At 39.0% G+C, this 288,358-nt stretch overlaps 13 protein-coding genes across 18 annotated transcripts in view; 8 read left to right on the top strand and 5 right to left on the bottom strand.

Moving 5' to 3' along the window:
* Window positions 1–59,982: 59,982 nt before the first annotated feature.
* foxd2 (forkhead box D2) lies at window positions 59,983–62,455 on the bottom strand. Its single transcript, XM_042005327.1, has one exon. The coding sequence runs from the start codon at window positions 61,989–61,991 to the stop codon at window positions 60,888–60,890; it is 1,104 nt and encodes a 367-aa protein (XP_041861261.1). The 5' UTR covers window positions 61,992–62,455; the 3' UTR covers window positions 59,983–60,887.
* A 6,369-nt stretch (window positions 62,456–68,824) lies between these two features.
* On the bottom strand, window positions 68,825–70,078 carry foxe3 (forkhead box E3). Its single transcript, XM_042006931.1, has one exon. The coding sequence runs from the start codon at window positions 70,076–70,078 to the stop codon at window positions 68,825–68,827; it is 1,254 nt and encodes a 417-aa protein (XP_041862865.1).
* Window positions 70,079–79,410: 9,332 nt separating this feature from the next.
* haus8 (HAUS augmin like complex subunit 8) lies at window positions 79,411–84,968 on the top strand. Its single transcript, XM_042006424.1, has 10 exons — window positions 79,411–79,520; window positions 79,831–79,895; window positions 80,676–80,737; window positions 81,109–81,235; window positions 81,423–81,533; window positions 82,177–82,280; window positions 82,443–82,601; window positions 83,881–84,022; window positions 84,332–84,473; window positions 84,740–84,968. Exons 1-10 carry the CDS (start codon window positions 79,456–79,458, stop codon window positions 84,864–84,866), a joined length of 1,104 nt encoding a protein of 367 aa, XP_041862358.1. The 5' UTR covers window positions 79,411–79,455; the 3' UTR covers window positions 84,867–84,968.
* Window positions 84,969–86,755: 1,787 nt separating this feature from the next.
* On the top strand, window positions 86,756–91,913 carry sac3d1 (SAC3 domain containing 1). Its single transcript, XM_042007339.1, has 4 exons — window positions 86,756–86,829; window positions 88,506–88,926; window positions 89,059–89,341; window positions 90,942–91,913. Exons 1-4 carry the CDS (start codon window positions 86,801–86,803, stop codon window positions 91,406–91,408), a joined length of 1,200 nt encoding a protein of 399 aa, XP_041863273.1. The 5' UTR covers window positions 86,756–86,800; the 3' UTR covers window positions 91,409–91,913.
* A 418-nt stretch (window positions 91,914–92,331) lies between these two features.
* On the top strand, window positions 92,332–133,837 carry cpamd8 (C3 and PZP like alpha-2-macroglobulin domain containing 8). Its single transcript, XM_042005323.1, has 44 exons — window positions 92,332–92,879; window positions 96,248–96,399; window positions 96,864–96,886; window positions 97,387–97,552; window positions 97,869–97,921; window positions 98,452–98,469; window positions 98,846–98,900; window positions 99,056–99,169; window positions 99,541–99,625; window positions 99,831–99,939; window positions 100,142–100,369; window positions 100,510–100,680; window positions 100,785–100,913; window positions 101,043–101,241; window positions 101,949–102,124; window positions 102,959–103,108; window positions 103,276–103,437; window positions 103,542–103,684; window positions 105,301–105,363; window positions 106,277–106,508; window positions 107,963–108,116; window positions 110,941–111,071; window positions 111,186–111,237; window positions 111,384–111,682; window positions 112,339–112,407; window positions 112,512–112,668; window positions 112,847–113,023; window positions 113,840–113,921; window positions 116,926–117,082; window positions 120,210–120,284; window positions 121,396–121,561; window positions 122,112–122,198; window positions 122,328–122,464; window positions 122,877–123,032; window positions 123,747–123,809; window positions 125,421–125,677; window positions 125,763–125,850; window positions 128,657–128,731; window positions 128,904–129,009; window positions 129,171–129,281; window positions 129,366–129,578; window positions 130,764–130,835; window positions 132,491–132,692; window positions 132,818–133,837. Coding segments are annotated over exons 1-44 (5,601 nt in total). The 5' UTR covers window positions 92,332–92,793; the 3' UTR covers window positions 132,819–133,837.
* A 969-nt stretch (window positions 133,838–134,806) lies between these two features.
* On the top strand, window positions 134,807–137,438 carry odf3l2b (outer dense fiber of sperm tails 3-like 2b). Its single transcript, XM_042005325.1, has 5 exons — window positions 134,807–135,246; window positions 135,348–135,441; window positions 136,068–136,178; window positions 136,607–136,720; window positions 136,951–137,438. Exons 2-5 carry the CDS (start codon window positions 135,402–135,404, stop codon window positions 137,436–137,438), a joined length of 753 nt encoding a protein of 250 aa, XP_041861259.1. The 5' UTR covers window positions 134,807–135,246; window positions 135,348–135,401.
* Window positions 136,742–139,541, bottom strand: cks2 (CDC28 protein kinase regulatory subunit 2). Its single transcript, XM_042005326.1, has 3 exons — window positions 139,263–139,541; window positions 138,790–138,917; window positions 136,742–138,033 (listed from the first exon to the last, which is right to left on the bottom strand). Exons 1-3 carry the CDS (start codon window positions 139,319–139,321, stop codon window positions 137,990–137,992), a joined length of 231 nt encoding a protein of 76 aa, XP_041861260.1. The 5' UTR covers window positions 139,322–139,541; the 3' UTR covers window positions 136,742–137,989.
* Window positions 139,542–140,852: 1,311 nt separating this feature from the next.
* Window positions 140,853–156,188, top strand: shc2 (SHC (Src homology 2 domain containing) transforming protein 2). The gene is made up of 14 exons (XM_042005324.1): window positions 140,853–140,939; window positions 142,690–143,498; window positions 147,034–147,104; window positions 149,103–149,163; window positions 149,434–149,553; window positions 149,788–149,841; window positions 150,004–150,055; window positions 150,219–150,345; window positions 150,962–151,142; window positions 151,706–151,799; window positions 152,686–152,853; window positions 152,949–153,295; window positions 153,443–153,617; window positions 154,506–156,188. Exons 2-13 carry the CDS (start codon window positions 142,734–142,736, stop codon window positions 153,578–153,580), a joined length of 2,178 nt encoding a protein of 725 aa, XP_041861258.1. The 5' UTR covers window positions 140,853–140,939; window positions 142,690–142,733; the 3' UTR covers window positions 153,581–153,617; window positions 154,506–156,188.
* A 286-nt stretch (window positions 156,189–156,474) lies between these two features.
* Window positions 156,475–169,625, bottom strand: ankrd24 (ankyrin repeat domain 24). Its single transcript, XM_042005365.1, is given in 26 exon segments — window positions 156,475–156,797; window positions 156,799–156,822; window positions 157,205–157,270; window positions 157,373–157,540; window positions 157,624–157,797; window positions 160,424–160,468; window positions 160,471–160,506; window positions 160,509–160,538; window positions 160,541–160,663; window positions 161,111–161,430; window positions 161,529–162,298; window positions 162,891–163,054; window positions 164,511–164,689; window positions 164,845–164,974; window positions 165,133–165,252; window positions 165,339–165,458; window positions 165,621–165,713; window positions 165,967–165,989; window positions 166,620–166,792; window positions 167,153–167,259; window positions 167,386–167,456; window positions 167,652–167,709; window positions 167,824–167,888; window positions 167,973–168,061; window positions 168,979–169,109; window positions 169,365–169,625. Coding segments are annotated over 26 exon segments (3,396 nt in total). The 5' UTR covers window positions 169,437–169,625; the 3' UTR covers window positions 156,475–156,752.
* Window positions 169,626–176,212: 6,587 nt separating this feature from the next.
* On the top strand, window positions 176,213–200,326 carry shdb (Src homology 2 domain containing transforming protein D, b). 2 transcript variants are annotated; one of them, XM_042007284.1, is made up of 8 exons: window positions 176,213–176,472; window positions 177,122–177,501; window positions 179,323–179,473; window positions 182,542–182,763; window positions 193,794–193,871; window positions 194,590–194,764; window positions 196,719–196,838; window positions 199,074–200,326. In XM_042007284.1, exons 2-8 carry the CDS (start codon window positions 177,172–177,174, stop codon window positions 199,258–199,260), a joined length of 1,263 nt encoding a protein of 420 aa, XP_041863218.1. In that variant the 5' UTR covers window positions 176,213–176,472; window positions 177,122–177,171; the 3' UTR covers window positions 199,261–200,326. The 2 variants fall into 2 exon arrangements, with proteins under 2 accessions (XP_041863218.1, XP_041863219.1); XM_042007285.1 differs by lacking the exon at window positions 193,794–193,871.
* A 16,550-nt stretch (window positions 200,327–216,876) lies between these two features.
* Window positions 216,877–220,207, bottom strand: s1pr3a (sphingosine-1-phosphate receptor 3a). Its single transcript, XM_042005199.1, has 2 exons — window positions 219,938–220,207; window positions 216,877–219,262 (listed from the first exon to the last, which is right to left on the bottom strand). Exon 2 carries the CDS (start codon window positions 219,142–219,144, stop codon window positions 217,945–217,947), a length of 1,200 nt encoding a protein of 399 aa, XP_041861133.1. The 5' UTR covers window positions 219,145–219,262; window positions 219,938–220,207; the 3' UTR covers window positions 216,877–217,944.
* Window positions 220,208–247,322: 27,115 nt separating this feature from the next.
* Window positions 247,323–264,425, top strand: mier2 (mesoderm induction early response 1, family member 2). 5 transcript variants are annotated; one of them, XM_042007123.1, is made up of 13 exons: window positions 247,323–247,446; window positions 249,906–250,065; window positions 252,001–252,114; window positions 252,412–252,514; window positions 253,106–253,185; window positions 256,803–256,872; window positions 257,241–257,386; window positions 258,749–258,830; window positions 259,462–259,556; window positions 259,693–259,823; window positions 259,937–260,091; window positions 260,818–260,912; window positions 262,009–262,142. In XM_042007123.1, the coding sequence occupies exons 2-12, from the start codon at window positions 250,039–250,041 to the stop codon at window positions 260,868–260,870; spliced, it is 1,056 nt and encodes a 351-aa protein (XP_041863057.1). In that variant the 5' UTR covers window positions 247,323–247,446; window positions 249,906–250,038; the 3' UTR covers window positions 260,871–260,912; window positions 262,009–262,142. The 5 variants fall into 5 exon arrangements, with proteins under 5 accessions (XP_041863057.1, XP_041863055.1, XP_041863053.1 ...); XM_042007122.1 differs by having other exon boundaries at window positions 247,324–247,446; window positions 260,815–260,912; XM_042007120.1 differs by lacking the exon at window positions 260,818–260,912 and adding an exon at window positions 248,261–248,342 and having other exon boundaries at window positions 247,327–247,446; window positions 262,009–264,425.
* Window positions 264,426–272,381: 7,956 nt separating this feature from the next.
* Window positions 272,382–288,358, top strand: part of plpp2b (phospholipid phosphatase 2b) — an 18,089-nt gene continuing 2,112 nt past the window's right edge. The window contains exons 1-6 of the mRNA XM_042006921.1: window positions 272,382–272,840; window positions 284,755–284,906; window positions 285,077–285,339; window positions 285,865–285,922; window positions 286,958–287,134; window positions 287,986–288,358. The exon at window positions 287,986–288,358 is cut by the window's right edge and continues 2,112 nt beyond it. Of these exons, the coding sequence (XP_041862855.1) occupies window positions 272,780–272,840; window positions 284,755–284,906; window positions 285,077–285,339; window positions 285,865–285,922; window positions 286,958–287,134; window positions 287,986–288,144 (870 nt within the window). The 5' untranslated portion in view covers window positions 272,382–272,779 and the 3' untranslated portion in view covers window positions 288,145–288,358. The remainder of the gene's footprint in view (window positions 272,841–284,754; window positions 284,907–285,076; window positions 285,340–285,864; window positions 285,923–286,957; window positions 287,135–287,985) is intronic.

Raw genomic sequence — 288,358 nt, 5'->3', positions numbered from 1 at the left:
AGCGGGAGGAGGAGAGGTGGGAAGAGAGGGGAGCACAGTGGAAAATAAAGAGAGAGGGAATGATTTTAGGAGGGAGTTTTAGTACTTTCCACTTGCATTACTCAAACACAAACCTCCCTCAGGCCATCCGGATCCTTTCAAGGCAGGGTAAAGCTAAAGCAACAGCACCACTACCAGTTGTTGCCATTTGAGTTTCAAAGTGATTGTCACTATTTTACAGTCTCTTGACACCTGAGATGGCCGAACATGTGAACGTAGTCATAGCTGACATCTTAACAAGCTGACATCAGTGAAAATGCATGTTTAGGTTAAATGGTTAGGGGTGAGATAATAATAGAGCAGCATTACACAGCTAGTTTTATCTTTGTGCAATTTTGACTATGTAAAATCTAAAGTACAAAATAATTACCAACAAAGTTACCCAAATAAATATGTTTGAGTAAATAGGACAATCTTTCAATTGGATTGGAAATGTCATCTCTTCGTTAATCGTAATTATAGTTAATTATCAAAACTCTTTGAGGATGTTAAAATAAAATCCTCTGTAGAAAAACACAAGTTGAGCCATTCATTTGAATGTTACTTTAATATAAGCCACTTAGCTTGACAGAAGAAGCACGCGTCCCCACGGCAACAACACTTTCCAAGTGTAGTGGACTCCCCAGGTAAAACAGTGTGACCCTACCTGCACAATATCAGACAGGTAGTTTTTAAAGTTTTGACTGTATATTGTTTAATCTAAGCCAAAATATTTAGACACAGTTCAGGAATCACTCATCAGAGCAATGATGCAATGTGTCATGTGCTTCAGGGTTTTTTTTTAATTATTATTTTATTTGCTGATATGTCACAATCCTCTGATTCAGATCTTTGCAAGAGTGTTGCAGGTTCTTCCTTTACCCATGTTCCACCTCTCCTTCTAGTTTTATTAAAAGTGGCCTGATCATTTATGCACAATCTTGCCAACATGAAAACAGAAGTTCTTGGGAAGAGGAATTAAGAAAGTCTAGATTCAAACAGTGAGTTAAAAACAACCAGTGTGTTTAAAAGAATAGACGCAGGCTAATTTATAAAGAATGGAAAGGTGCCCACGCTTTTGACTGGTACTGAATGTCATTCATCCTTCAAGCTATGTCGATTGATGGTACAGTTGTTTAAAAAAAAAAAAAAAAATAGAAATTAGACTGGACATATTGTTATTCATCTCAAGGTCTCAAATGTAAACAGGCCTCTACAGAAGGCATTATCCTGGAGTGAGTATAGCTAGACAATCCAGCACACTTCAGCCCAATTTCCATGGGTTTTAGGTTAGAATGCCACTGAAGTACACATTGAACAGGGGGGGCACAGTGCCTGCTCTGCTCTGCCCCGTCTGTTTTGAGCTGAGTGTTGGATTGGTTTAATTGATTTAATGGGAGTGCATGGTGTCATAGTGGGAGATGGGGAACAGGGATGCTTTAGGGAAGTCAAGTGTGTTGCACTACCTCAACTCAATCTTAGACTGCCTGTGTCAGCGGGCAAAAACAGCCAATGGTGATGATACATGAGGGTAAACAGAACAAGCAGGAACACCTGAACAGAAAGAGCCACACACGTGAAGTTCTCTCTCAAACACACAGACATTTATACACACTTGTTCCAAGCCTGGAACATCCTGCTCCCTGCTAATGGCTTGAATAACACCCAGAGTGGCCTGATAATGCCTTAGTGAGACATGTTTATGAGTGTGACTGTCGTGTGTTTGTATTCACACACAGTGTGAGGGACACAGTGACAGAGCTCGCGGTAATGCCACCCTGAATGGTGTGTCTAATTACTTGGCCTACAGATAGCTTTTAGCTAAATCACCTCGCCTTCTGAAGAGCCTATATCAACAGTGACAAGGGCCTGGACAATTACATTAGCCCACTACCCATCCACCAGGTCCAGCACCAACAATCAGTGTGATTTGCAGTGCTTCATTATTGTCGTCCCTCTCTCCATGACAGTACTTCCTGCTGAGCATCAGTGAGGGGAGAGACTGTCACAAAGAAAAAGTCGAAGACAGAATGCAGAAAAGAGAGCAATGTCAGAAAGAAACAGACTGGGAGAAAGTTGTCTGTAGAATACTTACTTTGGTCAATGCTTTACCTATAAGCATACTGGATGCACCATGGAGCTGGACAAACCTGTGTGATGGACACCAGGAGACTGAGGGGTAAATTGACATTGGAGAAAGGTCCTCTAGTTGGATTGTCAACTCCTACCAAAACCACCATTCACATAGACATATAAAACCACATTACCCTGTTAAATAATGGCAACACATGCAAAAAGACTAAGGCTTCAAATGTCATTACGAGTCAGTTGTACTCTACAGCTCTTACATTTTGCAGCAACAGTAATTAAAGTATGTCTATAAATGCAGAAAAGGGTTGACACTATAGTGTTGTCCCTATGATTGCTGTGCATTCCTCTTATTAATTTTCCTATTATTTTGCTGACAGTTTTTTTTTACATCCACAGGGCTTAATGAGGGTCCACTGATCAAATAAACAAAAGACAATAAAACAAAAAAGATAGCATCTTACAACATCAAAAGAATTACATTTAAAGTTATGCAGCTATAAAAATGAAAAGGCTTTCTATTAATACCAATCTGAAGTGTAATCACATGTTTTAGTAATCCTTTCTACCATAAACAATTAACTCCAAACATTATTAAGTTAAACTTAAAGGGCCTAGCTGTCTGATAATAAAGCTGCTTCTGTGTGTCATTGAAGGATTAATTATACTATTTGAAATGCAACATTTCCATAGTAACTTTCAATCACACCTATCAATAATTATTAAAAAAGAATAGTAATTTAGTGTGTGATGTGTACCTTCTTGTTAATTACATTTAAATCATGATGCTACAGTAAATGGATAAAACAGAGCAGTATCCTAAAATTAAAGATAATGTAAGAAATGTGACAATGATTTCATTCTTGAAAAATGTTGAAACTGAACTGACAAGGAGCATCTGAGAAAGTAGACCCTGGGATAGGAACACGATGGGGAGCAGAGTGGTGCCAAGTGGGGTTGGATCACTCGACAACAGCATGTCTCACCCCATTACCCTCCGAGCTTCCCCTCACCCCATCCCTGCATCCCCCTGCTATGTGAGGTCACACCACCAGCCGCACTACAATGACACCATCGTTGGCTCTTACTGGGTGAATGGAGAGAGGGACCGAGGGAAAGAGGGAGAGGGGATGGAGGGGAGCTCTACACATGGAGGGCTTTGCAATTACCACACATGTTTTATGGGTGCATAATGTCATTGTAACAGACTTCTGCAGGTGTAAGCACCAAACAAAATCATGCTATTCCCAAAGAAGCAATCATATTAAAATATATTTACAAGATATTGCATTACATCTCTCAGATTGCATTTTATTTTCTTTTCCAGACAGAAATTGTTCAGTTACAATGTGAAAAAATGGAACTGCTGTAAAAGACATGAGTGGCTCTAAAAAATATTTCAGTGTCTGAGGGGATAAAACTGTAAGTGCAGTGGAGAAAATTTTTGGTCAGGAAATGTTTAGGTCTTTTTGAGTAGTGTTCTCAATAAAGAAGAGTGCCTGAATTTAATGATCACTTAAAAGTGTGTACAAGTGAATTTAAATTGCATTCAAGTATGACTATGTATGACTATGTATGACTATATATATATATATATATATATATATTTATATATATATATATATATATATATATATATGAAACATGTATGAAAATCCGTTTGTATATACAAAGCATGGTGCTTAAATACAACCTTTTCAGAGTAGTAAATAAAAACCCAGTTATATGTTGGGATAGAAGCTGAGTAATAATTTGAACAATGGGGGATGGTAGGATGGGTGAACCACGAGGAGTTAAAAGTAGAGCGCTTTTGGGAGCCCCCTGGGTCTCATGATGTTAAGGAGGTGCTCACAGAGGTCTGACACAATAGTACCAGTCAACAAGAGAAGCTAGCCTGCCTCTGTTTTTTTCCATCTCTCTCTGCCGGCTTCAGGGCCTCTTCTCTGAGCCACAAAAAGCTTGCTGAGGGTATAGCAGGGTGGACGGGCTCGAGAAGCAGCATGGCATTTTAATGGTCATGGAGAGAGTAAAGGAAGAGAGGAGATGGTGAGGTTGAATAGGGTAGAAGAAGAAGACCCCCCCCATCATAGGAACTTTTTTATCTCAGTGATCCCCCTCAATTAGATCCCTCCTCAGAGTAGGTGAGAATCAGGAGCTTTGTAGGGGCAACGAGAGAAAGATGGGGAATCAAACACAAAAAGGACAGCTGTCTTATCATAATGATGATAACGAGGAGTCCAGTACAACATGAATAAAGAGGTTCAACAACCAAACTGTTTCTAAGATAATCTGCTGTTGCAGAGCTCTTCTGATGACATCAGTGGGAAAAAATAGAGTGCATGTTACTGGATGGCCATCAGTTAGCATGACAAATGTGATAACTAACACAAGGCACAAACAGCTGTTTGTTGTACTCAATACAAAGTAAGTTCTGTATATGGTGTGATCGTTATGCACAAAGCATGCATAAATTGGATTTAATCTTATTTCATTTTTAATTGCTGGAAGGAATTAGAATAACTTATACTTGTGGTCAATCACATTGTCATCAATTTAAAACCCAGCACACAGACATTCATAAGCCTTTTTCATAGGGTTTTCTCATAATGAAATTTGTGGCCACTCGCTAAGAAGAATGTGCCCACAACTTGAGAACTTAGTCTTAGTCTTAGTAACCCATGGCCACAACTTAAACAACTCATTGCCATGCACTACTAATTTAAAAGCATCATGAAATTATCTTATTCCAGTGACCTGGCAACTCATGTCCATGCAATATTGTTTTCATTTGAATAAAATAATATATTATTTTCCTCAATACTGCTGGGAGTAATTTGAGCTTCTGTGCAGTTTTTTGTGCACTGGGCTAAATAACATTTTCAGTACAAAGCCAGTTAAAGCAAAAAGAAAAAATAATATTGATAATAAAATTCAATTGTTCAGGTTAAGAAATTCCAGCTAATAAGCAGCAAAGCAACATAATTCAAAACATGGATCTGACAGTTAATTAGACTGCTGGGAAGGACACAGAGGCGTTTGGCTTCATATACACAGAGGACATAGCTGATAAAGTTGAAAAAATATTCACTGTTTCCTTAAGTGCAAAAATAATAATAATAAATAAATAAATAATAAAATATCTGCTGTCGTGAGACAATATGCAGTTTGTCTAATACCAAGTAAAACATAAATTTTCACAAATGCTGAATGAAAAAGCTAGTGTGACGTCACACTAGTGTCACTCTTCCTTCATAGCACTTTATCACAGACAGGATACAGGCCATCTACCATTCCCACCGCTGCCCACTAAAGCCCACTGTTTATACTGTTTTGTTTTTAATCACAGCAAGTCCAAACTCTAGATGTAATTTTCCACTCTGCATACACCTAAACACAAACACAGACACATGGAAAGATACACATACACATACACACTAACAAGTACAGTACGATAAACCCAGCTCCACAATTACCCCTCAATTAGAGATAATAACATGACCACTTCCTGACCAATCACCTGCAGCCTCTCCATGACTCACATAGTGTTGCTTTACAATCTCTCTCTCGCTCTCTCTCTCTCTCTCTCTCTCTCTCTCTCTCTCACACACACACACACACACACACACACACACACGCACGCTCACACATGAAGTCAAATGGCTCACAAAGTTAGTGGTGGCTGTAGTAATCATTGGTTATTTTGGCTGACCGCTGTGCTTTGTGATTTTTCCTGTATCAGGCAGGTGGAGCAAAATCTTCCCCTCATTTTATAGAGATAAATGTTAGCTTTCTGTGGTTTCCTGTATGTGTATGACTGCTGTCAAGACACACACACACACACACACATATATATATATGTGTGTGTGTGTGTGTGTGTATACAATACAGACACATTTCCTGGCTAAACTGAAATAAGCTTTCCTGTCTCCCTGAGTGAGAGAACAGTCTTTTTCCACACTATGGCTGCCACAGCAGCAGGCCTTACATACACTAAAGTGCCTTCCTTCCCTCCTATTTGTCCTCTTCTGCACTCTTTTCTGCTGCAGAGAAAGGTTCTGTTTCCCTGTGGGAAATACATCAAGACTTCTAAAGTTAGAACAACTTTGTATTGTGCACAAAATATAAAGATTGCTACCTGGATGACAGACATTGTATTTAATAACTGACTGCAGTCCCATTGGAGCTATTTTCAAGTATCTCTCAGGCAAAGAAACCTGACCCAAAGATAAAATATAAACCGCAGCTGAAAGGTTTATACAGACTTACCTGTTATTAAACTTGATAATACTGACAAAAGGTAATCATTTGTTTCTATAGTTATAATTCCATAGAGAATATAAATTAAATCACAGATATTCTTTTTTATGATGTGAACCATATAACACAGAGATATACTGGTGGTAATAACATGAAACATTTTTCCGCAAAGTCACTGTTTACAACATTTTGACTGTTTGTTGCTCTCTGTTTCATCTGGTTGCATGTGCTACTCACTGGTTCCTCTCACAGATTGTACAGATCAGCATGTCTTTGTTCTCGTGAAACCCACCGAGTGCAGTTGAGCTCAGACACACTCACCAAACTCATCATATCACTGTTATTGCAACAAAAGCTTCAAACTAGTTTAATTTGGTCCAAATGCACTGCAATGACATTTACATTTAGGATTGGTCACAAAATTAGCTCATAATGATGTGATGCCATCCTTTATTTTACAACATGCGTGCATATATGTTTGCTCCGAATTGTAACTCTGTCTTCTAAGTTCCTCTGACTATTGCTCCGTTAAAGTACATCCATGCTGTAAATTGGGAGAACAGTTATTTTTAACTTAGGATACAAATGTGCCTTCACTCCAGCTATTAACAAACTCCACTCTCAATATTGAATGGGAATGCAGTGCATAAGCATCCAAGTCTGAACAAAAATTATAAAAAACTACTAGATTTTAATTGTCTCCTCCGGGCATGTATTTCTGTTTGCTGGGTGCTTGAATCACCTTTCATCCACTCCACTGCTAGACTAGTGTTACAGCTTGGGAAAGTTATACCACGAGACCATACAAAGTAAATGCACTATGAAAACAAAAAACATCAAACAATGACAACTAAATCCAATATAATAATACACAAACACACATATATGTCTCTGTGACACATTATTGAGACAGGTCCTCAAAGAACTTACCCTCTCATGCCTACGGGATCATACAGAGTCCAATACAAAACATTAGCGGATTGACACTATCACACTGGCTATCCGGCAGAGCCCCTTTCACACATAATTACAGGCTATCATTTCCCCCGCCAAGGGAACAGGTGCAGGGGGAGAGGGAGAAAAGCTCAGGCCCAGTGTCTCCTTGGGCTTAGGGCCTTTTCCTGGCTCTGAGAGGCCTGTATTGACAGAGACAGAGGGGGGAACGCCAGTGCCAATAAATCACTGCGAACGTGTAAATGCCACTGCACCACATTCCACTAAAGAACAGGAGGCCAAATGGCTACAAGTTCCTTTCTCTTTCTGTTTCTGTTGTTTTAAGGCTCCCGCTCCCCAGCCTACCCACACACATATTATCCTCTCTTTTTTTTAACTCCCCCTCCACCACACTCTCCCTTATTCATGCTCCCTGCTCCCAAAGCAGCCAATAGCATAATTTGAGGAGGAATGTTCCTGGAGTTTCCTGTGAATTCTACCATTAGTTATCCAAATGACCTCTCTGTTCCTCTTCTTTCCTTTCCTTGTCACTAACACGGCACATTTTTGGAGCAATAGCCGCCTAGAGAAGAGGGGAAGCAAATATGAACCAAAGATTCCCAAAGCATGTATGTGTTTTGTAAAACCATTTCTATATAGTTTATGTTGTGTAAGTTTGCTTGCGATGCATGCTTTATTTTTGTTTGTATTTTCATCTTTAGATGTTTACACAGCTTCATTTACCCATGTAAGTGTGTGTGACAATCTGTGCACGATTGTGTCGACCTGTCTCCCTGAGTTGCCAGTCTCAGCCACTGTGTGCTGTGTGGGCTGCCTGCAGTCATCCATAACCCTCATCACCCTACCTGGCCACATCCATCTCTGCTCAGCTAGATACTATTAAAACTGTCACTGCCATGAGTGCGTTTTGTGTGTGTGTGTGTGTATGTGTGCATGTCTGCAAAGCAAAAACTCAGTAAGGTGCAGAGGAAAGGCTCCAGAGTTTACCGCAAGACACTGAGCTGTAAACTGGAAAAAGAAAAGATGAGCAAGGTGAAGTGTTGGAGAGGGGGCGCAATATTCTTTTATGGTCTGAGAACTTTTCAGGGATCAAAATAAGGAAACCCATAAGTTTAAAGGTCTGTTCAAAGATCTAAACTTAGGTTTAAGTTTAAAGTTGGGTTGGTTTGTTTAAGGTTAGGGCTGAGCATTTAATTTCAATTGTTAAGGTTAATTTTGTGGTTGTAGAATGAGTTCCTTGTCAATGGATGGCAATGTCAGCCATATATTGAAAATAAAAAAGAAAGAATGTGCTTGTGTGCATTACCTCCCTGGGACCTTTCCATTAAACACAACTAAATTCTCATGGTGACCGAGTTTGGTCCTGGTACGACAAACCATAATTTCTGGGGTTGTCTGTAAAGTGTGAATTGAGATTAGGTTGAGATTAGGGTATGAATTGATAATCATTATGATTAGGGTGCCAACAATTAATTAAAGTTAATGCAAAACATAAAAATAAAACTTTGCCTACAGACACTAGATATGTGTTTCAGCATCATGGTAAGTATCAAATATAGATGCACTAAAGAAGGAAAGCAACCAAGAAAGAGAAAGAACGCTTCAGCCACCAGCGCTGCCACCATGGTAGTTAAAATCACTTGTTTATGTTCCTTTCAACTCTAATAACCAAAGCAATTATTTGCTTTCACAGCGCAGTCACTTTTCCAGCTGTACGCCTATACAAGATTTATTTGGATGGATTAGACAACAGCATTATAGGGAGAATGGGGTTGCTATCTTGTGCAATTACATATGCACAAACATCCTTGTCTGGAATAAACTGGCCTTTGCTGCTGGGAGTGTGCAATTAGTGTTCAGGGAGTAAAAGCAAGGGCAGCTTTTTGAAAAGCAAACAGACAAATTTTACTCCAGATGATGCAACATTTGCTGGATCTGGACAAAGATTTGGGAATATGAAACCAATTATTTACAAATGAAAATTGGAAAGATTGAGAGTTAGGATTGTAGCAGATGTTTTTGTAACTTCTGACTGACTTTGAATAGGATTATTATTAGCAGCTCTACTCAAGTTTTTCCAACATAATCCTCAGTGGAGCAGGTAATTGGCAGACCTTGTTTCCTTACCCCTAAATATTTATGTAAAAATAATTGGATCATTGGGTTCATATTGCACTAAACTGAAAGATGCATAAATTATGTTTGTTTTTATCAACCAAATATACAGTATTTGGAATCAGCTCACTGAAATTATTTAAATATTCCTTAGCAGATGCTTTCCTGAATATATCAGACATATGTGAGTCACATTACAGCTGTAGCCACTATATTAATCAGATAAACCTTGAGGCTCTTTAGCAGCATAGACCAAAGTCCTTACCTATCCATACACTCCTCCCGTCCTCCGTCCCAACACCCTGAGACTCTGCACCTCCACTTTCTCTAACCCCCCACCCCCACATCAAAGGCCATCAATCTCCCACAGTACAGGGGGAAAGGCAAATATTTAGAGAAGGACTGAGCCCCCATAAATCTGTAGTAGGAGAGAGAGGGAGAACATGATACCCACCCTGTTCCTCCAAACCTTCACCCCCACTTCTATCGTCAAAGAGTCCCTCAGCAGTCCTTCGTCTTGATGGCTGGAGGAAGTGCTGGGAGGCCACAGGAACCAGAAAGGAAAAGAGGAGGAGGTGTGTGGCAACACCAGAAAGGAAGATGATAGAGATTAAGAAATAAAAAAGAAGAAAAACCCCACCCATCTACTGCCATTCAGTAGGAACACACACTCTCAAAGAAAAACACACTCTGACACACAAAAAGCGGGTTCACACACACACACACACACACACACCCACACAAAACACATGGACACAGTGGTGGGACTCCTCTTCATGATTTACTACAACCCTCAGTTCCACTCGAGTGAGACTCTAGAATATTAGCAAGTATTTATGTCCTTTTTTCATTTGAAAACAATATGGCTTTCAGTAATAAAGAAAGGAACGCTGCACTGATAGGTCAGGGTTGGGAGGTCACTGGGAGAGTAAATTGGGGGCAGATGAGATGCTGAACAAAGTGAAGTTAGCTCCTTAAAAAACTGCTCGGGTAGAGAATGAAGGTTGTTGCTCCTGAGCAGCTTAAGGGGGTATGGGGGAGCCATGCATACAGACAAACAAAGCTATTAATTTACTGTCTAAGAGATGAGGTTGTCATTGAAAAATCCAGCACAAAGCTGAATGCTTCTACTTTAGAATCAAGTAACAGCAAACAGGGTAAAGTACTTGAAGCACTTATCTGTTTCCTGCATGCCTTTTGTTTTAGGATGTGCTGAATGAAATTCACTGTCGTAACATTAGGAAAAAAAGAAGGACAAATTAAACAGATGTAAACAATAAAATGAAAACTAAACCATTAAATGCTGACAAGGCTAAATTAACAGCATTAAAGCATCTAACACTGCAGCCACTGTGTTTCTGTTCAACAAAATTCTAAGAGGACACGTGCATTTAAAAAATGCCCCCTGCTGACAGCTGCCAGGGCAGTACGAGGGATTTAGGGAGCTCTGCAATGCCCCAACTGACTAAGCAGTAGTCCCAGGGGTAAGCAGTATTGATCCGTTGGCAGAATATTCAACCTGCTCCCATGACAGACTAGTTGATTGACTTTTTGGTCCCATTGCGGTGAAACACATGCAGATAAAGACACATAAATGCCTTCACATGTGCAATGCATTGCACATGTGAAGTTAAATCATTTGCTCTTAAACAAGCACACACAACACAGTACGATATATGCATATATCTCACAAACAAACACCCTTTTTTTCATTTGTCAACTCCACAGTTGCCATATTTATGAGTGGGATCTGCACAGGGCTGCATTATCATGACCCAGCCCCTGCATTTGTTCTGGCCTTTGTTGGCTTTCCTGCCAGCCACTGCTACAGTCAAATGTCACGTCTCTGTAGACGCAGTACTTTGAGCATCAGTGTCAATAATTAGACATACAATATTATGGAAGCCAGAGGACCCCTCAGCACAAGACACATTAAAACATTTTTATATGTGTGGTTTAGTGCTTTGTTTCCAATGTTTAGTGCTTACAGCTCTTCAGTATATGCCTGACTGCACATTTTTATCTAGTAACATTTCATTTCTTTTCCAAAAAAAAGAATCTACATTTCTTCTTGTTCATTCGCTTCCGTTATTAAACAGTATATTTCCTAATTAGCAATATATAACAATAATCTAAACAACAATAAGCTGGATTTCAGTCTTGATTTCCAATTAAAAAGTAGACAACACGGCCAGAACATCCAAGACTACAAGTTAGCATGTCACAACACTCTATTTAATAAGTGTTCAGATTGTTCTCCATTGATAGAGAAAGTCTGAACAAACATTTCATGTGAAATGTAATAAATATGTAAATATTTCATTAGTGTGCCACCAAGAAAATTCATCCAAAAGTTATGATAGGAGTGGATGAGTACAATTATATAACGTAAGAATCTACACTTGTACCTGCTAAGCATGTGCAGGTACTTACAAATTACCCTCTCAACGCTCTTTACTTAACTACTATCACCAGTATACTGTATCAGTCCCTTCTTTTTGGTTCTGTTGTTTAGAGTGTTATGAAAGGGATTAACACAACAAACAGCATTCAGTGTTTGAGTCTTACTCGCCTCTTAACTACAAACACTACTGAAATAGGGGCTAAATGTGAAGAATCAATTGCTTCAAATAGCCAGTAAGTAAAATACAACCGTGAAAACATTTTCACTGGTAAGTAAAGTAATTTATTTATTAAAGAGAAAATTTCTCAGCGAATAACATTACATTCCTCCTCCGTAGCTTTTTGTTTCTAAAATGCTCTACTTGTTTCTTTGTAGTAAGTTACCAAACCATTTGACACCCAGAAAATAAGTAAACATACACTACCAGTCAAAGGTTTGGACACACTTTTCCATTACAACCATTGGGTAAGTTTGTCCACACTTTTGATTGGTTGTATACACCACCACAACATTTAAACACCTCTTTGACATTTCGTTTGGTTTTAAAGCAATGAGGTTCCCAGTCTGCTCTGTTGACAAACCCTCCATTGGCTGATGTTTGCACTCTGTCATTGCCCTTCTAATTTGTCTCCTATTTTTTTTTTAAACACCCACATGCAAATACACACTAGATATGTTTGGGGAGGACAAAAGTATGGGATGTGCTGGCAACAGGCACCTAATTGCTTCTTACTGATCCAAATAGTACATCAGAGGCAGCAGTACTTCAATGGACCTCAGATGAGATCTGCTACATTGGGTCTGTTCATTACCCTGCTGACCCCCCAGCTCGACCCCTCATATGCACACATATTACGAACACACCTCCACCCCCTTCACTTACCCATACTCATTGTCTCTGGGGTTTAATTGGGGCAATGTTCTCCATTGTAAGCAGGCTCAATGGCTGTGGAGGGCTCTATTGTGGGGCTGAATGAGGGCAGGAGTGTTCATTAGGTGAGTCTCTGAATAAGGCCTTCTGGAGGTAGGGTACTGAGAGTAGGGGGCTGCCTGGGACCTCCGGAGTGGGTGAAACTACATGCTCTTCTCCTCTCCTCTCTTCACCTCTCTTCTTTCTTTGCCTCTCATCTCCTTTCCTCTCCTCTGCTCTGCTTCCCTGCTCTTCTCCTGTTGTCTCCTCTCAACAGCCTGACGCTTGGCCCTGAAAGGCAGCGGCAGCATTTGTTGGAAAGACAGTCTTTGTCTGTGCCTGAAGATTGAATCGCAGGGAAAGCAGAGCAAGAAGGATCAAAGATAGGCTACAGAATTGCAAGGACCACCTCTTCTGGTGGAGGGAGAAAGAGAACCAATGACCCTTTGCCTGAGAGAAGTTTCACTATTCCTGTGTCTGCATTTTGATCTCATTCCACGCTAATGATTTTCACAAAAATACTTGAAGAAACACTGCAGTAAAAGTGATACTTCACTAATTCCTGTTGGGAATATTCTTTACACTCTCTCTCTCAGGGTATTCGTTCAGCTGTGGGGCAACACCTGGACTGGTGGGTTCCTCCTCTGGGACACTCAAGGTTCTACCAGCTAGACCACCCTGCAAAAGGGAAATGCTCAATAAGCAGTTAGCTTGGGCTGAAGCTGACCTTCTGCAAAAGAACTGTGGAAGTAAAGAAAAAGGTTGACTCTCCTGTGATTTAACTAAAGGTTATATTCACAAAAATGGATAACTGTGCAAAATGAGGACTCATCACAGTAGACTGATATAACTGAATAGAAAGTCTGAAGGAAAGGAAGCAGGTGGCCATTTCTAAACACTGTTTCACTGCTGGAATTGGCAACATTCATATTAAATGCATACAGCCAGACGCAGGCTGCCAATCCAGACAGAGAGCTACAGCACACACAGGGGCTCATAACCAAACTTTTTTCCTGTTCACTGCTGTTGCCTTTTATGAGTGGGGTTGTTGAAAATTAAATTAATTTAAAATCTGTTTTTATATTAAAAGCTATTTTCACATTTTCAATTTAGCATTAAAAGGACTTTCAATGTGGCCATGAAGTTAAGATGGAAACCTTTTAATGTCAAAATTCAGCGGCAGTGTTTGTTGTTACTTTTCTCAATCCAGACTTCTTTACTAAAACATTTGAGCTGCCATGCAGCTGACAGCTTTTGGCAGACCAACGTCCGCCAGTCCTCAAGCCTCTGCCACTGGCTGAGTGCTCTGTTGTGAGCATAGCGTGCAGTTGGACGATGTCTGTGAACAAACTTGACTTTCACACTGACCAGAGCCCCCTCACCTACTCCCTGCCCAGCCACTGATGTCATTATCCCTGTGCCCCCCTCCACCACCACACACACACATGCATGAAACGCCTCTGCTCTTCCACTCTCCCTTAGCCACTACCTTCCGCTGTTTACATTTCTCTTACAACCCAAAAAACAATACCAGACATCATTTTCACCACACCGAATACACACATGTATACAGACCCAAACTGACGCTTAATGCTAATCTGACATCATCAGAGAAGTGTGTAGGGTTACACTGGCTTATGTGTACACACGGAGCCAAGTCTTGGAACTGTGTTTTCCCTACCACACACAAACACATATTATTTCCCCTAACAAGGGTGAGTTCAGGTTTCTGAAACAGGATGATTCATCTGTGTCTCAGCCCCACTCTGCAGCTCCCTGACTTCAAACACTCTTCTTTTCTCTCCTCCCCAGCTTCGACAGTATTTATTTTCCTGTCTGAGCAGCTCACATAAGGTCTTGCCTTCTGCTCAGATTGTCACAAGGATCTCTGCACACCAGGTCCAAGTCAACTACAGGTGTGAACACAAATGTATTCTCAGCAAGGTATAGATGCATTCCCTACCTAAGCTGCTCTGGCCTATATGTAGTAACTTACAGGTGTTTGGCTTATGGTCATGTTTGTGACATTCATTTGAAAGACCAATGGCAAACCTGATACACACTGAAAGGTCCTGTGGATGTGGACCTCTGTTCTAAGTCCCTGGTGACGGTCTCATGTCCTTTCCTGTTTAGCCTGGGCGTCTGACCCACATAAACACTCTGGGGCCTCGTCTGCTCCAGCATTTAATGAGGACATATGAATTTGAAGAACAAGAGTCATGGTTTCAATCCCCCTAGAAAGTCGCCTTAGTAAACAGGCTGGCTAAAGAGTTGACAGGGTGTGGGCCATCGTGAAGCAGTGATCCTTAACCTAAACTCCCCCCAAAACTAAACTCACCTTTTTCCTCTGTGGTTAAAGATACCCAATGGATTTACCTTTTAACAAATATGGTTGCAGTGTATTTGTGTTCAGCATTTCTCACCCAAATATTTATGGAGTATCCTAAAAGAATTGTAAGAATTGCCCTGGTTTATTAAATTCAGTATTATTTTTAAAAACTATGTTTAAGATGCATTTTTCTTCTCTTTTAACATTTCAAAACTTTAAAAGTTCCAACCATCGAGGGATCCAACCTTTATAGTTTTATTAATTGGTTATTTAAACTAATATTACAGTGTTATGACTTAATGTGACATTCATTAACAATTTAGTAAAACAAAAAAAAAAAAACAAAAAAAAACAAAAACAAAAATTGAATTTGGAAGTATTTTAAAAGCTCTAAATAGCTAAGCAGGAAAGGTTAAGGATGTTGGCAAGCTTGAATGATGTAGGCCAACAATGAGTAGGACAACAAAAATAAAACACCCTGCTTTTTTTTTTTTTTTTTTAAATAAAGAAAGTCCTTTAGAGGTGGTCAGTAAAGTTCCATTGTCAAACAACAATTGATTTTGAATGATTATCATAAATGTTTACCTGAATGATACACATTAAAGTTATATTAGTAACTACAAAAAAGCCACATTAGCTATCTGTTAGCATTAAGCTAGCAGCTCACAAATGTGGCTAATAATACTGTATAATGATGTACATTATTATGAGAAAAACAATAAACTGAAATGTCAATAGGCAGTGTTCATGTTACATCATAATACAGTTATTTATATCTTAAAAGTATTTTGTGTCTGTTATTTAGTTTCTTTACATCACTTTTTTCACATGCTTAGCCAAACTAAGATTATTGTTGTTACTGAAATTGTTTTGGGGTTTGTTTTTATTTCACTGACTCAGACAACCTAAAATTTAGTTGGACTTTTTGTGCAAAGAAAATCTTAAAATAATTTTGTTGTATAGTTTACATTATACCTAAATATTACTGTTCTTAGTTTTTTATTTTATACAGACAAGACAACCCAAAGTGGCAAAACTTTGGCAGGTAGTGTGCAGAATGACCAGTGTGTTAATATTCAGCTGGTGTGTAGCATGGCGCCATAAAGCAAAACGAAGCTGTCATGTGCGGCTCCTGGCTAGGACATTAATTTGTGAAGGTTTATCTGCTCCAGGATGATCAGATGAATATTAGCATTAAAATCTATGTAGTTTGTTTTATAATTAAAATTTGCATATACATTTTACAGAGCATTGAAAAACTAAATGTTTACACTGTTTGTATGTATGATAAGTTGTTATTTTCACATCACAAATTGAAGAAATTGTGACTGATAATGGTAGAGAAAACAAAACTACAACTTTTACTGTGTTAATAGTGTGTGTATACAGAAGGGGCGCCACAGAGAAACAGGAAGAACGCCTTGGTCTTGTTACACAACTATCCTGACTGCTCTGATCACAGGGACAGGGTCAGACATATTGCATTCAAGAGTATTTAAGTGTAGTGTTGCCACACCTAATCTCCTCACATCTCAAACCACTATTACACCATCTGAGGAGGCCACAGAGGGACCACACAGCAGGAGCTCAGTCATTCATCAGTGTGAACATCTACTGTAGTTATGGTCTTGGAATGATAAGTTTAAAACTATCTGTTCACTACTAGTTTCCTAACCCAAGTGTGAACATGATAATAGTCCCACTTATACTGTAACAAACAGGAAGTTTTTTGTTTGTTTGTTTTTTTAAGAAAAATGCATCAGCAGTTATTCTCTTATGGTTCAAATGACACCACATTTATGTGAAATACCAGTTGTCATTGATCTGCTGTAAATATTTACAGTAAAAGAAATCTATAAAAACTTAGCTCAAAGGCTGTAACTGTCACTTTGTTAACAACCACCGTGATTGCATAAGAAGAAACATCTGTAATTAAACTTCAGTATGGCAGTCAAGCCACATGTGCTGCGAGAAACACAGGATAGTATGTGTGTGCAAATTCATGCACATACATTTGCTTTCATGTCAGCATGCTGTCATATGTATGTGCTTAAATTACAACAGAAAGACTTGGCAACACTTGTCCCCTGAAGGACTGTGAGAATGTTTTGCAGGCTGTTGCATAAAATTCTCCAGTTTGTTTGTTTGTTCTGCCTTAATACTATAAAAACTGAAGAACAGGCTCTTGGCACCGCCTTGTTTACTGTACTTACCGAGGTCTGTCACTCCAGAGGGATGGAGTAGAGTCTGTCTGGGGAACGAATGTTTCTCCCAGATAACTCACTGCGGAGGGACACTGATTAGATGGGGAGACTAATATTTGAATGACTGGTGGAGGAGTCAAGGGAGGAGTAAAAGAGGGATGACAGGCATAGGGAAGAGTCAGCTACATCACAACACATATTCATCTGTCCTCCATGTTTAATCCCACTGGTCTTCCCTGCTAATGAAACTGAATTTTAAAAGAAAGATTAGTCTAAAAAGAAGAAAAAGAAGAGGAAAACAAAAATATCCCCCAGCAGGGAATGTCTCGCCTAAAGGAGTGCCATCTGGGGCTGAACACTGAAAAGGAGACAGAAGAACTGAGACAGGTCAGCCAGAGCCGGGGTCCATCAGAGAGGAGAAGGTGGAAGTCCAGCTGGGTCCCATTAGGACTGAACCACATGTGCTCGCCAGGGGTGGGGGGACGTAGCGAACAGGAGGGAGCAGAGAGGGCAGCGAGGAGGAAGTGCTGAGAGCGATGGGCCTAGACCCTGTTAAGCTTTATTAGGCCTGTCGTCTGCTTCTCTCAACTGGGCCGCTCACACTCCCCTGCAACACTGCTCCCCCAACCCTCCTTTGCCCTCGGGCAGCGCCAGGGCAGAATAGTATAAAACTATTAGAAGGAGAGAGACTGGACCAGACCACCCAGACACGCATACACACACCCATAATGGCTACCAGGAGGAGGCCCCAGCGTGAGAGCTGCAGCTGGAAGAGATGAGGGACACTTTCAAACACACATGAGCATCAGTATGACACAAACTACACACACTGAAGTGGGGGGCATGTAAAAGCAAAGTGTAACAGTGACAGACAGCTCTGTCTTTCATATAAATGTCAGACCCATATGTGATGGTTTATTTCTTTAATTAAACATATTTTACTGAAGACCATCCAGTCTAACATCTGAGGGGACACAACAGTGATATTTGCATTTATGTTAATGTTTGTGAGAATCTGTATGTCTGCCATTACCACCTGTGGGTTTTTCATGTCTGTGGTTTAGAGAGGTGTGGACATCTGAACTTGTGCATGTGTGTGAGAAAAAGACTGAGACAGATAAAAACTGTATGCATGCATAAATGTGTTTGGATGCCTTCATTTATGTATGTGCTAACATTTCAAAGTCCTGGGATGTTTTACATTGCCTTCAGGCTCATCTGCCCTCTGTATTTCTACCACTGAGCCATCTTTTCTATCCTTCAGTGCAATCCAGATCTGGATCCAGAACCAGCATCATCCAACAATGAGCCAACATTTGATGGAAAATAATAGTGATTAGAAGAATAATAAGCCTTAGGATTGAATCTGGTTTATCATTGTTTGCACACTTTATTAAACCTGCCTGATTGGTGTCCAAAGTCTCAGACTTAACTGTATATGGTTTCTAAACAGTGTGGCTAACTGTCAAAGTTCCCTTGTTTGTTGTGTTGTAAAGGTCATAATAAAACAGCAATAATAAAATTAATTTTAAAACAGAACAGGATCCTCAACTAGTATATAATGTGAGCTTTTTCTAATTTCATGAATTTAATTAATTTTGTCTGATACATTTTTGTGTTATCAAATAGTCTTGTATTTCTATCTAAGCGAAACAAACAAGGTAAATGGTGAGGAGTGAAAACAAAATGCAAGCTTATCCATCAATCTTTGCCTTTTAAATTCAATAACCAAATAAAAACTGAAACTGGTCTAAAATGAAAACAAGCCAACATAAACTAAAACTTAAACACTAAGAATCAAAGACATTAAAAGTTGAAAACAAGCAGCAATAACACCATGTTTGTTGTGTCCAAGTGGGCTAACGGTTTTGTTTTGTTCAGAGCTAATATTTAAACTTTCACATCCATGAGTGTGCAACTATATTTGCATGCCATGTGCATCTGAGAGTGTATGTGTGGATGTACAAGCAGAACTTATTCGATAATTCTGCTCTAAAAGAACCTGTCTCTTCTCTGCCTCCATCCAGGTCAGTACCCCACAGCCCAAGTTACAAGGCTTAATACTTTAGCCATTCAGTCATTAAAGCATTTTATACAGTCTGTCCCCAGACTTCTCTCGCTCGTAAAAGAAATAATATTTGTCTTTTCAACTGCACTGTGGACCACAAAGTCTTCATGTTTTATATTAGACAAAGCAATAAAACTCTGTCCTTCCTCTTGCCAACCTATTTCCACCATGAGCTGTTGTTCTTGTTCTGTAGTTGTACAAATGCTTGCGTGTCCCAAAAAGTTCAAGGCTGTTGTGACTTTGACAGTTTATATTTTCTTAATTTAAAAAATAAATAAATAAATAAATAAAAATCCCAGGCACAGGAGAGGGAATATATTTTTTACATAGTTACTATATTATTTACCAGGGTCGTGGCACACAATTCTGGGCCCTATGTGCAAGTCATCTTGGTGGGCTTCTATGTGAACTTGATCAATGGTACTCACACACATACTTTACCATTGTATAAGACAAAGATAATGAATACAATCTTAGTTTAACCTCTAAATGTGAAAATGGCTTCTCTTGCCACAGTCCTGGCTCCTATGGCAGACATCCTTCTGCCTCTCACTGTCTTACTGTTCCTCTTCTGTCCTCTCCTCAATCTCCTCACTATCTTCAGAGTAACCTTCACTTCCAATTTCTTCAATTTCGTCTTGGCTCTCTCTTTCTCTCTGCAACAAGGAGGACAGACCCCAAATAAGCTAGACAGATCCAAGATTAGCTTAACCTGCTCATAGCATGACAAACAATAGCATAAAACTTTATGTAAATGTTACTAAGACTTTTTCATTTGAAACAGCTACAGATGATTTATTGTCAACAGAATAACTTAACTACCTGCATGAGCTCACCTTGTCTCACATTCTCAGCGCAGTCATCTGGACATGATGATGGACCTGCTGCTGTGGTTTCTGAAACTGTGGTTCATGATGGTAAACTTTGCTAATACTGATTTACTGAGATGCTGAACGGGTACTGAAAGGTTCAACATACATGACTACTATACAACAAACCATTTGCTAGGCTTTACCAACAAAAACACACAAGTCAAGTTTTGATTTGTACCGTCTAGATTGTTTTCTGCTTTATGCCACTCCCTTATTTTCAAGTTAATGTACTGAATTAGGTAATTTAGTGGTAATTAAAAGATGGCCCTTTTTCCCTTTTTTCCAGGTTATGTTCTTTTTTTTATAAGGTATTAAATCTGACTCGAAAGCACCAACAGTAGGTGATATGATAATCAGACTCTGATTCGAGAGGAGATAATTCTCCTCATGTTTTATTTGATTAATTTAAAAAAATGATGGTAGATAATTTGTTATCAACATTACAGACTTTAGGGTCTGGTGCATACAGTTTTTCAGATAATGTGATGACAGTAGCACCTTTACAATCCACAATCCTGAAATTATAATTTGGCATCTGTTTTGTCTCTAAATGTCCTACAGACAGCTGTTGCTGGTGTTGTGTTAAGCCTGGTACACACATAACGTTTTTTTTTTAATCTTATGAGATTTTTTTATCTGGTCGACCTCACATGTGAAGTTAAAAAACATTAGTTTTGAACATATTGTGTGTGGTGTGCTCCGAAAACGTAATTACAGAACAACACACACATAACGATGCTGTCCCTAAACCCATCTACAATCTAGTCCTCTGAACTGGACAAACGTCGAAACGTAGAAGAAGAAACAAAGCAACAACTGGCAAAAAACAAAGAAGAAGAAACACACTGCATGGAAGAGAATATGTATAGAACCAAAGAATGATGGTGGTCTTGGGACTTTTGTTAACAGACAATTACAGAAATGAAAAAATAACAGACTGGAGACAGCGTGAACATGGACTTTATTTACTTCCTTGTTCCCCAGCCAGCTCGCTCTCTGATTGGCTACGTTCCGTACCACGTCACCATCTTCACAGTCAGAATGCACGAGTCCTCAGAAATCAGCTCTGAAATATTGAACATGTCCATTTCGGAGCGGATTATCGAAACAAACAGGCTCGTAACACACCGCAGGCCAATTGATAACTGGACAGGGAAATCTCACGATGATCGGGCGTTTGCCATCCAAGGTCGGGAAGAGGCTAAATCGGGACAAAAACATCCCAAAAATCGTTATGTGTGTACCAGGCTTTAGTTCTGGTGTTCTGCTCACCTCATTTCGCAAAGAAATTAAAAAGAAGCTGCTGGTTCTTACTTAATTTTTTTACCCTATGTTTGTTTTTTTTGTTGTTGTTGTTTTTTTCTCTGCCTGTACTAGTGTCCACTTTGCCTTCTTTGGGAAAGAGGTGATTGTCTGGCTTCCCTCTGTGTGTTTCACTAAGTTGAACCAACTGGGTGTGGACCAAACCATTTTGCATAATTTTAGAGGGGTGAGAGGGCCCTCAAAGAATATCTGTCATTATTGCAAGTGCAAAATGCATTATCTCAGCCCCTTCATTCAAGCAAACTGACTTTGATTATTACAATAATTAATTAGAAATTTAAGAATGCAACACAAAAAAAGAAAATTTCATTCCAGGATTTTTCAAGGGCCCACACCTTGCAGAGGACCCTGGGTAAACAGAAGCTCGTGTCCCAAGATCGTTTCAGAGGGTTGCCAGATCATTGTAAAAAATAAAAATAAAAATAGATCCTGAGAGATTAAAAAGATCCTGGAATTTAACTTGGTCTGGAGCAGGCTAGCTTCATACAATAAATCCCCATGGTAACTCATGTCATAACATATCACACTTTCCACTATCCCACTTTTGTGCAGCTGGCTCACTAATGAATTGAGTCAGGATGCCCAATGTATCCTGGTTTGATATCTTATCTTTGTTTTGTGTAGTAGGCCCCATGACAGCCAGCCTGGCTGTCTGCTTACAGCTCTGCATCTTCTACTGGGGCTTTAGCACACTTCTGCTAATGAAGAAAGATCATAATTATCTGCCTCACCTGTCGCTGTTCCCTACAGGTGACCCTCCACCGCAGTAACGTTTTTCTTTGCCTGTTTTTTTGTAATTAGAAGCTTTCAATCATATACGTAAACAGGATTTATCAATTTTCACACCAAACTAGTGTTCTAGTTTTACAGTTAATGTGTCTTTATGTGCTACGTTAGAACCGTGAATCAATGATAAAATTAAATGCCCAGAAGAAGTTTTCTTTGTTTTGTAAAACTGTCACAGAACAAAACTCTGTATTTGGAGGTTAGATGGGTTTGTGATGGAGGAATAACTTTCAAGCAGGAAAACCGAGTATTCTCCCATTAGACTTTACTGCCCTTCTGCTTTGAGTTGCCCTTGGATAGGCTTAAAAGAAAAGAATGCAGTTGAGTTTGGTCATCAAAAATTTATTGGCCAGTATTATAAAAACATCAGATTTCAATAAAAACAGCCACTCTCACGACATGCCAAATAAAAATCTTCTTTATCTGGTTTAACCCGCAAATGAAACCTCAGACAATAAAAGAAAGAAACTCAGAAACTAAGAAACAAAAAAAGAAAAATACACAGGTCATGTCTATCAGCACAAATCCAAAATGATTTTGTTCTCATGCCTAATTTATGTTTGCTGTGACACTGCTTTAGATAAAGTTTAAAATAGTCTCTATTGACATTTAATGTACCCAGAGGGTTGGAGATAGAATGAAATGATTTATACTATTACATATGCCATGTTTTGTTAAAGACTGACAGTCACTGAATTAACAATATATTATAATACTGAGGTAGAGAAAGTTTGACCTGTTTCTTTCACCTTAGCACTATTGGGACAAAATTTTAACCAGTCAAAAAACCAACTAGTTCATTCTCTGGCTGCCTCTCAGTGCATGACAGAAAATCATTTGCCACAAGTGCATGTGAAATGCTGCCTTATTAGCTAATCAAACAAGAGTCTCAGACCAGGAAAGCTGTCTCGTTAAGCAAGAGAGGAGACAAGATGAGAAAAGAGCCATCTCGGGGATTATCTTCACCTCTTGTGCTGTTATGTGGTCCCTCAGTGCCACAACACTAACTGAAGCTCAATGAAGTGATGGCTCATTTCATTAAATCTTGCATGCACAGGGTTGCTGAAGGTCAAACATCTGATTTATGAGCAATTTATAGAAGCACTATTGTCTAAATCGGAGATTCAGGTTTTTTTTCCTCCGCACTTAACATACAGAAAGCTCCTATGTTGTTTAAATTGATTTTGCTGGTAGAAACTGCTCATAATTCTGTACAGTAATAGCAGTAATAGCAGTGATATGTGTGTGTGTGTGTGTGTGTGTGTGTGTGTGTGTGTGTGTGTGTGTGTGTGTGTGTGTGTGTGTGTGTGTGTGTGTGTGTGTGTGTGTGTGTGTGTTTGTATTAATTTATGTTAATGATTTTAAATGATGGAAAGAATGGAACAGTAGGGTTGGAGTATGTCAGGTTTCAGCTCGGTTATGGGTATATTTGATAGGGCTGGTGCACATAAATGTCTGGTTTTTATGCACTTGCATGGTAAAGCATAAAAGTACAGGCTCATAATGGAGGGTCTCAAGTGTTTGTATCAGCTTTTTAGATATTACAAGAGAAGACTGTTCTTTCTTTTTAACTCAGACAGTGTAGAGCTGAAGCAGATAGTTATTGAGACACAACTTATTACATGGATCATATAGTAACTCTAAGAGAAGAGAGTGGCTGTATGGAAAGTAAATGATCTGCAGGATGTTTTTGCTGTGCATCATTCTCTTGTTGTAACGATGTGGCTGTATGTAAAGAACAGCAATTCTGAGTATTTTTGATTAAACATTAACTCATGCCCCAGCTATCAACGCACTAAATTTCCTTTGACTGCTTTTCTCGCACTCTCTAATTTCTTCTGTTCACATTCCTTCTGATGTTTTGTTTGTTTGTTTTGCTCTAAATTTTCTACATTATTCCTTCTTTGTTTTTCAGTCCCACTTTCCAACATTCATCTTTCTGCTTATAAAGTGAAATCATAGTATTCAGTACCCTTGCAGGGGAATGCGGATACACCTTGCCATGAAGTGTTATATTTCACACCTTATCAGATTTTCTTGCTGATATAACCACAATCTGTGGCTACTGCAGAAAAAGATGCCTAATCTGGGTGTCACTTATCAGCTGTTTACAGTTAGCACATGAATCCTTGCCAGTATTTCTACCTTCATGATCATCATTCCCACCATCAGACTTCAGAACCCAGTAGCTATATATCCCATCAGCACTGTTATGTCCAAAGGTGTGCAGGTGTCACATGGGGATGAGTCTGAGCTGAGTATCAATGACAAAACAGCGCCCACTGCAGCTGGCTGAGATGCACTGTTTTTTGTTTAAGGGACTATCTGAATTGGATTTCATTTAGCCCTCCCAATAAACTTGTCTGACAGTTTGTTCACAAACCTCTTTTTGTGTCATTTTCAGGTGGCCACTTGTCTCTTCTCCTTCTGACATTTAATATATATATTTATCTGACAATTACTTAGACCATTTAGTGAAACAGAAAGACGAATAACTGCATGCAAATGTTTGTCATCCTGTAGATTCAGTTTTGTTCCATTTGCAAATATTATGGAACTTGACTTTTATAATTCATCAATTCATTTTACAGCATTTGTGCAGCATTGTTATGTCTCCAACCTCTAAGTGAAGCAAGACTAAGAGAGAAAAAGCAAATGTACAGATGTAAAACCAAGTAAACAGAAAAAGTTTACTTTTTTCACTTGTGACTGACATTTTCTTTACTGTCAGTCTGAACCAAATTACACAAATAAATTAATGAGATACAACAGAAAAAAGGGAAATAAGTGGCAGAAGGAAAGGCAATCATCTACAAAGGGGACGGATTTTAGTGAAGGGGAACATGAAGTGGGAGACTTAGTATATAGTGTCAAAGCTTGGTTAGATTTCCAGCTTCAGCGTTGTCAACACTCTCACAACACCATAAGGCGGGCCGAGTGGGGTTCCCCCTCAGAACAGAAGCTGGCGTCACCTCTCGTGCCAAAACCACTCCGACGTTACAACACATGGACACTGTGAACATGACACCAGCACTTGGTGAAAAACAGCATGCAGGACCAATCCTAGGCCATATGAAATGAATGTTCTCGCCCCACATCTCTTGATCTTGTTGATCCCGTTATTTCTGCCAGGTTTGGATTTCTCTCCTTCCAAACAAAGTTTGTCACACATGAACCCTCTAGATCAAAGCTTAATCATTTTACAATCTTTAGCTTCTGACTTCTGATGGTGAACTTTTGCAGGCCTTCTTATGTGGCAATTTGACAGAAATAGCCACTCATGAAACAAAAGAATCACAAGATCAAAGAGGGGTGTAGAGGGCATGAGAGACAGCGCTGGATGGAAGATAAAAAACAAAACATATTTCTGAAAGTAACACTGAAGGAGCCAAAACATATGTCCTTGTTTAATCTTAGTGTGGGAAGCTGATATAAGTGTAGTAGCAGGGAGAGAAGGAATAGGGTCTGTGGCTGCCAGTGTTTAGATTTAGCAGTTTCTGATGACAGCTAGCTGTTCTTGAATGTGGCTACAAGCTGCCCACACTGCTGCAGCACAGAGTTTTCTACAATCAAAAGACTGGAAACACTCAGCATGACTGACAACTAACTGAATGAATGGACAAATGAAAAGTACGACTACTAGGATATATAAACATATTTCAAAAAGTGGGTCAATGTGCTACAAACATAGCTACTTTTCTTGACTCGTTTGATATTGTGGAAAAATACACTTTTTCAGTTTCTTGCCAAGAGTTAAATGAAAAGATTATGAGTGCATGGAAATGTGAAACTAGAGCCAACACCAGCTGTGTTTTTTTTACTACTAAAAACTGTTGTTTTTGCAGATTTTAAACAAACAAAATTTAATATTTTTAACATTACCAATATAGAACTGACTTAATAATAATAATAATAATGATAATGATAATGATGATGATGATGATGATGATGATGATGATGATGATAATAATAATAATAATAATGCATTTTATTTACTGTCACCTGTCAAGCCACCCAAGGCCAACTTACAGATAATATAAGCATAAAATAAGAATAACATCAGACAGTAAAACAAAGAATCGGTCTAAAAACAAGTGTGGTGCACAGTGTCCAGTCAGAGTAAATATACAACTTTGAACAGGTGGGTTTTGAATTTGGATGGAGACTGACTGTCCTATTTGTGGGGGGAGGGAGTTCCATAGTCTGGGTGCCGAGCAGCTGAAGGCTCGGACTGTATTGGTACTGAGGCATGACGTAGGGATGGTCATTAGTCTGGAGGGACTGTATTCTTGTAAGTAAGTGAGGGCTAGATGGTGGAGAGCTTTGATTGTAAGGAGGAGGTTTTTTGTGGTGGATGTACTGAACCAAGAGTCGATGAATTTGGATGAAAATTACAGTGATATGGTCAGTTGATTTGGTCCAGGTGATGATCCAAGAGGCCAAGTTCTGAATAGTTTGCAATTTGTTGATGAGTTTGGTAAGGGGTCCGGTGAGGAGGCCAGTGATCAATGCGGGATGTGACAAATAAATGACTTGCTCACTTTTTAATGTAATAGAGTTCTGCTGTATGAACATGTTCTGAGAGCTGAGTGGTTCCCAGTTTATAATTAGGTGCAAATATTAACATAGATGACGCAGTCAGCCTCAATCAAAATTCACAGTTTTATCTAGAACCTTGTTTGCTAATTCTGGTCCCATTAGTTTTAAATCCAAATGAAGCATATTTCATTTTCTCCCAAACAGAAATACTAATAAGTGGGATATACAGCTTTATCACAGTAAGAAGTGTGCATTTGAATTTTAGCTAGTGCGAGCATTTTTCTCACTCCCATCCAAAAGTAAAAAAATGGGAATTAAACCAAATCTAGCAAGTAACGGTTGATCCTGCAAAGCTCCATAGTTACACATTCCTCCTTACATCTATAACAAGTCACTGTAATTGCTAATCTATGAAAGATATTGAGAGAAATATACAGTCATATCACTTGTATTTAATTAAAATCCCATTTATAGTTAAATCTTGCAATGAACTTTTTTTTCTTTGCATCTGCTTTAATTTCAATGTTACTATGCTGATTGGTAGATAAACAGCGATTACAAGTAACTGATTGCACTTACTGCAAGTGTACTTTAAAGTTGCAAGTAATCTGACCAGTTCCATAGTAACTGTTCCCCCTAAGCAGTAATTTCCAGGTGAAACAAATGAAGTCAGTAAAAATGCAGTTCCTGAAATAACCACAGGAGGCTGTTGGTAATGCTCATGTCACAATACCATGTGTGCATCCATTTATCCAACTTTGGATCATGGTAGCAGCAGCTGAAGCAGAGAAGCTAAAGTTTCCTCTCCCTAGCCACTTCTTCCAGCTTGTCCAGGGGAATCCTAAAGCATTCCTAGGGAAGCCAAGAGACATAGTCCCCCCAGACTGCTCTGGGTTTTCCCAGGGGGTTAAAATGCCCAACTACTGCTTCTTGCAACAACTTATCTTTGATTAGCTGTGCAGGGGCAAAAATTTATGGAATCGTGAAAGTAATTTCTGCCATGACTTTTATAGAAAATAGACAAATTCAAGGATTCAGAAAAGTACTTTACAAACCAATGGGATGGCATGGTTTATAGATCCACCTTTGATATACACTCTTTGATATACCTACAAATTTGAGAGATGAGAGCAATGGGCTTTTTTTTTTTTTTTTTTTTTTTTTTTTTTTACACTTGCTTTTTACTTGTCTTTAAGCTGATTTTAAGTTTACAGTACATATGAGGTGTTGTTATTGATCATCTCATGGTAAATTATGCATTCCACATCTCCAGCAATGTGTTAAGTCTCTATTGATCCTACATAACACAAGTTTAGTCCTCTGTCCAAGTAAGCAAGGGTCAAGCAAGATGCCTCTCTACAGATCGTTGCAGCCCAATAGAGTGTGGGCAAATAAGGAACCAGTTATAAATAAACCAGGAACAAAAAAAAGTATAGTGAATGAATGTAATTCCAATCCTTTCAGCACATGTAGAGTTTACAAAGTAGGATTAAAAGAATTTTTGTTTTCCATTTCTCTTTTATTTTTTTCTTGTTGTTTTAGCATAAACAGCAGCCACAAGATCTCATCTTACTGCTGCCATGAAGTTATATTTTCGCATCCTAATCAGCACTGGGAAAACATGAGAACATTGCGGAACATTTCATCTCTCAGAATGATACAAATTGTTTAAAGTCTGCACCAGTATGGCATGCCAATGATCTAAATTATAATATGACCCTAACTTTTACACATTGCACTGCAGTCCCAAATTTTTTTTGCAATTTCCAGAGAGGCTGCTTGCAAAATCTACAGTATTTTCTATTGATTACTTGCAGAGATCATAGAACTAGTTACCAAGTCAAAACTCCAAAAAATAACAGTGAGTTTATGTGTGAATACAGCAAGGAATTCTTTACAGCAAGCAAATCCAAATATTGATAAGAGTTGATGATTTATGCTATTTTTTATATTAGTATATTGCTTTCATTTTTCCTTTTTCTGTAAATGTGATCTGTCGATCTGCTGTATATGGGGTAAGGCAAGGCAAGGCAAATTTATTTGTATAGCACATTTCAGGTACAAGACAATTCAAAGTGCTTTATATAAATCATTACAGCAGGGTGCAGAAAGCAATACAAGTGCATAAAAATAATAAAATTAAAAATAAATAATGAAATAAAAGCAGAAGGAATATGCTAAAATAAAATAGATAAAATGCAAGAAATAAAGTTAAAGACAATATTAAAAACATGATTCCAGCTTAAAAGAACCAGATGTAGATTTTGACTTCTAAATAAAAACTAGTGAAATGCAGCAGAGAACAGGTGGGTCTTTAACCTGGATTTAAATAAACAGTGTTTCAGCTGATCTGAGGCTTTTTGGGAGTTTGTTCCAGACATGTGGAGCATAGAAGCTGAATGCAGCTTCTCCATGTCTGGTTCTGACTCTGGGAACTGATAAGAAACTGGAACCAGATGACCTGAGGGTTCTGGCAGGTTCATAATAGGTCAAGAGGTCCTAAACATTCAGAGCTTTATAGACCAGCAGCAGAACTTTAAAGTCTATTCTCTGACGAACAGGCAGCCAGTGTAAAGACCTCAGCGCTGGACTGATGTGGTCCACTTTCTTGGTCTTAGTGAGGACTCGAGCAGCTGAGTTTTGAATCAGCTGCAGGTGTCTAATTGATTTTTTAGGTAGACCTGTAAAAATACTGTTACAATAATCAAGCCGACTAAAGATGAAAACATAGACTAGTTTTTCCAGGTCCTGCTGAGACATCAGATCTTTTACCCTTGATATATTCTTAAGGTGATAGTAGGCTGATTTTGTAATTCCCTTAATGTGTTTTTCTAAGTTAAGATCCGAGTCCATCAGTACACCCAGATTTCTGGCCTGGTTGGTGGTTTTTTGGTGTATAGACTGAAGCTCTGTGGTGAGCTTTAATCATTTCTCTTTCGCGCCAAAGACAATCACCTCAGTTTTGTTTTTGTTTAACCGAAGAAAGTTCGGACACATCCAGTCATTAATCTCCTCAATGCATTTACCAAGAGCCTGTACGGGGCCTCGGTCTCCTGGTGACATTGTAATATATATCTGTGTGTCATCTGCGTAGCTATGGTAACTAATTTTGTTTTTCTTCATGACCTGTGCCAGTAGGAGCATGTAGATGTTAAATAGAAGATGCCCCAGGATGGAACCTTGGGGAACTCCACATGTAATTCTTGTCTGCTCAGATGTAAAGTTACCCATTGACACAAAGTACTTTCTATTCTCTAAATAAGATTTAAACCAGTGTAGCGCAGTGCCAGAGAGGCCCATCCAGTTCTCCAGTCGTTTAAGCAATATATTGTGGTCGACTGTATCAAATGCAGCACTGAGGTCCAGTAAGACTAAGACTGACATTTTTCCATCATCTGTATTCAAACATATGTCATTACTGACTTTGGTCAGAGCAGTCTCAGTGCTGTGGTGCTGTCTAAAACCTTACTGGAAGACATCGTAGCAGTTCTTTTGTGATGTAAAATGTCGTTTAGCTGATGAAAAACGGCTTTTTCAATTATCTTACTTAGAAATGGAAGATTTGCGATCGGCCTGTAGTTGCTCATTTGTGTCTTGTCTAGGTTGTCCCTTTTTAGTAGGGGTTTGATTACAGCTGTTTTTAAAAGTTCTGGGAAGATGCCCGAAATTAAAGGCAAGTTCACAATCTGTAACAGATCTGGCTCCAGAGTCTTTGAGACCTTTTTTAAGAAACCTGTGGGCAGGATGTCCAAGCAGCAAGTAGAGAAGTTCAGCTGACATAAGATGTCGCCCAGATCTTTTGCTGTTATGGTTGTGTCATGGTGCTTAAACTGGTTTTCAATGGATACAGTATGTCTGTTGAACCAGCTGTTGATAAACCAACTACTTGTCTAATATTTTGGATTTTTTCCATTAAAAATTTGGCAAACTCATTGCGGGACTTGGTGGAATAAAGTTCAGGTGCTACTGACACAGGAGGGTTTGTTAACCTGTCAACAATAGCAAATAAGACCCGAGCATTATGATAGTTTTTGCTAATAATGTCAGAGAAATAGGACTTTCTTGCATTCTTCAGTTGTAGATTATAAGGGTGAAGTTTCTCTTTATACATGTTATAATGGTACCATACAGAATGTGCAGGCAGCCTCTGGCATCATGTCCTGCCTTCTGTATATTTTACAGGTGCCCTTAGCATTGTTAGATCCCCAGCAAGGAATCTTCCACTGTGAAGTCAACTTCCAACTCAAGTCAACTCAAATAAAAACTGTGTAATGATTATGTTTTCCTTACTTTGTTCCATGCACGTTGACATGCTCCAGCGTGATGACGTCCACTTTCTCAATCTTGCTATTGTTTGTTTGGCCACCAATGCTCATGAAGAAGAATGAGGGGATGATGGAAGGTGATAATGGAAAAACATGTTACTATTAACATGTTAATAGTTACAAAAAATTTACAAAAATATGCAAAGTTATGAATTACACATTTTACTATGCACGCATTGTGTTTCATGTAATTTCACAAGAAGAATACAATACAGCATTTAACAGCATATACATTGTCACCTCACAATGATTTGAACCTGTTGACAAATTATGAGACAAATTATCATTTTCTGACTCTCCAAGTAAAATGCATGTGAAAAACATCAACTGCAGAGAAAATCTGGACTTTCATTCTCCCAGTAATCTCTAATGTTCATGAGTGAAAATTGGCTCAGATAACATCATCACACCTCTCTGTTGAAAATTCTTCAACATTTGCGTTGTTATTCTTAGTAGAACCTGTATGAAGTGAAACACTTAGGCTTTCATTGTGTGATGCCAGTTTTTATTAAGCCTGTGGATATTTTATGGTCACGAGAAATGAATTACATCGGATAAATGCAGTCGTGCAGCTACTCGATTAGAGCAGTCATTTTGGTTTGCTCCTCATTCTACAGGCTGTAAAGAGCAAAACCTCAGAGAATATGCATGTGTAAGCTTTGTGTGGAATAACAATGACACAAGAATAGAAGCAGTATTCTGAGGGAAAGAAAATCTATTTAAAAAAAAAAGACACATCAAACGGTCTCATGCGAAATATGAGAGGCTTTTTCTTTATTCCCATGCTTGGACACTTCACACACTTAACCCATTTCTCTTTCTGACTTTCTTGCATGCAAACACAGCCATTACCACACACATAAACACACACACAGGTCGGTGACCAAGTTGACCACCCAGCCTGTGCCCCCTGGGCCCCACCTCTCACCTCACTCAGAGGTACTATAGCTGAGAAAAACTACACCCTTCACTTCCTTTTCCTCCGTCCCTACCTAGTTCCTCCCTTACTAACCTCCCTCCCTCAGTGCTCCCATTCATGTTGTAACAACTCGTAAAGGAAGGAGACTTTGACCCTGTCAGTAAAAAGTCCCGAATCGCCTTTGTTCAACTGCTGTGTGTAGGAGTGGGTTAGGCAAATTCAAGCTGACTCCTCTAGCAATGTTCTGACATCCTGTTCAAAGTCCCATTGTAAATGTCTGATGTACTAAAATAGATTTTACTTAAATAAGCATATGACTTTTTACTGTTTTCCTTCACAAACACTTTGGACTTTTTCTAAATGACTCCAGATCAATTTTAAAATAATCTGAACAATTGTACAGTTTGACCATTTAACTTCACATTTAATATTTAAATGTGGTGTCATTATATTCCTTAAATACAACCGTCAATCTTGAAATTAGTAACAAGGTCATATTTACATGAAGCTATGCTGTAAGCCAAGTGCTCTATAAGCTACTGATGAATAAAAATTCAAAGCAAAATAACCATCAATTTGACATTTAAATTTAGTTTAGAATGAGCTTCTTAAGTCCTTTGTTGCATTTAAAACAAAGAATGCAACAGCTCAAAAACTAAGCATAACTCAGGCAATGGTCTCACCTTCAAACCCCTTTGATTTGGGGTTTTGATAGCCAGTAGCTTTAAAAGCAGTATACTGGCGGAGATGAGACTGTGGTATTTTGCGTACCCCATGAATCGTTGTTGTAGTTTTTTTTTCTTTTTCTTTTTTTTTCTTCTTCTTACATAAGTGTTTGACCTTAAAACTCTTCTAACGTGTTTTGATGGTACACTGACCTTTATTATGCACGTTCTTGGAACCATTGTTAGTCTACAGTGTCCCAAGGCTGAGAAACTGCATTTCACAACTTTATTATTAGTATTATTATTATTTATTTTTATTTTTTTAGCCTGGGTATTCACATGACTGCTGCAATTCACTTTATAAGACAAATCAACAAATAAGTCAACATCTGGCTGACTTTGACTGTAAAAGGCTGAGAGAGGAGACGTGATCCAAGACAGGTGCCAAATCAGCTTTTGTTAGGGGGTTCCAAATCGGCAAACGTTCAGGAGTGCAACTTGAACTAGCTACCAACAAATGTAGCAACAAATGTACTGGCAATTTAAAGGAGTGCTGTACCCTTAATAGGCATCTTTGAATTTCCAACTAAAGGACTCTGTCACCCGAAGAACCCTCAACAACTGAACATTCTTTTGGTGGAATTTGATGATTTGGCATCCTAAGCACAGAAGTTAGGATCCTGCTTTGATTTTCAGAAGCACCTCATTTGTGTTTTTATTTTATTTCACTGTGGTGTGCTTCTGAGAATTACGGATTTTTTTTCTTCAGCATACAGGGAAATAATGCCAAACCCAAAGTTTCTGTCATGAGCTTCACACAAATGGAAAGGATCCAAAAAGTAATAATTTAATTTCTTTCCTGCCTGTTGCAGTTGCAATAGTTGCAACTGTTTCTGAGTTTTTTGCCAACACTCCTACGGTAGTAAGAGAACTCATCCTGGTTCAACTTTGTCCTGATCTCTAAGCAGTGAACATCTGAAAGAAACATGTTTAGACTTGGCTGCCTCAAAAGAACACCTATTTTGTACAATAGTTTTTGAAATTGCAGATTTTAATTGCGCTGAACAGCAGTTTAGTGTATAATGGGTCTGCAGTGTCAAACAATTTATAAATATCCATCTCTGATAGTAAACATTATGTAGTTACAATGTAGTATGTAGTTTTTATTTTATACCAACACATTTAGAGCAGTTTTAACCTTCTTCAAATATAATTTATTTCATAATTTTCTGTAACCTATTAAACAACCCCAATAAAGTGTGAGTTGGCCTGTTAAACAAATCTTGAATGCAGGCTGATAGATATTCATATTAGACATTCATCCAGTTTTTAAACAAAGCACAACGATGATCATGCATGAAAGTGAGGCATACAAGACAAGTCTAGTGATTATTTAGTAAAGGCAAGCAAAGCCACATGTGGAAGTGGAATCAGGGGAACCAAACAGAGGTCAGAGGTCAGGTGGGATTTTTGGGTTTCCTGCTTCTGTTCCCAAGTGGGGCTTTAGCAAGTCTCTCACCTCAGAAAACCATCATCATTATTCCTGCCCAGATCTGTTCTGCACTGCATCCTACCACTGACACACCTGTGTTTCAGTTTTATCTGAAAATGAACTAAAAGTACTACTCATAAAAAGATGTTAGTCAAAGAACTTTTTAATGAGGTGTAAAATGATTAAGGTTATTGTACATTGAACTAGTCTTAGCATTTGACTTTTTTCCTTTTTTGTTTGCTTGGTTTTGTGTATAGATGCAGCCACAGATGTGGGTATCTCATGTATGTTCAACATGTGTGTACTTTTCATGCATGCCATTGTTTGCATTACTGAAGTCTGGATGCTTATGTTTGTGTGTGTGTGTGTGTGTGTGTGTGTGTGTGTGTGTGTGTGTGTGTGTGTGTGTGTGTGTGTGTGTGTTTGTGTGTGTGTGTGTGTGTGTGTGTGTGTTTATGGTCCACTGCGGCACTCTTTATAAACACATCAGTTGGGCTGACAGTGCACAGCAGGAGGGAGAGAGAGCCTTGAGACAGCCTGGGACAGAGGCCTCATAAAAAATCACTTTTAATTTATTTCCCTCCAAATTGGAAAGTGCACGCTCACACCTGACTAAATCATCACATGTCAACTGGAGACGGCCCCCCACTGGACTCTGACGAAACCTGATCCCAGTTTTGCCGCGCGGCCCCAAGCCAGGCCTGGCAGAGAAAATACAGCGTCACGCTGCATACAAACACAATCCTTAATGGCTTTTGCAGATGTGTGGCTTCTGATAGCCCTTCTACAACCAGTTAACCAGTGCTCCCTAACTCCCAACCTGCACATTTGATCTGGCTTATGCTTGCCATCAGATCTTTAACATTTTTTCTTACTTCACCCTATATTAGTAGTTTGCATGCCCTTCACTTGCCCTGCTGCCCTTTCACCCTCATCTGTTCACCCCATTGCTCTCCTTTCATTGCCATTCATTCTCATATCTCTTTTTGATCTGTTCTGCCTGCTTCATCTGTCAGTAGAGTGAGAGCTTAGAGATCTAAATTCCTTTGTTAAATCTTTTTTTCTGCACTTGTTTCTCATTATAAACGTCTATTTTCTGCTACTCTAGTGGATTCCCTATGTTTTAATGTTAAAAACACACGTCATTACAAAGAATTTGACATGGCAACCATAAACCTGACATACTCTACAGCAGGGGTGGTCAGCAGGACTGGTTTGGGCCAACAGAAGGCATATGTGTGTGTCTGTGTGACACATAAAATGTGTTTTACATGATCCAACTATCACCTGATGTCAACTCAAGATTGAGTCCGAGTGAGGTTTAAAAAGAAAAAGGGAACCAGATTTTTTTCTAAAATCGGACTCCAGACTAACTTTTTTTTTCTGCAGTGCTCTTTACTGAAAATTTTATTGCACACAATTTAGGGAACTCATCACATTTTCTATTCAGATTTTCTCCATCTTCACTGCACAACTTTAAAATGCCTTGGTAATAAGAAAACAATTTATACAAGTACCATGGACTGCTTTAAAAAATAGAAACAGGCTCTTGTGTCACAAATAAAGCCAATGCATGACTGAAATCACTTAATTCTGTCTAAGAGCCAGCAGGAAGCAACTAAAATAAAAATTAAAACCTTCAGAGAGATCACATTTACTTCATTCAGGTGATGTGTTTATAGCTTGCCAGCAACTGAGCTGATGAGTACACATTTAGCATTCTCACGGAGTATTATTTGAGGCATTACTATGCAAACAAATTTCCTACTGGCAGGGTTTGCATCATAATATATGTTAAAAAGTGCAAGAATTACCAGCAAAAATCAATCCAGCAGCACAATATTTAAACCAGAGCAGAAAAATCTCAAAAAAGATACAAAGAAAGACCCAAAATAGTAAGAGCTTAATTACTAGCATCACATCCTTTTTTAATACAGAATTATTTTTAGTTTTGATAGTTATGACCACATCTAGTAATATATACAATAAATTGGGGTAAACCAAGGTCTACCTCATGACTGATCATCCACTTATCAAAAAGACCATATAATTTCTGATAACTTTTGACCTCAAAAGAATATGATATTATCAGCTAAAACACTGAACTTGTGGCTTTAAAATGTGAGTAAAAACAACCAAATCACAGCCTTCAGCTCCTCCTTTTTCTTCTTTATATTGGTTGGGAAGTTCTACTTACAGGACAAAAACTCTCACAGGGTGCTGCCACTCAATAGCCACTTTTACACATGCACTACAATTCTGAAATATTCTGTTTATGGTGGCATGTGAGAACACAAATGTCCCTGACATTCACTATGGATGTTCTGTTTAGATTTTCCAACTAGGTCCTTAGTGAAGTCTCTGCACCATCAGTGGGTCAGCAATTGTTCTGGAGCAATTATGCTCTCACTGTATTAGAGAACATTCGTGAGTGCAGGTGAGAGTTTGTTTTGAAGCTCATCAATACAATAATTAACTTAATCTGCTCTTCTTAACATTTCAGAAAGAAGACAATTTCCACAGCATAGCTTATATGTTATGTGTCACCTCCTGCTCAAGCCATTCCAGCACTCCTTCCTCCATCACATACAGTATCTTCCTGGGAGCGTGCTTCTCCAGAAGAAAAAGGATTCTAAGGGTTTGAGAAGAAAACTCTTGTTATGTGGTATATTATAAACTTGCGGGTGTGTCGCCACTTTACCAATGATCTTGCAAGACCTGAGAGACTGTTCAGTTTTTCTATCAAATCAAATCAAATCAAACTTTATTTATAAAGCACTTTTCACGCGTAAGAGCAGCACAAAGTACTTTACATGATCACAACAACTGTTTAAATAATAAAAAACCCAAGCACACCCAAAGTTTATCACAAAACAAATCAAAACACACACAATTATTCATATTATCTCACAAACAAGCTAAATGGATATGGACTCCCACCCCCCACCCCTTGACTCTACTCTAAAATAAACTGTATGTAACTAAAAACATAGCAGTATAAACAAACACATGTCTTGGCATTAAGTGAGGAAACGATATCCTAGGGGTCCATCCACACCAAGAGCAATCCCAACCAAGAATGACCTGGGCAGACCAGCCCCACACCACAGCCATATGGCTGCAGTGCAGAGCCCCAACTGCCCCGACAAGTACAATCCCCACGGCTTAATGCTGAGGATTTGGGGTCTATCAGCAGACTGGATTCCTGTCATCTGTACCGGGAGTCTTCCTCTATCAATGCTGCTGATCAGTGATATGGATATATGATAACAGCCTACTGCCCCATACAAATAGGCTCATAACCACTGATAATTGCGATCAATCAAGTGAGAACGTCTGAATCAGGTGTCCATTTAATGCATCTCCTCATTGGTTGCTCAGGGTCCTACTATACTTCTTGTCATTGCTAATAGGAAAATGAGTATTATCTTCTCAATCATGTATAAGAAACAGTCCAAGAGTCAGTGGTCAGGTTTCATTCAAACTGATATGACGACGTAAAAGAAGAAGAAGAAAAAAAACTACACAAAAAATTACGTTATTAGAGAGCAAAAGTTTTATAGTGTGCCATAATTAAATCAGTGAGATTATGATTATATATTAAAAACATACTTTTTTGTTGTTGTTTCTGAACCAGTAAAGTCCTGCAGACAACATAACAGAGCACCACCACCGATTTAATGTTGCCCTAGTGGACTCAGGATTTTGTAAGATATGTATAAATATTCGTGCATTATTTTTTATAAGAAATAATAAGAACCATTTGTGAGAGCAGCCTGCCATGTTAGTGCATGTTTCCAAGAGGTGCCATGTACATGTAATTGTTGGTACCCTTGGGTTAATGAAGGAAAAACTCACAATGGTCACAGAAATAACTTGAATCTGACAAAAGTAATAATAAATAAAAATTCTATGAAATTTAACCAGTGAAAGTCAGACGTTGCTTTTTAACCATGCTTCAACAGAATTATTTAAAAAAATAAACTCATGAAACAGGCCTGGACAAAAATGATGGTACCCCTAGAAAAGACTAAAAAGAATGTGACCAAAGGGACATGTTAATCCAAGGTGTGTCCACTAATTAGCATTACAGGTGTCTACAATCTTGTAATCAGTCAGTGGGCCTATATATAGGGCTACAGGTAGTCACTGTGCTGTTTGGTGACATGGTGTGTACCACACTCAACTTGGACCAGTGGAAGCAAAGGAAAGAGTTATCTCAGGAGGTTATAGACAAATTATAGGCAAGCATGTTAAAGGTAAAGACTATAAGACCATCTCCAAGCAGCTTGATGTTCCTGTGACTACAGTTGCACATATTATTCAGAAATTTAAGATCCATAGGACTGTAGCCAACCTCCCTGGACGTTGCCGCAGGAGGAAAACTGATGACAAATCAAAGAGACGGAAATACGAATGGTAACAAAAGAGCCCAGAAAAACTTCTGAAGAGATTAAAGGTGAACTTCAAGCTCAAGGAACATTAGTGTCAAATCACACTGTCATTGTTTGAGCCAAAGTGGATTTAATGTCAAACGACCAAGGAGGACACCATTGTTGAAAACAAATCATAAAAAAGCCAGACTGGAATTTGCCAAACTACATGTTGACAAGCCACAAAGTTTCTGGGAGAATGTCCTGTGGACAGATGAGACAAAAATGGATCAGCTCTATGTTTACAGACCTATATATAGGTCCCTTGTGAGTTTATTCTTTTTAAATAATTCTGTTGAAGCATGGTTGAAAAACAATGTCTTTCACTGGTTAAATTTCCTAGAATTTTTATTATCAGATTCAAGTTATTTTTGTGACCATTGTGAGCTTTTCTTTCATTAACCGAAGGATACCAATACTTTTGACCATGTCTGTACCTGTTCCATCTTAAAGTTAGAGAACCCTGAATCCAAATGGGACAGTGCATACTACAAACAGTACCATTGAACTCAAACCTGTCCAATGCAAACCATCAATTTGTAAAGTCCATTGACAACACAGTGTATGGTACAAAGTCACATCTACAGCAAAGAAGTTAGTCACATATCATATCAGTATAAAGTTAGCCCAATTTTGTTATATTGTAAAACCTTGTAGACACAAGAAAAAGAAAAATGTAGGTGGTGTTAAAAAAAAAAAAAAAAAACTAATGCATTAAATTGAATCAAAACTATCCAGCATTTTCCTCCAAAGTAGCAGTTGTTTTGCTAACTCCACAGAATCTCCATAACTCACCACAACTGACTGACCAGTCATGCATGTGTATTCCAAACACAGTTTTGACCTTTACCTTCCCACCACAAATACTGTCCCCCTTCATTATATAATGAAGACTTCGACTAAGGAGTTTAAAACTAAACAAAAAAACAAATCCCAGCATGCCATGTTAAAACAAAAAGCGGTGGAAGAGGCTGAGAGAGTGGGAGAAAAAGAAAACACACAACGTGTCATAAGCAGTAGTTCAAGCACAGCGAGTACTTGTCTACAGTATGAATGTTCATAAATAGGCCTGCCATGCATGAACCAACACACAGAACTCCACTAAACATAAATTCTACATAAAAATGTGGAAATATAAACAGAGGCAGACAAACGAACAGCATGGTAAAATATTCTGTTTTGAAAAGAGTTTTGCTGCTTTAACCCTCATCACTTGCTGGTTTTCACTGCTCTGACTCACCCTTTGACTTGAGTGCCAGACTGTATTATTTCATCCAGTGGACATGACAAAGCAGTCATATGATGAAGTCAGTGGGGAATGGTTTTCAAATTCACCCCAAGTGTCCACTATAGGCCACCTATTCCTAAATTAGAAAACAAAAACAAAGATTTGTATGTAAAAATAAAAATGGGCACACATCCAGTATCCAAATGAAGGACAACAAAATACTCACAATGAGTTGTTTATTCGGCTCACATCACACTAATATGTTTTGTTACAGAGCCTTCATCAGAGCCTCTTTAATTCTGACAAGACCTGTATGTTATTGAGCATCTTAAATGGAACCATAAAATGCTTAGAATTAAACATAAAGATGAAAATTGTTATGTTTAGCTTAATATTAATATATTATTAATATTTTGGAGATCTTTTTAATTAAAACTCCAACAGACATTTGTGTTCTTTGAGTACTCGTGTTGAATAACTACAATTAGTACCTTACTACTGCAGACCCAAATAGAGGTCTTGCGCAATTGACATATTCTGTATTGTTATATATATTTATTTACTAACTGAAAGGATTTTAGTAGCTCTCAATATTAATTTGCCCGTTTAGTAGTCTTATCCTTTTTATACAAGCTATTGTTCCATTTATGTCCATCGCATGTTTGAAAGAAGCATACAAATGTATAATTGTAGTTGGGACAGTAGATGGGGGGTGGAGCTCACTCAGCCAGGGTGCCATCAGTCACCGAGCTTGCTGGAACCAAGTAAAGTGGCCAAATTTCTCTTTTCAAAAGAAGGGTTTTTATTTACCAAAAAGTTCAAATCATCACAGAATTAAACATCCATCCATCCATCCATCCATCCATGCAAACACGGAGAGAACATGCAAACTCTGCACAGAAAGGCCACCGTTTGAACCTCGAAGCCCCTTCCAACCCCAAAATAAAACATTAATGAATTATTTGGCCTTTAAAAGAGATCAGCTGAATGCAAGCACACTCAATTGTAGTTTTAACAAATGGCTAAATTAATTAAGACAAACCTGTTGCTTGGGTTATTGTAGTAGCAAAACTGTCTGTGGGAACGTTGGCATGGCAGGACAGGGATGTGATGATTTGATCTGTTATGTGGGATATAAAAAATATCTGAAGAAGCAGTAACTTGCAAAAATTAAGACACTTAAATGTCTTCAAATTGCCAGGATTTGGGTGTTCAGTCCTCCTTGAATCCTAGTTCAAGCTGCAAGATTTTGCATCCATTTTTATGATTCATGCAAATTTTTGAGGTCACAGACTAATGTCCCAAATCTGAGGAAAATTGGCTGCTTGATCTGTTGATATTTATTGCTGTGCATGAATGACGTAAAAATGTGATTTGCAAGGCTCACCGAGACATCCTGGCATGTTAGATGACAAGGAGCCTGAAAAAGAGGAGTTGCTTCAACCCATCAGCAAGGAGCCACAGTCAAGGGGAGTGCAGGAGATGAGATGAGGGGATGAAACAAGATGAAATCCATAAAATTAAACATAAAACATGACAGAAAGCACAGGGAACTACAGTTTTTTCAGCAAATTGAGCAGAATTTGTTCAAATGTTACCAAGGGCAACTATGCCTTTTTGCTGTTTCCATCTGGCATTACCATAACAGACCTCCAGGGGCAGATTGAGTCATTTTTGGACCCAAGACAAATACAGCCATGACCTCTACTTCCTCATATTTTTCAATATTTTCCAACCCTTATTTATTGTATATCTATTGCTTGGGTGATCTTCACACAAAAAGACTCAAACCTATTGATTAAATAGCCATATAATACAAGAATAAGCTCAGCTAGGTGGTGCACAGTTGCAATTAATCTTAATATTTCTTTCCTGTGGCTTCTCTAAAGAATATTAAGATTGTGGTTCACTTGATGTATAGCTGTATATATTTGTTATTTTTGTGACATATTGTGCCGAGAATCTATTTTAGTGACTTGTTCAGGAAAGCTTTCAAGCTGTCTGAAGTGGGCTGAAAGATTTTTCAATATGTTGAACCCAACTCCACTTAGCTTCGAGCCCCAGACAGTTGCTAACCTTTGCCTAATGGTAAAATCTGTCTGTATCACTTCTTACTTGTATCATACTTTAACATGAATGTTGAGACTTGCCTGCATGACAGCTGGAACTGCTTGTTGAAGATCAGTTGAACAAGTTAAGGGTTAAATCTGAGCGAAAGAAATTGAGGCATTATAACCTTCTCATACATATTATTCATAGTGTCAACGTACAAAGACTTCAAAGCTCCCAGGCACAAGAGAAAGATGTCTTGTAAACAATAAAATAATCTAACAACACTAAAAATCTTATCTGGACTGTTTTTTAGGAAAACTGTCAGCTTTGAATGCAAGTATTTCAGACATGTACACTATGCTATAAACCATTACAACGGCTATGGTATTCAGCTTGTTTTTAATTCCTGCGTGGTACCTGCAATTTCACTTCGGGACACCATTTTGCAGCCTATTTTTGGTTCATTGTTAACAACAAAATTTTGCATAATGAGAGGTGTTCTTAGCATCTCCAGAGCAGTTTCTGTCCCCCTGTCAGTATTACTCTTCACATCTTCCTTTCTTGCTATCAGAGATAAGTAACTCTATCTATGCTGTTTTCTGTGACCAGATGTTCAACTCTGAATAACCCATGGCTGGATAATCCAGGCAGATCACAACATTAGTACCACTTCAGCTCTCAATGACACCATCGACTTTCCATTTAGATCAGTTTTAAATAAGGATTCTGAATTTTCATCCAAGTGTAGCTTATTTTGTCTGGAAACTCCTGGAGCAACAGTAGATATAAGCAAGGCTAAATGTATAAATAAACAGCCCGTCTCATGGAAAATGTAATTGTGGCCTAGCAGAAAACTGTGTTTGCAATGCAAAGACTAAATGTGTGTGTTTTTCTGCAGTCTGTCACAACTTTCAAAATAGTGTATATCAATAGAAAATAGGGTTCATGTGTACATGAACATGTTTTCTGCTTAGGTGAGTTTTTTTTTTTTTTTTTTTTTTTTTACAGGCTCAGTTTAATACAAGCCACAACATTATTTTAATCTTAATATTTTTAAATACCTAACTTAATCTCAGCTCTTCCATTTATTGAGTGTGTCATGCCATTCTTCAACCTCTGACCTGAAAATCCAGCTTATATGAACATTAAATGTGACACAACAGTCAAAACTTAACTACTTAACAAAATGCTGTGACACTCCATTACTTTATGGAATGAAGCTAGTTTAGGCAGGCAACCTGAGATGCTGTTTCCCATGTGATCTACCTTATGTTCTGCATGCCACTTATTAAACGTACACATCCAATCTATCCAACAGTCTATTTAAGCTGGACATGTCCTGTCTTGCTCTCTGCCTCAGACTTGTTGCTGTTGCATCCTTCACAATAAGCTACCTGCTTTTCATGCAGCAAGCTACTGCTTCTCCACCACCCCAGCATCCTCGTTAATATCAAACTGAGAACATTTATGTTCAATGATCAGGATCAGAGCCTAACAACAAATTTGACTGAAATTATCACGTTCAGTAGCAAAAAAATCTGTTAAAGCTGGGTATGAGGACTTGAATCAGTATTAAATTTACCAGTTTACTTTACTAAATTTTTCTTACCAATATCAGGTCTTAATAACATTAACAGATTTACTGTCCAGGCCTATTCAGCCCAGCTTCATGTGCAAAGCTCTAGTTAAAGCCATATCTCAGAGCATTACTGTAAACCTTTTGACTGACAGCAAACATTTTGACTTGGTAAAACACTGACAATGTGACAACTGTCAATTTTCTATTTTCTTCCCCAGTGTATACATAATACTTTTCTTTATTGTAATTCTTATTAGTAGTAAATTTGTTGGCAACAAACTATTTGGACTTTACATTTCCTGAAGTGCAAATACAAGACGTTATTTAAAATGTAATGTTTCTGAATAGAAAATCCCCAGTGCATGACAGTTAGTTATCACCATCTTCCTTTTAAGAGTTAGAAATAACCATATTTGAAATAATACAGAGGAGTGCTTAGTTATCAGTGGGAGAGACAGCTCACAAATGGGTTGCCCTGCTCAAGAGTATCTGCGTCACATTTCCATAATTTCCATCACTGGCCCTCAGTTCACTATAGGAGACACAAAGCAAGTCCTAGTCTATTTATTCAAATAGCAAACAGCAGTGAAGTGAGCACAAACTCTGAGCCAGGATTCCAGTTTTCTCCATGAATTGGAATCTTTTGCTCTGTTCAAACAGTCTGTGGTCATTCAGTCAAGGTTTTTTTTTTTTTTTTTTTTTTTTTTGCAACTCTGTGCAATCTCATGAGCAGCTCTACATCTGCAAATTTCCCACAAAGTTGTTCAATAGCACACTAGCATGTTCAGTGGCTACCTGATTAAAATAATTAAACACACATGCCAATTTACAGTCATTGAAATATTTGTTCACAATGTCTAAGTCATACCCACATAGAAAAGTGGATTTTTGAACCATTTCATACAGTTAGCTCATTTTGTGTATTCAGAGGATATCTTGCTAAGGTATGTTAGTGTATCAGTAATGGAACCTATTAGTTGGGGTCCAAATTGTCTCCACATATTTGTCTAAAATAGTTGAAAAAAAGAACATATTTTAAAACTATCTGAATCCACTCAGAGTCTATTTGTCCAATAATCCAAGGGAAAAAAATCATAATTATGATGAACCAACTACTGATTAAAACATGTTTAAACTGTGGTTAAACACCAAGCCATCAACTTCACCAACTCCCCCTTTGTGAATATCTTCCACTGGTATAGATGTAGATCCCTAGAGTGGTGACCAAGCAGCCTACAGGCTGAATTCCCTGTCCTCTAATATCCTGTTGTGAGCACAGAGGCCACTGGCCCAGTCTGCAAACCTCTGAACTCTATTGCACAATCACAGAGGAAGTCATTCGTCATTGCGGTGTAGTGTGATGAATCTCAACTATGTCTCCTTGTCTGACTCTCTTTGGGATCTGCAGCTTCCAATGTGTGAGGGTGATGCCACAATGGGGCTGGAGTGTTAGTGTAAGCCTAAATAGGTTTGAGAAAGACTGGAGGAGTAATCCACATTGCTCAAAAGTGCTTGTATGTGTGTGTCCCTCCCTAATGATTTATTGTGACAAATGATCAGCCATAAACAAACAACAAGCAAGCTGCCTGTCTGTCCACACAAACAAACTAACAAACAAACATGCAGAGGAGACAGATAAACAGGCCATCAGGCAGACTGATGGCTGAGTTTTAGATGATCAATTACATGTGACAGGCAGAGATCAGTGGGAGTTTAGCTAGTTATGATTAGCAATCAATGTGTGCATCATGTCTGCACACCAACCAGTGTTCATGTGAACACATGTTTCTGGCATGAATTTATGTGTCTGTGCTTTGCCACTCATGAATGTGTGTTTCTGAGAGAGCAAGTGTGTGGGATGTAACCCAAGCCAGAGCAGCACAACACAGCAGCCTGTTCAAAGGCCTGTTTGTATTATTACAGCTTGTCCAGCTGCTCAGGACAGACAAACAAGACTTAGAGTTCTGAGCTACAAAACACAGACCTCCCACCCCATCGCAGAAACCCCTGTGGTCCAGCCCAGCCCAGCACTGTGGCTCAGAAATGGACAAACAGACGCCTACAAATAGACAAACTGCCAAACATAAGGGGAAGTTTTGTCAGAAAGCGGTGAGGAATGAATGCAAATTCAAAGCAACATCAAAAAGGAGTCAGTTTCCTTGATTTCGTGCTCGCAGAGTTGGCCATCTGGGATGTTTCTACCAAATGCCTACCAAATTCAGCTTCACGTTTCACAATCAGTTTCCTTGGCTCATAATTTAGATTTACCCTTACTTTTTCCAAGATGCAGAGTTTTGTTTATATACTAATAATGTTTATTTATTTAAAGTCGATATAGCACACTTATGTCAACATTTGCACAGTGAGGGCATGTTGTCCCTTGCCCCATTCTCCCCCCATGAACAGTATAAAATTGCCTAAAAGTGTATAAAGCATAGTTTAATGAGTAATGTTACCTCCTGTCAAAATATTGCACTCCATTCCACATTTGCTTTTAAAATCTCACATACTTGTATGAGCAATCACTCCCCAAAACAAAATATTGCTTTATATACACAGTGATTGACTTAGAGAGCTGATGAAAATTAATGCCTGTGTTTTTAGTGCAGACATTTTGCTGACGATATTTCTTCTTGGTTGTGTACTCAGTGTGCACTCAGCTGCCCTCTGAACAATTCTCTGCTGTAGAGATCTCCCCAAATGGATCTGATGGAGGTGATTAAGATCAGAGCAAGCTAACACTTTCACTCCCTAACTCTTCTGCTCCTCAATTCTCTATAGCGCACCATAACCCCGATGCCCATGCTTTCTCCCCTTGCATCTACTGTCCTCATCACTGGACATCCATCCTCCTCACTCCTCCATTCCTCATCTACTCCACTCCTCCTCTCTTCTAGTGCTCCTGCTCCCTCTCTGACTCAGGGTCCCTGTGTGCCTGTATGTAACATCAGTAAAGCTGTCAGGCAGCCAGGCCAAGGTAAACAGCCCAGCGCTGGGTTCAGGGGTGATGGGGGCCAAGATGTTTTTCCTCAGGAACCCAGGGACCCCTGGAGGCTTCTGGCTGGGGCCAGGGAGGGGCCAAGGGGGGAAGACGATCCCTTAAGTTGCCCCCCACAAGAACACACACTGCCCTGTCTATCTTTTTTCTCCTTTGGTTCACCATCTTTTCTCTCAACTCCTTTTTCTCCTCATCATTGAGTTTTTTTGAGGTTCTTGTATCTTTCTACATTTTTACATGCAGCTCGTCAACAGCATCCTCTTCACATATCATCTTTCATCAGCACTTTCACACATTCTTATCCTCACACTCTCTTAAATCATACCTTTGTTGGCACAAATGAGACACACACATGCCTTCAAAAAAGCCTGATACATGCAGTGTGCAGTATATGGGAGGCTTTGAAACCATAAATCATAATTGATTTTAAGATATTTTTTTAAATGCTGGCTCAGGCATGGATTTAATCTTGATGTGCTTCTGGAAGTATTCAGCAAACACATTAAGTCACTCAAAGGGGAAAGGAAGAAAGAGGTAGAAGAGGGGAATGGGAAGATGAAAATGAGAGTAGAAGGGAAAGAAAAAAGCTTTAGTGAAGACAGAAGTGGGAATAAGGCAAGGGTGTATAAGGAAGGAGATAGGTGTGAAGTGATATCCCTCACCCAGGCATGACCCTTTCTCAGCCCTGGTGAGCTTTTCCCTCTGAGAGAGGTAGACGGCCCAGTGGAAGGAGAGAAAGGTGGGGAAGATCCAGAGGTTGCATATGAGAAGTAACACTAAAAGCAACTTATAACAGGAGAGCCTAAAGCTGGGAAAGAGACAAAACAGAGAATGCTAAAGTTAGGAGAAGGAACAAAGTTGAAGTTTAAGAAAAAGAAAAAGAAGAAATAAGGTATTAAAGTGAAAAGGTCGGAGCAAAAACATGCAGACTGAAAAATTGCTTAATAAAAATGGCAGCTGGTCAAGCCCAGAAAAGCATGTAGAATTGAATTAGGGGATGGAGAACGACAAAGCAAATTGAGAGGAGAGACAAGGGGTGCAAGGAGAAAGAGGAGGACCATTACCCTTCGTACATCAGCCGTTACTTCCCTTGGCAACTGTCAGGCCCGAGAAAGAAACATCAGAGTAGATGGAAGGAATACGATAATCAGAGATTAGAAAAGTAGATGCTATGGAAACCAAAGTTTAAACAGCATTTTATTTGCAATCACTTTTTTTCTTTTTAACTTTCTCGGAGTAACGAGTGATTGCTGTCATGAGACCTTCATGGTGACAGGACTTTGTGTGATTTTAGGAGGCCTGTAGCTGCAGGGAGTCAGTAGAACTCAGATCTTCAAGAAGTTACTTGCATTCTAAAAAGTTAGAAAGTTATTTTCGTGGCCTCTTTTTGGCATTAAACATTCATGTTGCATCATAGAAGTTTTATTTTCAAATTAGGGCTGTCAAATTATCAAAATTTTTAATCAGATTAATCACAGCTTACAAATTAATTAATCATGATTAATCACCACTTGCAACTATGTTTGAAATTTGCCTATTTTTACTGTATTGTAACAGAATGAGCCAATGCTTACACATATTTAGTGTTAACTGGCCTTCCCACTCAGTAAATACAGCATGTAGTGTACTTCTATATGTTGTTCTAAATCATCTCTACCATGCTCTACATCATAATTCAGAATTCATATATTATCATCTCACCAACCGTCTCCATGGTGAAAATTTCTGTCATAAAACCACCAGATGTGACGACTTAAGTTAAACAGCCAACTTTGATGAAGAAACTCTGATAAAACTGAGGATCTGGATAAAAGCACATTTTTTTTTATCACTGAAGTATGTTTGTGCAGCAGTGATAAAAGTCATACGGTAAACAACTGTTGATAAAAAAGATTATTGGCTATTTGTTTTACAAGTTTTTCTTCACTTTTTTTTTTTTTTTTTTTACATTAGATGATCACTTTAGTTGTAATATTGAGTTCCATATTTCATAAAATCTAGACCTGAAAAAGGTTTTATTTGTGCCCCTCTTTTCCTGGTCAATGCTCCTGCCTGGCCCCCCATCAGAACTTTTCTAGACCTGCCCCTGCTTAGATGACCAACATGATTCACAGAACAGCACAAGAGAGGGAGGAAGCAGCTGCTGCACAAACACTGAGACGGCCAGAGATCTTCTAGAGCAGACATGTTGGTGCAAAATGCACAATAAGTTTAAAAAAGAATGCGGGACAAGTGTGGGTGTGGAACCCTCTCACCGGGAAAAGAGTGGATGTTAAATACCTTTTATTGTCCATGATGATAACTTCCATGGATTGCTCCATTAATGTCGTGTTTATTCTCAAATTCATCCATAGAGCCACCTGGCTCATCTTTTCCATGATGCCTCATCATCCGCCATCATAACAGAGCAATGGCGGATACATGGGGCTTGTCATGCCATGCATGCATTAAGTGCTTCAAAAATATGAACGCAATTCATTTGCGTAAGTTATACGTTAACACGTTATTTTTGACAGCCCTTTTTCAAATAGTTTCAAATAGCTGTCAAGCCCTGTTATTTTCATTGTCAGACAAGATGCAAGGCAACAACTTTTCTGTCAAAATGGATCAAAATGGGAGCTTGAAAGAAGGACACTGTCCTTGGAATTCAAATATATTGCATTATCCAAACAGATGATGGATAATTTGAACCCAAGAGCCCAATAATATTATCATTTTGTCACCTACACTCATATAAGTGTCACAAATTCTTATTTACTCACATTAATTTCTGAACCTAAGCACCTAACGTACCTTTCTTGTTAACATTATCAGTTTTGCCTCCATTTTCCACAATTCCAGTTCTTCCACTTCTCATTTGTATTACTTCCTCTTCCTGTTTCCCAACCTTCCTTAGCCTTCCTGTTGCTGCTCCTCATCAATCCTAAGCTGCCACAATGATCTGTGACAGCACTCTGACAGGCTTGTGACAAGCCTGCCACCCGGGCAGTCTGTTCCAGCCTAGTCAGCCAACCAGCCCACTAATAAGAGCAAAAAAAAAAAAAAAAAGAAAGAAAAGAAAAAAAAGAAACAGACATGAACACTGACAACTCATTTCCCTCCTCCTCAAAACTTTTTGGCGCCTAGCTGTGTGGCCTGCTACCCACTGCCTTTGCAGCTTCATTTCTACAGTCACTGCCTGATTATACCTACTTTGTGGACTGGATCATGTCCTCCCCGCCATGCAGTAGAATTAATGCAGTGTGGCTGTGGGGATATGTATGCCTGCCTGTTGGACTGTGCACTGCCTGGTCCAGACTGACATGATTTTTTCATGACTTCAGAGGGAACAAAGGTGTTGGAAGAATTCTGATCCTACTTAAGCAGAAGGCCCAATACACCAATGTAGAGGTACTCCATTAGTTGTAAAAGTCTAGCATGAAAAATAACATGCAAGTAAGGTAAAGTGCATATATAAGTACTAACAGTAAAATAAAATGAAATAAAATAAAATAAAAAATTAAAATAAAATAAAATAAAATACTTCACCATCACTTCACCCGAGGTGCCACTGAAAGATGACAGAAATGTCTTTCCAGACACATGTGGATCACCAGTGCCACTACACCAGTTTGAAGTAAATTTCAAAGTTTCCTAATTTGCCATTCTTTAAAAATATACGGCTGCACATTTCTTGGAGAGATTTTAACTCTGTGAAAGTAGACTACAACTTCTAATGTTATGTAAGACTATCAACTCAATGTTAGCCTGAAGCTACATAGCGGCTTGTCTAGCCCTAGATTAGTTTTATAATAATGTGGGGAAACCATGTTATATTTTGTTTTCAGGGAGTGGACTGTACATCATATAAGTTAATCACACAATAATGTTTACATTGGAAGTGAAAATAAACTATAAAGAATGTTTAAAGAGTACCCCAGTCTCAGTGCCATTGTAGTTAGATCTAGTTCAAAGAGAGATCTTCTGGCTTATTTATAAAAAGGAAGGGGCAAAATCAGGCAAGAGAAACCCCTGTGTATAAAACACTAGTTCTGCCACTGCATGACTGTTAAACTCAGTCTACTCATTTTTTATTCTGTTTAGGTGTTAATGATGTTTGACACAAATCCCATTTACTTCTGTGGATTTCTTACCAATCAATCACAAATGATGTGTCCTGTTTCTGTCCTGACATTTTGATGTCTTCCTTGGTCAACCTTTTTGTTTATATTTAACACTCCCCAAGGTATTTGTATGATCTTGTTGTTTCGGCTGCATTTGCAAAAATATTTCCAATTAATTATAATAAATGTGTTTTTCTGATGTTATTTATTTATTTTTGACAAAGCTCTGAAATCTGATTGGACATCCCAGGTGCCACCTCAGGTGATTGACAGGTCACCAAAAGAGGAGAACAAAAACAACTTTCCAGATATACAAGGATCCCAAATGTCAATATATCAGTTTAAAGTAAATTTTAAAGAGGTTTCCTAATTAGTCATCCTAATGACAAAAAATATTGTTTTTTCACTGCACATTTCTAGAAAAGATTTTGTCCCTATGCAAGTATTTTTTAATTTTATGTAAAGCTATTCATCTAATGTTAGCATGAAGATACATAGCAGTGCTTTTCAAGTTCTATGGTAGCACTTGGTTAGTTTTAGGAAAATGTTGGGAAACTATGTCATATTTCATTTTTAGAGAGTGTATTCATGGGCTACAACTCAAATAATCAAGATTTTCGCAGTGGAGCTGAGAATAAACTATTAAGAATACTGTAAAAGTACCTCAGTATCCAAGTTACTTAGCGCTCACTAAACTAGACCTACACAATCCAGTTTAATGTAAAGGAAGCTAGCAAGGAGGGTAGTTTATTTTAAAGTAAGCTCTGACATGGAAATGTGGACATATATAGCTTGTAACAAGTCTCATTTTGGATAGGAGGCTGTATAAGAATAAAGAGAGGGATATACTTTATGTAAAGAGGAAGGAAACTATTCCAGCTGAGCCAGACATGTTTCACTATCAGCAGCCCTGATATCTCCTAATGTGGAGCTAGCCACTTAAGTCATTACTGTCAGACACATGGATTCAGTCTATCACTGCCCCCAAAATAACCAACTTACCTTTCTGTTGGCCTTTTTGAACTTCTTGCAAATATTTTTACTTGGTCAAGTTGTAGTTTAATAGTTTATCAATATAGTAGGTTTTTTTGTTGTTTTGTTTTGTTTTGTTTTTGTTTGTTTGTTTGTTTGTTTGTTTTTTACAACAATGTGATAAATAATTGTGTTGTGGTTGATCACTTATTGTTGATTTACCCCATATAGTCTCTGAATAAAGACTATATTTTATATCTGGATTGTGAACCCTTCTGGATAGGATATAAATGCTTGGAAAACCTTTGTAAATCACCTACAGGTTAAGGTCACAGTTTACCCCAGATAGTTACACACTACCATTCCTGAGAAATTGTTGACAATGTAAGCGATTGTGCTCAGGGGTGCTGGTGACCTAGCAGAGTTTTAAGGGTTGATGAAAAGATATTATATTTATCAAGTCTCTCTAATGGGACCACTCATCACAGCTATGATTGTGAGTGTGTGTTAGAGAGGAGCATAATAATAATAATACCCCCACTGAATGGTAGGAGTAATTAATTTTTTTAAATAAAGTTTATTGCCTTCTGAAATATAGTGGAATAGATTAATAAAGTTGCACAAAACTGAAATACCCAGCTATTTAGAAACTTCACTTACATATGTGGTTTGATAGATGTAAGCCCCCCCATTGATGGCCACTGAGCAAAAAAATTTCAAATCTGACAAACCTGCTTTGTTTCCACTAACAAATAAATGTCTTTCCATTGTTCTCACTGTCATAACACACCATGAGAGGAAAAACAATCACATGCTGCACCTCGAAGCTTAAAATCTGTGACAAACCCAATATTCGGAGTATAATTATCTGTTGGTGGCACTATTTGAAATATAGTTTGTGATCACCAGACTGTCTAACTCTGCTTTTGCTCAGTTTTTACTCTCGCTCTTTCCCACTAACACACACACTCACCTACTCTTGATCTACTTAGATCTGCAACATCTAACTGCCACTTAACCTCACTTTCTCTACTTACCCATCTGTTCGCCCCTTCAGCTTCCAATCCATCATCCAGCCGCGCCTCTAGCTCTGTGAAATGACTCTACTAGTCATGAACATCATTAACCTCCCCCCATGTGCATGCACACACATATACATACACATGTGATCAGATGCCTCTTTACCTCTACTTAGAGTGCAATCTCAAGCTACTCCACCCCTGCATCAGCCGCTCGCTGTGCAGGCTGTTGTTTCTCTGCTCTGCTTGCCTTCTTTATGTGTGACATTTCTCCTTCGTGAGGGGCCTCAGAGTGGCCTTATCATCTTTTGGCCTTTTCATTTGGCTCTCCTTTGAACCTGGGCTTTCTGTGAACTCTCTTGCAATCACACACAGATGCACTCACAGATGTAATAATACACCCTATTTATGATACATCACTGCTAATTGAATATCAGCATTCCAGCTTCAGTGGAAAGAACACACACACACACACACACACACACACACACACACTGTGAAGGTGACAGACAATGTCTTTATCACATTTTTTTAAGACATGAAAACAATAAATAAAAGACAAACACAAGAAAAGGTTTTCAGTGCTTGTAAGAGCCAGCTTGATAAATAAAGATAAAGATTTACAGTGTGTGACATTTAAGGAGATGCTTTATTAAGGGAATTAACAGTATTTCTTTCATAAAACCTGCACTGTATTGTCTATCTGTATATTTTAATGGATACTGACCCACTAACAGCTATGTCAATTATGATTTTTTTTTTTTCAAACTTGCTGTTATACTCACTTTTGTACACTGAGATAAGCTGCAGATAATGTCTCTATCAACATTAATGAGGACAAATTTAAAATAATATTTGAATATAATATTCTAAAGAGAAAATATTCCTAATCTGTCTTCATTTTAAAACATCTCCCGCTCCTTTCACACTTGGCCTCTGAAGTGATGAGGCTGCTCATAAATTGTGTTGCTTCTATGACGTTGTCAATTCTTCAGGTCACTGACAAGCAAAAAAAAAAAAAAAAAAAACAATTGATATAGAGGTCTTTATACACAAGTGTGTTTCCAGGCAATTTCTCATTTTCTGTTTTTAGAAATTTGTGTTCATTAAAGGGGAAAGAAAAGGGGAGATATGTTAAATGATGAACCCATGAGTCTGAGCAGTTTTCTTGGTTCCTTGAAAGAATTTATTAAGGTTTTTGCATTTTTTTTATTTTTACATTCATGCCCAATATCTAACAGGGACATCTTATTGGTGTAAAGTTGATTTTGCAGTCTTCACAGACAATATGACAAATGATCCCCACAAACTGTGGTACATCATGGAATGCTGGAATTGCAGAAGAAACTGAAATGCACAGAAGAACATGGTAAGTTCTCCAAGATATAAGCTAAAAGCTATTGATAACCTTATTTTTGAGATGTAGCCTCAGTTTATTCTTAATTTTCAAAACTTTGCACACTGTTGAACCAGTACAATTAATTCTAATTTACAGCTAAACAATTTATTCTATGTGTCTTATGTCTTAGGTCTTATGTGTATTGTTTCCTCTGTATAAACATGCGCGTTCCTCTGGGTACTACCTACACAATGCGCATGCTCAAGGACCGAACGGTGCTCCGCAGTCTTGACCCGTCTGCTTCTCAGATCAGCGCTGGTGGTTTTAGTGAAGTTGCGCTGTCAGAGGAGCAGAAAGTTGAAGGTGTTGAGGGAACCTGCAGAAGAGGCGCGACGGTGGAGGGTGGAGGATGGGGCGGGCGGGGGTCACAGAGGAAAGATGGTAAAGATAAAAATGGACGACACTGACACGATGTCTAATGGCAGTTCCAGCTGAAAAAACAAAAAAATACCCAAGGAACACTAAAACCTAAGGGGTGAAACATATGCCGGGTCTGGCAAGAGGTCAGCTTCCCCACCATATCTAATTCAATTTTACAAACTGTAAGAAAACACGCTGCTGCTCTCCAAGCACGGGGGAAAAGCTGTGCAAAATATGTCAGTTTTTACACCTCATTATCAAACTATTTTCTTTTTTCTTCTGCAGAACTGTTGGTGAGAAACAATTTGTGGTTCTGCTAGACAAACTTTTGTTTATATATATATATATATATATATATATATATATATATATATATATATATATATATATATATATATATATATATGTGCCAAAAAATTATGTCTTATTATTGTGATTAAAGAAAGTAAAAAAAAACAGCTAAATATTTGACTCATGTATTGATACTAAAATGACTGTACAGCCCAATTTGTTGGATTACTTTTTAGTCACTTTCAATAGAAACACAGTATATGTTGGGACCAGGGGGACGTAAACTTGCACTGTGTCTTTTTCTGGATGTTGTCTGGATGTTAGAAAAAGACCACAAGAGGACACAATCTGTAGCCCACAGAGCTGCTGCTGGTGGTCCGGTCCGGACCTGGTAAAGACATTAGTGCAGCATTCTGGGAGAACGGGGAGTCCCATAGACAGCGCTCACTTCTCTAAATAAACATTAGTCTTAAAAAGTTTGGCCCCACGACCTCGGCATGATCGCATTTCACTCTGGATAGTAAACTTCAACTTTATCGCAGGGCTTCCCCTATACTTTTCGAAAACACACTTTCACGCTAAACAAGATTAGATGTCAGCTTAAACAAAGTTTCATTTTCACCTTTCAGAGGGCACAGAGGAGACTGCGGTGTTCTTGGTGCTTCTTTCCCTCGCCAGAACTGACTTGTGTTTAACTTTGCTGATTTACATTCACCTTTGAAGTATAATCATTAGCTTACTCTCTTAAAAACCATTAAGCAGATCCCAATGCCATGATGTTTTTATAGCCAAACTGAAATACTTTGGCCGCCTGGTTTCAAAATAATTGCATTTGTGCAAAACCTGTCCTCAGATTTTAATTCTCAAATGTTTTGTTTTTTTTTAAATATATATGAAATGGTAAGCATCCCCCTCTCGTGGATGAAATTACTTCATAGTACTTATATTCTTGTTACAATGTATTTCAAAAGGATTGCTGGGCTCATGGGAGTAATATTAAATGGTTTATCTGCAAAATGCACAGAAGAAAAAGACACAGGGAAAATTGGCATCAATAACCTAATTATGGGGTTTAATAGATGAGTGTAAGCGCTGCAATTAAACGCAGAAAGATACCCGTTGCTGGCATCAAAGGTCAAAGGGAAGAAGCCAGTAAAAAGCTCCCGCATGACACCGCTGGTGTGTGAGAGCGACGGGCAGCAGCTGCGCCTCTCTATCAAAGCAATAGAGGGAAGTGCTCCTCTGTAGCCTTTTCTTTAGTGCAGTGAAACCAAACCGAGGAGACGAATTGATGGAAGTGGCCAATATAGAATCTGATGACCGATCCGGGAGGGAGGGGCTAAGAGATGGTTACAAGACACGCGGTAGATGCTCATTAAATAGCCCAGTTTAATTAGATAATAGCACAGTAAGTAAATGCGTAATGTTTTTGGATGAATGGTGTCAGTAGTTCTTCTAAGGGAGTTCAAAAGGGGACACAGCACCCCCAACATGATACTACCTGAACTGTGACAGCAATATAGGCTAACTCAAATGCGCCTGTAAAATTGCGTAAATGTGTTTATCGTAAATTTTAATTGGACTAAACTGCTGCAGGGAATTGAATTAATGATTTATAGAGACAAAAAGCTTGAGAATGAGTCATTTGCCTGTTTACAAAATCGGGGGGGGGGGGGGGGGGGGGGGGGGGGGGGGGGGGGGGCAAGAACCAAAGTGTCATTTCAACAATAGGCCCCTATGCTTCTCATCCATCCATCTGCTCTGTCTCTTTAGTGTAATTTGTTTAATTAGATCTGCATCATCATAAAAAGGCTTATTTATTTCCAATAAATAATGCATTGATGTTTACATTCTTTGATTGACCTACAAAACATATGCAGCTTTTCCGATGGCAGCATTTGCGTCTGGGGTAAAATCAAGTGAATTGAGTTGTTTTATAATGTCCCTCAGGTAAAGTGTTATCCATATTTACACCAGCCAGCAAACATATTGAAAGTAATCATAAAAAAAAAAAAAAAAAAAAAAAACAATAGTGGGAAGACGGAACAAATTTGCTTGGATTAAAAACTATTTTAATCCATAAAGCAACACTAATTTTGAACAAGTCTGAATGACTGCTTTCCTTTTCTGGTGATTCTCGCAGGCAGTCACTGATACCCCTGACCCAATAAAGTGTGTTAGTGTGAGTGCATGGACCAGCTCTCTGCAGCAGGTGTTCCTGTGTCAGAGCTGGTGGGGCGAAGTTCTTCCAAAGTTAATATTGTGTTTCCAGAGATGATGGGGAGTTCACTGTCCTTGCTTTATTTACACATTCTAAATTAATTAAGCCAAGGATTCCTCTGTCTGTTGCAAAAACACGGAGGCTGCAGGGAGACCGGGAGCAGCGAGGGGAGGCTGCGGTGATTTATAGCGGCAGCGTAGATACAGAGCCGCGCGGCTTGCCTCTCCTCCAGGCTGGGGAGGCCACGGGCCGTGCCAACATTCCACCGCTGGGGCGAGGAAGTAAGCTTGTCTGCTGCGTGTACGCGCGCACAGACAGGACAGATTTGTGGAGAAAGATATGGCTTAATATGAAGTTAAAGAAATTGAGAAAATGTGCCCAATCAACGGGCTTTAGTTTCGCTGCATGTCCATCGGGTTCACAAGTTCTGTAAATATGTGTGCATGTGTAAAAAGTGTGTCAGCCCGAAAAAGAATGTCTCATTGACGTTATTTGGCAGAGTTTATCTCACCTGGACAAAAACAGTTTAGTCTGATATCATTTATAAAGGAGGGATTTAATGTTTGGTCTCTATCTATGGAGCAAAGATTTATATTTTATTAATGCAGTGATCAGGTTAAATGAGTAAAATCGCAACATTTGACAGCAGCTGTTTTCTTTTTTTATCTTCGTTTTTTTAAACCTTTATCAACAAAAAGATAATTGCATAAATTCATAAGGCGTAACAGTCTTCTATGAAGTGATATTATATTATATTATATTATATTATATTATATTATATTATATTATACCCTTTTGATAAGCTGAACTGAAACGTGACCTTTAATGACATCTGTGTTACCCGACGCACACACATCTTGCTGAAAAACGAAACGAGCGCAAACACTCTCGTGCTGTCGTCACACACATTTGGTCTTCGTGTCCTCTACAGATGCAACAGAGAAGAAATGCATCGGTCAACCTTTACTAAAAAGGTGGGGAAATAATTAGGCAAAACGATTTGATTCAATCATCTACTGTCATTCGGTCAGACGGAAATTATTATTATTATTATTATTATTATTATGCCTAAAAACATTCAAAATAAAAAGAAAAGATAAATCTAAATCATCGTCGACGCCTGAAGTCTATAAATTAACAACAACTGCATATAACGTGGGTTTAACTCCCAAATCGAGCATATGGAAGCAGTTGCAAAAAAGATGGGAATTGCCTTGAAATTTATAAACGTGTTTATGGTGACTGTTGAGTCATTTGGCTGTCACTTCACATAACGCTCAGTCCCTTTTTCGTTTGAGAAAACATGACGAAAAATGACGGTCTTTGTACCTAAATGGACACACTCTGGTGCTGGGTGCTGATATTGTGGGTGGTCCCCAAGCCACAAACGCGCAAAATACAGGATGTTTATTAATCATCCTGTCAGTTTATCCACTTTTTCCTTTCTTTCTTTCTTTCTTTCTTTCTTTCTTTCTTTCTTTATTTATTTCTTTCTTTCTTTTTTTTTTTTGTAATTTGGGAGTATTGAATGAGCCTTGGATATTTCTAATGAGAGGTTTAAAAAAGAGCAAGTTTCAGGTCTGTTCACAAGTGCAATTTTAAAGAGAGAACTGATTATTGTTGGTGCGCATTTGAGCAGAAAATCCTCAGTGTGTTCACTTTTAAATCGTTTTCAAAGTTTGTGCCTCAGGCTAAACATCCCTACAACCGATCCACCGTGTGTGCCTATAACAGTGTGCCTCATGATTTTTATTGGCTTAGTTTCGTTCTTGTCGTTCTTTAAATGTTTTTAACCAGCCCTGCAAAGGCTTGATGTGGATTTTAATGGTCTGATGTGGTGCGTAATGACTCCCTGTCAGGACGGCTGTGCAGAGAAAACTTCAATAGTCTGCTAATGTTTTTTTCCGGATCATTTACTCTGCAAATTATACATGGAGGATATCCATTAACACTGTGGATACAACGGGGGAGGTGCTTATCAAAATTATTTCCCAAATTCGTGTGCGACTTTTATCAGTTGTCTCATTTCCACTAACAAGCAGAGAGAAGAAGAAAGAAAATAAAGGCTTGGTCTGGTTAAAGAAAGTAGTCATCTGTTGGTTTTCGTTTCAAAGACTTTCAGCGAGCAGTGCTGAGAGGAAAACAGAGGAGTCAGCCCTCCCACCCTTCATCCTCAATAATCATCTGTCAAAACACCCACAAACTAATTTAACCATTTGCACACATATCTAGTAAATAAAGGGGCCTTCTGTGTGGAAACATGTGCTCCAACAACTCTGAAAAAGACCAATAGGCCTGCTTTCTGTAGCCGGACGAGTCCCACTGCTTCCTTTATACGTACCCCGACACAACACGGATGACATGAAAGAGGAGCAAACCGGGAGCCTTTTGAGAAGATTGTTTTTCAAGGTCTAAATGTGTGTGGCTGGTCTCGCGGGGGACCGCTTGCTGTGCGCACATTCACTCCCTTAGGCCAGGGGTCCACACTGACAACATCAACAAATGGCAAAAAAGCCGCATTATGCTGGATTAGAAGCCTGGTGAAAAATGCTGCTACAAATTAGCAACGAAAGCCCCCAAAGACCGTGGGTATATCCTTGTTCACTTTCAATTACAGACTGCCGAGGCACGCTAACGTCCCCATTCATTTAGCGCCTTTGTGACTCGGTGGAAAATGGTCCTTTACAAACGAACGAGAGCCACACAAGAGGGATACTTGCCCACTGTTGCGTGATATTCATCAATGTTATATACATCAAGTTGTGTTGGAGACATTAAAGAAGATTTTGTGCGTTTTTCACGCCTAAAATAAGCTATTATGTATTGTGAACCCGAGAAGCTGATCAGGTTTAATTGGTCAAATCCAAACCAGAATTATATTTAATAGCTGTCATTTGTTTACTTTGTAGTTAAGATTTGCGCAAAGGTTGCAAATGGATGAGTAAAATTATTTATTTCTTTTCTCTTTCTGCAAACATTTAAATGTATTTGCTCTTAAATGAAACCCAGTTTTTGCTGTTAGTGAAAAATAAAGTTACAAAAACAGCACTGAATTCAAATCATGCGCTGCTGTTTATTCTATTTCATTAAATAATTTCAGGAGGAATTTTACATACAATAAAAAGGTAACGATAGTTCTTTTTAAAAAAAAATCCACAAACATTTATTATTTTCATCATTACAACAAAAAAATGACCTATGAACATTTAGGCGTTTGTCTACTGGCAACACATGACATACTGTATGTTTCACAGAATAAATTGTGAATATGCAGGAACGAACATTTAGAAGGTTGAGAGAGATATTACGTTCTGTAATCCCAAAATCATAAAAACTACGTGCCGAATGACAAGAAATGATAGGCCTATTGTCACAAGTTTACCTTATAAAGGAGATTCTGTGATTGTAATTTTTGTTTTCTTTTAGATTTTTTTCATCTCAGAACTCCTTTTTCTTCATGTGCTCTCTAAGTAAAACCTGAGTTTGCCGTCTCTTGTCAGCCTATACGTCAACAACAACAGTGTTACTTCCTTACGACGCACAAAATAGACACAATATAAATGATAATAAAATTTTCAATTATATTTTTAAAGAAGGACATGATCCCGTAGTCACTGGTGACAAATTTAACTTATGTTAAAACAATCAGAATTTGCTTCTTTTACCTCCCATCACAAAAAAGGAGAAAAGTCCAGCACGGTTTTAAAAGATCTTTCTCCGAGTTTCTTCTTTCTCTCGCTATTATACACATATTTACAACCCATAAATAAGCTTCTCTCCTTTTACATAGTTAGGAAACAGAGTCAAAAACTCTCTTACTTCAGTAAGAAAGTTCTCCCTACCTTCACACAGGACGACGTCACATTTTTTCTGAGGCTATGTTTTTTTTTGTTTGTTTGTTTTTCTTTTTTCTTTCTTTTTTTTGTTTTGTTTTTTCTTTCTTTCTTTTAATTAGTCTTTTTCTTTAGAAAGGACAAGTGTTCATATTTGGGTTTTTGGTGGGAAATGTCTGACTCTGTGGCGCTGGTTGTAATATAGTCTCCTGTGATAAGTTCAAGTGACTGGAAGCGGAGGCCAGTGCTGGGGAAAGCATGGCCAGAATCTGAGCCTGGCTGCCCGCCTGCGCGCTGTAGGAGGAGGTGGTGGAGTTAGCAGCTCCTATGATATTGTCAATGGAGAACGAAGGCCGAGTCGGGGTGCTGGAGTCCGTCTTGACGGGCGGCAGGGACGGGCTTAGTTGAGGATAAAAAGGCTTTCTCAAATCGGCCCCTAAAAGCGAGGGAAGGTGATGCGGTGCTGGGAATAAGGAGGCTGATGTGGGCAAGGTGCAAGGGGCGTTTGTAAATGGGAATGAACTACTTGAGTGGTGTGGGTGGTAAGGGTTGTGGGCTGCGTGAAAGTTCTGCAGTTGAAGTCCGTAGTTGTATCCGTATGGCCCGTATCCAAATCCAGGCAAAAAGCCGCCGGAGTCCCTGAGGATTTCATTACTTTGGTGCCTCTTGAAGCGCTTCCTCCTGCGCAAGAAACTCCCGTTGTCGAACATGTCAGCTGAGTCCGGGTCCAGGGTCCAATAATTGCCCTTTCCAGGGTTCCCGGGCTCCCGGGGAATTTTCACAAAGCAGTCATTTAGAGACAGATTGTGGCGAATAGAGTTTTGCCACGCAGGGAATTTTTCCCGGTAATATGGAAATCTATTGCTGATGAACTCGCAGATCTCGCTGAGAGTTAGACGCTTCTTGGGGCTCTGCAGGATGGCCATGGTGATCAGGGCAATGTAAGAGTAGGGTGGTTTCACAAGTGCACTTTTTCTGGGTTTGTCTCCAATTATAGTCCCCGTCTCTGCGCTGGATCCCAGCTGGTCTGACGTGCAATCGGAACTGCTGAGCCCGGGAGAGGAAACTCTCTCAGCCGCGTTCTGGGAGTAATTATCGTCCGAGTCATTGTCCAAGTTGAACTCGTGGTGAATATACTTTCCGTCCTTTCCGACGGATATGTCACCACCAACCACATCGATGTCCACATCTTCAGACAATGCAGAGCTGTCGGACATATCTGTCCCTAAAGTCATCCTTGGAGACACCGCTTTTCTTACCCCGACCTCACAGATTTGTCTTGTCTGGTCAGGCGAGAGCGCGCTCACACTCCCTCTCTCCAACAACCACACCAGGCTTTTGCTACAGCTTTATCTCCAGTTGCTAAAAGCAAACATGACCAAGAATCTATGTGGGAAAACAAAGAACTCTTTGACCTGTTATAGTGGCGAGTTCCTGGCATCCAAGGCTGGTCAGGCAATAGCCAAGGCTCTAGGTGGAGAAAACTTCTGATTGTCTTGTAAAAGACAGTCAAAAAAAAAAAAAAAAGAAAAAAAAAAAGAAAAAAATGAAGTCAGTGTTTGCAGCGATATCAACTTGTAATTTCTTTAGGTTTCAATGGTTTCCGTCCGTGATCATTTGACTCTGGTGACCATCCAAAAAGCTAGTTTTGGATGTCCAACTGTCTTTCCAAAATAGCTTTACGCACGGATTGGGTAAGCATCCAGCCACACGGTCACACTATCTGCCTTAGCTCTCAAATGGTATTTATAGGACCACGTTGATCACGTGGTGTTTGAGTCATCGCTACCAGGAACTGGGCGAAATTTCTCTGCAAAAGAATGTATTTACATTTCTTTACTTTTTATTTAAATGCGAATTTTTTATATTTGAAGCAAATATAAATAATGCCAAAACGCATTGCTCACATATTTTGATATACCGGTTGTCATATTTAAATTTGGATTAGAGGTGGAGCTCTGCTTTGTACTTTATCGATTAAAATTATTGCAGATGTATATGTCAAAAATGTTATTTAGGACAACAATGAAAACAGGGGAGGCTGTCCCACTGTCATTCATGAAAAAGGAAGATAAATAAAAAGTATAATAAAAATTATGTGTGTGCGCGCGCGCGTGTTCGTGTGTTAACTGTGAATTTAAAGTTGTGAATTATCATCAATAATACAATATTATTAAGAGGAAGTTATGATTTGTTATTTAAATTTTTTAATTCATTTGAAAATAATAGGCAAACTTCAAACAAAACTAAATACATCTTTTAAACCAAATGCTGAGAATATATATTTTAAGACTAGAACTGAGATTTCGTTCAGAATACCAGAAAGCCTTTACCAGCGGGCAGTGTGTCCTTTTTTACTCCTTAACTGGGTGAGACACACGGATTAAATAATTCCCTCTTAAAGGTTTTAATCAGCCGGGTGAAAAACCTGACAATTCGATGGTTCCATGAGCCCTCTCTCATGACGACATAATATTATTTATCTAGATTTTCTGCATAATTAGGACACATGGCGGTATTTACAGACAGCTGCAACCTGTTTCCATTCGTCCCCGTCCGGAGTCAAAGGGGAGCAGATGTGATGTTTGTGGATGCGACTCTGTTTAGAGCAGGTTGACATTGATGTGTATTTTAATTCAAAGTTACTGAGCCTAATTTGATCCCACTAGTACTACTACTACTACTACTACTACTGCTACTACTTAGTAGCTATAGGTCAGGTATCACACATTGCTGTCAAATGTTTGGCGTTTTAAGGTTGTATAAAGACAGTTTGTATGTTTTCTGTTTTTTTTTGGGGGGGGGGGGGTCTGGTTTTATTTATTTATTTATTTATGCAAAGTGGCAGTAATATGTCTGTCTTTGTTTACATCTGGACGTTTTTGTTGTAGGTCATATTGAAGGGAAAAATAGTTCTCCAGAGTGAAGCGTTTTGTGACCTAAAAATCAGAAGTCCTGACTGATCTCGCTCTTTTTGTCAGACCTGCCAGTTGCGTGATAGCTGGCGCTATCTTCACGGTCTTTTGTTTATTTATTTATTTATTTATTTATTTATTTACCACAGATAAAGTCAACTTCTAACTGAGAGAAAGGATATATAAATGATATCTTTATATTTATTTATTTATTTATTTGTGTTCCATTTAATCAAGGCAGAACATAGCCTCTTTAACCCCCCCCCCTTCACACACACACACACACACACACACACACACACACACACACACACACACACACACACACACACACACACACACACACACCACACACACCCCCACACCCCCTACCCGCCTTTATGTAGAAGATATTGTAGTAGGAGTAAAGACAGTTTATGGTATTGAAGCGCCCCCTCCTGTTTTCAATTCAAATTTATTTTTAATCACTTCACATCAAATTTAATGTTATTGGAGTATTCATGGTGAAAATAGAGCAATAGCTCAAACAGAGATAAAAATATATTTCTCTAATGGTTGCCAGCTGCATGTCTTTTTTTCTGTAAGCCTTTGTAATTATACATTTTGACTTGCACAGACTGACTTAGCTGCCTATATTGTTTTGAACTTTATTCTCAAAAAGATTGCGTGCTTGGCATGAACAACTTTATAGTATCTTTTTTTTGTTATATTGTTCTGTCTTATCTTATTTTGTGTTGCACTGTTATGAAAGACATCTCTTATTTATTTATTCTTTTCTCAGTAACTGACAGGTTGATGATAGTATACACCAATGTAATCTGAAGGCTCAAGGAATAAGTTCATTAGCAAAAAGTGATCAAAACAGATGCTTCAAATCATTAAAACGTCTGCCTCTCATGAGAAATTCCACAGACATGTAAATCACTAGATTTATGTCTGCAGCATTTATGATCATTTGGTTTTCCTCAGATTGTTTTCACAGTTCTGTTGTGTTGTAATTAAACAATAAATTACAAGAGTGATTTTGTAGTGTGTGCACGTGTGGGTGCATGTGTGTGTGTGTATGTGTGAGAGAGAGGAAGTATGGACAGCCATGTGTGTGTGTGTGTGTGCTATCCATCCATTCAAACTTAATGCCATTCACAGCTGCTACAGGCAGGCCTCACCCTGGACAAGTCACCAGTCCATGACAAGGCTCTTGTGTGTTTTTTAGAAAGGGTGAGAAATTGAGTAGGTCAGAAAAAATAATCTTTTCAAAGATATGGCATCAGGTTCCATAAATGTTTTAACACTGAGGTCAGTATGATAGACAGGTCTGGACTCGCTGGTTTCTGAGATTTATCAGTTGTATAAGCTTTCCTTCATCATGTTCTCCTCTCTTCAGATGAAATGTCTTTCAGTGGTCAAAAACTGGTGGAGCTCTAGAAAATGTTTAATGGAGGGCGCCGTTCAAAGGATGGTCTGTTCCCCCTCAGGCCACCCAGTGGAACAGCCCTGGGTCAAAAATATGAAAAGTGCTTAGGTTGAGTCAAACGTTGGAGCTTCAGAGAGTTAAAATTTCAGGTTTTTTCTTTTCTTTTCTTTTTTTTATTTATTTATTTATTTATTTTTTTTTTGCTTTTTAATTTGTGACTGTAGTGATAGAGTAAATCTTTCTATGTGGTATTCTGTAAAGTCCTGGTCAGCCAGCAGAGGAAGTTAGCAACTGTATGTGTATAAAAATTATGTTCGTGCTCAGAAATGTGTAAATGTTAATTTAAGAGATTAAAAATGTTAATGTTAATTAAGAGACTGATTTGTGTCAATGATTGCAAAAGTTAATCAAGAAATATGTTTGTTTGTTTTTTTGTTTGTTCTTCAAGTTCTTATTTTGAAAGTCATTGTTTTGGCTTTGATGCACCTGTGTCTGCCAGAGGGCAGCAGGGTGAATACATTAAATCCAGGATGTGATTTGTTCATGATGACAAAGATAAATGTGCCATCCTGAGGCAGTAGAAATTTAAAGCCTAAAGGTCTATCAGTAAGGGTAGAAGGCAACCAGTCATTTTCTCTGCAGTGTTGCATACTCTGAAGCCTCTTCCTCCTGTCTACCTCAGATCAGCTGCAGACTGTAATGCAGTTTTGCTCCTGTTCTTGTTCCAATATGCAACAGAAAATAAAGCAACCACAATGTTTCAGACATGTCAAATAAGTTATTCTAATGCAATTGAATATTACCACAAGGGGACAGTGTTGGACAAGCCATGAGACAGACACTATAAGTGACAGGTCTTTAATCAGCACCCCATCTTCCAGTGTTGGAAAAAAAAAATCCTGCTAAATGTAACTTTTTTTTTTTTTTTTTTTTTTACAAAATAATCGATTTTAAAAGAAAAAAAAAGAAAACTTATTTCTATCTGTTTCTGTTCATTGAAGATACCCTGCAGTGACTCGTTTATGATGGTTTGTATAATTCGCCTTAATGCAATGCTGAGCAACGTGTCTGTGGTTAAGCACCAACGTACTCTTGAGTGTGCACGCCCTTGTTTGTGAGGGAGTCATTCGTTCATTCGTTCATCTATCAATCCATTTGCTTCATGTCATTCAAAGTGGTGGGAGGCTGAGGCCTATCTAAGCTGTCATCTGGCAGCAGACACGATACGCCTTGGACATGTTGCCAGTCCAGCACCGATTGTATGCGTGCTCTGCAGAGTGTGACAAACAGAAAGGCCTATGTTTTTCTTTGTCTTCTGTATAATGGAGATGGTTCACTATGCCAAATTCTCTTTGGAATAGTGATAGATGACATTTCGTTGCGAGTTTATCTGGTGAGAACAGGACTACGCTGGACAGGTTGCCAGGCTATGACAGAGTCGCGTTCAAGTGTGCGCTGAAAAATAAAGGGGGGGGGGGGGGGGGGGGGGGGGCAGATCTTTTAACAAGTGATAAATGCCGTTGCATTAAACACTGAGTCTGGTGTCAGACTGGTGGTCTGAATTATATGGGACTGACTGATTTGTTAGATTTCCGTACCGTCCATCACCTTGTTCTCCTCTCTTCAATGGAGCCATGTCTTTCAGTGGTCTTCATTTACTTACTTACTTACTTACTTACTTACTTACTTACTTACTTACAGTATACACTGTTTATTTTGGCCTGTCAGATGTTTTAAACTCGCAAGTGCATGCGTGTGTTCTCGCGTGCGTACGTGCTTTGCTTGTTTATAGAACTGTGTGCAAGAATGACACCAGTAAACAGTCCCACAGCGCGACCACCTTGCTTTTGCTTCCATCTAGTGGCAGAAACGTTTGACCTGTTGCGGGTTTCTTTCCAGAATTGTAAAGGAGGCCACTTATTTGGTCTGGTTTGGAGGAAAGGATCTGTGCGTCTGAGTGAATAATAATAAAAATAATAACTCGAATGAACTTGTGTTTGAAGAGCTCAAATTTGTTCGTTCTTGCAAGACAGAAACTAACAACTGTCTTACGATATTCTATAACATTTTTATTTATTAAATGTTTAATCAGTAATTTAACTTAGTAACTTTGTAAATTAGTAAATTAACTAGTTTTGTTCTTCAGGACAGACAAGTCATATATTTTATTTTGTCTGGATATCAATCAGCAGCACGCTGTATCTTGGCTTGAAACGCAGTGATGGTGTTTTTGTTGTTGTTGTTGTTGTTTCTTTCTTTGTTTTTGGAAACTTACTGTTTTAGACTTGAACAACCTGACGACCCACCGCTCTGCATGTTTTAAAAGTAACCTTAACACACCTGAATGAAATGAATGGCTCGTTTACAGGCTGGCAAAGAAGTTGATGATAAAGTTTATTAATCAGAATTAGATGAGTTGGAGTGGGAACACATCTAAACGATGCAGGGCTGTGGGCACCGAGGACTTGGATTGAGACACACAGATCTAAACCAAACATCAATAAATGCTACACCTTTAACATTAATATTGATGTATACTTTTTATAAATTGTATTTGCAATATAGCTAAACTTAACTTTATTTTTATAACATATACCATAAGAACAGTCTTCCCTGATAAATAGATAATGTAATAAATTAATAAATTAATAAATTAATAAATTAATAAATTAATAAATAAATTAATTAATAAATAAATTAATTAATTAATTAATTATTATTATTATTATTATTATTATTAATAATAATAATAATAATAATAATAATAATAAACATCTAATTAGGTATTTATGTTTTCCCTAATGAGAAAAGAGATCTGTGTAATCAGTAAGTTTGATAATCCTCAACCGGAATCTTCTGTCATTATGAGTATAACAGTATGTTAAGACTTTTTAATGGAAACTTATGACTTGAATTTCATGTTTATCTTGTTTGAAGGAATAAAGTAACATTTGAACTGGTTATGATGCTTCACTTGGTTGTTTTCAGAGCTTAGAACCCATCCTCTAACTTCTGTCTGATATCAAATCATTTCTTCACCAAAGATGTTGTTTAAGAAAATCTATATTTTAAAATAACAATTTTATAGTTTTTCTATTTAATGGATGAATGAACCCAAATTAAATATTTGTCTGAATGACGACGAATAACAAATCCATTGTGAAAACAGTAGCTTTTTGTGAACTGGTTTAAGGTACAATACTCTCTTTTTAATCGACATTCGCTTCTAGTACACATACACAATCTGAATTAAAACTAAACCTCGTCAGCCTAATTGTATAATAAATGAAAACCGCTTTTACAGTAATGTAAAAAAAGACATTTTATTTCTTGCAACTCGTCCCCAGTAATGATACTCTCATTATAATAAAATCGTTACATCAGAAAACTATTCACAAACACAAAATTGAACATCAGACTTGAATGATACAACAGGCATGTAAAAAAAATCTAATTAAATATAAAAAAAGAAAATCAGGAAATGTGAAAAAAGCCTGACATAGCACATTTAAGAAACAGTGATGGAATGTGTTGAATAGCTCTAAATGGCTTAATACCTTTTTAAATAGGAATGTTTTGAGGCTCGGTCATGTTAAATTTTTTGCTGATCCCTACAGGAAACACATTTTTCATTTAATGACTGGTGACATATGCATTTCTTTCATTAGTTTTTAAAATCCAATAATACTCTTAACTGTGAGTTTCTTCTTCTTCTACTTCTTCTTTATTTTTTAACATCTCACATATACCGCTCTAGTCCTGACGCAAAGTTGGCTTGTCTCATGTAACTGTTATTGTAGGAGTTCATGGAGCCCGACAGGCCCAGTAGCTGCTCTGTGTGCTCTGCGCAAGAGCTCGTGCGCAGGGCCGGCAGAGACAGCCGGTTCCCCGGACAGTACATTTGAGAGTTTCCCGGGGAGAACCCGGACTGGCTCATGGAGGGCAGGTTTGGAGGAGAGACCGAAGACGCATAGGGATATCCGGCGGACAGGTTGGATGAAATATTCCCGCTGTTTCGGCTCAGCATGTTCACTGGCGGGTTGACAGTCTGGGTCTGAAAGCACGCAGATGGGTCGGTGCCGGTTACCGAGCAACTGGAGGTCATTGTGCCCAGGTCACTAGCGCCCAGCCCCAGCGTTTGGGGGTTGAGCTCTCCAGCAGGGCCGCTCTGCACCACCGTCTGCTGACTGATGATATTATCGATGCTGAACATGCGCGGTTGTCCTTGGCCGACCCCGGCGGGGTTCTGGTAATGATGCAGCACGGCGGGATGCGGGGATGTGGCTGCAAGCTGAGAACCATAACCTGACCCCAACCCGGCGTAAAGCGTGTTGGGGTACGATGGCCTGCCCATTGGTGTTGGGGTAAAGGCGCTAGAGCTCTGCATGTACCCTGGATAGGTGCTTACATCTGTGCGCTTAAATCTTTTCCTTCTCCTCAAAAAGCTTCCGTTATCAAACATGTCCTCAGCTGCAGGGTCTAACGTCCAGTAGTTGCCTTTACCTGGTCTGCCTGGCTCCCTAGGTATCTTCACAAAACAGTCGTTGAGGGTGAGGTTGTGGCGGATTGAGTTTTGCCACTTTTTCGAATTCTCCCTATAGAAAGGAAAACGCTCCATGATGAACTTATAAATACCCCCCAGTGTGAGCTTTCTCTCGGGGGAGTTAGCAATGGCCATCGCAATGAGAGCAATATAGCTGTAGGGAGGTTTCCCCCTCTGAACAGGCCTCTTCCTGCGGCGGCTGCCTGTGGGCAGGTGCTCCTCAGTCTGTCCCAGAGCGGCTCCATCCTCTGTGCTGGGACTGTTTCCCCGGGGCTCTGATTTAATCAAAATATTATCCTTGGACCGGGCCTGTAGCATCAGTGGCGGCGGAGGCAGCGGTGAGTCTAGGCTCACATTTGGAGACATGACAACAGGACTTGCCTCAGCAGGCGAGTGTTCTGCGGTCATGTTGCACATGCCAGAGAAGTAAGAGTAACTTGCCAGATTCATAAAAGAAAGAATGTAGCAATATTGTTTGCGTCGAAACGATCAGCTGGAGAAAATGGCCAAAGTAAAAGTGCGTATTTTACCTCTGACTACTTCCTTGCTGTAGCCAAAAATAACCCTCGTTCTGCCCTGCTGTATGGGATGGTGTGTGTCAGTCCAGGTGAGAGAAAGGCGTTGACAGTTTTATAAGAAGGGCAGGAGTGACGCCACTGGGCAGACAATGACGATACGAGGCAGGAGGACTCACAACCCACCCACCTAAAAATGAGACTGTATAGCTATTTCTCTTTCGGGGGGATGGAAACTTTTTTTACATCACTCTATTTAGTTAATCTAATAGTCCTTTTATTGTGTTTATTTACCTGGACACAAAACCTACTTTCTACACCTTCAAATATTAAAGCCCCTGCCCAAGGAAGGTAAAACAAGTCCTTAGTTGTGATGTGCTTAATTCAGTACTGGCACTTCACGTGTTTTTTACAGCGATTTGACACTGATGATCCCTTCTCTGTGTCTGTATATCTGCTGTTCTCTGGCTTTTCTTTGACAGCAATCTGTATACCCAGGGCAGAAACAACACTCACAGCGTTGTTCCATGCAACTGCAAACCCAACAGCCAATCCACCAATTGAAAAATAATAACAAGCCACTGAAAACAAGCAATTGAGCTATCAAAGCTTTTGGGGGTGAAAAGTAAATATCCCTTCATTACATTTCCATTTTTAGAGAGTGATAATCAAACAGTCCCCTTGGCAGAGAGGAGGCATGTTATCTTATGGATTTTGAAGTAAAAACACTGTTGTGCACACAGTTGGTATGCAGACAACACTCTTTAAGCACCAGAAAGTGATAGTGCTTTTATGATTATTTAGGCAAACAGAAGGCCACAGTTAGTTATACACAAGGATGTAATGAGTGATGTCTGACTGAGCCTATCTCTAAACCCTCGGGGCACTTTAAAAAAAACTTGCACTCTTTGCATTCGGGTGTCAACACGGTCATAACAATGTCAAAAATATTTTTTTTAAAAAATAGGTTAATACAGCCTTGACTAGTTCAATAATTTATAAGAACATTGATTTTGAGTCATTATTACTTTTGGAGATATGTGCATTTGTTGGAAAAACCTATACTCTTTGTGTTCAGGTACCAACACAAGTACAGGTTATACATGTCAGGATAACAGTATGCAAAATATGTGGCTGTAATAGGAGTCTAATGGGACTAAATCGTCCCAAATGCAAAGAGTGTTTGTCTTATACATATCTCCTGTTCTATACATCTTTCAAAAAAAGTGATCACGGAATTATAAACATGATCATAAAAGAAAAATCCCTGCCAAGTTTTGTACAATTAGCCTTTAAACTGAATGAGATATTAAACCAAATAAACAGAAAGTACATGTTTCGTCACCAAAGGTGATGCATAGACATTTCCTAATTTTATGGCATGTAGGCAGCAAATAAAAGGGAAGTTGATGAGTGGCACAATAGAAGCAGATGCATGCACACAGACTACTAAGAATTCAAGAAAATGTTTTATATATCAGCACATTTGCTTCTCTACCTTTTGAAAGTTTGAACAAGCCTGTTTCCATTTTCATCAACAACACAACAAATAACTGAATGTTTGTTGGTGTATATATTTTGTAAAACAGTGCTAAGCAACGTGCAAAATGTGAACAAAATTAAGTATTCTGTGCTGGGTCTTCCTTGAATATGTATATTTTATATATTAGTAGGTACAATACTGTATATAGATTTGTATGGCTATGTTGACCATTGATAAAGAAAAGTTATTAATCACCTCCCACTGTTTTTACAGATGCCTCTTTCACCATCATCCACTCTTTGCCAGCACACAGCAGCTGTGGCCCCCCCACCTCCCACAGATGACTGTACCCCCTCCCCACCCAGCCGCTCAGACATCACTAAGCCCCACTAGCTACTCACAGCCAGTGGCTAACAGCTTCAGACAGGCGTGGGAGCGGGGATGTATCCAAGCAGGATCTGCCCTCAGAACTGCCAGGTCAGGCAGGACAAACAGGGGCTCAGGCCAGGAAACGAGGTCCTATGCCTCGGGGCCTGCGGCCTCTTGCTAATCCCCTCCCAAACCACCCCATCACCCTGTCAGAGCTTCCCAACACCTCTCTGCACCTATCTGCTACGAAATCACGTGAATGGACCAGACACTGTACAGTACACACTCGTAGACTAATGTGTACATATTTCTGTGTGTGGTGAAAACCTCACTCAAGGCCTGCAGGCTGAGGATCCTGCTGACTAGAACAGCGACTTCAGCTATACTAACTTATAACTGTAACCTCAGTTAATGCTGATTTGTGTCAGTGTGTGTACAGTTTAATCAGTGATTGTATCCTCATTGATCCCCAAAATATGAAAATATAATATTACTTATTAAACACTGTTTGAAGATTTGTTCTCTTGTTGAGAAAGTTATGCTTATCACTGTTTTGATGTCAGCAACATATTTTTAAAAAATAGGAACAGTGGTATGTTTATCACTGTGTTGCGTCCCCTCTCCCTTTAATAGCACTCTGGGAGGATTTGGGAACTGAGAAGACCATTGCTATACTTTCAGAAATGAAACATTTTTCCATTCTTGCATGTTACAGGATTTCAGCTGTTAAGCAGTTTGTGGCTTACTTTGGAATAATTTGGGTTTCATAACACACACAGTAGTTTTATTAGGTGACAGGTCTGGACTACAGGTAGGCCTGGACTGTTTTACTACAGAGCCCTTGATATTGTCATTAGCGCAGAATGAAGTTTGGCGTGGTATTGCTGAAATAAAAACGACCTTTCCAGAAAAAGCTGTTTGCATCCATAACTTACTTATACTGCCACACGTGAATGAAGCCTTCATAGAAGTTACCAATGAAATGTGCATCCTTGTACTATCATACATACTGGTTTTTATCTGTATTCTGGTATGAGGTTGGATGGTTCATGTACTCTTCAGTTAGTAGAATGCAGCATCCATTATCAGTTTTTTCTTTGTTTTCAATTTTATGGTACAATATTAACTTGTTTTTGCAGACAGTGACAAACTGTGTTCAGTGGTAATGGTTTTTTTAAGTGCTCCAAAACCTATGGACTGATTCTAATTACACAGTTTTCTCTGTTTTTATTGTTTACTACCTGAAGTCCCAAAGATCATGGCATTTCAGCTAATGTTTGCAACCTGGCTTCTTATAAGACAAGATTTTTCTAAACTCTCTCGGCCTTTTAGTGAAATTATGTACCATTTGATCAATGATGATAGAAAGCCTTATAGTAATCAATCTCTTGTCATCTCCACTTGTAAAGAAGTTCTTTAAACAACTGTTTTCTAATATGTTAATTTAGACAAACTGCTCATTAACACAATTATGTTCATCAAGTATTCTGTGGCTCTCCACCACCCAAGCTTGTGGGAACTTTTAGATACAGAGTAATAAAATGGTAATAGCCAAATAACCTGACATGGGATTATTGACAAGCAGCAGAAATATTGCATTTGATATTTTCATCCCAAACAATGGAAATATCAGACATGAGAAACTGAAGAATTCCAAGGGTTCAAAGAAGGGCTCAAGAAAGAAGGAAGGTGAAGGCAGCAGTAGTGCCTGCAGTCTTCAGAGCACTTCGAGCATTGAGCCCGACACTGGAAAAGTGTCTCCAATAGACAACATGAGTAACATAGGACATCTAAATCCACAAGAGTGCAACAGGAACAGCTAAGATATTGTGCAGGACCCTCAGCCTCTTAGACCTCTGGTTGAAAACCCAAGCTTTAGAAGAAAGAACAACAACCCAAACGTAGAGCAGCGGAATAACAATTGTTCTTTGTCGTTTCCTTTTTATGTGTGCTTGACTTTTAAAAATATATGTTTTTGATTGTCACATGATACAGTTTCAGCTCAGCAATGAAACAAAAGAAAAATCAGAAAAAATGTTTTAAAGTCCTTATTGGACCACACTGTGCGTTAAAGTTTTTATCCCATAAGCCAGCACTGTAGAGCTGCAAAATATATTAATTATTTACACATTGGTCATTGAGTGGCACCAGGTTAGTAAAGCATATTTATTTATTAATTTTTTTGTGTTTTTCCTCAACATAAATGTGGACTAGTTCAAGTTTTTCTAGCATGAAAAAATAGCTAAAAAAAACAACTTCCAGAAAAATCACAAAGTTGAATTTTATTTAATCTAAAAACATTAAATTAGAGTCCATGCATTCAAAACAGTCACAATGCCTCCTAAATTATTTTCTTCACTTTGCATCTATACTGGCACTCAAATGTCATCTCTGATGTTAGCATTTCTGCAGGTTCTCTTCCCCTTTTTGATGAAATCCTGAGAGGTATAGAGGGTGAGAGGAACACACGAAGTTGCTGAGTAAACACTTGGAATCCATTCATTCGCAAAGTGGCTCCAGGGGATGGGCAGGAGGGGGGCATGAGAAAAAGAGGGAGAATGAAAGGGGGAGACACAGAAAGAGAGGGAGACACATGAGAGAGCGCACAACCTTTTTCTTGCTCAAGCTCATCAAGTACGGGCCAGGGCTCCTGAAAACGTAGGGATTACCAGGGTACTGGGGCTGTGCTGGTCTGTGCCGCCTCTGCTCACTCCTGCACTGCACGCTACACTGCCCTGCTAAAGCACTCTGTACACACACACACACACACACACACACACACACACACACACACACACACACACACACACACACACACACACACACACACACACACACACACACACACACACACACATACATACACTCAGAAAACCAATGAGGCTTGATCAGAAGCTGCTCATTTCCCTATTTGTCATTTACAAAAAATTCCTTGGTTCATAGATAAATACATAAAGATACATGGAATTGTCTCTAATAAACAACAAGGTAAGCCTGTAAGTGTTTAGCCTTGCTTTAAATATCAGCTGGACTACTGAACAACAGCCCTTTCCTGACACACACTTCTTCCTTCACCATGGAACATAAACCTTTGACCCTTTAAGACATGTTACTGACATCCTCATGCCCCCAAGACACCAGGAAGTCCCTCAGCCTTCAACAGTGCAACCAGGGATGTGGCAAAATGCACCCACAAGATTTAGTACAATTCCGAGGTCAAATCCCATTAAGATAATCTCTGTAATTAAACATTTAGGAAGCAAGCAACATGAGCACAAGGTGGAAAATGCGGCTTCAGATTATGTGATGGAGCCCACATTGCTTGAAGCCTTCTTTAAGCAGGGACCATGTTACTCATCAAGAAGAAATGCAAATTTATGAGAAGATATAACATTATTTCTAGTTTTACTCAATATTTTTCATGTTGAGATCTGTGTTAGAATAACTGATGATTTATTAGAACCCTTAATGGCATAATTTGAGAGTTTGGTAATTCATATTTTTTGTCTGGCTGAGTAGTGAATCCACTTTCATAGCTTATTATAGCCACTCATATGTCCTAGCGTTTATGGTAAATGGACTGTACTTATATAGCACTTTTTTAGTCGACCACCCTAAGCGCTTTTACACTACATGTCACATTTGCTCATTCACGCACAATCATATAGTACTTCTACTGTTACATTCTAAGTGCTTTGCTCTGTCACACACATTCATACCCTGATAAACACATTACGTTGGGTTCAGTGTCTTGCCCAAGGACACTTCAGCATGGACTTAGGGGAAACCATCAACTTTCAGGTTGACAAATGACTGGTCTTCCTCATGAGCCACAGCCACCCTCAAAGGTGCTTTAATAGCTCTTTGTGCAAAAGGTTTGCCAAGTCACAAAAATAACCTTTATTTCACTAGGAAAAACATTAAGAGCAGATTCCTATTCTTCTTCTTGTTCTTAATAATAATAATAATAAAGTGCTCATTTACAAAGCAAAACTTTCCAAACTGTTAAAATGTCAGTTTGAATACTGATGAGACCAAATGAGCAGCAGGGCAGCTACCTGGTCATTAAGAAAAGAGTAAACAAAGCACTAAGCACAGCTAACACAGAAAGGCCAGATGACACCTAAAAGGCTCCAGGCTCACTGGTTGGCCATTTTTAAAGCTGCTTTCTATTGGAAGGGCATTGAGACAAGGACAAACAGTGGGAATTATACACCCAACTGTCCTGCAGAGCAGAGATGGATAAAAGTGCTCATGTTCCAGGAAGAAGGAAATGAATTATCTTCTGAATGGGAAAAAATAAACTCAGACATAAATCAAATTGTTAAATCAGTTAACTGTGTGAAAATAGATGAGCACAAACAGAACTTTTTTATGAGATGCAACTATGCTACAGACACAAATACAGATTTGGGACATTTTAATGTAAGCCAGACATTTAAATGAACGCTGCAAGGACTGCTTGTTGGCTTTACTGTAATAGTCTCTGTGTATTTGAAGCATTCCTGGTGCGCTATGTGGACCAGACTGGCAGACTAGATGATGAGTAACAGCTTCCCACAAAGAAAAGAGGGCCACAGCTGCCCTGTGTTTGTGTGTGCGAATGATCATGTGAGCATACATGTTAGCAGCTCAGAATACAATTTTCTTTTAATTTGGTTCACAACATGAATTTAAGATTTCCATCTGTTGTTTATATCACTGTCTTTAAGTGGCAGAGTGGAGTATCAGTGAGGTCACAGTGACATGAGTAAATCCTTCAGCAGACGTCAGAGTTTCGGAGCAGAGGGAAAGGAAAGAGAGGTGAGCTCAAAAAGGAGACAAGGAGTCTTATTCACATACTTAGTGACTTCTTATAATGCTGTCTTTCAACATGCACTTCTCTCTTTTACTTCAGCCTCTCAACCTGAAACAAAATCTTGAATTTTAGTTTAGAAAAGAGCAAAAGGAAATAAATTTATCATCATAATATTTATGGTTTTACAGCTTAAATCTAATAGTTTCTATGGCTTATTTCATGCTAACAGCACTTCTTGTCAGTCTCAAAGCAGTCATTGGTCCTGGCATTGCCTGGTGGTGAAAGATGGACAGAAGCATGCAGCCAGCCTCAGGGTTTCATTACTCTGAGAGAGGAGAGAGAGCCATGATAAGACCCAGCCTTCTCACAGACTGATAATGTAGGGTAAGGATGTCTCTCTGTCTCTCTCTCTCTCTCTCTCTCTGTCTCTCTCTCTCACTCACTCACACACACACAAATTTTGGACACATGCACAAATGGAGCATGTCAAACCCAAATGTCCAACCTTTATCACAAAAATTCATTAAATTGAAAGGTCAGAATATAACTAGTCCCAACACCTGGATGTTATCCAGCAGATGCACTATATTAAAAGAGCTACAAATAATCAAGCCAACATTACACTTATTGTTGGCTTTTATAGCATATGATTCCAACAACAGAAGAAAATGGTGACTATTTTTGCTCTTTTATACCCATATTAAGAGTTTCTGCATCACTAGAAAGGTTTAAATGCCCACTAAGTGTTTCACCTTGCTGTGTCTGCAGAAGTGAATTAAAACAGGAGTTGCAAACTCATGTTTGCCATGAGTACCACACCTACTTACTTCCTATTGTCCTTCTCATTGTCAGAGACTAGCTTTAACAGGTAGGATCAACATCCATTATGTTCTCTAAGACAAGTGCACACAAGCTGCCACTAAACTGCTCATAAGAGACCTCACTAAGTAGATAGCCACATACAGGATGAAGACAAACACATGCAGGTACATGCATTAAGTTTTGATGTTGCATGCTTTCCATGGGCTAAAATTCCATGCTCCAGTTGAGTGTGTTTAGAAACTTTGTGCACAACTGATATCTGTCATTGTGGTGATCAATATCTGCAGGGAGGGACTTGTCTATTGCTTCACCTTACAGATAAAAAAAAGGAATTTTGCCATTCTTAAATCATTAAGTTTTGTTCAGTGTGCACAAATGTAAACATATATTCATTCTAAGTTTTACTTGACAGGATCATCATATTTTCACTGAAAGTGAATACCCTTACACCCATCTAGTGGTTAGCAGACCGGCAAGATTGGCGGACCATTAACGTGTGCAACATTTCATAACACAACTGATTAACTGGCAATAGCCCATTCTGTAAGATGACAAGGATTTGATCTTTCAGAAGTGAAAAAGAATAAGAATACTACTTTATTAATTTGATTAGTTATAATATTCAAGAATACTTTTAAATAACACCTCCACATTATATTGCGAATAATTTTGGTTTAGACAGAGCAAATAACACACATAGTATTTACAATATAGTGGTTGTAAAACTGCTTGGCAATAAGAATAAAGGACAAAGATTACTAGATAAATAAAGTAAAATTGTGTGTAATGTTTCAAAATAGTCAAGTGAGTGATAAATCAAATAACTATGCTACAGATTATTGTGCAATGTGAAAAGCAGTATTGTAAAAAACAAACAAAAAAAAAAAACATAGTTCAGTATTATATAACCCAATGAGAAAAATAAAAGCTTACAAAAATTATAAAGTTGATCATAAATTTATGTATTGTTTATAGTCAATAATAAATCATCTTTAATAAATAAAATAAAGTGCAGGATAATGATATACTAGTATGGTATAGTGTTAAGATTAAATTAGCATTTCTTAATTTGGAGTAGTTGATGTAAATTGACAACAATTCTGGCTTTACCTACTCCATTACAGTAGATGGCGGTATGCACTTATGTACGTCTCTGCGAACCAGCAGAGAAAGAATAAAAAGACCGGAACAAAGTACCTACCGATTCACAGGGTCCGCTCCTTTACTGTCAGGCAGGTGATGACCAGGAGAGACGTGATGACAAGGGGGGGAGGAGGAGTTTGTGTTTGCCGGTGAAAAGAGGCTTTATTCAAACAAAATAAGCATGGATCTTTCAGGTCTAAATTGTTTATAAAATATTTTAAAAAGTTAATTATAAAACAATTTTGTACGCATTTCTTTCAGGTTGCAGTCAACAAAGTGCAACGGTGTCCATTGTAAGTCTCATGTAGGGACAATTAGTTGGAATGAATCATAACTTTGCTGGCTAGATCAGTTGAAAAGAATCATAAAATCAGCAGAAGTTGTTTGAATATTCATATTATTATGAAGTTATCTACTGGACAAATAAAGCCCACACATCGACATTATTTATCAGTTTGGAACATTTTCTTAGTGTATCGAAAATCTCTGATTTGTTTATTCCACCCATGTGTTAAAAAGGGGGCATTCTAGCCAACAAGCCGTCGGATCAGAGCGGGTCATCCTGCTGATGCCCCAGCTGATCGCCCAGTTTAAATGGATTGAAGATTCCGCCCACCCGGCTCGCCGCCGGGTCGACCAGGAAATAAATGGTGCGGACCCACATAGTCGACGTACAGGCGGTCTGCTTCAAAACACCATGGCGTCGAGAAGAATAACAACAGCGCCAAGTACTTTTAAAAGTGCCCCAGTCGACCCAAAAAGGTACATTTTTTTAAATTATTATTATTCCTAAGTTACAGTCGCATAATTTGCACATTTATGTCATGATTACGTGGAATTTAATGGTGTAAACATAACGGAGCTCAGTCTTTTTAGGCCGCGCGACATCCTGTTAAGCGTTAAGTAGTTTATGAAGCTCTTGAATGAACTCCCTGTATATTTCTGTGAAATTACTACAGCTAAACAGAACATTATAGCTTGTCTTTGAATTTAGAGGACAGTTTATGCTATGAAACAGTTTGGAGTTACTAGAGTTAGCTTCTAAGCTGACAGCTACTTCTAATGTCCTTAGTTCGAAAGGTGGCAGTACCGCTAACAAAGCCAACAACAGTGGCGCTGGAAAGAAAACTGTTAAATGTAAGTATTTGCATAACTTCTCAACAGATAATCTGTTTTAGTGATCCTGCATTTGGAAGACATCATTCATTATAATTCAAGTCTTAATAACCACAACTTCAATTGGAAAAAATAACTCCATTAAGTAGAAGGGAGAGAGGGGAAACGTATTAAAAAAATTGTTGAACCTGTTGCAGGCATCAAGCAGCCATCAAGTATTTTCAAATGCAAAAGCACTAAAATCTATCATTTTAAACATTTGATATATTACTGTACTTTTACATTTACATGTAAGCTTTAAATGATTGTCAGATTTGCCCTCTAAATTTTATTACATTTTGCTAAATTCATTATGCATAAAAAAAACAAAAAAAAAAAAAAAAAAAAAACAGGGTTGTCAGCCATCATCTAGATTTCTCTAGAGTGGCTCATCAGCCTTGTATTCATAAAATAGTCATTGTTATTGTCCAGCAATGGAAGATGACAGCTGTGAATCATCTGTGGTCACAGAAACTTTCAAAACCAACGACGGGATCTTTTTACCTTGTACGGAATTTTCCCAACATGTTGAATGCTCAGCAAACATTTATGTGCGGTCCTCCATACTAATGTCTTACTAAGTGCTAACATTTAGCTTGACATCTGCTGTCACAGATTATTAAAATGATTTTCTTCCAAAAGGAATTGACAAATGAACCTAGATCAAGTTTTCAGCCTAGTTCCCACATATGTTTTATAAATGCAACAAAATTTAGAACAACTAACTTAATACCTTTTTAAAAATGTCCTTATTTGTTTTAGCAAGTGGTACTGTTGTCAAGTCTCGTTATCTACAAGCTGTTGAGAAGACATCTCTTTCAAAGGTAATGCTCTTATATTATTTAATAATAATGATGGCTTAGATTTTTATAACGCTTTTCAAGGCAACCAGAGTGCTTTACATTATTCATTCACTCCAAATTAATACTTAGTGATGGTCAGCTACATGTGTAGATGTAGCTGATAGAAACGTAGCAGCCAATCTGTGCCTTTGGCCTCTCCGTCCACCACCGACACAAGAAGCAAGGGGGTGCAGGAATCGTACTGCCAACCCTCCGATCATCGGACAACCCGCTCTGTCACCTGAGCCACTGCTGCTCTTTTTTTGACCTGTGTATGCATCGAGGATCTATCTCTGTATCATCTCTGTCACTGCTGCCTTTTAAGCTTTTTGCATCCCCATCTACATTTACAGAGCAACTCGCTGACCAACGACTCGATTTCTGTGCCTCTTCGGTCTTGCTCACCTAAACCCACTGGTGCCAAACCAAAGGTGGGTACCCCACCAAGACGCTCGGTGATCCCACAGGCCCTTGCAACGTGTGAGTATAGCTATATTGCTTTGTTTCATAACGCAACACTGTAACAGTGTTGTCTGCCTTCATAGAAGATCCATAATCATATTCAGTTAAACCAAACTCAGAGTCAAGGTCTTCAATAACTTATTTCCTCTGCATTCTGATTGTATATAACATTAAAATGTACATACTCATGGTATCTATCTTGCAGCGATGATGTCTCGTGAACCTGATCCGATGCTTCTTGGAAAAAGTGTTCTGCAGTCCACTTTCTCAGATGGTCACTGTTTTCGACCAGATTTTGATATTTCAGTCATTAAAGGTAAACAAAACCCACTAGCTACCTTTTTAAATGGAGAAATATTTTATCTATCGATTATCAAAATCAGTCTGATCAGACATGTTTACATGGACACTTGATAAAGTGATCTGATCAGTTGTATTTACATAATGGAAAGATCATTGTTATCATCGTAATGTTTTTGACATGCGCAGTACGTAATAGTTCGGTAGACGTATATCTTTTTTTTTTTTTTTTTTTTTTAATAATAACTTTAGGACTATCAAAATCGTCCTTAACTCTTAAACATGGCCACCACAGTCCCATTCTGTTTTGCTGCCGCCATTTTTCAAGTCTTCCCTGAAATTCATGACATCGTGTAGCCTCCACCTGGTTAAAGCATGCACAGAAACATGTACCACAAAACCATCTGAATGACTGTATACATGGTTATTTTTTCCTGCTGATCCACTTGTAAAAAGGTTTAAACCTCCTCTCTCGATTGGATTGAAAATTCTTTCCGATTGAGGCCAATCGGATCAGCTGACATGTTTATATGATGTATTTTTATTCTGATTGGATGTTCAATCGGATTAAACGTGCTCCATATAAACATAGCTACTGAGTGTTATTTTTAAAAAGGGATTGATCACTAACATTTTTATTTTCAATCTACTTTTCCAAGATAAAACGGTGACGGAAAATCCAGTCAAGCCGGAGAGAAATCCTGAGGTTGAGAAGAGGATGGTTGAGATGGAAACATTTTTATTGGCCTACCTCACTGCAAAGGTTTGATGGTTTAACTGTTTCTGATGTTTGCTGTAAATATCTTTCAGTGTATCTTCTACATTCAGTACAATAACATTAACAAGAACATGCTCCTCTGTGCCTGTTTTTCATTATTAGAAAGAAAATATTTTTGGTGTATTTGTATGTCTTGCATGTTTTTAGATGGAGAGCAACACTGCAAAATTTAAAGCTGAGGCAGAGGTGAGGCTGTTGCAAGAGATGGAGGAAGAGGAGAGGCTGCATAATGAGGTTAAGGAAAAGAAGCGCCATTATCTTCTGGCAGAGAGGAAAAGGCTGCTGGACGAACAGTTGGATTTGCAGGTCAGGACATTTTTCCTTTTTTTTTTAAATCAATATTCAGTTTTTGTAGCTTTAATTTTCCAGTAAAATCATTTGACTAATTAAACAAAAGAAAACATTGCTTTCATGCCCTAGTTTGCACTCATTAGCATGAAAGGTAAAATTGTGCATAGCTGCACTGGGACAAACAGCGTAGGTGCTGCCAGTAAAATGCACATGATTAACTGGTCATCGACAAGTGTGAATACCTCCATTAAGGTTGTGTGTAAAGGAAAAGTAGTGAGGAAGATCGAGTGTGTAGTGAGGAGGAAAAATGTCAGTAATAATCTTAGAGAAGCAGCTGTTTTGCCTATTAATTAGGCTTAACAGCTGCAATATTTAAAAGTTAAAATCATTCAGGGCAACTTCAAATCTTGTCAGGACTGGACATCCGGTAAGTTCATCCAAGGACAAATCCTGCAGTGCTGCAAAAACTCGAGCTACATCTCAGACTCTACAGGTCTCATTCAGCATTTAAAATGTTAAAGTTGATGATTTGAGAAAGACTGAGTTTGTATGGCTTCTTGAAAAGTTCCCAGGTGTAAGCCTCTTTTCTCTTAAAAAGACCCTGCCAGCACATTGTAGATTTGCAAAGCTCCATCTGAACAAACCGCAAGACTTTTGGAACATTCTCCTTTGGACATGACCTGGACACTTCTGTGTACCAAATTATACGAGGCCAGTTGTTAGCTTGGCAGGAACTAGGTTGGCAACAGGACAATGAGCCTCATTCACCAAAAGTTCTTTCATACAAATTTGTTCTTAAGTCCTAGTTGCAAACTTTATATAAATATTGTGGCATTCATCTATATTTTTTTTATCCAGTATGTGTTCTTGGGTAAGAACAAATCCTGTGAGTACTTGCAAACATTTGAGTGCTGACATCAGCATTTGTGTTGTGTCTTAGCCCACAAAAGTTCAAACTGTGTTTACACTTAATCTATTATGTTAGAATTTTCTTGTAAGACCAGATGTCATGTAATTTCTTTACTTTTACGTGTTTCAGCTACTCCCTGAAGCCCGTGTGGTCTCCTGTTTTTCATTTCCTGAAAATACAGCCATAAAGTCACATTTATCTTGGAATAACTTTTTGTCAATTTTGTTTGTGTTTTTCCACACAGCAATTCTGCTGTTTTTATTATGTAAACAATGAATGATGACATGGTGTATTTTTTTTTTATCATGACGATAGTATATTTGTGTATATTTTTTAAGATGGCACACATGTACGATTGACATGCAGCTTGTTATTTTTCCTCAGATTGAAACACTGACTCCTGTGGCAGAAGCTGCCAAGAAGTTCACAAAGGACTATAAGATTTTTGCAGCAGCTGTTGACACCACCCGCCATGATTTGCCCGTCAAGAATTTCTATATTGATGGGGACGGAAAAGAATTTCTGGGTAATTACTATGTTTAAAACTAATAAGTTAAATCTATGTATACAATAATGTCATTGACTGCTTAATCTAACTTGTAAGTTGCTTTTGATAAAAGCTTTGGCTGAGAAGTTAATTATCAATGTTTTGATCAAATTGTCCTCAACAATGTGAAATGCTAACTTCTAGCATTTATAGCCGTGCTGATAGATTCTTTCCAAATATTTACTTTTCTACTCATCCAACAAGATTGTGTTGACTTTGCAGAAACTGATGATGCATGCTAAATAACCAGATTTTTAATTTTTTTTTTTTTTTTTTTTACTTGTTTAGATAAATCAGAGGCTTACCTGAAGGAAACGGAGAAATCGTTGCTGGGGTGCACGCAGGGAGACCACGCAGACAACAGTACATCTTTAGAGTGCCTTAGGGACATGAAGATGACCTCAAAAGATGTCAGTCAGCAACTGTCAAGGTAGGTACAAGTAAGTTTATAGTGCAAATAATAGTGGTATTTTTATTTTTGCTCAATTTTTGCTAGTAATTGGGCAAAAGGGGTAATATTTTTAAAGTTTCCCATCAGGTTTATGATGGGCATCCTTGGCAATTTTTTTTTCCCTGTAAGGGAACCCTGGCCTCAAAGTTTGAGAACTCCTGTTTAGAGTACTTGAACCCTACTAATTGTCCAGTGCATTTGTAATGAATTTTTTTTTTTTTTTTTTTTTTTTTTTTTTTTTAAAGAACATTCTCAGAGCTGCTGGAGCTGTCGTCGTTGGTTTGTCGTCAGTCAGTCCACGTTCAACAGGTTTTGGAGGAAGAGCAGCTTGGTAGTTCAAGAACCAGTGAGCTTTTCCGGCCCAAACAGTGAGGAATGCTGCAAAGCATGGGATATTCAGTAGATGTACTATTTAAAAATTTAACAAATTACCTGCATACAGGCTCAATAAAATGAATAAAATCATTTTTAATGGTAAAATTGTTTTTTTTTTCTTTTCTTTTAATGAACACTTCTTTAGGTTGTTATTTATTGCGGTTTAGGTCCTAATAACTGTTTGAGCCACCCTTTAGCAGCAACACCTGCAATCAAGCATTTGCAAAACCTTGCAATGAGTCTTTTACAGAGCTGTGGAGGAATTTTTGCCCACTTGTCTTTGTAGAATTGTTGTAATTCAGCCACATTGGAGGGTTTTTGAGCACAAACTGCATTTTTTTTATGGTCATGCCACAGCATCTCAGTAGGATTCAGGTCAGGACTAGGCCACTTCAAAATCTTGTGTTGTTCATTTGTTTTTCTTTAGCCATTCAGGGGAAAACCACTGCTGAACAAAAAAAACATTAAGGCTCGTCTCAGTTTTACCAGATGACATGTTGATGATCCTCAAGACTTTCAAAGCTATTCAAAATTAATTAAATTAATACTCTGGGTGCATCTTATTATTCTTAGATAATGTGAAAATAATTAGTATGGACGCACACTGAGGCAAAATATATTAACAATCCTCTTGTATTTGGGTTGGCACTGACCCGGTTTTAGGGTTTAAATGACTTTTAAAAAAAAAAAAAAAATTATTGCACCGATGCTTTTTGACTTTAATAACCTCTATTTCATCAATATAATGCAAAAAAAAAGTTTTTCTCTAAATTAAAAAATGCTTTTGCTGAAATTATAACCTTTGTGTTGTTCGGGTCAGTTTTGACCCAGTTGTAAAAATAAGATTATAAAGCATTAATTAGAGCCAAAACTGAAATCAATAAGTGCACTGCCATCCGACACAGTGACAGCCTGCTCCTCTGCCAGTCATGTGAGCTTTATGGGATTCTCTTCATTCATTGTTTTCCTGTATACCTGCACACAAACAAAACAAAGCTGGGCATGTCCATTATTCAGTAAAAAATTGGTGGCATGCAGAGTGCACATCTCCAATTTGCAGTATGCAAAAATGAGAAGAACATTTTCAGTGAACCAAGTTCTGGATAAAAGGTTTGGTGAAAATAAGTAAAAAAAGTGATACAGATGAGGGGCTTTCTGAGGAGTAAGACGATATGGAGTATCATCCAGAAGACACATCTAATGAGTCTGACAAGGTTACTGTTAGAGAAGTTGTTACCCCTGGAAGAATCAAACCCAAAGATGGTAAAATCTCTTGGAGGTAGCACCTTCTGATGCACATGGCAGGTCAGCTGCTGCAAATGTCATCCATATGACCCCTGGAATCACAAGGCTCGCCATTACAAGAGTTAGTGACATCAAGACATGTTTTGAGCTATTTATGCCAAGGTCAGTACAAAAAAACAGGCTTTTTTTCACATTTAGGGAAATGTGTTCTAATACCCCTCAGTAATGGGAAATACAAACACTTCATTTACATGATTCTCATGAGGTCAGTTAGACGTTTTTTTCTTTTTTTTTTTTTTTTTTACCGAGGGGCATACTAAAAATAAAAAAAAAAATAATGCCTATACCAAAACATTAAAATCAATATTTTCATGAATAAGGAAGCCTAACAAGGTAACCAAGAGAAAAGAAAGGCTCATAAGATACTTTTTTATTTATTTTATTTTACAGTTGATTTAAGACACGGGTAAAAACCGACCAATTAAAATAAGAGATGGTGACAGAAAACTAACACAAGATGAAAGTGAGAATATCTGAAACGATATTTTGCATAACTCTTTTAGAAAATTGTGCTTCGTACATAAACCCGATGTCTTGTCCCGGATGTGACGTCTTATCCAAACATAAATGGGTAATTTTGATTGGCTGCTGCTGGAAAGCGACGACAAGCAAATTCGGACAAACCAATGAACCGCAGAAGAGGAGATCGTCGCATGTGAGTATAAATATGGCATTTACTACTATCTTATTATGCTTTTCGTAGAGAGGAAGGGAATAAATTACATTTTGAATGCCAGTTTGTGCCCTCAAACCTACGCAATTTTTCAGATTGCTACCAGTATAGTCTCTCTGTTGTTAGCCTGGTGGCTAGCAGGTTGTATTTTGTTAAAGGCTATGTACCAGAAAGCTTTTTCACAAAACCTAGTTAGCTGATTAAAATGTGAGTTTCTGGGTATCCTGGCTCAAACTATCATTGATTTTGTTTTACAAAAGCATTGGTGCATAGGTTAGCACGAGGATTACGGTAATTCTGTGCATCTGGCCTGCCCCAGACCAGGCTAGGCTGGTATCAGGTCTGAAGTATAAGAGCGGTTTGGGAACAGATTGGACAGTATTGGCTTTTCCAGGCAGCCACAGAGGGGTTCGGCATAGTGTATTTTCCCTAGAATACTTGCATCTGCATTTATCCTCAAAGCCACACCAATTTGAGTCTGTTCATATTCAATTGGCGAAGCTTTTTCTCCCTATTTTATCATTGCAACTTTATTTCCCTTTACATATAGGGTGCTTTGTAATTCCTCAGAAGCCTCCATTATCGTTATTATTGCCCACTCAAAGTAAGAACCAAATTATTACTTACAGCCCTCAGGTAATGCATACTGTAACCATTGATGTTGTAATTTGCTGTTTTTACCTGAACCTACATCAAGGGGGTGAGCCGTACAAAAGGTTGAGATGAAAGTTGTACGATTTCCGACAAGGGCCTCAAAAGCTATAGATATTAAAGCTAATTTCTAACTCAAGTGATTGTATTACATTTCAACTTCTGTCTCTTTTGCACTTTTCCCTCTCCAATTTTCTGGTAGTCTTCTCCATCCGCTCCACTCCACCCGACTTAAAAAGGAATTTGTGCTAATTCTGTGGAGTAAACACTTGGTAATTCAGGTCAAGGTTTTCACATAAGTTGTATTTAAAAGTAGAGTGAAAATAATGGGTACAAAAAGGGAACGACCCACAAACCAATTGGCAGATGTCTGTTCATTACACTGGCATAAAACAAAAGACGATAGCTAGTTAGAAGTACCCTTTACACACCCACTCACAATAAAGTCTAGTTATATAAATATGGAAACTAGGAGCAGATCAATGAGAAAAACTTTTTGGTCACAATTTGAACTTCTCCAAAGAGGCCGCCTTTAAATTTATAATGGAATTATATTCTGATGGTGTCTGTGAGTAAATGCTTCTTTTTAAAGGAGTGCTTCAATGAGTTAAATATTAATAGTTAAGAAACTGTAATGCGTATAGCATTTAGGACATGAAATTGATAAAATGTGATTCAACTTTGCAAACATGGATTAAGGCAATTGTTCCATTGTTAGTATTTAGCTTAAAAGGTAGAAAAAAAAACTATTCTCAATTCTTGTTTGATTAATTTTGTGTAGCTGTTAAAATAAGTGCACTATGTCTTGCTGATACAGTTACATGTTGGGTTTTATGGCACATAAATGCAGAAAGTTTTGAAATCTGATGAACTTTTTCAAAATTGTATTTTGTATGTGTGGCTCCAGTAGAGAAGAAGCTGCTTGTGCCCTTGCATTTAGAAGTGTGGATCTGTTTCATATTAAACCACATAAAGAATCACTGATAAAACTGTCTACTAATGAACAGATTTCACTCTCAGAGGAGTGGTGCACCATCAAGAGCACAGTGGAGACAGAGGAGCAAAGAGCAATGTCGAAACGAAAGCAAACCCCAAGTGACGGAGTCAGAAGAAGATGAGCAGAGACTTCAGCAGCAGTTAAAGGAAACGGTGCCCAAAGGGACCTGCCAGACCATGTGCCCTACTCAAGAACTGCAGAACCGTGAGACTCAGAAGCGCCTTCACCGTTTTGAAATGGTGCCAGGGACAGAGAAAGACCGGAGGCCAAGAGGAGACCGCTTGCGTGCTGTAAAAGAGTATTCTAGACCAGCTGCTGGGAAAGATGCCACAAACCCATCTGACCTCAGACCGCCGTCTGTATTGTTGAAAACTGTCTGCTACCTGATTGATGACATTGTAGCCTCGCATAATCTACATCCATGGACGGAGGCAAGTATTTTGGGGTGAATTTAGTTTATTCTGAAATCATTAATGTGTTTTGAAACCAACACAAACATTGTAATATGGAAGTTGTAATCACTGTCACGTCAAAACTTCTAAACATGCATTCTTGTCTTGCAGGTGTATAACTTTGTCTTTGATCGGCTGCGTAGTGTGAAGCAGGATATGATCATTCAGAGGATTTCTGGGTTGGACTGCGTGGCTATATTAGAGCGGACAGTGCGCTTCCTCATCTATGCTTCTTATCATCTTTGTGGCGAGCCCCTGCAGATGTATGACCCATGCATAAATGACAGGCACCTACAAGAATACCTGAGCTGGCTGTTGGATTGTTACGCAACTGGAACAGAGGCACATCCCAACCAAGAAGAGTTCCATGCTCTTGGTTTGCTGTACAACTTGGGTTGGTAGCTTTCTTTAATACTTAGCGCAGAGGTTACATATGTCAAAGCATCTTGTTGCATGTAGGGACATAATACAAAATCTACTCAAGACAAAGTTATTAGCACCGCTTTGATGAATATCACTTGAAAGAAACTAAGTGAAAAAGATCTGTGGATGTTGGTGAATGTGGAAAAAAAATCACCACCTACGATAAAATGAGATGTCTAATTCAGGGTCATAGTATTATCCTGTATCATAATCTACATGCTAAAAGAAGGGCTTCATTAGTAAAGAGCAGACACCAAGTCTGGCCGGTAATGAAGTGCAAAACTGTCAATCTTTGACTTTGTAGTTATAAGGACAGGGAAAAAAAGCTGAGATTTTTTTTGGAACGTGGTCCTTCCTATTGTTTCTAAATATAATGTTTATTAAGAAAAATCTCCCACCTGCAGTGAAAAGGTTATATCTGTTCGTGTAGCTTTCTTTGTTGCCTCTGGGAGTGGACTCACTGAATTTGTCAAAGGAAGGATGAAATCGGTACATTACCAACATATTTTAAAGCAAAACAGGTTTGCCAGTGTCAGGGAAACGGAGTGTAATCAGAAAGTCTTCAGTGTTTCAGCAGAAACAACCCAAAACACTAATCCAACAACACAGAAAAAAGATGTTGAAAGGAAACAGATGGGCTCTTTTAAACAGGCTAACAATCCTCAAATTCCATTAAAAATCCTTTGAAGAAAGCAGAAATCTATCTTTTATAATATTAAACAAGCATTAAATTACTTTTAAAGAAGTCATTTTGCACAGCAATGGAAAAGTGGCAGAAATGATCAGCAACAGGCAAAAGATAATAGATGGTTGACAAACATGCCGAAGCTGCAACAACATACTAGTGAAAAGTTCCAGTATATGTGTCTAGGGCAGGGTTTGGATTACGGGGTGGCTAAGGGGAGCTCGGCTGCCCTGAAAGGCACAAGAGCTCCCCTAAGGACATTCAGCTGATACTTTGAGGGGGAGCCCTAAAAATAGTTCACTTTCAGGTTACATTTTATTTTTCAGAAAGGTTCCTGATGTGTATTGAAAAGAATAGCAATAGTCTGACAGCTTTGTGTTTTATTTATTTATTTTATTTCATTAATTAAATCCTCCAAATGTGTCTGTTTTCCTTATGTTTTTTGTTTTTTGTTTTTTTCTTTTCTGCTAGTAGCAATATTTTTGACCGTGCTATGTGCACTAATATAAATGCACATGCACATGATGTGCAAAGTCACCGTGCACGCCCAGCAAAATTTCCCCAAAAGCTCTGGTGTAATTGGAGCTCTGTTCTAGGGTATATTTTGTCTGTATTTGATTTAATTTTATCAAAATTTTATGCTTGTACATAAATGGTAATTTTTGAATTTCTTAAGATATATTTAAAATATCATGTTTAAATTTAAGAACTTTTTCTATAACCTTTCTATGTTAAATGGCATGCATTCTAGTATTTAGAGCTCTGTATTTTTTTTTTTTTTTTACTGTTATCAACAGATTAAAATATCCTTTCTTTAGAAAGATGTCATGCATGTTCTTCACTAGCGTGACACTTCCAAAATAATATCTCTGTGCTTGCTTTGCAGGTTCACCTCGTGCCATACAGCACATTATGGAACTCCCGGAGTCCCTCCGCAGCACTCCTTCCATCTCACTCGCTCTTTCACTGAACCAAGCTTTTCTGGAGAGAAACCCTGTACGCTTGTTCCGATTGGCTCAGAGACTGAACTTCTTGCAGGCCTGTGCTCTGCACCGTCACCTGGTGGCATGCCGAAGAGATCTACTGCTTATATACAGCCACGGATACAACAGCCGCAACTGCTGCTTTCCTCTCAACAGGCTGGCTCAACTCTTGTCCTTGGACGTGGCTCTCACTTCTCAACTTTGTAAGGCATATGGCGTGGTGGTTAATCAAGAAAGCCAAGTGGTTTTTTCCAAAGCTGCTTTCACTGAGCCTGAACAAGGCAGATTGCACTGTAAAGTGTATCACAGCATAGTGTCTGAGAAACAGAGAAATCTTACCATTGAGAACATCATTCATGGCTGTTCTTAAAACTGAAGAAATATTCAATCAATGTAATGCTTTGCGAAATAGGGAAACTGATCTGTTGCACAGAGATCTTGAGGACAAGTTTTTGTTTTTTCGGCCTCAGTTTAAGTTGCCAAAAAAAAGTCATGCTTGAGGGAACGTTGACATGTAAACTAGGAAAGTTGGTGATTAAACCAGCAAGTTGAAGGTTAAAGGTCAATCAGTCTTCCTCTCAATTTACAGCTGTCCCCCGTCTATTACTTCTTTCTACAATGTCCACACAGCTGCATGTTTAATCTGTGAAATACTTTGAATTTAGTCCAGTCCAGAGTCTGAACTCAGACATTTGTGCTCTGAAAACTGTAAGCTGTGAAATGCTTTTTATATTATTACCATTTCCTGGTCATATTGACTGATTTATTTGTACTTCTCTTTTCAGTATTTGATTAAAACGGTAGAAAAATGTAATGTGCTGCACTGTTAATTTATTTTAATCAATGCAACATTATATAAAATAAACACGGAATCATTTATGTAAACGTTTCATTACATATAGTTCGGTGAACTGAGGTGTTAGTGTGGCTATTGCATCTATGTCTATTTGCCACTTGAGGGCAGCATATACCCGTACCCGCCTTCACTGCACCCCGAAAGTACAAAAGAAATCATTTATAAGAGATATTTGCTGTGGCAACCCTTTTAATTTTCACATGGTTTGGTATTACACTGGATATTTCAAAATAGAAAGATCACATTATGGAGGTATTAAACCGTTTAAATTGTTATCTGAAGAATTAGAAGGGGAAATGTAAGTAATTTGAGTGTGCCGTTTCTTGCGGCGCTCTTCTGTCACGCTGCCTCAGCAGAGGAGTGCGGGGCGAGCACAGGACGCACCAACGTGACAGAAGCGCTGCCTGACGGGGATCGCCTCTTCAGTCGCCGTCGTTGGAGAGGGAAAACAATCTGACCGACTTCACATCGCAAGGAACTGCCGGAGAAGCGCGTTTGTGCGGACTTTAAAAGGACAAGCTTACTTCTTTTTAAAACATTCTCTGAGCACTGAAGTGGGAGGACACCAACAAATTGTAATGCTGAAATATGAGAGAACGGCACCGGGGCGTGTGAAGGCACATGGGAAAGGACTGGTCGTGTTCTCTAGGCTGTAAACATAGAGGTTTTTTTCTTTGCTTGGAAGTGCATTTGGTTAAGAGTGATGATTACAACAACTTTGGGCCTGAGCGAAGCTCTGCACACCTATAACTCCAACCAACCAAAATGGATTAGTAGACGGAAAGGACTCTAGAGACAGGCTGTTGCGTTTCAGTTATATTTTCATCAGACTAAGTAGAGTCCACCTCATTGAGAGGAGAGAGACCATATCCAGAAGTAGCTCGCTTACTGAAACCAAAATGTTGCAGTTGTCTTTGACAGCTTTGAGTCTTTGGTGGACCTTTTTCATGTGCAACGTGGGCATAAGTTGCGCGCAAGAAAGACAGTAAGTAGCCTGTGTTGCATGGGGGTTCTTTTAAGAAGTGTTCATACTTGGGCTACTGTAAGTCTAGCTATTTGTTTTTAATTATGCAGTCCTCATAGCAGCCTTTTGCAAATTGCATGCAGTCTTAAAAAGTCATATTATTTGGAAATATTTAATAGCATTACGCATATTGAAATTGTTTCAACAGCTATGTGCAGGCTTCATTCACTATAGTGTGTGAACAGTGAGACAGAGGGGTACCTTGAGACGCTGCACTGCTGATTTTGTTGTGGTAGCCTATGGCTCAAGTATGTGCTGTGATAATGACAAATATAAATAGATAAATTCCTGGCCTTGTCGGTAGCCTCCCAGACCCAGGCATAGTGAAGTCATCTGTCAGCTGCTTTAGTGGTTAAAGTTAACCACGAGAAGTCTTAAAAAGTTCTAGATATTGCAGGTCTTTCACAGAGGAAAGAAGGAGTGCAGCTTCAGGTGCAAATTAAATACAAATTAATAATCTACTGTCAAATACAGACGTGTTTTGTAAACTATCAAACAAGTCTGAAGAAGAATTTTGCAAAATCAAAAAGGCTGAGAACACAAAACCATGTGACCGAATGTTGAAGGTTTCACCTACAAAAGGGAACGCAAATCCCTCTTAGGCACTGAACAGCTCTCAATTCTCGGACAAAAGTAGGCAAAAAACAATAGGATCTTGAGTACAGTGAGCCATGTGACTGAAATAAGCACAGTGTCCACCACCTGATCCAGACTCATCCAAGAGTTAGTTAAACTCACTGCAGATCAAACACACAGAGTCAATTTCCCCGTATTATCTTCCTTCCCCTGAAGCCTTATTTTCCAGGGATTTTCTCATAACTCTTTCACAGGAACTTCAGTTGCCTCTGGCCATAATGCTGTAGTGCTGTAATGCCAACCACCTGATCCTTCTGTCATGCATGCTGTTAGGTTTGTGCTCAAGGCTTTATTCAACATTAATTTGTGTGATCTTCAGTGATGAATAAAAGCTGGAATCAGTGGGCCAAAATTTAATTGGTCTAATAAAAAGAAAGTGTAATAAATGCGGCTAATGTGTGATAACTGAAACATCGTTTGGTACTTGATATTTACCTTGTAAGCAAGAACTTTGCAGAGAAATTGTAAATATGCAAAACTGAGCAGAAAATCATTTTTAATGTCTTTACTAATCAACTTCACTGTATTAGGAAAAAATAAATCCAGAACTTCATGCCAGCAATCCACTAAAAACAGGCAGGAGAAAGTCAGAGAAAGGCTGAAAAGTTTATAGCATATACAATTTAAACTGTTGCATGTTACAAAGAGTACTCATCATAACACTGAAACATTCTACAATCAGCTGATAAATGAATGAGCGGTGAGGGTGTCAGGATTGGGTATAAAAGGAACATGCGCCACAAACTTGTGCAATGTCTAATTGTAAAAAAGAACAACTTCATTAAGCCTTCAAAAAAGAGTTCATAAGCACTTTTATTTTTCCTTGACATTGTTGGAAAACATGCAGTTAAACAAAGACAATAGAAGAAATATAAATAAGCAAAAAACACTATCCTGAGAATAATCTATCAGTTAAAGAAGAGAGAGAAACCATTACACCACTGAGCTCAATACATGGGTTCTTTTCTTGAAGAAAAATTCTTACGCAACACAGTTTATCCAGAAATGTATTTATCAACTATTAAATATCATATATTAACTATACCTTAATGACACAGAGTTTATTGGACATGGCACAAGTCCATGTTTCAGCTTTCTTTCTTTTGTTAAAAATGGATATCAGGTTCTATTTACCAAAGATGAGAACGACCTCATTTTAAATAACTTACAACAGCATGGTTTCGTAGACAAAGTGTGCCTGTTTGACTGGCTAAAATGGTGTATCACCTAGATTGGACACATATTCCTCTGGTAAAAAGGCAGTAACTATCTTCAGTTAAAAAAAAAAAAACAATGCAATGGTGACTAAAGTCATTAGCCAGCGCTAATTATCAAAACTTTTGTTGGTGAAAAATGAGTCGATGACTTTGGGAACTCATGTCTAACACAGCTGCCCTGTGGCTCTGCAACCATCCTGGTTGGTTAGTAACATACCCACTTAAATGGACTGAAAATCAGGAGGTGTTAGCACCTTTGCAGTTTAACTAACTGCACTAGAATTTGGCCTACACCCGCACTCTTACCTTTATGCAAAATGCATTAAACCTGTGCAGAGCTTGCTGGAGCTCAGGGCTAGTTATTTTATTTTTTCATTTACCCTATCCTATAAAGACAGTTGTTTCAGTGTGAAAGCAGAGAATTGACTTTCTTAAAGAAAAGATGTGAAAAACTTAACAGAACCCAAGAAACCATATATCATTCTGCAGATCTGACAGAATAATGTAATTATAGGTTCATGACTGTTCAATGTAGTGTATGCAGTTCATTGCCAAATAGACAACCGTAGCCTTATGCTTTTACCTTTTTAAAAAATCCCTCTGAAATTTGAGTAAAGTGATTGAGTAATTTGATTTTGGGCTAATTGAAAAACAAACAATAATTCATGCTTACTCATTTGTTTACTTTTCAGTTAGGTTAACCTTTGTGGATTTCTAGTCACAGCAGCTGAAGCAGTTGCAGTTGCTCTGTGAGATGCACGAGTTGTCACCTTGTTAAATGGACAGTCCAACAGTCCAGCAGCTGGAGTGGACAAAGGTCTAGCATCTACATCTAATTTTATCCTTTTTCGCTGCACTGTCAACTCAGCTGTAATGCGTAAAATGCTACATATGCTGCAAACAAGGCTAAGAGGGTTAGATTATTTTCTTTAAAAAAATACCACTAATACATACAACACATCCTGACTTTTTTTTTTTGTTTGTTTGTTTTTTTTTGGCTGACATTTTATTTGTTTTTTTTTATTTGTTGTTTTTTGTTCTCTGTATAATGACATCAAAGCTGATTCCAGTTCCAATTCTGATGCTGTCTTAAATGTCACTCATTAATGTGTTCTGTCAGAGGTGTAAGATTAGAAAGGCATAAGCAGAAAGCTCATTTGCTGACAGATACTTTGTTGTTGGTCATAACTGCAAAGAAACCCAATCTCAATTTCATAGCAATATGTATTGAGAGATTCCATTAATTACATCACCTCTTTTTAGTAGAGTCAAGAATGCAAAGTACCATTCATGTGCTTCACATGTTTACTGTTTTTCTCTACTTGTCACTCTTTTCTGTTTGACATCTGACCCCATTTTTTCCTCTGGCTGTTACCTGTTTTTCTCCTCTTTTTTGTATCTGTGTCTTCTGCTCTCCTTTTATCCCACCTCCCTTTTATCTGTTGCTCTTTTCTCTTCCTCCTCCTCTCCTGTCAGGGGTTACCTGGTTGCTGCTCCCTCTGTGTTTCGAGCAGGTGTGGAGGAGAGCGTGAGTGTAACCCTTTTCAATGTAAAGTCAGAAACGCGTGTCCAGGTGCAGCTGTTGGTGAAGGGACAGACGGTTGCTCACAGCCATGGCTCGGTGCTCGGTAAGGACAAATTTTTAAGCTAAAGTTACGCTGAGACGATTTGGAAAGAGAACTCACACTGAAAAGTTGAGGCACAAGATACAATTTTTGTATTATTTATGTAAAGAATATTGGGTTTATATAGATTCCCATGCAGGCAAAACTAAAAAAGTGAGCATTATTGATCTGATCTGTTAACTGTGCTCCTCATCAGCTATGATTTTAATGATCTTTAATTGGAGGCTTTAGTTTTGTCCATTCCAACAACATTTCAGTGTATACAGTGTGTGACTTGTTTAGCAGATCCATTAATAGATGGTACCAGCTTTCCTCAAAATGGCATAGAGACTGGTTGCAGCTGGATTTTAACTGTTAACTGTACTTTAGTAGCTCTCATAGTGCCACAATATTAAACTAAAACGTGTAGGTGAGAAGGCTAAAATAAGATGTCTAACTTTGAATCTCTATATTTGTTCCTGTTTTAGATAAGGGGACCATCACACTGAAGGTAAGTTGAATAATCTGCACCACATAGTTTGCATTTACTTTCTCAGCAGTTGTGACAGCTGCACGGTAGTGAGAGTCCATTGTGTGCACATTCCTCAGGCAACATGCAAATCAACACTAAAATTATTTGTAATGCACCATCTGTCTCTACTCATTCATTGGGAATAAGGTAACAGCCTCTATATAATATGCAACAGCTGTTGATGTGCACGTATGATCCACCGGCCCCGGAGGCTGGAATAGATCAATGTAGTATGCACGACTCGATTCTCCACCCTCATTCTCATAAATACTGTCATGTGTATTGTACTCTGTTATTGCCTTCCTCTGCTCTTTTCATGTAGATTCTTTTGTTCTTCTGCAGCCTTTGTTCTCTCATATTATTAAATATACTAAATCAAGAAAAATGAGTTACAAGTCTTCATTTACTGTTTTTGTTTCTAAAACTCAATTCATTCTTATTTGGCTTTTGTTTTTATGCACATGTGTGTATGTCACCAGGTTCCCTCTGGGCTAAGAGGTCAGGCCCATCTGAAGGTCTGGGGGAACCGTCACCTCACAGAAGGAGGCTACATTTTCCACAACTACACCACTGTCACTGTGGAGAGCAAGGGTGCAGCTGTCTTCATCCAGACTGACAAACCCATCTACAAACCCAAACATAAAGGTTCCCTCATAGTGCAGCTGGTAGTTAATCAGTTAATCACACAGAAATGCAGAGAACTGAGGCACATTTTGAGTGTTTATTGTTGTTTATGATAATGCTTGATTTGGGCTTCAGAACTACTAGAGATGCTCTGACTATGTGATATTTTAGTTAAGTTACTCAACCCATTATGTTAATATTGTCATTTTCTATTAGATGAGTCAGATTTTTTCATTTGTACAATACCAGATATTCATGTGCATGATGATTTTTATTAGAAGAAGATGTAGGCCTGCTATATTTTCTTTACAGTTTTGTGTTTCCTTTTTGTCTTTAGTGCTCATCAATGTTTACACAGTCACACCAGACATGAGGCCAGTAAATGAAAAGGTAATTCTAAAAATATTTAATGTTTAAAGTTCGTAATGCTTACTTTTCAATAAATGCATCTTAGACATAAAAAGTAAATAAAATGTGAGTAATGGAGATCAGTCTATATTATGTAGCTTGTGTATATGCATTTATTTAATATGCCTTTTGTAGTAACATGCCACAATATTTAATATAAACATACTTTTTTCCAATTTTGATGGGTAGAGTTAAGATTAGAAACACAGTCTGTTTGCAGGGAAACATGTTCACAGAGGCTAAGTTAGTCATTTCTCTTGGAATGTTTGCAGTGGCTCCAAATATACTGTGTTACTGTGCAGATACATAGTTTATTGATGTTTGCAGTTATAAAAGTATGCTGCAGGTAAAGGGCAGCACTCACTTTCACAATCAGAAAATTATAGGATAAGCAAAGAATGGGATGAAATGTTGCAATTAAGCACAGACTCATTCAGTGGTTTTACAGTTTTTATCATATGAATGCATTTTTGCACTTATCGCTCTCATTAATTTTTGTTTTTGCTTTGCAGATCGAGGCATATGTTTTGGTGAGTGGAGACTGGTGGGACCACCCAGGGTTGGCAGAGCCACGTCTGGGAGGGGGACAGTGGCAATTTCAGTTCCCAGCCTGGTTGGAGATTAAAGAGCAGAAGTCAGGGCAGCTCACCTAGATAACATGGTGTTCTTTGGAACAGAAGAAGGATAAACAACATAAAAAGAATCTTCTCTTCTTTTTTTGTTGCTCTTAGTTGTTGTTAAGGAAATGGAAATCTATATATCAGATTAAAGTGATGTTTGAAGACTGTTACAACCCATTAATTAATCACAGTATCAGTTTCAGCTAGAAACAGGTTCCAGTTCCACACAATGTAAAATAAATAAATAAAAATAAAAAAATTACAATGTTCTTATTTGAATTCTCAGGATCCAAGAGGATCCAGGATGGTCCAGTGGAAGGGGCTTAAATCTGTCTGTTGTGGTAAGCCATGTCTCCTGTAATGTATTCACTTTTTCACTGTGAAGGTTTAGTATTTAATGCAGTGGAATTGTTATATAAGGTGTACAGTTATACAGAATATTGGTAATTAGTGTGAAGCACCCAGTAAATATACTAACTTGATTTTCTCTCTATAGGGATTGTGAACATGAGTTTTCCTCTTTCTGACCAGCCTGTGTTTGGCGAGTGGTTTATCTTTGTACAGGTCCAAGGCCACACCTACAACAAGTCATTTGAAGTGCAGAAATACGGTGAGTGCCCATGAATATAGAACTGTTAATAGTGACAATAATTTTCACAGATAAGTGTTTGTTTTTTAACGTGTTTCCAAATTTTGGGTTCTTTAAACTAACTTCCAAATTAAGTAGTTATTATATATTTTACCTTTCTTTTTTCTGTGTTACAAGTGCTATTACACATTTGCATTGTAAATATACTGAATTTTATTTAATTTTAAAGATATCTTTCAGCTGATTAGATAAACTTTATGAAGTTCATTATGACAGATTTTTGAGGGACATTCTACTACATTATATATTTCATATACCACTGACATAAGAGATGACCAGTGATGTAGAGTGTGCATCATACTGTAATACTGTAATACTTGCTTGTCTCACAGTGATGCCCAGGTTTGAGTTGGTGATTGATCCACCACGTTACATCCGTGATCTCAGCTCATGCGAGCAGGTCACTGTCACGGCCAGGTAGGTCCCTTAAAATTTAACATTGTGAGATAATAAAACAGAAAAAAACTCATTGTTCACTTTGACCAATAATTTTGTTTTGTTAATTCACTACCAGACCATATTAATCCTCTATTTACTGATTGTCTCCTTATTAGTGTTGATGTATAGAATCAAAATAAAATAATTTTCTCTGTAAGCCTCTGACATTTCAACATATACACAGGTACACTTTTGGGAAACCAGTGACAGGGAAGTTGACAGTTAATATGACTGTAAATGGTGTTGGCTATTACCACCATGAGATGGGCCATCCTGTAATTAAAACCATGGAGGTCAGTTTTTGTTTTGTTTTTTTCTTTGTATGTGTTTTTGTTTTAGTACTCTACAGGGATCCTGAAACAGGATTGTTAATTAATATTGTTGTATTAATTTTTATACAGTCTTTTTCTAAATGCTTTTGCCAGTCTGACCTTTGCTAGGAGGTAGAAATATATCCAGTAAAACTCTGCCTGACTGTGTCTCTTTTGTTGTCAGATCAAAGGTTCTGCAAATTTCAGTCTGTGTGTCAAAGAGATGATGCCATTGGACGTTGCGGATCACTTCAGGGGGACAGTTAGCATTTGGGCATCAGTGGCCAGCATCGATGGGAGCAGGCAAACTACATTTGATGATTCTACACCAGTTCATAAACAGCTCATTGACATCAAGTATTCGAAGGACACTCGCAAACAGTTCAAGCCTGGTCTACCTTACAAAGGGAAAGTGAGAAGACAAAAATCACTTCCTTGCATGGAAACATAGGAGTGCCTTGTCATGCCAAAGTGAAATACTTAGATATTCATAATTTGATTGCTTGATTGACATTGAGCCTGTTCTCTGTTTTTACACCCTCCATCTTATAGATTGAAGTTTCCTATCCTGATGGGAGCCCAGCTGATGGGGTGAAGGTGCGTGTTAAGGCAGAGCTGAGTCCAAAGGACAATGTCTACACCAGTGAGCTGATCTCCAAAGATGGCCAAGTCACCTTTGAGATACCCTCCATCCCTACAGCTGCTCAGTACGTCTGGCTTGAGGTCAGTAGATGAGTAGAAATAGTTTCCTTTTGTCTTATGTTAGAAACAAAATTGAAATTAAATGAATACAAATTTAAAATGTGTTGTTTTATGCTTTCAAAAAGACCAAGGTGACATCTATTGATAGTAGAGCAGTGGGAGACCAGTACTTGCCAAACTACTTGTCCATTAGTAGTTGGTACTCGCCAAGTAGGTGTCACATCCAGATCCAGAACCCCAGCACTCCTCTCAAGGTTTAGTTTTACTTTTTTTTTTTTTTTGGTCCAAATTGTTGCTTTTTAGATAATTTGAGAATGCATCACATGTTTAAAGCATTTAGAATATGATCTTGGACTCACATTTGTATTTTTTTCTGTGTAAAGGTTGGCCAAGATGCCGAAGTGGCCCTTAAATCTACTTGTCCCTGTAATTTTACCATGCACTATGAGGTAGCATCCAGGGGGAACATCATCCTATCAGGCAAACAGCTGGCCAACTTCACAACTTCGCACAGAGGAAAAAGAGCAACAATCACCTTTGATAAGAACATTCACACCACCCGTCTCCCTCCTTCTGCATCAGGTAGGGCATGTATATGTTTCTTCTTACTGAAGAAGTTCCAATGTCAGTAGTTTCATGCAAGTCAGTAAGTCAGTAAGTAAAGCTTCATTTATATAGCACCTTTCAAGATATAAATCACAAAGTGCTTTACAAGAGCCAACAAAGCATAAAAACAAGAGAAATTAATAAAAAGCAGATTTAAAAAGATATGCTTTTAAGTGGCTTTTAAAAGTGACCACACAGTCCACCACTCTCAAGTCCAAAGGAAGAGAGTCCCATTAAACCAATTAACTTGGTTAGTTCAGGTAAAGTTACTGGTGCAAAACTGTCTAAAATAACTGTGAGCTGGAGTGGTAACCATCAACAGAGATGCTAACGAAGAGATATTATTTCGTACATTTATAACCTTATTAACAAAAAGGAAAGACAGCGTTGACAGTCTTCATTCGAAGATATGGGAGCAGTAGGTGTAGCAGGAGTAATTGTGTCACTAATAATGTGGAATTACAACTACCTCTGCTCTTTGAAACCAGGTTAGAAAATATGTAACCCTCACTTCCTTAACTGAGTTATTAAAGGACACTAGAAGATCATGGTAGATGAGTACATCCTTAAAACATTTTTTGATGTGATGCTACGTTTCATCTAATGCTCTGGTATTGTTAGAGCACCTGAAAGTCTTTGTGAAGACTTAGTCCAGTCACTTTCCTTTGCTCCCACTCTGTCAGGTGTTGCAGGCTCTTCCTCCCAGGTCGAGATGGACACGTGTGTGTCTTATCTGCATTTTCCCGTTAGTCACAACATGGCGCCTCTCAGCCGTCTGCTGGTCTACTATGTGAGAGAAAATGGTGAGGGGGTCACAGACAGTTTGCAGATCTCGGTGCAGCCCAAGTTTGAGAACCAGGTTTGTAAATCTAATTATTGTTATCTCTGAATTAATCCTGAGAAAGTATTGGAAGGCACATTTAGATGCAGGGCTGTTAATGTGTTTGAAGTTTATTCTATAACATTTATTTAGTTGCATATTTTTTCCGTTCAAATGAGTATGTATTAGAAGTTAGAGACAGGGTGGACTCTGTATACATTTTGGAGCTCAGCCAAAGTATCCATGCACCAGCCATTACACCACAATGTAATGTCTGCAAACAAACAGCTGTGTTGGCCTGAGAGCACTCCCTAGTTCCTGCTTGAATTAGGTGGAGTTAACTCCCTGAAGTATTTACAGCTCTCTGGTATGCCCTTACAACACTGTGTGTGTGTGTGTGTGTGTGTGTGTGCGCGTGTGTGTGTGTGTGTGTGTCAGAGGAGGGGGTTGTGTGGGCAGGATGAGACAGAGGCCACTTAGGCTGCTGGCAGATAAGTGGGGTCATGACAAGAGAGGATGACAGGTTACAGAATGGTGAAAGGAGGGCAGTGGAACAGATTAACTGGACTAATTTGCGACCACGTGCTGGTGAAAAATACTCTTGATGTGTGAAAGTTTATGGCCAACTCTCACCATCCCTCCCTCTTTTAAAGGCTATTGTTTCCACTCCCTGTCATAGTGCGTTCCACAAACTCTTCCTACTCGGAATTTGTAGACAGATGTTCGTCTAAATGCAACTTTGCATCTATCAGGCAACACTACCAACAAGTGCTGAACTTATTTACACAAATAACTGAAAATGTTCAATAATCTCTGGTCATCGGATATGCTTTATACATATCAGTTGTGTGTATTATGTTGACTGGGTTGCAGGTTTCGGTTTCTCTGTCATCTAATGAGTCAATGCCAGGGGACCCAGTGACGCTGCATGTCCAGGCTGAGAGGGGCTCCTGTGTTTGTGTGGCCACTGTGGATAAAAGTCTTTACCTGTTAAAGCCTGACTTTCAGCTCAGTCCTGACAAGGTAAATCATATTTAATGATATTTAATGAATTGAATTATTTTGTAGCTTAAGGTACAGAGCAATTTGAGAGTTGATCCAAATCACCTGACTATTAGTAGTTGCCTCACAAGAAGTCTGTGACTCTTGGCTAAATTTGTCTAAAATATGACTGTGATTTGATTGGACAGGTGTTTAAAGAGCTGGCAGAATTTGATGTTTCGGAAGTCTTCGGCATTCCTAAAGATGATGGACACTTCTGGTGGCCTGGACTGTCATCAAAGAGACGCAGGAGATCCTCTGTGTTCCCGTGGCACTGGGACATCACTAAAGATGCACGCTTTGCTTTCACTGTGAGAACGCAACCTTCGTTAAACAGTCTAAAACAATGTTACAAATAGGAAAATATTTAAGTTAGAGTGTGTGCGTGTTAATTTTTTTGTATGTTTAAATTCAGGAAACTGGGCTGGTGGTGATGACAGATATGGTGAGTTTAAACCATCGGCAGAGCGGAGGCATGTACACGGATGAGGCTGTTCCTGCCTTTCAGCCGCACACCTCCACTTTGGTGGCTGCCATGCACTCCCTTCCTACAACCAGGTAGACGGCCTGCTCCTGAGATGTTAGAGGCAATCTCTGGCTATTAGTCATGTGTGGGTTCATCAATAACCCAAGAGTTAAACTGAAAATAAAATATTGTGGATTAGGGCAAGCCAGGTTAAAAAAAAAAAAAGAAGCTGGACATCAAAATTAAAAGGTTAAAAAAGGTTATAAAGCCCATTATAAAGAATATAGCATTTTAAGCCTTTTTTTCTTTTTACCTTTGGTAAATTTGGATACACAATAGTTTTTTCCTTGGGCATACAAATTTTTTTTAAAGTCTTAAAATTTAAACTTCAGATAAAGGCTTAAACAATGTAGCAAATAAAGTCAATTGTTTCTCCCCTTCAATAACGCCAAGTGATCTTTTATCATCTATCATTGGAAAACCTCAATAATTGCTTTTATAACAAGATATAACTTGTACAAATCATGTTTCTATGTAATGAGCAACACAGCTAAATGTGTCAGTACTGCCCCCCATAAAATGTGCTGAAATCCCCGGTAATATTCTCCTGTTGGTATTCACTCTTTTGAGTTTTTTGATGGATTAGATGATTTCACTCTTCCACAGTAATAAAGAAAAAACAACACACACTTTTACACTTTATTCATTTTACACTGTCAGGGACCTCAACATCGTTTGGAAGATCCATACTTATCCAGAGCAGCTTGGCACCCCCCCCCCTCATGCTGGTCACCAGCCTGGTCACATTTTGCTGTGGGATGGAATCCCATTCCTCAACCAGGAGTTCAGCCAGCATGGTTGTGTTGGTGACTCTGGCACGTACAGCATGTCTAACTTGTTTCCACAAATGTTCAATCAGGTCAGGTCATCCCATACTCTCCACTTCCAAGTTCTCATGGTACCCTGTGATGATCCTAGCTCTGTGGTAGGGGTGCATTGTCCTGGAGGATGAAGTTAGGTGACATATTCTGGAGATATGGTATTGTCATTTGCCCCAGAATTTCAATCAGTGCTGCACACCTGGTTGCACTTGAATCTCCAAACAAGAGTGAACCAACAGGAGGATATTAAAGGGGATTATGACTCATATTTTGAGGTCACTACCCACATGTTTAGCTGTGTTGCTCATTCCACAGAAAAACAATCATTATAAGTTATACCTCTCTGTAAACATGGCTGATCAGGCTTTCCAATGATGGATAAACCAACACCAATTACATTCTTGAATGAGGTTATTGCTCTGTATACCTAATGCTGGATGGAAGAAAAATATTTTTGATTATTAAGGGAAATTTATTGTGAGTCTTTACTGCCTTACACACAATAATACAATTATGTATTACTGTCAGCAATGGGTTTCAAAGTGAGCCCATAAGAAAGCAATTATAACTTCAAGATCACAAAAGTCTATCCATTACTTTGATGTTGTTCGTTGGTTGAATAAAGTCTCTGGAATGTGAAAAAAACATGACAAAAGAAACTGCTTTCTTTTGTTTGTATTTTAGCTCTGCATTCCTCAGTGCAGTGAATGTGTCTCATTTTAGTAATGAGCATTAAACACATGATGTTACTTAGAGCTTGTCAGCATAATATATTTTCCAATCATGCCATTTTTTCCCCCTGATGACTGCTTGTGTTTTGGTTGTAGAGCAGAGAGGCGGAGGCGGACATTTTTCCCAGAGACCTGGGTGTGGCACTGCCTCAATGTCAGGTATTTAAATCTTTTGAATAAGTATTTCTCTTGCATGTGCATCGAGTTAGATATTTTTGGATGTGATTTTGTTGCAGTTAAAAGGACCTGAAGGGAATAAAACTGTTACAAACTTGAAGGGATTAAACTGAGTCAGTAGTTATATTGATACAGCTAAAGAGGGGAGAAGATCATAAAATAAGTAGATGGAAGATGAAAGATGAGAGTTAAAGTGTAAGAAAAATAGGATAGTCTGGGAAGAAAAATGAGTCATGGGGGAAACATGAATTTGAAATCGGTTTAGTAGAGGAAAGGTGCGAGGTAATGCTGCATGTGAAAAAGATGATGTTCCATCATGTGACAGCATCCAGCATTTCTTCTTCTGGGTGTGAAGTTGCCTCATTTATTCTTGGAACGGACTCATACTTTCTCAAGAACTCCCTCACTTCATTTTAAGCCAACATAAATAAATTGCCCATAGATTTCCATATGCTGGATTTCTTTGGATGGAACTTCAGCACTCCCTAATTTCATGTGAAGTCCAAAGTTCTGATTTTACTTGAAAGCCTTTTAAAGTGGAATTTGGGCAACTTTGATCAAAGGAAGGGTGTGCACATTTGGAAGTTTATTATGGCCTGTGACACATTGCCAAGACCAACATAAAATATGTGCTGCCAAGAATGACCTCAGAGGAACAGATTGGGTCAACACCTGAATGCCCTTCACACCTATCCATTTAAAAAGGTTTGCTGTAGTTACATCAGTGCAGATGTTAACACAGGTGTTAGCACTATAAATATAATTTTCCAATCTTTCAAACGGTTTCTGTTTACTGCATATGTTAAATGTTACCATAAAACATTACTGAAACCTTTTTATTTCATTGTCTAACATAATTTGTGAGTAAAATTGTATTTATGTGCATCACTGACAGCTCTGACACTGGGGAAGCTGACCTTCAGCTGGATGTGCCGGATTCAATCACCACATGGGTCGCAGAAGCCGTTGGCCTGTCTGAAGAGAAGGGACTGGGTTTAGCAAAGAGAGCTGAGCTTCGTACCTTCAAGCCCTTCTTTGTTGACTTCACACTGCCCTACAGCTTGATCCGAGGGGAGCAGACCAAAGTTCCCCTCACTGTTTACAACTACCTGCCTACCTGCTCTGAGGTAAGACGACAGGCAAGAGGAATGAAACATGGAACTTCTACATAACGTGTAATATGACTGACAGACACTTCACTTTCACTGATTCAAAGAAGATCATTATTTTGCAGGTTGCTGATTAAGAGGCCTTACCTTTGTTTACAACTATAAACCGAGCCGCCTCTTTATTGCAAAATGAAATGAATATCACTGCTGGAGATGAAGGAAAAAAGATGCTTAGATTGCTGGTTATTAGCAATCAATTTATCATGTCAGTCCACTGACACATTACCATGAGCACATCAGTTGACCACATGGCATGGTATCTTTCACAAATAGATGCATGTGGCCATGTCACAAAGTTTATTATACTCTATAAGAAATCATATTTTAACAGATATGTGGTATGTTTTGTCTTTGTCTATGTGAAGTAAGTTAAAAAATAATCTGGAATTTTTTTTTATTTATCAGAGAAGATTCAGTCTGTGTCTTTCCCAAGACATAATTGGAATTTAAACTTGAGGGCTATGAGGTTAAAACCTGTGGGGGAAAAAAAACACAACATGCCCCAAACTACAGAATTCCCTCAATTTTTAACAAGCAAAATATAATTGCTGTGTTAAAAAAAAAAGTTAGCAAACATTGTAGAGAGACAAAATTGCGAAACTATGAAAACACATTTCCATGACTAAACAGAAAGAAAGATAATAGAATGAAGATTGAAGTGACAGAGAAGTCAGAGTATCTTCCAGGGGCTGGAAATGCACAAACAAATCTATGATTTAAACTATTCTGATTATCTGTTGTTTCTACATTTAGCAGAAGTGGTTTCTTGTCAACAATATAATAAACAAGTTAAGGATTTTTATGAAAAGTTGGTCATCTCAGGTATGTCCAAGGTCACAGATGTAGTGGAAATTTCAAAGGAAGTTTGTAATGTCAAGATGTGATATTAGCTCAGAAGTATGTTTCAACACTCACTTTGAAGAGCCCTCCAAGCTCTATCCTGGACTTAAGTGGGTCCATCCTGCACGGCATACAAATGACATCATGATGTTTGCAGATGAGCCTTTTAAATGGCCTGTGCGTGTGCTGCCCTGATGTCATGTTTGGTGAATATGCAAACCAGAATAGCCCTTCCTTTGATGTCCACCCCAGCAACATGTGATTCCTATATTTTCTGCTCAGTTATTTATGACTTGTGGCATGCAGATAGAGAACAGTTAAAAGATTCCTCTGCCTTACTGAGCCTTGTGAAAATTGGACAATAAGTGGAACTTTATCCTTCAGGGAGCACGAGAAGTATTAGTCAGGCAGCATGGAAAATTCGCAATGTGATTTAAAAATTCTTCCTCACGGAGCTTTGAGGAAACATGCCATGTGAAGAAGGGCGTGCCTAACAGATATGATGTCATAGTAAGCTGTCAGAGTAGATCAGATGCCCCTGATTTGTGTCTTCCTCTCCTCTCCTTTCACAGGTTCATGTGAAAGTGTCCGTTCCAAAGGGCATCAAGTTTATTGGCCATCCTGGAAAGCACCACCTTACCAGAAAGAAGTGTGTTGCTCCAGGGGAGGCTACTCCTACATCCATTGTGTTGTCTTTCACTGAACTGGGAACTGTTAACATCACAGGTACACACACAGAGCACATAAATAGCATTTGTACTCAGTTTACTGAGTATCTCTTAATCAACCATATTAATGAATATTTAATGATACGGCAGTTGCATAGGAGTAAAGAAGCAACATACGATTACGACCTAGTCACTCTACTTGTCACCTTTTCAAAAAGATGACAAAACTATTATCTACACCATTTTAAATGCTGTAGTTCTTGGTTGCAAGTCAAGCTTCAAGCTGTTGATGCTTATGTGAAGAAGACACGTTAGAAAGCGACCTTTCACCGGGACATTGGTCCTCTCAGTATGATGCTTTAAAGAAAGGCAAACCATTGATGTAGTGGAGCTCTTCCAGCCAAAGGGTAGACATGTGTGTGATCTGGTCATCCACCCAGGTTACAAATAGTCCCCTCCTGAGCGCATGTGCAAACAAAGCAGGCCAGCAGTGGGGGAGTAACCAGAGCTGCAGTGTGACACTCAGTGGAGTGGCATGTTGATGAGTTTGCAGGTCAGTGGCGGTCAATGGGCCCCCCATGGCCCCACTCATAGTTCCCTGGCCCCTTGTGTTTCCTTCTCACTACACACACACAAAGAAAAGCCACTGGCACAGGGCCACATTTCCAATGTGCTCCCCATCAGGAGAACTGGGTGTCCTTCTACAGATATATTAGCCCTATGTAATGTATGTTAATGGCCACCAAGGTTATTATAGTTAACGAAAACTAACGGGAAAACGAAAACTAAAATTAAAAAGCATTCTCGTTAACTGAAATAAATATAAAAACGAGAGTTTTTAAAAAAACGAAAACTAACTGAAACTGTATTGTGTGTTTACAAAACGAACTAAAACAAACTAAAATGAAAGCAAAAATGTCCTTCGTTTTCGTTTTTTGTAAATTTATTTAATACATAAGCCCTCGGGGTTGATATGAAATCTATTTACTTCGCTCTGCCGGGTTTACGCCAGGTGTGTGCGTCATACGGCACCTGAAGGTCCGTGACGTCACATGTCAACAGCGTGTCCGACTAGCATGATGCTACGGAGAAAGTTAGGAGAGTCCTACTTGGGATTTCTTTCGTTATGACCATGCCAAAGATAAAGTACCTTATAGAAGAAGCAGGTCGTACAATATGTGGAAGTACAAAACACGAATCTGAAATTTGAAAAGCTGCACAAGAAGGCTAACCAGGAGTCCCAGGACCAGGTAGCCTTTCTGCCCCCCTCCACGGAAAGATAAGCTTCAGCCAGGCTAAGCAGCAGGGGAAGGAACTTGAGTCACAGACGCACTCTCAGTCACACACACACACACACAAGCACACACACACACACACACACACACACACAATCTCACATGCACACGCACGCAAACAGACCTACACACACAGTCACTCACAAAATCTTGAAAAGCTGAATTTGAGAGGCTTAAATTCGTTTTTGTTTACAATGTTGGACAGTAGGTTATGTATGTTTAGTACAGAAGGCAAGGCAGTTTATATGTATAGCACATTTCACATACAGGACAATTCAAAGTACTTTACATAAAACAAAAGCATTACAGATATTAAGAAATAATAAAAGACAGCAGCACATAGCAAGAATCACAATAAAATCATAAATTACAATAAAATGATTAAAAACAAGATTAGGTAAAAAGTTACCGTGGAGATTTCATGCATAGGGGCATAAGAAAGGAAAAGTTTTTAACCTGGATTTAAAAATGTCTACATTTGGTGAAAGTTTAATCTCCACTGGCAGTTTGTTCCACTTGTTTGCAGCATAACAGCTAAATGCTGCTTCTCCATGTTTAGTCTGGACTCTGGTCTGGACTAGTTGACCAGAGTCTTTGGATCTAAGCTCTGCTAGGTTTATATTCTCTGAACATATCACAGATGTATTCTGGGCCTAAACCATTCTGGGATTTGTAAACAATCAGACGGGTTTTAAAGTCTACTCTGTGACTGACTGGAAGCCAGTTTAAAGGTTTCAAAACTGGTGTGATGTGTTCAGATCTCTTAATCCTGGTTAAAACTCTAGCAGCAGCGTTTTGGATGAGCTGTTAAAGTCCTGTTAAAAGAACATTACAGTAATCCAGCTACTGGAGATGGATTCATGGATGATTTTCTCCTGGTCTTTCTGGAAGACTAAACTTTTAATTCTGAAAAGAAGAGAAAAGCACATCAGCATCCAGTTGAGATAGATCAGTATCTTAACCAGCTGCTGGCTCTGCGTTCTATCAGACACGTGCACTTTCAGTGTCTAAAATATTCACTGCATTATCATGTCCAGTGTAACATGTGAGGTCCTGTACTGATAATCAGCTGCAGTGATTTGTACTAAAGTTGCTGCACCTTTAGTGCAGTTCTTTATGTAGTTAATTGTGAATTGTTTCATCTGAATGAATTAAACCTCGGGTCTAGAGTTTGTTGGATTGTTGAGGTTGCTCATGATTAGTCAGATTGAGCTCATTTAGACTCCTGGCTGCCAAGGATTGTGAATTGTCTCTTAAATGGATTCATGTTATGTTGATGTGTGTCTTTAGTATGTTGATTTTTTCCTAGCACACTATCTCAGAAGCAGCAGTGCTTATTCTGATTATTTTGAATTTTGCACCTGGCAAATACTCTAATTTAGAAAAAAAACAAACAAAAAACTAAAACTAATAAAAACTAAACTAAAACTAAGCATTTTTTAAAAACGAAAACTAATAAAAACTAGAAAATTTGCTCTAAAAACTAATCAAAACTAACTGAATTTGAAAATAAAAAGTCAAAACGAAATAAAAACTAATAAAAAAAATCCAAAACTATTATAACCTTGCTCCGTGCCTCGTCCACAGCCCGTGCTATTGCCTATAGTACACCAAGCTGTTGTTCAGATGGATTCCTGATGGGCAAAACAGGAAATGATATTGATGAAAGGAGACTCTCAGCTGGCCTTGACTATGTCCGCAGGACTGTTTTAGTGGAGGTAAGATGAGTGACATTCATCATTGTCATTTTGTATTTCACATCTCATATTATGTGAGCTTTGCTGGGGCTGTTTTCATTTAACTTTTTTCTCTCTATCTCAATCCACTTGCAGCCAGAAGGCCTTCCCAGAGAATACACTTACAGTGTTTTCTTTTGTCCCAATGGTCGGTGCAAATAAGTTTTTTTTAATATAAAGAGTCAAAGCATCATTGGAGCTTCTTGTTCCTAATCACTTATTACAACTACTATTAGTACATTGTTTTTGCCTTTAACTTTACAAAACAAGTCTATCTTGTGTTTCTACTCTCAGAGAGGATTCACATTTCCACCCCTAACAAGTACGAGTATCAGTATGTCAAAAAACCAGCCAAGATGAACCAGTTCGAGGTGGCAGTGAAGACCCACAACGATGCCCATATCGCCCTCTCTGCCAGTCCCCACGACAGTGCAGAAATGCTTGAGATAGTTCTTGGTGGAAGGCAGAACACCCGTTCCTGGATTTCCATTGGAAAAATGGGCGAACCCCTGCTCAGTGTCCCTACACCGGGTATCCTGTCCTGGGATGAGTTTCGCAGTTTCTGGATCAGTTGGACTGGAGGCACAGTGCAGGTAAGAAGATACAGTAATTCAATTTAGCAATAAACTAGTCCACACAAACAGTGAAATGTACTCAGTAGGAGTATGTAAGCTCTGACTCAAAAAGATGTGAGTTAAAACCCCTCAGCAGGCCATTGTGGGTCTGTGCACCCAGTTTACTGGTGTGCCTAATTGTAAGGTTATGCTTAACAGGCTGATGTCACTGAGGACACTTGGTGACCCTTGGCTTGGTGGTTACACTGCAGTCAGTGACTGGCACATGGCTTTTCAGCCCCAACCTGAGCCTTAGCTGTGCTTTATTTATCAAAGGCAGCAATTAAAAACCTGCATATTACAATCCAAGCTATTAATTTATTTTCTTGGGGAATGTTGGCATTCTGGGGTGGATTAGCTTTGGGGCTTTTTCCTGTACTTGTATGGTCTTTGGTTAAATGTGATTATAAAATCACACTCTAGTAGCACAGGGAAAGTGTGCTCTTGTTAAGAGGTGCATGAATCACACTGGCATCACTGACACCTGGCAGCAGTAAGAGCTGCAAGGGAACTAATTGCTTTCTCAAGCTTTGCCATTAACAGTGCACATGAGCTATAGTTTGACCAAGGAATTAGGTAATACAAGCTAAATTAAGACATGTTTGTATTGAGCTTGTTTGCATTTTTCTCTCTAGGTTGGCTATGGTGTACATCCATCCAATGAATCCATCATCCTCCAATGGGCAGGCCAATTCCTGGGACAGGTTTGACACTTTTATGGTAGCTATGTACAATTTGTAGTGCTTTATCTTTTCCTTTCGTTTCACTGAATTTAATTTATTTACTGACCATATATTTGTACATTCAGGTGCAACACATTGGCTTTTCAACAGGCTGGGGCTCAGTGGGGGAGTTTAAAATCTGGAGGAAGGAAGATTCTGACGACAATCACAATGAAGCCTTCACACTAGCAGTCCCACAGAACATGGTGCCTGGATCCGAAAGAGCCACTGCATTTATGATCGGTAAACTAGTTTATGGCTGGGTATTTATACTTATTGTTATTTCCATCATACTTTTAGATGTATTCAGAAAGAGCTTGCTCAGCTTCAGAAGTCGAGTCCTTATTTGAATCACACTGAAATCCATTGTTTTACAAGTGCGAGCAGCAGATGTGTATTTGTATGTGTGCACCTGTAACAGGGGATGTCATGGGACCAACTTTAAATAACCTGGACAAGCTGTTAAGGCTGCCCTTTGGTTGCGGTGAGCAAAACATGATCCACTTTGCCCCGAACGTCTTTGTTCTGAAGTACTTGCAAACGACCAAGCAGCTCAGTCCTGAGGTGGAGAACGAAGCAACTGACTATCTGCTTCAAGGTAAAGAAACTGGACCTAGCATCATTTTCAGCTTCACAGAAAAAAGCTGGCAATGTTAGACCAAGCATTTAGTGTTGCTTCCTCCTAGTGGGATAAAGGTAAACTGCTTGTTAAGCCTTGTCCCAAAATCTTGTCTCAGATTTTTACAGTACTGTTACTGTAACATTTTGATTTATTCAAACTGTTTCATAAGACTTCTAAACAAAATTAAATTAGTACTAATATAGCATTTAACAGTACGCTATGGATCACCTTCAGGACCAGTTTAAATGTTAAGATAATGGATTACATGTTTTATTCGTATTCAACATTTCCATATGCTAGCTGATGTATCTTTACTTAGCGAGTAGCTCTTTAAGAGGAAACAAGAGAAGATCTTCAAGTAGATGTTGAGAATCCCAACAAGTCAATCACTTCTGTCACAGTGGCATGCAAAACATTCATTCCTCTCCTTTCCTGACAGAGGAATGTTTTCTTACTGTGAGCTGTTTGTTGTCAATGATGTTTTTTGATTTTACGGCATCAGAGTTTTCCTTTTAATAATGGATTATTTCCTTCCACACGGCAAAGATCTCCATTTATTCAGGAAAATGGCAAATCTCACTAGAGTTTTCTATACCATTTTAATATAAACTAAATGTTTGGTTTAATCTTGCTGCCTCTGTTTTCCTCTTCTGGTGACATTGTGGTGCTTTTCTATCAGAGTAAATACAATTAACTTAAAATTTTGTTCACATCATTGAACTTTCAGATCTTACACTTAATGGATGTTTGGGTCTGTTCTTCACAGTGTGTCTGCACTTTGCTCTTCTCCAGGCTACCAGAGACAACTGACCTACAAACGGCAGGATGGATCATATAGTGCCTTTGGCGAAAGGGATTCCTCTGGCAGTATGTGGTGAGTCATTAAAGGTGTAGTTGTTAAAGTTTACACAACTCATACCATCCAAGATATACTCACCCAAAGCAACATTCTTCAGCTTTAACTGGGGCATAGGTCACAGGCCAGAACAGAAGTGTTTTGATCAAAATCAGAGTTTAGTTTGCTCAAATGAATCTTTTCCAGTAGAAATACTAGAATAAAATGTTTGCTTCGTGTTTTTGGGGTCAGCAGGCAGAATGAATTATCTCAGAATTTTCTAACTGAAATCAGCTCTCTCGGTGGGGAGCTCCTTCACTTGTATTTTAAGGCCCAGGCGAAAAGTGCATTCCTCTGGATGATTTACGAGCTGAAGTGGGTATTATGATATTTAATAGAGCTAACACTGTAAAACAGCAGGTTATATAAACGACAGAGAATCGTAAACAAACTGCGTAATTGGATCCCTGAGGCAGGCAAAGTTGTTGGGATTTATTTGCAGTTAATCAGGGTTCATATCCGAGCCACTGACCGTACACATGCTGCTTTGACCTCACAAACAAGTATTAAATGCCACTACTGGAGACAGTGTTATAAGTTGTCTGGAGCCACTTTACCAAATGGTTCTCTTTTTTTTTTCTTTTTTTTTTGGCAACATTTTGTAGAAAATTAAAATAATACGTGCCTCCTAATGACTCACCTCTTGGGTGAAGGTGGTAACATTAAACTGCCATGGGAAGCTTGAACTCTTCACCTGATGACTACAAGACGATGTAAGGATGTAACAAGCGGCAGTTTGGTGTTTTTCTTTGGCCTTCAGGGCAACATGTGCGGGTTGAGGGCACAGCTCAGATGGTGAACCTTCAGTAAACTCATATCAGACACTTTATGAATCAGTGAGCAACACATTCCTATACAAAACATGCATAGCTTTAGTTTAAGTTTCAATGTTAATAAGTAGACCGGTTTTATTACTTCCTACTAAAGCAGCCAATAATGCTGCTGTGTTAATGTTTCACAGCATGTAAAAATGTATCATAGTGGAAATTGACAGGATCTAAAAATCCTAAGTCAGTAAAAACAGTTAGCAACAATGTTTTGGGTTCTTTTTTTATTTATTTATTTTCCATTTAGATAGATAGATAGATAGATAGATAGATAGATAGATAGATAGATAGATAGATAGATAGATAGATAGATAGATAGATAGATAGATAGATAGATAGATAGATAGATAGATCCCCTTTCAAGGCTGTAGCTTAGCTAACAAAATATTTTTTACTCGACAAGTTAAACTTGACAAGTTTTCTCTCTCGTCTTTATGATAATCTTTCACAAAGGAGCAGAGCCTTTCATTTCTCATGCAGTGGCAGTGTTAGCTTGTGGCTCTACAAGTTGAGGCCGGCATGGCATTTGTGCCTGCCTATTGACTGATCTGACAGTGTTAGTAGTGTTAGGGGGCGGAATGGCACACATTAAAGAAAACTGATATTTGCTGCTGTATAAACCTAATATCTCTATGTTCATACATGAGCCAAACCTATAAGGAAATCTTACTTTCTTCCTTTTCTATTATCTTCTTCTATTGTAAATGGGGTTATTTATTTTACAATGCAGCTGTATAAAGCCTGTGCTTTATAATATAGGCTATTATACTTTTTTGTTAGTAAATATTGCCTGTGTCATAGCCTCCACAGAGGCCTGTTTCTCCAAGTCTAACTAATAACATTCCCAGGAAAGCTGATCAACCTCGGCCCATGTATTTTTTTTTTTTTAAAGGAAAAGAAAAGAAGAAAAAAAACCATAGATATAGTCTTTGAAGTTTGCAGCTGGATAACAGTAGCTCTGAGAGGGAATTTAGAAGTTGGAAGTCAGAAAACAGAAGGATGAATAAGGGAGGGGGAGTATCATGCGAGGGGGACCCTCGCCAGGGCCTGATGGGTGGAAGTGAGCTTCCCTCGTGCTTCCTTCCTTCCCCAAACTAATGCACATTTACACTTTCCAGTACCTCTCCCTGAGGCTCCATATTTAAAACCAGTGACACAATGTTACTTAATGTTATAAAAATTCTAACAGGCCTGTGACTTCAGTTTTGTCTCAAGGGAGGAATAAATCCAGGTTACAGCCAGGGAAGATTTAATGTTTTGGCTTATGAGAGCACTATTCTTTTTCCTGCTTATCCCCCTGATGATCCTTTCTTGGATAATGATCCTACTTACGAACTGCACTGTGAAACTAGAGTGCAACCTGTTTGTGTATTCCTTCATTTCCATCTAGCTTTCTAGGTTTCCTTCTTTTCACAGTAAACAACTTACCTCATCTTATAAGTCACTCGTGGTCAGGCGTGCTGTAATGGAATGTCTTGCTGTCACTGTGCAGTTTTTGGCCAAAGACTGCAGTTTTTAACCACTACCGGGAGGTCTGTTGTTTATGGGTGAGTGTGTGTTTATTAGCTCAGCCGTGTCCCCAGGGCTGACCTTGGCCTTTTCTCCGTTGCTCCCCTGGTTCTTCTCCTCCGTGGCCCACTAAAACCATGACTCATAAACTTTCAGTTGTACTCCCAGGCCAACCAGATTCACAACCTTCATCCCTGGGTTCCATGTTTGCATAAGTTGCAGAATGCTTTTTGGGAGTCTTCAGCTCACAAACACAAACATAACATGATTGGCCCATGTGCAGTTATACATTCCCAAGAGCACATCTGCCCCATCATGTAGCACGGATCAAACTGTAGCCGGAGCCATCTGCTCCCCTCTTCATTCCTTTCTTTTTTTTTCTTCATTCCATCAAATCCATAAATACTTACCAGTTCTCTTGGACACAAACACCCTTCCCTTATTGTTCTTCTTTGCTAGTCCCCTCTCCCTCTCTCTAACGTGATGACAAACTTCACTTAGTCTACTGAAAAACTGGTATTATTTGCAAAAATGTTATGAAGTGTGGTAACTATTTTCAGGAATTTGCCAGCACATGTAGAAAAGGCTCTTCCTCTCAGGGATGATTGTTCTTCTCACCCGTCCACTCTTATCTGTCCTTCCTCTAGGTTGACAGCGTTTGTGCTGAAGTCTTTCGCTCAGTCTCGGGGCTTCATTTTTATTGATCCTGAGGAGCTCCGTGCAGCCAAGTCTTGGCTCATCAAACATCAGCGAGATGACGGATCCTTCCCTGCTATGGGACGCATCCTCAACAAAGACCTGCAGGTAGGCCCATGTCTTGATGAAGGTGAGGCTAGAGACAGTTTAATTCAATTTAATTTTCCTCAGTATTCCTGTCTAGAAATTGTTCATGGCCAGATAGTTTAAAGGACATCTCAATTCTTAAATAAACCCAAAGGAGATAAGCGCTAGGGGATAGGAGGCTTGCTGTGGGAACTTTAAGCGAGGAAAGACCAGGGTACACTTTGCAGAAGTCTTTTTGGCATCTGTTACTTCCTAAGGTGGCTGACACATGAATCCCACATTGCCAACTGAATTACATATACACTTCTCACAAAAAGTTAGCGATATTCAACTTTTAGGTGAAATTTACAAAAAAAAAAAAAAGAAAATTTATTCTACACTGATATTATATCATGACTGTAGGACATTTAAGTAGAAACATGCAATGGTAATTCCTTCATCTCAAACAATTTACGTGTTTGGTGTTGTCTTGGATGTCATTGAACCAGAAAATTTACATTCCTTTTTTTTAATTTTTTTGTTTGTTTTAGATTAATCACCTTGTTAGAAAATAGCATTGTAGGTAATAAGTACTGAAATACTGAGCAGTTATACATGTGCATTCAAATATGTTAAAGAGGGTCCATTTAAGTTCAACTGCAAAGGTTAAATTGCATTTTTAGGTACATTTTGACATAAAAAAAACCCAGTGTTCTACAATTTTTGTGAGTAGTGAATATTTTTTTCAAAACATTTTAAGGGACATTGTGTAATAATTTATGCCATCTAACATTGGAATGGTAACTCACATTCTAACGCAGGGGTCTCCAACTCCGGTCCTCGTGAGCTACTGTCCTGCAGGTTTTAGATGTCTCCTACTACAACACACCTCTGCACAAGCCTCTTATTGACCCAGTGATGTTGCATCAGTGTAGAATCCAAAACCTGCAGAACAGTAGCTCACAAGGACCGGAGTAGGAGATCCCTGTACGTATAGTGCATTCTAGCATCGCACTTTCTCAAACATGTATTGCAACAACGATAACAATGTCTCAAAAAGCCTCTACAACACCGATTAAAGCATGTGATCCGATAGTTCATAGAGTGTTCACTCAGGTGAAGAAGTTCCCTCTGGATAATAATTGGTCAGGAGGAAAACATCTGGTTGACAGCAATTCACTGTCAGTATGATTTAGAAGGAAGTTCGTTCTCACAGGGAGAATGAATCTTGGCGGGGAAACTGGCCTCGACACAACACCAGCTTTTTGGAACAGCAACTGAAAGCTGCCGTTTACCATGACTACGAAAGCGACTGAAACCATGTAAACATACTCTTCTGTACCAGCGAGGATGGTGTATTTTAGCAGAAACTACAGTTATGCTGCCTTGGTAATGAGCAACACTGTCTAACAAAGTTAAAAAAGTTAGCTTTGGGCTATTTTAGGCTGTACCGTTGACTTACTTGTTGAGGAGAAAGCTGCCAATCTCAGCATCCCTTTTAAAACCTTTTTCCTTCTTGAGCTTCTTCTACCTGGGGAAGGCTAGACTAACGTTCTTCCTTTTTGTTTTTGTTCTTTCTGTATCTTCTGGTCAAGCTGCCTTTTAAGTCTCTTTTTTTGCTTTTTTGGCAATGATAAAAACGGCTCTCGTGCTGCTGCAGCATATGCATTGGGAATAACAATTTAATAGAAATTATATATACATGCAGACATTGATTCTGGCCAGTGAACATAAAAAATGTGCCACAATGTCTCTTTAATGCAAATCTGACTGAAACTATGAAATACAACTAAACAATGTTTAAATTATGCAGCTGTGACGTTAATTCAAAACCATTTCATTTAATTTGAATCAAGTGTATTAGAATATAGAAACATCTGAAATCTGCAGGACAGTTATTCTCGAGGACAAGAATTGAAGAGCAATGACCTAGAGAAATAATGATCGGGTAATGATCAGACTATTGCAGTGTGATTTCCACGTTAGTTAGCAATTCACTGTGAAGATGTAGCTTGGTTTTGCACCACCTGCTGTGATTACATGTCCTGCAGACAGGGGTGAGTATGGTGGCCCTGAAGTGTCACAGCAACACAAAAGTCGAATAGAAAAGCCACAATTGTTAAACGCAACACAACACAATGGAAGCTACACCGTTTTTTTTTTTTTTTTTGTTTGTTTGTTTGTTTGTTTTTTTTGGAATTTACACCACACATAACGGATTAAAAGCAAGAAATATTTTTAATAAGCTTGAGAAGTGAGTAAAACACTAATGTTTATTTATTTATTGTTCTGCGCTATTAAAAATAACTGTAATGTGTAAACAAAAAGGTATTACCTGTTAGAAGTAGTGGGTCATTTAAACCGGGCCATCAGCTAGGACATCGGCTGGATGACTTTCTCATATCCGACGGCTTGGAACAAACAAATCAGTCGGTTTGCCGAAAATGTTCCAACCTGATAAGTAATGTTTGTGTGGCCTCAAACAACTTCTACTTATTTTATGATTCTTTTCAGCTGCTTTAGGCAGCAAAGTTTAAGAGAAGCTGTTGGACACTGTTATACTTTCCAGACTACAACCTGAAAGAAATGTGTACAAAATTTTGGCTTTATTTTTAAATTTTTATTATTTTTATGATCAGTTTCGCCCTAAAAGATCCATACGTCTTTTGTTTTGGTAAAGCCTCGTTCCATTGGCAAACGCTTTCCTCCCCATTTAAATGGCAAATTCCTCCTCTGCCGGAAAAAAACAAACGAAAAAAAAAAGCCGCAAGACTTCCGTTGCAGCTTTTGTATTTGTGTTGTGGTTTTTGTATTCATGTTGTTACTTTTGTATTGCTGTGACACTTCAGGGCCACCGTAGGTAAGACTTCTACAAACAGTAGAGGTAAAGTCACTCTGTTATGTCATGTGACATGTTACGTGAGGACATCAGTTTGAATGTATTTTATCTGAGCAGCTATTACTGTCCCACTCTGTTATAAAAATATGCTTTATCCACACATATGTGACTGCATGGTACATCTATATTAAAATAATGATATTAGATAATGTTAATTAGGCTCTCGTAAGAAGTTAAATCAGATTTATCCTGGGAAGGGCAAGTGAAAGCTGGAGAAACTCTTGAGGATATCACATTTAGCAAAACCTAATTTATGATTTTTGTCCACAGGGAGGGATCCATGGGAAGATTTCACTTACAGCTTATGTAGTAGCAGCTCTGTTGGAAACAGGGATAGCCACAGAGGTAAGAAGTCCAAAACAACGCAACAAAGTCTGCCTCCCACTTTTCTGTCACTCCTCCGAGGGAAGTGTTTTGTGCAGCAATTCATGTTTAATCTGGCAGCTCTAAGCAAAAACAAGTTAAATTTTTCCTGTGACCTATGAGTCACTTATTCTGGATGCAAAAGTTTGAAATGTGATTTATTGTATTATTGGATTTTAATTATGTGGAGCAACCCTTAATGTGCTATCTGTTCCACCTAAACAATTCTTTACACTAACTCGGGTCGTGTGTGGACGTATCGCTGCATTCCTGATAGTTGTGAAGATTGATGTGCTGGCTCTCAGCCCACTCACATTTGTTATGCCCGAGTGATCTTAATGTAATGTCTATTCATGTTTGAACTACCTCAAAAGATTCAGGCTGATGTGCAGAGACGGTTAAGTCCCATGAAAAACACCCCTGCTGTATTGCTGTTCCATCCATTCACCACTTCTTTTATAAGTTTTAACTCTTTTTCTTTGTTTCACTTAGAGCCAACCTCAAAAATTAAATATTAAATAAGATAAAAAGTGTACATTTTTTAAGGAGTCAGCAATAATTATCTTCAGCTTTTATTCATCTTATTTCCAAAGGAGATTCCTCCAATAATCTGCCCTTTTACAACTGATAAAGACTGAAAATGTATCCCATCACATCAAAGCAGTACCTCCATCTCGCTTCCAATTTCACTTCATTAAAAGATGACTGCTGCAATTACAGTGAGTGGTTTAGGAGGCCTGTCATTTCATAGATGAGAGGGAAGGTCACATCTGCATGAGATGAAAGTCAACTCCCTCTCAACTTTTTAATGGACAAAATGAATGTTCATTCATGACTAAAATTTCCCTAGAAAGAACTGTTGGGTAGTTGGATGGCCACCCCTTTAACAGCTAAACGCCAGATGTGTATGTGCAAATGGTCCTACACCCAAGTCATTTAAATACTGGCTACTCATTTATTTGATTTAACTAGCAAATTATAAGAACTGGGGAGCAAAGTAAATGTCAATGTGCCAAGGCAATCTGTTTCAGAAGCTCCACTCTTTCTTTGCTGCATAAGCAAATGATGACTCAAATGACCAAATCTGCTATAGGAGGAGAAGGTGGCAGTGGCCAAAGCCAAGGACTTTTTGGAGAGCAACACATACTCTGCTGACGATCCTTACACCACTGCCCTGTCTGCATATGCCTTGGCTCTACTACGCAGCCCTTATGGCCCACTGGCTCTGCGGCGCCTCAATCACATGGCCATCACACAAGGTACTACCACACATCACTGTGCAGCATGGGTGCTGTGACACATGGGTTTCATTAAGTTAAAGGTCAGCAACCTGAACTACAGATGTACAAACAGGTGACAAGCAAAGAGCAGATGTTTCATGGAGGTCACCAGCAATACAAAGTGTGAAGTTCACTAGCTGAATGGAAGTAAAAACAAAAGTTAAACAGTTAAAGCCTCCTGATCTGAGGATCTGCAGAAACAAGCAACACATCATAAATTATTTTGAAAGTAGATTTTGTTGTCCTCAGTAGGACTCCCTTCCACCACTCACTTTGCCCATTTTCTGTTTATCATCTCGTTGATGGTTTCCATTAGCCTTTTCCTCCCTTTTTCTGGACTAAAAATTTCTATTCATTAAGGCAGGTTCAGCCAAATCATGTGAAAAATGAAAATGCTCTTATTTGACCACAATGAATGTACTCTAAGTACAATGAAGACAAAGTGCTTTAGGATTTCAATGCAGTGAGTCACAAGGCATCAAAAATCTGTCTGGTGCCTGCTTTTTGCTCACTATGCTTGCCTCTATAGATGGACTCACCCACTGGAGTCTGACTGGCAGCACTGTGACTGATGAAGACACTTTCATGGGCTTCAGTGATGGCCTCTCTCAGTCAGGTATCAGCCATTTAAATATTAAGCCCACAAGAAAATAACTTCCTAACATCTTTATGATCCTTTATGTGTTTGATACTCACTGTAAATTTATAAATATGCTCTTCAAAGTCTGTTTTTATTTGATCCCAGTGGTGTCAGCAGAGGTGGAGATGACAGCTTATGGTCTTCTGACCTACACCCTGCTGGGGGATGTGGCTTCTGCTTTGCCTGTGGTCAAATGGCTCTCCCAACAAAGGAATGCCTTGGGTGGCTTCTCTTCCACACAGGTATCCTTTTTTTTCCTGGTCTCTTATATGTTACATAAAGTTTTTTCACCAATCTTCCATAACATTGTGACCACCTGCCTAATTCTGAGTTAGCAATAGATCCTTTGGCCTTGTGGTTTGTGTGGTCTTGACTTGACTGGTTTAAGCTTTCTTCCCACAGATGTCATCAGAGCCTTTCAGTTTAGAAATTCAGACTCTTTATCATGCTCTTTTGACCTTTCCTTGGCAGTCTTTGAAGGGCCCACTGCTGTTCTGTCCTGCTGTCTTCCCAGCAGAGTATTGCATTTAAATTAATTGAGCAGTGTGTTATTTCAACATTCAAATTGTGTCACCTCTAAGTTATAATTTAAATAAAAACCATGGTTTATTGATCCAAAAACTCAGCTTGACTTGTTTTAAAATCCCATTCCAGGACACATGTGTGGCTCTTCATGCTCTGTCAGAATACGCCATCCTGTCCTATGTAGGAGGGGTAAATCTCACCATCTCACTGGCCTCCACCAACCTGGACTTCCAGGAGTCCTTTGAACTAAACAGGGACAACAAGAAACTCCTTCAAAGCGCCAAGGTAAATGTGAAATAAAACAAATCATTAGCTCCTCAGTCTCCCTCCATACACACGATGAGTTTGCATGCTGATGCTTTTAAAATGTTTGCCTTGGTTGACAGCCCTCTATTAAAATTGTTAGTTCTGCTTGTCATTACCTATATTTCATGTGGGATGTTTAACTTCAGAGAAATCCCTGTTCTTATGTGTAATTTGGATTTATTGTTATTATTATTATTGAGCAGTTATGTACCAAAGTCACAGTTTGGCATTAAACAGTAATCTCCATGTTTGCTTGCTCAGCTGTTCAGCAGCAAAGACCTTTTTCTTTCTGCCAAACCAAACCAGACTCACCTGGGCTTGATTTCCCAAAAGCGGCATGTTGGTTAGTTGATTTAGGAACTGTGCTTTATTTGCCTGTTTGCCTGCACATAAAACAAACTTGACAGTGTGAGGAAGATCTACCTTTTTAAAACTGTGAGGGTGTAAAAGGCTCCACCAGCCAGCTGGAGAGATTCAGGTGAGAATGCAGTGTTCTTTCTGCCAGGCTTGTTTCTCTGCTATGATTAGTGGTGTCAGCTTAATTGAGGGCAATTAAGGGCTTCTGGTTAGTAGCCAGGGAGCCACAAGTGGCAGTACAGCAGCCTACAGCATTCATCCGGTTGATAAATGACTCACTCACCTCTCCCTGCCCCCTCTGACTCTCTTTGTTTCCGTCTCTCTTCTTTTTTTCAGATCCCTAGTATCCCCACAGGCCTTTTTGTCAGCGCTAAAGGAGAAGGCTGCTGTCTCATGCAGGTATTGAAATGCAAGTTTGAAGGCTTGAAAATGATGCCGAGTGGAACTATAATTCTCTACTTACTTCTGCGATTCACAGCAGGAATCTGCCAGCAGAAATGTGTCATAGCACACTGCCCCAAATTTCACCATGAAATTTGGAGTTATTAGGAAGAGCTTAGCCATTTGTTTTGGTGTCTATTTGTGCTACAACAAACATGAACCACGTTTATATACAACAAGAGTTAGAGCTTTCAAACTAAACATATTACACATGGAAAAGCATGTGTGATCAAAGTTGTTTACAGTCCCAGTTTGGGAAACTTTCACATGAAATATGACTTAATCTGAGCACAAAAGATCCAGCCACAATAGAAGGTGTTGCAGTGAGCCGTGTAGAGCCTAAGATCCCTTTAGCTCACTCTGCTTGGCAGGTTTTTCAAACACAATCCACATCTGTCTGACAATCCCTCAGGCCAGCACCTGGGCTTTAATGAAGCACAAGAGCTGGTCAATCAAAGAGAGTCCTGCCAATGTATGTGTTTCTAGACAAACTGCAAGCAATGTGACCTCAGGATTGCTATTTACTAGCTCTGCAAATGAATCAATTCACACTGGAGTAGTGTGATTTGATTCAGTGTGTCCAGTTCTGGGAAAAATGCTGTTCTGTGAAATAAAGAAACATCATTTCGGTTAGTTGTGGCCAGGCTGGAGTAGTGGTCTGCTAAATGTGTGCCTTGTGTCCAGATAAAATTATTTGTAGTTAATATCTCAGTATGTGTTTTTTATTTGAGCGTACCCAAGATCGATCAGTCAGGGTGTTGTGAGGTCAGGCTTCCTCTGTATAAGAGCACTGATAATTTTCTTGTGATTGTGAGACTGTGATTGTGAGAAAACTTTATTTTTGTTACTGCATACAGTATAATGCCACTTATGCAGCTGTCTGTGTGAAACACTCCCTTTTTGCTCCAGTCTTTTTAAAGCCCCCATGTTTGGAATCATAGTTCTGTTCTGATGCGTAAGCCGCCTGTTTAAAAAAAAATAAAAGAAAAGAAACACTGAGGTACAAACATACCAATATCTGCTCATTCTGTATTAAGGTTATGATAACATAGTCACTTGGTGGTCATTATGCAGCTTTAATATGGTGATGTAGCTAAAGAATATAGGAGAAGAAGGCATTTGAGTTAGTAACAGAGAAGTGCCCTCTGTCTAAGAAAGTAAGTCTCTATTGTGTGGGCTTAACGCTTTATAACTTTGCAGACCTTAAGCATGCAGAGAACTCTACAACTCCCTGAAGAAAAGAGAAAAAGCAAAATCAGAATTATGTCATCTTTAAGTTTAAAGGGCTAATCATATACAGATATGAAAGTGGCACTTTAAAACCATACCATAATTAAATATATGAGTTTGGAGCCAAAGGTTTATACAAGATTTTTAGTTATTATATTCAAAAGCTATTGTAATGGGTAGAATAACATCTTGTGAACATCGGTTCATGGAAATGTATACAAGTAGCTTGCATATACAAACCTACTCATCTTTGTTTTAATTTGCATAGAGACAGCTTGATTTGAGAAGGTTTAAGTTTCACGAATGTTTTTTCTGCTGCTCTTCTCTGTGTGTCTGTAGATTGATGTGTCATATAACGTACCTGACCCAGTATCTAAGCCAGCTTTCCAGCTGAAGGTGGATCTGAAAGAGCCTTTTCAAGAGCAACAGCTGCAGGCCTCTTCCTCCGCTTCCCGAGTTTCTGCTTCCCGCTCACGGAGCAGAGCCGACAACCGCTCTGAACTGAACCGGAAGCGGCGGGCACCCATTGATGATGATGACCCATCAGCACACCAGGACAAAATGGACTTTCACATCTCCTTAGAAGTTTGTGCCAGGTATAATCTGCCTTCACGCTCATGCACAGACCTGCATCTAAGTAACCTATTTTAGTCATGACGTCTTTTGGGTTTTTCTATCTAGGTGGCTACATTCAGGATCTTCCAACATGGCAGTCATAGAGGTGCCCATGATTTCTGGCTTCCGAGCAGATGTTGAAAGTTTGGAGAGGGTACGTAATCACATTATTAGAAGTTTACCCCTAGATACTCTCTTAGTGTTGTTGTTGGTCATAGTGACGGAACAAGTAGCCAGGTAAAAGCCAGAGACGGATGCATCCACATCTGTGAACCATTTTACAAAAAGCAGTATGTCATGGAATTTATCAGGCTCGTCCTGTTTTCTTCTAAAATTCCTTTGCAAACCACACTCACATGTACACAATCACACCCACAAAGGATGTGTCCTCAACTTACTCACATAAACAAACCCACATGTAGAGGATATGGATCTTATTGTGGCTGCTAGTGTTTTGATGTTCACTTTTTTGAACATTAACAGCTCCTGAAGACATCTTTTAAATAGGGACAGGCATTTTAAGTGCATTAGTTGTCTGTTTGTACTGTGTCTGTCATGGTAATGGGAATAATCTTCAAGGTGGAGGTTCTCCCACGAGGAACTGCAGTCTTTCAGGGTCTGAAGCAGTCTGGCATCTTTTAAATATTGTTTATAAAAGACAGAGAACAGAGACAGAAATATACTATAATGATAATAATAAAGGAGTGGATCATCAGATGCTGGTTGGATGGATGGATGGATTGAGCAATGTTTGCATTAAGGTAAACTTTAGGAATTTAATGAAACTCCGATCAGCTCCCTTGTTCCTAATTAGTAAACTGTATCACAGACTTAGTCTGCAGGCTTCCGTGTCCACAATAGCCACCTCTGTAACTACCTCCAGAAATGTTAAACACGTGCACACACATACACAGTTGTGAGCATGTCACTTAAAGCTGACTTGCATTGTAGTGGCTCAGTTTACACCCCTGCTGGCCTCTTGAATTTTACTACCGCCTGCTTCACTGCCAGCCACATTCCTCAATTTACAGTGGCAAGTTTAGCTACTACAGTCATGTCTCGTTGCTTTCATGGATGCTGTGGTCATGAGTGATTAGTACAGTGACTGACAGGGAACTACCATAGCCATGGCCTCCTGTCTCCAAATACAAATAACTGTACTCAACCAAGAAAACATTGTAGTTTTGGATTTGTACTCAAAGAGTCCATCAATGACAGAGAGAGAGAGATAAAGAGAGAGAGGGAGAGAGAGATATGTGCATGTTGGTGCTTGGTGGCGCCAAGTGCCTCGTAACCCCCCCAAAAACACAAAAGTCTTGAGGCTATGATATACTGATAGGGCAATTGTAAAGGGAAACGTGTTCTGTTTTTAAGATATATTTTCCACCATGACAGTCATTTCTCATGTAGAATGCACATGGTTGGCCTTTTTCTTGTTGTCCATAGAGCATTTTGAGTTGAGGTTTAGGCTTCAGAGATGACTTCAGAGCATGTTCACCTATAGCGATTGGATTAAACAGCATTGTTGCCATGACTTCAAGTCCTGTCTTATATTTTCCTTCATTTTTACAACCTCAATTCCAAAAAGCCGTGACGCTGGGTGAAATGTAAATTAAAACAGTGTATTGGTTTGCAAAGATCACAAACCCATATTTTATTATCATTGGAACATAAATAACAAATCAAATATAAAAAAATGATACATTTTAGTATTTCACTGAAAATATTAGCTCATTTAAAATTGATAAGGGCAACAAATCTTAAAAAAGCTGGAACATGGACAAAAAGATGGAAAAATAATTGGCACAAATAAAGAACTGAAGGAGCATTTTACAGCTAATTAGGTTAATTGGAAACAGGCCAGTAACATGACTGGGTGTAAAAGGAGCATTTTAAAGAGGCAAAGCCTCTCAGATTTAAAGAGATTCACCAATCTGTAACATACTGCCAGGCCAAAGGTCAAAACCAGATGCTTGTGATCTTCGGGTTTTCAGATGACTCTTATTTAAAATAGGCATGATTCTTTCATAAAAATCACTGCATGGACTAGGGAATACTTCCAGAAATCACTGTGAACACAGTTAAACATTTAATTAAAGCATGCAGGCTAAAAGCCCCATCATGCAAAGATAGGATAGGATTCAGAAACGCCACTTACGTCTCTGGGTCAATGATCATTTTAAAAAGTCTGAGGCAAAGTGGAAAACAGTTCTGTGATTAGATGAATCAAAATTTGCAATTCTTTTTGGAAAGCATGGATGCTATGTCTTCCAGACTAAAGAGGAGAGAGACTATCCAGCTTGTTACCAGCATACAGCTTAAAAGCCTGCATCTTTGACATGATTGCATTAGTGTCTACAGCATCTGTGAATCCTCCATCAATGCTGAGAAATAAAAGAAGTTTAAAGCAACATCTGCTGCCATCCAGTCAATGTACCTTTCAGGAAGGCCTTGCAGATTTCAGCAAGACAATTCTAAGCTTCAGCTTCACAAATTTCCCATTAAATAGTAAAATGTCTCGGGTTCAACATCTGATATGTTGTTTATATTTTATTGTTTATAAAATATGGCTTTACGATATTCTCAAATCATTGCATTCTGTTTTTATTTACATTTTACACAGCATCCCAAATTTTTGTGGGGATAGCGGTTTTACTGTATTTTCATGAAGCTAGAAAATCTAATTTAATTGTTATCAGCAGCTGTAGTGTTTTATTTTCTCCTTTTTTATAGGTGCATTGCATAATTTCTTTTAAGAATTTTTTTTTTTATTATATGTTAAGTTTGTTGCTTATTATAATAACGTTATTCAGATTCATTTTTTAAATTTTTCTTTGGGGATTAACGAAGTATTCTAATAAAATTTTCATTTTTTGTAAATTCTTTTTTTTTTCATTTTATTAAATATTTTCTTTTTCAATGAATATATTTCCACATCTTCAACGTTTCCTCCTCAACAGCTGCTGATGGACAAGAGAGTGGGTCTAAAGAGATACGAGCTGAATGGGAGAAAAGTCTTGTTCTACTTTGATGAGGTGAATTTAATTGAAATTCTTTATAGATGTTCTAATCTCTGTGCACATGTGAAAGCACCCAGCAGGGTTTACTCCATGTTCATTCATACGCTTTCTTTGTGTGTAAAAGAGCAAGTGTGTATTCTTACATATGTGCTCATGTTTAATTGTAATTGGTTTAACCTTTTCATAGATTTCCAGCCAGTGTATGACGTGTGTAGCCTTCCAAGCTGTCAGGGAGTACATTGTGGGCAAGACTGCACCTGTTCCTGTCAAGATCTATGACTACTATGAACCAGGTTTGTCTCTGATGAATCTTTTAAAATTTGCTCTTACTTGTTAAAAACAATGAAAACCATCTAAGAGCCATCATTCATCTATTTGTTTTATTTTTATTTATTTAGTTACCGAATTATGTTGAATCTCATCATTATTTGTAACTGCTGTGCTTGCCATGCAGCCTTTGAAGCCACCCGGTTCTACAACGTCAGCGAGAGCAGTCCACTTGCACGAGAGCTGTGCGATGGACCTACTTGCAATGAGGTTGAGAGTTCTACCAATCAGTGGACAGGTGGGACTGATATGCTATGCCCATAACAGTTTGCAGACACCCCACTTACAAACAGTCACTTAAAAAAAGATGACTTTCCTGCAGGTTTTGTGCAGGCAAACCAATGCAACAATGTGTTTGGATGTTTGGAAGAAGAGCAGTTTGAGCGTTGCACATGCTACAGAGACTGTGGCTACGATGGGGAGCCTGTTTGCGGGTCAGATGGGCAGCTCTACCAGAACCAGTGTCAGATGGAGGTGTTTGCCTGTCGAAATGGGACGCGCATCAAGCAGGTTCCTCTGTCCCAGTGTTCACACAGTAAGAGCTCTCTCATTATACATCACTTTATATTTGATATGCTCACAGACCTTATAGTCTGCAAAGTTGATGGTACAAAAAAAAAAAAGAAAAAGAAATTTCACATTGTTTTAAGTCTACATAAAAAAGTGGCAACTTCTGTCTTAATCTAGAATATACATTTCCTGTCTTACAGGAACATTCTTGCATCTTGCATATGCACTGTATCCTTTGCTCAGGACCACCCAAGACAATTGTTAGTGGAAGAAATGCAAATATATACTAGAAGTAATGATACGTGGCGGAGCTCGAATATTAGTTGTCAGAATGTGTTGGCACTGACAGCATTTCCCAGAAAATATTTATCTGTGTGCAATACCAGTCAAAAGGCTTGAGTTGCAGTCAGTTTGCTTTGTTGTAACTCAGGTGTGTGAAATCATCCATCATGCTCGGATAATGTGAGTCTGTCCGTGTGCACCTGCAAGTGTTTATGCTCATCTGTGTGTGCAATGATCTAAGCTCAGGAAACAGCTGTTCAGGTGTTGAGCAGATTACTGGATGAGTTCTCTGAGAAGGGCTACCCGTAATATCACCCCTCCCTCACATACACACACACAAACACACACACACACACAAGTCCTCTCTCACTCTCTACCGTATTACAGGCCTCCCTCCAAATGACAGAGTGCTTTTGTCCAGCCTTTGAAATCCTTGTCACATTCCTTTCCGACGCACAGCCCAACAACAAAGGAGCCTTCATGTTGCGGAGCAGACTGGGAAAAGCTATAGACAAAACTTCTGTGGGAAAAGACCTCAGATTGTGCCAAGTGGTTCATGCTGTAGATTATCAAAAGGATTGTGATTTTGTGTAGAGCTCCCTGACCTTGTTTGTTTGTGTATACTTGTGTGAGGCAGATTAATACCATCATTTCCCCATTTTGAAAAAGAAAAAGATACGATTTGTTTCCACACACAGCCTCTTGGCCGTGGTTTGGCCGCTGCTAATTTAGCACTAATAGATTTTAATGGAAGCCTCTGTTGGGATTGAGTGTACTCAGTGGAGTGTATAATGCTTCTGGGCAGTATTTAGATTATGCAACACTGAAACTCTGTCAAATTTATTATAATTTTTTTAGGTGCAGTGGAAAGCCATAAAAATGTGGATAATCTAAATTGTGTTTTTTGTGTGTGTGTTTGCATTTTTAGTGGAGACCACAGAGGACAGTCAACCAATAATGAGCCAGGAAACTGAGCAGCCCTCAGTGCCTGTACACACAGGTAACTTAATCTACCAAACATTTCCCCTCACATTATCACATGCTGCTCTGTATTTTCACCATCTTTCCACTCCCGCTTATCTTTCACTTTTTGCCTCATGTAGCTTTTGCTTTTTTTTTTCTCCCCCAAAAGAGAGGAAAAAAGGGAAAAACAAAGATGAAAAAGTTGTGATGGGGTTGGGAGGGGTGTAACAATGAAAAGGCTGACTGACAGAGAAACAAGATGAAAGAAGTTCAGTGAAAAAAAGGCAACTGGGTCAAAAGGAAGAAGAGAGCGGAGGAAAGTTGAGGAAAGTGGATACATAAGGTGGGATGTGTGGCAGTGCATTCCCCTGTCACCACATCATGTCTACAATCAGTGTGATAAATGAGTGGATAAGTTTCACACAGCAGGCCTGATTGTTGCTGTCATGAGCTTGCCCCTTCCTTACTAGCAGCCAAAGAACTCCTGATACGATGTTCGGTTGTGTGTGAAAGAAGGATGTAGCTGTGTTACATTTGGCAATGAGCATAAAAAGACAGCAGCATTTCACAAGCTGCAGAAACGGGTAGTCTTAACATGCATGCACATTGCACGTTGCACTCTTTGAACTGACATGTAAATCACATTAAAGTCCACCTGTGTGTCTGAGTTGTGTACAGGTGTGTGTGTGTGTGTGTGTGCATGTGTGTTTGATGTGGCACAGCCTGCACTGACTTGTTTCCTAGCCTGTAACTCCCAGTAGCTGCTGCTCACAAAGCTGCTCTCATTCAAAGGTCTCCTTAGTACAAAAGCTAAATGCTCCACACTCACCACAGGAATGCTATTCCTCACACTCATTTATCTGTGTATGAACACACAGGAATACACTCATAGCTTGCTAGCACAAGCAAATATGTGTTCAAACACATACACACACACACACACAAATCCATAACCCTGAGGTGATTAAAATAAATGATTGCTGCATAAACCCTGTCATTGTAAACCATTACATTGTTGACGACATGCTTGCGAAGTGCACCATGAGTGTAATAGGTGAAGGTGGGTTGTGGCAAAGAACTGACAGCTTCCATTAGGAAAGTGAAGGAATCTGGAATTAGCTTCTCTGTGCAGACATGTCTTATAATTGAACTTGTTGCAACGGTCAACATACATTAGAATACACAGACTCACAGCCGCTGAAACTTTCCCACCATGTGTCATGTTTAGAATTGGTATTTTATGAATCAGATGTTTACTACTCTCTTTATGAATGATTGAATCTCACAATATTGTCTGGTATGTGCCAAAAATAGTAAAGAAGCAATTTGTGATAATTGGGTAGTCATTTTAAGGAGAACATACTGTATATTAAAACCATACCCTGAAAAAGGAAAAAAAAGTGATTGGGGCATTTTAAGCCTGGTGGGACCCCTGCTGGCGAAGCTGCGACATTGCTGCTCAAGAAGTTCAGTTGTGCAATTTCCTTCAAAACAACCAAAAGTTTGATTTTATATTCAGTGTTTCAGCAGTTTTTATTGATTTGTAAAACCAGTTTTTTTTCTATTTTTGTCATTTGTAAATCGTCAAAACCACAAATTAGTCTGGAGAAAATAAAAACAAGGAAATTGTTTTCACTTTTTCCATCAGCTTGAATTAGCTTGAATGTCTGTGTTGGTTTCTGCTGTCTGAAGGTGAAGAGGAACAGGGCTCCATGGCGGAAGTGTCCTATTACTCCTATGAATATGACTCAGATTCTCAGCCTTTCCTTGCTGATGCAGACGGAGGAAACCATTTTGATGTGCCTGAAGGTGGGGGCACTGTGGAGCAAAGGGTGATCCTACCAGCAGATACCCAGCTACCTATAATGGACACAAAAAGCACCCCAGAGCGATGGTATGTATCATCTTTTGATTTGTTTAAGTTCACATTACCTGATAACTGAACTGTAACTGAATTTTGCACAGCTGTGAAATTTGATCTTATAACTAAAGTGTGTCATGTTGTCTTTTCTTGCGTAGAATCGTCCACTGGGTGAAGCCATATCCACCTCCTCCAAATTGTAACATATTTGTGAATATGCTTGTGAATGGAAAGAGAGGATCTTGGACCTGCAGAATGAGTGTGCAAGTTTTTGTTATTAGGTGATAAGATTCAGAGTGGATGCCTTTTATCATGTATGTGTGTATTTGAGAATTTGTGTGTAGTTGAGTGTGAATGTATCTGTTTATTATTAAGCTAGAATCTGGACTTGTGTCTTTCTTTAGAGTCCTAGTCATCAATGAGCACCATAGCATCTGTGTTATTCACTGTGCTGCCTTTTATAATCACTAAAAGAAATAATCAAGTATTTATGTTTGTAATTACACATATTAAGCAAAATATTTTGTTATATTTTCTATCTGTGGTATTTATTTGTAGCTAGAGGTCATATCAGTTTTTTACATATATATTTTTAAGTCATCACCCACCCATACAGCCTAATGAGGCATTCTGTTCTTCCATAGCAAGCTTTAACTCAATTACTGACAAGTCTGATGAAATTCCTGTGCTGGTATCCTGCTGGGAAAAAAAGACATATGTTTACCATATCCTTTACAGAAACATAAGCTGAAATGTTTTTCATTTATAAGATTTTTTTATATATATTTGTACTTGTTAGACAGCACAGTTAAAACAGGAAACATAAGTTAGGAGAGCAGCATGGTTGTGCAGCAAAGGTCCCTACCATTTCAAACCTGAGACTTTCCACTTACAGACAAGGTGCGTTCCCACCACTGGTTCCTCTGGACTCCCATCTGCATCTGAATCTAATAAAACCCCATCATCTGCTCTCACCATTCACCTACTTTGAGATTTGATTGTACAGTTCATAAGCTATTGTGTTTTTGTTCCATTTTGATTCGTGAAGCAATTGAGTTTAAAAAGAGAAAAGTTAAGTTTTTAAATTTCTGTAGATGTACCAAATTGGATTAAATGTAATCTTGATTCATATCAAATATTGTGATTTTTTTAAACATGACAATAAAATTTCCATCCAATTTCATGCTCTGCTTTTGTTTCAGCCAGCTATTACATTACACCTTTAAAACCTTTTTCACTTAAATTATTATCATGAAGAAATGCCTTAAATCCCTGATATTTAAAACTGTGGAATCTATGCATATGCCGCTCAGTGTCTATCTCTTTTCCACTAGCAGATGGGCTGCAGTGCAGCTGTCCATGAAAGCTGTGTTGCTCCATTTCCTTTGAAAGTATAGTTAAGTCTGGAGATAATTTCCTGTCAGCAGTGACCTGCATTATAACCCTTCTGCTTCAGAGGGTTCTCTGCTTTGATAACTTACTCTCTGACCCCTGGCATGCTTCTGTGTTAGAGACAGAAAGCATGTAAACCTTTGTGTGGTAGTTTGTACTTAACCGTACACATCTCTGTGTCTGGATGTGCACCATATGTGTTTGTATTAATGCTGACAGCACATCCAGGTTACCAAAGCAACAGTCCACATAGTGAATTAGATCCTGTTAAATTTTAATGTTTGGTTACTGCACGTCACTTGTCGACCCTCTCGGTTATCATGGCCTCCAGCAGCGCGCAGCTCAGGCCTCTGGAGGAGTCCTGCAAAACGCACAACAAATCACTGGGCTTAGAGGAGATCAAAGAGGGCTAAGCTGTAGCTGCAGCTTGGTAGGCTGTCTGAAAGCTAAAGTTGATAAACCCAGGTGTACTAGTTTATTTCTAAATATATTCCAGGTGTATGTTTTTGATTTATGGCTCAATCAATGGGGCATGCAAAAGGAACATAGTTACCCCGTAGATCCTCCAGGTATGCTGTATCTGATTCTGCATGCAATAGAAAACAAAAACACTGTTCCTGTGGTGACAATAGGCCAACATTGCAGGGAAGCTGGCTGACTCAAGTGCCCGACAGCAGTGTCTGTGGCAACCACATGCATGGCTGAAGAGTGATACTGCGTGTCCATACTGCAATGAGCAGAAAGAGGGAAAAGAGAAAGGAGGGTGAGGGGGATCTTGGTTTCATGGTTGGCTGAGGGAGCTAGCATTACATGAGAGTGAATCGGAGTGATGACATTGTTTCGAAGTACCAGCTGAGTGCACCTATACATTCACCTCTGCAGAGGTTGGGCTATTCACCTGTCTGAGCCACAAAGGGGCAACCAAGTGGATACCAGATGGATAAAACTCTGCCCAGGTCAGAGTGGACTGACATTTTGAAATGAATTATCAGTGCCAAGATTGTTTTAGAGGAAACTGGGGATTGATTCTGGATCAGCAGGCCCTGGCTTTTTACTGTTTGAAGAACTGTGATATGTGAAGAAAGACAAGCATAGTGAGCATGAGTTAAGGAGCAAGGTACCCCTCTCATCTGATGACTGAATATTCAAGTATGCAACCTGCTTCACAGCTTGCTGAGAGGAGCATTTACTTTTGGTAAGGTGCAAAGTCATGCTTTTGATTATTATTTTTTTTCCATGACTTTCTTTTTTTTTTTTTTTTTTATCTTGTGACACATTTTATTAATATGTCTGTAGTACTGCTACTATTGTAGAATTCCTGAAGAGCACATTACATCTTCAAAAAGTCAGATGGAGAAAAAATATCCAGCAATTGCAGGAAAGGAAAAAGGTGAGTATGTCAACTAAATATTCAATCTCACCAAAGCTGCTTTAATCAGTTACTAAATCTGCATTCTTAAAGCTTTAGAGACACAAACATCTTGCAGTTTGACTTTTTTGGGGGTGATTAATTTGTCACAACAGACTTGAGCAGAGGAGAGGTTTCCAGTGTGCAGACCTGCTGGGACTTGCTCCAGTCTGTAAAAACGGCAGCTACTTGCTCTCCTTGTGCACATTCCACTGAATATTTGTATGCTGATGTAATGATTTTTTTTCCTTGGTTGTGGGTTTGTTTGTTTATAAATTGTGTGCTGTCACTATTCAGTCATTGTAGTATATTAAAACATAATTAAATACTTTCATTAGAATACAACTCCAGGTTGATTGGCAATTACAAGCCATCAAAAAATTTTGTATGGGAGTCATATGCAAATTGATTTTGATGTTTATCAAATGCATATAAAGGTTAATTAAGAAGAAAATTGTATATTGCAGATCTATTACTGGATATTATTTGTAGTACATAACAGATTTTTTTAAATGTTTCCCTATCTTTGAATTTTTAACATTTATGCTTTATAAATGGGTATGAGGTGTGAAAGAGCACATCAATCACACAATTCCACCTGTCTCCAGGGCCAGGACCTGGACGCTATAGACTTCCTCCCACCATCGGATTTGTTGGCCATGACTTCACTAAGCCAACCAGCCCTGCCTACTCTTTCCACGGCAGAATGAGTAATAACAGTGAGCCCCTCTTTCTTTCTCTTTTCACTGAGGATATTTTAATTACTGATAATATGCTGTTTAAATGTCTTGGTCAGAATTTTTATATGAAAATAATAAATCAGGTCATTATAAAACATTAAAAATGAAACCAGCAAATTACCTTTTTTATTATGCTAAAATGTATACAATGGCTCATTATGAGAATGTATTAGATGTTAAGTTTAATCCGTGGTGTAATGCTACCCATAAACCACTGAGGGGAGACAACGCTTCATTGCTGTGATTCTTTCTTTTTTTTGGGGGGGGGGGGGGGGGGGGGGGGGGGGGGGGGGGGGGGGGGGGGGGTCAAATTAGTATTGGTATGAATCTTTTCCAAGTATGACCGATGCAAACTGACAGAGAAGACACCACACCAAACTGATCATGACTGTTCATTTTTATTTCAGTGTATTGTGTCGATTCCAGCCCAGGTCCTCAATATCACCTTGATGCAAAGATCACTCGCTTTGGCAAAGATGGCATGCCTGCATACTCAATGTTGGGTAGAGTAAAACCACAGCGTAAGTTTTTGTTTTTTTTAAAGTAAAAATTCCTTTTGAGTTAAAGTTTATTTTAAATTCATATACTGCTTAATCTTTATAACCTAATTCATAACTCAAGTTCAAGTTTAAGATTGTACAATTGTACAATATGCATTTGCCTCTGATATTTCTAGAGCTCCAGAGTCGGCTCATCCCCAATAACTACACTCCATAATATGGTGTTGCTGTATTACTTTTCTGTTCAATAGAAGAGCTATTCTACACTCCTGGACCTGGTGCCTACAGCCCCGAGAGAGCGCCACCATGCAACCTGCAGCGCAGACCTCCATCCTATACAATGGGAGCTCGCACACACTACCGCAGCGTAGACCCAGTTCCTGCTCCTAACAAATACTGTCTGCCTTCACTTCTGGGCCCTCAAGTCGCCAACAAGCCAGCCAGTGCAAGTTACACCATGTCAGGTAGTTTAAGTGTAGGGGGACCGTCCCTGGATTTAGCCAAAACACCTGGGCCCTGCAGCTACAACAGTACAGACCCAAATATTTACCTGCCCCGAAAGCCTGCGTTTTCCATGTTGGGACGCCATAGTTTACCCAGGGATGGCACCAAGAAACCAGGTCCAGGGACTTATAACCCAGAGAAAGTCACAGCTCACAAGGCCCGGGCACCATCCTACTCCATGGGCATCAGACACTCAGAATTTACCACCCCACTAATTGTCACTGTTTCTGACTGAACATCAGTCACTCAAAAAAAAAAAAAAAAAAAAAAAAGAAATTACAGATCTGTAATGCAAATGTAACGTAATGTAATGTAGCATGAAAACAAGGAACAAACATGTATAATGAATTTTGTTCTCAGAGTAACAAAAAACTTGACAGTCAACTCAGAAGCAACATCTAAAATATCTAGTAATATATGTACAAAACACAAAAACAGGTTTAAATATTTGAGGAAAAATGTGTTTACACAAAAATAAAGCCCTATAAGAAATCAACCCACACTGACAAAATAACATGGAAAGATTTTTCAAAAGATGTGTTGAAAGTCTACAACTGACAGGCAAACTTTCCCCTTCATATTGTGTAGAAAGTTTAGAATTCACAGTAAGAAAAAATGGTTTGTTTCTTTGTACCTCTAAAAAAATGAGGGACTTTGCAAGAACAAATCACAACACTACAGGTTTTTAACACAATACATTAGAACATATGTAGACATATAGAGATGTATGATCTGTTGCCAGTACAAATGATCAAATACAATACATATTTCACAGTTGGCTTCCATTCATTCCTTTCGGAGAGGCCTTCTGAAAAGCAGTATGTGTGGCTCTGGAGAGGAAAAGCATCAAAGAGGTATCTGTCAACATCACATAGGAAAGTCATACAACCTCACACTGCTGTGGTCATCAAGTCTAATGATGCACACAGGAATATATTAAATAATAAATATCAATAAATTTTATTTCTATCCTAATAAGAGGCTCAAAGCTAGTAATATCAGTTAGTATTTAAAACAATGTAAACCAAAGTACACAGTCCTCATATGACACTAAGTAAAAGCTATGAGAATTCACAAAAGAATAATTTTTATTCTAATGTTTTACTCTATGTCCTGCTTAGTCTATAATATGAATACCCCTGCTCTGGGCTCAGTTTCCTTCAAGTGCACTAAGGACTCTTCAAACTTTTTTTGTTTGAACTTTGACTTTGTGTGTGAGAAATCAAATGATACTAAATGACAACGCCGAGACCAGCCACAGCCTTCTATCCACTACTATACCACCACTTTGGAGAAATTCTTTCCTCAGGGTGTGAAATTGATCTTCTACATCTCACCACGAAAAAAAAAAAATGTTTTACTTCTATACCAATAGTTTTAACTTGTAAGATTTTAGGTATGTTATTTTTCTTTTTACCAGTATGAAGGTAATGTATTTTTTCTTTACACAACCTGTTTGCATAATGATAACTCAAGTCTCAAATATCCATTTGATCACAAATAATCAAAACAATGAGGCTATCTACAATTTTACTGACATCAAAAAACAGTGTAAGCCTTTCCCCCCTAAATCCATGTTTACTAACCTGGTTTGTGGACCATGTAGTGAACCCAGCCTTTGCTCTGTTGCACCCCAAGTCCTCTCCACTCCTCCTCTGTCATCAGATGGGTGGAGGGCACCAGTTTAGACAGCTCCGTCGGCAGCACAACATGCCTGTCGTAAAGTAAATACACAATTATTTTAAGAATGACCACACCATTCAAATGACATTTTAATATCACTTTTAGTGTTAGAGACGCAGTTAGCATGACAAGATGTTTAGGTGGGGGTTGTTTTGAGTATTATTACGAGCACAACTTTATTATTGATGCATTTTATTATACCAAAGCCACAATTAACGCTAACAACGTCAGCATAAATCTGACAGCATACATTAAGGTTATACTGAGCCACAGAGCTAAAAGTAGGGAAAAATCTTGATCCAAGTTTGATATGAGCTGATTTGACAAGAATAATAATAAGGTACCTCTTGAAACGTTTGAAATTACAACAGCCTACCTGTACTCGAAGTCATCATCGTTGTATGTTTCCGAATAAAATATTCTTCTCTTTGACATCTCGCCCCACTTAATATTCAGCAAATTGCTTTTTGATACTGGACTTTTCTATTTACTCTTTGGTTAGCAGGGAGTGAACCAGAGCAACAAGCTGTTGTTATTTGCCGCTGTTTTTTTTAAGGTTCTAATACCCCAACGGTTACCCGCTTTCCGCTGATTGGTCAACTCAGCACCACGCGGATACAACGAGATCGTCTGAGCGTAAGAAGATGAGGCCCTCGTGTTTGAATATAGCTATTACGAAGTACGGGTTCGCTTCGCGTTTTTGTTTCTGATTAAAAAATGCGCTATTACCTTAAGTTTTATCACGAACTAAAAAATAGTTAATAAATGTTTGAATTGATGATATACGCATTTTCATTATTTGTCCTCTCCATTGTCAGTTTAGGGTGAAAATAGGGTCAGAAAAATAGAGACTAAGTAAGGGTTCTTTTTATTATATTCTATCTCTGTAAGTATAAGCTACATACAGCTGGTCGATTCAGTCTCTATTGCTATATTACTTTCTGTGTGCTGTATGTTTGCACATACCCTTGTATTCAAACTAATCGTTAGCCCAACAGCATTATTGCTATTGTTATTCTTATTTTAAGGTTTATCGGCAATTATGCACAGTGACTCAGCAGTATTAGGAGAGCAAAATTAATATCACAATTTAGACAAAATATGACATAGGCAGTTATGCTATGAGGCTAACAATATGGAAAAACTGCATCATGTTTGAATTAAATGACCTAAGCATGCTTTTTTGGGTGATGTGAGTTGCATCCTTTTTTCCCCCATAACATTATATCAGTTACTACACTAGGTGAAGAAAGCCAAATGCTCCTGAACTTGTATTTATTTATGTAATTCTTACATAATTCTTCCTAATTCAAACAGCACTGAGCATATTTACATGGAAGCAATCAAACTGTTTTATGTAAAAAAGTATTTCTACAAGCATGAATGTAACAATTTATGATAATATAATAAACATTTTTATTTAAAAAATGATCAAATTTGACAGTTGTTCTTCAGTGGGCAAAGTGAATTATGTTTTAACATTGTCTTTTCTTTGCTGCTGGTTTATAGTTTTGTTCTTTCTTCGTGTGATTACTAGAAGTAATTTGGTTTCTGTGGACACTTAAATACACATCCCATTGTAATAATTGCATTGTCTTTGTCAAACTTTGTTAAACAGTTCAATTCAAATTCATTTAACTTTTTTTTATAGTGTAACTGCACTCATTTGTCACGAAAAACAGGGACAGAACATTCTGAGAGATCAGCTGTCAACAGGCATCGATTATGTCTGGTTTATCAGTAACCTTTTATACTCCATAGCAAACAAGTTTGTGGCTGTTTAGAGGAAGGTTGAGTGGTTTTGCAGAATTTATTATGATAACTGTGTGTGCATAGTTTTTGTGTTTGGATACATCATATGGCTTGTTTTCTGGGATCTCAACCAATTAAATGAGTTGGTGTCTTATTCAAGAACAGCCACAGTTTTTTTTTTTTTTTTTTTTTGTCTTTTTGTTTTTTGCTATAGCTTAAGCAAACACATTGCATCACTTTTTTCCTGGTCGAAGTAATGGGAAGTTCATCGGGCTGGATTCTTGTTTCACCTGCCTTGTGGGTAAGTTTCTTCTAAATAACGTTTCACTTGTTGGGATACCTTTTGAAATTCATTAGGTTTTGAACTTGTAATCAGTTTTGTTTAAAGTGTGTTTGGATATGGTTTGTTTACGGAAATCTTCTGGAATCTATCTTCTTTGATCAGAAAATAATAGTCCCTCAAATTTGCCCATAGTATTGCAAATCCATCACATCGTTGTCAGCAGATCAAAATGCCCTTGTCAGATATTAGTATTGAGGGCCTCATGTTTAAAATGTGGTGATAAATTTATCATAAAAAGATACTAACCACAGACAGTGGAAAATTATATAGAATGTTAAAAATATGACTTTTTGATTAGTTTCATTCAGCTATTCTTATATTGAGTCAGTATAGTATTATAGTAGTATAGTAGAAGGCTCAAATAATTATGGTGAACCAAAAAATAAATTAGGTCAATTTCCTTGTGTGAATTGATTGAAATAACACACTTTGCATTACAGGATTTTTTGTGAATTTATGTGTCACTTTCTTATTTTTCTCTCTTTTTGTCTGCACTATTTGAAAAAAAAAAGTTTTAGAAAAGTTGTGCAGTGTAAATTTCAGCTTAAAGACTTTTGTGCTTCTGGTGGAGAATCCTGACTCCATGTTGCTTTTACCAGATGGAACAATGCAATTAAGTAAAAAATAGAAATGAGAGTGCACAGGGGAAAAGCACAAGAGAGGGTGAAAGCAAGAAGCTAAAAGGATCACGCTGAGATGGCTGATTGCTCTCTTGGGAGGTGGATGGGAGGGTCTGTGGGAAGAGAATTCAGGCAGATGGGATAGGGTAGATGCTGTCAGACATGCAGTCCCTTCCAAGCGTGGCTGCATTGTTTCCTTTGTTATGTTTTTGTATGTTACCAGGACTAATGGGATTACACGCGCATTGCCTTTTACAGAATTCACTTTAACTAATTGAACAAGTCTCATTCTGAAAGTTGCTCTCCTGCACAATCAAATTTTGAGTTAATGTTTCTTTTAATGCAGCTGCAGGTTACTGCTGTACTGGATCACGGTAATTTTTTAACACACACACTTTTTTTGTGCATTCTATATATATATATATATAGATACTGGGCAACAATCTCTATTTCCCATTTTTATCTAAAGTGCAGGAAGACAATATTGTGTAATTCCAATCACAATATTTGCCTTCTCAATAGCAATGCAACCTTATCAAAAGTCTTATTATTATTTCTTTCTTTTAGCTCACATATCAGCAGCAATGTTCATCCTGGGTAGATAAATAGCACATAGACTACGCTGACATAGATTGCTAAATTACTGAGTGGCCCTTATGTAGAAGCACAGGTGATCTGCAGAATGTGAGTGTGTGTCTGTGTGTATCTGGGTGGATGGTGGTTAAGGCAGATGTGCTGTAGCGAATACAGTCTGAGAGCAGCTGGGCAGGGCAGGGCTAACAGGCCAATGACATCATCCACAGAGAGGGAGAGACAGACTGGGAGCACACGAGCGATCTTGCCTCAGGCAGTAAAAGGAAGGAAGCAGGCCGGTTCAGATGGAGAGGAGAGCAGCATGAGAGTGGGACATTGCTGGAGTGGGCGAGGACCAGACAGCTTTGAGCTGACTTTGAAAAGGATATAGGACTTTGCCTAGAAGATTTGCACATTTGTTTTCTCCTCCTTTTCCATTACACCCTCCTCCCCCCCTCCCCCCTCTCCCCCCCTATCCCTTCCCCCTCTCCCCTTTCCCTTCCATCCTCTGGCAGCTATCCCCCCCTCTCATCTCCTGCTTTAGGCGACTCCTCCGGGCATGCTCCTTAAGCCAAAGTATGGCCGCTTTCGCAATGAGTCTGTGACCTCCTCCGACGACCTGATGCAGAGCTTAACCATGAGCGGCAAAGTTGTGGCAACACCAGTGGCCCCTTCCTCCAACACAAGCCTCCCTCTCCCTCCTTTGCCTCCTATGGATCCCAGCGCCAGGTCCTCCTCCTCTGCGGGGGCTACAGCCCTGGCAGACTCCCCCTGCCTCGATGGGGAGCAGGATGCAACAACAACCTTCTGTATGCTCATCCCTAAGATGCCCCAGTGGAAATTCTCAAACTCGCTGCTCAGCCGGAGCCCATCCAACTCCAGCTCCAGCTCCAGCTCTAGCAAGGACTCGGGCAAGGCTGCAGCAACTTCTTCCCAGACCTCTGTCTCCTCATCTTCTGCATCACTCAGGACCAGTGGTGCCATGCAAGGCAGCGGTCCCGTGGCCAGCCTTGCGGCTGTGTTTAACTCCTGTGACCCTGTTTGTGTCACCCCCTGTTCCCTTCAAGCCATACGAGGGCAGAGAGCAGTAGCTTCAAGTTCTGCCAGTCCAGGGGTGCATGGATTTGGGGCCACAGAAGCCATGGTGAGCCCTGGTGGTTCTAGCAACTCCAGATCAGGAATGAACCGCAGGACGAGGGTGGAAGGCATGTGGCTGGGAGGCGAGGATTTCAGCCAAAAGGGCAGCTTTATCCACAAACCCTCTCAAGGCTGGTTGCACCCTGACAAGAAGATTGCAGGACAAGGGGCCTCTTATATTGTCAGGGTAAGTTGGTGGGCATGTTTTGCAAATGCACCCTTACTGAAAGAAAGTGAATATCAACTTAATTAAAGTTTGGTTTGGTTAACAGTTGCCTTCACACAGGAGCCAGTTAAAGGTGTCTCTGTCGGGGTGGGAAACAAAAGAACACCTGACTAGCATGCAGTTTGTTATGCTGCTCATGTGGCGAGGACGAGGGAATACATAATTTAATCCATATAGATGGCCTGGTGTGGCTGGCTTAGAGACTGCGTCAGGACTGCACACAGGCGTCAGGGTGGAAAAGATAAACCATGAAGTTATGTGTACTGACTGCAGAGAGCATTGTAGTTCAGCTCCACAGTTTACCATTGGTAGCATTCATCACACTGTACTTAAAACAATAACCAACTGTATTTATAGAGCATGTTACCCATGTCTGATTCTGAGCTCCGACTGTGGGAGTGGTGCTCTTTGTGTGGTTTTGAGATTGTTTACTTTAATGAGTGCAGGGAGTTATAATGATTTCAGCCATAAATTTTATTTACCATCTCAGTATAATGAATACCAGTATTCCCCACTGTTACCATAAGTGTGTGCTTTTAGAGTGCTTTATTGAAGCTTTGAAGTATTCCACAAGCTTCTTGTGTTTTTAATTTAAAACAATCCAATAGATAAATTTGTGGGCAAAAAACATATCTTTATCAGTGTGTACGACTGATTTGTGCCTACACTGGGTTACCATCCAAAACAGACTGCTCGACGTCAGTGTCAATCTCCCCTTGGTGATCCCCCTTGACTGTTCACCTCCGCCCTTCTGCTCTCTCCACTTCCCTCTCAAACTAATGACATGGCCCTTGATTAGGCGGGTCTGGGGTCCAAGCATGCTTGCTAATGTCATTATACAGGCACCATTCATTCCTATATTCAATTACATTTAATTACAGTCATTTACATCATGTGATGTGAAAGAGGAGGTTGGGTGAGTGTGAGAGAGCTCCAAATGTTTAGTACATATAAAGTCTCATCATCACCCCATGCCTTCCAAGATTCATAACAAGTTTTTCTCTTATCTGATTGATATCTTAGTTAAGGATTAGATCAGTCCAGTTGTTGCCATCTGAAAGTGTGCCACAGTCATTTCAAATGACCTGTGAGAGTATATGTTTGAAATGTGCAGTATTTCATGGCTTCTAAAGCAGTGCTGTATGTGCAATTGACTGGTAAATCTATGCAGGGAGGAGCACTTATTGCATGTATTAGTGTCATAGGGACAGCAAATTTCTGCTGCACTGTGCCATTTTAAAGCACCATGAGTGTCTCTCTCTCTTTCTCTCTTGCTCTCTCTCTCCCTGTTTATTTCCACTCAGTCACGTACACAAGTACTCATTCATACAAATCCATCCTTCATCTCAGAGAAACAGATGATATCCTTAGTTCTGGTTTTACATTTTCTGTATGTCCAAACACACCCATGTCAGGCGCAGTGTCTTCCCTGAATCTCCCGTCTCTGAGAGCCAAAGCACTGCAGCAGCTATTAAACGAACAGTGCATCTGCCAAAGCAGCTGTCTTAAATATAGCTATATTAAGGCCAGGCTGCTCTTATTTTATACTGCTTCCATAAACAGTTTTTGTTTCTAAAAAAAAAAAAAAAAAAAAAAAAAAAAAAAAGACTTCATGTATTTTGCAATGCAAATGTATTTTTTATCATTGATACAAGATTTTTTCCAAGGTTTAATTGTGTTGTGGTGTGTTTTCCAATCTGCTACTAACAGTGTTTAAAAGAACAAAATCAGAGGAATTGTTGACCAGAATGAGGAAAATTTCCTCCGGCATCACTACTTACCACATAAATTGTAAACAAGGCAGGGAAGAATCTGCTTGTCCCTTTCATCTGGTCACCAAACATTACACAACATACAAGGTGGTTTTTGTCCTGCCACTGTCTTCATGGTGAAATTACCGCACATAAGGTAATGAATTGTGTTTTTTTTTTTAAAACTAGCCAAACAAAGAAATGACATTGATTTATCTCAAGGAAGGGAACTTCATCAAAACAGAGTTTGAGAGGTTATTAAATTTCTGAAGAGCCTTTCTCAGAACAGATACTCTCTTGTTTAAGGAATAATGAAGTAGAGCTTTGGCCAAAAGGACAATGATGCATATACACTGGTAGAGGAGGGGATGTGTTGCCTCAGCAGATGTGTGAGTGACAATGGCAACATTGGCAAAGAGTGGAAAGAGAGAAAAAAAAGAGTGATGATTTCCCTGATGGAAGACTTCCCTTAAGCCCAAATGTTATTAGAAAGATCATTAAGCTCTTAGGCTACTCTCTGTTTTACAAAGATGTTTTCAAACTTGTCAGCACTGTGACCCAATCACATTTTAGATAAAAACACCAAATCAAAACATAAAAAAGCCCCTGGCAAAATCTATGATACAGATGAAGATATGGGACGTCGAACATGATTTTGTAACACATCACATTATTATACTTTGATGCATTGTGTTAATTTGGTGGATTATTTAGCAGGGACAAAGTTAGATGGATGTACTAACACAGGAGGTTATTTACAATAGTTGTCTCTGAATTTTACTGATCAATAATAACAGTTAAGAGTTTAATTCACTGTGACATTGTTTCTTCACAAAACAAACAGAACATTCTCAGTTGAAGGGATTGTACAAACAAACACACTCACACCCTTTGCATCCCCAAGAGAGCTAAGAAGCTGCAGTTTGTCCGTGATCTGGAGCTCTCAGTGCTGCTAATCTAGTCAAGGTGCCATTAGCACCCTGACCTGACAGCCATTAGTAAGCTACTGAGTGAGAAGCACACTTTAATGGTCTGTATGAGATTTGATTTAGATTATTGTCTGACATAGTGACGTGTGCAGATAGAATTGTAAATATTCTACACTTAAAAGTCTTTGGGGTTGAAGCTTTATCAGAACACAACTTTTTAATTCAAACTAGTAATGCACAAACATATCAGTCCAGCATTGGTTGATATTCAGCTTGTTGACTGTAATGGGACAAACAGCAAATGACATCGGCCAATATTTACCCTGGATGTTTTGCACTGACTTTGTTTATTTCTGTTTATTTATAGTTTTGTTGGGCCATGGTTGTACTGAAAGCTAACTGAGTTGGTAATGGTTTAACACGCTAAAAAGTCTTGGATTTGTAAGAATGAATTTGTGCTCATTCAAAGATAGTGTGATGAAGAGGTGCGATACTTAAAAACTGTTTTTATTTTTCATAAAGCATATTTAACTGTTTCCTCTGCATTATATGAAAAATAATTTACTAAAACAACTGGTATCAGCCAAATTAATATAGTTGAAGTCAGTATTGTCCTAGAAATTCACAGTGGTTGCAGCTTTAAATTAAACACCTGCTGATGATTTAATTTAATTTAATTTTTATTTTTTAGAAGATCACATCTTTTTTGTGAGTGTAAAACTCAATATTGCAGCACTTCAGGGGCATTCATCTTGACAAAAATCAGTCTACAGAGATTTTGCTGTAAATAATTCTTTTCTTTTTTTTTTACTGCAGTACATGGGTTGCATTGAGGTGCTGAAGTCAATGCGTTCCCTAGACTTCAACACACGGACTCAGGTGACAAGGTAAGCTGTTAAATCATCTTTACTGTGAGTGGTAAATCAGGAGAATTAAATCCAAGATATATTGTGATAATAGAGATGTCAGTTTCTACAGTATCAGATTGCAAGCAACACCATAGGAGCAGAAGCAGAAGTGGTTATTTTGTATAGTATGTTGATTTGGCATTGTAATAAGCAAATAAACAATTTTTTTATATAACTTTCTAATTACACTATAAATGGAGGTACACCTGTAGATCTGTTTTTTAACCTTGCAATCCCTTTATTTCTGAGGCCAAAGATACAGAATCTGTGGTAGTTTACACCACCAAAATTTTGCAGTTGCAGTGAAAATGTCCACCAACAGCAGTTCCTCTGAAGTTTCAATAAAAACTAAAGTCACAACTCTTAGCATTAGGGCTGCCCAATTTAGTTTTTGCCCCATTTAGGAGACAAACACAGCTTCTGTATTTGTCTTTACTAGTAACACAGGTCAGACAGTGCATGGGTTTATATATGAAACAGTGCTCAGGCTCCTTGCCTTTCTCTTTCCTTGTGCTTTTAAGGCCTACATGCAATGTTGTTGTTATCAAGCATATTTTATGCAATCATCAACCTCAGAGGAGAAACACTCTCCCCAGCTCCCCACTCTGTCTCCCCTCCCTTCCTTCTCTCACTCTGCTATCTCTCCTCCACAATCGATCGGCAGAAATCTGAGCCCATCATGCATCCAGGCTTAAGTACAGGGGGAGGAAGGTGGGGGTGAGCAGAGATGGAGTGATAGAGATAGGAGATCTATTATTGATGATGTTCGCTAATGACTGTGAAAAGCTGCAGTGGTCTCCATGAACGTGCCCTGCTGGGTTGTCTTTAACTGTAACTTCTTGAGAGGGAGCTAGGGGGAGGAGGAGCCAACAAAAGAGCAAAACAAAGCAGGGGGGGGGGGGCAAAGACATCACTTCAAATTGACTTTTGTTCACCTGTAGCTCATTGGGCCCATTGTCCAAATTTTCACTGGTATTAGAGCCTTTGTTCCTGAATTGCTTCTTTGTTATATGTCATATGTTTACTGCTTATGAATTATTGTTGCTTGTGATTAAAAAACAACAATTAAAGTTTATAGTTACAGCCTAGAACTGGCCTCAGCTTGCACACCACATAATTACATCCTGGAAGGCCACAACAAAACATTAAGCAGTTGAGAGAATTTCAAAAATGTATTTCAGCCCCTGAATTTGAAGAAGGCGCTGTCTCCCAACAGTACTGTCTGTGTCATGCTGTTTAACAGCAACACAGCTGATAATGAGGCCCAGCATTTTATTGCAGGGTAGACTGCAGACAAAAACAACAACAGCCCATCTCTCTTCTCCTCCCTCCTCCTCCTCCTCCTCTCCCTCCTCCTACCTCTGCTCTCTCGTCAGCATGAGTCATTCGAACATTGTGGTGTTTTTCAAAAATCCCTGAGAAGTTCTGTCCTCGAGATGGGGCCTGGGACGTTGCTTTTTAAATATTTACAAGCCACTTGATAGGGGCAGCTTGGCTCTTGATTGCTGTCCTCGTTGTCCCCTGGCAGAGAGATCACGAGCTACAGCCTTGAAGCCAAATCATGCCTCCCTCCCTCCATTAGACACACACAGGGGGACACAAACTCTAAATTGCCATTAGTCAATTCCCCAGGACTATTAGCACAAATCTGGTGAGAGAAATTCACAACTGAAAACAAATGCAAGCATTAATGACTTAAAAAATATTCATTTTGTTTCACAGCAAAGCTCGATTCGTATGTTGTAACGTAGCAGATGAAAGCAATTTCTTGACCTTTGAACTGTGGTGGGTCTTTGACCTGTGGCTTTAGCTGGGGTGAGAGAACACAAAGCATTTGTTTATCCATGAGATTTAACCTCTGGTTTTTTCATTAATGTAAAACAGGCCTTTTTTGTAACCCTGGACTATTCTGAACCTGCATGTGCAACATTTTTAGTTCAGTTTTACCCATATTGTTGTCTTCATTTTCCTAATCAGGGAAGCCATCAACAGGCTTTGTGAAGCTGTGCCAGGAGGGAAGGGGGCTTGGAGGAAAAAGGTTAATAGTAAATTTATAATTTTACCTTGTATTTTTTTTGTTATGCATGTGGGAATGGTATTTTAAATAAAACACAGTGGTTTTTGCTCTGCAGCAAGACTAGAATAGACAAAAGAAAATCAATATCATAAGACAAAACAAGCCCATCTGTTGCTCTATGCAGGTGTTATCAGGAGATAAATATAACATGACATTGACATTTTTTAAATCTGTTTTTACTTACAATGATGTAATTGTAATTTGCACTGTCTTGTTTGTTTTTTCTTGCAGGCCCTTAACAAAGCTCTGCAGTCTATCATGGGCAAGAGTAACCTGCGATTTGCTGGGATGAGCATCGCAGTCAATATTTCCGTGGATGGCCTTGGTCTACTCATCCCAACCACACGACAGGTTAGATGATGCTTAATTACCAAGCTGCTCAAGGATTAAAATGAACTTAATAGTTTTATAAAATGGTTTTGTCAGGTCTAAATGCTACTGTGACTGCAATTAAATAAGGAAAAGAACTGTAAATTGTCTTTGATTCTTGTATATGATATACAACACTTAGTCTTTACTTTCTTGATTTCTAATACAATCTATTTACATGAATAGAAATGTCTTCTGTGCCATTATCTGTCTCAGGTGATAGCACATCATCCCATGCAGTCCATTTCATTTGCCTCTGGTGGAGACACAGTAAGTGCAGCAAATGCTGCTTGGAACAAACATTTAATAACTAAATCCAACTCAGTTGTGCTTTATTTGTTTCCAATCTTATGATCCAAAAATCAATTATTTTAGTAATAGATGTCTAACTTAAGTCTGATTTAATTAAATTGTCCATCCTGTACATTGAAGGACACACCTGATTATGTTGCATACGTGGCCAAAGACCCAGTGAATCAGAGAGGTATGTCCTGGAAAGCATCTCTTTCTGCCTCGCTGCACATTTCTGTCTCTTTCTTAAATAAGGAGTAGAATAAAAGAGGTGCTTTGAAGCTTACTCTCACATGTTGCTCATTGTGAGAGAGTTTTTTTCTTTTGTAATGCAGTTCTTTTTTTGCTTTCTTCAGCATGTCATATACTGGAGTGCTCGGATGGTTTAGCCCAAAGTGTCATCAGCACCATCGGTCAGGCTTTTGAACTCCAGTTTAAACAGTATCTACACAGCCCTCCTAAAACCATGGCATCCATGGAAAGGTAAAAGGAAGTCCTGTTAAAACAATGACTTGCTTGAATTGATGAAAAACCTTTTAAACTGTTTTTATTTACTCAAAATTGGTGACATCTCTGAATCTGTAGGGTAATGGCAGGCAGATGGCCAATACATTACATTGTAATTCACAACTCAAATACAGTAAATACACCACATGGGCCAGTCATCCTGCAGAAAAATGATTGTGCACAATTCTCGTATTTCATTTTTATGTATTCCAAAGAGATGTGATAGTTTATTATTGTCCATAAGTCCATCTTATGTTATAAATGCACAGATCTTCTTGCACAAACATTAAATGACACCTCTGCAGGCACAGGATAAAAAAGAAGTATCTTATTTTCTGGTTTCAAATGAACATCTTTCCTGCCAGTGGCAGCAACTCTAGGGACGTATATAAATGCCGATCCATATAGATCACATTCAGATGCGGAGATGCCATTTGATTAGAATAAATCTATTTAAGAACTCAGATGTCCTTTACTTAGGCCAATCATCCACGTGATTATTATAATTAAGTTTTTGCTGTATTTACATGTTTTGGTCTGCCAGATATTTTTTAAAATTTATCCTCTTCTTAACATATTTATCTCTCTTTAGGCCTGTCAGGACAGAGGAACCCATGTGGGGCGAGGAAGAGGACTTCTCTGACCATGATTACTACAACAGTATTCCAGGGAAGGAGCCTCCTGTTGGGGGAGTTGTGGACTCAAGACTGAGGCCCAATGGAGCCCTTCTGGGTCACATCCACACCCAACCACACAGCAAGACAGCACCTCAGGTAAGTGTCCGGGCATGGATATGAAAACAATCTTAGGTCATTTTTAAAGTTTGATTTATGGTATGGTAAGCTCAACTTCATTTTATGCAGTGATATATTTCTGCTCCACCACTGCACTGACCATTCTTCCAGCACACCAGTACAGCTTAACCCCTGTAATTGCCAGCACTGCCAAAGAGTGATATGCAACCTCATAATCTAATGTTATCTCAAATGTAATAAAAATGGCATCTGGTTATTATCAAGCAGTTTATAATTAAAGTCTATCACAGAATAGACTCGGAAAACTCTGACATCTTCAACTGGTGACTGATAGAGTTTGCTGCTCCTTCTCCATATGTTTTACAGATAATTAAAGCAAAAGGGTATGAAAATATACTCCATAACGTCTTCCTGATGCACCTGCACTCTAACTGCCAAAGACAGTTTAGTTTCACTTGGTAGAAGAAATCACTGGCCTCCCCTTGCTGCTTGTTTACAATATGGTGACTCACTGTAGTTACAGTTATACAGACACATTTGTATTAAGGATGTGTTTTCCTGGTGTGGCTGTGTGTTTGCAGATGGGCTCACCAGCCAAAAGAGAACATGCTTCTTACCCACCTGGTCAGCTGTGTTATGAGCTTCACTGGGACACTGAAATGACTTGCAGCTCAGGTGAGACACCTTGTGGCAGTCTTTAACAAGTAAAAACATGTCTTAATCAGAGTGTTAAACATAAGTCAAGTGTTTTATTTTTTTTTTGTTTTTTTTGTTGTTTTTTTTCTAATGACAGGAAGCATGGGTGCAGTGTTTTTATTCACCTACTAAACAATCTATCTTAATAGTGGCTAGGTTAGAGAGCTTTCCATGGGCTTCAACTAATGTCTGTTCATGTCCTGTTGTGTTTAAAGTCTGTAAATACCAATAAACTTTGTGACTTTGTGTGTGAGTTTCACCTTCTAACTAGCTCAGACAGAGGCTCAGTGTCCAGATTCTTAACAAGATCACATTAATAGGAGTCTTGGGATCGCTGATCAGAACAGCCTTTAAGATAAAAATTTCCCTCATGCTGCACAGACATCTGTCATCTCACATAGAAGGACAATTTAAGGGATCCTCAAAGTTTTCTGACATCAGTTACATGATTTTGCACACTAAAATGAGTGGCATGCAAAATTTGCTACAGAAGAAACAAATTTAGCTCTTCACCAGCAAAAGTTGGCTTAAGTGAAATATTAGTGCACATTTAAATTAATTTGGTACCACAATATATTTATTTAATTGACAATAGTGAATTAAAACATTTTAGTGCTGAGCACAATAATCCAAAGATAAGACAGTGTAAACAAGCTCAACATATTTTCTAAAATACTGTGATGAAATTTAAAATGTCCTTTTATGGTTTTAACCACTAGAGGGAGCACTAATCCTAAACAAAGGAGTATTGTAGCTAAGTAAACTATCTAATATACAGAATCACACTTATATACACACAGATCTATTGATCAACAAGACAGAAAACTTAGAAATGGATTTTTTTCTTTCTCTGGTATGGCATCAGATGGTTACCTTTGTGCTGATGGGCAGCCATCAGGCAGCAAGGACTATGAGGAGCACCAGTATGTAAACACGCAGAGTCTGGAAAACCTGAATTCACTCACGCAGGGTCCAGATGGAAACAGAGGGGCCAGGGCCCCTGACAGTCCCAAAAAGGACCTTTTTGATATGAGTGAGTTCCCGTGACAGTAAAAATAACATCTTGAAATATGAAAGCTATAGCTGAATATTCACATTCACATCTTTGAACCTTCTTTTTTCCTGCAGGGCCCTTTGAGGATGCTCTGAAGCTCCATGAGGCCTGTGGTGGAGCTGTTTTATCAAGCATATCAGGAGGCTCCGGACTGCAAGCTGAAGGGGGAGGTGTTCGAATCTTGGAAGATCAGTGGCCCAGCCCTCCACGACGCAGAGCCCCTGTTGCCCCTAATGAGGAGCAGCTCCGCAGGGAGACCTGGTACCACAGCCGGATGAGCCGACGAGATGCAGAGAAACTCCTGGTCCGAGACGGAGATTTTCTTGTCCGGGAGAGCACCACCAACCCTGGGCAGTATGTGCTCACAGGCATGCACTGTGGCCTGCCCAAACATCTTCTGTTAGTAGATCCTGAGGGAGTGGTGAGTCTGTCAGCAAGTTAAACACATACACTGCACACTTAAATCTAACTATGCCATTGTTTGTTTGTTGCAGTGTGTGTAAGTATGTTTTTGTTTGTTTTGTTCATGGTTACTTACACATCCTAATGTCTGTTTTCCTCCATAAAGGTTCGGACCAAAGACATGCTATTTGAGAGCATAAGCCACCTTATATCATACCACCTGAAGAATGAGCTACCTATAGTGGCAGCAGAAAGTGAGCTTCACCTCAAACAGGTGGTCAGGAGGAAGCCACGAGTCACCTGACCCTGCGTGGGACGTAAACTGCAGTAAACATTAGAATGTATGTATATAATACAGATAATAATTTGAATGACACAAAATGCAGATATCACAGTAGTAACTACTTTGCCACACCTAAAACAAAGAAGAAGTAGAAGCAGAGAACACACGATTCTTCAGACCTTGTACTTCAAAATCCTGCTGTTAGTTTACAAAGCTCTGAATGGTTTAGGACCAAAATACATTCAGGATCTTCTGGTTCGTTATGAACCAACTAGATCCCTTAGGTCATCAGGGTCAAATTTACTTTTTGTTCCCAGAGTCAGAACTAAACATGGAGAGGCAGCGATCAGCTTTTATAGTCCTCACATGTGGAACAAACTCCCAGAAAACTGCAGGTCTGCTGAAACTCAGCAGTTTTAAATCAGGGTTAAAAACGTTTCTATTTGCTGCCTTTCATCAAAACAACTGTTTTCCACACACTGGAACTTTATTTCTTGCATTTTATCTATTTAATTTTAGATTTTTTCTTTTTGTTTTTATTTAATTACTTTTAATTCTTTTAAAGTTTGTTTTTAATGCACTAGTTGTTGCTTCCTGTGCCCCACTGTAATGCTTTTAAGGTTTTATGTAAAGCACTTTGAATTGTTTTGTACATGAAATGTGCTATATCAAAGAATTCCCCTTGCCTTGCCTTACACAACACAATGAGAAAACAACAGTGTGTTTAGTGAGACGCTCCATGAGGTTCACCTGTAAAGCAGTGTATTAGCTCAAATAGGCCCCATAACAATGCATGAATATTTATTATTTTTTATATTAACAGCTAATTTGGTTATCACTTTGTGGCAAGCAGATGTAGGGAGACTGTTTTGTGCAAAATGTAATACCATTATGCTCTAATTTACCCTAACACTAATGCCATCCTTCTCTCTCTTTCATATTTCAGGGCTGAATTCTTCTAAGCTTGTGAAAACCACTGAAAAACTGAATTTGGTAATCATTTTTCTTGAATGAGTATTCCTATAAAGGACTGCTAATACTTTCTTTGGACATACCTCGTAGTAAAGTGAGGTGTCTGACATCACCTTGTACACTCTCTGCCTGCTGGCTGGCAGGGTAAACTAAAATATTCATCATCAGTCTCCTCCTTAGCATGCAGCAATTAAGCTAACAAACCAACCAGAATCTGCAGTGTGTCCTGTGCCAGAGCTGCATAATCTCCAAGGTCAAACCTTAAACTGACGGCTGTTTGGAGAGGACCCAACCTCAGGAAATTTCAGATGGACAGTGATGCACAGTGAAGAAGAAATGTCCTGCAGAGTCCTGGGCAACCATACAGTTATAGGTCACTCCACCAGTTAATAAACATCACCAGAACAAAAAATTACCATTGTTTTTTTTTTTTTTTTTTTCTTTTTTTTTTTTTGTGGATATGAAAACAAAAAAATGTCAGGTTCCATATTCAGAAGCTCAAAAATGAAGACGTGTTTGTGTCTTTGGAATGTAAAGACTGTTAACAATGTCCATCGGTCTGTTGTGTCTGAGAAGGCACAAAGGATACACAATGAACACAATGTCAGTCCTAGATTTTCAAAAAAGCTGCACATTCTTCAGCCTTTTTTGTTTTTCGATCTTAATACTGAATCCCATTAAAACAGTCATATATGTTCCTCCAGACAGCCCAGAGAACATATTGTACTGACAATGACTCAGTTCAACATATTTGCAAGAAATAACAGTCATTTGTGTTGTTTGGAAAGGGTTTTTGATAAAATGGCGTGCTGCATAAGCCTGTGATTGTTTCTGGTCAGACTCTACTCTGTGGTGATACATCCTGTGTTAAAACAAACCCCTCTGTGTTTAAACCTACTATGTCATACATGTTTTTCCTCAGCCTTCCTACTTCAGTGCCTTAATAACTGACAGGCATTTGTGTCAGAGTGTATAGAATGTGCATTTATGGACTGGTTTTTCTTGCCATGCCAATACAAAAAAAAAGAACAAACTTTAGGATGATTAAGCTCTTATATCTTAGAACAGTAATGTAAGCTGCTCTGGTTTTGGCTTCAGTAATGGTTAATGGTATCAAAGCTGTTTTGATTGTTGTTGACTTATATGTGTCCTTAAAAAATCCCCTAGAAGATTTCCTCTTTTAGAAGTCAGCCACTCGTTGCTCTCCTTTGCAGCGACTGATCTTGAAATGGGGATTTGGATTTTAAATCCTTTCTTTGTCCCGGCTCAGGGAAATTCATCATCTTAATGGTTGTCCCTAATCTCATGTCTATGTCTGCAGATAATATACATGTCTGCACTGCGCCTCTGTTGCCCAAACAAGTGGCCAGCCTTGGCTCTCTTTAGCCATTGTAATACCTTTGTTCCTGGCTTGTCTTCTTTCTTTTTATTTTAATTTTTCAGGCCCACCACTGTTCTCAGTGTCAACATCCCCAATGCACAGAAATAGAGGTAAACCGAAATGCTTTTGGTGAGCTACTTTTTAAAATTTTTTATTTTTATTTGGTATTTCCATTATTTTCTGCTTTCTCTGGAATATCTTGGATCTTTTAATCTAAAAGTAAGTGGAATGGCTTTTTGTCAATAAAATAAATAAGAAAAAAGGATACAACTCAAACAGTGTCTGGTCATTTGTAAAACAATCCATCAGGTTAATTGTCGTAATTTATCATGCTCAATTTTTATTTGCATGCAGACATGTTGCTGCCAAATTAGACCTCGAGTTTACATCAGCCAAAAATAGATGGGTTACACTTCAGAGGATGTGGCTATAGAGACCTATTATATATACATTCAACTATGTCTGTGCATAGAGAGTGTTTTAAAGGGGGGAAAAAAAGACCAGAAACAGCAAAGAAGTATTTTTTCTCTTTTATTATAACAACATTATAGTAAAACAGCTTGTTTGTCACACAGTCATTGCAGGATTCTATCATCAAAATAACCACTCTGTAAATTTACATTCACCTCCTATCATAAACTCCTAACAGGCAATAAAGGCACTCCACATGTAATTCTCTCTCTGTTTGGTTAGCAGTCAAACAATAGGACTGTTGTTAAAGTTAATTTCATTAATGCATGCAGCGATGTCAGACCACAGATCTGTTGTGTTTGGCTTAGTAAACAAAGTCTTCATGATCCTACAGTGCTGGAGCTGCAGGACATGCTGCATCCAGAGACTTCAGTGTCCTTGCTGTGTCATCCTCAGAATCTGAAGAAGCAAGGCGCTGCACCTCTTCATCCATGTGACCCTGTGGAGCACAACATCCAAAAATAGTGGGGAAATGCAATTTACACAAATCTGAAGTACTTTTTGCTTTCACCTATGCATGTCTATGCTTAAAGAACACAAGATTTCAGAGGGAATAACTATACTTTTCACACTTAAATTAATAGATTTGAGTACATTAGAAGCATATTCTTCAAATATTACATGATGAGCTCTTGTCAAGAATGAACCAGGCTTCTTCCAATATGTGAAAACAGGATAACGTATGGGTTCAGCTCTGTAATCTAAATTGCTTCCATGTTTTAAAATAAAAAACATTTTTGCCTCAAAAATACACATAATAAAAATATCATAAACAAGATGACATTATATTTCATTTAATGTATATGTGTGTGTTCACTGACCTGTACAGCTGCCAGTAAATGGGAGCGGTACACAGCTACTACCTGTCTGTGTTTTCTCTCCCAATCCTGGGAAAAAGAAATAAAATACCATCATATCAGTGATTTAAAAGCTTTTTAGATGTATCAGGTTTTCACATCATCCATCCTTTCTGTCACATCTCTCTTCACCTGAAGCTGTTGGGTGAGTATGGAAATCCTGTTCTGCAGTGCCATTTGTTGTCCAGGGTTACCATGCTGGGTGGATGAGGAAGAGGAGGAGGATGTGATACCAAGTGGAGGTGAGAGAGCTCCCAGGCCTCTTTTTAGCCGGAAAACTTCCTTGGAAAGTTCTGTTATCTAGAAAGACTGATACATCAGTTTACCACCTTAAAACCTCAACTGTAGATGCTAAAACTGGGGCCTACAGATTCTCACCTTGCGGTCCTTTTTCTTTTCACCAGGCCCTGGGACTCCTGGATGTCTTTGTGAAGCTCCTGGATGTGACTGGACTGGGATTGTAGGTCATACAGCTGCTGCTGCACTGTGGCCAGCTGGGACTCTGCCACCTGGCGCTCACTCTTGTTGAAGAGTGCCTCCCTCTGCACCTGGAACACCTAGACCAGTATAACTCATGTTATTCTGTTTCTGTTAAAATGTTCGGTCTCATGCTGTGTTTATATTATCCTTGTTTTTTGCAGAGAAGGAGGCTGAAAGAGATACACAGTCACAGGTGTAGAACTGAACTCCTTTGATAACTACAAGGGATGGATTCATTCAAACAAAGAATGAACAAAGTTCTGTGTTGATTTTAATATATGAGGACAGTATAGCATGGCATCACTACTGAAAAAACTATTTCTGTAAATTTTTACATGAGCATACAGATGCATTTCAGTGCTTTAGGACCATGGCATTTCCAAAGTCTTTCAACAAGCTGAGGTGATACAAATCTAAAGCTTTATCAAAACTTTTGGTTCTTTAAGCCTTGCTCTAAAATTTGACAAACATGGGTATCTGCTGCTTAGTACTATGAAAATGAAATAAGTGGTGTTCACAAATAAGAACACAGCAATGTTTTTCAGCTAGCAGTTACAGCAGTCTATAATATAATAACAATGTATCAGTTAGCAGTGGAGGTCACATTGAGGTCTTGATGATCAAAACAAATTTCAAGAGCAATTCTTTGTAGGTTTGTTAGAAAAACAAATCAAATCCCTGATTGACTGCAAATGTGTAGTCATATCATCTTGCTTGTACTCTTGCCAACAGGCTTCGAACTCATCCTGAAGTTGTAATGTCTGAGATGAGGTCTCTCATCCCCTGTATGTATATAACACTGCACAATTGTTCCCAACTTAACACTCCCCAACTTGTATTTAATGGCACACTGATATTTATTGTGTAATTCCTGGAGCTGCTATTACCCTGCAGTATCCCTAAAGTATCACTTTACAGCAGGATTTTGTTTTACAGCATCACAGTCTAGCAACTGGATATCAACACACTGGTCATTTTTGACTGTGTACACTGTGGCCTGACTCATCACAAAAATGCAAGAGGATATCATCAGATGAGAAGTGATTGAAAAGAAAGAGAGACAGGGACAAAGCAAGACGTTAAGACAAGATTCAGCATCAAAACTGAATTTACTGACGGCAAGAGCTCCCAAAAAAAGACAGGATGCAAGGAGGATGTCAAATTAGATGTTATTAGGGGGCGTCTCAGCGAGAAAATCTACCAAAGGTCAGTAGTGTGCCTTTAAGCTATGAAAAACCTCAACTCCCTGTGTGCCAAGGACATTTGAAATTGCCTAAATCAAACTCACAGAAAGACCACAGAAAGAGTGTTTTGTCTTTGTTTATAGACTTCTACCTCAAAGAAGATCTACAGACCCTTTAGTTTGGTGTCATCTACCACTGTGCAGTAGCAGCTGCACAACTATATACTTTATGAGAGTCCTCCAAAGAAAATCTTTCCTCTCTGTCCTTAAGGAATTACATAAGAAACATACTGAGTACTGCAGGTTACATTTGTTTAACTTAATGAGCACAAATATCATCTTTCATCTTTCTATACTGGCTTTTTTCTAATTTAGGGTCACAGGGGTACTGGAACCTATCCCAGTAGTTACTTGGCAAGAGGCAGGGTACACCCTAGACAGGTCTCCAGCTCAGTGCAGGGCCAACACAAAGAGACAAACAACCACTTACACACATTGCAAGGGAGAATTTATAGCGACCAATTAACCTAACATGCATGTCTTTGGAAACCTGGAAGATGCCGAAGAGATACCTGAAGAGAACCCATGCATACACAGGGAGAAAATGCAAACATCAATGAAAATATATGGACAGATCTCAATAGAGCAATGCATGCAAGATGGATTAATAGACTTTTGCAGGAAGAACCTGTGAAAATGCCCTAAAAGAAGGACCGAAAGATTCTTGGCAGCTAAAAAAGGATATGCTAGCAGTGAGACAGCTTACAGGCAGTTTCAAAGTGATGACCTTCTGTGTTATGCGATGTTACGTTACATTACATTATTCTAAATTTACATTTTTAAAAAAACAAACAAACAAAAAAATAATAAAGTTCTTACATAATGGTCTTTGGAATTGGGTAATCTTTTACCCCACTATGCTATTATTTATTGTGAATGAGACTGAAAACTGATGTTGTCTGTAAAGTTCCCTGAGGTGACATTGTTGTGAAGTGGCGGTATACAAATGAAGCTGAACTGAATGAACTAAGGTTAAGCTATCAACAGTACTAGAAATGTTGACCAGGGGTACCCAAAGCTTTTGCCTCTACCATAGTGTGTGTTGTGTGTGTCATCTTAAATGTTCACATTTGGAATGTCTTTATACTCTCAGCAGGAACACGTTTTACAACATGTGTGCGAAGAGAAGGCTCTTTATTTATTTCAAGTATTTTTACTAGAATATCACTCCACAAGCCGAATGACAATTACATTTGGAGTGTCATCAGGAAGATGTAGTCCTCATACAACACTACTTCAAAACACAAGTAAGCCCATATACAGAGGGATCACTGTAAGAGAGGGATGTAATGAAGAGGGGAAGTAAAAGACAAATGAATAATGTAAAGGCAAGAAAGTGGCCCTCGTGAAACACAGCTCACTTTATGGCAGACACAATAACACCTAATATGGCTTTAGCCAGCATTAGAAAGGCCTGATGACATGCACAATAAAACACACATGTACATAAACACCCCTACCTCAGTGCATGTCTTCTCATGTTTTCCGAGTGAGATCGTTTGAAGCGAGCTGTGATGGCATTTATCTCTGCCTGCAAAGAGAGTCCCGAAGGCCTTCATGGTCCTCCTTTGAAGATCAGGACCTTGTTCTGCAGCCTTCTGGGACTTGAGCTCTCTCAGCTCCATTTCCTTCTCAGTCAGAGCGTCCTGAGCTGCAGCTGCACTGCTCTCACTGGCCTGCAGGGCGTGCTGGAGCTCTGCCTGTTAAACAAGAACCAAAGGTCATATCATCACCTGTAACTTTCTTTCCTTATAACTGGAAAGTTTAGAGCAAACCCTACTTCTCAGTCAGGTGAAAAGGTCCAGTTATTCTTTAACAATATTTGCATTTTGCATGCCTTGTCACATAAGTGTAACTAGTTTGATTTACATCTATGAGTGACTAACCTATTTATGTTTACTCCATTTGATGAGCACAGTCAAATGTCTAAACGAATACTTAAAGTTGCTCTAAACCCAAATGTAACTTTTTTGCAAATAGATCTCTACCAAAAAGTAACGTTAGTGAGCAGGTGGGGGATTAAAATCAGCTGTCCTTTTTCTGTGCAGAAAACAACACTGTAGTTCAGTGTGAGATAATGTAATACTTGATTAGCTAACTTAGTTTAATTTTTGAAAAATGTCCTGTTGTCAGATTATTCACCTGACCTTGACTTTCTCATGCTCCTCTTTGGGAATTGGCTGTCCTGCATGGCCTGCAGTTTGGCCTCTAGTGTGGCAAGCCTGCTCTTCAACTTGGGCCCGCAGGGTTTTTTCCTCCTGGAGTTCCTGCAATGTCTGAGCTAGCTGCTCTGATACTGCAGATAGCGCCTCTTTATGTTTTGAAAGTGGCACAGCGTCTTTCAGCTGCAGGGCATCCTGTGCCCGGCCCTCCCGTTCGGCACACAGGCAATCCAGAGCCTGGGCCGCTTCCTGCCTGGCCACCTCCAGTTCCTCTCTAACTGCTGCCAATGTACGTCTGGAGGAGTCTGATGGAACAGAAACGTGATTATGTACAGGTTAAACAGAGTAATACGCTACTAAAGAAATGTAATAAGTTTATTAAAAAAAAAGATGCTCTGCATACCTAACATGACTGAAGGCTCTGAGCTCTCTGAATGCTCTTCTTCCTCCTCGTCATCATCTCCACATGGAGGAGGTCTGAGTCTCTCCAGCTCCAGGAGTGCATCGTTAAGCCTTCTTGCCACATCTGCCCTCTCCCTGGCCAGCTGCTCACACTGGAGCCCAAGAGTCACCTGGACCTCCTCCAGCTCAGAGCGAGGTACACACTTTCTCAGTTCTCCTTCCAGCTCACCCAAACGCTCCTGAAGGCGGCGGACCTGTTCTCCATCCCCTGCTGCTCCTCCATCTTTCCCTGATGTCCTGCTCTCTGCCAGGGCTATCTCCAGCTCGGCAACTCTGTCACGAAGAGACTTCACTGTTTCTGTTTCTCCTTCTTTGTCTTCTTTCTCTTTGTCGTCCCGCACAGAGTCGTTTTGGGCTAGAGCAGCCTGGAGTTCCTTTACTTTCTCTGTCAGCTGTTTGATTGTGTCACTGTCCTGGCTGCTCTGACCCTCTGCCTCACCCTGTTTCTTAGCAAGCTCCTCCTCTAACTCCGTCACCCTGGCTCTCAGCTGTTGCGCCTCCTGGCTCGGACCCTCTTCTGCAGCCCCAGCAACCGCTGCGGCAATATCCCCTTCAGCACACTCCACAGAAAGCACCCCAAGGCGCATCTGCTCTTTCAGCTCCTCCAGCTCAGACTGAGAGGATGCCAACTCCTCCTCCAGGCCTCGTAGCTTCTCCTTTAGAGCTTCTGTACTGTCGGCATCTGCAACTTCTTCAGATTTCTTGTCCCCCCTGTAGAACAAAACATGTTGAAGCAAATAATAAAAATAAAGATTTTCTAATGTCCCGTACCAGTTAAATAAAAATATTAAAGAATGATTCTTGACACTTCTGGATGCTGCAAAGGGTTTTTAACCCTGACCTTCACCTATTTAAGCAACTGTAATGATGGTGCTAGCTGTGAAACCTATACTGATTACAAAAAAAGGGTATTTCCCAGGATTAATGGGTGGGTTTTTTTTCCTCAAAAATATTAGCCTTATATAATAAACCATAACACTATAACATTATTTACATGAACTGTTGCCTTAACGTTTAGTGGAAGAAATCAACAAAACTATAACAATTATGCGTCCACATTACACAAACAGGCCTGCTCCACCTCTTCCTTGCTATACCAGAAATTTCAGTGTTTAACACTTTTAAAAATGGCTGCTATTGCAAACCCTGCTGGAACCCCATGAGTTCCACAAATCCTTTTGGGGTTGTGGAACTGATATTAGGAAAGGTGTGCAGATCTAAGAATATAGGTTCAATCAACTAGATGTGAAATGTTGTGGAGGTTATATTTGTTGGTTGTATTTCATTAATTAATCAGTCTTACTGCTCCTCAGTTACACTGGAGGCTTCTTCTGAAGCTTGGGCCTGAGAGAGGCGCTCCTGAAGGGTTTCAAACTCCTTTCTAAGGGTTTCATACTGTGCCATGGGGACAGAGTCCAGGCTGGTAGCCTGCATGTCTGTGTCATCCTTCTCAAACATCTCCAGCATCTGTACACAATAGAAAAAATAAAATAAAATACAGCAGCATATGAAGGTTACCAGCGTCTGATAACATGCATGTAATGTTTGTCAATAAGATACAATCATTATTGTGGTTACACAATACACACTGTTGCTTGGCTTAATGGTGGTGTACAATAAGCTGCATGGTCTTTATTGCTAAAAATGTGTTCTTGGATTTCATGCCAATAATAAGAATAGTAATATGATGAAAATCAAAGTGACAAATCTTGATTTTTCAACCTTTATTAAAAGCCAAGATCCCAAAACAAAGAATGTAACATCTTAAAACTTTTCTTTTTGTTGCTCTCTTGTCAAAGCAAACCAATGAAATTATCAGTCAGATCTCTTGATTAAAGGTTGCTACCATTCCAAACATCAGGCCTTACCTCCACTGACCAATAAAACATTGCATTCTTGTGAACCTTACCTAACCTTTTATTGGAAAACAGATACAGCAGATCAGATGACATCCTAAGCACTGATGCCATGCTGTCAATATGCAAACAGTTCCATGCATTTCTACTGAAAAGACTGTTGGTGGTGCTATAAAGCAGGCACAAGAAAAGATCTAGAAAATTGTTGGCTCCTGACATCAGTGGCTTTGAGAAGGCTAACCACAAGAAATTCATTGCTATATATGACTAAATTTCCATTGCCTTGCCTTGCTAAAATGTTTGACTCTTGTTAAGATGTCAAACAATTCTCAAAATGCAGCACAGGAAAAGTAGAGGCACTGTCAGAAGGAAGAAGAGGTAAACAAGGTATAACATATTATTACATTTTAATTTCTCTCTAAAATTAATAAAATTTTTCTTTTTCTAATTAATTTCATTCATTTTATTTGATAGATTTATATCAGTTGTCAGAGTTCCTGCCTCCCTGTTAGGCTCTTTATCGCACAGCAGAGTGGCTGTAAAACTCTTAGCTTGCATCCATGCTAGTCATGTTTCCAGCAGCGAATGAACAATCAACTAACACAGAACAAAGCATGTCATAAAACCTCAGAGGGAAAATTGCTGTCCTCACACCAACCAACATGACCCAGTTTTTGAAGAATGTCTACAAAATGCCTCCACCTGCATCTTATGCTGTTATGTCCTGTTTATACCTGTTTAAACTCAAGTGACTCCGTGCATTAGTCTGGCAGTGTTGTAATTGTAAGTTTAAATGGTCATGACTAATGCTTGAGTCAGGGACACTCAGCTGCTCACCAAACAGAGACATTTAATAATAAATTCACTCACAATACAGTTTATCTGCATTACAAAGCTCTAGGGAATGTTGTTTGTCTGTGTGTGTGTGCATGGGATTAGTTTTGTGTGTTGTGTGTTTATTGTGCTAGACATGTTGAATGCACGAGTATATCTGTTGTGTATCCGCTTGAGTATAAGGAGACTCAAGTATAAGGGCATAAGCATGTATATGTGCTGTGTGGGCTTACTTGTACTTTAAGAACAAGTTCAGAGTTCTGTGATGTGAGTTCTTCTATTTGTTTGCACAGTTCAGCAACTCTTCTCTGGTCTGCAGGGGCAGGAGAGGGGTTGGCTGAGTCAGTGTCTGTTTGAAAAGTGGCCTCATCCTGAGCAGAAGAGGCTCTGGAGCGCTTGGAGAGCAGCTTTTCTAGAGAGAGAGAGAGAGACCGCAACCAAAATAAATCATTGAACTTCCTGACGTGACTGACACAGGAATGCTCAAGCAGTACAGTATGCATGCATGAAAGTATACATGCGGTTTTTACTGGGGAGGGGAAGGTTACTAATACATGGACTGCGTACCTGGGAATTCCAGCATTTCATCCATATCCTCAGAGTCACTGGCTCCTATTCCATGGCCCCCCTTCAGCTCCTCAAGCAACTTATCCCTCTCTGCCTCTGCCTCTTCAAGACGTTGCTTTAGCTGGGACAACTATTGAACACATGGAAAACTGATGATTACTGTATTTGATTTCTATTAAGCACACGTTAGGACACATCTGTTAACATTTCCGGCTTAAATAAAATCTTGTGAAAGAGGACATATTAGTGGAAAGTTTACTGTCGATACTATTCCCTACACTGATGTACCTCCTCCAAGGCAGAGAGGGCGCTCTGTTGTTGCTGCTCCAAGGCTTTGATCTTCTGAAGCAGACGGCCTCTCTCTAAACGCAGCCGCCGGATCTCTTCAAAAACCTCCTCATCTTCTGCCTTATCCAGGCAACCACAAAAAACAATCATGCAATGCATTTCATGTAATATGAAGGTAAGGACAAACCAAGATTTGCAGCACTTACCTGGGCTGATTGTTGGGTTTCTGAAGGTAGGGGAGAGGGAGGCTGGGACTTCTGGGGCTCAGGGGACGGAGCAGGAAGAGCTGAATTCTGAGGCTGTGGAGAGGGCGGCAAACCCTGGATCTTTGTAATTATAAAAAGGATAAATACAAAGCAGTGATGATACTGTTGAGCTAATCTAAGAAATGTTTGATTTCAACAGTTCGATGGCATCACTGTAAGGCTTGATTGTGCTTATTATAAAACCAAAACAAAAAATGCTTTCCATTCACTGCACTACAGTACCTGGAGAGGCGAGTGGGGCGGTGGAGGGGCTTTCCGCTTGCGGGGGCTAGTCCCCCCTTGCACTGATGAAGCGCCTGAGGGGATTTGAGGGGACTGCGTGGGGGTAAGATGGGGAAGGGAAGGGGCATCACTGATAAGCAGAGAGCAAGCTCAACTTAAAAACATCACTTTCTTATCTTGGAAAAAAAACAAGATAAGACAAAATGGAGAGAAAGCCAAACCAAAAGAAGTCAGCACAGAGAAACAATGACCTCATAGTGGAAAACATGCACAATATGATCTGCAATAATAAGCCATGATCTCATTTAAAGAGGGAGTAATGCAGTTCATGGCTATGCAACATTACCTCCTTGCCTGTGCCCTCAGAAGCTATGTGCGCGAAAGGAAAGAGACATGAATAAAAAAAGAGCTTAAACCTCTTTAGCAAAGACGATCAGCAAACAACCACAGGCCCACATGTCTATATTATGTACATGTTCTCTTCAACTGGCTTTTTTGTTCATATATGTTCCATTCATGTATCTTTGTATAAACCCACCAAATATACACCAAATTATACACTAATATGGTCAGGCATCATGTGCACGCTAAATCCTTTCCTTCATCATCATGTTTTCAGACCAATTGCACATCTGTTTTTCATATTTCAGTAAAATCTATAATGGGACATTAAAGTGGAACAAGCTCCTTGTTTCATTTTTTTAAAACCCTAATTTCCAATCACACCCAGTTGTCATACAAATCCACTTACTCTTTATACAAGAGCATCCTGGGGGCAAACTGCATCACACACAACAAAAATAAACCGAAAAAAAACAAAACAAAACAAAACAAGTAATTCCCTAAAGCTGTTGCTATGCAATAAAAAAGTGGTTTATACTGGTTTTTATGCCACGCGTAAGGTCCAAAGAGTTGCACTGTTTAAAGAAGCATCATAAGATTGTTGAGTGAAGGCTAATGAAAACCTTTTTGGAAAAAGAATGATGTCTCATACTGTACCTGGAGGTAATCCATCTTGCAACATCCGAATGATGCGCTGGTTGCCTGTGGTTGTGCTGTAGTCCACAGCTTTATGGCCAAGAGAGTCAACCAGCTGTGTGTTGGCCCCACCTCTTAGTAGAGCTTGTACAGTCTCAACGCTGTTGCTCTCACAGGCTAGCATCAGTGAAGACCTGTCAGTTACATGATTTGTGATAACAAGATAACATGACATCTATTAGAAGAAGCAAATTAATAAACAATGAGTTATTAGAGAACTAAGTACTAGAAAACAACATAGTATGACTATTTAAGCCTTCGGTGAAATATTATGCAAAGATAATTTGTCTGGCAAGTGAGTCACTGTAAACATAAAGTGCAGAACTTGTCATTTTAGCTGCAGAGCTCCAGGGGATAGTTCTCTCTCTAAGCTGCATCTTCCAGCTGGAGTTCCTGTACTCCCAGTACTTGACTGTTTCTACAGGAATCCATCCTTCATCTTGACCTAGATAGCTGAGAGAAAAATGTTGGACATCTAAATAAATGTTCAGTACCTTCCTTGGTTGTCTTGTATGTTTGCATTGGCACCTCGACTCAACAGGAAAACACACAGCTCCACTCTACTCGTCTGTGCTGCTAAGGTCAGCGGTGTGGCCCCTTCCTGTAAGATACACCATTATCCAAACATTATTTTAAAAAAAACACGCTTAAATTAACATATGAATCAGTTCTAAACTAAACCAGCAAATCAAATGTTGCATATTGTTGTAGAAATCTTCAAACTTACACTGTCCTGGACATCCAGATTGGCTTTAAAGTCCCACAGGATCTCAGTACAGGACAAGCAGCCACTGATGGCTGTAGATACAGTCAGAAGGACAGTACATAGCTTTGTATACAGTATGTGATGTTTTGTAAACACATGAAAAAAATTCTGCTTAATTTTTCATTACTGTAAACTAAAGTAAGAACTTCAGTAAATTAAATTTGGAATGTTATTTATAAGAGGAATTTTATACTTGCAGACGCATTTTGTTGTTCTGTAGCTGTTACCTGCATGATGAAGTGCTGTCCTACCAATGCTGTCAGTGCAATCTACAGCCAGCCTCTCCTTGTAGAGGAGAAACAACACAGAAAACGTTTGCAGTCATTGCATTTAATAATTAAAAAAAATCCCACGTAGTTACTTTTCTAATTGATCTTCTGCAGAAATACTGGGTTTTACCTGCAGCAGCCTCTTTAAACACTCTGGCTGGCCGTTTTTGGCTGCAAGGTGAAGGGCGTTGAGGCCTGGGGTCAACCAGACATAAACAACTGTGAAAACATGTCATTCTAGGCTTTTAGTATGAAACATTTTTTATTAAAATATCTCACCTGCCCCATCAGTGACACTGATGTCTGCTCCGTGGGATATGATTACCTCCAGGCAGTCTAGCCGACCTCTGGATACAGAGAGATGAAAGCTGGCAGATGAAAGAGAGAAAACATGTTATTACAGATGAGAAAATAAAGTTGGCATATATTTACATTTCTGATTCCTCAGGATTGATCAGAACCTGTGATGTTTTTCATGAGGTTAATTAAGAGAGAGTAATTTATCAAATCCCTATACTTTTGTTTGTTTGTTTTTAAAGCCTGGAAGGCATTTTTCCATTTGTAGATTGGTATTTTTAAGGTGTTCAACAATATTAAAGATGTATTAAAGTGACTGATATGTGTGCTGCTCAAAGAGAAGATTGGATTTTATGAGAGATGATCAATATAAAAATAAGACTAGGGAGAACCATCTAAGAAAGAGTAGAAAAACAAGTAGAGGTTCATTTCTGAATTGTAGCTTTAACATAACCTGCAACAAACGGTGGAGTTTTAACCAGCCACTAAAGAGTCTTGTGCTGCACAGGAAGAAAATAAACCTGCTCTTACTTTGATTTGTGTGTACATTGATCATTTAAACTGTCTACTGATAATAAAGCATGTTTTTCTGAGGAAAATGGAAAACATTTGCTACCCTGGTGTTGGTGCATGACAGGATAGTGGTAAAAACAAGGCTTTTCACTTTGACACATGCAGACAAGTGCCACTTGTGTTTAAATGCAGCTGTTTCACAATTACTAGTTATAGCATCCTCACTTAATTACCAAATTTCTGTATTTTTCTCCCAATTAGACTCAAATAGATCTAAAAGTGTTTGTGCAAATACTGAGTGGTGCACGCTCTTAGGTTAAGATACCTTTGTTGTACAACAGATTAACTTTTAAATTACCACCAGGGACTGAAGTCTATTAAAAAAATCTGCAACTCTCGAGCAAATTAAATAAATATCTCCTATATCAAAATTGCTTACAGCACTAAGGAACTTAAATGAGCCACATCAACTTACGCTGACTTGCCCTCAGCATCCAATTTGGTGGGACAGAGACCTTTTTTGACTATGAGGGCCGAGACTTTGTCGGGTTCATTTTGCTCCACAGCCTGCAGGAGTCTTTCATCGCTCTTGCTCCAGTCCTGACTCTGGAGGGGGGCAGGCAAGCCACAAAACAGGTCACCGATGAAATCTGATATCACATTGCATGCCTCTCAACAAACAAAAAGCAACTGCTTTTGTTAATCATGTTAAAATTGTTCTTTTTCATGCAAAAATAACGCTTACCAGATTACAGAAAACATAATTTAATCCAGAGATGTTATTAAAAGTAGGAAAAAATATATACTTTTGGGGGGGTCTTTTTTTCTTTCTGTTTTCAGGTAGAGATAGAGGATACCTACTGGTAGTGGTAGCAGGCTCAGACAAGGACAGAACCTCTTCATCAGGCTAAAAACAGGCTGCTGAGGATCCATACGGCTAGCAGGGCATCACACACAGCTAAATACGAGTTTACAAAACCACCTCCGCATGTCCTACCTGACAATACACACTACCACCTGGAAACATAATATTCCAGTTTAACCCCAGAGAATTTTAAGATATGAACTAATTATAAGTTTCTAAAGGATGCCTCTCAGAGGTCAGAAATCACCACAAATATACATACCAGAATAATGTTTGCTATCCATAAATTCTACCTCCAGAGAAGCTGCAACACTCGTCACACATGCAGTAAACTGTCACATACTCAGAATCACCCTCATATTCTCTGTCCTCATCTTTTTGTGTAGCATCCCCTCTTCGAATTTAAAGCAGCATCGTCTCTCTTACTCCGTCTGCTAGCAGGGACATAGCCAGCCTGTCCACCGCAACTCCCCTCCCTCCTGTCCTCACTGTCCTCCTTTCTCTAAACCTAATAATTTCCCTGCTGCCTTCTTCTCTGTAGCAGGCTGCCTTCTTTTCTCCACCAGTTTTTGTCAGTCCTGCAGAGTACCCCTTTGACAGCGTCATGGATCTGTTCCTCTGCAGCTACAGAGCAGGGCCTGTGTGATGTGAGGACTCAGCAAAAAAGCAGGAGGCAAAAAAGCTGTATAAGCTGCACTCTGCCCTACTGATTTGGATGGCAGTGGAGACATAGTGTGACACATGAACAGGTTGTATGTCTGTCTGTCTGTCTTTATGTATAGATTTACTATCTATAAACTAATCTCAAATATGGAGATCCCTTTAGTCCTGCTGATGTAGGGATCACTAAATGTGATGAGGTGAGAGAATTTCTTCTCATTAAAAACAGGTTACATGATGTTCCAAAAAGGAGCATCAGAACCAGTATGAGACTACAGCATGTTGCTGACTGCTATAAATTTTTGTATAAAGTGGTTAATACTCAAAGCAGTTCCTAATAGCACCAAAAGGATAACAGCTGGGAAGTAGAAATTCTTGGTGTGTGTTTGTGTATGTATGTGTGTGCGCGTACATGTGAATAATTGAAGGCTACCTGAGATCCCTGATTATAGCAGTAGTCTGGAGACAGCCCTGCTCTCCTGCTGTTTAGTGACACAAAATCCAGGTGCCCCCCACCTTATATATTCACAGAAGACAAGCTGGGACCATGTATAAATGCATACTTGATACATAGCAGCTGAACACTGTAATAGTCAGTTAAAACAAAATAACATAAAAATACATTGTACTCCTTTAAAATAACTCCATCTGTAAAGCTCAATGCTGGTTTGTTACCTCATTCTTTTTAAACTTTGCTTTTAGACTTTTCATAATGATCTGGTGGGCTCTTCTCAGCAGGAGCACTGCAATAAAATAATAATAATAATAATAATAATAATAATAATAATAATAATAATAATAATAATAAACATCCAACATCTTAGAACTTTAGTGAAGTTAAATATTCTTAACTGAATCAGTTAACAGTTCAGCCACATGAGGCTACCAATATTTCAGAGTACATTAGAAATAAGGACCCCAAGGCTAAATAATAAATCTTAATACAATTACTACAAATTGAGGCTTTATAGCCTACCGAACTCAATGACAAACATGTAACCTACCTGTGGAGAACTTCCAGTTTCAGGTGGGGGCTTCCTCTGTCCCATCAACTGCTTACAGCAAATGAATGAAGTCACTGTTCTCTGGCGGAGAGCGGAAACGCACCCACCCCCTAAACCAAAATCAGCCAATCAGCAATGCGCAAACCGCCGGATCACCGTTTGATTGGCGGTAGAGAAACGAGTCCACTCAATGTTTATCTATTTTAATCCGCAAACACGAGTGTGTTGTTTCCTCTTTTGTGTTAAATTCTCGTCTAATGTAGATATATTTTCTTCATACAATAACGTGTTGAAATTTTTGGTGATTTCCAGCTCTGAAGTATCTCTCTTTTTTAGCTCACGATTCGACAATGGTGGGAAAGTTACTCACACATTTTAGCCAATCCTAAAACGTCAAGTTGAAGCTAGCCAATGAACGACCGGAACAGCTCAACCAGGAAGTACTCAACAAACTAATAAAAAGTTAATGGAAAATAAGAAAAGCTAGTGTAAATTTAAAGCGTGTGGTAGACTTCAGTACGTATCCGTTGTTTACTTTTTTATTTTGACTACATTGACTGGTTATTATTTAATGGATACTGATTAGGCCATTTTCACAAACAGCTAACTGTTTTTCTTTGGCTAATCTTTGATAACTGCTGAAGAATACTTAATAAAATAATTAAGTACAGCTGTTACAGCAGCTGTTAACATGCTAACACAGCTCCACTGGGTTTCATTTATCAGTGGTAAAAAAAAAAAGAAGAAGAAGAAGAAACGTTTTAAGGAGTTTTGAGTTTCTTGTAGCCTACACTTACAGGCTATTCTTATAGTCTCCATGTGATGCTACTTCCACTCTAATACAGTTTGGAGGGAGAAAATATCAAGACTGCTGCTCATAATGTAATTGACAGATTTACTTGTTGGTTGTTCAGGATAAAAATAAATAAACAAATGACTTGATTAAATGTGAAACTGATTGTTAAATCAGTTCCCAACTTGCCATATAACATTAAGCTTTCTGTGGTTGGGCTCACATTACGGATGTCTGTGAATGCAGTAATAAAACATTTCTATCAAACAGCGATGTCCTCCCCCAACCATCTTGACCAAGCTTTATTAATAATAACCCAGTGATGTAATATATATATATAATAACATATCACAAATCCACTGTTTCTATTATACTCAAAACAGAAATAAAACTTAATAGCTTAATGTATAAACTATGAAATTCTTCTGTGCTAGTAGTACACTACCCACACAATACCCTACCAAATGAATGACAAACATCACAAACACCAATACATGTTAAAAGAAAAACTAAACACAACAATTCAATTAAAGGTATTGTAACTGTACATCTTTAAACGGAATCATAGTTACACCGTGAAATGAGCCAAGTCTTAGACTAGCTCAGGCATTAGTAAGTCTGATATATCAAAAAATCTGATATAACCTTTGGCCTTACAAATAAAAATAAGTGCCCTATATCTACAGCCTTTGGGTAAGTCCATTCATCCAGCCCCTTGCTAGACCTATCACCTATTGACCTAGCATGCATGTTTCTGGACCACAGGAAGAAGCCGATGTACTATTTTCACAACTGGTAATAATTCCTCAGAAATATTTTATTATCCTGTATTCTGATGGCTGTAGCCAGGATGAAGTCGTCTGCCAACCTGAAAGTTGTCTCCAGATTTTTCCTGACTACATGCTGAAGTATCCTTGGTCAAGACACAAAACCCCACGTTGCCTCTCAATCTGTCTACAGTGGAATAGATAGAGCAAAGCGCTTAGTATATAACAATAGAGGTGGTGTATGAGTGCGTTTGTGTGAATGTGACATGTAATGTTAAAGTGCTTTGAGTGTTCAAGCGCTATATAATTACAGTCCATTTACCATTCTTCACAATCTATTTAATGTGTTGATAGTTGCATCAGTAAGAAGCCAATGGCTCTAAAAATAAAATCTTTTTATCATCTTGTGATTTCAACTCACCAAAATTTGTAGATGTTTATGTCTTTAATAACATCTACATTCTGTTTGCCTGCTTGTTTTTAATGGCAGTAAAGTAAATGGGGGGGGGGGGGGGGGGGGCATTCAGTAAACACCAAACTGATCTAAATTGCATGACTAGTAATACAAACAAACAAAACCAAAAAAAAAAAAAAAGCCTCAATAAGTATAAAACCTCCAACGGTTTCCCTCTAACAAAATGTAGGAACTCCGTATCTTTTTGGTGTGCTTCACGTGTTCCTTGTTTGTTGTGCCAAAGATTTTCTTCATCAAATCTACTTCTTCACATTTAATAATTTCCCTCATGATGGGTTTAGGTGTAAAAAAAGCTCCTTTGCTCAGACTCACTTGGCCCCTGATCACACATGTCATCTCAAGCAGTGCTGTTAGTGTCAAACAGTCCTCTGAGCTTGTTGTTCAAAGTTGTATATTGACACCTCCATGCTTAAAATTCCACTAAGCGTGCAGTTCCACTGCACCAACATGTTAGTTCTGGTGCAGTGGAAGCTAATAAAATGTGACACAATTACATGGGATGTATACTGCTAACATATTCTGTGTTTTCTTTGTGTATGGTGTTGGAAGGCAAAGAGAAAGTAGGTGTTGTGGGACCCTACATTTGGGATGTTTATGCTTAGACCATTTTTAGAAATACTAGCTCACACTACCTTATGGTTGGTCTGGTGTGACCATTTTATGGCTTGTTGTCTTTGTGGCCACATCTCCTGCAGTTGACCATGTGACATCCAACTTCATCTACATCAACAATATGCTTGGACAAATTAGAAATTAAAATTGGCTGCTAACTGCAAACTTATTCTTCAGAGTAATAAATAGAAACAGTCACTGAGGTGAATAATTCAACAATTAATTTGCACAGCAGCGAGTATCAGGCGTCTCATTGTTCCTTGAAGAACATGTGCAATGCACACAATTCACCACCTGAGGGCAGTAAATGCAAGACATAAGAAACTACAGAAATCAAGTTTTTCCTACTGGTTTGCTCCCCGCCCCTTAATTTCTTTTTCTTTATTCAGCACAAAGGATTATGTTCAGATTAGTCTTGTGTCTTTGCCAGCTAACCTTTGTTATGTGAGTCAGTGTGCACAGGAATGTCTACAGCCACTGACCCCTCAGAAAAAACAGACAGTTTGTTTGGAAATTTCATAAATGATACTGAAAGAGCAACAACCCAAAGTTCAGAGGAAATGTCGCATCCATATTTAGCGCTTCATAATGAGGCAATCTTATGAATTCTCAGTGCCTTGTTGTTGTTATTTAATTAAATATTTGCCTCTTATGTAACTGTTTATTTTTCATGAATAAAACAGGCTGACTAATCTACCTGTTTGACTGTCTGAATATCACAGAGATTTTTCTTTGCTTCTTTTTCCTCTCCCCATGTTCCTCCCACATGTTTTCCTTTCTCTTTCTCTGACAGAGTCACCATGGGTCATCTCTGATTTTTCCATCTATTGCTTAGTTTTTCTCTCCTTCTCCCATAAAGTTCTCACCATGGCTGGGATGGAAACATAAATTAAATGCAAGCTCAATGGTGCCTGCCTGTAGGGGGGGTTAGAGGAGGTGTTGGACTGACAGGATGAAAAAAGGGAATGTATGGCTGAGGGAGGGGGGATTGCAGCTATTCAACGATATAACATGAGATAGAGCAAAAAAAAAAAAAAAAAAAAAAAAAAAAAAGCAAGAAAAGGCAGGGGGATACATGAATGTAAAAGCAACACGACTTCTTTGTCATGGGGAAAGATCACATCCTTTTTGTGATTTCTTTTCTCTCACTCTCTCTCTCTCTCTCTTTTTTTCTTTGTGCAAGGAGAAAGGAGTTGGCAGGATAAACACCGTGCCACGAAAAAAGAGAAAAAAAAATGTCTGGTAGTATCATGACCTATATATTGTCCAGCATGATCACTGTCGGCTTGATGAATAAATTATTCCCTCAAGAAAAGAAGCTCAGCTAAACATGACGACTTTGTTCCCACATGATCATAACCAATTCTCATGATGACATCTGTTAGTGTTTTAACACATTTTTTTTTTCTTAAAGAGTTTTAGTGAAATAGGAAGGTGGGGGAGGAAAAAAAACCAGCCTGAGCAGTCCAGGGATTTCTAACCCCAGAGAAGAAAACTGACAAGCCTTTGTTGACTGGTGTCAGAAAAAAAGTTCTTGGCTTCAAATTTACCTCCTCACAACTTTAAGTGATTTAAACTGGACTGCAGGGACCTATAGGCTTTGCTGTCACACTCATGCTGCGCTCTCAGGCTTTCTTCAGAAACACTTCTGAGCTAGTTTTTGATCTCCTCTTTTGGGTTTGGGGCCAGTGTTTGGTGAAGACTGGTGCAGACAGAGTTGGCAAATCCAGGCAGGATGGGGAAGATGTAAAGGTCTGGATGGGATAATGGTAACGGTTGTGCAGAAGGAGGTGGGGGTTGGATTTTAGCTCAATGACCTCATCCTGTCACCCACCCCTGGGAGAAAGTGAGCTCACAAGAGTCATAAAGAAAAAAGGCATTTACGGTCTTTTAACAGACTTAGATGGGCCTTGTCCAGTGTAGCATACAATCCAATTTACCAGCCTGGACAATAGGTAATGTGACATCTGTGAGAGGATGATACACTAAGGGAGCAAAAAGATATCAAACAAAAGAGATGAACATAAAAAATAATTTTTTTTTATCTGTGTGGACACATCACAGTGCGTTTGTCTAATTGTGTGTGTGATAAGGAGAGTTTTTGTGTCTGCACTTCAGTCACTACAGCAGGGATCACATTACCAAATTGGATTTCCCTGTTCCTAGAAGACCTTTTACAAAGAAACAGAAACAGTTTTTTTTTCACCCTGCAGTCTTTATCACTTGGTTCTTTGAAGGGTTTCTCCTTGATGGCAAACAAAATAAAAATAACCCTGACTGATGTTACAACATGAAAATTCTCCAGTGATGTCATGCGAATAAATAATGTACGTCTTTGGAGCATATTCGTGCAAGCAGACTCTTCTCTACTCGTTCTCATTCTGCTTCTATTGTGCTTCCAAAAGAGGAGATGCTCCTTGTTGCATTCTGTTTCATGTGCAGACATTTGAATGAATGAACGGTCGGCTGCTTGCGAAAGGAAACAGGAGAATATTCCTCTGGGAATGAAGCACCTCCCCTTTAATCGCTTGGTTGAGTTGTGTTTCTCTCGGAGCTGTTGTCGCTCTCTTCACTCTGCACGTTTGCAGTCAGGCGTTGAAGGAACTCTGGAGGATTTCAGTGCTTTTGCGTTCCTGCTGGAAAGGGCTCTGTTGTCTATAATCTTGTTCTTTTCTGGAGCAAAAAGCTTTACAAGGAGAATATTTGGTCAGTTCTCTGTATCGTTTTAATGCCAACGACATGGAAAAACGTGGAATAAAGCATCCAAAGTAGCTGAAGGACTGAACTGGCGTGGTGAGTGATTGTGCGTTCGGAGCGCAGCGCGTTCTGGTATTTAAATCCAATGTTTTCCTTTTAGATGAGAAGTTTTACCAAAGCAAAAAAAATCTTAATTTCTGCTTGAATTTACAGCTTTCCGGATGACTAAATCGGCTAAACTTGTGTTTTTCTAATTGAAAAAATTTAGGAAAGTAAATGTGGTTGAAATGAAAATTTTGCTGATTCCACGTGATTTTTTTTTGTTACATTTTCTTTTCCTGCTTTTGTCCTTTCTTTATATCACCATGTTAACGCTAGACTTTATGGTAGGGCTGTGAAATGTAATTGAAGCCTTTGGGCAAAGTCCAGTTGCCAGTCGTCATTGCTCCCTTTGTGGAACAAAAGGAGAGTGTAAAGCCCAGCTGTCACTGTTGGTAAATGTCACACGAGCGTATGTAATGGCTTACAAAATTGAGAGTTTGCGATTTAAAGAAAACAGTCCTGCACAAATATTGCATTGGATAAGGACTTGTGGATTAATTTTGATTTTACAGTAGAAATGGAGGTTATTTTTAATCGCTGGCCACTTGTCTTAGTAAAGCAATCCAATCCATTGCTCCTGCTGGTCTCATCAGAAGTAAGGTCAAGCAATAACCCTGTGTCTGTCCCTGTCTTCTCCCTGCAGCCTCCTGCTCTCACTCCACCACACAACAGCACGTTTGGAAGCCAAGCTCAATGGCCAAGTGGTTGAAAGACTACCTGAGCTTTGGCAGAAAGGTCCCTCCACAGCCACCCACGCCAGACTACACAGAGAGTGAGATCCTAAAAGCATATCGGCTCCAGAGGGACCTTGATTTCGAAGATCCTTATGAAGACTCAGAGAATAGGTCAAGAGGGGAGTCTGGGACCTCTGACCCTGTCACACCAGTGTACGGGTCTCCTATGAAGTCATCCAGTGTGGACATGAAGTCTCCTAAACACAGACTGATCAAAGTGGACTCCCAGGAACTGGGGCGCACCAAGATTCTTCTCAGTGCTATCTCTTTGGAAGATCAACAAGAGCCTGTAAGCCCCCAAGGTTTTCTGCCTTTCTTTGTAGGTGCACAAGGAACAAAGCCGGTGATGACAGAAAAAAAAAAGATCTAACGCTTGTTAAGTCGAGCGGGTAGGAGTGATGAAGAGAAGGCAAGCAAAGGAGAAAACAGAACACTCCCACTTTTCTCTCATCTCATTTCCATCACTGTGACAGGTTTATTGATCAAGCTCCATCAGCAAGTGACTGGTAATGTGTGTCAGAAATATGCATTGTTTACATAAATCACGTTCCATCCCACGCACCACATTAAATTACCAGCATACTGTAGGTGAAGGAAAAAGAAATTGATGACTTGAGTAGACCATCGAGTTGGCGGGAGTCACAGTCCCACGAGCTTATGTCTTTCCATAAATAATAAATAGGGTTTGGTTTTGCAAGCTGTGAGAGACCTATGCATGAGCACATGTTAGGGGCCACATACTGTATGCTGCCTGATGATATGTCAAGGGCCACAGAGAGGGATAATGTATGCTTTGGTGCTGTTTGTGTCATTAGGATTTTTGTGCTTTCCAGCTTTGCACTTCATGTTGCATGGCAGAAAACATACACCAGCAAGTGAGAACAAACAAGCCAGATGTGTAGGGAGCGGCTGAAGGTTTTTTTGCAGGGATGTTGTCTACACATTAACTCGCCTCACACATGCTGAGTATATTAAGGAGTATCTGAGGGTTTTCCTCAAAGAACTTAAATCCATAACTCTGTTCTTGAAAAATGCCAGAAAGTGCAGAAGTACTGAAGTGGATTGAAGTAATAGTCTTCACTCAAGTCAATAGCTCGCCTTTCTGCCCCACTCTCCTCCCGCTCTCATTAATTTCCCATGGTCTGTGGGAACATTCACATTCTAATTTACATTGCAGATTCCTGTGCATCGATAGATAACCTGTTACAGAATCAACAAGGGATTAAGGTGTAATTTAGCGAGGGCGTGACATGTTTAGCTGGAATTTGGGAAGCGAGTCTTTCTTCAGTAATTTCCTTTGTGAGTAAGGGGAGAAATGAAGGTGTAAGCATACGTCTTGGTTTGTGAACTTACATGCATGCATGTGTTTGTGTGACCATATGGTTGCCTGTGATTGTGTCACTGTGCCAGATGACAACTGTTTTCCTGCTGTCCTTGCAAGGTGGAACAAATGCTACCGACCACATATCTACCACTTTAATCTCCGTCCACTTTCTGCAGCCAATGATAACAGATCATCCTCAGGTGATCAGGATGAATTCTTTTTCACTGTGAAGTGCTTTCATATGACAACAAAGATGCAATATAGATCTGTGAAAGTTTTCAGCAGCTACGTCAGTGAAAAGTTTCTAAATTATCTACTGTTAGTGTTATATTGAGACTGGTGCACAAGTGATGCAAATTTTTGTTGAAGAGAAATTTTACTTAAGCATTTTCTCTTTGGTAAAACATATTTCAAACACTATGGTCTGATTACATGTTGAGCTGCTCTCTTGATGTTAAGTCGTGATTAACTATTGTCTATCCAGCATTCCCTGGGTTTTTGTATTAATAAACAGGCTTGATTTTCCAAACGTGTCCCAGGATACTTAATTTCAAGTGATTCCTTCACAATTTCCAGCTGCAGTGCTCAATTCTGGAAGAAAGTCAAACTAATTATAGCCTCATTGAAATTCCAGCTCATTTTGCCTGAAAGAAAAAAAACAATTCTTTTTAAAATAAAAAAAGGATTAGTAGACATTATACTGAATCAGCGTTTTTCTCCTTTTGTTCAAGCTGGTGTTTCATTACAAAATGCATCCCTTGTAATTATATGCGTTTCATCCTTAAGGTGGTGCCGTCAGCTCCATTGGCAAGGGACACAGATTATTCTGACCCATTTGACGCTCGATTGGACCACCGACCAGAGCCGGATATTGGACCCATTCCCTGTGAAAATAATGGTTACATGGAACCATATGAGGCCCAAAGGGTCATAACAGGTCAGTGGAGAACCTTGTGGAGAGGAGCTTAGAAAATAATGCATAATTGGAAGTTGGAGGTGATCTCTGTGTTTTTCATCACTTTCACTTTGGATTGGATTCGGTGCTATTTCCTCATTATACATTTCTTTGACCTCTCTGCCCTGGATCAGATCCACAAACACAAAAAGATTTCTCTAGATATTTGTGATCGGAACATCTAGGTTTTATTGCCTCAAATATGAGAACAGCCTCTGGTTTCTGCTGTTGAACACAAACTATCCAATGATTTATTTCATTATGAAGGAAAGTGTGTAGGGATTCATGGGATTGTCTTTTCACATTTTTTATTTCTGTGCACAAACACTAATACCCTCTGCAGAGCCAAGGCTGTGTTCAAAACACTGGACTGTATTTTATAGCACACAGAACAGGCAAGTTGTGGATGTTAAGATATTTGTTGAATCTGCTAAAAACTTGAATGGATCTGAATGCGTGATTAAACCTTTAATGCATTATTCTCATCACATTCTGTTTTCCTATTTCCTTTCGTTTTCATTTTTGTTATCTTTGCCAGTGATCTTCACATTTAGTGATTCCATTTATCTACATACAACTTGAAAACGCCTCAATAATATCGAAGTAACTGGACATCCTAAAGGGTTCAATTCAGACCATACCTTACTGTATTTCAAGCAGATCATGAATAAAATATCATATAATAATATTACTGCTCTGTACTATGTCAGCAATTTCTTTAATGAAAAGCCCAAAATGATCAATAACATCATCTTTCTTGTTCTTTTTTTCTGTAATGATGTTTCACTTGAATTGGTGAACATTGCAGACATTGCTGTTAAATTGTGCTATAACTGCAGTTTAATGGCTGCATTTGTTAGAAGACTGTTCACCAATAGGTTGTAGTAGTCCATTCCAGCAAGTTTTTTATTCTCCACAGCTGAGTGAGCACTCAGTGTCATGAACTGAACCTTTAAAGACTCTATCCAGTCTTGGACCTCTCTCTGCCCTTGTGATTTGCTCCCACACCATCTAGCGCCAACCATCATTTTCCATTTCTCTCTCCTCCTCTAACATCTCTGTCTGACTCTTTCCTCTCTCCCTGGTCTGTCCCAGTCATTTAGTGTAAAAGCTTGCCCCCTCCCCTTTCTCCATTCCTCTATTGCTCTTCATCTCGAGGACCCCAAGGGGAGTCTTTGACGGCCTCTCTAATCTCTCCTTTAGCAAATTCTGCGTCCTGTCCTCTCATCGTTGTCAGTCAAGCTGCCCTTTGGTAGTGAAAGGAAGTTTGTGATATTAGGGAATAAGTGAAAGGCGCATTTCTTCCTCTGCCCAAACTGAGTAACCTTTAAAGGAAATCTTTTGTTGCTGCAGATAGATGGAGCCAGTGAAGAGATGAGATTCGCAGTGGTAATGGCGGCGCATTTGGCAAAACATTGACAATTTTTTTTTTCTTCTTCTTTTTCCTTAGTTGATTTTGAATCAAGCCTGTCATTCCAGGGTTGTATGTCTGGCTGATTTTGCTTGTTTGTCTTGTTCAGTCTGTTTTTGCTTATTAAAATACAAACATTATGCAGATTAATGTGAGATTGAAATCATAATTATTTATCACAAAGGCCATCCTAAAAAAAAAAAAACACATACAGTATGTGCATTTTTAAGTTCTCCATGCAGTTTCCTTCTAGTTTTGTCATGATTCTTTAGTTAAGGATAAAAGACTGGTCTCCCAGCTGACATTATCTGCATGCCTAAACACTCCCCAGCTTTTCCTGTCATCTTTCTCCTCAATCTCCAGTCACTGTAAGTCTGTCAAATTGCATTTTATATACACTCCTCAGTCCTCACCCCCTGTCCGTGTTTTCCACCATGATGTTTTCTTTGAATTTGTCGTTTTCTTATATCTAGTCGTTACCTCCCAACGTTTTCTATCCTCAGGTTGCTGCAACATCATGGTTTCCCAGTGCAGGTAAAGCAGCATTCAGCCCTGCTGTTACTCTGTCTCAGTGACTTAACATCAAACGCTGAAACCACAATCCCCCGCCTCCCTGCCTTGTGCCTCTCTTTCAGTACTTCACTTTCCTCTTCCTTCTTGTTTTACTCTTCATCCTGCTACATCTTTTGCTCATCTTTTTCTTCCCTCTCAGACTCACATCTCCTTTCCTTTCATTTCCCTCCGCCCTTCTCGTCATAACCTCAGGGTCTTTCCCCAGGGCCTCCACTTGGTCACCATGGTGATTACAGGGCTGCCCAATAGCGTTGTCTCGCCATGTGAAGGTTAAAGTTTTTCTCTTCCTTTTACAGGGAAACGTTCAATTTTTGTATTCTCCCTTGTCATGTGACTACACCCACTTTTTTTTTAGCAAAACTCCTGGAGATGAACACAAAAGATGCATCCTCTTTCCTTTTTTCCTACCTCTATATGACCTGTTTTTCAAAATGGTAAGTTTTTCAGTCCAACATGTCAAACAACATTGTGATTTGGTTCTTCATGTCAAAGACTCTTATTGAAGAATTTAGGAATCACATTTCATCCCCCTTGCTTGCACCAATGATCCTAAAGCCTTTTATCTCATTATCACATTTGACTTAAAAAAATAGATGCAGTTGTTGGCTAGAACCCACTGAGAAAGTGATGAAAATGAAAACATGGATCAAGAAATCATGGATGCTGTTGTGAGGCATGCTGGATTGCTGCTGGGTTGCAGGTTGGACAAGAAGAGGGGGGAGGTGACTTTTCTACTGTGATACAACTCAGCATCCAACCCAAGGCCATGTTAAACCCCATCATATGAATGTCTGAGCACACAGCAAGCTGTGCAAACATAATTTCTCTCTTAACTCTAATTCTGGAAATGATGATGCTCAACAGGCTTTTAGTTTAAATTTCAGGTAGAAATTGTTTTTCTTTTTTCTTTTTTCTTTTTTTAGGGGTCCATAATAGCTATTTGCAAATATTATTCCTACGGGTAATTAGATCTATTTTTCTTGTAGACGATATTATGCACTAGACACTTCTATGAATGTTTTTATAAATATGTTTTATGTACTTTATTCTGCATATGCTATGACAGAGCTGCAGCGTGGCCCTGGAGGAGGACGAACACGTGGAGGAGTGCAGCTCTACGATACTCCCTATGAAGATGAGCGAGGACAGCGTCGAGGTTATGTGTTTGGGGAACTTCAGGAAGAGGGCAAGGAGAGCAGCAGGCTGCCGCAAGATGATGAGAGACCAGCAGACGAGTATGATCAACCCTGGGAATGGAAAAAAGACCATATCTCCAAAGCCTTTGCAGGTATCAGTAAGAGGAAATAAGAAAATAAAGATTGTTCTCACTTACAAAATCCAGGTAAAAAAATAAGCTAAAAGTGGATCTGATTGGGTGATGAATTTACAAAGTGTGCTGTCTGTTGGCCCTTCTAGTCACTGTGGATGGCCTGAAAAGGCCAAAATTGTTCCAAAAATATATAAATTTGGGGAGTAGTTCAACATTTTAAGGCATTATACAAACCTTTCTTCTTATGATTCTTCTGGGTTTATGTTGCCAAGCTTGATCAATACTCAGTCTTTTGTTCAGAAGCCCCCCACACATTATTGGCAATCTTCCACTGTATTATCGTGTCTTAGAGCAGAACAGTACATCCCTGCCAACTACAGACAAGAGCACCACAAGCCTCTGGGTTCTAAGCCTGAATTGTCTCACAAAATATAAATTCAAAGGGAATTACTCAATAGAATTAGTGAAAATAGTTAAGACCAGGCTTAAAAAGAGCCCTCCTATGAGCACACAGACATCCCTGTTGCTATTACTACATGGTGAAAATAATCATTTATCTGTCCTGACCTTTTATATAGTATCTGCCCCCCATCATTACGTCTCCACAGCCTTTTTAACAAGAAATAGTGCTGTGACCTTCACTGTCTCAGCTCAAATGACACATATCTATCTTTCACATTTGAACACCTCTTGGTGACTATTGATTTCTTGCCCTCAGGCATGTGACTGACCTCAGTCACAACAAGCAGAACTGACAGAGACATTTTATTTCTCTTTTTCTGTGTATTTTTCACGTCATGGTGCTGATAACTATATTTTTAAAGTTACACTTGAAGTGCAAATTAGTTCCCATCACATTATGATAATGATTAGAATGAGAGAGAAGTAAAAATGAGAGAAACAGATCAGGACTGATAAATCATTTAGGCGTGTATCAGTGAAAAGCATGCAAGGCCAAGTCGGCTTAATTGAGCTGCAACTCCATGTCAGCAAAGTCAAGGTGATGGGATAATACAGTAGTAGCGGTTTAAAAGTTCCCCTGTTTCCATGATGGGTCCTTGACTGGTTCTTGACTGGTCCTTGACTGGTCCTTGACTGATCCTTGGCCGATCCTTCACAGGTCTGTGGGGGTAATGTAATCCCCCGCAATGACGTCGTCAGCGAGGCTCTGCCCCTAAGCAGCCCAAGTAAAAAAACAGCTGCAATCCCTCTTTTGTCCACGGGGAGGAGCAGTGATTTGATCTTGCTGCTCTCTAAACAGTTTATAATGAGCTGTGTCGCTCATTTGTTGCATTTTTGCCAACATTTAAAAAATGATTTGATTTGAAAATGGCGTCAAATAAATGTATCAAAAAAGCCGACATGTGTAGCTAATGGTGTTATGAGGCAAAGCACAACCTCCTCAAGTCGGGTAAGTGGTGAATGTCACTAGCAGCGAGCTTTCTAAACACCCCGAGGAGCGCTGCCAGCGGTCATTTGACTGCAACGTAAGTTATTCACAGTGGGGGTTGATACAGCTGCTGCATAACTGAATATTGACAAAATCATAACGTAATATCGGCAGGTAAAAATAACATAATACTGATAATGTGTAAAGCAGGGATCACAAAAGTCCGGACCCAGCCCAACCTATATTCTGAATTAGGCCTCAAAGTGCTATTATCCTAAGTAGATAAGTAAATAAATGGTTTATACTGTGAAATGAAGTGTCCCTGGATTTTATTCATAGCGATCTAGTGATAAAACGTGATAAAACGTCATACAACTGTGTCTCTGCGGTGGGACAGCTGCCTGCCCGCTGTCTGAAGCAGGCACATGCGCAAAGGCTGGTAGGAATGACAGGAACCAGCAGCCTATCATCACACAGGGTTTGTGATCTTACAGCCAATCAGAAGCAGAGTAGGGCGGCCATTTATTACAACTCCATAGCCGTGATATACGACAGTTTGGCTGAGAAAGAGTCTCCCTGAGCGGCTCTGTGGAAGTTTAGACGTGCTAAACTGCTCGTAAATATTGATGTGTTTACTTTTCCAAACAAGTAAGCAGGTAAAACTATAGACAACAACTATATAATAAAAGTCCTAAAATACCAGGTTCAGCCGTTTAGTTTTTAATACACTATAAGCATGATAGCATGACTGGCGGTCATCAAAAGACCGCTGGCGGCGCTTCCAGTGTTTAACACTGGAAAACCCAGAGATTTCTTATCCCTCTACCATGCCCAGAGTACAACCAAAAGGCTGCCCGGTTTGAAATTAACAATTCAATGGCCAACAATTAGCACCTTTACATTTGTAAACACAGCCATTACCTGCCGTTAGCTGTTCAAGCATACTCCTTGGGGGGAGGAGTGTGCTTGAAAAGAGCCTTGTGGACTGTGCTGTATAGTTTCACTCACCACAAACGGTATTTGTGCTTTTGACCATTTCTCACATTTTCATGTACCCTTTATTGAGCATTGGTCATGTGAGTTTTCATCGTCATCACACTATTGTACGCCCAGCTTGCTTTCAAGTGAGAGATTATCACGTTTCTGTTTCCACAAAGGCAAGAAGGAAAGCATAATCAAGTATTTCAAATGAGAGATAATTACATTCCTTTTGACCTGGGAACAGAAAAGCAAAATCAATTTAATGTTCCTCACTTCCTAATATGGTGCAACAAGGTTCACAGTCCTCAATGTTTTTAGTAAAAAAAAAAATAAAATAAAAAACACCTTACTAACAGGGTGGAATGGAACATAACAGAGTGGAACAGAATATAACAGGGTGGAAAATATTTGTTCCCAATTCCAAATAAAAACGCTTCAATGGCCAGATGATCAGCAATGAATAAAGATATTTCTACAGTGATCCAGATTTTTTGTTTGTTGTTTTTTTTTGTTTTACATTTTAGATTTTGTAAGAGATGGGTGTTTTAACAACAGCAGTTTTATCCGTGACTTTAATCGATAATTATTATCATTATCCAGTGTATAAAAATGTTGGTGTAAAAACGCCAAAGATAGATAAGCATGATGCTGAACTTCGTGGTCTTAGCTCCTGGTTTGGTGTGTCTTGTTCTGTTTATTATCATTCTGAAAGGTATACCAAGTTGTGGGCTGCATATATGCAGCCCACAACTTGAACAAAGGCTAAATTCCTCAACATTCGCACTTGCTCCATAAAATTACCATCTCCAAGGCTCCTCCACCACCACTTTGACTATGGATTGATAAGTAAATGAGCCGCAGTTTTGTAATTGTTGCATTGTCAAAACAGTTCTGTTAGTGTTGTCACACAAAATTCAGTAGACTAGTTGGTTCCTATGCAGTGAATTTACATGTTATTACAAAAATACACAATAATAAAATAGGCAAGTGGCAAGATTAGAATAATGTTATAAGTTCTGCGCAAAGACTCCTTTTTCATTTTCCAAAACAAAACTGACATAAACAATCTTGAAAAAAATGTGCACGTAGGCTATGAGGAAAGAATGAATGCAATGAAGTAGGGACTGGTTGAATAAACACGGTTTAACTGGACGCCTAAGCGAGCGCGTTGCAGGATGGCTCCAGATTTTATTGTCAAATGGTTCCAGGTCAACCAAGTCCGAACTGCTTAGAGCAGAGTCCTGCACGGTTCCGTTTTGCTACGCATACCTGCTCTAACCCGTTAGAATGACTCCCGAACCCGACTCGTCACCAATGTATTTATTCCATTTAAATCCGAACCAGACTGATGTTTAACCCGCGACCCGAGCCATTAACGCATCATTGCCATGCTGCACCGCTTCTTTTCCATTATTATAGCCTATTGTTGTTTTATCATTGTGTTAATCTAAAACACATAGATAGCCTATGAATGTTTATTTTAAGCTTGCTCAACATTTTTAAAACAGCTTTATATTCCTCTGACTGAACCATTTCAGAGTGAAGACTCATTTCTGGTAGCATGACAACACAAACTGGACTCGTTTGACCACTCTTACCCAATGTGCAACAATCACAAAACTGGGTCACTTGTTCAGCTGCCTCATTGCGGCTCATTTACGTATCAATCCACAGTCAAAGTGGTGGTGGAGGAGCCTAAGAGATGGTAATTTTCTGGAGCAAGTGCGAATGTTGAAGAAGGCGCATGTTCAAGTTGGGGGCTGCATACAGTACCTTTTGGAATGGTAATCAGAGCGTGTCGGGGAATAGCCCACCTGGAGGGGTGACGTAATCGGGATTCCCGGCGAGCAGGAAGTCGCAGCACAGCGAGTGTTGGATGTCCCCCCGCGATTAGACACATTGAAGTGGAAGAAATTATCTCCGATCCTGCGTGGGGCTTTTATCTGTTGCCCTGTCTTCTTATGGAGGTGAAATAAATAATATGAGAATAAAATAACCCTTCCTAGCTACCTCAAACAGATTCTGTGTTGCTTGATCCAAATCTGATTTGTCTATGTTAATAATGCTAATATTAAAAGATTAATCAGTATGATAAATACATCCTATTGAGAATAGAGCTAGGGGCTGTGATCCAGTATTTGAAAGGTTTTATTAACCTACTAGCATTCATTTCTGAATAAAACAATTGGCAGCGCACAAGCATGTTACAATTTCACATTCCACGTCAAACGATGATTATGTATTAAGTTTTATGCATTTTTATGAATTGTGACTGGCCATCAGAGGTGCTTTGAGTGGCGCCTCTGCCGGTCAGTGTAAATTCAGATAAAATCTGACAGACTACGGGCGATGAGAAGTCTGTGAGAGAAGCGCCATCTTCTGGGTCTACCCTATATTACAAGGAATGGGTGGAGTTTGATTAAAACATCGACACTCCCAGGAGAAGGAGGGGGCCTCTCTGGCGGCTGGAAGTTGGAAGGCAGCTGGCTGGAACTGGAATGGAACTGGGCTGGAAGCCGGCAGGTATTCGGCTGGCTTTCAGCTTGGATGGGAACTTTTAAACCGCTACTACTGTAAATCAACCTTGGTTCGTCCTCACTCCCCGCCATTCCCACTCTCCTTCCTTCAGTTAATTGCATTCCTACTTGTCTGTGACTGATCCACTCTTAATAAGAGAGCCATGGTCAGTACACCATTGTCTGAACATCCACACATCCACACACAAATCCAATCTCATTGTGTCCATGCTCTTAAGTGCCATAACCAGAGGAGGAGCAAATATCCACCGTAACTCATGGGATGGTGGAGATGATTTCAAACAAAGATGCAAGGCTGTTAATTTAAAAGCCACTATCACTTCTCACCTACTTTGCCCTCATTCTGCTGTAGCTGCCATGTTTTTTCTTCTCTGCAGCTCCATTAGAGCACACATTGGAGGAAAACGCTTGTGCAGCCTGAGATGTCTGACCCCTTGTTTTTTCCATTCAGAGTCAGCACACTGAGCTGGCGTGCCGTCTGGACACATTAAGGCACTGAAGTGTAAACAGACAAACAGTATTTTCCGTTCTCACATTTAATCCATATTCCCAGACCTGCTCAGCGTTGCTAGGCACAGCCCACATGCAAGAGTGGGGAGAGATGGGAAGAACAGGGCGTAGGAAAAAGGGAGATAGAATGAAAGGGGGCAGGGGGTGAGAAGGCGATCAAAGTGTGAGTTCGACAGAGATAGGAAAATGGATAGAGAGGCTGTCTGGGCAAGCAAGCTGGAGGAAAATGGAAAGGGACATCCAAGGTTATGGTATGTTTGGTGGCAGCTCACTGGATGTTTTTGGAGACCCAGGGCCTTAGTGGGGGGGAGTTGTGAGGAGTATTAATGGTCGGGAGCTGTGGCGAGGTGAGGCAAGCAGAGAGAATGGGGGGTTCAGGGCCATTGTGGCAGGGCGCAATCAGTCATCCACTAACACTGGCACGCTCTCACACATATACACACCAATGCACCAGCGGTGACAGGGCTGTCCCCACAGTGCTCTCCTCCCTGCTGATGTGACATACTCTCTCAGATAACCTGCCACAGGGGCAACGGTGGGGGGGGAGACATTACAATCTGCCAACAGACCCTCATCATCACCTCCTCATAGGCACATGCACGCATACATAGATTTTCAACTTGGTTTTCCAGCTCTTATTATCACCAGGCACCTAATTTAAGGGTGAGAGGAGGTTGTGTGCATGTTGGCACAAATGATGGAATGGAGGAGTAAGAGGGGAAGGGGGAAGGATTGCTGGTGCACATTGTATGTGGATTTATATGTACTTCATTCATGCAAGAGCGTCTCTACAGAATCTCTTTGATTATAATTTTCACAGCTTAGCCACGCTTAAATGTAATCACCCTAGTGAAAATTGAATGCTGCGGCTACTTTTCAAATCAAATGCAAGCTTGCCTCCAAAGCTTCTTACATATTTACAACCTGATGCCAAGTCCATTCCAACCAGCTCTGTGACTGGGATCATGCCAATGCCAGAGGAGTTGGACTTGACGAGCCTCGCTCAGTCCAGAAGGTTTTAATTACAAAGGAAAGCTGTCACCAGTCGTACCATCTAGCTCAAATTACATCTGTCATTAATTCCTAGAACTTAATAGAGAGTCTAACGGTGAGAGATCGGTCCTGAAGCTATTCTGCATTATTACTGAGCTAATGAGAGGCGCCATCTTATTAACTCCCAGATGGCTGTACCTAATGAACAGATGAGTGGGTGTTTCAGGTGGTGGTGTTTTGTTTTGTTTTAATGTTTTTAAGTTTTATAGTCCACAACAGATGCTAGCAGCTATTTGATGTCTGTAATAGCTGAAGGTTGAGAGAGTGGAGTGTGTGATGAGAGAACCACAAATCAGCTGGAAATCTGGATTGGGGGGGAAGGTGAATGAATAACATTGTCACCTCTCGTAATTACATTTATGTTGCCATTGAGCGAAGTACTTATCCTCCACTTGTTCCTGTGCAGCTGCTCATTGGCATGAGCAAAAGGCTCAGGCTGTTCAGAGAAAGCTCCACTGTATGATGAACAGTTAGAGCAAAATGTACATTAAGGTAAAATCATAGACATGGACATGATGTCCCAGCAAAGTTAGGCTCATTTCTTTGAACTGACTTTGTAACACACATCTTTATAGGGAGGGAAAAAGAAACACTTTGTGCACAACTTTTAGTTGGTGTTGAGTTTTCTAAAATCAACTCAGGTTATACAGTTTGTAAAAGCAGGAAATATTAATAAAACACAATATTTGCTTGAAATTTTGACCAGATCGGACATCGATAGGCATTTGGCAGAACTCTCTTTATTCTTTGTCTATGTGGTCAGTTTTTAGAAAATTAGTTTTATAAAAGACTTCCTGGACTGCAAATTTAATGTAAGGGCTGTAACTCAGTGGTTCTTGTGTTATTTCTTTCAACAAAAATTCTTCCAGAGTTTTCATTTCCTTGTCTTGACAGTTCTGGAATAATTTGCTGTGGCATTTGGTCTAGACGCTCATGTTTCCCCCTTAGAAAGAACTTGTGAGCCCTTAAATTTTCCCCTACTGCCTTCATCCATGTCAAATTGATGATGTCAGCATTGAGCCCAAAGCGCTGCCATGCCTTGAGGCAGGTAGAGGAACCAGATTGCTTGGCTTGCCAGATCTGTTCAGTGTCCTGCGTTTACAAATGATGTCACACGTTACTGGTTGTAGCTCATTGACTGTGCAACTGTTTATGCAGAAATGAGACCAAAATCTAATAAAATGCTCAGCAAACTTGCATGTGATTTATTTATATATATATATATATATATATGTATGTATTTGCAGAGTGTAGAAACATAATATTTTATGTTTACATTCCTGTCTTTTATTTTCCACTGTGCACTACTGCATTCTGGGACATGAGCTCCTCCATTATTCATTAGATAGTCCAACAACAAATTCCACAAGAGCCCATAAATGAACTTTGTGATGCAAGAAATGCCACAAATCTGTGACAGTTCAGTTTTCTGACTCCTCAGAAACACAGAGCGAGAACCAGTCTATACAGAGAAAAGTCCTTTTGACCAACATCTTCCTCATTTTAATACTACAGCTTCATTTTACCTCCTTTTTCTTGTTGAGAACAGCTCTCAGTCTTTGAACCTTTATTGACATTAATGGAAAGGCTCTCCTCTGTTGGTCATTCTCACTGACCAATATGAGAGATGGAAGAAATGTGATAGAAGCAGGGCAGAAAAAGATAAGAGGAGCATGAAAATATGGAAAAGGAGATAATGCCCCACTTAGAAGGGAAGTAGGTGAAGGAGTGATGAAAATCAGATATTCAATAATGGAATAGACAGGGAGATCACTGTGAACCCACAGGAGGATACATGTCTGAGAAATGGGTACATACAAAACATTAAGGACTGAATGGTGCTTTTGAATTAGAATTTATTAATTTTTGTGGTTCCACATTATTACAGGGATACTTGGTAATATTGTGTGAATTCATAGTTTTTTTTTTCAGTCCTAAAGGGTCTTTTTCTCTAGTAGAAAATCTTTTTATCCATAGAGAAGCTGTGATGCAAGGGCTGTGTGGAAAAACAGATGTCTCCATTAATTGACCTAATGACCTAATGCTTTATTGTCTTTCTCTGCTCCTCCTTGTTTATGAGGGCTCACAAAACAGCTGGTGTGCCTGAAAAGTCAGTTATCTGTCACCCAAAGCAACGCATTCTCAGTGCAGCAAAGAAAAGGGGAAAAGAAAACTCAATCTGGTCATTCAGTCCCCCTTCAGATAATTTCTGCTAATTGTTAGCAGGTTGCTGAGGCACCAGACACACGAGACTTTAGCACAACAAAAATGGCTCTCACCTGTTTTATTAGTTGGGTAAGACATTGGAGAAAAAAAAACTCCTTTTATTGTTTAGCATGGATTTTTTTTTTTAAACACAATTTCTGCTGTAGGAGTCAACACGAGCGTGCCATTGTTTGTAAACCATTATTTTTATTGTCCCATCTTGAAGACAGAAAGAAAACACACACAGTCTTCTGTGGGTGGCAGAGCCACAGGTTCTCATTAGAAGTGAATGCTTACCAGATGTTCCCTGCCAGCAAATGAATGACATTGTTTGAGTGTGTGCATTTGCATTTGTGTTTGGCACTCACTTTTTGTAATGAAAATAAGGTTTAATACTTGGTGTGTGTTTGGAGGGGAGGGGAGGGGGGGCAAAAACAGCTGTAGAGAACTTTGTTCGTTGTTACACTCATGAGGTCTGTTCTTTGTCCATTACTATTCATACTTAAATTTATATTTAAATTTATAATTTATATTTAAAAACGCACACAGTCCTCCCACCTAGGTACTACTTCCATTTTTTTACATATAAGTACACACATCATATACAGTCCAAGATCTGACTTGTTTTCAGTCTTATTCGTCAGTGTTATGACGTTTGTGTTGTGTTTTGCTCTCAAAACTGTTCTCATATCAAAATCTCAGACTATATGATTAGATAAAGTAAAACTACCCACTTACTGATATCTCGCAGTGACTAGTCTAGTCTGAGTGATCAGCCTTGTCAAACTAGTTGGAAGTAATTTAAGAAAACTGAAGTTGATGATAGTAATAGCTAGGATTTTTAAGATGCCTTTTTAGCCTCAAATGTATTGTTTAAATTAATTTATCACCGAAGAAAAGCAAACAGGCAGGACAGGTTTAGTTCTAAAATTTAGATTACACGATATGATGTTCTGAGGAGATCAACAGCCACTCAAGCGGTAAATGAGAAGACTCTCCGGCTGCAGCACGCCATGACCTGAAGCTTATTTCTTACTCAGATGGTTGAGAACATTTTAATCTGTGAAAAATGGTCTTGGCTGCCCCCATTTTCTCAGCCATTCTCCTGTCTTGTTACCCATCACTTGCTTTTGTGTGCTTCTCATTTAAACCCCCCTTTCTTTTCATGCATCTCTTTCATTTTGCCTGAGAATTAGAGGTGTGAAATGTGATGTGGAATAGAGTTGCAATGGTGTTTTAAGGGTCTCAGGTGTGTTTATGTGTGTACCTGTGTGTTTGTGTGCATGACTCTCATTGAGGAGTGCCAGGCCACACTTTAATCCTGGCTTCAGTGGTGGTGCGACCCGCTCCAGATGGGGCCATTGTACTGTGCCATGCATCAATAATTCACAGAGAGTCAGAGAAAGTGGTGGTGTGTGTCTGCCTGCTCAATAATTAACCAGGGAGGGAAAGAGGCTTGTATGTACAGCCCGGGTCTCTCTCAAAACGCCCGTTCAAATGGCCTTTGATGTTGCCGGCCTGGGGGGTCTTAGAATTTGTCGGCTCATTAAGATGTCACCGCTCTTTTCCTTTTATTTGTTTTGTAATCCGGTTTTGCAGAGAGCAGGAGCTGAATTTACAATGTGATGATGGCACAAATGCATAATATACCTGTGTTGGTGTGTGTGTGTAAGGCAGCAGCAATGACTGTTACAGTAGTCAGCCATAGTATATAATGAGCTATTTTCAGTTCTGTTTCCCAGTGCACCTACTGCTGGTGCAGGACTGTAAATGTATTATTTTTGCCCCATGCACCACAGTTCTTCTGTCACGCCATGCTATGAGTTGCATGTCATATGAAGTCATTTTGTTTTTTCTGCTTCTACTGTTAACAGTTTATTAAAGTGGAAAGTTCAGATGGCTGTAAAAACCCAGCTCCTGACTTCTGCTGTTCCCTCTAGTTTTATCTTTGTTGCTTTCTTTAGTCTTATCTCCAGTGATAAATTGCAGTAAATATAGGGTCTGAAACACTAAAGCCATGTTTTTTCCTGTGTGCGGTGAAGCAAGGAGACTTAAGGTAGATTAAATTACTTCTCCTCATGACAGGAGGTAGTTAACGACAGTTCATGACACCACATCTCTGTCATCTCCACACATACTCCAGCGCCTCTCCCAACACATCTTTCACTTTCTTACATCTCCTCCCCTTTTCACATGCTCCTCACACTCTCTACATCACATTGAAAATCTTCCACTCAAGTTCAGTCTTGCTTTTTAATTACTGGTATCCCTGCCTCTCGCCTACTTTGTTTTAGTTAACTTTGTAAAAGCCCATCTGCTGTTTTCATGCTCCTTTTTTCTCTCACCTATTTCCCACTCCCCTCCTCTATTAGAAATGAGGGAGTTGTCGGAGTTGCCCTGGCCTGCCCCAGTGGGTCAGCTGGAGGAGGAGCCCCCCGTCAGAGAGCAAGGTGACCTCTCACCCTAAACACCCCCAATCTTGCCTTCCTTTATCGGCTCAAACACAAACGCATGCAGTTACCCGGACCTCCGCGACCCTGTTCTCCTACATCTGCTCTACCCCCAGCAGACTGCATCTGCAGCACCTGCATCTGTCCCTGACTTGTAGCAACTGTTGAATGCGAGGTTTGGGGGTTTAAAACACTTCTTTACCATATTCCCCTCTGGCATCAACCATGCACGATAAGCTTCCTGTAATGAGGACATCTGCTGGGTTAATGTCAGGATGCTTAATCCTCTGTGGCATACTTAATGTTTCATTACAGCTAGAATTTTACCTACATTAGTTACACAAGTGGAAAAACAACAGTTGGTGAGATAGCCTCAGTAACAATATAGATCCAGCAAACATCAAGTTATTTGCAACATCTACCGCTAGAAGATGAGCACCAGAGATGTCCAGAGAACACAGCAACTTCCTGCCTCTGTCTGCCTTTCAGGACTCATAAAAACATTTATAATGGTAATTATGATGATGCTGATAGTTTTGTTGTTGTCAGAGCTGGACCTGCTATTGTGCATTGTGACCCATCTATGAGATATCCCTGTATTTCTGCAGTAGCCGGATATCTGCTGTTTACCCCAGGCTGGCTGAGAGGCTTAATCCCTTTTGAACACATTGTTTTGTAAATAGTATGACTCACTTTTTCTATCCCTCCCTGCCAACAGTGCAGTTTGATGGTGCCGAGTGGGATCGCTCATCACCGCCTGCAGAGCGGTTGCGTCCTCCCGGGCCTAGGTCCAGCCCGCTGGCGGGAGGGGGAATGAAGTTTCGAATACCTCATGAAGGTTCAGCAATGGTGGGAGAAAGAGTGGACCCTACGTTGCCTCTGGAGAAGCAGGTGTATGTATGCTGTGTTCTGTTAAAATCACTATGATCAGTTTCTCTATCTGAGCACAAGCTACCCTTCGATTTAAGTGCCCTCAGGCTAACACGGGATAAAGTAATGGTCTTGTCTGAGTAGATTTAATAATTCAGGTCATTTAGGTAAAATTAGCAGTCTTCAAAATGAACCAACAATGCTCTGAAATGTTCAGAAATTAAGCATGGGTCAGTCCAGTGGTAAGGAGTCAACACATCAGAGATACAGAATTAAAATAGAAGCACTCAGAGTGCAGACTTTGGCCAATACATAGAGTCACTCACCTGAGAAAAACCCCAAAAGCCCAACAGCCCACCCAGTTCCACCGATATTTTGAACCTTCCAGGTCACCAGCTCCATAATATCAACATGATGCGGGTAGAACAATGTCAGATTACAACATCTACCATGATGTCATCTTGTCATTTTATTTAAAAATTTTTGCCAGTTATTCTTGGTATTATTTGATGAGTTAGAAGCTGGAAAGACAAAATGAGCCCTATCTCCCAATAGTAAAGAATTCTTAATAAAAGCTGCATCAATGCCAGAACGACCCGACGTGCGTTCATTATTGAGCTGTCAACATGCAATACAATAAATCCATATCAGCTGACATCCAGTTCTGTTTTATCATTTTAACATTTTAAAATACATTTTTCTAATTGTCCCCCTTAAATAATTCAAATAGAAATACATTAAAAAATGCTTTAATTTTGTTATTTATTAGCTGAAGCAAATGTTGGAAGCTAGTTAGTAGCTGACATTTTCTATTTGAAATACAAGTACAAAGTAATCCCACATGCTAATATTTATTTATTCGTTGAAGCTTTGTCTACTTTAGAATAATTAAAGATTAAAAGGGGGAAAAATAGCCTCTGTAAATGCTACTGTTATCATATCAATGCTGTGTCAGCAGGGTGTCAAATTGACCCCCTCTGGATGGTTCTAGAGGATGTTGGAATGATGGCAATTCTGATGTTAAAAAAAAATCCTGGATCCAGGCAATAATTACGCACAAAATCTAATCGGTTGTTTCTTATTCCATTTTGAAGATTTCCTGAAAATTTAATCAAAGTCTGCCTTGGCAGAGGTAATAAAATATTTTGTCTAAATCATTTTTTCCAAGTTATGATGTTTAAAAGCATCAGAGAAACCATCATTACACAGTTATTTATGCATGTAAATTTAGTTGTAGTTGGCTGGAAATGTTTTCCTTTTTATGCACATAAATTTGTCACACAGGGGTTTATGCATATTTGAGAGAGGGACAGGGTTGTACAGTGGAGCCCATTAACAAACCCTGAGCTGACACATTAAATTTTGCTGTTATGTGTTTCAGCTAAGCAGAGCCTGGAAAGGTTAGAGTGTGAACTAATTAGGTCAGAGCATTAAACACACACATTTACTGCTGTCTTCATTTCAGACATCATTGGTGTAATTTATAGCCTGTTTCAGTGCACATTAAGGGCTGTTTTTACTAATGAAACACAAACACATGACAATCCTTAAGCACAGATGTATGTTCAGACACACGACACACACTCCAAGCACATTATCTTCACAATTTCACTTTAGGAGTTTGTTATGCTCCATTACCCCTTCTTGATATCTTGTTAAGGGCTTTCTGGTTTCTACAAGTCCTGTTTTAACAGCAACAAAAAAAATAGTATAACTGTTCTCTTATGGTTCATGTCACTTAGTCCAGAAAAAATTTCTTAACTCTGAATTGGTCAAATTAGACTCAAACATTGGGAATCGAATGTGTTACAATAGTTAATTCAACTGGAGGACAATGAAGCAGGACTGAGATCATCAGTTAGCCAACAGTATGTTTCTTTGCCAATGCCCAACAGCAAAATGTTTCCAAGAATAATTTGTATTTGTGGCATTTCTGCTTTTGCCTACATCTTATAGTGGCTGTGTGTGCTCCAACAGATGGTACCACGGTTCACTATCACGTTCAGAGGCAGAGTTGCTGCTAACGCTATGTAAAGAGTGCAGTTACCTGGTGAGGAACAGTCAGACCAACCGCTCTGACTACTCCCTATCCCTACGGTAAGACACACACACACACACCTACAACAAGTTAACTGTCAATCTCACATAAGCTGTGCTGCAGTTAAACTGCACAATTTTTATTTTTGTGTGCCGTCTGACTATGAAATGTGCGTGTGAAGTCACATATTGCAGTCTCCCACACCTCTCCATCTGTCTCTCCCTCTTATCTCTCCCATCTACCATCACCTTCACTTACGATCACTGCCGCACTGATTCCTCTCCTGATGCTCAAGTGCAGGGCATGATACTGCTTATGTGGTAGAAATCTCTCCCTTGTAATTACCATCACGATCCATTGTGCTGGCCTCACACCAGTCTCCTATCATCACTCTGTCTTCACACCATCCTTGGCCTCTCTGTGGCCTTCTTCCTTGGCCCCAGCGGGCCATCTAAGTGGTAATCAGGCAGGTAGAGCACACTTCAGTGCACACATCATCCTCCACATAATCACTAATGAATATGAATTGCCTTCTGTGGGACACCCAAGACGGGAATTAGGAAGAGAAGGGAGAGTCGGGGAGAGAGGGGAGGGTAGTCACTGTGTTGTGCTGACATACAAACAAGCTCATGCATTACTCATTTACATGAGCAGAGAGCATTTGACACACACACACACCCACACCCACACACACACACACACACACACACACACACACACACACACACACACACACACCCATTTGCTTAAGCAACAAGGTCAGAATTGGGACTGGTTCTCCAGTTGGCACTAATGAGGTTTGGAGGAGAGAATGCATTAAGACAATCTATTAACATTACCCTCTTTTAAGACATTAAAACAAATTAACTGGCCTTTTCTGAAGTGAACTTGCACATATACTAGCATTAGACAATCTAAAGGCAGCTGTAGAGTACAGGTTTAGAAAAAGCTGTGATGGAAACATACAGAAACTGCCATCTTATGCACAGTAACACTACACACACTCAAAACGGCTGCATTTTCAAAAAGCTAAAACGGCAAAGTTGACTGCATAATGACCCACACATGCATGATTAAAATTACGGGGCTTCGCCAAAGCCCATTTATTACACTGCACAAATAATGTTCCAAACTTTGTCTCTCTGCCATGTGCCTATCAGATTAGAAATTAAAACCTGTAGGAAGATACCAGCTGCATGCCAAATAGTGACCCCTAAGTTCAAAAGTGCTTTATTGGCATAATTGTTGCAGCAGCGGCTCATGGGAATTAAGTTTCTAAACCTTTGTAGGTGTGGAAGCAGTGGTTTAGTCTTTAATTGGATGGATTCTCATTTTGATATATGATAAAGAGACACTGTCAAGATGCCAATGCAAATTCCAGTGAGGGGTCTTTATGCAAAACACTCATGCCTCCTCAGTACTGTGAAGGGGAAAAAATGCAACATCAGTATGTTTTTTTGTCACTGGTGTTATCTGGCCATGGATAATGTAAACTACACTGACTGTTAGCTAAGACTGCACAGAGATGTGAAGAATCGGAGGCATTTTACAGGAATACACAGTGAAGTCAAGTGTGTCAGACCTCAAATGGACAGTTCTGTCTTCTCTACACTAGCAGCTGCAGTATGAACAAGCACAGTTAGGTTCTAGGGTGACTTAAGATGAGAAAAGACTAGACAACTAACAGGGCTGAATATAAACACACAGTCAACTGGAGAACATCCAGACAGTGACAAACAGCTGGTTGTTATATAGTTTGCAGTCATGGTGAGTCCTTTTGGTTTCACTGCTCTTGAAAGTTTAATTTGGTTTGCTGAACAATGACAATTATGTGACCATTTGAGCCCTCATCATTTCCTCTGCTTCTATAATTAGACATGCATCACGAATGGCTGCCTGGTTCTTAAAGGGGAAGTTCTTTCATGGCTGCCTGGTTTTTAAAGGGGAGGTGTGTTTCTCTATTTGAAGTCACTTCCACAGTTCAGAGCATTTGTCTCTCTCTGACGTTTGGTTCTTTTTTCTTCTTTTTTTTATATTATTTCACCATTGGTCCATCCATCATGATGTCCAGTCTGCCTTATTTATGTCATGATGGCATCAAATGTTGTACGAGATCCCCAAAGTGGGAATGGAGTGAACATAAATCCAGGCCGTCACTCACACTGTCCCAAATTTGTGCAAGGCTGTACAATGTTTTATGTGGCCCACATTTAATGTAATCCCTCTTCCCCCCCATCACTCTAGTATTAAATCTTTGTTTAATATTGTTTCATGGTTTTTATTTCTCATCACAGGAGCTGCCAGGGTTTCATGCACATGAAGTTCACACAGTGTAAAGATGGCAAGTATGTGCTGGGACAGAACAGCCCGCCCTTTGACACCATCCCAGAGGTTATCTACTTTTACACCACACACAAACTCCCAATCAGAGGTGCCGAGCACCTGTCCCTGCTGTACCCCGTGCAGGTGCAGACACTCTGACTGACTTGGACGCTCTTCCTGGACCTCCAGGATTTCATTGTGATCACACTGAAAAATGAATGTTAAACTGGATCAACCCAGCAGAGCAACAATGCTCTCTTGCTGTTTTACTGCATTTTATTTTATTTTATTTTTTAATGATTCAACACATCAGGGGCTTATGCCCTCAGCCACCTTTGCTGTTGCATCTGTGCCAACTGTCTTTAACATACTGGGGATCAATTCACATGAAATGCAATACTTGAACCTCAGGCACCTTTACTGTATCTCCTTTCTCTCATCTCGGTGCTCAACCAAGCGGGGTGACTTCAGGACATCTGAAACACTCCACTGCATTGACTGTCTTTCAGCTGATGAAAATGCATTGGAAATTAGCAGAGCCTTTGCCAGGCGAAAGTCTGTATATTCTGAATGTACTGAGGCTCCAGTTTACAGAAGATGTGCAGAAGACTGAGATTAAATTATTGCTGTTCCTCATAAACACCTGGACAGTGGTTTAAATATTGCTGTTGTTAGGTTAAAACCTTGAAAATCAAATTTTGCTGATTTTCTTTTCAATAAATATTTCAACTGAAAATTGAATCTACAGCATGAGATGAGAAATCATCTTATACTGGGTCACCTTGGGAGGTCTTTTGTGAAAAGTAAATATTTAATGGCTGTTTTGAATAAGGCAAGGTTTTTACCAACATCAGTTATATTTTTCATCCTTTTTTTTAATTTTACAGAAAACGGCTCGATTGTCCTTTAATTTCTTTTCTCTTTTTTTTTTGTTTTTTGTTTGTTTTTACCCTCACCCCGTCTGGTTCATGCTGTTTGTTGGGGGTTGCTTGACACATGTATGTGTTACTTGTTGATTGTTCATCATAACCAAAAAAAAAGGGGTAGTGTTGTATTGGTACTGTTGACTTTTATCTCTTGTTGCCTGCCTGTGTTGCTTTTGAATTTGTTAAGCCAACCTGTTGTTACTGTCCCATGACTGACTGAAGGATCAGATAAACATGGAAACTGATCTGTACGCTACATCTGAAGCAAAGAGATTAAAGATTAAAATTTTCAAACTTTATGTTGGACACATTACCACAGTTTTTCTCACTTCCTACAGATTTTCAGCCTCATCACACACTGGTTGCTGAGTTGGACTGAAGTTTAATACTTGCCATCTGGAATGGGTTAAACTGTCTGCTGCCTGGTTGCAGTGTTTTCAGATTTATGTTATGTCTTTAGAAAAACTCAGATTCACTTAGCCTTTTTTTTTTAAACAAAAAAGAATAACTAAAAGGTTGTCAGGTTTTACAGGATACCTGCTGTGTTGAGTTAATCTCCATCAAAACTAGCCTACAAAATTATTCATATACCATTTTCTTTTATTATTATTATTATTTCTCATCAGTTTTATTCATGTGACAAAAGCTAATATACAGGGAAATTATTTGACCATTTTTTATGGCAGAAACATGAAATTATTCAAGCTATGTTGATCTGTTCAAATTATTTTAACAGCTTTACAAAAAGTACAAAGTCCAAAATGTTTCCTCTTTAATTGTTATAGCAGTGCTACAGTTCTTGTTATTGCTAACTAGTACTTTGCATGTCACCACTAGGTTATGTAAATGTTTTTGTTTTCAAACCTTCACAGAGTCTTTATGTGATTCAGATCTGGGTTTTGATCGGGCCACTCGATGCCGAGTTCGTTTTCTTGCCACTGTTTTGACAACTTGTGGCTTTTCAACAAGATTGACAAAGTCATAACTCATTCAGTCATGACCCGTGTTTTTCTTCAGAATAACTTTGTCCTCTTTTTCTGTCATGATTAATTTAGCTTTGTCTAGTTTACCTCCCATCCATCCATCACATCCATTCTCCTTTTTTCACCAAACAAAATCTTCATTCATGTGTTCAAATACCTCCATTTTCATTACATCTGACCAAAGAATTATTAAAATAATAGCTTTCCCTTTTAGATCTTGAACTTTTCTAAAATTGTGGTTTTTTTATATCAGTTTTGAAAAATTGAGTCTTCATCAGTTTTTTTTTTCTTTCTCTCTTCTTTTGTAATGTTCCAAGTTCTACATTATGATTTTGGCATTCAAACATAACCTTGGACAGCACTGGCCCTTCCAAGAGAGGAATCGGCACATAGGAGCAGAAATAGTCACGAAAATGCTTAAAATGTTGATATTGTTCTCTAATAAAAGTCCAGCCTTGAATCCCATCCAGAATATGTGGAACAGAATCTGGAACTAAAGATCTGAAGGACCGCATGGAAGCCTTCCAACCTCAAAGACCTGAAGATTGTTTCAGACACAGAGTGGTCCAAATTCCCAGTGGAGATGTGTGAAAAGCTTCTGAAAAGCTTTTCCACGGATTTTAGTGTATAAAAATCTTTGGCTCTGGATTTTTTTTTTAACAAGAAATGCCAAATGAAAAATAGAAATAGTTTAAAAGAGATGATGTCAAGTGACAACAGATGGCCAATGTGCTTTGTCAATGATAATTTTTCTTCCCCAAAAAATCCCCTAAAAATAAAAACTGACTGAATAATCTTGGCCTTGATCATATATTTCTATGTCTTTCAGCTTGTCAGGTAAAATGCTGTTCATTTTTGCCTCCCTTGGACTAACTTATTTGGAAAAATAAGATAATTGGGTTAGATCTGATGAAGGCTGGGAGACACTATTGTTGGTGAAAAATTAGGTCGGTCGTGTATGAATCAAAAAGGAAAAACTTCAAAATTGAGCATTACTGATCAAATTTTATACAATAGACTTATTCGCAGCGAAGACAGGAAGAAAAGAGGCACAAAGGGCTTGGCTAGATTGCGTGCTTCACATACTCAAACACACACACACACTCACACATTTGCTTTCCTTCATCCATTAACAGCAGGGTTGGGAGGAAGAGGGTGAGGACTGGGGGTGAGGTGTGGCTGCGGAGGGGTGAGGCAGCCCTCATTATTTGGGCTGCGCTGCTGTGAAAAGCGCTGGGATTGCTTTCATTACTGAGCCAAATGAAATAGCAGAGGCTGATTACCCGCGTGACGGAAAGGAGACGAGCTGGATCACTCTGTTTGGGAGAAAGAGTAAAGGAAGCCAAAAAAAAAAAAAGGTGGAGGGAGGGAGAGCAACAAGGGAGATGAGGGAAGGAAGGAGGGAGGTTGGGTGGGAGACACTGCTTGGCTTTACTTCCTCAAGACTCCAAACAAGTGTGTGTGGGGGTGTTTGTGAGAGTAAGAGTGAGACAGTGACATGTGGGGAGGGGGGAGGGGGGGGGGGGTCCCTTTTTTTTTTTTTTTTTTTTTTTTTTCAAACAAGCTTCCCTGGGGAGGGATATGAATAATAACGACATCAGCAATGCAGCATGTAAAAATCAAACAACACTCATATTCCTCTGGCTTTTGTCTGGCTCTTAGCTTGTGTCTCTGCTTTTGTGAGTTTTTCCATCACTTATTTTAAATCAGACTGAAGCCTTCGCCGTATATTTTTATTAGAAAATTTGTGTTCTCTGGGAAAAAAATGGTAGTAAACCTTTAAAAATAAACAAGGATTCTGTGTGTAAATTGTGTGTGTCCTCCACGATGTGGATGTAGCTGTCAGATCAGAGTAAGAATGTGTGTACTGTCAGATCTGGCGGGCGTTGACAATTATGTGGTGGCAGCAGCTGTTAATCCGTCAGATAAGCTTGAAGGACTGAACACCTGTGATCGCCCTAGAGCCAGAAAGCATTTTAGGAGACCATTCAACATGTATACACATATGCATGTGTACAGAAGCATACAAACGTATTCAATGCACCGCTGTCGGAGCACGTTTTGATAAGTTTCACAGGAAGATCACTGGTGTTAACAATGAAATTAATCATAGAAGAGTCCATTAATCTGATTTAGTTTCTGGGTCCTGCTGTTATGAATGCTGGTCCACTTGAAAAGAATAGGCTTTATTAAAGTTATTAATAACTGCACAGCTTCTCCTGTGTCTGCTGTGACAGCACATTCAAAAAGCTGCAGTGAAGACTCTCAGACATAAAAATAAATAAATAAATTGCAAAATAATCATAAAGTTGACACAAGGAATGGACACCTGCTAGAATTAGATAATGGCAGAGCAAACTTGGGTTTTACCAACTAAACCACTGTATCTCAAGATGACATCTGCAGTTAAATGTCACAACAATTTTGTATGGGGCCAAAAGAAATGTGTGTATGAGTAAACATGCATGCATGTTCATCTAAAGTTGAGCATAAATAAAAACTTTTATTTGTTCTCTAATAAATAGTCATATGTAAACGTAAAATGTGTGGGTTTTGTTTGGGGTTTTTTTTTTTTTTTAGTCTGTGAGAACACCATTTAAAAATGGAAATGCAAAATTAGAGTCTTGGATTCTTCATTATAAATATGAACCAAGAAACGGGCCTCCTATGTGCAACCCAAAGACTAGACCAGGGCTACTCAATTCGGTCCTACGAGGGCCGCAATCCAGCAGGTTTTCCATGTATCCCTGCACCAACACACCTGAGTCAAATTAGGTGGCTCTAACAGCCAATCAGGTTCTACACAATGACTCATTAATTTGACTCAGGTGTGTTGGTGCAGGGATACATGGAAAACCTGCTGCATTGCGGCCCTCGTAGGACCGAATTGAGTAGCCCTGGACTAGACCATCAAATTCAAGCATATTTTTTACTGGCCCTTACCTGGGCAAACCTCAGGTGCCAGTGAATGCATCATGTAATGTATGTTGTTTTGCATCAACACAACTGTGTTATTGATCATAATGCAGCATTCATACAGCATCATATTACCAACTGTCAATGTGTGTGATATTTGTCTCTCCAAGCTGTTTACATTTTATGAAGAAGATGTGAAAGTTATAAAGTCACCAGATGTGATTGTGCAAAGTTAAATGGGCAATCATGCTAAAGAGACACTGATAAGGCTTGTGATTTAGGTGAAAGCAACTTTTTCTCATTATCAATGAAGCATTAGTGTTCAGGTTTTAAAGAGATCGAGCCATACTATTGCAAAATTATCCTGAGTAAACAACAATAAAAAAAATCATTGGCTGCTTTACTTTGTACATTGGGTGGTAAGTTAAGTCGTAATAATCAGATCATTATTTCCAAAAAATCTAGAGCCTTTATTCCTTTTGTTTTTTTGTATTTGTATTTGTTTTTGTTTTTGTTTTTTAAAAGGGGGTCTCATTTACATGTGCCACCCTTTTCCTGGTCTGTGCCCTTGCTATAAACCCCCATCAAAACCACTGACATGTGTACCAAGTACATTAGTTTTGTGGGATAGAATAACCAAAGAAACCCAACTGATCTTCAACACATCTTCTAGATTTCAGTCTTCAACCTGGGGACCCGCTGCACTTAGTTTTATATGTTTCTTTGTTTCAAAACACCTACTTCACAAAATCACTGTTAGTCAGTTCATATTCATAATGAAAAAAACCACAACTATAAAATTACACTTCCTATTTCTAATTTTTGTTAAAGTTTTCAATCAATCATATTCTCAGATAAAATACACTTAAAACTTTTAGGATAGGATTTTACTAATTTGAGAATTTATAAATTTTTTATTTATGCACAACTTTAGATGAGTATGCATGCATGTTTGGATGCATGCACAGTTACCTTTCTCTACAAGCTCATTTTAAATCTATGACTACCAAAAACATTCGAACTGTTCTGGTAGAGCATGTCTGTCTATTTAGAATGACACTTCCATGAAGTCTTACTAATAAAGAAATGGTCAGAATCAAGCAGCAGAAGCAGTGGGGAGTTGTTGTCATGGTTAAAAAAGACAACAATGGTTATGTTTATATTCTGCTGATTTACTCTCTTCCTCACATCTAAAACAAACTTCAAGTACCCCTGCAACAATTTCTGTCAAAGTTGCCTTTGTGCAAATTGAATGCATGAAACATTTCTTTTTTTTTTATGGGGAGTGGCTGGGTGGAGCTGCATTGATCTTGTCTAGAGAGATTTCTGTCATGATTGTGTCTTACTGGGTGTGTTCATGTACGGCTTTGACTGACTGGTTGATTTGATTGTGACTTTGATTGTATTTGATTGATTTGTATTGTATTTGATTGTATAAAACATGTTTTGTTTACCAGCATGAATGAGCTCAAATCAATTGCTGATCTTGTATCTGCTTGAACAACATTTGCTCTGTTTTGTTGAGAAGCGCATGTAACCAAGAGGTTAAAAAAAACCTTCCCCTTATCAAACTCGTATTAAACAAAAACTTGAAACCAATCATGAGCATCTACACCTCCAGTTCCCCCTTTGAACAGCAAGCACATAGAACTATAGGTTGTTTGTGCGCACAGAAGCAGGGAATAAGCCAGCTGTGCACACTCCCAATGTTACAAGTGAGAGACAGGGTATTCATGTCAGACTAGAAGCTGCCGTCCTCCGCTTCATTTATCCCCTATCCCAGACATGGTAATCCCTACAGTTGTGGCAGGCAGGCGCGGAAGAGATAGATTGGAGGTCAGAGTGAGCAGGTGTGTGCATGCTGCCAGGCCCCTGCCAGAGGACTGCAATCAGAGAGGGCTCTAAGAATGAGGCAGCTGTTGTTTGGGGGGATTCAGGGGGAGGAAGAATTTGGACAAGATTACTTACTTAGGCTCGCCACCTATGGGTTATGTTAAGTTTTTGGTCAGACTAATAGAGACTGAAAGCATGTGTGCTTATTAAATCAGACATTCAGCTTTCTCTTTTGCTTGAGAGACTTAAATACAAGTAAAAGACAAGACAAAAAGGTACAGATAAGGCAATGTCTCACACAACCAAGCACAAACACCATGAAAGATTTTTATTTATAGGCATGTAGAAAAACAAAACGAAACAGCCATTCTGTTGTAGATTTACTAGTGCTGTTGGGATCATTGTCTTGTTACATGACCCTTTTACTGCCAAGCTTTAACTGTTAGACACATGGCCTCAAGGTTGACTCTAAAATATTTTTATATACAGAGCAGCTCATGGTCAACTAAATTACTACAGGGTAGTTTCTGGCTACAAAACAAGCCCAAATCATCACCCTTCCACCACTGTGCTTGACAGCTGATATGAGGTGTTGGGTTTTCTTTAAACATGATGCTGTGTACTAGCAAGCATCTCTAATTTGGTTTCATCTGTCTAAAGGATATTGTTCCATAAAGCTTGGGTTTGTTCAGATGCAGACATGCAAACCTAAGTTGTGCTGGCTAGTTGCTGCCATTCCACCCCGTGTGTTTTTTTATTTTTCTTATCACTGTGTGATCTGTGTTCTGTCCTTGATTCGGTAGTTTGTGTTTTTCTGCTGTCACTACAGAGTATCTGTACCGCGATTAAACTTTATAAGATATGGTTCTTTTGTGAAGGCTGTTTTCACAAATGACGTGATTCTCCTTCTTCATGTGTTTTACAACAATGCAGGGTTTCTCCTGTATGTAGACGGCATGGCTCTCTGCATGCTGATAAAATTCAGCTATCACTTGATGTTCTAGATCTCTCTTTTTTGCAGAATACTCACCATAGTTCATGGCTGACTCTATGACTGCAAGGTGTTCAGGTCCTTGAGTTTCAAAACAAGCCCAAATCATTACTCCTCCACCACCATGCAATTGGCATAAGGTGTTTGTGCTGATACATTGTGTTTGGTTTTCTCTAGACTAGGTCCTGTGGATTATGGATAAATCCTTCTAAAAATTGTATAAGTCTTCTTTGTTTTGTTTTTCAAATTCAGTTGTGCAAGCCTAAGCCATGCTGCCATGTTGCTAACTCCAGGCATTCATTTAACCAAGCCATACTTGTTCAGTCTTTTTTTTTTAATTGTACTGTCATAAACTAAACATAAAAAATTAACTAGTTAACTAGGGGTTGTTCAGTCTAAGATGTAGCTCTGTCTTGAATATTTGCCACCTGGGAATAATCTTTCTCACTGTAGAATAATGAACTCTAGTTTGGTGATGGCCTTGTGAGCCTTTTCAGATGGATGCAGGGCAAAAGATGCTCCTTTAAGATCATGGCTGATGTCTTTCTTCCATGACATTCTGATAATACACACTTTTTTAAAGACATTGAATTCCATTTATATCATATAAAGTATTGATTGGCAGCCGTTTTGTCCTGGTTTACAGCTTTTTAGTTCTCTTAGTCTTAGTTTCTAGTCTTGTCATTTTGAGTTCTGTCTTTTCTGTTTTATTTTGTTGATTTTATTCTTTGATATTCTGTTTGCTTTATATCCTGCTCCCGCCTCTGCAGCCATTCTCTCACACCTGCTTCTTGTTTGTAATTAGTTCCCTCAGTATTTAAGCTCCCGGTTTTTCTTTGTGCTCATTGTGTGTTAGTTAGTAAGTTAATGGTCTCTCTTACAGCTAGTCTGGTCACTTTTTGTTTGTGTTAATTGGTTGGTCTTCGGTTGTGTCTTTCTACAATTAAAGCCTTCATCATACCCTCATCAGCCCCCGGTTTTTGTCAGTCCTGCAATTAGGTGCTACCACCTCATCTTCATGACAGATTCCAAGTTCAGTATTTACTTCAGCCATGCAAAGCAGTCTGAAGGTGGATTGAGCTGCATAACATAACATGAGAAATCCAAGTGCAAACACAATGGTCCCTAAATGCTGCAATATACAGCACATTTCATATCATCAGAAAAGAAAAAAAAACATTCTAAATCATGTTCATCATGCTGAAACATGATGATAAATGTATTATCTACTAAGTCTTACAAACAGCATAAGTGTTTTGACAAACATTTGTTGGTGCAATTTATTGAATGCTGTTTTATTTTCTGTTTCACATCAAATTCAGTTACAATTGTTGGACAAAATACAAAATTAGCAAACTGACAGCATCTTTTTGGACTGTGGGAAATTGAGATGAGGTTTTTATTTTTTTATTTTTATTTTTATGTTTTGTTTTTTTTTTACTTTTTTTATGACAAAGAAAATTCAGCCATACAAAGCACACATTAGGCTCTGTTTTCCCATTATATAACATATTATTCTGGAGTGTCCAGTATGAAATAGTGTTTTTGGTGTTTCTAAGGAACAGCGATTGAAATAGGAAAATTGACTTGGGCTGGTTGGTAAAATAGCAGCTAAAGGAAAATATTCTGTTTCCACTCTTGTCTGCTTGATCAGCACCAAACAGGAGATTTAATGGCAGTGGGGTGTTGACGGGAATGCTGAGAGGACCATCCACCAATCCAAAGCTCAGCTAGCTCCCTTAGATATCCTCCTATGAAGTGACCTTTGCCTCGGCTCCCTCAGCTTCTTCCCCGCTGCTCCCTGGATAAAGTCTTCTGATCCTGTGGAGCTTATCACCAAAGTCTGCCTGGCTCTTTGCTTTCTTTGTTCAACATGTAATTACACTGTATTGAATCGGAGTGCAGTGGAGGTGAAGGTAGGGGAGGATGAATGAGCCTGTCTCCTCTGGTGAGAGTGGCACAACTCAGCTGTAGAGGAGGGAATAGCTTTGACTCAGGGACGCCCAGCAAGAGTGGCCGAATCAAATGAGACCCCTTGCTGCTCTCAGCCTGGCCCCACTCCAGCTCTGAGCTGCATCAAAAAGGGACCTGAGAATGGCAGAAGTGTTTCATACTGACACGTTCAGTGGCTCAAACCAGATGGAGCCTTTGTTCATTTGCTCAAACACACATGGCTTGAACATGGCTGTGCACAAAAACATGACACATGCAAATACACACACAAGCATGCGTGCCCACTGCCTCAGAACACAGCAGAATAAAGCGAGGATCATGATGACGGGAGGGGGTGTGATTTCCTTGTCCTCCATCGTGTTCACATTAGTCATATGCAAATAGGCATTGTGCACAGAGAATGACACAAATCCACCATGTCTAAATCCTCAAAGAGCACTGGTGACGGCTATTTAGTTAACATGATTTATTAAGGTATTTGACCCACTTAGTACATGGACCATTTATGGTGTTTGTTTCAGGTGATAGGAGAAATTGAATGTGCCTAAGGACACTTGGAAAAATTGCAGAAAAGGAATGATGCTATTACTGAACATGCTCCTAAACTTAGACCCCCTAGCTGAAGTTACTTTCTTTAAATTAAAGGTATCTATGGGTGACAGCATGTTAGGTTGTGTCATATTTCAACATTAACCTTCACTTTTGGTGCTTTCACATAGACACAGTTCTGGCTTTGGTTTTGGCTCTGGTTCCATTCCAGAGCCTCAGAACCTTGGTGCTTTCAAATAAACCAGCCCACATTCACACCAGTTTATTTGGAACTAAATTGCAAGGACTTTACTCCATGGAAGTACACATAAACCTTTTGTAAGATGTTAGGATGTCAGCATGAGCTCAGATAAACCTAGCCTACTAAAACTAGTTCCCAGGCAACAATAACAAGGCAACATTTGGGTCTTACACAAAATGAATTACTCCAGTGTTTTATTCATTTAAGTTAGTCTATTTGAACTTTATTGTAAATTCAGTGGTAAGCAGTCTTTATTTGTGGAAGACCCAGGGCTGGGACACAGTACTTGGTCAGCTTCTTCTCTAGCTGTGGTGGCTGCGGTGGCTTTACAGCAGCTCAAAAGATGCACATGTAACACTCGACCCTCTCAATTTTTGTCCAAGCCTTTTTTTTTTTTTTTTTTTACTGTTGCTGTATTCATTCTTCACTTTCTTAGGATAATTGATTATTTGTTCTGGCATTGGCGTAAACCCAGCGTTTGCCCATGGATGATATCACAGATCACAAAAAAGAACCTCTTTTATAAAATTAGAGGTGCTCTAAAGTGGATGCAGGCATTGCAGCAGTGTCAAGTCACGCTTTAAATTTCACTGATGAAAATAAAAAGATTGTCAGTGTAACTGGTAATTAGTAAAAACAAAAATACCATTACTGCCAGGTTATTACAACTGAGAGCTATCAGCATCAAGAAGAAATAAAGATACATCATAAAAAACACCAACAACAATACAGAACAATGACAATTGTGGGCTCAGTTATGAAAATGCTTTTTGATCTAACATTAAGTCAATTATAAGATTGTTTGCAACTCCTACACTTTCATTTAATTACTAAAAGATATTGACCATAAACATCTTGATTAGGAAGGCAGTGACAGAAAAATTCCATATATCACTAAAAACTGTGTTTCTATTGGAATCTAATAACTCTACCAAAATGACTTGTGTTTTTATCCTCTTAGAATAAACCATTTATATCTAATTGCTGTGTGTCCACATACATGTACATGGCAGTTGCTATATTTGTACTACCTTTTTACATATGGTACCTCTGAATTGTCAAATACTCTGTGAACTGAGAACCCTATTTCCTTTAAAACTGCAGTGCTGGCTTTGTTTGATAGATGCTTGAGCACAGTTTGGGATAAGAAACACTTTAAAAGGCACACAGAAGAAGACAGTACACATGTACACAATTTTAAAGGAATTACCTGTAGTGCAGCCATCGCTGTATCTGAGGCCACTGCACCCACTAGCAGATGAAAACATGTCTATGTCTGGAAGAGTTTTGAATATGGCCACTGTCCATTCACAACCTGCTTTTTTTTTCCTTTTTTTTTTTTTTTTACATTTTGTTGAAGGGCCAAATGAAGACTTTAAACGGTTTGTATATTTGGGCTTACTAAATATTACCATGCGATATGTCAAAATGATTGTAGTTTGAACGGTAGGGCAGAAGACAAGTATCAGACTGTTTTCAGAGGGATTTTGAGCAAAGATTTCACTCTAAAGTGATGCAAAAGATCTCAGAAACTGTGTGTAACATATTTAATACATAACGCATTAAAGGGTTAAGGACAACAGGAATGGCAACATGTATTTTGTGCTTCTAGCAGTTAATTCCTCTCATTTTATTTTTTATTCCACTCAAAGTTTATAAAGAAAAGTTCACCTCAGTCACAACCATAAATGATAATTCACTCACACACGATTTTGAATACAAATAATATGATTCTCAAGTCAATTTAAGATTTTACAAATTACTTCTGCAAAATCAATTTCGATTTATGGGAAATACATAAGCAAATGGTGTTATGTTTAAGGAAAAAACTCTTCTGAAAAAGAGTTTTGAGAAACATAGCCTAACCAAGAATAGCACTGCAAATGTGATCAGACTGTTTGAAAGCTCATGGTGCAAAAATCCCAGTCAGAAGGCTAAATAAAAGAGGTACGGCAAGAGGACAACATTGGCCTGAATATTTCATCCATATCGTAGGGGCATCTGGTGACTCTGTGTCCTGTAAGGGGCATTTTGCTGGTATAGTTTGGGTCAACTTGCTTTCTTAATGGGAAATTTTAATAAAAACATTTCCGTCCTGATAGAAGTGGTTTCTATGACTATACTTCCATCTATTGGTCACCAAGAGAGAATGTTTTGGTAATAATGAATCATGTCAAGCCTCAGCCTAACTGAATATCAAATTGAAGTTTTGGACCAATGTGTCAAACAGCACTTCCCAGCACTATTATGAAAATACAAGAAGCAGACTGAAGCATTGTATGTAATTATAGCTGTCTGTTTTAATTTTTTTCTACCAACATGATTTCTAAAAGTAGATTTATATTTAATCTGCTTTTAGAAATCAATTAATTAAGCCCCAGGGAGAAAGGGAGGAGGCACCTCGTACAAGAGGAGGAGCCTCATTGCATGAAATTCCTGATCCAGGCAGTTTATGATGTGCTTCCAAGCCCACCTAACCTGCATACAGGCTGGATGGAGAGTGGGGTGCCATTCTATTGGAGGTGGGTTGCAGAGGTTTTGCGCCCCGTTCTCTGGCCAGAGCCTTCACGAATTTGGGCATGGAAGGAGAAAAGAAGAGGATTGCTACAGTGGTGTGAAAAAGTGTTTGGCCCCTTCATGATTGCTTATTTTTTTGCATGTTTATCACACTTAAAGGTTTCAGATCATCAAACAAATTTCAATATTAGTCAAAGAGAACACAAGTAAACACAAAATACAATTTTTAAATCAAGGGGTTTATTATTAAGGGAGAAAAACAATCCAAACCTACATGGACCTGTGTGGAAAAAGTGATTGCACCCCACTGTTAAAACTTAACTTAATTGTGATTTATCATACCCGAGTTTAATTTCTCTAGCCACACCTAGGCCAGATTATTGCCCCACCTGTTCTCAATCAAGAAATCACTTAAAAAGGATCTGCCTGACAAAGTGAAGTAGACCAAAAGATCCTCAAAAGCTAGACATCATGCTGAGATCCAAAGAAATTCAGGAACAAATGAGAAATAAAGTAATTTAGATCTATCAGTCTGGGAAAGGTAACCATTCCTAAAGCTTTGGGTTTCCATGGAACCACAGTGCGAGCCATTACCAACAAATGGCGGACTGATGAGTGTGGACTGATGAGACAAAAGTTTAACTTTTTGAAAGGTGTGTGTCTGATTACATCTGACATATAAGTTTCACCACACTTCAGATAAAGAGCATCATACCAACAGTAAAATATGGTGGTGGTAGTGTGGTGGTCTGGGGCTGTTTTGCTGCTTCAGGACCTGGAAGACTTGCTATGATAAATGGAACCATGAATTCTGCTGTCTACCAAACAATCCTGAAGAAAAATGTCCAGCTATCTGAAGCAAACTTTGGTTCTGCAGCAGGACAATGATCCAAAACACACCAGCAAGTCCACCTTTGAAAGGCTCAAGAAAATGAAGACTTTGGAGTGGCCTAGTCAAAGTCCTGACCTGCATCCTACTGAGATGCAGTGGCATGACCTTAAAAACACAGTTCATGCTCAAAAACCCTCCTGTGTGGCTTAATTACAACAATTCTGCAAAGGTGAGTGGGCCAAAGTTCCTCCACAGGTCTGTAAAAGACTCATTGCATGTTATCGCAAACATTTGATTGCAGTTGTTGCTGCTAAGAGTGGCCCAACCAGTTATTAGGTTTAGGGGGAAATCACTTTTCACAAAGGGCCATGTAGGTTTGGATTTTTCTCCCAATAATATAGAACTGTATTTTATGTTTACTTGTGTTGTCTTTGACAAATATTTAAATTTGTTTGATGATCTGAAACATTTAAGTGTGACAAACATGCACAAAAATCTGGAATTTTTCACACCACTGTATCTGAAGTTTCATTGAAGCAGCAGAGAGGGCCTTAAGATGGTTGTGGCCCAAGTGCACTATTTTCTTTTTTTTTTTTTTTTTTTTTACCTTTATTTAACCAGGCAGTCCCATTGAGATTCAGAATCTCTTTTACAAGAGAGACCTGGCCAAGGTAGCAGCCAAATATAGTTTACAAATACATAAAAATTAAGCAAAATAAACACATTAAGATTTAGAACAACTATTTAAAAACACAGTGAGCCTCTCAAGAAAAACAAACACATGTCTCCTTTACCACACTCTTTATGATTGCCTTAAATTTATCCACTGAAATAAATTATTCCAATTTAAGATTTCTTGTTCCATGTCCATGGTGCAGAATAGGAAAAGGCTGTTTTTCCCAACTCTGTGAGCGACCAGGGAACAGTGAAAAGCAAGCGATTTGAAGAGCGGAGCCGGTAACTCCCAGAACTGACACAGAGTAGGTCACAAAGATATCCTGGAAGTTTTCCCAATATTGCTTTATAGATAAAAAAACATACCAGTGATGTTTTCTGCGAGTGGTTAGTGATGTCCAACCGACCAGATCATAAAGAGTGCAGTGGTGAGTGAGGGATTTTGCATTTGTTATAAATCGTAATGATGCATGATACACTGAATCGAGTTTATGCAAAATAGATGAGGCTGCATGCATATACAAGGTATCACCATAATCAATCACAGACAGAAAAGTAGCATTCACTAGCCAGCCATCTGTACACAAGCTGAGGTCTGATCAGCCTCGGCTAGGTCACCTGAATGAGGGTATATGATGTTGAAAGACCCAGAACACTCCAATGATTCCAGGAACACTACTGTATCTGTGTCTAGAGGCATCAGCAGATGTATTTTTACAGTTATCCAAATCAATTCCAAAAAATTGTGAAGACTAAATATTCCATTGTCTACAGTAAATAATAGCATGGAAAAATTCAAATAATTTGGAAACAACTCTGTGCTCAAGGGCGACAGCAAAGAATCAGGCATTACCCATGTTGTATGCCTACGACCTGCCAGTCTTGAGGCACTACTGCAAACAGACACAGTTCTGTTTGCTTCATGTCTAGATGTAGCAGCTGGATGTCGAGTTGCACCTGTTATTTTTCTTGTATTTACCTATTTTCTTTATGTATTCCTCTTTCGAGGATTGAAATCGTTTATATTGTTATTGTAAAACTCTTATTATTATAGCAGCTTAGTGAATTTTCCTTTCCATGTTTTATTTCTTGTCTTTTGCCTTTTTACCCCTCTCCTTTTTACCCTTCTCTTTCACTCTCTTGTTCCCGTTTGTTTTTCCTGTCAGGTTTGGCATTAATATATCAGTTAACGGCAGAACAGATAAGTGAGAATACAAATAAAATAATAATTAAAAGGATCTAAATTATCAAGGCAAGCTATATATACGAGATGCCTCTCTTGGTGGAGCAAATCTGTCTGGCACAATTTGGCACACAGACCTCCGTTCTGCATGTCATGATGCTGGACAGGACACGATAAAAAATAAATAAATAAATAAATAAAAATACTTCCAGAAATGACCGTGTACAGAGGTCACCATGTCTCCCACAATAGAAAGGTTAAAGACCTAATATGTAAGTAGAAGCTGTTTGTGAACGCAATCAAAAAATGCTGCCATCTTTTCTGAACTAAATCTCATTTAAAATAGACTAAACAAAGTGGAAAACTGTTATGTGGTCAGATGAATTAAAACTTGGAATTCTTTTGGGAAATCATGGAAGCCCTGTCCTCTGAACTAAGGAGTAGATGGACCACACAGCTTGTTATCAGTACACAGTTTAAACCTCTGCATCTTTGATGGTGGAAAACCTCACATATTTCAGCAAGACAATGCAAAACCACTTACTGCATCTATTACAGCAGCAGGGCTTTGTAGTAGAAAAGTCCAGATGCTAACCTGTCACCAACTGAAAGCATTTACAGCATTGTGAAACACTGGATGTGACAACAAAGATTGGGACTACTGAGCAGCTAGAATACTTTATCACACAAGAATAGGACAACATTCCTCTCGCAAAACACCAGCATCTGGACTCCTCGCTCCATACATGTTTACAGACTGGTGTTTTATAAAAAGGAGATGCAACACAGGGGTGAACATGACCCTGTCCCAACTCTTGCTACCATTAAATTCAAAATAAGCATATATTTTTTATGAAATGTCTTATTTTCATCATATGATATGTTTTGGATGTTCCATTGTGAATAAAATATTTGTTTGCTTAATAAATTGTTGCACCCTGTTTTTACATCGTGTCTCAACTATTTTTGAATTGCAACAATCTCTGTGTTTTTGTGTAATTGCAAAGTACTTAATGTTTTAAATAGAACTGAACATTCTGAGCTAAATCTCTGTTGCAGAAATTTTATATTATTCTGTTTTTTCATATTTTTCTTCACAAAGCTATTTTCAGATAACAGGAATAAAAAGTTAATTAAATCTAAATAAATAAAGATTTGAATTGACATCGCAAGAAAAGAATAGAATGAATAGGACTGAGAAGGAGGCAGAATATTTATTGTCTGATCACACTTATCCTCTCAACATTTCAGCATTTTTAAGTATTTCACCTGGCATAAGGCCTCCGTCTTCCATGGCTAACTCAGGGGAAAAAATGTTCAAACATTTCTGATAGAAAGCAATCAGTGACCTTTAAGCTGGAAATGCTTGACTGGTGTTGCGCCCTTGCTGTCTTTTTCCATCAGAACTAGAGGTGCAGAGCAGAGACACATCCTTTTGCAGAGGTGAGTATGAAATGCCAGTCTGTCAGCTCCTGTCTGGTCTCAGCTGTGCAACATAGTATGGGGATTAGACTGCTTTAATAAGTCAATTTATCAGCTCAGTTTAAACTACCTGTCAGTGAGACACTTTTATGGGTACAAAACCAAATGCATGACCTGAAAATTTCTAGAAATTCTTTCCATTGGGCCAGACAAATCTATCTCTTCACCCTTGACATCAGTGGCAGAGGATTTATAGGGAGATGAGACAAATTTCCTTCACAGCACATTTGTTCAATATATCATTCATAACTAATTGATAAGTGACCTCACTGACTGGAAACCGTTAGTAATAATATCAGGAATTTCTTGCATTATTCATTAAAGTCTGACCCGTGTCTGCCAGTGAACCATAATATAAGAGCATCAATCAGTTTTGCAACAGGATGTTTTATAAGTGATTGCAGCAGGTTAAAGCAGACAATATTTCTTGTCTCCTATTTAAAAAGCAATTCATATTGACGGATTTAGCTTATTTCAGCAGTAATATTATATATGTGTTTGCCTTAGGCTTTCATAAACATCTTGACAACAGATCTCTAAACTATGAGCTAACATTTGCTATTAATATGGTGTTAAGTCACAGACACAGTCCAATACTAGACATGAAAACAAAGAAGCAGCCTGGACAAAAAGGAGGAAGGTTGAGAGGGAGTATGTGACTGATTTCATGTAACAAACGTGTGACACATCAAAATGTGATAAAAGGGCATAAAATTTTATTTGCTATTTAACCATATCAGGCACTACATCACCCTTGGCAGAAAAGTCATTTACAGACTACCACCATCAAATAATTCACATCCAACACTCTTAATCACTAGTGGTTAGTTAACGTGTGAGTGGTTTCTACATGTGCTGGTAAGAGGCTGATATTTTTATGAATGTAAGTTATTAGCTGTGCTAATTCAGCTTGTAGTGTCGCTGAGTAGAGCTGAGACTGATGAAAAGTAAACCAGAAGTGGTATTGAAAAGCTGAGCAGTGCAGAAGTCGAGCCTTACTGATTTAACATAAAAACACTTCTCCTGCAGCACCACCATCAGGACAAATGTAAAGCTCTTGCCCACTAGTGGTAAGAATCTAATAATAGCAGTGCCGTTTTTATCCCACTTAAGAGTTTTGTTTTACGGTGTCTAATGAGCATCACAGCCTCATGAGGCCACTAGTCTTGCAATATAACATTTTTTCTCACAGTGCATCACAAATAATTCATATAATTCATGATATAGTCAATAATAAAGTCAGAGTACCTTGATGGTTTTTATGCACACAAAGCAAAATGTATAATTTTATACTATTAAGGTGACAAATGTTTTCACAGAAAATAAATAGTTGATCAATCCTAAGCATGAAGAAAAAATGTAGGTATTCTAGGAATTTCAGCATATACACATGCAAAAAAGTGCCACAATTTGCTTGTGTCCACCTATAAAATAATAAACAAATAAAATAACACTTGTAAAGTTAATTACACACAGATTTAACTACCATATGTCTGACACAATCCTGTTTTCCATGGTTTTCAAACGTAATTATTATGTGACACAATATAATTTAAATGACTTTAGTGTTGGAAATAATGTAACTGAATGTTGTGATTAGTGTATTTAAATTATTTTGACTGTACTTAATCTACAGTCTGGACCTATTTGGTTCTGAGTCATTTGATAAGACATTCTTCCTATGTGATACAAGCCATAGTGCACAGACAAAAAAGTGGCTGACAGCAGGACAGAGTCTTTGTGTTTGCTTCTGTGACCTGCTTCAGAACTTGCTGAGGGGAGGTAGCGCCCCTGCCTTCACAAGCACAGCTGAGAGCAGGTCTGCAGGTCCGGAGGGGTGTGGCACAGTGGTGGCAGAGGGATCTCCGTGCTTGTTATCACAATTCACAGGTGTGGAATGCTTTACTCGATTCAATGTGGACTTGCCAGCCCCACTGCCTCCACATCCACCCAAACTGGTCTTGCTGTTTTCTGCTGTAGGGATGACTGTCCCCAGGTGGGGGTTGCCCGCCGTAGGAGTCCCTGTGGAGTCCATGCTTGTCTGACAGCAGCACAGCAGCCGGAAGAAGGCAGCTCTCATCTCCCTGCTGGATAGAGTGTATATTAAAGGATTGAGGGCAGAGTTGAGCACAGCAAGGGCAATGAACCAGTCCACCTGGTAGAGGACTGGGCACTTATCTGGGCTGCAACCAACATCAAGCAGGAGTAGGAGAAACAAGGGGGCCCAGCACATGACAAATACCCCAAGAACAATAACCACTGTCCGTAGGAGGGCCAGAGAGCGCTCAGAGGGCCGGCTGCTCACTCTGCGGCCACTGGAGGTCACCAGGCGGTAGATCCTGATGTAGAGGATGACAATAGCCACCAGAAGGGCACTGAATACACTGATGCAGAAAGCAATGTAACTCTTAGCATAGAGTGGCAGCACTGTAGAGCAAGAAGCCAGATTATTTAGGCAGTTCCAGCCAAGGCTGGGCAGAGCACTGAGCAGCACTGACACAAACCAGCAGGCCACCAACAGTGCTAGAAGTCTACCTCGACCTGCTGTCTCACAGGGGCGCAGACGCACCATTGTCATGTGTCTCTCTATGCCAATAGCCAAGAGGCTGAAGGTGGAAGCACTAAGAGCCACAAACATGCTTCCCTCTCTGGCCAGCCACTGCACTGGCGTCAGGAAGAAAGTGTTACGTCCTGAGGTGAAGATATTAACCACATAAGCCACACCAGCCAGTAAGTCTGACAGTGCCAGGTTTCCAATGAGAAAATACATGCGGCTGTGGAAACGCTTGTTCCTCCACAGAGCGAGCAGAACAGTGACGTTCTCCAGAACTATCAGCACACAGATGAAAAGCAGCACAGCCGTCTTACAGGCCCCACCACTGCGGGGCCGGTCCCACTTCCCTGAGTGGTTGTAGTGGCTGACGATGATAGTGTTCATACCCTCCTCGAATATGTTCCCCATGCTGCCTGCCCTGTCCTGACCTTCCACGGCCACACAGCAGAGGGTGCCACAGCACTGGGATGAGAAGCTACTCAGCCTGGCAGAGTCACAGCTGCCATCTTAAAGCCTCTTCAAGCACCTGTCAATCAAAAGAAGTTTACAGATAAAACGTAGTTATTTTGAGTTAATCTTGGTTTACTGCAATGTCTCAAGAAGGACTCTTAAAAGAAATATTAAAACAAGCAACCTGCAGAAAACAGATTACATATTACCTGAAGATATAATTACATCGAAAATACAAAAGAAAATGATGAAAACAATTGATCTGTTAAGTACATAAATATGTCCATTAAAATAAAGACCGTGTGAAAGCTAGTGTAAAAAAAACCGTTGAAACAAACACAAACTATGAGCAACATCAGGACTTTGCCAGAATAACAGGCGTTTATAAATCAGAAGTTGATCAAAATAAATTTCAAGGGAAAGCACAGCGTTTTGTAGATTAAGAACCATTCTCTACGTTGTTCTCAAGCTTTTTCTGAACTCTTTATTCCCATTTAAAAATGTCTATACGCATGGTAGCTTTTTTTTTTTTGTATTATTAAAAATAGAAAGAATGGTGTCTACTACTCTTATCACAATTTTGACTGAGACAGGACGCCCACAAATGAAGTTAGTCTGAGTCAAATTAACTTTCCTGTTTTAAACACCTAAATAAATCTTTTATATATATAAAAAAAACTTTAAACTTTACAGTTTTTATTTTAAATCATTTTCTACAGCCTCTACATTAATCTGCAGTTAGTAGTCGTACCTTGTTGAGTTGCTGCATTCGTCTAAACATCCTTGAGTGGCGAGTTTTCCAAAAACTGGATCATGTTCTTCTCTCCTGTGTTGGAACAATAAATGCAGTTGCAACAGGAAAAAAAAATGGTGAATATATCCAAAGTAAAGTCAAAAGTCCATATTTAGTCCTTGTCCAAAGGAAAGAATATCATAACTTTGTATTATCCTCAAAAGTATCCACAGTGACTTCTGTCCCACACGGTGCCTCTCTACTTCAGACTGTTCCGCTCCCAGCCAGCCCTCCCAGGCGGTGGGGCGGGATCTTCACCCCCACCTTTTTATTCCCATCAATTATGAATCAAGAGAGAGGTCTGACCGGGAGCGCGCGTGTCACTGCGCTAGTCACGCTAAACTGCTGCGCACTGATGAGTAACATCCCACTTAAATATTTGACTTTTCAAAGTAGTCGTGCCGCGTTTAACTGATAAGCCTGATTTTTCAATTGCAAGTCAGAGTTTTGTTTGTTTCTAAGTGAAGAAGGAGCTCCACCGACTGACCCAATTTGTTTCAGTGTGTCATATAATTGCTGCCCTTACTTGTACAAACAGGTTAGTCTTTTGCCCTGAAGCACCCCTTTATTTTCTCAAAGTCACATCACTGTTAAATGGCTTTTTTACATTTTAATTTTCTATGGAAGCCTCAGGGTCAGCCTCGTGTTTACTGCTTCGATTCTTCGGTAACTTGTCATTGCATGCAGGAAAGGTTCTCTCTTAATCTTAAAACTACAAAGAAACAAAATCTGGAATAGCTTAATCCATCTATTCAAGAGTTGACCACACTTTAAAAAAGCTGATGTTTCACATGATTTTATTAGCTCTTCTTTTAATCTTCTCCACTGACAGGCCAGGAGGTTGGAATTTATTTTATATCTGTAATGTGATGAGTCACTGTTTTTTCATGTTCAGATTAAGGAGCATGGGTCCCTTTGGTCCTGTAGACTGTGAGATAGGTCAGACCTCTCCCACTGGAGCCAAGTGGAGTGGATGAGAGGGGGAAAACTTACACATTTCTTTTCTCCTTTTTTGTACTTTTTTGGTGACTAAATGACAAGACACTGTGCCATCTGCAAACCACTGGGTTGCATGTCCATTTGCAAGAGAAAGTTAGGTCACTGTTATGTTTCAGCTGGAGTGCTTATGTGTGAGAGATGGGTAGTTTGGTGCGATATTAACAGTAACAATGGTGGAGATGGTCTGAAACTGTCTCTTTGTAACTGGCTACATGTTCTGAAAACAACAGGCAGTATCACTTCAGTACGTGCATCCTCATCTTCCCAACTTTCCCCATCATTCTATCATAACAGGGAACTATTTAGAGTTTTAAAAGTCAAGAAGGAACTCAACTAACAAGTAAACAAGTGTCTTTGGAAAGAAATCCTTCTAACATCTGTTCATCTCCATGTTCTATAGCAGTGGAAAAATCCATTTTCAAAGGAAGATCTTGAAGATTAGCTACTAACGGACCATTAAGGCAGATTTTGGACAGATTGTGACCCAAAGCAAATGCAGCTCGAGAATATAAGATTTCAGAAAATAAAGGAACCTGTTTTACACAATCACAAATGATGGCATTGATTCAACTTGTAACATCCATATGTGTTATGTGTGGAGAACATCTGAAAAAAAGGACTATTTTGTTTTCTTTTGTTATCTGTCCATACTGGTGACTCCTTTTTTTTCTTGTCCTTATGTGTTGATTTTGTATTGTTTGTTTTTCCTGGATAAAAAAAGAATTGGGCAGGCCAGAGACAGAGACTGTGATGGATGACAGTGCTATTGATAAAAAAAAAGACAGGATAGCGAGAGACATGAGAGAGCAAGGGACTGAAGAGCAGTAGACCAGGCAGCTTTCTCTTATCTCATCCCTCTTACGCTCCCCGTGGTATTGCTGATTGTGAGGAGTTACAGGCAGTTTGGCCCTCTTGCAAATGCCAACCCAGTCAGTGTAAATTAATGAATGACCCCCAGAGTTGTTGATTTTACCCTGAGTAGCAAGAGATGTACAGACACTGTGACAACCCATTAATAAGTGCATGGAAACGCCCCCAAGGCCCTGGCCCTGTGTTGTTGCAAGCGGGACACAGACTTCCTGGATGTTTGGTACTATGTTGGAAAGAGGAAAGTAGCTGCAGGTCACCAGATCATGAAAATCTGGCCTCATAGGAAAGGTTTTGGAACAGCTGTGACACTGGTGCCTGTTTCTGCATCTGCATGTAGCTGGTGTGTGCAGCAGCATTGTGAGTTAGGGCACATTGACGTAGACTCTGGTGGTGAGATAGATGTTTAGGAATGTTAAGTGTAGTGGGAACGAAGCAGGAGTTTTAGCTATGGAAAAGGAAGGCCTCGACCTTTGTTCAGGTCTTGCTGCTTACCCACACAGTTTCATACTACAACATTTTACTTAGAGATACAATTCAGAATTACTTCTTAAAAACGGACATAAGACTAATTTACACCACAAATATGTGTCAGTGGTAAAATTACCAAAAGGTTTCCTAAGGTAAAATAGTTCTCCCTGGGATGAAAGTGGGGCATGACTATTTAGTTAGATGAATCAAAGCTGCTGCAATGACAAGAATAAGAAGAACTGGAATCAAAACTAACAGCAGACTTCAGAACAACTGACAAAGAAAGAATAGGAAGAAACAGTGGCAAACTAGCACAGGGTTAATAATGAGTATTTATACAGAGAAAGCAAACTACCAACTAGCAAGGAAACCAAAGTTAGCTGTGGCAGTGGTGGGAAGTAAAATTAATTAAATTAAAAAAGGGTAACTCTACAGATTGAAGCAGGAAGAAAAGCAAGCTAGAATACAAATTAAACCTGAACATGGAATCTTCAAATGCATGGATTACAGACAAACATGAGGAAAGAGCAAACAAACAGAAATCTAACACAAATAAGGTCTGTCTTCATAGGGCTAGCAAATAAAATAGTTTATTGTGACCCATTTAGTGCTGAACAAGATAAATCCTGTGCACATGAAGCAAGAATAGCAAGAAAGATTAGCTTTGATTTGGTGCTTCTAATCAAAAATAAAGCATAAGAATAAAGATTAGTGGCATGTGGAGGATATGGGGATTGTTATGTCTTTTTCATTTCTGAATAATTAAACATACTGTACCTTTGTTTTAGATTTTTCTGCAGCTTTGTGTTTGCCCTTTTAAACACCACACAGCATAACATTCATACTCCTGGAAAAGAGTAAATATTGTTGTTGCTATATAAGACACACCCCAAATAGCAGGCACATTAGGGCTTAATCTGGGCTACTTTTGGCACTAATGGCTCAGTTACAGCACTGGCAAGTGTTATGTGAGCCAGATGTGGTCCAGATGTCAGATGCTGGCCTGGATATAGGTTACAACGAGCATTTCATGGACCACTTGTTGCTGCAGATTCTCGTCTCAGATGTGGATGATTGCAAGCGTTGTGTGGGCCAGAAGTGGTCCAAATATGAAGAGCCAGCCTGGACATAGTTTAAAACAATTTCTTTGTTGGCCACTTGCTCCGGTCATGTGGCTGAGTTTTTACAGCCACACTGACAAGGAGTCAGTGCTGTAAGTCAAGGCCAAAAATGGACCAAACTGTACATGTGGGGCATATTTGGGCCAAACACTTATACTGGGAATGGTCTGTATACCTCTCTTATCCTACTATCTGAGTTCCTTGCATTTCAAGAGTCATTGCTTCAGAAAGCTGTAACGTTACATAAGAGCATGCCGAATATCTTGCTTTGGGGTAAAGTGCTATAAGAGTAAAACTTAAATCAATTGTAATGCAACTATCAACACATACATTGGATTTCCTTGTATGCTGCCCTTTCACCAGTCAAAGAACATTTCTTTCACATAACTGCCAGAAAAGCTCATTTACACTTTTGGTCACACTTATCCCAAATATCATACATCGGTTTGCAGGCCTTCCTAAAACCTTTTAGAAGTAAGCTGGGCACAGATGTCTATTCATCCATTCAATAATGAAACCACTCCACTGGCTGCATATAAGCTATAAAATTGATTTAGCTATTTGCTTCCAAACTTCATCCAGTATCAACCCCAATCACATTAGATGTTCTGTGGTCAAGGATTTAAACTTTATTTAGTTCAGATGCTCCACACTTGAAGCAAAAAGGACACGTTCATTTAAAAAGAAACATTTGAAAAGTTTAGCTTCTCAAATTGACCTTTACTTATTTGTGTTTTATTATCATTTGTTGACTTTTGTGGATTTATGTTGGATTTTAGTTTAGTTTGAGTTCCGGTTCATTATAGGGCTTTTTTTTTTATTTAGAAGAGTTTTCTTCTAATATGCCTCAAGGGAACTGTGCATCAGGTATCTGATGATTCGGGTTATCACATCATATTTAATGTGTGTATACTGTATGTTGATATCTGCTACATCATAGAAGCCTGCATCCATGAAGAGTAACATAGATTCTCTCATGCTAATCTAAAAGACCTGATGTACTGTTTACTTCAGAGTATATTAATATTGTTACTGGCTTGCAGTTCACTTAAAATTTATAATCCCTTTATTTCCTTCTGTGCTGTAGATTTTTTTGCATGGTCATGGTATGACACATGTAGACCAGACTTCTGCTGCAACTCAACCAAGTTAGCTTCTTTCACTGAATTTCACAATTCTGTTTAACTTCGTCAGACTTCCACCTACAATATAAAGTAGTGCAAATGAATTGTGACATTAGGAAATCTTGGACAGACACAAGTAAATCATTTGTATGCATGGACCTTTCCCCTCGGTAACTCTGTTGTGGATTATTGTTAGAGTTTTGTCCTCATTTAGAATTAACTGAAAATAGTTGTGGGCCAGAACAGACTGTCTGAGTGCCTATAGACGGGATCAGGTGATTTGGTCTGGAATTTAGAGATGACCAATGGTCAGGTGGTTCTGCAATGCATTGGACTAGAACTCTGCAGGTAAGTCTTTTCCCTAATTGTTATAACTGACATCTAAGTTATTCAGTTACCGGTGCCAAGTTCTGGATGCTCCTAGACCGACCCACTGAGTCAATGATAAAAATGTTTACAGAAAGGATTGTGTCTATGACACAATTACAAGAACCCTGCTACAAAGATTAGCACCAGCACAGTTTTGGCTATGTCTACTATTGTCAAGAAAACATGTTAACAGCACATGTTGTGATGCAATCCTCAGAGACACCAGCACACAGTCTGATGCATCAAGCCAAAAACACCAGTTATCCTGTTCACACATAAATGGCACAGTTGGATTGTCTTTATCCCAGAATGGTTGAAGGGTTTTCCTAAAAGTTAGTTTTCAATGCTAAAAACTGCATTTACATGTGGACAAAAGGTGCAAACACATGGAAAAACATACTTGTCAAACTTGTCAAAATAACTGCTTACCTGTGGACAAGACCTTAGTTTGGTCGGATCTTTTTAACATTTTGCTTTTTTTCATCTATTTATCAGTTCTCACAAAGTTTTTTGTTTGTTTGTTTGTTTCTCCACAGTTTGCACTTCATCTGTGTTTCAGCCCTCATTGTAACATGTCTACTACATGGTATAAATCAGGACTATTATTATTTTATTATTGTTAATGTTACCACACAATGATTGTATTTTCACTTAGCAAATCCAAGCAAGATATTACAGCAACTAGAGAGCACAGATCACCCACTAAATCTAATAACTTGTTCCCTATTCCATTTCTGAGATTTCATCAAAATCAGTTATGTTGCTAACAGACAGACAGACAAACTAACAAAAACATTGGTTAAAAAACAAACAAAAAAATAAACTTAACTCCGCACCATTACACGATCTGTATCTGCATTTCACAGAGCACACCACTGTAGGAGGTCTTCCTAAGAGTGATAGCATATCTGGAGCTATGAGGCTGCTGGTGGGTTATCAGTGGAGGTCTGAAACCTGTTAGAGCACAAGGTGACTGCTTGTCTCAGAAACAACTTTACTTTTACTTTTACTTACTTAGATAACATTTTTATCTGCATTCAGCATAAAAATATCATCAAAGGATGCATAGAAGGAACAATGAGTAGAGGACAGATGAATGTACAGTGTGTCTCCATGGTAATTATACCTCTTTTGTGCAGATATCTATGAAAGCAAATTCTGTTCTACAGTCATTAGCAGACACTTTTCTCCAAAGCGACTTACATCTGAAGGTGGTTAGGCAGTAGCATTGAGGGTCTTGCCTAAGGACCCAACTGGAAGATGGTGTCCCAAATGGGCTGTAGATGTAGGAAAATGGGAAGGAAGGATGCAGAAAGATAATGGGGTTAATTGACAGAGACTGCATCCTGACTGTAACCAGCTGTCAGGAGGAAAGAAGACACTGATATTATCAAGATTATTTACATATTTAAGCTTTTTTATCAGGTTTTGTCTCACTGTGAATGTATGAGATGTTTGGTGGCAAAGAAATTTCCTCTTTAGGGGATGAATAAAGCTTATCTTATCTTGTTTTATCTTAACAAGACATTCAGGCTGTATCAATCAGTTGCAGTTCTCAATGAATGGTTTCATTTGTGAATCTGAAACACACCTTTTCAAAGAGAGTTTTGGAAAATCAGAGGCAGAAAGTTTATGCTTAGAAGTTGCATGGCCAGTTTAAATCTAATGGTTGATGTAAAAACAATGAAAAAGCGCTGGATATTATTAAATAAAGTAATGGTAAAAAAAAAAAAAAAGAAATAAATAAAAAAAAAAGAAAAGTAAATACACCATATTTGAACTCATCATGGCTCCTTATCTTTGTAATGTCACCATCTCTTTTCTCACACATTCAGTCTGGAACGTAAGATGTGAACCTCTTTATGGCTTTATTTGTTTTCCTTATGGGGCCTTAAACACTAAATAGTCTTCAATCCACTGCTTTGCCAAAATATGTTAAAAATAACTTGGAGCAGACTTATGCAAACAATCATGCCCAGATTTTTCTCAGAACTGCTTCACTGATGTCTGGGAAAGAAGTCAAGATAAATGTGTGTGCGAGCATTTATCTGTGTGTGTGTACATATGTTTGTGTGTGTGTGTGTGTGTGCGTGTGTGTGGTCCAGGTATAACATGTCTTGTGGGGACCAAAATTTCACACATTCAAAAAAGTTCACACAATCATATCATTAAATTTTAAGGTATACAAGTTTTGTTTGCTTAAGGTTGAGCATCTGGTAAATGGGATGCAGGTTGTCCCTGAAAGTTACTAAAAACTTGTTTTCAATTCACCGTTCGTCATTTTAATATCAGGTTGCACATTGTAGCTGTCATGATCATGGGCTGTGGTTGTGTCATGATCATGTTTGTCGTTTTTTAGGTATTAATTTATTTTATAGTTCTGGTTTTTGTCAAGTTTAGTTTCAGTTTTAAGATCATGGTTTGGGTTTTGGGGTTTTGTCATGTTTAGTTCAGTTTGTAGTTTTCCCTCATGTGCTGTTTTCTGTTCCGGGTTCATTAACTCACCTGGTTTGATTTTGATTCACTTCACCTGTTCTCAATTTGTTCCTCTGTGTATATATACCCCATGGGTTTCAGTTTGCACTTGTCAGATCCTTATTTAGTTTATCCCTGTTGTTTGTGGTTACCTGTCCTGAGTTTTGAGAGCATAAACCCTTTACCTGCATCGATTCTGCCTCCTGCCTGCATTTGGGTTCTCACCTCCGCCGCCATTCATGACAGTAACACTTTGGTCAACTTTATTTATAACACACATTAAAACAACAAAGTTGCACTTGCACGTCTGCTTTTGTATTCTTATGTTGTGTTTATATGAGAAAACTAATTTTATTTGGAAAACACAAATATCAAGATTGTTGCCACACAGAAACAAAGTATGTGTGTACTTTACAATTATGGATGACAAATATTTTTGTAAGATTGCGTATGTCGGATAGTTGATTTGTCTGCTGTTCTCTATGATGTTGAAGGTACATTTCCCTTGAGACAAGGATTTAGGAGGCTGCAGTCCAGTGTATTGTGCTCCACTTATGTCTCATTGACCCCAATCAGACACCATTAACCAGCCACAACATTCACCTCATGAGCAATTTTTTTAAATCCTGAGAAAAGTTTTTCCCCAAACCTCACACTCTGAGCTTCCTAATGTAAAAGAAAAAAAATGCAGCAGGAGCGTGAGAAAGTATTAACCCAATGACTTAAACACACTGGAGTCTATCTGAAATTGCAAGAATCAATTTGATCTTTTAAAGAAACATTTCTTTTATCGCCCTTGTTTCCCTTATGATTCTGTTACCAAGTTTTATTGGTGGAGTACGGTAAATTGACAACTTGTTAAAAAATGCTGCACTTCACTGCTCGTTGCTAAGTTGGATAAGCTGCTGGTTTTCTCACTGTCAGATAACTGATGATTCTCCAGATGATGCTCCAATGATGACCATGCATCAGCAACAGTAGTTAGGCTACTCTCTTTGTGTTCAAATCTCAAGTGGCCAGTTGGGTTGACCACTAACTGTGAAAGTAAAATGGTTTGATCACTACTTTAGTTCTAACAATAGAATGTTTTCTTTCTGTTTATATATATATATATATATATATATATATATATATATATATATATATATATATATATATATATATATATATATATATAAAACACTAAACTGGACTACAACTATACTTTTAAACAAATGGGACAGTCTATATATATATCTATATATATCTATATATATAGATATATATATATATATATCTATATATATATACAGCTCAACCCCTCTCTTCTCTGAGATGATCTGTGAGAGGGTTAGAGTTTGTGGAACTTCATGTGTGCACTTGGTCCAGAGGTATTTTCCCAGCATGTGACCCCGTGGCTGTTTGAAATGAATGGTGCATGTTTGTGAATGGTGTGTGAATGAACTGTGTGAATGGCAATCAGCACGGTTACCAGCCTCAGACTGACAGTGAGCTATGTTGTCTGTGTCACACAGCGATACTCCACATAAAGAGAGGTTTGATAGAGATCTGCAGAGGTAGTAAAGGCTGGTGTGGTGACCACTCAACCAGCAACAATGAGACAGGCCAGCCATCGGGCACGGCCATCCTAAAGCTCCCTGGCTCCAGAGACATGCAGAACTAACTAAAAGCTAAAAACACACACTTCACATTTCATTAGCCACTGGGACAGCTGACTAAAATTCCAAAACACTGTCAACTCCATCATGTAAAGCCACTAAAATTTATTCAGCCCATTCTATTCTGTTTCAATGAATAACATGACATCAATAAAGTTTACTAAGCAGAGCCACTTTTAGTGAATTAGAATTCTTGGTTTTAGGACAGGATTAATGCAGATAAATATATGCAGTTTGTGCAGCAACATATACTGCAATACAGATGAGGTCTTTTTCAGGGGAAGTTGATTTTTAGTTCAGACAATACCAAGTCACATTCGGCACATAAATAAGAGTCTGAAATAAACCCGCCTTTTCCTTCAATCTAAACAGATTCCTGCTAACAAGCTAGTTGTGGAAGATGCTGATCATCAGGCGAGTAAGTTAAGACTGTCCCATTTGTTTAAAAGTATAGTCGTAGTCCAGTTTAGTGTTTTTTCTTAAAAGCATTTGAAAAAGGAACTTGAACTCCACAATGTCCTATAAAAATAAAACCAATTAAAAGCATTGGTGACCATAAAAATGGAGAGAGCCAAGCTGAGGCCTAGAGATCAGAAATAAAACTCCGTCCACAAACTCATTATATATAAAAATCATAAAATCATTAATAGTGGCAAAACAATTGACAATTGAATTCATGGGTGTGGTTTTTACTAGCAGGGTGCATTAAAGATACTCTTCATCACACAAGTTGTTCTCAAAACATTACAAATTAGACATGGATGGTTGTGCTGACTAATAAACTCATCAATGATTGCTGATCATATTTTCTGTACTTATGAGACATTTTGAGGCCAAGTCAAGTAATAGATTATCCAACACACTCATATCAGGACACTATCAAATACATAATGACAAAATACGTCCAGTATGTGATGGAGGTTTTGGCCATCTGCTGGGCATATGAAGAGTATTTTCTCTGGTGACTCATGAAGGTACACAAACAGTGAAACTGTAGCCCACCTGTGTTTATGAATCTAACACATGATGTTCCATTCATTGCTCAGATCACAGCAGTGTCCTCCACCTCCCACCCAGCCAGCCACTCATCCCACATCTGTCTTCCTGTACTTGTGAGTTTACTGTGGGCTCTGGTTGGTTCAGCATGCTTCAGTGGCTGATGAGAAAGAGTGGCTGTGATGGTCATGGTGTGTTTATTGATGGAGTGTAAAGTGAACAAGGTTGAGGGAAAGGGATGGAAGAGGTAGTCTTGGGTTAAACAAGGGGAATGTGATGTGAAAATAAATAAAGGAGGCAAACAGTGGACCAGGACTGAGGTTGAGGTCCACCTGAGGTTTGTATGCCTTCTTCATAAACACTAAAGAATTGTCTGCTTTGTGAGACAATCCTTTCCAACAGGTTAGCATTTACAATGGTCCACCACAAACCCAATATCCTGCATCTCTGTCAGAGCTAAAGTAAACCTGACATTTATGTACACACACAGCCTTGCCCTTGCCTTGGACTTCTGGGCTGTTTTCCCTGGAGTCTAAACCAAAACAATCAAACCAGACACAGGGAAGTGAACATAAATCTCCAATGCAGCCCTTATTCTGAACCACACATCACTTCTTAAACATAGTCCAACCCCAATAAAAGATTTCTGCTTGCAACACAAACGCTGGCAAATGAAAAGGGCATCTAATCTTATGCATACAGCTTCATTTCCAAGCTCACATACTGTCTGGCTCTGCACCTCATCATCAGAATGGTAAACTTTACCAGAACAAAGTCTAATGAAGATGGGGTGAACAACCACATTGTGAAACTTGTATTTCTCAAAGTATTCAGACCTAATGTTTTCCCTGCAGCCCTCATCCTGGAGGACTGTTTTTTGTGGATGCAGACCAAAAGATAAAGACAAGGCCTCGCAGCGGAGTGCCAGCTTAACAAGACCGTCACCACAAAGGCACTTGCCTGCTTGGCCCACTGCCTTGGAACATTTGAGCTCAAATATAGCTTTTAAGGGTTGAAAAAGTACCTGTTTTTATGGAAAATGATCAAATGACTTGAGTTTAGAATGAGCTTACAGGGGTGGATTTTTCCTGTCCTGTGCTGTCAGGAAATCAGGCATAAATCACATAAACAACATGTAGCCCACATGTCAGATTTAAAGCAGTATAAAATGTAGGTGATTCAAAGTGTTGGGAACAAGTGACCGTTAAGTAGTGATGTAATATTTTTGACAGTTTGTATCCAGTCTCGGCTTATATGATTGTATGGGGGCAAAATGGGGGCGGGTTATGATCGCAGGTTCACTGTGGATCTGAACAGTAGACTGGTTGTGTGCAGTATCTATGGCACATGTGTTTACACACCCCGGTGAGTCTTCAGTGTGAAAGACCTATGTGTTTGGGCGTGTGTAACTTAATGACACCACTTACTGGCCTAATTCACACTCAGGCTCTTGTACATATTTTTTAAAAAAAGAAAAAAACATCATGCAAGGAAATCCTACCAACAGAGAATCGGTTGTGTCCGTCAGATTGGAGGTAAACACTTTTAGGGTTCTTGTTCAGGCTTCTTTGATCTTGGTCAAAATAAAATTCTGTTTTTGCTTTGCTCTAACAGACATCATTTGACATGTTTTCTTTGAATAAGCCGAATATTTTTCAAGCCATTTCGGCTCTAGAATTACTTTTTGAAGGGGATAACGACCAAAAAATGGTATATGTGAGGCAAAGAGTGGTTTGGCCAGAGAATTATAGAGAACATTGAGTGATTTGGAGGTGGAGAGAGACTAAAACAGGACAGGGCAGAGCTACACACATCTTTCCACTCCTCTGTTTTTATTTGAGCTTGTTGTGTCTCACAGGAAATACCCCCACCTTTTCCATTTTTCGTCTTTGATAAAAGAAGCCTATGTTGTCTATCAATAAAATAAGAAAACAGAACAAGCTGTTTGGAGTTGAGTGCAGTTTTTTTTTTACCCTTTTGTGTACTGTTCCCAATTTATTGAAAGCAGTCTGGTTGTCAGTGTAATAAAATTAATTACTAGTTTATGTTAAGGAAAAAAATAATTCTGACTTTGTTTGCTTTTACTTCTACGTGTAACTTTTCTTCCAATGTTCCAAGTTGTGTTGTAATAACTCACTGGAGCGGCATTGTTTTGCCATGAAACAGCTTGTTCTCATGATTCAGATCCTGCGTTGCACAAACCACTGCCCACCCAGGCATCTAATATTAACTGTGGGGAGTTCACACGCACAGCAGTACAATACAAGGAAACCCAAGTCTCATGGGTCTCATGATATCACCTTTGAGCGTAACCATCTTTGTACCCTGAATTACTCCACTACATGAAAGGCAGCTTGCCTTCTTGCTCTTGGCTGACAATCAGTGCATCAGTATTCAAATATGCTGGTTGCTGTTTGTCTCAGATAAGAAGCGGGACATTCAGACCTGAAGTCTTCTACCACTGAGTCTCCCAACAGTGGTGGTGGGAGGGGGGGGCTTCACTGTCAGAGTAGATGGTGGACCAAGGTAAGCACACCGTCAGCTGCATGACCTCCTGTGTTTTGCTGTCTCTTGCAGAGTGTTGGTTTAGCGGGTGAATCCACATGGAAGCCGTAAATCTCAGTTAATCTGTCACATCACTGAGAGAATTGGGCACTCCACAGCCACCCTATCTGATCATCAGCTTTCCACTGGTCCGCTGTCTACTGCTGGCCCACTGAGACATAAACATCCTGTTTATAGAGGGAGTGGGAAAAAGAGAAAGAAAAGGCGTAAATGAATTCAGGCTACTTACCAGGATGTCAGCATTTCACAAATGTGCAACAAGAGGCTTATGAGTACTCTGAGGACTCTCTGTGGTGTGTTAAGAGCCATTGTGAGTTAGCAACAGTTTTTAAAAACCTTTCTTCTAAGTAGAAGTAATAAATACAGTGACTGAGTCATATTAGTTTGCATGCAGGAAGGCCTGAGGAAACAGAACAGCAAGCAAACTGAAATTAAACCCAATTATGACTCCAGTGCAACACTGGTAAACTGGTAATCTTCTGACTGCAGTGAACCAGTAAGTCACATGTTTTAAACAGAAAATGAGGGCCTGACAGGAGACTGATGGCTGACTCTGAAGTCCAACACCAGCAAACTCTCTAACTGTATATGAATGTGTGATTTGGCATTGCTAAGCCAATGTAGAAAGCAGTGAACTGCAGTTTTCAGGTCCTGTGTCAGCCTGTGCAGAGAACAGCACTGCCTCCTTGTGGAATAGTGGTTACATTGTTAAAACAGCAGAGTCGTATTTGGTAATGAAACCTACTTTTTTTTTTACCAGAATTCAGTATTTCTTTAGAAAACATGTGCAGATGATTCATTGAAATCTTAGTAAGATGAAAGTGAAAGAAACAATTCAGTTTGAAATTAGTGCAGTGTGGAGAAATCAGCCCATTGTGGGGCTGATTTCACTTCTCTGTTTTATAACAAAATAAACTCCTGCATAAGTTAAATGAATACTATCTATAGGTCAACCACATTATTCTTGTAGCACTTTAAGGAATAACTGTAGTTTGCTGCTAAGTTCTCTCACACGAGATTCAGAAATGGATGCAAAGATTCTTTCATGGTTTGTTTTTGTTACAACCACAGACCCAGAAACATAACAACGGAATGAATGATTACAATGATATGACCAACATGCTGATGGGTGGCATGCGAAAGCATGTGGTACATTGCGGTATTCAAACACGCATTAGTGATCATGATCACTAGTATATTGCAAAATGGCTTTAAATGGACTGATGACATTAACACTGTACTTAAGGGGATATTTTGTTGACTCACTCTATGTGAACAGATTTATACAACTTTTTATGGAATGAACTGCTTGACAACAAAAAGAGAAGTGGATAATTCTAAATTTGCTCAAATGAACACAAAGACATTCCCACAAAATGACTTTAGGAGACAGGAAATAACTTTCAGGAAAAACCTTCTTTACATTCGGCTGCAATTATTTCGTTTTTTTGTTTTTGTTTTTCTTTGTTTCTTTGTTTCTATCTTTCTTTCTTTCTTTCTTTCTGTCTTTCTATTACATTGTTGTATTTTATTGAATTTTATTCTGTTCCCTCTCAAACTGTGTGAAGACATATTTTCATGTGCATGTAAAAAAGTATTTTCTTGTTTATGCTACCAACTTTACTGTTTTGCCATTAAAAGTCATTGAAAAGCCATTAAAAGTTTTGACATGTGAATTAATCGATTTGTTAGTTTTTCCTTTAACTCATTTGAATATGCAAAACTACATTTAATTAGTCCAAATATCATTAAAAATTTCCTGGTAAATATTTTTTGTACTTGGTCTGGTCAAAACTAAAAATAAACTACAGAGAGAGAAATCTGTTTTTCTCTGCCTGTATCAGCATCTGTTCCACTGTACATTGCTCACACATTTATCACATGATTGTATAGCAGGGGGTGTAATGGCTCAGTGGGCAGAGTGATCATCCTGTAGCCAAAGGGTTGCCAGTTCGATCCCCGCCCGTCGAGCTCGTGTCGAGGTGTCCCTGAGCAAGACAGTGAACCCCTAATTGCTCCTGATGGGTCATGTTTGAGCACCTTGCATGGCAGCTTCTGCCATCAGTGTGTGAATGTGTGTGAATGGGTGAATGTGACGTATATGTAAAGCGCTTTGGATAAAATGGTAAATGGTCTGGATAAGTACAGACCATTTACCATAGGTCAGGGGTCTGCAACCATTACTGTCCAAAGAGCCATTTTTCCCTCAGCCCAGCTAAATGAAACTTGTTTAGAGGTGCAAATGTTACAAGACAATTTATATTCTCTCTCTCTCTCTCTCTCTCTCTCTATATATATATATATATATATATATATATATATATATATTTGTTTTTTTTTGCTGATTGCTAGACAGGTTCTGTCAGAAAGGTTCTGTTACTTGCAGCACATTTAGAGACAGAATGTAGATGTGTTACTATGTCAAATGTCCAATTCATTTATTAGGCACATTTATAAAACAACAATTGAAAAGTATTCACATTTAGACAACAATCATAAAATATTACATTAAATAACATAAAAACAAATAAAACACAGAAGAGTTAACATACCCAGAAACTATTAAGATCTGATATTCAGTCTGTTTATGGCCAGAGAAGATAGGTGTGATTTTAATAGAAGTTTAAATCATTGTGTGCGCAGAGCTGTGCAGACACGTAGAGGTTAGGCATCCTACAGTCATAGGGCTGCCACAGCGAATGCTTGATCACCTCTATGTTTTAACTTTGATCTCTGGTTAGACTTTCCACATCAGATGATCTCAGTCTTCTTTTTGTTAAGGTTTAGAAAATTTAACCTCATCCAGGTTTTATTTTTGGCCAGACAGTTTAATAAGGGTGTCCGTCATTACTGCTGTTTAGCTTAACTGTTATATAAGCCTGAATGTCATCAGCAAAACAGTGAAAATGTACATCATGTTTCCTAAAGATAGAAACACAACATGTACAAAACAAACAGCAATGGCCCCAATTCAGACCCCTGCGGAACCCCAAAAACGAGAGGGGCTGCTGATGAGGAATAAGCCCCTAGACTGACAGAGAAGCTCTTGCCTGTGAGGTCTGATTTGAACCAGGACAGAGCAGTACCTTTAATACCAACAAGATACCCCAACTGGATAAAATAAATTTTGTAAAAGCCCAAAAGCACTGAAACAATAGAATTATGTAAGTATTCAGTTTACAGACTTTATGAGGAAAATAGGTTTGAAAGACAAACTACTGAGCTGATGAGGATGCACTCATTGCCAGTGAAATGACGCAGATTACAAAGAAAGTTCAAATAAAACATTTTTTTTCTGTTGATGCGGTATTTTCTCAGCTATTTGCAGGTTCTTGTTCAATATCCAAAATAGATGAATAAATGTATTCCTATCATAAATTCAAGTTTATATTCAGCATTTTTACTAATTTACTTTACACCTTTATCTCTAACCAATTTCAAGCTACAACCTTTTGAATTCTTGGCATTAGAAATTTAACATTTTCTTTGACAAACTCTGGCGCCTAAAGGGTTAAAGCAGAGAACCCCATAGTCTCAAACTGCTGAAGAACAGCTGAGCATGAGGTAGATGATGAGGGATCTTTATTGTGATGGTGATGATGGAACTCTTGAGAGCTGAAATCTTATCAACAAAAAATTGGGGTCTGTGGCTGTTGTTTAGAACTATGTTGGACAGAAAAGCATTCTTAAGGCCCATTTATGCTCCCTTACTTGCGTAAATAGAGACGTCTGTTTCAAACGTTGCCATATGGCAGACAAAACTGTCCATCAGTCTGTATATCCGTCTTCTGTGTTGAGCATAAATGGACCTTTAGCAGTCTTTACAGCCCTTTGGTACTTTGACAAACAGTCACTAAAAGATGCACTACTTAACTTTTGTCACTTTCTCAGTGACAGGCCCCCTATCGACAGCTAATTTGGCATCCATCTTGCTGGTACCTGTACTGTTGGCTCTCTCCAGACAGTAAAAAACAGTCTTATGTTGACTCTTGTCTCTTATTTGGGCTCTGGCTGTCTTTAGTTTCCTCTCTTCCTCCGATAATGTCTTTTAACATTTCTCTGCTGAATCAGCCATGGTGCACATTCAAAATAGCCAGTTTGTTTACATCTGCTTGCTAGCGTGTGATGCATGCACAAAGTGAAACTCAGCTGCATTGTCACACATCCTTGATAAAAACGTTGTATAATGTGGTTTCTCAGCCAAGGGACGCTGCTGGACAGCGACAATTTCAGAAATGCACATAACAGATGTCACTGTGCCATCAATGCCAGAATGTAGAGTTTTAAGGTTGAAAAGTTACAGAGTGGGTCTTTAATATTTCTAAAAAAAACTGAAGTTAGTCTCTCCCCCTATTTGCACTGACACACTAACCAATGTCTTGATGGTTTGTACGAACATGTTTGAACTTAGATCTCTGAAAGTTGTGTGTTGGGTTGTGGGACGGTATGGTGGTATGATGGTACACCTGCATGAGAAAATTTTTGTTTTGTCTAACAATCAGCAGTGTGTCTCTCCGGATACTCCGGCTTCATCCCACCATCCAAAGACATGCATGTTAGGTTAATTGGTGACTCTAAATTCTCCCTAGGAATGAATGAGTTGTTTGTCACTCTGTGTTGGCCCTGTGACGGACTGGCGACCTGTCCAGGGTGTACCCTGCCTCTCGCCTGTTAATTACTGAGATAGGCTCCAGTTTCCCCAAAAATCCTATTGTACTAAGCAGGATGAAAACTGGATGGATGGAATCAGCAGTGTGTGTGTTAGTGTGTCTGTATGCGAGCACGTGTATGTGTGTGAGGGGGAGTGTATGCATGTGTTTGTGTATGCATCTGTGTCTGTAACCAACCCTGTGACTGATTGTAACTGCTGGGTCAAAAAACCAGAGGACTTTGTATCGAAATCTTTGCGCTGCCCAGTGGTTGCTGCCTCAGTCTGCCTGATCCTGTTTATGTTTATATGTTGTTGTTGTCTACTCTTGGACAGATAGTAATGGAAAAAATTTCATTGCACCTGTTGCAATGGCAATAAAGTTCATTCATTCATTCATTTATTCATTCATTCATTCATTCATTCATTCATTCATTCATTCATTCATTCATTCATTCATTCATTCAAGTACGGTACAGCTTCCATGGAAATACATTTTTTCTTTTTGCTAATGTTGGGGTTGGGGTTACTTTGGAAATAAATATTTTCAAGGTGATAAAACAACATTAAAGAGGTTTGTCTCTGCAGTTAAACACAGTTTCCGGTCATTTTTTACCCAAAGACATCAGGAGTGTTAAAAAAACAAAAAAAGAAAGAAAATAAAGAAAATACCAGACACACAAAGCAGCACATCAGTCGACAATGGGAACAGTGAACATTAGCATCACTATAGAGTAAGAATTTTTAATTTTTTTTTTCCACCATGCAAATTTTTTAATTACATTTTTAACTTTTAATACTTGTGTATGTTTTGGTGTATTGTGTTTTCTATTTAATTCTATATTTATGGTGCTGCTGCCGTCCAGAGGTTATAGTCCTTTGTTATATTTGTTCAGAGGAAGACTAATGTGCACTAAGATGGCCTGCAAAAAATTTGGTGCAAAAACAAAATCCAGCAAGGCCTGAGTGCTGAACAGATATTGTCTGTGTAAATTATCAGTCATCCTGGTCTTTGAAGTGCTTAAAAACTTGGGAATTTGTGTGGCTCAGCAAACTTGAGCTTTATTAAGTAAGCAAAAAAATAGCACTACTATCCTCTTTATAGGATGTAAAAATGAGAGGCACAAATACATTGTTATTTCATACATACCTGATGTGTTTAAAAGAATAAGAAGGATAATTGTCTAAAAAAAACATGACATTACTCTTCAAACCAAATCAACTCCACCCAGTGTTGTTCAGTATGTGTTGTTCAGTGCAGCAAGTAGCACAGAGTCCTCCATACAGACAAGACTGAACTTCCTCTCCTCAAGCACATTGCTTAACACAGGAGAGCCAGCTCCTCTGCATCTAAACGATGTGCAACACTGTTTTGACAACAGTAATATTTCTAATGCTATATATATGTTTTTAGTTCTGATTCATAATAATCTTAACATGTGTGCTTATCAAACTGGCTACTAGAAAAACACAACTTTAAATCTTTGGCATCACCAAGTAACACTTGCACAACTGTTCACATCCATGTGATTAAAAAACATCATATGATAAGCAAGTACCTCAACAAGTTACTGGAATGATGACCAGAACCACAGAATGAGCATGTGGGTCAGTGACCTCAGCAAGTCTCACTGAGGTTGTGAGTGGACCGTGTGACGGTTACACAAATTAAATGTTAGGAATGGAAAAAAAATTAATATGAGGTGAAATGTATTTAAAAAAAATAAGATAAAATAAATAAAAAAAGAGCTTTCTACAGTAAATACTGAGGGAACTAAGTACTGAAGTGGATGTGGGTGAGGGTTGGCAGATCAGGTGGTAACACGGATAAGAACGCAGAGATATGTAAGTTCTTGGAAATGACAGAAGGTAGGGAACAAAGTATGAGGAGATTGCGTGGCTAGCTGATAAACAGAAACTGAAACGAAACCTTGACACGTTGGAATGTAACACGTGATGACAACCATGAGGATATGACCCATTTATAGAACTTTAGCCTAAACCAAAACTAACCAAAAGTACAACATATACAGTATAATACTGAGAAAACATGCCACAAAAGAGAACATGTTCACTTTGTTCTGGGCAAAAGGAAATTAGGTAATTTTTTTTATTTTTTTATTTTTTTATGTCTGTAATCTAACCTTAAACATCCTGATTCATTTTTTAGAATGTTATATCCTCATTTAAATTTTATTTTGAAACATTAACATTTCTATTATATTAATATACAAAACAATTCCTGTCCTTTCTATGTGACCAGCTGGCCTCCATCCTCATGTAGATTTTCAACAATTCATTGAAGCTGTGCAAATTTTCCTACTGCTTTGTAGATTCTTTCATCTCCTAGAAATCCCCCAACATGATATCGAATGACTGCAGGCCTGTTTTATTGATGTCTGTGATGGTGGAATCCATCAAAACACTGAGGTTAAGCAGCCTAATGGACATCACATCTACAGGGCCCCCTGCAGCATCTGCTGGTTTAACCGGTCAGTGGTTGATACAGTCTACAAGGGACTGTGTTTAATTTTGCAACACTTTAACTCCCCAGGTACATATGCAAGAATCCTGTTTCTAAACTTCAAACCGGCTTTCAACACAGTCATCCCAGTAGACCTCCACTTTAAACTCAGTATATCAGCTGTGACACTTTCCATCTGTCGTGGGATCACAAACTTCCGGACAGACAAGAACTAGCAGGTGAAGCTGAGTAAACTTCTTCTAAACATGAGCCGTGATCTACTTTGAGATTACCCCTTTACACAAATAGTTGCACTTTAGGAGACCTTTTCTGAAATTTGCATATGATGCAAAGATCATCAGTCTCATCCTGAACGTCTCTGCCACGTATAACAGCAAAAGCTTAAAGAAAAGATATATATATATATATATATATATATATATATGTGTGTGTGTGTGTGTGTGTGTGTGTGTGTGTGTGTGTGTGTGTGTGTGTGTGTGTGTGTGTGTATGTGTGTGTTAATGTATTTAAATGTCTACTCCATGTACAGTATATCAATTCAGTGTTTATTTACAGTTTCAATGTCTTAATTTTATTTTTTAGAGTCACTAAAATAGATTATATTGTTTGTTTGTTTGTTTGTTTTCAACACATACAAAACATATGGCAATACAAAAAAAATAGATTTCAGGGTTGTTTTGTATACCTTGCTATTTATTTAAAAAATGCAAGTCATAATCCAGCTAGACAGAGCTTTTGGGAATGATCCTACAATCTTGACACATCTTTTCTTTAAGTTCAGTCTAGATGGGGTAGTGTGAATTAATAATCACTTTCAGGTGTATGCTCTACTTATTTAGGTCCAGACTGTGGTGGGGTCTCTCTAGGATTCTCCCAGAGCAATTCTTCTGTTTTCTCTGTGACATTCTTTAGGTTTTTTTTTTTTTTTTTTTTCTTGTAGAAATATATTATTTGCTCCATTCGGAGATCCGGAGCAGTCTGGACTAGGTTTCATGCAGAATAGCGCTATATTTTCAAGCATCTGTCTTTCCTTCAATCTTGACTAGTTACTCTATGTCACAGAAAGAAATGATAACAGGATGGTGGTGTCATCGCCATGTTTAGTTTTTCATGACCCAATTTCACAGGTGAATTTTAGTTTTTGTGCATAAAAAGGGTCTGACTACTTCCAGGTTTTTTTGTTGGGTTTTTTTTTCATAGTGGTACAAATTAAAAAACTGTCTGAATGAAGTTTCACAATTATAAAACGGTTAAAATACTCCCATTTTGTTGGTACAGCTTTAAATGTGGTGTGTATTGAGGAAACACATTACACAAGGCATTTAAAGAGCTTCTGGCTGATCTGGAACAATCTAAAGTAGGGATTTCAGCCTATGTAAAACACTGTAAAGTGAACTACACAGTAATCTTTCAGTGAAGCCTATGGAGTGTGTTACTATTAAATAATAAAAATGCACAAATAATTGGAACAAATGTTAGCTATTTTTTTCTCAGATAAATGTATTTGGACAGTGGTAAACAAAGTTGAACTTTTTGGGAATGTAGTGCATAGTTTATCCCTCGTATTTGCAAGATGTCACACCCACCTTATTAGTTAACATGAGGTGGTGGTCAGCCTAGCTAATTGTGGACTGGAGCATGAGTGGCAAACATGTTCTTGATCGCTGAAAGATGCCTTACCTTGGCAGGGGTTTTGGCTTCTCCAGTCATTCATATTGTGAAATTGATCGACGTAACTTCCGGGTTCTTCTCAAAGTCATACCAAAGAGAGAGCATGCCAAGGATTTTACAAAAAGATGTAGAGAAAAGTGAACCTTTTTTGGGTACCTACACAAAACATGCCAAAGTTATGTTTTCCACCATGTCTGTCTGTCCGTTAGCAGCATAACTCAAAAGGTTATGGACAGATTTTGATTAATTTTTCAGGAAATGTCAGAAATGGAAAAAGAAACAAGTGATTATATTTTTGGGGTGATCTGGATCACTGTTACAAGATGACATCATGACAGATTTTAAATATACCAACAGCTAACCCAGATTGCCACTATTAGAGAAAATGTGAATTTCTTCAATAACTTCAAGACTGTTATGGCCATTTACTTAATCTCGGTGTCTAAAGGTGTGTTATCAGGGTCAAGAATTCTAAATAAGATATGGCATCTATCCTGATGATGGCAATAGATAGTGTTATTAGCTTGAAGTAAGCAGAGTGTTGGCATGAGGTTGGTAACTGTGTGGGCTGTTGAGCCTTTTAGGGTTTTTCTCAGGTGAGTGACCTTATGACTTGGCAGAGGTGTGTGCAGTCTGAGTACTTCTAGTGTTTTTGCTTTATTAATCAAGATAACAATAAAGACAAGGCTCCTGGGAAGAATCTACGATAGAATGAAACAGCTGGTTGTGGGTTGTTTACACCAAACTAACAGAGCAACAACACTATAAAAACACCAAAATGTGTGCTTACACAAATAGAATCGATGCAGGATTTGCCATGAAGGGGCTTAATCCCAATTGCTTTTATCCAGCCACACATAAAAAATTATCAGGCTTCCAAGCTTTTATCTACTTTACTGCATAGAAGCTCATCTGAAGCACCAGATACTGTATATTGAGAAACTGGGGACTTGAATTGATGGAAATTTCTGCATTCAAAGCTTAAAGCTTTCTTGGCCAATGCATGAGGATCTATGACATCATAAAGCTCAGTTTTCTTGTGCAAGATATTTTGTGCATGAACTGAAATCAAAAGACAACCTCACATCTTTCTTGCACAACCAAATAGTGGCTGGTTTGACCACGGTGTTCACCAAAAGTAAGTAAGACTGCAACAGTCCCATAACTGAAATAATAATTGTAGCAACAGAAGAATCCAACCTAACATGGTGGAGGTTCAGTCACGCTGTGGGTTCAGTATTACTACACTTTAGACTAAAGACAGTAAACACATCAAGGGAATCCTGAAATCAGAATGCTTTCTAGTAGAGCTACTAAAGATTGTATTGTTGTTGCCATGAGTTCTACAACCAAGTTAAATGTACCAATAACTGAGCACAGTTGTGTCCACTATTATATATATATTTTATTTTTTTTTATTTATTTATTTTTTTATTGTTGTTTAATTACTTTGGACTGTTCCAGCAATACATTCTGTGGAGTTTTTGTTGTTGTTTATCAGAATTAACTGCTTGCATTTATTTCTCAGGATTTAAATTTTTAAAGATTTGCTTTCCTCCACACAGATCATTGGGAAATGAGTGTCATGGCACATGAAGGATGAGAACGCAAATGCAGGGTAAGCAGTCAGGAGGCAGACAGGTGCAGGGATAAAGTTTTAATGATAATAACAGAAGGAAAACAAGGTTGGGGGGGGGGGGAAAGCACTGACTAATACAGAGACGACACTGGGGGAAAACAATCTGGCAGTGAATTAAATGAAACCAATGGGATATAGGTAAACTGAGGTGAACTAACAAGGAGCAAGTGAAGCAAATTAGCAAATGAAACGAGGTGTGCTAATGAACAGGAAGCAACCAGAACAGGAAGGGGACAAATCTACAAAATATAAACAGGAGACTAGATGGTACAGAGACAATGAAAACCAAAAGGACATTAGAATAACAAGAACTAAACCAAAAACCTGCAGATAATGACAATGTGACCAAATAGTCTGTTTACTTTTCATCAGATCAGATGATTTTGCTATTCTCAAAGTCAATCTTTGTCTTCTGACAAACTCCCCTGTTGGCAGTCATGTCTATTAGTGAGGAGTATGAGCCGTCTTCATTATGCCTGCTGAACTGAATGTCACAGGTGGGCTTTATTTAAATGAAATAACTAAAAAGAAAAAGCACACCTGAGTTTGTAGCCAACATATCTAATGTTGAAACTGACTAAAACTATATGTTCATTTTGAATTTCATGCAAGCAACATATTAAAAAGAAGTTGGACCAGCAGTGTGCTCACTAGTGTATTGCATCATCTCTTCTTTTAACGGCGCTCTGACAGTGTTTGGGAACAGAGAACAGAATCGCTGTGAAAATGAAATGTTTTAATCTTGCACTTGCAATCTTGTGTGCACCAGGGGTGGACTGGGAAAAAATGGCCCTGGGATTTTGACCCATATGTGATCATGTCATCTACAAATCTTTGCATTCTCTTAAATGTGAAAATCAACCATGCAACTCATTAAAACCACTAAAACCATAAAGTGAGTTAGCTGGAATCAGTGAGAATACCCAAGTTACATTCTTCCAAAAAGTATAACTAAAGTTCAGGCAATGTTAACATCCTATCTGTTTCATAGTTTAACACACCATGAAGTATGCTGGTTTTGTGCGTTTTGTGTGATCTTGAGAGCAAAACCACATGCACGCACACACACACACACACCTACATGAATATGTCCACACTCCTGCATACCATCAAGCATCTATGCAGCTGCCTCTAATTTGATCAAAAGGTATCCAACTATCGGCCCACAACCAATAAAAAATAAGGTAATAAAGACAATCAGAAAGTTGCTGACTCATTGTTGATGTTGATGAATGATGAACTTTCAATAAGATGATTTAGTTCAGGAAGGTATAAAAGAGTTAAATTTAAGATGTGCTGTTTTAACCAGTGAGCGCAACCAGTTATCCAGTCAACACAACAAGTTAACCAGCTTTATACTGCTGGAAACATTGACTAATTTAATAGATGTAACATGACAAACTAACGGAGTGAGTGAGCATGAGTGGTTGTTTGTCTCTCTATGTTGGCCTAGCAATGAGCTGGCGACCTGTCCAGGGTGTGCCCTGCCTGCTAATTACTGGGATAGGCTCCGCCTTCCCTGTGACCCTGAATTGCACACAACGGTATAGAAAATGGATGGATGGGTGGATGGATGGACAAAGTAATGTGGTGATAAAACAGCTGTTTTGTTGGCATGTTATCATCACTTTATCATAACTTTGTAAACAACTAGCGTGTTCACCGCCAACTAGCACGTGTGGCTCAGACTTACTGGATTTAATGGGTCTCTTTACTCAGAACAGAACCTCAGTGATGTGAAAACAGTGCAGCTTACCACAGCCACTACCATCATCATCATCATCCACGGCAGCTGATGAAGGTTAACTGTCAATCATTTTTGGAAATTTGACAGTGTCATTTCTTGTTTTGTGTTTTTGTTGTTGTTGTTGTTGTTGTTGTTTGTTGCATCCACCGGCACAGACCCAAAAGTTCTGTACTGACTATTTGGATGAATTAATTCCTCAGGTACAGAGACAATAATGAAAGGGTGTGGTGTTGAAAAATTTGAGCTGACCAGCACAGTGTGTGATCTATTTGGTTTTATGGATCACTCAAGACCAATAAATAAATTGTGTCGGCCCAAAAAACATGCCGACCCACTGGGAAAATGCCTGGTATGCCAGGTGGCCAGTCTGTCCCTGGCATGAGAACTAAAGTAATATTCTGAAGGTGAGAAATTAACTCTAAAAATAAGTTTTGTATTAAGAGTGAGAGGGCATGTATCACACACAAAAAGGGCTCAAAATTTGCTATATATGGGCATTTTATAAAATTTAAGATTTAAAACAATTTCTTAATGATGGAAACTAAAATATTTATACCTACTATCAAAGAACATACATAGAACTTTTAGACCAGCACAAAAGAAATATTGTAAAAGTTATACAGAGATAATTGCAACATAACCACCCCTGAATTTCCATTGGCCTTCCCTGTGGCCACCCCAATTCAGATTGGTGTCTTATCAGGTTTATTAACTTGGAAACCAAAGTAAATGTCTCTCTTTGTGTTTTTATCATATTCTATATTATTATTTATTTTATTATGCAACGTCCTTTTTTTATTATTGTCAGTTTTTAATCTTAATGATTTTAACTGTTTTTTTAACTGTTTTAATTGTGCACTTTCATGTTAATTTTAAAATATAATTTAAGAATGCAGTGACAGAGTGCATGTGCCTTTACTGCCATTTTTATTTTTTATTTTTACTGTGCAAAATTTAAAAAATTTTAAGCTATGACTGAGATTTTTAGAAATTGTGCTAAAATAAGACTATAAACTAGAGTTTTATTATGTTTTTTTTACATTGAAAGGGGCTCAGAGCTTTCATTTAAGGGTTTTGAGACACCCAAGAATCCCTGTTTCACACACATATTCTAACCAAAGTTAAAAATGATCCTGCTGAATATAACACTCAGTGATATCAACTGATTGGCCAACCCATCAGTCATATCTTGACCACCCCAGTAAAAATTTCCTGGATATGTCACTGTTGGCAGTACAAAAGTAAAACAAAATTATATTGTAATTTGTGCCATATAATCTGAAATTTAATACAACAGCTCTTAAAAAACTCACAATCAAACCAACTATAAAGTCTTACAAAAACAACCACTTGTTCTTTTAGTACAAAGCTTTTTTCTTCTTTAAACAAAGTGCACAGTGAGAGTTATCATGCTCTGAAGAAACAGTGTACAAAAGTGCTTTTTTTACTGGGAGCAGTTGAAGTGGGGAGTTGTCTCTCACTGAGAAAAGAGCTGTGTTAAAGTACACTTTCTGCCCTGTCATTATTTTTGCTCAAGACTCACTCGTGTTCTGCAAAATGAAAAAATACAATGAAATTCTTAGTTGTCTGGCAAGACTCATATATAAAAATAAATTAACTGAGCAGAATTATTGATGAAAGTATATATGTATGTTTGTATGATCTGTAGTTACTGTCGGCTCAAATAGAGATTGTCATTAGATAGCTCACTAAACCACTGTTTCTACAATCAAATCCAAAAGCTAACATGCAGGGAAACTGCTTTTTCCTAGCTTTCATCCATCTTTTCCTTCTTAAATTTGTAACTAGAGTATACCAATAAATTGTCATCATATTCTAATTCATTCATTCGTTCAGCTTCAGCAAACCATGACAACAAAGACTAAAAAGGAGGAAACTGCCATTTTTCTTTCTTTCTTCATATATCTTATTTGTATATAATCTTTTTATGTAGTTTTAGTGAAGTTTGGTTGAGGCAGCAAATAAAATTAAACATAATCATATTATTTGTTTTGTTGGCTGTGGTTGAATAAAGTCACGTGCGTGTCAACATACATTGCTTGCTGCTGAACTCTGAATTTTGGTTGAGGAAGGAGACATATGCCCCCTCATTATCTGTTTTGACCATGTCCTGTCCCCTCCTTCGTGCACATAATCAGTAGAGCCGTGTAGTCTGCAGCATATGAAACACATGGACGTGCTGGAGTGAGATGGTATTTACATCAGGGTTCATTAGCCAAACTATTGACGGGAAGAAGGGTCCAGATACTACTAACTATAAGGCTAATTATCAAACAGCAATTTTATTTTATTTTATTTTTTTAAAGGTTTTTAAAATATTTAGGCTATCAACATACGATTAGAATTTTTAAAGTGATGCGGAAAGTGGGAAGTTTAAACAATTAATTTAAAATATATTATATAAAAAAGTTTTACAAAACAACTGGGACATGCCTACTGCCAGTTGAGCAGCAAATTCAAAACAGATAAATGAAAAGTCAGCGTAACTTTGAACTGAGTTGTGGCACAGCCGCTGTTGCTGAATCGTTGCAGCAATAAACTGAGCTGTACAGAAGAGTAGACCTACAACATCCGGGCAATAGCAAGCTTGCGCAGAAACGGAATGGCGGAGGTAAGTGAGCGAAAACGAGGACTGTAATGAGGCAAATGTTAGAGAAACTGGGCCGAATTTGAGACTTGTGTCACCCTGTACGGCACACAACACTGCCGGCGGTTTCTCAGGCTGGTCAGCGATGACTGAAAGAGAGCTATAAGGGCGTTTAGAGCCGGGAAGCGGGGAGGAGAAATGGAGAACCTCTCCGGCGTATCGTCTCTCTCCGCGTTCTTGGCTTTAAAGAGCCATTCCCTCTGCCTTGATAGTACAGCCGTAGAAAACAATAGAGACACCGGCGGTGTCAAACACGGTGGTGCTGAACTATTTCAGGTGCGTCTTTCCTACGAGGTGGGTTGAGTTTAAAAGTTTGGAAACATGACATGACTCTGTGGCGGTAAACTCTGACCGTCTTTCTCGGAAATATTGAAAACAAGTTATTTCCTTCTCGTGCCTCTCGCGAGCCGGGGAGAGGAAGAGACGTTCAGCACCAAGTCACAGGAAAGCGCCCCTGGTCACACAGACAGCGCCCGATGGGCTGGGACAAGAACCCAAATATTTAGATTCTCTGTGGACTTTTGATGTCTTTAGAAAAAAGGCTGTTTAATTTAGAGACTGTTGCCACTTGACATTAACTTGGATTGGTACCTTTAAGATCAGTGTACAACCTCTAGGTAGTATCACCCTTTGGAAGTTAAAAAAAAAAGTTGTTAAAATCTTTAGTGGCGTTAAATGTAGATATCCATTATGCTTGTCTTTACTAACTGAGTTTATACAAAAAATCTTTATAGGAATGTTGCAGCAGGAAACCCATAAAGTGTTTTGCTTTTAGCAGGAATCTTATATTATTCACAGCTCAGTCAACCAAACTGAAGAAGACCTGTGATAAATGGATGACACTGTGCACCAGTGCCCTGGTAATAATTGGGTTTTATCTTAGCTATGGCATACACATGTAGAAATCTTTACACTACTACAGAAAGTAAAAATAAGTCCAAGTTTAAAGAAACATTGATATGCTATCAGGTAGACATTCACAAAATGTAGAAACGTTATGTGTGCAGTAGGCACAGGTGTATTACTGACAGCTGCCTTTCACTTACAGGAAGTTCTGCTGTTGTGCTTGTTCAGCTACTACTAAACACACATAAGTGCAGAAGTGGAATGCAGCCCTTGTTAATACACATGATATCTGCACCATAGAATGAAGTATTTGTTTATACATCAGAAGTTTCATCATCATCAAAGTTTTCATCAGTCATATTGTGTCAGGTTTTTGCCAATATTGTTCCGTCCTGCTAACACAGGCACTGTGTCAACTATCAAGTTTTAGTCATTACTGCTAGTAAGATTATTTTAAATAAAATCAGTAATAAAAACACAGTCTAAAACCTGGATACTGAAAGGACAGACAGTAGTAAACTATAAATATACCTGTTCAAATGGATCATGAAGGAATTCCTGGACTTCAGTAACTCCTATTTGTTTTTAACAGATTTATGTCCATGTCCAGAAATTTCTGCACTCTACAAATATAACACATACAGTATCTCTCATTTTCTTGTTAATATGAAAAACCTTTGCCCAGTGACTTATCCATTTTTTCTGTTTTGGAATAAGTCAGATATTAGCAGTTTAATTTGCATCAAGATGTGAACGTGATGGACATTTGGGGGAATAGAAAGACTTTTGTAAATTATGTCTCTTCTTTTTTTAGTATGAACATCCGCTCTGTAAACTCACATGACTATGTCTTCCCATATATGCTGAGAGATTAAAATAATTCTTGAAGAAGAACTCTTTCCATTTTGCTCTTGTTGATGTTCCCCACAGTATTAGGCAAGAGTTTCCAGTTCAGAGACTTCTGAGTTAAATCCAGTAGCAACATAACCTGTGCTGCCACTCTCTGGCAACTTGATACAGTCTAGTTTATTTGCATAAAAAAAAAGTTACCGGAAACATGATGGATTCCCCCTATTTTCCTTCAGTTTATTCATGTGTGTGTATTAATGTGTTTGCTATGACAACAAGTAGCCATAAAACATTGAATGGTTGTATGAACTTGATTTTGAGACTAGAGGGTATGAAAAGAATAAAGTCCAGTGCTCACAAAAAGACCCAGACCTGCCAGAGGGATTGTTGTTTCCAACAGTAACATCACAGTTGTTTTTGTTTTTTTCTTTTTTTTTTTCTTTTAACAAAACAAAACAACAATCCCCCTTAAAACTAGAGCTATGCCTTAAAAAAACTGTGTCCCAAAAGCAGTAAGTCTCGTAATTTAAAAAAGGACGTTTAAAAGTCAGCAGTCGGCTGATCTGTAATGGGATGAGCCAGGATCAGCCATTTGCTCACATGTTGTTTGCGTGTGTTTGTGTGTTCTATGTTGCTCGGATGCATTGTGTGCATGTAAACTGCACTGTCATGTTTTCACATGACTGAAAAATGACACACAAATAATACTGTGGTTTGTGTTTGTTTAGGTGAGTGAAAAGCATCTGAACACGAGTGGGAAAGTTGCGGCCTAGTGAAGAGTGCAGCGATGAGGGCCCTCTGCAGAGGAAGCTGCAGATGTAACAAGTCTTAGAGGAACTGGAGCAGAAGAGTCCTTGCTCCATGAAGATGGCAGCAAAATCCCACACTGTAAGGTCAAGTTCTGTGTTTTTAACTGAAGCTTTATGTGGATATAGGATATAGCAACCTTAAAAATAGCTTTTCTGAAGTTTTGTGATGTTTCAAAAGAGCTACAAAAATCTGAGTGTCTTAACTTCACAAGATACTGTCAGCATAAGAAAACATTTAAGTGGTTATACACACAAGTCACTGAGTGTTATTAAATATGCTGGTTTAATGTTTGTATCGCGTCAGACTCAAAATGTAAAACCAAGAAAATGCAACATGAAGTCTAAATGGGTAAATAGATGCAGTTTGAAATCACAGTTAAAACAGTGGTAATGTATAAAATCAATCTTGCAGTCATACCTAATTCTTAATGTATTATGGGACACTTAAGTTTTGATTTAAAACTACATAAATTAATTAAAAAATGGTTTTGTTTTTTGTTTTTTTTAATTAGAGTTGAAATGTTAGCTTGTTAAGCAATGCCATAAACTTGCCTGCAGCTAGTCTGAGGGCTGAATTTTTCCATTGCTTCATGCTATTTCGTGCAGAAACATTATTTTGATATAAACAAATATTAGACTTAAATACAAATGATGTTGTCTTTCACTAAAATGAATGGCAGAAAATCTGAAGGTTTAAGACGCCATACAGCAAATTTCAATGTGTTGTTCTAATTCCACTGAAATCTAATGAAAACCAATAATTCATAGCTGAAACCGAGATGCAGATGATTTTCTGAATATCTCCATGTTCAGGTATATAAAATTCAAGAATGCTAAATAAGGCAACCTTTACCATTAACAGTGCTGTTTGAAAGTTTGTGAATTCATTAGAACAGGGGTGTCCAACTTCAGTCCTCTAGGGGCCGCAGTCCTGCAGGTTTTAGATGTCTCACTGATCCAGCACACCTGGTTCTTCTTAAATGGCTCTTCTCAGCATCTTGTTGTCAAGTTCTGCCCAAGTACGCTGACCCAGCAATCTCATTCAGGTGTGCTGCAGCAAGAAACACCCAAAACCTGCAGGACAGCAACCCTCAATGACCGACATTGGACAATCGTGCTGTAGAGTAATCAGTCACCAGAATTCTTAGTCTTAAAAGTAGAAGACAACCCAGTTTAATTTTCTAAATGAGAAAAAAGGTCCAGTATTTCATATAATTTGTACAGAATATAATTGGCTCTAGAAAGGGGGTGGGTTGCTACACATGTACTTCTTACTTTTGTCCTAATGTAATATTTCAGTTGGACTTAGTTCAGACCATTCCAAAACATTAACTCAGTACATGCATTTAACCAGGTACAAACCATAATAGTACCGCTACCATGTTTCATGGTTGGAAAAAGAGTCTCATACTGAAAAGCAGTGTTTTTCCTTTGTATGAACATCATTCTTTTCAATAAGCCAGAAAAAGCCATGTCATCTTTAACAAAGTGCAGATGAGCAGAAATGTTTTGGAGAGCTGCTGTTTTCTCTTTGCGTTTCTGCCATGCATACCATTGTTGTTGGTTTTTGTTTGTTTATTTTTTACAGTGTTTTCCTGACTTTTAGTTGCATAGAAGTTTACCTGGATTTCTTCATAACTTTACGTTTTACATGTAAACTCTTTACCTACTGCATTACTTTGGGGAGGGAAACAATGGTCTAGAATTATCTCTTACATCTGATTGTCATCACAGTAATTAAAAACATTTGTCTCTGTTTTCAACATCAAACAGAAAACTTACCTTACAGGTTCCCACTGTTCATCAATTACAGACACTATAGAAATATTTATGCTAGTTGGGACTGATTTGTTAACTGAACATCCCTGAGATCACTCAACTGATTCTTAGCTGATTATTAATGGATGTTAATTTTCTTTTAAGTGGAAATATTTGAAGCATTTGTGTGCTTTCTCTTTCACTCAATCATCTCCCTCCCCCTGTTAATGTTTACCTCCATGATGTTTTTTTTCAGGCCAGTGAGCCTTCTTTGGAGGAGCTGCTGGCTTTGTACGGTTACACTGTTCCAGATCCAGAGAAGGAGACCTGCCTTATGGCTGCCAGCATGCCAGACAGGACATTGAGCAAGGTATGATTTATCCTAAAGCATACAAACACATACGGTCACCTCATTAATATTTCATGTTTGCTTTCCTTAATATTCTGTAGTTTGTTTTTTATTGACTAAATTTAATAATTTAGTCAATAAAAAAGTCTTTTTTGTTTTGGGGTTTTTTAAATTAAGAATTAGCCAATAAATGTTCATACATATATATATATATATATATATTTTTTTTTACACATTTAAGGAAGTTCTTTTTAGGATATCATGCTTTGTTCCACTGACATTTTGCTTTCTGTTTTTTTTTATCCTAATAATGTACAGGGACAAATAACTGATGATCTTTTTAATGGAGAGAAGAAAGAAGACCCATCAGCTTATGATCTCACCTCCTCAAACACCTCAGATCTGCTGCGCCGCCTCCAGGGTAACACACAAAGAGATGTGCATTAACACATTATGGCTGCATAATGTTTAAAAATAGCAGTTCTTATAGCATAAGAGAGGTTTATAAATTAAAGGCTGGTTTTGTTACTTATGGTAAAGGCACTCAGACCCATTTGATCTGAAAAAGATTATATATTATGAAAGAGGCTTTACCTGGTGACGATTATCTTTGAAAAGGTAACGCATTTTGCTGAGTCCACAAAATACAAAAACAAATATGTGACATGTTTGCTTGTATGTGTTCTTTTTTTATTGGATATATTTTCGAGCAGTTTTTTTTTTTTTTTTTAAGAAAATGAAGATGATCAGCCTTGTTGATCTTTGATTCTTTTTTTTTTACTGCTTTATATTGAGTTTGTTTTAGATTAAGTTATATAGAATATGTCTTACAGTATTGTAATGAACAGCCTGTGGAAGAGTTTCTAAAAAGCTCTTAATTAACTTTGTAAAAATCAGCAGAAGCTCATGAATTTAAGATGACATCAAGACTTTGGACTAAATGATTATATCCAGTAACTGTACAGGTTTTTGACATTGTCTCAACCTCTCTCTGATGGTCTATCTGTTTAAGGTGGAGACAAAGCCACATCAGTCAGCTCATCAGACGAGGACTCTGATGATGCCTCAATTCCCTCCAATGAAGAGCACAAGGTACGCAACTTAAGCATGACAATCTTTTGTCCTGTTGTCTCAGTAGATCCTGAGGCAGTTCAAGTTACAGAGGTTTGCTTGTATGTTTCAACTTCAAAGTTTTTATTGGAGACATCCATCCATCCATCCATCCATCCATCCATCCATCCATCCATCGTTCATAGGTTGACTACATACAGGATGAAAGAAAAGATCATTTGATTGATCGAATTATCTTTTCTTTCATCGTGTCTGTAGTCAACCTACCATCTTCATTTGAAGACCCAGGGGTGGGAGGTGGTATTTGGTTGGCTTTGGTTGTGACTGCTGTGGCCGCTGAATTTAGTATCCCTGTTACCTGGTTTGCTGGTCAATAACCCATCCTTGTCCAGATAGACATGTAACACTACATCCAGTTACATTTTTGCAACATCCACCATCCAGCTGCTCAGGAGAGGAAAGCAGTGCTAGTGACACTGTGTACAGTCGGGATGGGGGGCTGCTGACCTCGACTCGGGACGTTGTGAGGCGGTGGAGGTAATACTTCAAAGACCTTCACAATCCCACCAACACGTCTACTGACGAGGAAGCAGAGTCTGGGGTAGCTGGTGCTGGCTCTCCTGTCTCTGGGGCTGAAGTCACTGAGGTGGTTAAAAAGCTCCTTGGTGGCAGGGCCCCGGGGGTGGATGAGGTCCGCCCAGAGTTCCTTAAGGCTCTGGATGCTGTAGGGCTGTCTTGGCTGACACGCCTCTGCAGCATCGCGTGAACATCGGGGACAGTTCCCCTGGACTGGCAGACTGGGGTGGTGGTCCCTCTTCAAAAAGGGGGACCGGAGGGTGTGCTCCAACTACAAGGGGATCACACTCCTCAGCCTCCCCGGTAAGGTCTATTCAGGGGTGCTGGAGAGGAGGGTCCGTCAGATAGTCGAACCTCGGATTGGGGAGGAGCAGTGTGGTTTTCATCCCGGTCGTGGAACAGTGGACTAGCTCTACACCCTCTTCAGGGTCTTTGAGGGGGCATGGGAGTTTGCCCAACCAATCTACATGTGCTTTGTGGACTTGGAGAAGGCATTCGACCGTGTCCCCTGGTGACTTTTGTGGGGGGTACTCCGGGAGCATGGAGTGCCAGACCCACTTGTACGAGCTGTCCAGTCCCTGTACGACCGATGTCAGAGCTTGGTCTGGATTGCCGGCAGTAAATCAGAATCGTTTCCAGTGCGGGTTGGACTCCACCAAGGCTGCCCTTTGTCACCGATTCTGTTCATAACTTTTATAGACAGAATTCCTAGGCGCAGCCAAAGTGTTGAGGGGGATCCGGTTCGGTGGCCTCAGGATTGGGTCTCTGCTCTTTGCAGATGATGTGGTTCTGTTGGCTTCGTCAGGCCGTGATCTTCAGCTCTCACTGGAGCGATTCACAGCCGAGTGTGAAGCGGCTGGGATGAGAATCAGCACCTCCAAGTCCGAGACCATGGTGCTCAGCCGTAAAAGGGTGGAGTGCTCTCTCCGGGTCTGCAATAGGGTCCTGCCCCAAGTGGAGGAGTTCACGTATCTCGGGGTCTTGTTCACGAGTGAGGGAAGGATGGAGTGGGAGATCGACACGTGGATCGGTTCGGTGTCTGTAGTGATGCGGACTCTGCATCGGTCTGTCATGGTGATAAAGGAGCTGAGCCAAAAGGCAAAGCTCTCGATTTACCAATCAATCTACGTTCCTACCCTCATCTATGGCCACGACCTGTGGGTTGTGACCGAAAGAACAAGATCGTGAATACAAGTGGCCAAAATGAGTTTTTTCCGCAGGGTGGCCGGGCTCTTCCTTAGAGATAGGGTGAGAAGCTCGATGATCCTGGAGGGGCTCAGAGTAGAGTCGCTGCTCCTCCATATCGCGAGGAGCCAGATGAGGTGGCTCAGGCATCTGCTTAGGATGCCTCCTGGACGCCTCTCTGGTGTGGTGTTCCTGGCACGTCCCACCGAAAAGAGGCCCCGGGGAAGACCCAGGACACGCTGGATGGACTACATCTCTCGGCTGGCCTGGGAATGCCTCGGGATCCCTCCAAATGAGCAGGTGAATGTGGCCGGGGAGAGGGAAGTCTGGGTTTCCCTGCTAAGGCTGCTGTCCCCGCGACCCAACTCCGGAAAAGCGGAAGAAAATGGATGGATGGATGGATTGTAAAACCAGCTTTTACCCACAGACGATGTCTCAGTATGAATGCACCAGCCAGTTCAAAATTGGGTTCAGGAATCAGGATTGAACTAGATCCCCAGCTGGTGTGAAAGAACTAATAGAGCCCCATGTCATCACACTCCTTCCTCCTTGCTTCAATGTTGAAACTGTTCGTTTACTTTGGTGGCCAAAATCAGGGGCTGCACCTGACCTGAATAAATTTGTTCTAGCTAAGCATGAAGAGTGTTTTCAGTTCATTAGGTTTCTTCTTACTTTCTCCAGCAAAGTTTAATCTTTCAGTTTGATGATATCCATAGTTTGATGTAATGCAGCGTCTTTTGGGTGGTCTGGACTGTGACAGTTCTGCTGATGTTGTTTTTTTTTTTTTTTTTTTTTTTTTTGCTGCTCATATTTCTGTATTTCCTTCCATGGGATCCATGTATCTGACCATCCGACATGGTTCATTTTTTATTTTTCATTTTTATTTTTTACATTGCAATTTTTTATATTCTCACTTTAAAATATTGCAATTATTCTAAAGTCTTGGTGTTTTCAGTAAGTGATATTGAACAGATTATTTTTATACTTTGCACAAATACAGTGTTACACTTCTTTAAGAATATTAATTATAAGATAATTAATATTCTTAAAGATATTAATAGGATTATCTAATGCAAACACAACTCCATGGAATTCTCTTCTGGACCTGCTGAACTTCAGCTTCTTCCTGATACGCTAGGTCTGATGTTAACAAAGTCTCCGCATTTTTGACCAGTCATGAATGCTGTACTTAATATTTTTTTTTAGTTTGACAAGCCAGAGGTAAGACAAGTGGGGGCAGGGGGATCTTACCAATTCCAAAAACAAAACACTAAAGTGACTCTGTAACTTAAAGCCACTACTGAACTTTTACAGATTCACATTTTGGCGACCCCTAACAAAAGGTGATTTTTATTGTTTTAATTTGTTTTATGCCCTGTTTCTCCCCTGAGCTCTGTCAAGCCAATAAAAGTCAATCCGATGTAAACTCTCATTTGAGCTCTTCCTCTGTCACTTTCTGTTCCTTGGTTCCACTGATAATGTCCTCTTAAGTTTCTTTCCTAAATTAGCCATAGTGCACGTTCAAAGCGGCCAGTATGTTGAAATTTAGTATTTGGTGTATGATCTGATGCTGCCACATAAGTCTGGGCTGGAAAAAAAAAAGTGTAATGGGCAGTTTCTCAGCCTTGGGATGTTTCAGGCCAGTGACAATGCCAGGATTGTGCATCATGAATGTTAATGTGCCATCAAAAGAAGTCAGGAACACAGAATTTTAAGTTTGGAAGCTTAATGTGTAATATTGCTTTAAGCCTGATCTCACTTTGGTCAAACCCCTGAAATTTTATGGGAACCATACAGCACTGATTTTAATTCAGTAATAGTTTTGTATCAGCATATCTCACATATGTTCACGACTATTTCTTTGATTTCATTCTTAGGAGATTATGGTTGGCTCCATGTATCAAGCAAAAATCCCTCCATTAAACCCATATAGCTACAGAGAGAGAGGTAAGAAACTCTTCTGTTTTTCTTTTTTAATATATATATATTTTTATATCACCTTAATAATCACAGCTAATTAAAATGTCTGTGGAGAATTTGAAAATGGCAAAAGATTAAAAAATCAACTAAAAGTTAGATTCCTGATTTATAAAGCCAAAAGAATCTCGCCAGCCCGAACCTATAAATCTGTCATTCCAACCTCTACCAGTAAACATATCTGTGCTCAAACTGCATCTGGAACACAGTTAACTTAGATGGGATGTCATTACATTCCCCGAACTCAGACTTCCAAAGCTTATGGAAAGCAGTATCTTTCTCATCCACTTCTTCCATTCTCGTTGCCTCTCACGCATTTACTGCTTCTTTTTCTCCAGCCTACAGCGGCGAAGACCAGCTGCTGTGGAAACCCGGGCTATTGTCAGTTCAGGAAGTGGAAGAGTTCTTACTGAATGCACAGAGGCCTCGTGGCCAGGAGGGGGCAGTATGCGCACAAGGGGCTACTGTTCAAGACAATGAACAGGTACATGTTATTAAACATGTTATTAACAGTATACCTGAAAAAACATTTAACCATGCAGATGTTTTTTGCCTCCCACATAGTGCGCACTAACCATGTGTTAAACGCTGAGACAGGCTGGGTAAATATGTAGCCCTAGATTGAATCACTAATTCAAACTTTAATGCTGTTTCTTCACTTCAGTAATATACGTATATATATTTTACATCATTAGAAAGCCTGATTCGTCACCTTTTACAACAAGGTAAAACTTCTAAGAATCATCACATCTAAACATGTGGGTTGTACCACATGCCAAAATCCCTCACATCATTCTTCTGTTAGTATTCACTCTATTTTACGTGTTTCTCGGTGGATTGGATGATTGCACTCTCCATAGTAATATGCAAAGAAAAACAACACATGTTTTTACAAATTAATCATTCAACACTGTCAGGCACCTCAGAAGAGAGTGGAAGATCCATACACAGCTTGACACCTCCTTCTCATGCTGGTCACCAAGCTGGTCACATTTTGCTGTGGGATGGCATCAAATTCCTCAACTAGGAATTGTTGAAGATCAACTAGTGTGGTTCTCTTGGTGACTCTAGCACATACAGCATGCCCAGTTAGAATACCACAAGTTTTCAATGAAGTTGAGGTCTGGACTCATGGAAGACCACTTGATCCCCTCCAGTCCTGAATTCTGGAGATACTCTCTTAAGATCCAGGCTTTGTGGGGAAGATCGTTGTCCCCCTGGAGGATGTCCCCAGATTCTGAAGAGAGGGATCGCCACTGGCTCCAGAATCTCAGTATGTCTGTCAGTTATGAGATTCAAGTACTAAAAGGTGTGTGAATGTCATACATCTGTGACTTGCACACACCTTTCAGCACTTGAATCTCAAAACAAAAGTGAATGCTAAAATGAGCATATTGTAGGGGATTTTAACACATTTTGGGGGGCGCTATCCATACATTTAGCTGTGTTTGTATTTCCACAGAAGCAAAAATCCTGCAAAGGTCACTAATCAGGCTTTCCAGCAATATGTAATACGACTCCAACTGGTATTCCAGAAATAATCAGCCAAATACAAATTTTCTTACTTTTTGTGCTAAAATTTATTGGCTGAATTTAGTCCTGAATATTTTGTTATTGAGCTTTTTAATTGCATTTCAGTCATTTGAATTACTTCAACACTTCTTCCAGTAGTCCAATTTAACCACATCTTCTCCCTAATGTTTAACCCACATTAATTCAGATCAGTTGATGGTAGGCCCCTTCTCTGGTTTGGTATTTCTTTTTATACCTTCATTTAGGTGTAGGCCTGCTCTCAGTTTTCATAATATCTATCTTTTTTTCTTCTCATTTTTCTCTCCACTTTCAGGCACTGTATGAGCTGGTAAAATGCAACTTCAATGCAGAGGAGGCACTGAGGCGATTATGTTTCAATGTGAAAGTGTTCAGCGGTAAGACTCCTCTCGATGTGCTTTTTTTTACATTACATGTGTAAATCTTTTAAAATCTAATTTGTTATAACCCCTGTTAAAATGCAGAATTCCACTAGCAAGAAATGCTTCACAATTTTTGCAGCTGCCATGGATTTCAGAAAAATGGATTATATGGGTGAGCTGTGCTGATGGGGTCAATTGGCTTGTATGTCTCTAAGTATCAGTAGTAGACAATTTAAAGGCAACAAAGTTTAGATGTTTTTCAACCAGCTGTCACTAAGTGTGAACTTAATTACTGAATTACAGAAGTGGATAAAAAAAGGTAATGAATTTTTGCACTTGTTCAAAGTCAACAACTTCTAACATTTTCCAGCAGATCATGCTGCTGTCTTCAACTCTTTGACTTACTGTCTCTGTGCAACAAAAGGCAGTCACCTCAACTCACTGAAGCTTTAAGTTTAAACCTAGCTCTGTCCTTCTAGTTTGGATTGTACTAAAAATTACAAGAGAAGAATGGTTACTAAATAGTTATTTCTCACATTTACATTTTGTTTGAAAATGCTTTATTTCGGTTAAATCCAGTTTTGTGTCTTAAATTTGAAATAACATGCAACACCTGAATTTTGCTTTTCCTTTTCACCGTCTTTAGATGAGCTGTGTTCTTGGAGTGAGGAGGAGTGCAGGAACTTTGAACACGGCTATCGGGTTTATGGTAAAAACTTCCACCTCATTCAGGCTAATAAGGTGAGACCTCAGGGAGAAAGATACTTAACATTTTGCATTGAATCTGCCTGGAAATGTGTGATCTACTTGATTCATTCAGCTGAATATTTTAACTCTTTGTCGCACAAAGCAAAATTCATTTTCATCTCGTCTTCAGGTACGAACACGGTCTGTGGGAGAGTGTGTGGAGTATTACTACATGTGGAAGAAGTCTGAACGGCACATTTACTTTACCCAACAGACCACTAGGCTGAGTCGGAAGAAATACAGCCTGCAGTCAGGGAGCGTGTGAGTACTGCTGAGACACCAATATACAGTATACTATAATAGACAGATACCTTCATTACAACACACTTATAATAAGTTATTCATGTTAACATGGGTTTTGTTGTGCGTTTCAGTGAGAATGGAGACCAGGATGGGGAGGGTGGGGATCTCGAGGAAAGCAACAGTTCTTCAGGATTGTTGTCACACAGTACCATGAGCGCAGCACAGCTGGAGTCCCCATTACCTCTTCACTCAAACCTGGACCTGAAAAAAGAAACTAAAAGTCACGGTTAGTTAATGTACTGAGCTCTGTTCACAAGTTTCAAACTCTACCACTGAAAAACTGCCCTACAGCTGACCAACACAACATGCAAGCAATCCTAATAAAAAGGTTACAGACATAGTGCCACAGTTACATGTTCACATCTTCAAACCAAAGACAGAAAAACTATAGTAAAGAAATCAAATCTTCAGTATTGTTAGAAAATTCCCTCCTCTATTTGAAATGAAGTCAGGTCATTGATTGCTTCCTCAAAAACTCACAGTCATTGCACCTAAAGGATTAAGCCTGTTATTTTCTTTTATAAGTGTTTAAAACAACACACCTCTCCCCATCTGTCTGTGTGTAAACCACTTATACATGCAGCCCCAGTCAAAGGTTTGGACACCTTTTTCCATTCAATCCAATGGATAAGTGTGTCCAGACTTTTGACTGGTAGTGTACACATCATGTCACACATATTATTAAAATCACATACTTTCCAACTCATTATGTTATACATACAGTTAATAGCTCTTTATTTTTCTTAATTTCTTATTTTGATCACGTTTTGTCGTTTGTTTTGACATCACATATTTATTAAGTTTTGTTATAAAACATTTCTTTATCTCCCCACCTTTGTTTTCCCCCCACCACTTTGTCACATCTGTTTTGTGTTGTTGTTTGTGCATGCATGTTTGCATGTCTGTATCTGTGTGTGTGCATGGTGTGCATGTTGACATGATGTTCCAGAAGAGGAGGGTCGCCCCAGGTGCAGACGAACTCCCCGCTTTCACTTAAAGCCATGACTTCGGCCCACACAGGCCACAGAAAGCAGGCTGGGCCTGCAGGTAAAAAGAACAGTATGACATAATGGGGTCATTGGGAATAAATCCCATTAACTTATCAGTTGTAGGTAATCAAAGTCCACTCAGAGCTGAAGGAATAAAGCTAAAACAAACAGTGTTTTTTTTTTAAATGTGGTATTAGTTTAGCCGATTATGCAGCATCAACTTTGTTCAAAATGTAGTATTTGTATATTAAAGTGAAAATTGAATTAAAATATGGCCCAGTTTTACAAGATCCGCCAGACAGACAATGTTTTAAATGATTTATTGTAGCAGCTGCTGTACAAATTGACGTCAGCCTAATTTGATAATTGCAAATCAGCAAAAGAAACCATTACACAGAATAAAAGCAAACATGTTGCTGTTATTAGGACTGCACAGGGTGAGACATTATGGGCAGATACTGGTGTTAAAACATAACTTTGGAGAAAAAGCAAGTTCAGTTTTGTGACCTGGGCCGGTTTCCAGTGCATCACAGGTCCATCAAGCAGACAAACGAAAAAAACAGTAATTCAGGCTCACGCTTACTCCCAGTATCAATTTAGAATCAACCCAACTGTGGACTGTGGGAGGAAGTTGGAGCATCCAGGGAAAACCCATTCATGCATGGAAAGGACATGAAAACAAAATCAAATATAAAGAAATCTTTTTGGTCTCCAGGCAACATCATTGCAGCCAGGACACACCAAATAAATATCGAACACTGTGTTTGGCTGATGTTATCCTATTTTCTAATTGGACAATAACAGTCAGCAAGCTGAATTTTGGCAAATAATAATAATGTTGGGCTAATATATCGGTGCATTCCTAACTCTTAACGTAAGAGGTTCATGTTTGACCAATCAGAACAAGTGCAGGAGTTGTGATATTCTTCAGCTTTAATATATAGCTAGATTTTCTTTTCCTAATGATGTTATAGTGTCCAGTCATTTGTAGAAAAACATTGCAGTTTTTACATTAAATGTTTAATCTCAGTTTGATGAAAATGATTTGGTACTTGGTGTGAATATGTACTAAATTAAAACAGAATACAACTGTAACAGAAGAGAAGGATTTTTATTAACCCTTTCTGTCTTTCATCCTTTGTCTGTTTGTCCAGATGATGAGCTGGTGATGAGTCTGTCAGAACTATGTGGTGATGAATGTCCTCAGCAGCTTTTTGAATGTCCCTTCTCTTTCCCGTCCATGGACAACCTTCGGGATCCAGGCTCAGAAAGCTGTTGTCCCTCATCTCCAGTCCAACTTCAGTCTCAACCCTTGGCTCAGAGCTCTCAGTGGGCCTGCCAGAGCTCACCGTCCCACCGTGATGACCACGGCCTCCGAAGCTCCTGCTTCTACCAGCTACACATGCATGGCGAACATTTTGCTTCTGAGGGCTCAGACTGTGGGACAGCAGGCGAGGGGGCTGACACCCCACATAGGCTGCAGATGGACTTTAGTCTGCCTTCCGCCCCACCTTCTTCATCTGTTTTTTCATCACACTTCCAGGTATTTGGCAGCCTGCTGCACCCCTCACCTATCCAGCATCCTCGCTCTTTGACACAGTGAGGGGACTTGGAAAGATCTCACCATAATAGAACTCTTTCCAATTTGTTCTGGGTAGATTTCTTCACACTGGGGTCAAAGAAACCAGGACAAAACGTGCATTTACCTAACTTTTGAAGACATTTTGGAACTGCTGTGTTGAGGCCCACCTGTCCATCATGTGGTTGGCACATGCAGCTTCTGTCCACTGTGGAATGATGATCACTACTTTCAGACATTTATCATCTGTATATCTAACCGTTTATTTCCACAGTCTGCACCAGGGCAGCTCTGCTGTTTGGCTACAGTGAATATTAAATTGTAAAAGCACACTGTCCACTTTTAATAATGACAATAATGGCAACTGTAACAACTTCTCCTTTGTTTTCTTATCAGAAAGGAAAGGCTTGACTTTTCTATGTTCATATTACTCAGAACAGTAACTGCTGCTGTTATTTCAGATGTGTCATATGTTTAAAAATCAGCTTTGTAAAATAAAATTGAAACTTCAAATCTCCTCATCTAAATCTGTAACTAGCTCTCCTTCTGTCCTCCTATGTGGCTGCTTTCTCTGCGCTGCCTTTCTGTAGATTTCACAGCACCTGGAACAAATTGTATTGTGTACGCCTGATTAGTATGTGGAGCCATGTAGGATTAACAAGAACTATTTTGCAATATTCAGTTGTTTTTTTTGTTTGTTTGTTTGTTTGTCTGTTTTTTTCTTTCATATTAATAGAAGTTATTGATTCGTGCACTTCCTTGAAGCTTTTACTTTAAAATGTGTAAAAGTTCCGTGCTTTATCAGTAACTTCTCATTTTTAGGGTGTTAAATTAAAATCAACCAGAAAGGACACAATGAAAATGAAAAGTGCAGCAAATTCCTGTTATAGCATGTAAAAACTGTTCCTCAGGCTTTGTAAATTTGGATCGCCAAGATAAATTGTGTGTGTGATCCTTCTGAACAGGTATAACACTGTTTATCCAGTGAGAAATATGGTTGTTTTATTATTTAGTGAAGAAATCACCCATCCTTCGCTTAACATTTACTACTAAAACTGCTTGTTGTTTCTACCTGTCCTTTATTAAAACAGTTTATTAGAAAGACAGGTGTTTTCTAACAAGCCTCTAAAGCATTTTAGTGGATCAGATTATGTTTCAGATTTGAGATAATTTTGTTTTCAATTCAAATTACATAAACCACATCTTGTTTCAATTACCTAGTTTGCTTTGTGAGAACAAAATCTACATGAAAATCATATATTTAAAAGCCTATAGCAAAACAGTAACAAGACTCAGGTAACACCTTGTGAGTAAAGATTGAAGTGAAGGGGGTAATATTTCAGACTGGGACAAGTGGCCATCAGTAATTATTGTTGCTTATTTATACAGTAATAAAGAGATGCATATCTGTTACTTTACCTCCTACTGGCAGTGTTTGGTTGTTTCAGAAAATTATGTATTTATGCATTTCCTCACATTTGTATGTCTCTACATTTTAATGAACCTCTAAAGAGGTAAAGAAAAGTCCTTCTTGGGGAGATGATTTAGATCCACTTTTCCATCCTCTATTTTCTCTGCATTTTCTCTGTAAATGTTTAATCTTTTCCTGTCACCTTTAAAAAAATAAGTCAGTTTCCAATCAGTTTTTGTATGGACTTTGTTTACATGCAGGGTTTTCCAGGTTAGGCTACCAAGGCAGGTTAAGGAGTACAAGTCACTGCCTTTTGTTTATTCTTTATTTTGACTTTTTTTTTTTTTTAGCTATTTCTATATTGTACTGCTTCCATTATGTTTATTTCAAATTGTTATATTTTTAAAGAAAAATAAATGAATTCACCAGTGGAAATACTTACATGTATTGTTGCTGTATGAGTTACTTTGATGGCTTGGGAAACCTGTGAGAATAGTCTTTTAATGTTATGAGTGAAATTGTAAAGTGTTGGCAATTTCATGTAAAGGTTATACCAGGAGAAAGTGAAAATACAAAAGATGAACACCTCAGCTGCTCGTGTATTTTGCTCAGTTCTGGTAGATGTGAATAGATGAGTGTTGTGTCATTTTCTGTAATTCTGAATCCTCATAAAGCAACATATTTATTTATCTGCTGTCACTACTGATGCCACAAGTCAGAAATTTCCAAGTGACCTTAAGCCAATTACAGTTTAAATCAGGATGTTAACACACAGCAAAGATATTAGCACTTTAGGTCTCTGTAATTAACATATTAACATAACAGTCAGTGACAGTTACCTGTGAATCCTTTTGTCTGGGTTCGCATACATGTCCTTGAAATATAGTGCCTGTTACCTTATTTAAGCACTTGATATCCATATTGACTGTCACCTCTTTGGTGGAAAATGCTTTTAAAAAAAATCACTGCATTTAAAAACTTTGTCATGCAAAGAAAAAACATTTTTAAAAAGAAACAAAAAGCTGCTGCTTTCTCTACGTGGGCTGCTGTTCAGTCACATTTTCTAGTGTTTAGTCATCTCAACAGAGCAATGTGTGAATAAGAGTAGGAAATATAAAATACATTACATAGTTAAATTAATTTCTTCCATGTTGTCAAAATACAATTAAAAAAATTAAATTATTTAAAAGTTAAGAAATATAAGTGTTGTACAGAACTAAGAAACCAGGAGATGGTGAAAGCAGCTGGAACACACACCCATCAGCTACTTTTATTGCCGTTTGTTGTTGATGTTTTTAATTAGAAAGATGACTGATTATTAACTACAATGCTTTTTGTTCCTCATTCTGCTCCTCCACATGCAGATGCCTCCACTTCAGGACAGCTGCCCTGCAGCTGGGGTCCAGTAGAGGAGGCCAGAGAGCCAGACAGCCAAGGAGAGGACAGAAAAAAACAAGATGTGATTTACCAGCAGGTCGTTTGTGTGAGAATCATGGATGTATTATAAGAACATCCATGGTGAGAATAGAGCGCAGCTTAAGCCATGCATAGCCAGATTGTTCCAAGCATGTTGCTTGTTTATGTACACAGACCACCAAGAAAGCTAAAAAGCTTGTTGGTGCATAAAACTGTAAAAGTCAGAATACTAAGATGTAAATCATGAACCCAACAAGAAAGAAGAATGTCAACTATTTTCCAAAGATACCACTACTATTGGTCGTTATTATTATTATTATTATTATTATTATTATTACACTGGATGCCTCCCAGTATATTTTACTGTTGAGATTATCATCACAAATTTTTGATTATATTTAGGTGTCTGTAGAATTGGACTTATTTCAGAAACAGCATGGCTTTTAGTCTCTTTTAGTTCTTATGCTGTTTCAGACAAGAAACATACAACATTTCTTTACCACATATCCCACTTTTATTTACTTTGTTGTGGATCATCATGTGTTAAATTTTACATAATTTATTCTCTGCATGTGTATGCACATGCGGTCTGTGTACACATTTAATAGGCGGTCCTTCCACAAGCACAGCAATGAGGAACCCAGATTCTGACTGATAGATAACTGTGTTGTTTTCTTTCAGTTTAAACTTGCAGCTTCCAGTCTGTGTGGTAGCACTGTGTCCTATAATGTGCTCATTTTTACCAGCTGGATTTGGCTTTTTACCAACCCCAGTATAATTCAGAGAATAGGAGCCTGAGTTGAACAATTAGGCAAACGATGTTCCTTTCTGATTTTCATACTGCTGATTTAATATATGTCTTATGTGTAGGCACCTACACAGACCATGTTTAATATAACATATTTGACATGACTTGGTTTTAGACTTTGTTCTTCCATTTTATTCTTAGTTTTATGTGTCACCACTGGTTACACATGCTTCACCTGAACATGTCTCAAAACAGATAGAAAGTTTTAACATGAGTTGTACGATACATTTTACACCAAGAGATTTGGCTCTGGGATGAAACCTCACTCTGCTTCTTCTTTAAGTTGAAGCAGCAGTGAAGCCTGTTGTTCCTGCTGTTCCAGCTTGATGAGCACCTGATGACACAAGGTGACACAAGAATTAAGGGCACTATCAATTCATCCATCTATTTACAACTAAGAACATTCTGGAACATTCTGCAGATTCATTTGTGAGAGGTGAGGGTGTCAAGAATGGGTATAAAAGGGACATTTACTCAAGGGTTTCTATTTCTAGGCAAGGGTGACTCATGGGTCTTATCATGGCTACTGTTGTAAATATTTTATTCTTCAGTATCATTCTAAGCATTTATCTTATATTTTAACTTTTATCATTTACTCTATTATCATTTACTTGTAGCAGTTTAATTAGGGATTGTTTTAAGCTGTTTTATGAGCTTTGCAGAATACACAGCATAAGTATAGAGAAGGGCAGAGCAGAGAAGCTTGAAACAGCCAGTGGAAAAATTACTAGAGGGAAGCCTTAACATAGTAGCAGAAAACTACTGGCACAGGGTGAATGGAGAGACACCAGCTGTGTACGTGACTGAGATAGTGCAGACAGGGACAGGAGTGTTTTGCAGATTTCACCTTGACCAGCGGCGGGAGTGGAAAGGAGGAATCCAAAGGAGGAACTGAGAAGAGGAGCAACGCTATGAACAAATACACATTCACATGAACTGGCACCAAACATACACACACATAGTGTCATGCATTGTAATAGTATAAAAGAGGAGGATTACTAACACAGGCAGGTCTTTCTGGCTGGACCTGAGGACTCTGTACTTCATGTATTAGAGCTCAGCAGCTAAGGCTAAGAGATGACCTCCTCTTAAGAGATATGTAACTTTTAGTCTTTTGGGAAACAAAGAATTGTCAATTCTACTCAATGTCTCTGGTGTTTATGTCTCCCTATTTCAACTGGATTTTTGAACACAATATTCCTTCTGATTAATATTACAGATTTTGGAAAATTTTAAAACCAACACTACCAACCAGTTGGGAGTCTTTACACAAAAAAAATGGGATGTCGCTCATCACTTTACGCCAAACTCCATTAGAGAAACACAGATTAGTTAGGGGGAAAAAAGAAAAGATCTTTTGTATAATTTCAAAGAATTTTGGTTTTTCATAGTGATTAATGCTGCAAAAATATTCACAGTCTAATTAAATCTCAGTGCATAAAGGTCAGTGCCAAAAAACTGCTGGATGCATGTGACCATTGAGTCTCTATCCAAAAGGCTTTATAAGTTCACTTTCACTCAACACGGACTGCCACTTCATCCAAATAAAAAGTAGCCTGAAACTGAAAGTCTAGTCTAAATGACAAAGATGAGGAGAAACATTCAGGCAGTAAGGGGTGTGGAGGTGCATCATTGTCCATGAAAGGGTGAATTGTAGTGAGAATGACACTGATACAGGGGTTGATATAGGAATTTTGGAGAGACATATGACCATTTCAGTGGTTATTTCAGTAGGATAATCAGACCTTGTTCTACACAATTTATAAGAGCCTTTTCATGTGGTCCTGTCTTTTATTCCTAATCAAAATGTATTAAGTGTCACAAAGAGGAGAATCATACAAAAACCACAAGACTGTTGAACAGCTGATATCTTGAGTACAGCAAGAACAGATTTATTTGCAAAACTGGAAAAAACAATATCCTGATTTCCCAAATTATTCAACAGTGCAATGATTATATGAAAATGGTTAGCTGTCATAACCAGTTTGTAATGGGAAGTAAGTCACCATCTCTGGCCAGATAAATAGAGTGAGAATGGAAACTACAGTGTTCGTTTTATGTGCATTTGCTCAGGAAATTAACAGAGGAGGCAGAGCTCTGGCACCATAAAGACTTGACAGTGGGAAAAGCTTAAGAAACGATGAAGAGTTATTTATACTGCCTGAACACGGTAACAGCTTGTGACATTTCTTTTCAGCTCATAAGCCAAACCAAGATATAGCAAGGAGCAAAGCACAGAAACAGTCTCAGCGACAATCAGTGACCTTCTATTCCTTCACTGCTGCTGTTCTCTTTGACATGAAGAGATAGCAACACAATTTAGACGAAATAATAAGAACAAATCATGTATTCTAAGAGTAATTTTTCCCCACAACACTGTAAGTGGTGAATATCATATATGTTATCACTGAACCATTTTCAAGTAAACAAAGGTTTAGATGAACAATACATTCATATTTTGTGACTGTTTTACTAACTTTTCTGACTCTAACTTCCTTTCTAACGTCCAAAAACATGCTTGTCAGGTTAACAGGTGTTTCTAAATTCCCCCTAGATGTGCATCTGAGTGCTTGTCTGATGAACTGGCAACCTGTCCACTGTGTACCCTGCCTGTCACCTGATAGCAGCTGGGGTTGGCTGCAGCCCTGAAATAGACAAACCAGAGGAATCTGATAAAGTGTAAAAATACTGAAAGTGGAAGTAAACATTGGTGAGATAAAAGATGTTCAAGTCAGGTGTTTATGGTTACTTTTTTTTTGTTGATTCATTCGTTTTCTATACCTCTTTGTCCAGTTTACAGGGGAGCTGGAGCCTATCCCAGCAATTAGCAGGCAGGTTCACCCTGGACAAGTGGCCAGTTTATCACAGGGCCAACACACACACTCACACCTAGGGAGAATTTAGAGTGACCAATTTAAAGACCACTTTTATTTAAACTTAGGCAACTGTCTTTTTAAGCTGCCTGAGTTTAAACTGATTCAGTGACACATGTATGAAAAAAGATAAATAAATAAAACACAAACTGTCCTGTGCTATTACACAACATAAAATAAAAATCCCTGCTGATTTTCAGTTCATAGCTTGACTTTAAAAAGAGAATTTTTCTTAAAGCACACAAACAAAAATGTTTTAATTTTCATAGCTAAGTAGACACACTTGTACAATACAGAATTGGTAAACAGGAAACTCTCTTTTCTGGAAAACTAATTTCAGAGGTTTTCTTGATGGGAAGTTAATTTCCAATGCAACTTTTCTAACGTAATTCCGCAAAAGGCTAATAGTTTATTCAAGCCATGAAGCTTTGAGGATTCCTTTGCTGAAAATACAATACAAATAAGTTTTTTTTCTACAACATTAAAGACAGAAAGGGTGATTTGTTGCCATAAAATACATCAATAAAGAAGTTAGTGTAATAGCCCAGTTATCTCTCCCAGAAAAAAAAAAAAAAATGTGCTGATTGCATAACCTCCTACCTGATAGCCTGTTTCCAAAGTTCCATCTGTTTCATGAGAAAATGTGAACATGTGTTCATCGTGGTAAACATTAGTCACACAACACAGGCTTGAAATCTTTATCTTTCATGTTCTTTGTACAGTTTGTGACTAAAGGTACACTTCAAACCATAGTCCTGTCCACACTGAGGGGGAGAAGCTACATAAGAGAAAACATTGATATTTACACAGAAATTATGATATTAAATATTAGCATAAAAAGTTGGTACTAAAAGGGTAACACGACATCCACACACTGACTCAGTGATCAACGGGCCAATAGCATCAATCCAAAGAAACATTGATCAAGCATGTATAATATTAACCAGCCTGTAAAACTTTGGTTATTATAACTAAGTTTTAAATATATCTTGTCTGAGAGTGAGATTCAGTTTTCCTTTGCATTATGTGTAAATTTTAAAGGTCAGTATAAAATTTGGCACAATCTATTTTTGTTGAAAGAACGAATTGTTTTCCATTTAAACGTCTGACTGAGATCAGGAATAAAAATGCTGCTTTTTGTGATTTCATATGAATGGAAGTGACTGTACTAAATCAAAATGTGGTATTTTAACAGTTTATTTATTATACTTGCTGGAGCTAAATTTTCTAAATGAATACAGTCTCATATGTATCACACAGGAAATTAAATAATCTACATTCTCAAGTATGTTTTTGTCTTTTCGTTAGATATCCAGAAGAGCAAATTAAGGAATATGTGCGGTACTGTATGAGCAGTCTATAGTATTGTGCAACAGAAACCAAATCCTCTATATAAGCTCATATTACTTATATACAGTATTATTTTTATTATGTCATATTCCACTTGGGTAACTGTCTACTCATTTGTTGGTATTAAATAACTGAATTCAGGTAGTTTATTAATCCCTCTAATCACCCCTAAACTAGTTGTTTGTCCAAGTGGAATAGCAGAGAATTATGCAGTCACTATATTGAGTATTGAAATGGATGTAAAGAAGAGGCTTAAATGTATTTAATTATGTCTAGAAAGTGAAGTTCCAGCTACATTACTGCATGTTTTAAAAGGTAAGTGTAACATGGGAAATTTAGAAGTGTATGTGGAGTTCATGTTGATTGAAACATTGAAAGGGAGGCTACATCAAACATTTTAAGGGAACTGCTAACCAAAGCATTAAAAACCAACAATTTTATTGAGTTTTTTTTTTCTTTCTTTCTTCTTCTTCTTTCTTTCTTTTCTTTTCTTACTATGAATGCCCTGGGGGAACGAAATGTAAGCTTCCACGGCCTTTGTGGTGGCAGTTTTATATCTCCAACTCTGCAACCAGACCAAAATTGATCCACAACTTTGATTGCAATTCACAAACTTCTACTGCATTAGAGTGACACAGACTTTAGCATCCTAACCAAACACCCAAAGATGAAGAGAACTGCTAAAGTCAATCTTTATTTTAAAATGAATAAATGCACCTAAAAACAGAAGTTAAATGTGGTGAAATTTGATATATAAATATACATCACATTTTACTACAGAAAAAAACAAGACTTTGTTTCACAATAAGCACAAATATCTCCCATGTTTGCATGTTTTCAACTTTCCTTGTTAGCCAATCGTTATTCAATCAAGCCATCCAATAAAAAGCGAAGAAAAAATATTTATAAGAACACTATGAAAAAAGTTTAAAGAAAAAAAACTACAACGAACTTAAAACAGCTTTAATGTTAATCAAAAACAACTAACACATAAAAAAAATACAGAATCAAAATGACTCCAAACCAAAATAAATAAAAAAAAAAAAAATAAAAATAAAACTTCTTAGTTATGACCAGAAGGTGGCAGAGAAGTCTCAGCTTTAAATTGAATTCTTGTACCCTGCACTCATCGTGCTCTTCACTTTCCCTTCAGTACTCATGTGGACATTATATATATTTTATTTATTTGTTGTGAAACATTCAGCTTGCAGCTGTGAACTGCTGGACACAACCAGCCTTTTGATGCATTCAATGCTGCTTGGAAATGTGCAAAAATCAAATAAAGCTCCAAATCAGGGAATTGCGTACAAAAGATTACCTGCTTAGCTCCATGGGGTTGAACTAATATAACTGGGGGGTAAACATGGTGTTTGTCATGCAAATAGAGTTAAGTGTTAATGCACACTCATGAGCCAAAGTATTGCACACATGGCCGGATGCAACAAGCAAAGGGTGGCCCTGTGTGTGTGACTGCTGGTGGGGAAACATCCAGACTGCCTGGCGGGGACAAAAGGCACCGCAGCCCAGTGTCATGCTGTTAACTCATGCAAAATTTGCTTTATTCTCAACCAGTAAGCCATTAATTAACTCAACATTATTTTTCTTCAGATGGTAATTTTGTCTTCTATTTATTTTAGTATCCATCCTGTAAGTGTATGACATGAAGATGCTGACTGAGACCTTTTGCTTCGATATGAATTTAATTTGAATCGAGAGATGTCTAAAAATGTGCAGGATTGCGATCCTCAAGGAAAAGAGCTGAACACCCCTAGTACAGTTCTTTCAGAATCCCAGAAGTTTTTTTCTTTTTTTTACCTCGGCTTCACCAAGGTAAAAATTCCCACCTGACTGCACATTTATTTAGTTTCAAAGCACCCAGGCACCTCCTCTTCCTTCTCTCATCCGTATTGTGCTTGAGTCATCAAAGCCCATGCTTAACAAGATCAATTATATGTAGAGAGGAATCAAGCAGACCGCTGAGGGCTTTGTATCCCTCTCTTTGGATGCTCGGCTGTGCGTAAAGGCGTCGAACTGGCGACGATCAGATAACCAAAGAGGAGCCAGACAAGGAAGTCAGGAGGAGGGACCAGAGGTAGTGGCGTGGAGTGAGCAGAGAGAAGAGTTTATGCTGGACTATCCGGACGCCTCCGGAGCTGTAAAGTTGGAGTGTTCTGTGTGTTCTTGGGCTGACACTCATGCGCGCTAAGCGGCGCTGGACCTCAGAGGTGCTGCGTATCTGCTCAGAAGTGTTGTAATCTTTTTGTTTGTTTGTTTTCTTCGTTTTCTATTTTAGGAAAGTTACGCTCCTCTGCTGTCAATGCCAGCACAGGTAGAAAGGATCCCGGAAGAACACGTTGCGGCGGTTGCCAGGTTATTTGCATAACTTGTTCATTTATGTTAAAGTAAGGGAACACCGATGGGCTTGTTTATACTCTCCGAAAAGTAGTTCATTCTTTCTCAGATTTAAGAAGTAACGAACGAAAAGAAAATGACGGACACGAGGAAGAAGATCCTGTATGTGGTGATGGATGTTTTGTGCGTACTAATTGGTAAGTTCTGGACACTGAGTTTTGAACTATACGTCAGCATTTTGTTCTTCTGGTATCCAAGGACTGCGTGTCAGTGTTGTCACAAGTCCTGGTGACAGCAGTTTCTTTTCTACTAATTAGGACCGTAAATAAATGTGTCTATGTTTTGCAATGATAACAGCAACTTAACAACTCGTTAAATAATAAAAACGGGTCTTTGTTTCTTTGCACGTTAATCAGACAGATGCCAGTTGCCAGACTGGATGCCAGTTGTTTTAGCCCAGATTTAAATTCAGTGGCCTGTTGAGGTTTTTATTTAATGGTCTTGCGTTAAAGGAGAAGCATGTCACCCTGTCTTTATTATCTGTATTTGAATGTTATCCAGACTGTAAAGTGACATTAAAGGACAGCATGCACGGCACAACAAGATAAGGATACCTCCCTCTCACCCTCCTCAAGAGTCGATCTTGTCCTCACGTGCTGTAAACTCCAGCCCTTCTCTCCAAAAACTCTGCAGGACTTTACAGAGACTCAGGAAGCTAAATGTTTGTTTATGGAAATTTGATATGCATGTGTGCACCCTGCATTTTCCTCATTTTCTGCAATATCTTGTTTGCCAAAAATCCTCTGAAGAATGTTCCTACTTGCCAAACAGTGCATTTTTCCACATATTACTTCCTCTTGTGCTTTACAGAGGTTGTTTTGAGTAGAGCTTTCGGCCAGTGTAATTTGGACAAAGTGCCCTTTTCTTTGTTCTTTTTTTAATAGCAAGCATTTGTCTTTTGATTACAGTTTACAGGATGAAACCGCTTATGAAACACAGATGTTGAAAGTGATGCCATCTATAATCAGGAATATTGTATTTAGTTAAATCTGATAGGTTTTCAAAGTGAATTTACAACTATAAAAAGATTGTATTATTGTGCATAGGTGATATTTTCATTAAATTATTGAATTATTTTTTGCCAATGGTGTAGTTTATTCAGATTTTTAAAGATCTATAAACAAACATTCAGTTAGAATGTATTTCTTTTACCTTCAGAATGTCAGTTTCTCTGTATTGATAGTAAAAATTTCCCTATTTATGGCGATATTAAAATTAAAAATCACTCAACACAGCTGCAAATACACTCAAAGCTGTGTTTAAATGGCAAAAATGACTCAAAATAAACACAAATATGTTAAAACAAAATCTTAGAACAACCCCAAGCAGACTGTAAAATAATTCAAATAGATTAAGCATTGGCACAAAATACCCTACACAGCTTCAAAGAAACTCAAAACTACTTCTTGGTGACAAAAATTATGCAAAATAAACACAAAGATGTTCAAAATGATTTGTAACCCAGATATGACTCAAAACAACTTCAAAAAGAGGTTAAAATGACTTAACATAAGCAAAAAAATACTCAGTAACTCAATACAACTTCATAGAGACTCAAACTCGCCAACAGTTAATCAAAATAAACACAACGATATTCTAAAAGGACTTATAACAACCTCAAGAGGACCCAAAACAACTTCATTCACCAACACCTTCAGAAGATGTTGTTTTCAGGCGCAGCCACAGGGATGGTGTGTGTATGTGAAATGTACCACTGTGGTGGAATATTGGTTTTCTGTGTTAATGCCACAAGCCCATGACAGACATGTGTTATGCAATGGTCTGGTGTTTGCTGGTGTGTTCGTGTCTTGTTGTGTCTGCGCTGGTGATAGTGCTGAGCTGGAAGGTGAGCAGAGGTAGGGATTAGGGAATTTTTCCGTCTGTGGGAACATCCACAGACATTTTGCTGGCACAAGTCTTGAATTAATGCCTGGTTTGGGTTGGTCGGTCAGGTCTGGATGACAGTATCCCACCCTTTTTCCTACAGTTTCCTTCTTGCCACCCACGTCATTCTCCCAAAAAGTCATCAACCTAACCCCAAGCTTATGTGAGGTTGCCCCAGGCATGTAATAACGGCATGACGGAGCTTGTAATTATGCTGACCATTAGCATAAACAGAAACACAGTTTGGAGATGGGTTTTGTCTGCATTTTGGAACTGTTTATGCTTTTTTGTCTTAACCTATACAGTGTGTAGATTGTGTCTTTTCCACCATCTTTCATTTGGAAATCCAAAGGCCAAATTACAACAGCAGCTGCAATGATACAATGATTTCTTTGGCTTGCTCGCTGTCACTCACACCCTGCCCTGCCCAGGTCAAACTATCAACTGTTTCTGTCACTTGAATGGATGCGCCACCCTCTTTTTTTTTCTTCTTCTTCTTATGATATCTAACAGGTACATGCAGAAATCTTAAAAGGGCAGTGCACCCAAAAATGTGTTTTTTGAGTTGGTAACAACACAGTATTACTTAATTGTGATGAAAATCACATATACTGTTGATAAAATTTGGATTTTTTTAGTTCATTTTAAAAACGGGATTTTGTGGGGACAAAATGACTCATATTGCCCTCTACAGGGTAAAACCAGGTTATGTTGTTCGTGACCTAGAGAGGTTATCTACATCACGAGAAAATTTTAAAAACCCCACAGCCCCTCCCTCCAGATGCAAACGGATGGGTCCTGCCTAGCAGCTATAGAAAACCACGCCCACCAACGCATATGAAGGGATGTGAGCTTATATGGTGTAGATTTGCTAGTTTCAAACTTCTATTTCTCAGACTTCACAGAGTTTCTGATTAAATATTCCTGCAATGGGACTGATTTGTGCTTTTGAGGGGTGTAAAACTAACATCGGACTTTATTCTTTACCTGCTGATCCTCATCTGGCGACAGACAGCAGCTCAAATCTTAGCAGCGGCAACTTACAGCGACACTTCCTGCAGCTGCCACAACCTGCCGCAAGTCTCCACAGCTTTCCAGAGCTGCTGGAGCTGCTGACAGGCCAGCGTTAACAGTGCTAACGGCTCAGACTGATACGGTTCAGGAACACCTTGTTCAGGTGTAGCTGAGGAGATTCAGGAGGGGAAGAGTTTTCCATCTCAAAGACCGCTCTGTGGTGTAGCTGCTTTCTGAATCTCGCTTTCCATCTATCTAGTGGCTACTGAGCTGCGGTCTGTCAATCATTTCTGCCTGTGTATCTCGACCTGCCCATTCTCCACTCTCTGATCATCCCAATCCTTGCAGTTTCAAGCTTTTTTCAAATTCAGCAGCGCGTGGAGTTACGCAAAAAGGTGTGTAGTTACACTTTAAATAAGTGCTAGTTTAGCACTCCCTTCCTCTACGAGGTCTGGTGTACTGTCTGCCTTGTTTCCTGTCTGATTTGTTGTGAGGTACGTTTGTGCCATCTGTGCTTTCCAAATATGTGTCTTTGTCTTTAAAATTATCGTACACTGTGAGCTCTTGGTGTCTTTTCTTTCTCTCTGCTTTTTTTCTCAGAGTAGATTCCCTCCCCCTCACCTCCCCTTGTCTGTGTAAATCTACACTCAGCACAAATATGGTGGGTGTTGGCCCAGGGAGCAGAGAGGACACACCAGGCTTTAACCTGTTCCTACCCACAGCTCATGGTCATAGGTGCAGTGCTGCAGGTGAAAGAGTCGTAGGAGGAGTCACGGTTCAAATTCCTTCATGACTCAGGCGCTGCTACAAGCTAAATGAATGGCAATTAGCTGTGACTCATGAGTAATGTGTGAGACTAAATAGCCTTGAGGCAAAGCATTGGTGTAGCACATGCTCATGCAACCTTTGGTTTTTCTGTGTGTTCATTCTTTGTTGTGCTGTTATGTGCAGCATGTTGTGACAAACCTGTTGTTTTCACCAATTTTCTTTTTTTAATTTGCAGAGACACAACTTTTCTCCAAAGGTGGCATTGGATAGATAACAGAGCCACCCAAACACAGTTTCTCTGGGTTTGTTTGCATCTTTTATTGTCATCTGCAAAACCAAAACTTAATTCCCAATATTTATTGACTGAATCATTAGTCTAAAACAATAGAGCATTCTCCCAAAATTATCCAATGTTTGTTATGTTTAAGTTGTGTGTGTGTGTGTGTGTGTGTGTGTGTGTGTGTGTGTGTGTGTGTGTGTGTGTGTGTGTGTGTGTGTGTGTGTGTGTGTGTGTGTGTGTGTGTTATTGTCTTTTTCTTAGACAGATTGTTGGGAGTGGTGTGCTTGTTGGTCATGCTTCAGTGTCTCCTGGGAGCTGGGCCTCCCATGTGGTTTTGTTGGGAAGACTGATTGTCCTGAGTTCTCAGAGAAAAGTAATGAAGATGCGTGGTGGGAATGGTTTTTCTCTGGAGACTCGTGTCATGGAAACTAAGGTTACAAACAAGCACACAAAATGAACCGCTTTTTGTTTTTGCTCTTTTTGCCTTTTTAAAATGATTTTAACTTCATAGCTGCAAGTAAGTTTCTGAGTAATATAATTTAAGCTTCATTTCATTTCGAGCTTTCATTTCATTTTATCTGAAAGTGGCTACAAATATATCAAAGGGGAATTTGAAGGGTTTGATCACATGAACTCCCTTAAACTTGCATTTTATCAAATGCCCAACAGGAGGCAATCTACTGAACATCTTATTAAGTTGATGGTCTCAACTAACAAGTTTTTTTTCTCTTTTTTATTTTTGGAGCATGAATGTATTCTCATCTACAGTAAAATAGACAATAATCCACAAAACCTTGCACTCATATAGGCAATGGGTTTTGTTGCCAGCATAATTGCTAACATTCGTTCCTGCGTACCACACCTGTTTTCTTTATCTTGTTAAGAACTTTGTATTGCCTTTGGCATGAAAAGGGCTTTATAAATAAAGTTTGATTGATTGATTGATTGACCTGTTACCAGGAGTTCCACTAGGGGGATATGTCTGAAAACTCGGACCATAAGTTAGAAATAATTCCGGATTTGTAGGACGTATCTGATTAAAAGGGAGACAATGGCTACTAACATTACAACCAACATGTACCACGTTCTAATCAGTGGACAGTGCCCACTGTGTACTATTCATTGTAAAAATGCATTATGAGACTTTATTAGTGGTTGGTTTTGTAACATGCTACTGTTTTCTAGCCTGTTTCCAGTTACTTTTTTTTCTGTTCTAGCTGTAGAATTAGTCACCTGCTGTTTATCCTGATCAACCAGCCCCTAATAATCACATTAAAGTAGTAGAAATGGACAAAATCTGTTTTATTTAGAAGATTTTCTGGAAATCCAGTTGAAATGTACAATACATTTAGACGGAAACTCAGTTATTGTTTTTGAAATTCCGATTAACATTTGTCCCTGAATGCACCATCAGTACAACACTGGTAACAGCTAATACAAAAACAAACATCAGTAACACGCTGGCCTCTTAAGGAACTGGTCTTAATATTAGCTGTTAACGACTTGAAAACACAAGAATAGAGCTTAAGGTCGAGAGTTTATGGAGCTGATGTGTGTTGGAGGAATTACAACATGAGTTTTCAATATGTCATTATCCAGCCAGTTATTGTTATGAACTAGGTGAGTGGTTTAACAACTTAGGCCAGTTCAGCAACTGATCTACAAGATTATGCCTAAAACATGGACTGGAAGTATGCCAGCTGTCCATGCCAAACTGCAGACAAGAACTGTGACAATTTTGAGAATAAAATTGCCAGTTTGGTGTATGAGCTCATCTTTCAGGCTATTTAATGTGTGCTCTCTCAAACTGTCGTTACGAGGTCAAAGAAATCTGTTTTACAACAGAACTCAGAAGAGACAGACCCTGAGGAAGAGGGGGGAGTCGTGAAGCTGTGAGCCAAAATGATCCACTCTATTTAAGTAGATCATTTTTGGGTGATCTACATAAAAAATGTGCCTCCTTCCTTAATTTTTCCATCAACAGAGTTCTTCTTCATTTGTCCAGTGTGAGTTTAGACCGCTCAGCTATCTGACGGATATCGAGGAGGAAGCAAAAGTCCCATCCTCTTCCTGTTTTAATGGGGTAATTGCAAAGCATTCATCCTTTGTATCATAAATCAGTTATTCTTCCTCTTTACCTGGAAATGAAAATAATTGTATGTCAAAATGTAGGAAGAGGACACAGTTATAGTATATTTCACTTCATCTGTGCAGTATAATGATAAACGGTAATCTATGTTATGTAGAATAAGAAAAAAAGCAAAAATCTGCAGTATGTTTAGTTGAATTTCTGAGAAGGTCAGTACCATTCATTACAGTTGTACATATTATGCTGTCTTTTAACTCCTCCCGCAGGTCTTTCTGTTTTAGGTTTAAACCTGTGTGGCCCACTTCTTTGATCCCCTCTAAACCTAGACTCTTTGATTGCCAGCCCAGATTTAGCTGCTCCCACTCAGCCTTGCCCACCAACCCCATCTCCTTCTGCTCTGCTTGAAGCTAAGCATGCGTAAATGATAGACAGAGTAAAACAGTGGGATTAAAAAAGAAGAATGGGCCACAGCAGCAGCAGCAGCAGGATTTGGTGTGACTGGCGAAGTTGGGCGTTCCTCATGTGAATTAGAATTCCAGAGGCCAACGCCAGCAGAGCTTGTAGGCTCAGCACATACCTTCCACATTAGTCAGTCCAGCTTGGGGTGAGACAGTCAGAAAGAGGGAGGGTTTAGTTGTTCTGTTGCCACAAAGTGACCTTATTAAAGATCTGTAAAAACCACTTGATACATTATACAAAAGTTTACTGAATTGCAGGGAAGAAACAAAAGAAAAAAGAATGCCTTCTTGTGTCTTTGTATCACTGTGAGGGGATGGACTGATGGTTAGTTGGAGAAAATGGCTTTAGAGTAAGGAAGGTATTAAAAGAAGAAATGTTGAAACATGAGCTGAAACAAGAGCAGCCAACAGAAGGAAAAGATCAACACAAAACAGGGCAAAATACAGAAAGAGGAAACTTGGTGAGGTCTGAGTGACCTTGATGGTAAAAAGACAGGAAACGAGAGTGGAAGAAATTAGATGGAGGGGCAAATGTTCCAGCTGTGACCCTGAAGGAATGTTTTAGACCAAGCAGGGCAACCCAGGGGCATGAGAACAGGCCTCTCACGCCACACACATACATAGCCTGTACACACCTGAAAGTATGCATAATGACAACCCACACTATGTTTTTCAAATTGAGGAAAGTAATTGTCCGTCTACATGAGTCTGCAGGTGCAGCAAGTTAGGTCAGAAAAACAAGGGCGAGTTGCTGTAAACCACCGGAGCTACTTCCAGATGAACATGACAGCTTTATTCAAGGTGTCAGCCTTGTGTGGAAAATGGAGTAAGACGGGCAAATACATGTGTGAGAGAGGACAATTAATAGGAGAAGAATACAGAGAGGCAACAGAACTGAAAAGGCAGAGAGAGGCTGTGACCAGCTTCGAATCACAACACAGACCGGAGAGCGATTGTGGTCCAAACAGTCCTGCATAATTGCACATCTACCAGCTAAATAAAGCATCACCCATTGAGGCCTCTATATTTACAACAGAGGGGGAAGAGTATAGGAGGATACTGCAGTAAAGAGAGTGACACACTGAAAGAGGAAGGCTGCAGAGAGAAGAAGGAATGACCTTAAATAAGAGAGAAAACCAGAATGGAGGATGTGAATCAGCACTGGTGGAAAGTAGAAAAGAGAAAGGAGTAGTATCAGTTAACATTCAAACCTGACTGTGCTTCAGCTTCTTTTCATACACAGTATCAGTTACTTTCTGTCGTTTTATGTTGCAACAATGGCCATTTCAGCTTGTGGAGACACTGAGGTGCCACTGAGGATGAACGGTAATCTGCAGCCAGGTGAATGAGACTCCGTCACCTTGGCAAAGTGGAATCAAAGCCTTTAAGTAGGCCCTCCTAAATCTGAGACAGGAAGCTACATCCTTCCACTTCAAACAGATCCCCATTAGAGTTTTCTGACTGGCAGCCTGCGGATTAGTTTTCTGGCCACATTCCAAATAGGCTTCCCTTTCCTCCTTTAGTCTGACAAAGCAGGTGTTAAGTTAGATGATTCTCAAAAAGCCTAAAATAAAAGCCTCCATGTACACACTTTTTGTGCTTTCTTTAATTTTCTCTGCTGAAAAATCTGCAGATATCTGAGTTTATACTGGGACACTTGGTCTTTAAGTGCATGCAGTTAGTTTGGCTTGTGGGATTGTCTCGTGGTGTGCTGGCGGCCTATTTTGTACACCAGTGGGTCTAATTTTGTCGGCTAGCTGTGTACGTCTACTTTTCAAGAGAATAGCTGGTTTGTTTCTTACAAATATTATCCACACATGAGACGAGCATACATACACAGCTGAGGGCAAAGTGTTGGTTCTGTAGACTCTTTACATCATTTTATTTCAGTCTTTTTCATTTCACCCACACATGTAATTTATGGCTTACAAGTTGAAATGAGTTGTCAGCTTAATTAGTGCTTCATGTAGCAATGCAGGAATGAAAAATGAATAAGCTTTTACAAGCCCAGAGAAGTACTATGAAGTCCAGGTGCCCTGACTTCACTCAGTCCATAAACTGTGTTGCAAACTGGCAAAATCCATGTCAGGCTAAGAGGATTTAATGGGCATTAAGAAACATAACAACCATTAGCATATGGCTTACAAGGTAAATATATACATTAAAAACTTATTTGGCTGTTTGAAGCTTGCTATTTGTAAAAATAAATAAATAAAAAAAGGCTAGCATAGCAGATATTGGTTTTTGTCTTTTCACTTTATCTTTTCTCCTGCTTCCCCGGGACAAATGAACCTTCTCTGCCAAGTGTTTGTAGTTTGAAGTAACAATACCGTGCGACCCCAGTGAGGAAATGACTGTTGTTCTGCTGCTTTATGGCGCCTGCATCGAGTGGATAAACATTTGCACACACTGTGTCAACGCAGGCCTTTAAAACTTGCTGAATTAGTGTTTGTTCAAACAAGTCTTTTCATTTGCTTTTCCAGTTTGCTTTTAATAAAAATTCAAACATTCCACACTGTGGTGGAAGTGGTTCCAGCTGACGTAATAATGTATGTCAAATAGAAACAGATTTCATGTTGCCTTGTCCTACAGTGTCCCCCTTTACCTGTGATGACAGCAAACACATATTCTCCACCTGTAGTTACTCGAAAAGACATTTGTTTTCATGTCTGGCAATATTATCTGTCCAAATCATGTTAGCTTGCACCACTAGTTGCAATCGATACTATACACATTAAGACCTGATTGTGTTTAAGATACATACTTTAAGAATAATTGCTTTGTTTAATGTGTAAACCAAGAGTATGTACAGACCTGTACATATAGTGTTAGTTATCACATTAATAACCCCTGTAACAGTCTTATCGTTGACATGGCTCTGTTTGATTTGAATTTGCTAACTAGTAAAAGAAAGAGTGCACCTCGTTCTCTACATCTTGTTCCACTCTTTCCAGCTGGTAGCAGGATGCAGGATACAGATGCAGGAGCTGCCACCAAAAAGCCACATCAGTAAATCCTTTTCAAGGTGCTCCCCTGCGGTGCCCGAGACAGGACGTTAGTAAAATCCAGTACAGACTTGACTGTATATTGTATTGTGGTTGTTGCAAACAGGATTTTGTGGTACTCAGAGGAAAATAATGTGGGCTTTGTGATTCCAGCACACCACATCCTGACATGGCTGGTACATGGTGGTTGGTGAGAATCTGTCATGTGGGGGGACAAGTGTCACCCAGCTGCTGCATGCAAAGAAAAAGGGTGTTTGGAGGACATGTGGAGTGACTGTTGAAAAGGCCTCCAGGCGTTAAAATTAATAATACATAATGAATGAGTACAATATGTGTAGGTGAGCTAGTGTGAGGATCTGACTGGTTTTATACATGTACGTTATGATGATGTTAGATTCTAAGCTTAACGTAAAAAAATAAGAGAGAATAAGTTTTAACGGCTTTGATGAAGGCATAAGAACTTCTTTCCTTTCTTGTCTGTCATGTCTAAACCCTGCTCCTCCAGGGTCGGATCATACGAGGGGTCCATGTGCAGTCATGTTTAATCAATTGAGCGCTATTGTTTATTCTGTTCTCAGCACAAAGCCTCTACAGTGTTTTGAGTCAATAAGACTCTTTGTCTTTATGGTGTCTGTGAACAACATGTGTGCGGTTGGCATGTTGCTAAACAATGTCCACGTTGGTCTCATGTCACCAGTAATAAATGCAATGGCAAACAGGAGCGACAGTTATACTGGATGTTATTGTTCTGTGTGAGAAGGAGATTTGTCCTGGGATTTTCTAACTATATGTGGTTTATTGTAATTGTGATGAGCTGACGTAAAATGCAGACAGGTTTAGTCACAATGATGATTCTTTTCCTACTAGTTAAGATTATAAAGTCACGAAGGATGCATGTTTTTTTTGGTTTTTTTTCCTCAGAGTATCTGTATCCATCATGAGAGGTAGAATTAAACACATCTCAGTCGAATCTTGATCCACCTCCCAGCTGTGTATTTTCCTTTTAGTCTCCATCCTCCTGGTCTCTCATCAGTCAGTCTAGCTGGAAGTCCTCCTGGAATTATGTCAGCTGCAGACTTTTTTTTTAAAGAATAGGAGGGGTGCACTGTTCATTTACACAGAAATGTAATACCATTGGAGACTGCTGCACTTCTCAAGTTTACCCTTTCTTTTTCATACCTGTTTTTCTTGCTTTTACTATGCAGCTGCTTGGTATTTCCACTGTGGCCCCTCAACTGTCTTGGTGCTGGATAATCAGGGTGGAGAATACATTCCTTACCAGGACTGCAGCTCACCATTCTTTTAATCAGTTTGTCTATTAATTTTTCACTCTGCCAGCTCTAATGAACATTACAAGTGAAAAGAAACTCTCATCACAGCCTGAATTTATGTCTTTTATTCTAACAAACACCCCATAATCCTTTAAAATTCAGACTTTATACTGGAAAAAAGCTCAAACTATTACATTTGTGAATAAAAATCTGTCACCATCGAACCCAAGGTTGGAGGAATCGCCTCTGGCTTTGCAGTGGGCCAGACGAGGCCTTTCTCCTACATACTGTTTGGATCTGCCTCAGGTTATATTCCATAATTCCCATCTGTTGCCTCCAGAGGGGACACAGTAATAGACAAGCAGCAGAGCGCCAGTCAGTTTAAATTCCCAGAAGCTGCTTGAGATCGTAGCAGCAAAAAGCAGCCAAGTATCAAAATGACTGAATTATTATGAATATATTTTTCATCCCTGCTACATTGTTCACATTGCCATAAACTGTGTTTAAAACATTTATTTTTAGTTTGAATTCAGCCTAACTTTAAGTTTTTAATAAGCTTGTTTTTGAATTAAAAGATTTACCCATGAATGTGTGTGTTAGAGAGAGCGAAGGTGAGCGTGGTGTTTTTTTAACTCAAGGCCATCATGGTTTCTCCCAACCCCAAGCTGCTACTTTGTCTTATTTTTAGACAAAGCCACATCATTCAAAAGTGTTGCAGTCTTGTGTGTTTTTGCCTGCAGGAATTTGTGTACAGACTTCTGTGTTTCCCCTCATTGGATCCTGTGGGATTTTTTTTATGTATTTATTTATTTTTTGTTAACGTATGCCTATGGTTTCGATGCAAGAACTATTTCCCACTGTTTGTTTTTGCTATTCCTTGCCGTGCATTCCCACCCTGACATTTAACTACCAAATGTTTTTGTTTTTTTTCTACTTCTCCTTGTGGGTTGTTTTTTTTTTCATTGTGATTTTTAGAACCCAAAGTCCGGCAAGAGGGAAAACAACTTGACTATCCTTAGAGAAACATTTTTAGTTCACCTCTCAGGATCTGGAATGATGTAATGTCTGCAGACTTGAAGAAAAATAGACAAATATGTTATTCCTTGAAGGTTTTTCTCTTTAATATTTAAGTCTGTTTACTTTGATCAGCTTAGAAGCAGGTCTACCCAGTCACTTGTCTCATTACTGATATATTTATCTAATTTTACTAAGGGTTCAATTTTTCAAAATATACTAAATAGTCTCTCCTAATCCACCTGTTCTGTTTTTTTTTTCCCTCCAGCGGCGCTGCCCTCCATCATCATGACCATTGTGTACAAACCTTATCAAAGGGGGATTTACTGTGATGATGAAAGTATTAAGTACCCCCTAAAACCAGACACCATCACTCATAGCATGCTGGCAGTCGTCACCATCTCCTGCACTGTCATCATCGTAAGTATTCCTCAGAGCATCGAAGCTGCCCTCCCTCAGGAAGTTTTGAGGTAGTTCAAATGAAAATCCTGGACAGTTTACACAACTTCAGCCATTTGAACAACATCCAGAGCTGTTTGCAGAATTGAAAATTCAAAATAAAAAAATAATTTTCTTGTTTTATCTCTCAGATCTGTTCTGGAGAGGCTTACTTGGTCTACAGCAAGAGAATTCACTCAAATTCAGACTTCAACCAATATGTAGCTGCACTCTACAAAGTGGTTGGCACCTTTTTGTTTGGAGCAGTCGTTAGCCAGTCGCTGACTGACCTTGCTAAGTACACAATTGGTCGCCCAAGGCCAAACTTCATGGCTGTATGCTCTCCGAAGGTCTGCACGGGTTATATGCATGTTATCAACTGCACAGGAAGGGTGGAGGACGTCACAGAGTCGAGGTAAGAGGAGAAGACTTCTGGATGTAATCCTGGTATTAATTACACAGTTTATAATTAGGAAGCAAAATGGCAAAATAAATAGGTTTAAAAACAATGAGGTTGGTTTCAAAAGTGGGTTAGTTCCTAGACATCCACATGCTAAAATGTGTTTTTTAGCAGAAATAAACATGTTTACAGCCTGGTACGTTAGATTATTCTGTTCTCCAAAGCTGATTATCCTGTATATAAAACAGCTTTATAAGAGGTTAAATTATTATTGGGTGAGTGTCATGGCTGCTACCCTTTGCAAATTTATTCAGTCCTGAAATGATGTGTCACATCCATGTCTTTTAAGGCAAATAAACTTGGGACTCAAAATAACAACTTACAAACAAAAATACTGCCTACATTTTATATAAAAGATAAAGAAATGGGGGCAAAATTTAAGGATTTATTGCCATTTTCCATAGAAATGATGCCATTTGATGCTTCTGAATACACATCTTGTGAAATGTGTCACATTTGTCCTGTTATTTTTGTCCCTAGATTGTCCTTCTACTCTGGTCATTCCTCATTTGGAATGTACTGCATGCTCTTCTTAGCAGTAAGTATTTCCTTGTGTCTTTAACCAAAATGTAAATATGCATTTCTATGTGCAGAAAAGAATGTAAACATGACCGTGTGTATCAGCTTTAAGCTTATCTTACAACATGCTTGTGCATCTGAATGTGTAATCAAGAGCTAATTGTTGAGAGGGAGAAAAGGCCCTTAGAGTCAGTCTGTTCCTGTAGATATAGAAGTACAAGGCAAGAGTTCAGAGTAGGAATGTGGACAGTGAGAGAAATACTCTTGAGGCGTCTGCCCCACCACCACCACCACCAAAAACAAATTCAAGGGTTGCATTCTGTCTTTTAAGCTTGTCCTGTTCATCACACTTGGCCTCACATTTTTGTATTAAAATCCAGGTGCCAGAACTGCAAAGACAGTTCCAAGCAAAGCACCATTTTTCTGCTCAAAGACCAAATATCTCAAGCTTGTGTCTGTTCCCATCTTTAGCTAGGCAAATACTACAAACAAAACAGAGCTAAGCCTTGATATCAAGTCTGTGTCCTTTGGACTGTTTTGAGAGACTGTGCAACAGATTGAAGTGCAGTGTGGTGAGTGTTTGGTATGATGCCAGTTTTTGCACCTTACTCTGCAGCTCAGCAGAAACTCAGGACGTTTGTGTTGCTGCCAGGTTCAAATATTTTTTTGGCATCTTGTGATTCTCATAAAAATGGAGTTTTTAAGGGTCTGTTCACCCAGGGTGGATATAAATTAGACTTGTACTCACCACCTTTGTAGCACACCGGCCACTGCTGAGTAGGCAAACAGTTATGCTTTTTGTTATCAATGTTGAGTTTAGACGGCATCAAATTCGTGGCCCAGTAGTACAAGTGACATTTTTTAGGCCAATACAGACTAAATAAACACTAACTCCAGCATTAATACACAGCTTTACCTCTAAAACATGTAATTTTAATCAATATAAGATGACCCAAGAACCAATAACATCCTCTTTTTTGACAATCTTTTTATCTGATTTCATTAACTTTTTTTTTTTTTGTTTGTTTTTTGTTTTGCCAATTTCCCTCTGCAGCTTTATGTGCAGGCAAGACTTGCGGCTAAGTGGGCCAGACTTCTCCGACCCACCATCCAGTTCTTCCTGGTGGCCTTCGCGGTGTACGTGGGTTACACCCGAGTCTCTGATTACAAGCACCACTGGAGCGACGTGCTGGTGGGGCTGCTGCAGGGAGCGCTTGTTGCTGTACTCAATGTGAGTCTCCACGACAACGTCTTTCAAGGAAAACACTGCAACAGTTAATGATTCCCACATCGTGCTTCCATTGGATGGTCAATCCTTCCACCAAACGCTGCTTCTTTGATGTTAATTTTGCCAATTCATCTTTTGTGAAGTATTTCCAGCCTCACATCTAGTGACATCTCAACTTTAAATCTTACCTCTGTGGTTTTAAACATTTGGAAAAGCAAATATAGGTGGAGATGTCTATCATTTACAAAATGACATAAAATGGAAATCTCCCTTTAAAGCAGAAAAGTCAGTGATGAAACAGTGTTTCAGCTTTATTTAATTTAAACAGTTAATTGGAAGCAAGTGAAGTGTAACAAGTGAAGTGTAGTACAGCAACGTAGTGTGTCCTGATTCACAGCTGGCAGCTTCTCTGCCAATAAGTCCGTTCTCTTCATTTTATCCAGCTGGGGCTCTTTATTGTTTGGCCCCTTCCCTGTTTTGATTGAACCTCTGTCAGCACTGCTTTCTGGAAATATTGGAGTGGCAGCATGTGAGTTTCTGCCTCTGTGTGAATGTGTGTTCATGTATGCGTAATTGGGACCGGAGCAGACGTCTTTGGCCTTCACTGGCTTTTAAAGACCCTTTGGGAATGGTGTTTTATGGCTTACAGGGGTTGTGCCTGCTCTCTGTGTGTTCCTCTCAGATCTGAGTCTCCATTGGTCATTTATATGCTGTTTGCAGACCTCTCTAGTCTTGTGTAATAACAATTTCCAGTCTGGCCCTTACATGTTTTCACTCCAATCTCAGTGGGGAAAAAAATCTAAGTGACCAACAATCAAATTCTTTTCCTCTTCTCCTTTCCTCTGCCTCCACAGGTTCGCTTTGTGTCCGATTTTTTTAAGGGGCGTCCTCCACGTTGCACAAGGCCAGACGCAGTTGATAGCGAGGAACCGGAGAGGAGGCCAAGTCTGCAGATTGGAGACTCCGAGCATAGCAACCATTACAACTACCGCAACAATCCTGGTCCTTTGTGATAAGGCACAGACACTTGGCTGCAGCCTGCAGACCCCAAACCTGTGTGGTAGTTTCTAATAGGGGGCTACAGCCACACTTAGTTCAGTTAAAAACCCGGCTCATCTGCAGTCTTGACTCTGACGGCTGCCTATTAAATCCCTGTGCCTTTGTGAGCTTTGCAATCAACCTGTTGCTTTTCTTTTTGAAAAGAAGATGGATATCTGGCATGTAGCT

The sequence above is a fragment of the Melanotaenia boesemani genome, chromosome 14 (genome assembly GCF_017639745.1).
Source record: "Melanotaenia boesemani isolate fMelBoe1 chromosome 14, fMelBoe1.pri, whole genome shotgun sequence".
NCBI classification, from domain to species: Eukaryota; Metazoa; Chordata; class Actinopteri; order Atheriniformes; family Melanotaeniidae; genus Melanotaenia; species Melanotaenia boesemani.
This window is presented reverse-complemented; position numbering and strand designations above follow the sequence as displayed.

Coding starts and splice junctions, on each gene's coding strand:
- foxd2 (XM_042005327.1), bottom strand. CDS start 61,991: ATGACTTTAGGGACAGATATGTCCGACAGCTCTGCATTGTCTGAAGAT.
- foxe3 (XM_042006931.1), bottom strand. CDS start 70,078: ATGAATCTGGCAAGTTACTCTTACTTCTCTGGCATGTGCAACATGACC.
- haus8 (XM_042006424.1), top strand. CDS start 79,456: ATGGCGTCGAGAAGAATAACAACAGCGCCAAGTACTTTTAAAAGTGCC. Junction 79,521..79,830: donor GCCCCAGTCGACCCAAAAAG/GTACATTTTTTT, acceptor TAATGTCCTTAG/TTCGAAAGGTGGCAGTACCG. Junction 84,474..84,739: donor GTCAGTCAGCAACTGTCAAG/GTAGGTACAAGT, acceptor TTTTTTTTAAAG/AACATTCTCAGAGCTGCTGG.
- sac3d1 (XM_042007339.1), top strand. CDS start 86,801: ATGAACCGCAGAAGAGGAGATCGTCGCAT. Junction 88,927..89,058: donor ATCTACATCCATGGACGGAG/GCAAGTATTTTG, acceptor CTTGTCTTGCAG/GTGTATAACTTTGTCTTTGA. Junction 89,342..90,941: donor TGGTTTGCTGTACAACTTGG/GTTGGTAGCTTT, acceptor CTTGCTTTGCAG/GTTCACCTCGTGCCATACAG.
- cpamd8 (XM_042005323.1), top strand. CDS start 92,794: ATGTTGCAGTTGTCTTTGACAGCTTTGAGTCTTTGGTGGACCTTTTTC. Junction 92,880..96,247: donor AGTTGCGCGCAAGAAAGACA/GTAAGTAGCCTG, acceptor CTCTCCTGTCAG/GGGTTACCTGGTTGCTGCTC. Junction 98,901..99,055: donor GCTTAAATCTGTCTGTTGTG/GTAAGCCATGTC, acceptor TTCTCTCTATAG/GGATTGTGAACATGAGTTTT.
- odf3l2b (XM_042005325.1), top strand. CDS start 135,402: ATGGAGAAAAAATATCCAGCAATTGCAGGAAAGGAAAAAG. Junction 135,442..136,067: donor AATTGCAGGAAAGGAAAAAG/GTGAGTATGTCA, acceptor ACCTGTCTCCAG/GGCCAGGACCTGGACGCTAT. Junction 136,179..136,606: donor CGGCAGAATGAGTAATAACA/GTGAGCCCCTCT, acceptor TTTTTATTTCAG/TGTATTGTGTCGATTCCAGC.
- cks2 (XM_042005326.1), bottom strand. CDS start 139,321: ATGTCAAAGAGAAGAATATTTTATTCGGAAACATACAACGATGATGAC. Junction 138,918..139,262: donor GATGATGACTTCGAGTACAG/GTAGGCTGTTGT, acceptor ACTTTACGACAG/GCATGTTGTGCTGCCGACGG. Junction 138,034..138,789: donor CTACATGGTCCACAAACCAG/GTTAGTAAACAT, acceptor TTTCCTCTCCAG/AGCCACACATACTGCTTTTC.
- shc2 (XM_042005324.1), top strand. CDS start 142,734: ATGCTCCTTAAGCCAAAGTATGGCCGCTTTCGCAATGAGTCTGTGACC. Junction 147,105..149,102: donor ACACGGACTCAGGTGACAAG/GTAAGCTGTTAA, acceptor TTTCCTAATCAG/GGAAGCCATCAACAGGCTTT. Junction 152,854..152,948: donor AAAGGACCTTTTTGATATGA/GTGAGTTCCCGT, acceptor TTTTTCCTGCAG/GGCCCTTTGAGGATGCTCTG.
- shdb (XM_042007284.1), top strand. CDS start 177,172: ATGGCCAAGTGGTTGAAAGACTACCTGAGCTTTGGCAGAAAGGTCCCT. Junction 194,765..196,718: donor TTGCCTCTGGAGAAGCAGGT/GTATGTATGCTG, acceptor GTGCTCCAACAG/ATGGTACCACGGTTCACTAT. Junction 196,839..199,073: donor GACTACTCCCTATCCCTACG/GTAAGACACACA, acceptor TTCTCATCACAG/GAGCTGCCAGGGTTTCATGC.
- s1pr3a (XM_042005199.1), bottom strand. CDS start 219,144: ATGGGGAACATATTCGAGGAGGGTATGAACACTATCATCGTCAGCCAC.
- mier2 (XM_042007119.1), top strand. CDS start 250,039: ATGAAGATGGCAGCAAAATCCCACACT. Junction 253,186..256,802: donor CCTCCAATGAAGAGCACAAG/GTACGCAACTTA, acceptor TTTCATTCTTAG/GAGATTATGGTTGGCTCCAT. Junction 257,387..258,748: donor CTGTTCAAGACAATGAACAG/GTACATGTTATT, acceptor CTCCACTTTCAG/GCACTGTATGAGCTGGTAAA.